Source organism: Leuciscus leuciscus, assembly GCF_965113295.1.
Source record: "Leuciscus leuciscus genome assembly, chromosome: 23".
NCBI lineage: Eukaryota > Metazoa > Chordata > Actinopteri > Cypriniformes > Leuciscidae > Leuciscus > Leuciscus leuciscus.
In genome coordinates, this window is record NC_138747.1 from 22,513,688 (window position 1) to 22,739,066 (window position 225,379).

A 225,379-nucleotide genomic window follows, 5' to 3' on the forward strand; every position below is an offset into this window, starting at 1 on the left:
TTCTCCCGACACAGGCGACGCGAGGTGACAACACAGTCGGTTTTTGTCAGTACTAATTCTATGAAGTTGGTTTGGTGTGTCCCTACCTTAAAGGTGTGTCTTTGGAGGATATTTGTGTGGCGTCATCAGCCAATGCTGTGTTCCCATAGTGTCAGTTACTGATGCGGTGTCTTTTTCCCAACTCAGGGAACCATGGTAACATACCTAACTTGGGCGGTACAATGAAGTGAGTTAGAAAAAACAAAACTATTCAGTAATGTCTAATTAACCCTCTGAGGTCGAGAAACGCGCCGACGCGTTTTGCTGGATTTTTTTCACATAGCAGCAACATAAACTTAAATTACTCCGTCATTTATGGTTATACAGAAAAAAGAAATATAAAAAAAGAATCTGTGATATTTCTACTTTTGTATGTGTCCACTTACAATCAAATCAAAACATTGTGCTTTTGTAAAATAAAGAAAATAAACAGGGTGTGCGTTCTGCCTCTCCGTCGCGGTGAACTTTTTTTTCTTGAGCACGTCTATAAACTGAAACATAACTCAGCGAATCCTTCTCACACATTTATGAGCCATACACCTTTATACACATTTAAGTGTGTACTTTTAAATGATCGGATTCAAACTGAAAACAAATATTCTCTGTTTAAGTAATTTGTATAAAACCAACAGGATGTACAGTATCTCAAACGCTTGCTAATTATTTTTTAATTCGACACGCCCACTCGCGCAAAAGAGATTCACATGCAAATCTCCACATGGAACGCGAACGCCCTCGTTACCTCAAACACAAAACACCAAAACACTTCACAAGTCTCTGCTTTTCGTCGAGTTTGGAAGACACGTCTGAGCTTACATTGGATTTACATCAGAAGAAGAAGAACGCGATTTGAAGACAAGAAAGATGTAAGGTAAGAAATTCTTACTTATTAGTTTATGGTATTGTTGCATAAACTTCACATTGCAGTTGAACTGTTGCTAGATATATGGTGAATATTATACTATTTAGACCCGTGTTTACTGTTAAATACTGTTTGTGGATATCTGCTCAAACATAGATATGTATAACCATAATGTTTAATATTTTGGAGCGCGATCGCGTTTGAATGTAGGCTATCATATTTTGGAGCGCGCTGTGGGTTTGAGTATCATATTTTGGAGCGCGCTGTGGGTTTGAATGTATCATATTTTGGAGCGCGATTGCGTTTGAAAGGAAAAATGCACCAAACATTAGGCTTTATGTTTTTACTATTATCTCATTTCATATCATCATAACGAATGGAAACATTTGAAGTAACATATGATAATCAATATATTTTTCTCTAGCGTAGTTGTTCTTGAAATCTTTTCGAAGATTTAATTTATTGTTATTATTATTTTATGCAGCACTGCGTAGCCTATGCCTACAAGGCCTATATTCATGTTCATTATATATTGTTGGAAACGTGTGTGTGTGTGTGTATTCTGTGAATTTTAAAAAGAAATTTTAACCAGAAAAATCTAAAATCTATTCCCAAAATCGTGCAGCCCTATAGTTTCTCTTGATATCAGTATGTTCACAGTTTTTTTCTTTTTTTCTTTCTTTCAGGGACCAGATGCAACTGAGTCCTGCTGACTTCAACATTCACATGAGTCTCTGTACATGAACATGGTAAAGTGAAAATCAAACACCTTGGAAATGAAAGGTATGTTTTTAGGAATGGCACAAAGGTCTCTGTCTTTGGATCATTGTTTTCAATGTGCTCTTTTGTCATTTGTATTTTTGGATTGTGTTGTGTTGTAAATAAATCCAAACAATCTAAAAGCCATTCTTTTTTAAATCTCCTCATTCTTTGTGCAAGGTTGCTCTGAATGACAGGGCCTGATCGCTCCTAATAGGGCAGTTAGGGGAGTTTCTTTGTCTTTCTCAGGTGTAAAAGCTTACATATTCATGAGATGATCACGCCCCTTCGCATATGGCTTTGTCACACAAAACACGTCTTAGAAATTTTAAATCAATATATTGTCTTATCTGAATGAGCAGTCAGGGTGATTTTCACATAGTTTTGGAGCAAATATTCTAGGCTATGTCATACAATTTTCAAAAGTCTTGTGAAGAAATAATCAGTATGGGTTTCATGGCCTTATTTCAGTGAGAATTTTTTTTTGTATTTTCACAAACCACGCATAAATGTCATTATCTCAAAACTACAAACTTTTACATACATGCTGCTGATATATTATTGTAGCAGAGTTTGTGCTAAATACAGTGTAATTAGACTTTAGCCATGAAAATGTCACTAGTAACAGAAAAAAACACAAATGTCAGAGCATGTCAGACCACCTCCAGGGCCCAGAAAACAGCTCAGACCTCAGAGGGTTAACAGGTCTCACAACTCTTAATTTAATGTAGCTGTGATCCTCAAGGTTAGTGATAAGACGTATTTTATTCCAGTTCCATTGCAACTCCAATGGCCTTTGGTTTGATTTTCTAGACAAACATAACTGGGCTGGCAAAAAGTATACCTTGTAAGCACTGCCTTAAAAGTGTCATCAGCATAACAGTCATTTTGGATAAATGCAAATATGGGAATATGTAGTCATGAACTTTTGCACTCTTGGCTTGTTTAGAAGATGGTTAACATCTTCCTGCAGCTTGTAAACACCCAACTACTGGTTAAAAGTATTGTAAACTCACTTGTATAGCAACATGATACTTCATATATACTGCACCTTGGTTTGAGAGAAACTTTATTTTTCTAAACAATACATGACATCTTTTGCATTTCTTTGTATTTACTCTGCATTTTATAGACATTTTGCTTGAATACAATGAACAATATTTCTTTACTATTCATTTACAGCATGCATATAGTGTACTGAGAAAGGCAACATGATATCTTAGGGTCAGCATGAAATTATCTGTTCGCTCAGAAGATGCTTAGACGACCATGAATTTCTGTCGTTCAGGGAGGAGTGGATCAAGGCATGCCCTCTCAGACTCTGGGAGTTAGCTGATGTGATCTGTTGGAACATTTAACAGTCAGTGACATTCTGTGAAACAAAACATTCATTACAACAGAGCAAAAGTGGTTACATAATTTTTCTGTTGCTTTGTTTCAGTTCCCTACAGTACAAGTAATTCACTCGCTTTAGTAGAAAAATTACTGTGTGAAAATGGAAAGTATATATATATATATATATTCTGCCATCCATGCACTCTTCTGCCATCCATGCACTCTTTATTTATTTATTTATTTTTCATCAAACAACTTGATCAGTTTGTTTGTTGATCAGTCAACAAACACGGTGAGTCATGTCATCTTCTCCTCTTATTGTCACTTGCACTTCATGAAACATGTATAGCATAGCCTTCTCTGTCAGCACAGGATTTACATGTGATAAATGCAGGGAGATAGTCAGGCTGGCGGAGAAGATTTCAGAACTAGAGACACGCATCCAAACTTTAATCAAGGTTTTTTTGTAAGAGTGCAAGGGCTTTAGATACTGCTTTGGATGCGACTAGCTTAGTGAACTCTGTAAATTGTTCGGTTTCAGCTGTAGTAGAGCCTGTGCAGCAAGGCAATTGGGTGACGGTGAGACGCTGTAGTCGCGGGACAAAACACTGCTCTTCCTTTCCGATTACCATAACAAATAGATTCTCCCCACTCAATGAAACACCCACTGTGACTCCTGTTGAATGTGCCCTAGTTATTGGCGATTCTATTACATAGAACGTGAAAATAGAGACACCAGCCACCTTAGTCACATGTTTGCCGGGAGCCAGAGCGCCTGACATCAAAGCAAATGTAAAAGTGCTGGCTAATGGGGGGCGCTGTTAGACACCGAGCATGTAGGACGTGTCTCCCTTTTGCTCCGCGAGTTTGTGTTTATTTAAACTTTTTAACACAGTTTCTTTTCACTAATTTGGCCGGTGCACAATTGTGACAAGTACTTGGTCAGTTTTGGTGTGTTTTGGGGGAATTTCAACCGACAATGGCAGCTGCACGTGGAAACTCGGCTCGCACGTGCTAAGGCTTCTCCCTCGACTGAGCCCGCATCTCCGCCGAAGGTGGTCACGGACCCCCCCCGAGTGTGTGCCCAATTTGGATCACCTCCGGGCTATGTTAGACCAGTTGAAAGGGGACATTTGCGGCAAAATAGACTCGCTGTCTTGCGAGCTTCGAGCGGACATTTCTTTGGTAAGAGAGGAGCTTAGGGACGCAATTGAACCGATGCAACAAAAACGTAGCTCCCATGATCAAGCTATCACGGAGTTGCAGCGCGCGTGCACTAACCACAGTGACCTGCTAACTTCGCTGGATTCAACAGTTTCCACGCTGAAAGCCGAGGATAAACTGCTGACCGATAAATGTGAGGACCTGGAGGGTAGAGCGAGGAGGAACAACATACGGCTGGTAGGTGTGCCGGAGGGGGCCGAAGGTGTGCGCCCAACCGAATTTATTGCCCAGCTGCTGATGGACTCCCTCGGCCTGGAGGAGTTGCCCCTGCTCGATCGTGCGCATCGCACTCTCCGATCCAAGCCCAGTGATGGTGAACCACCCCGACCCTTTGTGATTCGTGTGCACTTTTTTCACGTGAGGAATGACATTTTACACCGGGCCAGCGAGGCTCCTCTTCTCCACCAAGGCAAAAGACTGTTTCTCTTTCCTGACTATACTTCGTCAGTTGCGAAGAAACGTGCTGCATTCATGAACGTTAAACGTCTGTTACATTCGTGTCCTGGAGTGAAGTTTGGATTGAGGTTTCCCGCGACTTTGAAGATCACTCTTCCCGGTGGAGCTACACACACCTTTGAGGACCCAGCCACTGCAATGGACTTTGTCAAGGTGAACTTAAAGTCTGGTGTCTCTTCTGGAGCTACAGTTTGAAAACGGCTGGCAGTTTGTTTGGTAAACTGGGGGTTAATTTAACCCGTTTTTTGTTGGTAAGCTGCCTTGCTTTAAGTTTGTGTCACTTGGACTTGAGTCACTTTTCATATTTTGCTACTGTGTTTGTTTACATATTTATTCTATGCTTTATTACAAACTCGCATGAGCACTACTGGTTTGTGCTGTTAACGGAGCGTGTTAGGAGGTTTTTGGTAGTTTGTGGGATTTGCTCGCGTCTTGTTTGGGAAGACGCTTCAGCTCGTGGGGTGGTGGGTGGGTATGTGAGGAGTTCTCCCTTTTTCTCTCGCTGTGTGTTCTGTGTTTTGTTTAGTCAGGTCGCCCATGTTTTAATTTATTTCTGTGACTGTTATACATTCCATGCTGCAGTGTACACTAATACTTGACTAGCATGCAGCAGTCTAGGATGCCACGACAATCAGGGACAGGACTCAAATTTGTTAGCTGGAACTGTAATGGTCTAAATCAGCCTATTAAACGTAGCAAAGTTCTTCATCATCTTCAACAATTAGGTGGCCGTATTGTTTTCCTTCAAGAGACTCACTTAAAATCTTCCAGCCATATCAGATTAAAGGGGAGGTGGGTCAGTCAAGTATTTCATTCTAGTTTTAATGGTAAATCTAGGGGTGTTGCAATTTTGATTCACAAATCGGTTCCTTTTGTGTGCTCTAATGTAATTGCTGACCCCAATGGAAGGTTTGTGTTTGTAACGGGACAGCTATATAGTAATTCAGTGATTCTGGCTAATGTGTATGGTCCAAACTGGGATGACAACAATTTTTTCCATCAATTGTTCGCCAAATTACCTGACATGTCCACACATCTACTTATTATGGGGGGTGACTTCAACTGTTGGCTTAATCCTGTATTAGATCGTTCTTCTACTAGACCAGGAGTGCCCTCAAAGTCTTCTAAGACCATTTTATCCTTTATGGATGAGTTCTCGGTCTCTGATCCATGGCGCTTTCTTAATCCGTCTGGTAAAATGTATTCTTTTTTCTCTCATGTACATCACTCCTTTTCTTGTATTGATTATTTTTCCTGGACAACCGTTTTCTCCATTCTGTTCAGTCTTGCTCTTATGATACTATTCTAATATCAGATCATGCTCCGACCACACTGGAGTTATTCATACAGGAGCGCGAACGTACGTGCCCCCCTTGGCGTCTCAATACGTGCTTGCTATCTAATGAGGATTTTGTTAAGTTTGTTTCTAATCAAATGGACTTTTTTCTTACTACCAACAGAACTCCAGGGATCTCAGCCTCCCTTCTTTGGGAGACTTTGAAAGCATACATTAGAGGTGAAATTATTTCATACAGCAGCTATGAGAACAAACAAAGGAAAACAAAAATTAAAGGATTTGAGGTTACGAATCTCCCAGCTTGATAATATCTATGCTTCCTCCCCATCCCCTAACATATATAAGGATCGTCTCTCTCTTCAGGCTGAGTTTGATGTTCTTTCTACTAAAGAGGTTGAGGAGCTCTTATTTAAGGCTAAATATTGTTATTATGAATCTGGGGATAAGGCGACCAAACTTTTGGCCCATCAGCTTCGACAGGCTTCCTCCTCTCAGCAGATTCCACAAATTCATACTCCTTCTGGCGTCACAACCGATCCTAAAAAAAATTAATGATCAGTTTAAACGGTTTTACTCCTCTTTATACACTTCTGAGGTTGGGTCTGATCTGTCAGCCCAGGATAGTTTTTTTGACTCACTGGAGTTGGTTAGGGTAGATGCTGATATTGCTGAGCAGTTAGAGGGCCCAATCACCATAGATAACTTAAACGGGCAACATTTTCTATGCAGTCTGGAAAATGTCCAGGCCCGGACGGTTTTCCGACCGAGTTTTACAAGACCTTTTTTGACAAATTAGCACCAGTTTTGATAGAAATGTTCAATGAATCTCTTACTCTTTCTAAATTACCTCACACTCTAAATCAGGCCTCCATATCATTATTCTTAAAAAAGAATAAGGATCCTCTGTCCTGCTCAAGTTACCGTCCAATTAGTCTTTTATCTGTAAATGTAAAACTTCTGTCCAAATTATTAGCTCTGCGACTGGAATCAGTTTTGCCTTTGATAATCTCTCCTGATCAGACAGGTTTTGTCCAGAACAGACATGCTCGATGGTGTTTGAAGCCCCCAATGGCTCCTTAGAGGCAGCTAACCCTACCCTCAACCTTAAACCTACCCATCCCCTCGCTGCCTGGAAGGCACCGTTGGGGGCTTAAAACACCAAGTGCCAACAGACATGGGTTCTTTAATCTCAGACGACTTCTCAATGTTGTTTATAATCCTTCTACGTCAATGGGGCCGGAAGCCGTAATCTCATTAGACGCGGAGAAGGCTTTTGACAGAGTGGAGTGGAACTACCTTTTTTACGCTTTGGAGAAATTTGGTTTTGGCCAGGAGTTCATTTCTTGGATTAAGTTGCTCTATTCATCCCCTGTGGCTTCAGTCAGAACTAATGACACCCATTCAGATTATTTCCCTTTGCACCGCTCCACTCGTCAGAGCTGTCCTCTGAGTCCTCTTTTATTTGCTGTTGCTATTGAACCTCTGGCTATTACGCTTCGTTCAGAGCCACGCATCACTGGAATAACAAGATATGGTCTTGAACAGAAGGTCTCCCTCTATGCCGATGACTTATTACTATATGTGTCCAATCTCTCAGTCTCAGTTCCAGCTGCTCTTGACATCCTTAGTTCATTTGGTCAGATTTCAGGCTATAAACTAAATTGTGACAAGAGTGAGCTGTTTCCTTTAAATCAAGGTGCCCAAAATGCTGCTCAGGGTTTCCCATTCAAAATTGTACCATTTGGCTTTAAATACCTTGGTATCCAGATTTGAAGATTTGCTTGATTATAATTTTGCCCCTTTGTTAGATCAGATACGGATGGACTTTCAACGGTGGTCACTGTTGCCTCTTTCCCTTGTGGCCAGGGTCAATTTGGTTAAGATGAATATCCTCCCCAAATTTTCCTATCTCTTCCAGTGCATACCTATCTTTCTCCCTCAGTCTTTTTTTTCACAAATTAGACAAATCAATCACCGAGTTTAAATGGAACAGGAAGGTCCCTCGTTTGCGAAAGGAGCTGTTGCAGAGACCTAAGACCCTTGGGGGCTTGGCCCTTCCCAACTTGAGGTTTTATTACTGGGCTTCCATCCTTAGAGTAATTCAGCTTTGGATTTCTCTGGAGGGGGCACCAGTTCCTCCTACATGGTTGAGTATGGAGATGTTTTCTGTTAAACCTGCTTCGTTGACTGCTCTCATCCACGCTCCTCTTAACTTTTCTCCCTCCCTTTTTTGCAATAATATCTTAGTTAAATCAATTTTTTAAAATTGGAAGCAATTTCAACGCTATTTTGGTCTACAGACCTTCTCTTTCCTAGCACCTTTATCAGCTAACTCTGTTTTTCATCCTTCCTTAATTGATGGGGCTTTTTCTTTGTGGTCTGACAAGGCATTTAGGGACTTGTATATTGCTGGTACATTTGCATCCTTCCAGCAACTCTCCGAGAAATTCCATTTGCCTAGACAGCATTTTTTTTAGATATCTTCAAGTTCGTAGTTTCATCCGCAATCTTAGCCCCAATTTCCCAAATCTCCCAGAGGCCTCTCTAATGGACTCCTTTTTAACCCCATTGCACCATTAAGGGTGCTATTTCACGTTTATACAATCTTATCTATTCTTTGCAGCTTACCCCGCAGCATAAAATTAAAACCCAATGGGAGGAGGATCTAGGGGAGGGGATCTCGGAAGAGCTGTGGGATGCCATTTTGCGTCGGTTTCACTCCTCATCTATTTGTGCTAGACATGGTCTGATCCAGTGCAAGATTCTACATCGTACCCATCTCACTCGAGTTAGGCTTTCCAAAATCTATAATGATGTCGATCCCATGTGGATTAGATGTCATCAGGCTCCAGCTACCCATATGTTTTGGTCTTGCCCTTCACTATTTAATTTTTGGACACATATTTAATTCTATTTCTGTTTGTACAGGGGTTCAATTTGATCCAACAGCATGTACCGCTTTGTTTGGGGTTTTACCTCCTACTTTGCAGCTTCCTAAATATAAAGCTGACTTTGTAGCCTTTGTCTCCTTATTGGCTAGACGTTTGATTTTATTGAGGTGGAAGTCTCCTGCGCCACCTTCTCACTCGTCTTGGATCAGGGACATCCTTCAGTTTGTGAAGTTGGAGAAAGTTAGGTGCTCGATACATGGTTCTCTTGCAAAGTTTAATAAAACTTGGGGTCCATTTTTTGCACATGTTGAAGGATTGATTTTTACGGTGTTGGATTACAAATTTATTAAATGTTTAATTTAGTTTTTTCCACTGCAATAGTATATAAACTGATAAAGTTTAGTAGACTGATTTCAGATGATTATTGAGTCTCCAGCAAGAGTCTCCTTTCCTGCCAGTCCTGTTTTCTCTATTGTGTTTTAAATGAGTCAGATCACTAAGATTCTCACCTTTCGGAGCCCCTGGCCTAGACGTCGACTCGTTAGGTGGATTGGATTAGCAGTAGGGGAGACTTTCACCTTTTGTCTTTAATGGCTCTGGGATGGCTCTTGGAACCGGAGTTCCTGGCCAGTATCAGCATTTGAATAAGTTATGCTGATTCAATTGGACTGGTAGCGCTCTCAGAGTAGGGTGTGTTCCTACTTCATTTGCATGCTTTGTTCAGAGTCTCCGCCTCTATGTAATCCCTCCCCCTTGGAATGTATATAACTACAATGCATACTGTATTAGATTTAGATTTTGTTGGACGAACTGCAGCCACGCTCAATAAAGAATAACTTCTGTTTGAACGTGATCCCAACGTCTCCTGGTTTTTGCTTCGATGAAGGAATAAAAGTTTCCAACAATTTGGTGCCGTGACCCGGATAGAGTTCCAGCTTCTTCACCTGAATCCAGATTGAAACAGCAAGCTTAACAAAGATCTGCTTTCCAGACTGCATCTTTTGGAATCCAGAGCGAAACTTCCAGCTGAACAAAGATTTCCAGACTGAATCTTCCTTTACAACCAAGGGTTGGTGAGTGCTACTCTATTCAAAAGAACCTTTAAAGACCAGTACAAGTTTGTTATCCTCTGCACCGTCAGAGAAGAGTTAACAGACAGCTGCAGGGTTTTGTTAACTAAGTTATCCTCTAAAGTTGTCTTCTAGAGATGAAATTTATCCTCTGTTGTCCAGGCAGGGAAGATTAGCATTACATGTTAATATTGTTTATCCTCTGCTTTGCCAGGGAAGTTTTGTATCCTCTATAAAGTTAGGGAAGATTAGCATCAAGTGCTAATATATTGTATCCTCTGTTTTCAGGCAGGGAAGATTAGCGTAAATTGCTAGTAATTTGTGTATCCTTTGCTTTAGGCAGAGAAGATTTAGCATTACGTGCTAATATTTTGGTTTATCCTCTGTTTTTGTTGGCAGGGAGGTTAAGTGTGAAGTGTTGGTCATTTGGAGAGTTAACAATAGTTAAGCTGTGTTAACAAGTGTACCCTCTGTTGTAGACAGTAGAGAAGTTTTGGTGTTTGTTTTTTTTGATTGTGTGGTAACAAAGAAAACTCACAAAAAAAAAAAATGTTTAGAAAAAATGCTAGACTAATCCCCACAAATAAAAAAGGTGGTCTTGCGACTCCATTGTGGTCAGATAGCGAATTTAAAACATTGTTAGGAGAGCACATCGACTCTGTCGTGACGGAGTCAGTCAGATTGGATTTAACAAAGAAATATGAGATTCATCCAGACAAAGCATGGTCAATGGAAGATTGTGGTGAAAGCCATTATTTGTTTCCATGTAGCTTTCTTTGAAACAGATGTAGCGATCCAATCAGTAACTGATGAGCCTGTAGACTCAGTAAAGGTATGTGGCGCTAGGAGAAGGTCTCAGGGAATTGAGGGAACTGAAAGTGTTCCTCCCAACTCTTCTGTTGTCCAAATACAAACTGTTGCCAAAGCGCTAGGACCTAAAGAAATAGAGAGACTATCCCAGAGCTTACCCTCAGCATGCACACATTTTTCTGAATTTAGAAGAGCATTGATCAGTAAAATTCTGATCTAACTGAATCTGAATTCAACAGTTTTGAGTCTGCTGTTACATCTGAACTACAACATGCCAGTAAAGGCGATTTGAGAGAAGGTGTTTTGAAAATCCTAAAGAATATCTTAGGACCCAAAATAGATTGGTCTAGAATTACTAGCTGTGTACAAAAGAAAGAAGAAACTGTGAGTGAATATACTGAGAGGTTCTGTCAGGCAGCTGTAACTTATAGTGGAATCGTTGATGACCCTGAAAAGGTGCTAGATGATAAAGGAGCTCTAATCCGTATTTGGGCAGATGGTCTTATAGCTGAGTACAGATCAGCCTGGCCATTCCTAGAAATTACGTGGTGTAATGGAACTCTCAGAAGTAACCTAGACAGGTTAGCTACATGGGAAAGAGATGCTAATGTTAAAACTCAACTGAGAGTAGCAACAGCTAAGTTTAACCCAACGAAACAAGACAATAGATGGACTAAAAAAGAAAGTACATGCAACTACTGTGGAAAATTAGGACATTGGGAGAAAGAGTGTAGGAAGAAGTTGCAAGATGATAAAAGAAATAGAATGCATAATTCTGCTCCTTCTCAGCCTGCCTACAACCCTGATGTAGTTCCGCCAATGTCCACTGAAACTTTAGGACAGCTCGCTCAGGCCCTTCTAAGAGCACAAAAAGAACAGGAAAAAAACTAATTGTTGGGGCTGTGAGTAGCTACCTTTCCCCTGTAATCCATCATAATGACAAAATAATTTTTGTGAAAGGTAGCATACAAGAGAAAGAGATTGATTTTTTGCTTGATACAGGTGCAGAGATTACAATAATTCCTACAAAATTGGCTAAAGGTTTAGACATCCCGTACAAGAAAACCAAACTTTCTTTAACTGGCGTAATAGGTGAAGATTCTGTTTTGTATGAAACCCCACCAATAGAGGTACAATTTGGCCCGAAAACTCTGACTACAAAATTGCTATGTGCTCCATTGAATACAGGTGCAATTTTAGGCATGGATCTCCTGATACAAGTACATCTAACTTTAGACATGTCCTCAGAATCTGCTAGCATTAAAATTTCCTCAGCACACGTTTCTACCAATAATGCAATTCCTCCAGAGTATGCTTTCTTACTGAATCATCCAATTTGGGCTAATGACAAGGATGATTGTGGTTTATTGACAGGTGTAGATCCAGTCAAATTGACAGGAGCTCCACCCCCGGTTACCAAACAGTATCCGATCAGTAAGGAAGCCATACAGGGAATCAAACCTATTGTAGAAAAGTTGCTGACGCAAGGAGTGCTAATTAAAACCAACAGCCCATGTAATTCACCCATATGGCCCATCAAGAAATCCAATGGGACATGGAGACTCACCATAGACTACAGAGTAGCCAATAAACACATCCTTCGGATGAGACGTAAAACCGAGGTCCTGACTCTCTGTGGTCATTAAAAATCCCATGGCATTTCTCGTAAAGAGTAGGGGTGTAACCCGGTGTCCTGGCCACATTCCACCCATTGGCCCTTACCAATCACGGCCTCCTAATAATCCCCTTACATTGAATTGGCTCTATCACTCTCTCTCCTCTCTCCACCTATAGCTGGTGTGTGGTGAGCGCACTGGCGCCGTTGTACTGTGGCTGCCGTCGCATCATCCAAGTGGATGCTGCACACTGGTGGTGGTTGAGGAGAGATCCCCTGATATGATTGTAAAGCGCTTTGGGTGTACAGTAGTACATATGAAAGCGCTATATAAATGCCTCATTCATTCATTCATTCATTGATAAAATCACCCCGCTAGTAGAAGATCCATCTACAATTTGTAATGGTTTACCATTAGATTGTAAGGTTTTTTCAGTAATTGATATGTCTAATGGATTCTTTTCTGTACCCTTACACTCTGACAGCCAGACATGGTTAGCTTTCACAGTTGACTATGAACAATACCAGTGGACACGGTTGCCACAGGGATTTCAGAATTCCCCAACCATATACCATCAGGCTGTAAGACGTGATTTGTGTGACCCAGAATGTCCAGTCAAACAGTCCACTATGATTCAATATGTCGATGATATTTTGATTGCCTCAACAGATCACGAGGTACATCAAACTGAATTGGCAGCATTGTTGGACTATTTGCAGAAAAAAGGACATAAATGCAGCTTTCACAAAGCTCAAATTGCTAAAAAGCAAGTCATGTTTCTGGGTCAGACAATTGGTACAGGGAATATATCCATTACATAGGATCGAGCCGCTTCAGTAAAAGCCATACCTCTGCCTACTACCATTAAAAAACTCCGATCATTTTTAGGAACAGCAGGTTACTGTAGACCTTGGATTGAAGACTATGCCTCAATTGCTCAGCCGCTCTATGACTTGTTGAAAGGCCATGTTAAAGATTCTGATATTGTTTGTATGGAAGAACTTCATCTAACAGCTTTCAATGATTTGAAGAGAGCACTATGTTAAGCACCAGCATTAGGAATTGCCCAATCCGATAGACCCTTTGTGCTTTATGTCCATGAACACTTAGGCTTCAAGACTGCATGTCTAATGCAAGATCATGGGGGCAGTTCACGCCCAATTCATTACTATTCTGGTAAAATTGACATAGTCGCTCAAGGTATGGGCCCATGTCTTAGAGCAGTGCAGGCAGTTCATCTAGCTCTTAAGGCTTCATCAGTAATGGTGTTAGGTCAGACTGTAAACGTAAGATGTCCTCATGCAGTATTCGCACTAATGAATCAAGCAAAAGTCACTTCTGGCACCTCCTCTCGTTGGGGAAATTGGTTAGCAACTCTCACAGCCCCGAACATTGTTTTACAGCGTGCACCAGTCACGAACCCCTCCTCATGTATGATGTCTGCAATGACTGAAGTTGTGTTGGAGGATGAAGGTGAAATGACTCATGATTGTGTTACGCTAACATACATATCTACGAGTGAAGTAAAAGAATCACCCATAGAAAATTCAGAATTTGAGTTGTTTGTTGATGGTTCAGCTCAAGTAATTGAAGGGAACAGACGAGCAGGTTATGTAGTAACGTCCACCACTGAGGTGGTAGCTTCAGGTCATCTTCCAGATCATTTTTCAGCTCAGGCTGCAGAACTGGTAAGCTTTAACTAGAGCATGCACGCTAGCTTCAGGATCAGTTGCAAATATCTACACAGATTCCAGGTATGCTTTTGGGGTTATTCATGATTTTGGTGTCATTTGGCAAAGCAGACAGTTTCTAACTTCTGCTGGATCCCCCATTAAGTATGCTGAATTAGTGAAAGATCTTATGTTTGCCATGGAACTTCCAAAGAAATTAGCAGTGATCAAAGTGAAAGCACATCTCACAACTAACACTACAGAAGCTAAAGGTAATGCTCTTGCAGATGTAGCAGCTAAACAGGCTTGTTCCTATGTAACTGTACAAGTGTGTTCAGGTAGTACAGCACAGAAGACAATTCTGCCTCCTGAATCTATCATTGATCTGTACAAAGATGTTCCTCTATATGAAGCATGGACATGGTTAGACAAAGGAGCCACCATTGATTCATCTGGCTGCTGGACCAAAGGGGAAAAGTATGTCGCTCCCGAATCACTGCTGCCATATTTGGCTCAACAAATACACAATTTGGGTCATAGTGGTCCAGCAACGATGAATCATAGGTTCTCAAATCAATGGTGGAATCCAAAATTCAGACAGGTAGCCACCGAAACAGTCAAGAGATGTGTTACATGCCAGAAAAATAATTATGTGCCAGCAGCAACTACAGTAGCAACACATACCCCAGCTCCACCAGGACCATTTCGTCACCTACAAGTTGATTACATATCATTGCCTCGTTGTAAGGGAAAAACTGACGTTTTGGTAGTAATAGACAAGTTCTCAATATGGATAGAAGCTTATCCAACAGGGCGTGCTACAGCTGCACATACCGCTAAATGTCTTGTCACTGATTTCATTCCCAGATGGGGATTACCAGATTGCATTGACTCAGATCAAGGTACACACTTCACAGGAAAGGTTTTCAAGGTGTCTAGAATGTTGAAGGTTAAGTGGAATCTGCACTGTCCCTATAGGCCACAAGCATCAGGACAGGTTGAACGATCAAACAGAACAATCAAAATCAGGTTAAGCAAAATGCATCAGGAAGGAGTACCATGGGTTGAAGTGCTGCCAGCAGTACTGTGTAGTATGAGAGCGTCACCTAACAGAACAGTAGGACTGAGTCCTCATGAGATTATTACTGGACGCCCAATGCAAATGCCAGGTGTGATTGATCTTAGAAATGCTGATGTACACATTGCCTCAGATGCCCTGATCGCTTACTGTGAAAACCTCACAAAGGCAGTACAGAGTGCCAAAGAGAGAGTTGAGTCTTGTTGGCAGACTCCACCAGAAGGTGGACACACAATCATCCCAGGTCAATGGGTCATGATAAAGTCATTCAAAAACAAACCATTAGACCCTAAGTGGCAAGGACCACATCAAGTTATGTTGATTACAGCAGCTGCAGTATTGTGTCAGGGAAGGAAAACCTGGACTCATGTTTCACACTGTAAAGTTGTTCCTCCCCCCACAGGGATAGGATAGGACACACGGACCAGTGAGGTGCTCTGGGAAGAACTGAACGCAACAGGCTTCGGGGGCCAACCCAGGGTGAAGACACTACCTCATAGGCCTTTCCCCATTTAGTCCATCCTTACCTCACTGTTCTTTAGGTGTCGCAGGAATTACAAAATATAGGGAAAGAAGGAACAACAAAAGCAGACTCGGAAAACGATACAACCCTAGTGTTTAAACAAAAACTGCTACAAATAGTGTTTGAAGAAATACTGCTCTCTGTTCTCTTTTGTCTCTCTGTGCAGATACCACTTGACGGTTATCCCGAGAACCATATTCACTGACCTACACACCTGCATATGAAGACCCAACCTTCAGGAAACAACTAGACCCACTGCAGAGACTACAACCAACACAGAAGAAAAAAAAGAAAAGAAAAAAATACACAACGCAGAGACTCACCTACGGGAACTTCAGTCATCCAGCAACATGATCAAGATTGCCTTAATACTACCCATCATGGACATAGCACAAAGTGTAGACCCCAGAAACAACATATTCTTAGAGCTGATGAATATGTCAAGAAATGCCTTGTTTGCTGGAAAGAACATTTGCATGCCACATGCACCTTCAGTAGGAGCCGGAATCCCATGGGTTGCACACCCTATCTCCAAATGTGACACGTGTACCTTATTCGATCATCATACCAGTGGATTATACAACAAGGATACATGTCACAACGTAACCATTCCTCCAGCTTCTCAGTGTTGCATTCCTGGACTACCATCCTGCAACCTAACTTCAGCTACTCCCATCATGACAGATCTACTCCTGCCAATGATGTTCCACTGGTGCATGGAAAATTATGCTCCAGCATCGACTCCACTGGGTGAAATTCCTCGTGAACGTTGCAGTTTTGTGATTGAAAGAGGAACAGATGAATCCCATGTGTACGTTACTACTACAGAAAAGAAACAGGAAAATGACTTAAACGAGTGTCTCTCAAGGAACCCATCCCTACCGAAACTTTTTGAAATAAATCAGTTGTGTATGATTCCTCCACCAACTGGCATTTTTTGGTTATGTGGAACTTCTGTCTACAGCATCCTACCCAGCCAATTCAACGGCAGGTGCACCCTGGTGTATGTTCTGCCAGTTATCAGAGAAAATACACACTCCACCCCAAGCTCTCCACAGTTACATAATTCAGCTCCTTCTACCAACAAAGATGGCTGCATTCCAGGACTCACTTGTGTTCAAACATGGTGGTCAAGAACTCTTGGAGCCTTAATCCCATCGTATGGTGTCATGCAGGCTCTCGATCAAGTCAGAAGCCTGTCGGATTCTGTACAGAAATTGGCCAACGATCCGGCTTTGGCCCTGGGTAACATCACAGACACTCTAGCTTCACACAAGATAATGATCTTACAGAACCGAGTGGCCTTGGATTACATTCTTGCAACGCAAGGGGGAGCCTGCACCATTATTGGCCCTGAGTGCTGCACCGGGTTAATGGATCCAACAGAAAAACTTGAACAAAATCCAACAAGACATTCTTGATCTTTCAACAAAACCACACCAGATGACTGAAGACAATTCTTCATGGTTCGGAAACTTGATTGGTAAACCCTGGCTGTGGATTAAAGAAATAGCAATTCTGCTGTTGTTTCTCCTACTGGCGTTCTACGTATGCATCCACAGTATCAAGTGTTTCATTCAACAAATGACTCACGCCTCGCACGAGAAAATGACTGGTCCAACCATAAAAGAATATTACCCGTAAGAACCTCACTGACCCTAATTGCATGTTTGTTCTGTGTCAACATGCAATTACAGAAAATCAACACAAAACATGTGCTATGTGCCTGTAACGATCACAAGTTACAAGAATGAACTTTTAAGTGTCTAAATTTGTATTTTGTGAGAGTTATTAGAACTCTCAAAGGGGGAAATGTTGGATTACTAATTTATTAAATGTTTAATTTAGTTTTTTCCACTGCAATAGTATATAAACTGATAAAGTTCAACTGATTTCAGATGATTATTGAGTCTCCAGCAAGAGTTTCCTTTCCTGCCAGTCCTGTTTTCTCTATTGTGTTTTAAATGAGTCAGATCACTAAGATTCTCACCTTTCGGAGCCCAAATGGCTTTCGGAGCCCCTGGCCTAGACGTCGACTCGTTAGGTTGATTGGATTAGCAGTAGGGGAGACTTTCACCTTTTGTCTTTAATGGCTCTGGAATGGCTCTTGGAACCTGAGTTCCTGGCCAGTATCAGCATTTGAATAAGTTATGCTGATTCAATTGGACTGGTAGCGCTCTCAGAGTAGGCTGTGTTCCTACTTCATTTGCATGCTTTGTTCAGAGTCTCCGCCTCTATGTAATCCCTCCCCCTTGGAATGTATATAACTACAATGCATACTGTATTAGATTTAGATTTTGTTGGACGAACCGCAGCCACGCTCAATAAAGAATAACTTCTGTTTGAACGTGATCCCAACGTCTCCTGGTTTTTGCTTCGATGAAGGAATAAAAGTTTCCAACAACGGCTATTCCAGAGTAGCCACCCTGATGGTCTACTAATTGTGAGTTTTTTCTTGTGTGAATTTGTAGCATGCTGGGATGTTTTTTATTTATCTCTGTGTAAGTGAACATATTGGGCTTTTATTTAGCAGTGGGTGACCATTTTGTGTTTTTGTTTTGTTCTGTTTATTTGTTCTTGGGGGTGTATTTTTTGTTAGTTTTTTTTGTAATTTTTTACTATTTAAACTATTACTATTATTCCTTATCTGATTTCATTTTTTTTTTCTTGTCAGTTGTACTTGACACTGTTTTGACTCCCAAATTGTTACCTCTTGATTTTGTTATGTCACTGAACAATCAATAAACAAATGTTTAAAAAAAAAAGTGCTGGCTAATGCTAATCGTAAATTCTCTAAGATTATTCTTCACGTTGGCACTAATGGTGTTCGACTCCGCCAGTTGGAGATCACTAAAATTAACGTTAAAGAGGGTTGTGAACTCGCAAGTAAGATGTCAGGCACTGTAATTTGCCCTGGCCCCCTTCCTGTTCGCAGGAGTGATGAGATACTTAGTAGATTGTCCTCACTCAATGGCTGGCTGTCTAAGTGGTCTCCACAAAATAATATAGAATTCATAGACATTTGGAAAAGTTTTTGGGGCAGACCTGACCTGTTGAAAAGAGATGGTATTCATCCCTCCTGGGATGGTGCTGCTCTTCTCTCTAGTAATATGGCGCATAGTCTTAAAGCTCAAACAAGAATTGGGGCTCAGGTCAGGAAGCAGACAGACTGGCTAAACCGACCGTCTGCTAGCTGTCTCACTTCACCTAGGTCAGATAAATCCCATCACATAGAGCCTCTTTCACCTAGATATCATCATATAGAGACTGTGTCTGTTCCCCGAATTAGGACATACAAAAAACTTTTTAATATACATGTAGATAACGAAAAAGATGAATTGGGATTGGCATTTAAAGACATTCTTAACTCTATTTGAGTTAGACAACACGTCTCAGGACCTACTCATTGTCTTAATCATACTCTAGATCTAATATTATCACAAGGAATCAATGTTGATGCCGTTGAAATTCTGCAGCAGAGCGATGACATCTCAGATCATTATCTAGTCTTGTGTAAACTTCATTTAGCCAAGGCTACAAAGCCGACTCCGTGTTACAAATATGTTAGACCTATCACTTCTGCCACTAAAGACTGCTTTATTAATAAACTTCCTGATCTGTTTCATCATCTCAGCATCCCAGATAGCTTAGAAGAACTCGATATTGCGACAGAAACTTTTAACTCTCTCTTTTCCAGCACTTTGGACACAGTTGCACCATTGCGCCTAAAGAAGATTAAAGAAAATAGTCCAACGAGCACACTTAAGAGAGCAGCCAGAAAAATGGAGCGCAACTGGAAGAAAACAAAACTTGAGGTATTTCGCATTTCATGGAAAGAGAGCTCGATTGCATACCGAGAGGCCTTAAAAGCTGCTAGATCTGCTTATTTATCAACCCTATTAGAAGAAAATAAACAAAACCCTAGGTATTTATTTGAAACAGTGGCTAAACTAACGAAAAATAAAGCTTCAAGCCCAGAAGTTTCCAAGCAGCACAGCAGTAATGACTTTATGAACTTCTTCACTTATTAGATTGATAATATAAGGGAAAATATTATAACTATGCAACCGTCAACTACAGTATCGCATCAGGGAGTGCATTCTAGTGGGTGTTTGGTGTTTTAAGCCCCCAACGGCGCCTTCCAGGCAGCGAGGGGATGGGTAGGTTTAAGGTTGAGGTTAGGGTTAGGGTTAGCTGCCTGGAAGGAGCCATTGGGGGCTTAAAACACCATTGAGCATTCTAGTGTCCCTAAGGAAAAAATCGATTCATTCATTACTATAGGAGAGGAAGAATTTTCTAAACTTGTTAAATCATCTAAATCGACAACATGTATGTTAGACCCTATACCTACTAAGATACTGAAAGAGATGCTTCCAGAGGTCATAGATCCTCTTCTTAAAGGTGCTCTAAGTGATGTCAGGCGTTTTTTAGGCCAAAACATTTTTTGTCACATACAGCAAACATCTCCTCACTATTCGCTCGCTGCCTGTCCCCTGAACACACTGTAAAAAAAACGCGGTCTCTGTAGACACCACAGGCTCCACAAACGGCAACAAAAACAAACTGGGCTCACCCGTACCACGAAACAACAAACAGTGCTCCAGCCAATAACTGGCGAGAAGTATTTGAGGGTGGGGTTTGGGGGTTAGTGCGCGTACACATGAAGGGGGTGTGTGGAGGAGAGAGAAGCATGAAGAGGGAAGTTTGAATTATGGCCGACACACGACCAAAGAGACGACCTTCCGATGAACAAATTGCAAAGAAGAGGGACAAGGATAAGGGACAAGGATAAGGAACGCGCAAAGTCCCGAATTTACATCGGAAAAACCCTCGAAAGGTGGCGAGAACTCCGCCGACAGAAGGGCTTCCAATCCGACATTCAGTTGCTCTGTTTTTGCAGAACAGGTAAATCCATTTTTCTTTCTAAATTGACGTTCATGTTCGCCAAACCAACACAAGGATGTAATTAGCTAGAACTATGCAGTCAGCGTTAGCTTTGGTGAATACAACATATATGTTTCTAGCAGCTAGCGATCAATCTCTATTGTAAATGGTCAAGCAAATTCACAGTAGGTCGACAATTTGTGTGAATGATTGTTTTCACCCACTGTTTGTTATGGATTTGAATGTTCATTTATAGGCTATTGACAACTTTGACTAAATTGGTTTACGCCGCCGCCGTTGTTTATGCTCACTGGGAAACGCGAAGCTAACGTTATCTTGCTATTATTGCGTCCTTGTATGGGAGCTAACGTTATAGTATAACCTCAGGTGGCGAAACGATTTTAAGATAATGTTTCTCTTTTTCTGCATTCTGTTCTGCAATATATAAAAGCATTTATCTAACTTGGTGACATTACACATTGAATGAAGTATCAGTAAAACTTAACTTTGTTTTTAGTGACTACTTTGACTTTCCTTTATGCCGGAAGGGAGGGGAGGAGGGAGGAGACGGGATGAGGAGGAGGGAGGGTCTAGCTAGCCTCCGTTTTGTTTGACAACAATTCGAATGTCAACACTCCCAGCATCACTTAGAGCACCTTTAATATCTCCAATGATGATCATACTGGGGTCTGCAAACGCGTTTTGCTAGATTTTTTTTCAAATAGCAGCAAAATAGACTTAAAATACTCCATCATTTATGGTCATACAGACTTAAGAAATATTAAGAAATAAACTGTTAAATGTCTACTTTTTTATGTGTCCACTTACAAGTGAAAAAAAAAACATTGTGCTTTTGTAAAATAAAGAAAATAAACAGTGTGCTTTCTGGTTCTCCATCACTGTGAACCTTTTTTTTGGAGCACGTCTCTAAACTTAAATAAAACTCAGCGAATACTAGTCACCCAGGCATGAGCTATATATCTTTATAATAATTTAATTGTCTGCTTTTAAATGATCTAATTCAAAACTAAAACACATATTCTCTGTTTATGTAATCTGTATGAAAAGAGAGAGATGTCAGTCGTTCTCATTATAGCTCATTACAACTCATTATCTGCTAATATGAACACACCCACGGAGAGCACGCTATTCAAATGCAAATGATCTGAGGCAATACATGCAAACCTGTGAACGCCCACATCAGCTTGATAAAACACATCAAGTTTAATCAGATTAATGTACTTGTTTACACCATCTCGTGAAGCTGTGAGGAATAATACTATTATAATAATCCTGGAAAATTTACCTCAGAAGTGCTGGTAGTTTCATTTCGAGGAGCAACGGATCCAGCAGAGGAATAGTAAGTTCTTTTTTATTAAGTGCTTTGTTTTAATCGCGATATGGAATAGTGTCTGTAAACTGCAAAAGACTGTTTAAATTTGAATCACGTGTCTGTGTGTGAATGAATGAATGGCAGAGATGCGCGCTGTTGTTTACCACAGCTCGCAAAAAGACTGTTTAAATATGAATCGCGTTTGTGTGTGTGAATGAATGAACAGCTTTTACCAAACTATATTGCTATAATGAGATGAGTAAAAGTCGACTGAAATATGTCGAAATAAAATGTCTTGTATAAGCAACCTATTAAACTGCAAATTGACATTTATATGCCCTAATATATAATAAAAACGATAGGCTTATGTTACAGACGTTGACTAGTTTTGGATAGATTATAAAGTTTTAACTTTTTTTTTCTATTTAAAATAGACTACTACCACATCAAATAAGACCTTTGTTCGCCAATTTCTGCTCATATGTTAAATATACAGATGGTGGACAACCAGAATGAGACTTTTACCGCCGCCGTTCCCGCGGCGGCAAAATTGGGATGTGTATTTGCTGCCTTTTACCGCTGAGTGGCGCTGTAATCACAGACTTTGAAAAGTGTCAGTTTATTCTCTTTATGTCGTAATCTGCCGCGGCAGTAATCTGAGCTGAGGTCACAGATAAATTCAAGATAAATATTGTGGTTAAACGAATTCAAATTCATTAAATTTAAACAAAGTAGACACACGTTAACATTGTGTGCCCAGTTTTTCTATCATTTAGAAAGGCTATGTCAATAGGTTACTTGTCATTTACTTCGTGTTATTTTAATGTGTTTGTAGATTTATTAACTGAAACATAATTAGTGAAATAAATTTAAATAATTTACCGTAAAATTTAAACATTTTCAGGACTCGCAGTTAGGCTACTAACCGATGTTAGTCGGTTTAAGCATTCTTTGTTATATTCAGAATTAAATAGGCTTACATGTTGTTATGATTATCAATTGAATTATTTAATAAATAATCAACCACAATGCCTATTACTGCCGCAGCAAAAATAAACCAGTCGAATTTCAAAGTCGTTCGCGAAATGACTAGGCTATACCGGGTGGCGCAAGTGACAGGGCAAAACAGCAGCAACTGCGGCATTTTAAAAGGTAAGTTTCCTATCTGTTTATTAAAAAAAAAAAAAAAAAAAAAAAAAAAAATGGCGCTAGATCTTGTAAAAAAAAAACTTTTTTCATTATTTGAACAAAAATTACACTGATTGAATATGTAAAAATATAAACAAACAAAGCAGAGAATAAAACAACTTTTAGGGAAAAAATATAGGCCTATTATGCTACAACAGAATTGGTTAACATTAACGAAAGCAAAATATGTAAACATACATTTCAAACAAAATAAAACAAAACAAATTTGTGGCCGAGTTGTAGGCTATAACTTACGTTTCAATAATTCAGATGACAAGGGGTTCAAATCCCGAACAAACATGGGCTACTTTTTTATTATTAATGCAGAGAGATTTGATAGTTCTAAAATATTGCTACACTATATTGTTTTTTTCTCCTATAGCCTATATTAAATATTTTATATTTATAAAATAAAATTACCATTCATTTCCATTTTACATTAGGGACAATTTTTATCCAACAGAATGGCTGAATTAACATCTACATAATAATAATAATAATAATAATAATAATAATAAACAGCACAAGGTCTTGTAAAAACACTTTTTTTTTTCGACACATAATTTCGAGACAGTAAATTGCCAATGTTAAAAAAATAAAAAGAATATAACAAACTTTTAAAACAGAGAAAATAGTAGACCTAGGCTATTCAGGCGATAGCTCTGTGGTCAATGCATTAACAATAGCCTCTCGGAGCTTCAAACGAATCTCAGTGTAGCCGACAGTGTTTATGTTTTTCCGTTCTTGATGCTTAAATATGCATCCGTTTATTAAAGGCAATCATCTTGTTTAATTATCAATTGTACATTACAACATAAATTTGCTACATTCCAGTTGAGCCGCTGCAAAGACGACACATCTGATGAAGGAAGACTGTCAGCCGATTGCACCAGAAAATGAAGATGATGAAGCTCGTCTTTAATCTGCTAAATTATTTTTGTTGTGTGTGTGAATCATTCACGAGATTGAGATGACTGACAGTTATACCCGGCCATAGCAACGGAAGACATTTTTCAAAACAGATCGAACAAATCAGAAAAATACTTTCAATACAGTATTGCTTTCAATTAAAAAAATAAACAATGAAAATGTAAAAGAAAAAGAAAATGAATTAAGTTTGAAAACCCATCGCACATTTCAAGGTACGAATAAAGTGTCGGGACAGTTTATTTATTTAAACAGGGTTGCATCGATAGTTTATTCCCTTTGTGATGCAAAATAAGAAACACAGAATCTTATTCTTGCAACATTTAAAATTTCTATTGTCAAAGAAATTGCAGCTAAATAAAAAAATTAAAACGGTACAAAACGAAAAAAGTTCAAAGCAACATAAATTAAGAACAGGCGTTTTTTTTTTTGCCTCTCTCTCGCGCTGGATATTTTTTTAGTAAGTTTGGTCTCCCTCACTGCGGGTCTTTCTCGAAATTAAGCATTTCAGCGTAAAAAAACACCATACAGCTGATAATAGGCTACTGTATGCCGCTGTGTGTCATCCACACAAATCACGAAAGAAAAAAACTGTAACAAATTGCCTTTGTTGCTTCAAAGATACAGCATGCCTTGCTGAATTCACCTTACAATAAAACGAGGTGGGTCGCGAATTAAAGAGCTCTGTATCTGCTAAATTGAAATTGTGTGTGGAAAACCTTTAAATACAATCAATAAAACTACAATGTTTATAATTTAATAAGATATAGGGCCTACATATGGACTTTTGGAGATTTTGAGATTAATCCTTAAAAGAATTTTGCCTTTGCCTGCTCATCAGGCTGGCTCCGACACTCTCCATATGAAAGACGGAACATTAACACCTCTCTCCTGCACCCCCACGATAAAGCAACTATTGCCTTCTCCAAACCCCCCACAGGCTAGCTGAGTTTGCAAAACAAAACAAAGAGTTTGCCACTCGTCGTGGTGTGCCAAAACACTTATAAACTTCAATATTTCATTCAAAACAATCTCAAAACGCTTTGTGACATTTTGAAAAGCCGTGGATGCATTACTGCCACTGGAACCATGAACGCAACAGAATACTGGTTCTGATTTTATTGTTTGTCGTTTAAACGTCATATATATATACATAATTATATAAGCCTATATATACATTTTTTTTAACAGAACTGCTTTTGAAATTACGATTGGAATTATTATAGGCTACAGAAGTAAAGTCATAATATTTGTTCCTTAGTGTAAAATGGAAATGCATGGTGATTTTATTTTGTAAATAGGCTATAAGCAAAAAACTATGTTTTAGAACTAGACAAATAGACTATACAATGCATTAATAGGCTAATATACAAATATCAGTAGTCCAAGTTAGTTCGGGATTCGAACCCGTGTCATCTAAATGATCGTAACGTAAGTTCAACCACTCTGCCACGATTCACTCGTTGCGACATGGCCTAAAGTTCCAGTGTGTGTTCGCTCACACGAGCGAGAAGCGCCCTTCATTCAAATGAACGCGCCGCCGCGTTTGTCGAACACTAATAAAACCTGGCTTTAGAACAATGCATAGCGCCACTCGTCGTGGTGTGCCAAAAAATTTACAATAATTTAGTTTCATTTATTTCAGTGTTAATGTTTGAGTTAAAAAAAAATTCTCTACAAATTATATTAACACAAAGTCGGCTATAAGAATCCTTTATAGGCTACGTAAAAAAGCAAAGGGCTTACAGTCTTAACATTTAGGCTACTTTGCTTAAATTCGATACATTTATTTTCAGTAGGGCCTAATACATTTGTAGGGATGTAATTTCAGTATGCTTTACCAACGCTATGTATTCAATTAAAGTTCCAAGAGGTCTGGTCTCTATATATTTCCTTCCCAGCTGACACTATTATGCAAGTGCACAGCAAAAATCACAACTTGTGCTTGCTGCGAACGCAAGTTATTTAAGGAGTCTCAACTGTACACAGTCTACCCTACAGTGTGAATTCGTTACAAGGTTTCATTTAATTAAATGAATGTGCAGCAATTTGTACAAATAGAGTCTATAGGCCTACTATACTGTTGTAGCCATTAAATAATCTCATTTAGTATCATATTTGTTAAAATATTATAATGTTATTTTTTTCCATCTATGTTGAATATGAAAAGTGAACAGCACGAGTAAGATAGGATGCATTATATCGAGAGATGGATATGGAGTGGGTCAGACATGATTTTGGCCACTTCATTAAGTTTTGTTTAGTAGAAAACCTTTCTTTAAAGTGAATTTCGTTTTCTATAAATTGTATCTCAATTTTAATCAATTTTTCATCAACCAATTGCTGGATTTAAGCAAATATAACAGACACTAATCATGGAGGCGCCCGCGCGGTCACTTGCATTGCACGTCAGCTGGAGCGCATCTCATCCTCCTAACTTAACGAAACTCAGTGTATGCCTCACACAGACATGATAAACCAACGCTATCTCACGACCAATTCGTACGAATTCGTACGAATGATAAAAAGTTGGCTAATTCGTACTAATTCGTACGACCTCACTCGTACGAATTTGTACGATTTGTCTAAACCCACGTGATGGGTAGGTTTAGGGGCGGGGTCAGGGGTAGGTCATTCGTATGAATTCATACGAATTGGCCAATTCGTCAAATATGTACGATTTTGCAAAAATCTTACTAATTCGTACGAGTCAGGTCGTATGAATTCGTACGAATAAGCCACTTTGTAGAATTTGTACGTTTTCCCGTGAGATCGGGCTGGATAAACACATCAAATACACAAAGCTTGAAATGTCTTCAAACGAAATAATTCAAAACGAAAAGATATGTGCATTTCTCTCTAGGTGCGTTCACTACAAATATGGCGATTGTCAACTTCATCTTTGCAGTCGAAACTGTCAGAAAACACTTGTTTATTGATAAAAATTTTGCACGCATCACCGGATTTACAAATACACATCTTGCTTATTGCACGCACACATATTATGTCGAAAAAACGAAATATTATGTTGAAATAACATTATTATTAATAATACGTCTTTTAGAATATTTGATTAAATGCTGATTGTTGCGCTTGTTCAATTGAATAAAATGAAAACTTTAATTGTGATAATTAAAATAATTGAAAATTAAATATTTAGTGGCCAAGTTTTGCTAATTTATTATATAGGCTATTATATGCCTATTGCCTATATTAAGTAGGTCATATTAAGACAAGGCATATATTAAGTTATTTTATCTGTTATGAGAAAAATAAATCTAACGAAATCTAAAATCTAAATCTAATAAATCTAAAACAAAATTCTAACGCCAATTCAACATGCCAGAATAAAACCTTATTTTTGAACAATGCGTAACGCCACTCGGCCTGGTGTGCCAAAACACTACATTTTAAACTTCAATGTTTAATTCTAAACAATCTCAAAACGCGTTGTGACATTTTTTTAAAGCAGTATAGCCTATATACATTAAGGGCATTGAAACCAGGATCTTAACTAAAACGCGTTCCGCGTAATCTCTCAAAAATTATGCCTAACTACTCCATGTATATTTTTTTTTAAGGACTGCTTTTGAAAATCACTATAAATTACTATGCAATTGTATCGCTCACGAGAGCTCTTCATTTATCTAATTCCTCAATAGAATAGTAAAAATATTCAGCGTCATTGCGCCTAATATCGTCTCTATTTTTAACTTTTGATTCTATTTTTTCAGTTCTAAAATTGATTCTATCTTTGGTTCTATTCTGTTGTAGCCTAATAGGCCTATATATATATATGAAAAATATGCCTATTAGGCTTAGGGTTTTATATTTAACCCACTTACATTTTAAAATACGGCAATTGCTGCTGTTTTGCACAATGTCCCTTTGCGCCACCTGGCGGTCATTTTGGGAACGACTTTGAAATGCGGCTGGTTTATTTTTGCCGCGGTGATTTCGCCGCGGCAGCTGGCGCGGCGGTAATAGGCATTCTGGTTGTCCACCATCTGTATATAGTATGTTTTGTCAAAAATAATTCAACTAAGATGTTATTATAGTGTTTGTTCCAATGTGGGCTATATTCAAACTAATGAATCCTTAACTTTTAAATGTATGATCAAATGTATACTTTAGTTTTTACAAAGAAAGATTACACCTGAAATATTGTTAAAATGTTAATTGTTGCTGTAATTGTGACCTTTTTAATAAAATAGCAAAAACTATATTTACAAGGTAGATGTAAACAAAATCTTAAAAGGTCAATATAAGCCTTCTCTTTTAATTATTTTTATTGTGTTTTATTAGTGACAAATTTGGGGAGAGCATACATATTCCAAAACTTTCTGAAAATATAGTATGAGAATAAACTGCACAATTACTAGAAATGTTTACCTTGGATATTATACAAGAATGCAAGAATACACAATTTGTGGAAAAAAATAAATAAATTCCGAGATGTTTCCAACTGTGAACCAATTTTGTAGAATATATATTGTCCTTGCATTCTTTCTTGTGGCTCAGTGACACACCTGAATGAAAGGCTCATTATGCGAATCATTGTCTTCTCAGGTGTGAACCACATCATTATTCATGATCATTAAAGGGGGGGTGAAATGCTATTTCATGCATACTGAGTTCTCTTACGAGAGGTCTCTCGTACTTGCGTAAGTATCTTACGCTAGGGGAAAACCTCTTTTCCTTGAGATATTGAAGGCAAAAATGATCCTTAATTTTGCAATAACGTAAAACGCATTGCAGCAGCATGCAGACATGGGCGAGACAGCTCGCGCGCCCATTGGCTGCTCTGCGGCAACTGCACCAGCCTATCGATAGAGGCCCCTCAAGACATCAGAACCAATGAGGGTGCTTCGCGCCCATTACGTCATGTCCCGCCGAAAGCGGGTGGGGCTAGGGCTATAAATACGGCCCAGAGAGGCTGGTTTGGTCAGTTTTTCATCTCTTCAGCGGGCTTACGCATCGCTGGATCCTGAGAGGAAGCCGCGCCGTCTGATTCAAGCACCCAGCGGGATTAGTCTGCATCTGAAGCTGCCGGTCGACAACTCGCCGCCTTCAGTCGCCGTTCCTGCTCACGCTTTCCGGCGTACATATCCTTTTCTCTGCTACTGTGTTTTGTGTATGTGTGTGTTCGCCGCCGCGACACACACTCCCATTGCACTAAAAGAGCCGGGCGTCTTTTTCAAGACGCCCCTTTCCTGAGGACGCGCAGCTCTCGCGCTCGCTGACGGCGACTGCCCTCACTGTGAGCTAGTTACTGCCTATGGTGACTCTGCGGACTCACCTGGCATCCTTCTCCGAGACTGCGCCTCCGCCCCCCGCCCCCCCCCAACACGCAAAGCTTGCCGGTGCGCCCGCTTGCCTTGCCTGCTTGCCTTGCCTGCTTGGAGGATGATACCTGCTCTCCCTCTGTTCGAGCTGCGCAAACCGCGCCGTTCACAGGGGATGTCAGGAGCGGACGGTCACGGGGCTAGCTTTCTCTCTCCCTCTGTTCGAGCCGCGCAAACTGCGCCGTTCACAGGGGAGGCTGGAAGCGGACGGTCGGGGTTAGTTTTTCTTTACGTACAAGAAAGCTATACCCTGCCCCTGTGCCCCTTTCACGCGTCACTCACCGGCGAAAGGAGAAAAGAGCGTTTATAGTCCCGCCGAAGCTGGACTGACCTGAATTTTCTCACACATTTCTCAGTTCCCTGATCAGGCGACTGGAAATATAAATATTGCAGCGCCTGCAAGCAAACGCCGAAGAAAACATGTTGACGGTCTTATATGCTCGTGCATCTGAAAGCCTTTGTGTTCCCCTCTGTGGCTCAGTGGCGGAATCTTTGGTTTTTCGCACGAGAGACCGCTGTTCGAATCCCGGTCTAACGGCAGATAAATTATGCCTCCAATGCTTCGCTCTGTCAGTTCCCTGAAAGGCGACTGCAGATGTGCATTTTGCAGCCAACGAGCACGTTGTACAACCCGCTCGCCTGCACCCAAACACCGTTTCTATGGTTCCCGCGCGTCACTGGCGTAAGGAGAAAAGAGCGTTTATGTCCTGCTGCGGCCGGGCCGAATTCTATTTCTCATACATTTCTCATTCCCTTCTGAAGTTCAGGCGACTGGAAATGTCAATACTGCAGTGAGCGAGCCTGTTGTAATGCACGCACGCACGCCTGCATACAAACGCCAGCATGTTGACGCTCTCTGATAATACTCGCGCTAACTAAATGCATATGTGTCTTCCCCTGTGGCCCAGTGGCAGATTCTCAGGCTATCGCGCGAGAGACCCGTGTTCGATTCCCGGGTCTACCGGCAGATAAAATTATGCCGTCAATGCTCGCTCTGTCAGTTCCCTGAAAAGGCGACTGCAGATGTGTATTTTTGCGTTGTACAACCCGCTCGCCTGCACCCAAGCACCGTTTCTATGGTTTCCGTGCGTCACTGGCGAAAGGAGAAAAGAGATCTCATTTCTCTGGAAATGTCAATATTGCAGTGGACGAGCCTATTGTAATATACGCACGCCTGCAAACAAACGCCAGCATGTTGACGCTGTCTGTTTCTATGGCAACTTCTCGCTCGTTCAGTTCCAGTAAATGCGACTGTTCCAGTGTATTCTGCAGTAAACAAGTCGGCGACACAGCCCGCTTGCCTGCACACAAACGCCGCTTTTACAGCTACCCAGATAAATCCCATAAGAGTGTATTTTCTGGTGTTCCGGCCACGCCCGATGGTGTTATGAGTGTAGACAAAATGCCCACTGCCCAGTGCTCATTCCTACACAGAAACACAGCCCGTCACACAGGGCTCGCGCACATGAAATCGACCCAGATCGATTGCGCATTAAATGTGGTAAATGTGCCCACTGCCCAGTGCCCACAAACACTACGTTCTGCATGTCTCAAGGTTTCTGTAAAACGAAACCAACATGCATTCGCTCTGCTCAGGCGGACAATGCTCTCAGTGTTGTAAATGTGGGCGTGGGATAGCGGGCACATTAGCTGTGTCACACATAGACATGACAGGTTTTACGGGACTCTCCCAGCCCTCCCCCTCTCGGTTGACCACCGCAGAGGAGTCGAGCGCGGGCAATCTGCCCGCTGTTATCAGCGCGCCCCCTGCCTCAAATGTCATAAGCGCGACGCTTATGTTGCAGCACACTGAAGCCCCTCTGTCGCTGAGCGACCAGAGCGTGCTTCGCATTCAACCCATAGCCATTCGTGCAAACGCATGGGCAAGGCTACCCGGGGTTTCGAAGTAGGTGCTAGACATTATAGAAAGAGGCTATTCGCTACAGTTCGGTCAACGCCCGCAACGCAAAGCGGCGCGAATCGATACTACGGTGAAAAGGAAGTAGCACACCTACTTCGAGCCAAAATAGCGAAGCTACTGAGCAAAGGGGCTATAGAACCCTTATCACAAGCTCAGAGCGGAGGGGGCATGTACAGCAGATATTTTTCTGGTACCCAAAAAAGACGGGGGTCTCAGACCCATGCTAGATCTAAGACGACTAAACAACGCACTTCTGAAACGACGGTTCAGAATGCTCACGACCAAGAAAATCCTCTCGCAAATTTGCCAAGGGGACTGGTTCATGTCGATAGATCTGAAAGACGCTTATTTTCAAATACAAATAGCGTCACGTCACAGGCGATTTTTGAGATTCGCCTTCGAGGGTCAGGCATATCAGTACACAGTCCTGCCATTTGGCCTATCCCTGGCACCTCGCACATTCACGATGTGCATGGATGCAGCGCTCGCACCCCTCAGGCTCCGAGGCATACGAGTGCTGAATTATTTGGACGATTGGCTGGTTCTAGCTCGATCACAGTCGGAGCTCATAGAACACAGGACCATATTACTCAATCACCTCGAGAATTTAGGTCTCACAGTCAATTGGGCGAAGAGTTCGCTGTCTCCCAGTCAGAAAATATATTTTCTGGGCACAGATCTGGACCTCGCTGTCTATGACAGCACGGCTGTCGCCGCAGCGCAGACTAAGTATTCAGCGAATGACAGGGATTTTTCACCACGGCGCTTTAGTCCCGCTCAAAAAGTTTCAAAGGATGCTGGGTCTCATGGCTTCAGCATCCTCAGTGCTTCAGCTGGGTCTGCTTCGCACGCGCCCACTGCAGTATTGGTTGAAAGCGCGCGCCGCGCAGAGCTTGGACCTCCGGTCTCGCGCGCCTCAAGGTCGATCAGAAATGCGTCACAGCTCTGAAACCTTGGACAGTGACCGACTGGTACCGGTCAGGAGTAAGCCTGGGGACTTCCTCGAGTGTGAAGGTGGTGTCTACGGATGCCTCAACCTCGGGATGGGGAGCGCTGCTCGAGGGCAGACCGTTATTCGGCCAGTGGTCGGAACGGGAGAAGCTTCTGCATATAAACTGCCTGGAAATGATGGCAGTCGACAACGCGCTGAGGCGTTTTTTGTCCCCAGATAAGACACCACGTCTTGGTCCGTTCGGACAACATGTCAGTGGTGGCTTATATAAATCACCAAGGAGGTATCAGATCCAGAATCCTTCACAGGCTGACGGAACACCTCCTGGTCTGGGCTCAGCACAATCTGCGCTCGCTCAGGGCAGCGCATGTGCCCGGCCATCTGAATGTGGGACCAGACAGACTGTCCAGAAACTATCTTCCGGCAGGAGAATGGTCTTTACACCCACAGACAATCAAAACTGCTATGGGGGACATTTGGCAGAGCGAAAATAGACCTATTTGCGTCTCAAGAGAACGCTCATTGTCAGGAATTTTTCTCCAAGAGCAGGGATGCGCTGGCTCACGTGGCCCCGCTGCCCCCCTGTCACGCTCCTACCCCAGGTGTTAGAGCGAATCAGGGAGAGCGGATGCCCGGTGCTACTCGTCGCCCCATTTTTGGACAAACCAAGTCTGGTTTCCAGTCCTGATGCAGCTGACGAGTACCACCCCGTGGCCGATACCGGTGAGGAGGGATCTCCTCTCGCAGGCAAACGGCTCGATCTGGCATCCTCACCCGGAGCTTTGGTCCCTACATGTGTGGGCCATCAACGGGTACCCGTTAACCTCCCAGCGGGAGTGTTAAACACGATCACACAGGCTAGAGCTCCATCTACGAGGCGGCTCTATTCCTCAAAATGGTCTGTGTTCACTAGCTGGTGTACAGCGAGTGGCACTTCACCCTCACGCTGTGGGGTGCCGGAGGTTCTCTCCTTTTTACAAGAGCTTCTGGATAAGGGCAGAACCCCATCCACGCTCAAAGTTTATGTGGCGGCCATAGCAGCGTTCGCTGAACCACCGCTTGGCCAGTCATTAGAAAGGAACGATCTGGTCATTCGCTTCCTTAGAGGAGCTAAGAGGCTGAACCCTCCCAGACCTTCCTCAGTTCCCGTTTGGGACCTTTCCACGGTTCTGGAAGCCATGAAAGGTGCCCCATTCGAGCCAATACAGTCAATAGACCTGAAACTCTTGTCTTTCAAAACAGTGTTTCTTCTGGCTCTCGCTTCAGTGAAGCGCATAGGGGATTTGCAAGTGCTCTCAGTGAGCGCGACGTGTATGGAGTTTGGGCCTAATGACTCGAGAGTCATACTCAAACCAAAGCACGGATATGTTCCTAAATCCCTCAATACACCGTTTAGGGCACAGGTTATCTCCCTGTAGGCCCTGCCGGTATCTGAAGAGGAAGGGGACGCAGGCTTCCTTTGCCCGGTCAGGGCGTTAAGAGCCTATGTGTCTCGCTCATCTGTTTTCAGACAGACGGAGCAGCTCTTTGTTTTGTTCAGCGGACGTTCTAAGGGACTAGCTGCATCAAAACAGAGTCTATCCAGATGGATAGTTGATGCTATAGCGCTAGCTTACACATCCAAGGGCCTGCAATGCCCGATAGGTGTCAAAGCGCACTCCACAAGAGGCATGGCCTCGTCGTGGGCTTGGTCCAGTGGGATTGCCTTGCAAGATATCTGTATGGCGGCAGGCTGGGCCTCCCCGTCTACATTTATAAGGTTTTATAACCTCGAGGTTCCCGCTTTACAAGCTAGGTTGCTCTCGGTTTAATTTTTCAGTATTGCCCGCCCGATGCTATCGGCTCAGGATGCTGAAACTGCTAGAGCGTCGATCACTGATTGTCTGTATACTTCTGTGGGCAGTGCGTAAGTCCCCCATATTTACCAGTCCAGGCCGAGTTCGCCCTGGCTGTGTGGAACACTTGATATAACATGCTCTTATCAGAGCTCCATATTACAGGAATGATGCTATTCTAGCCCCTCTTCCCGGATTCTCTGTGAGTCCCTTGTGATTAGGCACTGTATGAGCCCCGGGCACCTGCCCTTGGGACTTTAGTGTTATGTCTCAAGCACGCACGGCGTTTTACATTGTGTTCCCCTAGCGTAAGATACTTACGCAAGTACGAGAGACCTCTCGTAAGAGAACGTACTCGGTTACTAACGTAACCTCGGTTCTCTCTAGAAGAGGGAACGAGTACTTGCGTATCTTGCCGTGCATGCGTCATGTTCTGATTCGCTTCAGCGATGAAAAACTGACCAAACCAGCCTCTCTGGGCCGTATTTATAGCCCTAGCCCCACCCGCTTTCGGCGGGACATGACGTAATGGGCGCGAAGCACCCTCATTGGTTCTGACGTCATGAGGGGCCTCTATCGATAGGCTGGTGCAGTTGCCGCAGAGCAGCCAATGGGCGCGCGAGCTGTCTCGCCCATGTCTGCATGCTGCTGCAATGCGTTTTACATAATTGCAAAATTAAGGATAATTTTTGGCTTCAATATCTCGAGGAAAAGAGGTTTTCCCCTAACGTAAGATACTTACGCAAGTACTCGTTCCCTCTTCTAGAGAGAACCGAGGTTACGTCAGTAACCGAGTACGTTTTTTACACTGTTAAAGAGTTGGATTCCCATGCTAAACATGGACAAAGTTTAAAAAATTAAGTTGTACGTTTGATGGAGTATTTCTGTGCCAAAAATACTCCTTCCGGTTTGTCACAAGTTTCGGAAAGTTTTTTTTCGAGTATGGGCGTGTGTGACGTCAGATGCGGCGGAATTTCCTTATACGGGTCCTAATGGCACTTCTTCCGGAAGGGCGCGCGCGCACCCGTAGACCAGAGCGAGAAAGCGAAAGCAGCACGCCCATCAAAGCACTGTGCTCGGCTTTAGGGAAGTCATCGGCTGCAGTCAAAGGACTTAAAGAAATAAAGTATGTCACCAAAGAAGTGTGTTTTTGGTTGCCAGGGCAAGACAACCCTGCACAGATTCCCAAAGAACCCAGCGTTAAGGGACCAGTGGATGGAGTTTGTTTAAAGGAATTAAATTCTTCCAGTGGAAGGAATAATGTGTAAAATCTTTTATGCAGACAGTCCTAAAGTACATTTAGTAAGCTAATTGTATGCTATCATATTAAGTCTTACAAACTACAACTTTACACATTATAATGCATTTCAAGACATAAGTATAACCGGTTCTATTTCTTGGCAGCAAACGTTTTCCACCTCAGTTGGCATCAAACTGCACTTCCCACATGTACACCTTTAAAGAAAATAAATAAAAATACGACGACATAAAGTGGAAATTAATCATTTACAAAAACCGCTAAGCAAATACAGTTCCAGTACACACCACATAGAGACGTCCTGCTGTAGTCGTTGCTGCTGCTGCTCGTGTTCAATTTCAGCCTCGGGATCTGATTCTGGATCATAAATGTATGGCTGAATCTGATTGTTAGTCATGGTTTGTTTTGGATAACGTTTTTTTCCTCACGGTAAAGGATGTCACAGCTTCCAGACGCTCTCAACGCAAAAGCTGCGCGCGCTCGTGATTCTTTAGCTCCGCCCACACGGCACGCCTCCAGCCGCTCGGTTTTTTACGGAAAGACTCGGTACAGCCTATCTTTCTTTTATAAATTTAATAAAACTAAAGACTTTTTGGAGATATGAAGGATGCAATACTACTCTATAGGTACTCAAGATTAACATGAGATTGACTGAAACTGAGTGTTTCACCCCCCCTTTAACGCCCCCACGCATATTGTCTTTCCAAACAAAAAGTGTCCTATAAAATTTAAATCAATGTATTGTTTAATCTGAATGATTAGGCAGGATGATTTTCAGATCATTTTGAAGCAAAAACTCTAGGCGACAACATCCATTAGTCAAAAGTCTTGTGGACACATATTTAGTATGTGTTTTTTGGCCTTATTTCAGAAACTTAAATTTTTAGTTTTTTCAATAACCATGCATAAACATTATTCTCTCAAAAATACAAACATGTACATACATGTTACTCACAGATTATGGTAGCCCTGTTTAAATAGAGTGTAATTACACCTTTGCCATTAATATGTTTATAAGCAACTGAAAAAAGCACAAATGTCAGGGCATGTCAAAACATCTCAAGGACCCCAAAAACACCTTAGACCCCAGAGGATTTACATTAATATAGCTACTTTTTGAGGGGGGATAAATGCTTGCCAATATTTATGAATATTACACATTGTGGTGAGCAGGATGAGGCTGAGGTCCGTGAGAGAACTGAGCGAGGCCGGTGGCGTGATTGATGATGAGCGACACCTGCACGACGCACTGGTCTCGTATCTCTCACAGAGGAGTGGAAACATAAAAGGAGGAGCGATGACAGTGAAGGATGAGAGGACCCGGCCTGGATTTTATGTGTTTTGTTTATGTTTTATTATTTGTGTGCGCGGCAGTCGACCATGAGGGGCTGCCGCCTTTACTTTCATTTTGTATTTGTTTATTTATTAAAATACGTTGAATGGGTCTCATTCATGAAACATTCGTAAATATTCGAGTAAATATGTGAGTGATTTGTGTGTAAAGAGACCTTCCCGAAAACTCTTCTCCTGATTCACAAATACTTCGTAAACGTCAGATGTGATAGTGACGCGCGTGCACGCTCATTCTCAATTACCATAAATCCCACCCATTAAATCCGACTGACAACTATATATGGGCATCATACAAACCCGATTCCAAAAAAGTTGGGACACTGTACAAATTGTGAATAAAAACAGAATGCAATGATGTGGAAGTTTCAAATTTCAATATTTTATTCAGAATACAACATAGATGACATATCAAATGTTTAAACCTCTGGGGTCTGAGCGGTTTTCTGGGCCCTGGAGGTGTTCTGACATGCTCTGACATTTGTTTGTTTTTTCAGTTATTTATAAACATGTTAATGGCAAAAGTGTAAATTCACTCTATATAACACAAACAGGGCTAGCATAATATCTGATCAACATGCTTGTAAATCTTTGTATTTTTAAGAGAATAATGTTTATGCGTGGTTATTAAAAGAAAAAAAAAAGAAAGTTGCTGAAATAAGACCACAAAACACATTCTAAATATGTGCCCACAAGACTCTTGACTAATGTATGTTGTCGTTTCTAGTTCTGGCTTCAAAATGATGTGAAATTCATCCTGCCTGATCGTTCTCTTTAACATTGTAAAAAACATTGATTTAAACATTGTAAAACAGTTTTTTTTGTCAGAAGAGGTTTATGCGTGGGAGGGGTAATCGCTCATCAATATTAATGAGATTCAGACCAGGGGTGTGACATAGACACTCCCCCAATGACTAATGGGCCATCAAGAGAGGCAGCCTGAACAAAGTAGAGGAGATTCAAAGGTTTTGTTTTTCACTGTTTTATTGTAATTCCTCTATGAGGAGGAACTAAATGTTTTAAATTTGCAATGTTTTAAACTCAGCTGTGGTCCAGGTTCCCGTGCAGGCAGGAATCTCAGAGTCTGTGGAACCATATCAATGTCAGTCTCTGTTTTCCATGACAGAGTAGACTGCTTGTTGCTTGTCTGAATGTTTGTCTTGGCCCTCTTTGCAACAGGTGTCTGATGATCACCATCACCTTTATAGCTGTAAAACAAACAAACAACTGTGAGCATGTTTGGAGATGAAGGAGATGCAGCTACATTCCTGTTTTAAAAAAAGTTGAAAACTATTATAACATAAATATTTCAAAGTATAGTAGCCTACCATTAGTCTATATGAATAACTGATGCAAATAATTGTAGACACGTGCTGTAGGCATATATTGCGTGTAATGGGCCATTACCGGAGATAGCACAACGCAAACATTAACACATTTGCAATTCATCAGCTGGGCATATTTACACATTTCAGCACATACACACATTTGCAATAGATATTTGCAAGCACTCTTCGTTGATGATAATGAGGCAGCATAAACACTAGTCAAAATATAATCTAAACATACATAATATTTTCTAAATTAATTTCAAAATTCTAACTTTCATACAGGCCTATAATCTAAACGTTGTACATATATACAGCATGTCTAGGCTATGCTGTATAAAGTCTTCTGAAGGCACGCGCCGAAACGCGTTTGTCCAAATAAGTTTATTTATGCATGAAGCCTCTCTCCTACTTTATACAGCATAGCCTAGATCCAACCAGTAAAATCTGTAGCCTACGTTTATTTAAAATAGCTTGTCAACTAATTTCTCTGTACTGTAGGCTAATTGGCCTACATGTTGTAGCCTAGTCATTAAATAAAACAATTTAGTTCATATTTAGGTTTAAATAAAATCTTTTTTTTTTTTTCATTTATGTTGATTATATGAAAAGTGAAAAGCATGAGTAAGATCATGCGCAATCGCGAGACAAATGGAGTGGGCAGACATGATTTTGACCATTTCATTAAGTTTATTTTTTGTATAAAGCCTTTCTTTAAAGTGAATTTCGTTTTGTATTAATTGTATCTTAATTTTAATTGTTGTTTCATCAACCAATTGCCTGTATTTAATACATAAGAATTAAAAATAGCAGGAACTGGAGGCCTCATAAATGAACCCAAACTCATAAGCTTTGCCTAAAATACCAGAGAAATATATAGAAAGCTCGAAATGTGTTATTTTAAACAAAACTATTAAAAACGAAAGAAAACAGACTGCATGAAGCCTCTCTCCTACTTTATAAAGCATAGCCTAGACCATTTAAATATAATTACTCTGAATGACAAGTATGGAAATGGTCCAACCAGTAAAATATGTAGCCTACGTTTATACAAAATAGCTTGTCAACTAATGCAAGTAAATTTAAAAAGACTTACTCATCCGAAATATTATCCACGCCTGGATCAAGTCGCTCTTCAAAATACAAACGTTCGTTGTCAGAGTCCTGTTCTTCTTCTGAGGAAAAAGTGAACTCTTCATCGCTATCCAGGACTAGCTGAAGGGCTGTGTGTCATCTTCCAACGGCGCAGGAAAGTGAATGAATGAAACTTGCTGGTTTTAAAGCATTTCAGGGGGCTTTTTACCTTATTTTGCATAGATCACCTCAGCACATTATCTTATGAATAGTGCGCTCTGCGAGTGGGTGTGAACTCATTTCAGGGGGCATTTACCTTATTTTGCATAGATCACCTCAGCACATTATCTTATGAATAGCGTGCTCTGCAGAGGGCGTGAACTCATTACAGCTAATTAGATGAGACGGGAGAAACTGTACTTCTCTTTAGTTTCATACAGATTACATTGCAGGAGAATATTTGTTTTCAATGTGAACTGTTTTATTTAAAAGTAGAAATTTAAAGCTTTCTTTAGACGCATGTTTCATGGTTGTGTGATAAGTATTCGCTGAGTTGCAATTCATTTTCCAGACTTGTTTCAGAAAGGTTTTTGCAGAGACAGAGTGAGCTGAAAGCGCACCCTGTTTATTTTATTTATTTAAAAATAAAAACAAGGTTTTGATGTTAATGTGAGTGTACACAAAAAAAAGAAGACCCTCTATAGTTTATAATCATGTATTTATTTTATTTATATGACCATACATGACGGATTTAAGTTTATGTTGCTGCTATGTGAAAAAAAAATCCAGCAAAACGCGTCTGCGCGTTTCTCGACCTCAGAGGGTTAAACTGAGAAAATTTATAATTTTAAGGGGAAAATAAGTTGATTTTAAATTTCATGGCATCAACACATCTCAAAAAAGTTGGGACAAGGCCATGTTTACCATTGTGTGGAATCCCCTCTTCTTTTTATAACAGTCTACAAACGTCTGGGGACTGAGGAGACAAGTTGCTCAAGTTTAGGAATAGGAATTTTGTCCCATTCTTGTCTAATACAGGCTTCTAGTTGCTCAACTGTCTTAGGTCTTCTTTGTCGCATCTTCCTCTTTATGACGCGGCAAATGTTTTCTATGGGTGAAAGATCTGGACTGCAGGCTGGCCATTTCAGTACCCGGATCCTTCTTCTACGCAGCCATGATATTGTAATTGATGCAGTATGTGGTCTGGCATTGTCATGTTGGAAAATGCAAGGTCTTCCCTGAAAGAGACGACGTCTGGATGGGAGCATGTGTTGTTCTAGAACTTGGATATACCTTTCAGCATTGATGGTGCCTTTCCAGATGTGTAAGCTGCCCATGCCACACGCACTCATGCAACCCCATACCATCAGAGATGCAGGCTTCTGAACTGAGCGCTGATAACAACTTGGGTTGTCCACTTGGGTTGTCCTTGTCCTCTTTAGTCCGGATGACATGGCGTCCCAGTTTTCCAAAAAGAACTTCAAATTTTGATTTGTCTGACCACAGAAAAGTTTTCCACTTTGCCAGTCCATTTTAAATGAGCCTTGGCCCAGAGAAAACGCCTGCGCTTCTGGATCCTGTTTAGATATGGCTTCTTTTTTGACCTATAGAGTTTTAGCCGGCAACGGCAAATGGCACGGTGGATTGTGTTCACCGACAATGTTTTCTGGAAGTATTCCTTGAGCCCATGTTGTGATTTCAATTACAGTAGCATTCCTGTATGTGATGCAGTGCCGTCTAAGGGCCCAAAGATCACGGGCATCCAGTATGGTTTTCCGGCCTTGACCCTTACGCACAGAGATTGTTCCAGATTCTCTGAATCTTTGGATGATATTATGCACTGTAGATGATGATCACTTCAAACTCTTTGCAATTTTTCTCTGAGAAACTCCTTTCTGATATTGCTCCACTATTTTTCGCAGCAGCATTGGGGGAATTGGTGATCCTTTGCCCATCTTGACTTCTGAGAGACACTGCCACTCTGAGAGGCTCTTTTTATACCCAATCATGTTGCCAATTGACCTAATAAGTTGCAAATTGGTCCTCCAGCTGTTCCTTATATGTACATTTAACTTTTCCGGCCTCTTATTGCTACCTGTCCCAACTTTTTTGGAATGTGTAGCTCTCATGAAATCCAAAATGAGCCAATATTTGGCATGACATTTCAAAATGTCTCACTTTCAACATTTGATATGTTATCTATATTCTATTGTGAATAAAATGACCTGTTTGGTGAGTCTTAGTCTTGTTCAAGTTCATGCTTGTTTATTGCCAAGCCATGTTCAAGTTTAGTCCTCACATTGAGCAGTTTCCCATTTCCTAAGGACGGCACTGCATATAAACCCATACCATATAGCCAATTGTTCATATTGTTGCCATATGTTAATTATTCTACCAGCCTGCTCTAAACTGCTCAATGTGGATAATTAGGCATTAAGTTTTAAGGTATTAAAAACATTACAGCTACAAACTTTTTCAAAGCTGCTTTGAAACAATTTGTAATGTAAAAAGAGTAAATTAATATAATTTACTTGTCATTAACAATAAATTGATTACTCCAATATTAGAGAAATAACAATTAGCAGCATACCTTGACTAACACATAATCTCCAGGTTTAATGGGGACCATCTGAAGCTTCTCCGGTTGAACACGCAAATCTGTTTTAGGAAAAATTACTTTCACATTTCCATCATTTCGACCACAAAGTTCCTCAGAGGTTCTTTTACTCTCCTGTAAAATATCAAGAAAGAAAAAAATTCTGTAAAAGCTAATCATGCATAATGCTTAGGGGTGTGAGTCTTTTAGGCATTCAAAACATCGCTAGAGCATCTAAGAGTATTACAAAAGTATCTAAGAGTAAATCTACAACAATTTCCCCTTCCCACTAAAGACAATCTATAATCAGATGAAACTGATAAAATAAAATTTATATCAGAAGCAATTTAAAAGAAAATAAATAAATAAGTATATTTGGTGAAATGTTTCATGGTTCCATAAGGCGATATTTGGAATAACATACTACCTGGCTACTGATTAAGTATACAGCTCTGGGAAAAAAAGAAAGAGAATGTACGGCAGCCATTCCTCTCCAGTGTCTACTGAATTCCAAAAAAAGCACGCTCATTCTACTTAATGAGCTAACAATTAGGTGATCACCTGAACTAAATCATATTTAATAAGGAAACCTCTGACGTGATCGCTATCCTCTTGTAATACGACCAGCTGGATAGTAAAAACTCTGCTAGAAGGACCTCGAAGGTAATTGCAAAAAATTTTATTAAAAAATTTAATAAATATTGGCCATGCCAAAACAGTTAAAAAGAAAAGTTTTGAGTGCAGAAAAGAAGGGTTCAATTCTGTCTTTACTGTCCACTGACCAGGATGACTGTCAACTCATTGGAATGTCACTGAAGAACTGTAGGATGACATCGCGTGACCCACACAAAAAGTGTGAACTGTTTAGCGGGGTCCCAGGGCATCATCCAAATGCAAAGTTGGTTAATAACATAACTGCATGTATTTTATATTATTTAAAACCTTCTCAGTTTGACAGAATTTTACTTAAAGAATTTTACTTAAATTGTTCTTATAGTGAAAATATGAATTTCCTGTCATCTGCCAGGTTTTTCCTAATATCTGTCATTATTAGCAGAACACATTTTACACATGGGGAAACCCAATTGTTTAGTCAATAATTCAAGAAGGTACAGACTTTACAGTTTAATGAGACATGTAACTATGTATTGTTTCTTTTGCAACGACTCTATTATTTTTCCAGTCATAGACCAGCGCTCAAGCACTGACTAGAATCCAGCGCTGACAAGAATCAGCATTCACGTGCTCAAAAATGTGTTTCGTGCTGACAACAATCTGGTGGTGGCTAGAATCCAGTGCTGACTAGAATCACGCAGCGGAGGAATGGAAAGTTGACAAGCCATTAAAAAAGGATTGACTTAAGAACCACTTATATATTTTCAAATATTTTCAATAAATCATGTTCCCATTCACTCCGGCGACATATTTTTTTATTAAATTAAACCAAATTCTATTTATAAGGTAAAACTTTTATATTTTTAGTCATTAACTAATGCCAGTGCCTAATGCCAAAATGTTTTCTTTGTTCACCAAGTAATTTACTGGTCAGGCATTATTGTTAACTCGCAAGACTGTAAGGAGAAAATGACAATTTGATGGATAATTTAAATATATTCTGTAATCACATTTTGGTAATGTATTAATTCCGCCGTCACATCTGAGAGCGAAACGCTGCTTGGGTAGTTTCAAGATCGTTAAAAATAATTAATACAATAATAATTTAATTGTTCGTATGTGTTTATTCTTGTTAGAAGATTATATATATTATTTTTTTTACTGATTATGAACACAAATGAATAATGACAAACCAAATTAATTGTAATTGTATTAATTATACCATTGATGAAAACAAGCTGATACCAAGGTATTTTAGGCCTACAATTCTAACATAATTTTTCATGAAAAATCATGATTGTATTTTTTATTTCTTTTTTCAAAAGTAAGGTTAATGTAAGCAGCTTCTTGCAATGCTCTCCTAAATGCGTAATAAAACCTAAGTGCTAACATTACCGCTTTAATGACCGTATAGCCTACGGTCGTTTTTACTGTCCAATGACAGCCCATCTTATATCTATTTTGAGTGGCATGGGAGAGAGTTGGAAGTTCATTTGTTGCCCCTATGAGTTTATAATAGCATATTTTAACAACATTTTCAAATGGATAAAGAAAAAAAAAAACTGCCAAAATGTTTTTAAAGGTTGGCTTTATTAAACTATGTTTTAAACGTGAATGAACAGTCTCATATGTCTATTTATTTTTAATATAGGCCAACTATTTATTAATTTATTGTTCTATTTTATTAAACATTTTTACATTTAACACGAATAATCAAACATTTAACATAAAACAAGAATAGCACAACAATTTTAAATGTCTACTCATTTGTCCATTTTAAAATGATAAGGGATAGGGGGCGCTGGCCCAAAAAAGGTTGAGAACCACTGCCTTAACATACAATCTATTATAAACTCTATAACAAGTTTGTTAAATGTACCACAATAAATACAATAGAACATGATAAATATTGGAAAAACATTCATATGAATAGCAAATTCTGAAAAAAATTATAATTTTGTAGTGGTCTAATTTTTTTCCAGAGCTGTATAGTATGAATACTCCGATGACATACCAGAGCATACTTTCATAGTTTCTCATACTCATGTTGTTCCAAAACTGTATGACTTTCCACAATATTATATTTGTTAAAAGCATTTTAAATGTTTTTGTCCATACACTGAAACAATCCTCAAGCAACCCTACACGAGGTGGAGAAAATGAGGCAAAACATCATGAAGTATGATGTTATACTTACTCCCTCTACCAACACCAGCTGTGCACTGCCAATAAAAGCCATGTTGACTTTAGTTGCCTCTTCTCTAAAAACAGAGATGAGTTCCTCCAGACGACGCTGTTTCACTGGCACAGGAACATCATCTTGCAGCCGATGATACGCATGGGTTTTCTAAAAATAAGCAAGAAAAAAGCCATTGTCATTTTAATAAATGTTGTTTTATTTTTTTCAATATTAAAATACTTTTTTCGATCCCCGTTTTTAATAAATTATTCTGTAACTTTATGTTTGGTACCAATTTTTTTAACTAATGGATTTAATTGCAGGTTATACTTATTAGTAAATAAATGTATCTAATATGACCATCAGTGAACAGACTGATAAAACTCGACAAAACATCATAAACAGATTTAAATTGTTTTCAGTCATTGGAAAGAGTGACATATTTTCCATTAAAGCACTATGATGGGGATGGCCCATTTTCACTGTTGCACAGCGGTTTTCCACAGTGGTGTCCGCAGAATAATATAGGGTTCACAGACAATTGGAAAAGTTTTTGGGGCAGACCTGACCTGTTAAAAAGTGTTGTGGTATTCATCCCTCCTGGGATGGTGCCGCCCTTTTCTATAGTAATATGGCACATAGTCTTGGAGTTGACCTTGACCTGACCTAACTGGGGCCCAGGTCAGGAAGCAGACAGACTGGCTAGACAGACTGGCTAAACCTACCGTCTGCTAGCTGTCTCACATCACAGAAGTAAGAAATCCCAACACATAGAGACTCTTTCACCTAGATATCATCACATAGAGACTGTGTCTGTTCCCCGAATTAGTAAATACAAAAAAACGACCAAACCCATTAAGGGTACAAATGTAATTGATTTTCAACAAATAAAAAACAGATATAATACAGATGAACAACTGATAAAACTTGGTTTGCTAAATATTCGATCCCCTTCTTAAAAAGCACTTATTTGTTAATGATATGATTACAGATCATAACCTAGATGTGCTGTGTTTGACAGAAACCTGGCTAAAACCAGACGATCACATTACTTAAATTAGTCCACAACCCAAGATTATTGTTATAATCATGAGCCTCGTCTGAAAGGCAAAGGGGGAGGTGTTGCTGTGATTTATAGTAATATCTTCAGTATTACTGAGAAGTCTAGAAGAAATATAATTCTTTTGAAGTCTTGGTGCTTAATGTAAAACTATAGAATGTAAATGATAAATCCTGTTTGACATTTGTGCTGGCTAACTGTATACATGCCACCAGGGCATGAATAAATAATTCTGTATTATAAAATTTTAAGGCCAGACAAGTAGTTTGTTGAGGGTTGATTTGTAAAGAAGGACTACACGCCAGCGCACATATATATTCAAACGTGCATACCTATGGACTAAATACATGATGCACATGTCTGTGTTTGCGCAGAGGTTTGCACAAATGTTGCGTAGGTTTGCGCAGAGATAACTGATAATCGTTTGCACCTTGGAACCTATTTCCGGGATTGCGTTCTCAAGCCGCCAGGCACTGTTTTGTGCGGATGGGCGGCACTCCGGCTCCGCATTAAGGGTTTTCTGTTAGAACTGTGTCTTGTTAGCGGCCCCTAAGTTAATAACTAATGATCTTCGCAACGGAAGTGAATCAATCAATCAAAACTAACTTTAGCTGGACAATAATTTTATCCTAGAGCTGCTGTAAAGGCAAAACAATCTTTGTTACTGTAATTTCCTATTATCACTGTAAAGCTGCTTTGAAACAATTCATATTGTTAAAAGCACTATATAAATGAAGGTTACTTGACTTGACTTGACTAAACTCTATTGGAGTTAGGCAACACGTGTCAGGACCCACTCATTGTCGTTATCATACTTTAGGTATAATATTGTCACATGGAATCAATGTTGATGCATGACTCTGCAGAAGAGTGATGACATCTCAGATCATTATCTAGTCTCGTGTATACTTCATTTAGCCAAGGCTGCAAAGCCGACTCCCTGTTATAAATATGGTAGAACTATCACTTCTACCACTAAAGACTGCTTTATAAATAATCTTCCTGATCAGTTTAATCTCCTCAGCATCCCAGATACCTTAGAAGATGTTGCAACAGAAACTATTCACTCTTTAGACACAGTTGCTCCTGTGGTAGATTTTTTCTTATTTCGCACCTGACCTAAGTCTACCTGGGTCTCGTCTACAGTCGACGTTAGTTTCCTATAATATTTATACTCTATACTCCTCATCTATGCCGGCCGAGTCCTCTAACTCTATACTCTAGCGCGTCTCCTCATCGACGTCGGCTGAGTTCCCTAACTCTAACTTGCTGCGCAGCATTAACTAGACAGACTCCAGACAATGCCTTCAAATATGCTTTAAAGGGATACTTCACCTCTGGAAAGATGAATGTGTATTTAAAATGGGTCATTTATGTAGAAGAAATGTGAAATTATTTTTGAATTTGGAGCTTTCTGGGGATATTTTGGGGATATTTAATTTAATTTTATCAATCAATAAATTCTACTAGAAACAAACCTTGTTGTATTATTTTAATTTAATACTGTGAAGCTGCTTTGATACAATCTGTATTGTGAAAAGCGCTATACAAATATACTTGACTTGACTTTCTAGACTGAGAAAAGCCAGAATTAATTTTTGGCTTATGTGGATGAAAGACAACCACTCCCAGAATGCACTTGCTTCGCTGCCCTAGGAGGCCACTCCCAAGCCACGCCTACCAGTAAGAGAGCACAGGCTAGGCTACTAGTGAGTCTCCGTGACGACGAGTCTGCCCGGGATTTCGAGATCGCCCAAAATGTCCGGGATTCGGCTTTTGCGTTCTACACTCATTATGTTTACTGTGGCGATCAGGACGAGACTGAGGGCCGTGGGAGAACAGCACGAGGCCGGTGGCGTGATTACTGATGAGCGGCACCTGTGAGACGCACCGGTCTCGTATCTCTCACGGAGGAACGGGAATTTTCTTAGTAATGCTAAAACGCACATCAACCAATCACTTGTTTAGCGTTCATGTAAACACTACATTCAGATTCACCAATCGGAATGAATTCAGTTAGATTGAAACAAAAGGTATGCATGTAAACAATGAATGGCGACTGCAGAAAGCAAAAGCCGAATCCCGGACATTTTGGACGATCTCGATGGCCGGACATGTCCGGGAAAAAGAGGATGGAACCCCAACTACTCAGCTTTCTCCACAGAACAAGAACCTACTAGCTTAGCTTCCAAAAAAAGATGGCTGACACTATGGCTGTTTCTCAATTCCAAGAACGCAAAGAACAGACTTGCGTTCTCTTTGAGACTGGTCTTGCCAGGCGACCTTGAAAGAACAAACTCAGAAGGACGCGAGAACACAGAACGCATCTTTATGAGAATTGAGATGTGCTGCGATGCTGCTTAACTGACCATCTCGGCAAATACAACACAACATCACAAACATATGTCACAACCTTTTAAACATTTCTTTCATATTATTATAGACATTGTTTTCATAGTTTATATCTTTTTTATTTTGCCATATGTATTTATGAGTAGCCTATGTGTTACCTATGTTTTGTCAATGTTAAGATTCTTTTTAATATGCCAATAAAAATACTGCCGCTTTCTTAAGGTCTTTATCACTTTATTAAAATGAAGCAAAAGAGACCGCCAAATGTAAACTTTCACGAGCTGTCACGTATTTCGAGCTTGCAGCGGGAATCTCTTAAGTGAGAACGAGAAGTTTAAAGCTTACAGCCTTCCGTACGTCGACTGCCCGCAACGTCTTCTGGGATTTTTAGCGGTTCGATTCTCTCAAGTCTGCATTTGATGCATCCTCGATATCAAGGACACATCCGGGCACATCATGCGTCCTCTGTACTTGCGTTCTTGAGTATTGGAATTGAACTTCGACGGTTGATGATGCAACCGGTACGTGTGGTACGTGTTCTCGTACTACGTCATCATCAACCGTCGAAGTTCAATTCCAATACTCAAGAACGCAAGTACAGAGGACGCATGAAGTGCCCGGATGTGTCCTTGATATCGCCCGGATGTGTCCAAGATCACGGAAGAACGCATATTGAGAAACAGCCTTTGTGTACATTCTGTGAGTGAGATCCCACCCTCTATGGGCGGGTTGAAAACCTGCGGGACAGCCCCTACTACTGGCTGTAGTCTTTAGCCTCTGGCCAAAAAATCCTCCGATGACGCAAAATGACGATTTTTGCGTCATCGGAGGATTTTTCCAGCCAAAAAATACATAAATCTCTCGTCTCAGGGGGATATGAGGGTGGAAAGCACGGTAATTCGAAAATACTACAGGTTTTCTACTAATACAAAGCTTAATGCTAAATCCTGAAGTATCCCTTTAATCATGGCCGGAGGATCTCAGACAAATTTCAGAGAGAATTCCATCCGCAAAAGGAATACAACCGTTTTTATAGAATAGGAGCATGGCAAAAATGACATGATACATTACATAATTACCCTATAATTTGACTGGTTCTTCATAGGCAAACCCTTCTGTTACTAGGTAGAAGCAAACTCTGTTTTCTTGATTACTTCATTGTTAATCACAAGTTTTCAAACCTAGACATCTGTCTAGTTTCATTTCCCCTATTTGTTATTTATACACTCAATTGATTACTTCATTGTTAATCACAAGTTTTCAAACCTAGACATCTGTCTAGTTTAATTTCCCCTATTTGTTATTTATACACTCAAAGTCACAAGTTTTAGACCAAAAGGTTTGGAAACATTTAAGATTCAAAAGCATATGAATGTTGTTCCTGCAAGAAAAATAAATGTTAGTTATGATTAATTAAAAAATCCATCACACTCCTTTGTGCTTAAAGATTTCCTCCCTGAGGAAAAATTCCATTCATTTGTTGCTATAGGAGAGAAAGAATTATCTAAATTCATTAAATCATCTAAATCAACAACATGCATGTTAGAGCCTATACAACTAAGCTACTGAAAGAGATGCTTCCAGAGGTCATAGATCCTCTTCTTAAAATCATTAATTCATTTTTTTCATTAGGATATGTACTGAAAACTTTTAATATGGCTATAATTAAACCTCTTATTAAAAAAAACGCAACTTGATTATATAGAATTAGTCGATTAAAGGCTGATCTTAAATCTACCCTTTCTGTCAAAAATACTAGAAAAGTATCCTCACAACTATGTTCCTTTTTAGAAAGAAATGGTATTTGCAAGGATTTCCAGTCAGGATTTAGACCCTATCATAGTACTAAGACTGTTCTCATTAGAGTTACAAATGATTTCCTCTTATCATCCTATCATGGTTGTATCTCTCTATTAGTGTTACTGGATCTTAGTGCTGCATTTGATACAATCGACCACACCATTCTTTTGAATAGACTCAAAAATTACGTTGGCATTAGTGGAATTGCATTAGCATGGTTTAAATCATACTTATCTGACCGTTATCAGATTTTAGTAGTAAATGAAGAGGTATCATATCGATCACGTTCAGTATGGAGTACCACAAGGCTCAGTACTAGGACTGTTGCTTTTCATCCTGTACATCCGGGCTATTCAATTGGCGGCCCGCGGGCCAAATGCGGCCCGCCAATCATCTCCATCCGGCCCGACGGCACCAACCTCCTTCCTCGTCTTTTTCTGGTCGGTGTGGCTAATTTAGTTTGATACCCGCTCCGATTGACCTGAGAAACGTATTACGTGCGAATATTTCAGCTGTTATTATATGTGTCCCGAATTTATATCGACTGAACCAGCGATACCAATCATTCGTGAATGAATCATTCTTTTGGTTCAATTCTTTCTAAACGCGCTTGCATAACTGTGCGTTCACACCGCCGCCGGCGAGAGCGTCAAAGTGGCCGGTCAGTAACGGTCTAAAACTATTCGGATTCATTCGGACTAGGGGTGTGCGATATGACAATTTTTGATCGTGGACGATTAAAATGTCTCCACGATCTGCTTTGGAAGAAATATCGTAGAATCGTGCATTATCTGTTCTGGCGCCTCTGTCCCAACCCATGGTCCCAACATACTGAACAACGCGACATATTCACATAAAATGTTAAAGCAGACTTCCGGTTATGGCGTCGAGCTGAACGGCAGCACTTCTCCCCGCTCCGTCGCTGAACTTCAGATTATTGCTGCAAAACCGCCCAACTCCTATTCTAAAATTACTTAAAGTCAACCTAATGTCATTATAAACATGCCCAGAGGAGTATCAAAGAACAAGCATAAGAAAACGCTCAACTCTCTGGACTTTCAAGCTGGCGAGGACAGTGTCTCAGAACCCGAACACTGTGAAGGAGACGCCATGTCGGTGGACACGGACAGCGCGCAGGTGAACGACAGCAACGACGTAACCAGCGCTGATATTATGCAAGCCATTAAATCCCTCAAACATGACTTTCATGCAGAAATTAGTGGTGTGTTAACGGCTATTAAGGATGTTCAGGCGAACATACTCGAGTGCAACGGGCGCATCACACAGGCTGAAGAACGGGTTTCCTCGGCGGAGGATTCAATTAGCGGCCTGCAAACAAAAGTCAGTGCGTTGGAAGTAAAGGTGAAGTTTTTGGAAACGAAGGCAGATGATCTGGAAAACAGAAGCCGTCGCAATAATATGAGAATTGTGGGCATACCAGAGAAAGAGGAGGGGACGGATTCTTGCGCCTTTATGGAAAAATGGTTTACCGAAAATCTAAGTGTGCAGCCGCCGGTGATATTGGAGAGAGCTCACCGCATTACCGGATCGACGCGCGCCCCCGCCTCCTCCCCGCGAACCTTCATTGTGAAGTTTCTAAACTATCGAGACAAGGAGCGAGTATGGAGAGCATCAAGAGCAAAAGGCCAGTTGATCTACAAGAATAACAGCATCAGGTTCCACCCGGATCTATCGGCTGAAGTATATAAACAACAGCGAGACTTCTATGAAGTACGGCAGAAGCTGAGGGAGAAGGGAGTTGACAAACACAGGATGCTTTTTCCAGCCAAGTTGCTTGTGACCCACGGAGGACGCACACACACTTTCAACACGCCTGCTGCAGTCTATCAGTTCATTGCTGCTCTGGGAGGGGAAGCATGATGAAGCTACGGTGTCATCTCTTTCATGACCTTTTATTTTATTTATTTATTTTTGCTGCTCGCTTCCCTCCCTGCTCTTTCTCGGAGACGGGGTAATAATAACTTGTTGCGCGACTTTATTAGGGAGGTAAGCTACTAAGTTCTTGCTTGGTTAATGAGAGTCCTTTTTATTTTATTTACTCTATTATTTTTATTTTTTTTATTTTTTTACTTCTACTTGCTGTTTTCATAGGCATTTTTCATTGATTTTCATATCTGCTTAAGAACTCTATAAGCTAATATTTCTACAATTACACCCCAGACGATATCTGGGAAGTACATTGTGAATTGTGAAATAACAGAACAGCAGGGAAGAAAAAAAAAAAAAAAAAAGAAATCTAGCAACCATGGTTTCTATCTTGTTGGATGACTTTATGGGTATAAAGGCAATGATACTAAAGGTTCTCTTTAGTGGCGGAAAAAGGATCTTTTTTTATTTTTTATTTTATTATTATTTTTTATTTATTTTTTTCGATTTATTTTGTATTTAAAAATTCTGCCGATAAGAGTGGGAGACATAAACGCAGGACATCTGTGATGGTTGGAGTGGACACAGATCTACTGCGGGACTGCAATAATGATCTTGCAGTCAAGGCCCAGACTCCTTTATGGAGGCTCTGGATAATCCTTTACTTCCTTGCAAGACTCTTTTTTTCACGGTTGACTCAGGTGCTTTATATTGTTTTGTTAATGTTACTGCAAGGAAGACTCATATGTTTATGGGTGAACAAATTGGAAGTCTGGATGCAGAATGTTGTCATGTATATAGTTACAGTGTTCGTGTTAATATTTTATTTTACAACATGGGATATGTATAACAATGAGCCTCAAGATCATAAAGAACTGCAATGTGTGATAAATGGTCCGCATACGTAAGCGTTAATGGATAGCATAAGAGTAATTAGCTATAATGTTAAGGGCTTACATAACCCCATAAAAAGGAAAAAAATTCTCAATGAGCTTAAACATCTTAAATGTACCATAGCTTTTATACAGGAAAGCCACCTATCAGATTCTAAACATATGAAACTTAAAAGGTCATGGGCCAGCCAAGTGTATTTTTCATCTCATGGTTCAGGCAGAAGGCGTGGAGTGGCAATATTGTTGCACAGTTCGTTGCAGTTTTGTTTACATTCAGAAATTACGGATAAAGAAGGGAGATTTATTTTGGTGAATGGGTCCATTTGTGGTGTGAATGTCTCTATGCTGAATATCTATGCTCCAAATGAAAGCAATCCTCATTTTTTTAAGAAAATTAGTGAAATGATTATAGAAAAAGCTAAAGGAATCATTTTGATTGGAGGTGATTTTAATTGCATTTTGTCAAATAGGATGGATAAAAATCCACCATCATTTGCCATGCCTTCAGGGACCAGTAGGATTCTAAAGCAAATGATGGAGGACCTGGGCCTGATCGATGCATGGAGACATATACACCCAAGAGATCGGGATTACACGTTCTATTCAAACCCACACTCCTCATATTCCAGGATTGATTATTTCTTTGTCGCTAAAAATGAATCTTACAGAGTCCTAGATTGTAAAATACATAACATAACCTTAAGTGACCATGCCCCAGTTAGTTTGATTTGGGATCTGGGTAGGTGTTATAATCCAAGCTTATGGCGCCTAATGTCTCACTTCTAAACGATAACGCATTTAAAGATCATATAAAGGCGGAATTGGACCAATACCTTCACTTTAATGACACGAGTGAGACGTCACCAGGGATCTTGTGGGAGGCGGCCAAGGCAGTTTTGAGGGGAAGGATAATTTAATTTGCATCAGCTAAGGCGAGACTTAGAGAAGCCAAACGTAAAGAACTTGAAGAACAAATTAAACAGTTAGAACAGAGACATAAAAGTAAATTATCTACAAGCGATCTAACTCAGCTAAATGAAGCCAGGAGGGCCTTGGGAGACTTGCTCACAGATAATACTGAGAGAAATTTAAGATTCCTAAAACAGCGCTATTATGAGCACGGGAGTAGAGCAAGTAAATTATTAGCATTCCAACTCAAAAAACAGATGAGCCTAACAGTTGTACAGAAAATTAAAAATAACGACCCGGATAAGCCCTTTCTGTATAAGCCAGATGAGATATCGGGAGCTTTTGCCACTTTCTATAAGAAACTGTACTCAAATATGGACACATGTACAGAATTTGGAAAAATTGATGCCTACTTAGAAAGCATAAACCTGCCAAAGCTATCAGAAGAAGATTCACAAGCCATAGATCGACCTATTACAAGAGAAGAAATTGTGGAAACAATTAAAGGGTTAAAAAACGGCAAAAGTCCGGGCTCGGATGGATACTGTAACGAATTTTATAAAGCCTTTGTAGACGACATAAGCCCTATTTTAGAGAAAGCTTATGCTTATGCATTTGAAAAGGGGGAATTCCCACCAAATTGGAAAGAGACAATAATTTCGGTTATTCATAAGGAGGGAAAGGACCCTACAGAGTGCAGTTCATATAGACCCATAGCGCTTCAAAATTCGGACTGCAAAATATTGACCTCCATACTGACAAAAAGACTTAAAACAGTTATTACAACTCTAGTACACCCAGACCAGACAGGCTTTATTACTGGTCGCCAGCTGTCTGATAATATTCGTCGGCTACTGAATGTTATGTCTTATGCCAAGTCTAAACCAGTGCCATGTATGGCACTGGCTTTGGACGCGGAAAAAGCGTTCGACCGTGTCTCCTGGCCTTTCCTTTTTAGTGTTTTGAGGAAATACGGTCTAGGTCCTGGCTTTGTTAAATGGGTCCAATTGTTATGTTCATCTCCAAAAGCGTCAGTAAAAGTAAATGGGTGTTTCTCACAAAAATTTCTGTTGGGGAGGGGTTGCAGACAGGGGGACCCTCTTTCACCTCTTCTTTTTGCCCTTAGTATAGAACCCCTTGCACAGCTAATACGAGATAGCACAGATATTAGTGGTATTGAAGTGAGTGGAGAGGAACACAGGTTGTCGCTATACGCAGACGATGTAATTGTGTATATCTCAGATCCCACAAAGTCTGTCCCTAATTTAATGAAATGTATTGAGACCTTTGGATTTTACTCAGGTTACAAAATAAATGTGACTAAGACAGAAGCACTCCCCATGAACAATTTAATTTCCCCACAGATGAAATCTGCTTTCTCATTTAGATGGCCCAGGGAGGGAATTAGATATTTGGGAATAAATATACCCCCTGATCTTAGTTTATATCAAAATAACTATATTAAATTAATAGATAAAATTAAACAAGATTTGAACCGCTGGAATACACTTCCCCTTACTTTAATAGGCAGGGTGGAAGCTGTTAGGATGAATGTTCTCCCAAGGCTCCTCTTTCTTTTTCAAACTCTAACAATTTCTCCGCCTAAATCTACTTTTAGTCTGTTAGATTGTCTCACCTCAAGATTTATATGGCAGGGTAGGAGACCCAGAGTTAGATATAAAGTCTTACAACTGACAAAAACTAAAGGGGGTCTAGGCGTACCCAACTTGAAGCATTATTGGTTAGCGTCACAATTACGTGCAATGATAGTGTGGTTATCAGATGACACAAGTACAAGATGGCTCAATATAGAAAAAAGTTACAGTCCTGATATGCCCTTGTCAGTGATCCCCTTTAATAGGGTTAAATCCACCAGAGAACTTTTGGGAGAATGGTCGAACACAACATATGTAGCCTGGAAGGAAATACAACAAATATTTAAGCTAACAGGTGATTTCTCTGTTTTGAGTTCAATTACTTATACTAGAGATTTTCTTCCATTGAGACTGGATACAGGATTTAAAAACTGGAAACTTTTGAACCTTCATTATGTACACCAATTATTTAGTAATAACAACTTCAAATCATTTGAACAACTGAGAACAGAATTTAAACTACCAAGAACAGATTTTTTCAGATACCTACAATTAAGGAGTTTTATACTGAAACACCCAAACTGCATAGAGCCCTCCCTATTAGAACAGTATTTATTAAAAATTCAGGGTGGAGAACATATGAGGAAACCAATAACCAATGTTTATAAAATCATTGTTTCAATGACAAGAGATAATTCATTCTATGTGAAAGACAAGTGGACTAGGGAGCTACGGCTCGAAATAAGTGAAGAAGTTTGGTTGGAGATATGTACTCAGGCTCATAAAGTCACGAACGCCAATTTGTGGAAGGAATTTCAATGGAAAATTAATAACAGATTTTTCAGAACACCACAAGTTGTGGCTAAAATGAATCCGGATCAATCAAGTCAGTGTTGGAGGGGGTGTGGAGAGACAATGGCTACTCACTCACATATTTTTGGGCAATGCCCTTTGTTGGATAACTTTTGGAAATCCATTTTTACATATATTAATAAAGTATTGAATGTTGAGCTGATAAGAGACCCTCTGATAGCAATTCTAGGGATTAAACCAGCTGTGATATGCAGTAGGAAAAAGATGTATTTATTACAGATATTACTGATAGCAGCAAAGAAAGCAATTACAATAAAGTGGCTTAAAAACTAGTCACCAAACCAAGCTGAATGGCTAACAATTTTGAGAAATATTTACACTATGGAAAAAATTACATATTCGTTGAGATTACAGAGGGAACTTTTTATTGAAAGATGGGCACCATTAATGACAGTGATGGAGGATCAGTAGAAATAACTGGTTATATTTGCCAGGGGAACTTGTATGCAACCCATGTTTTGTTTTAAGTTGATGTTTGTTCTGTTCAAATTGTTTACTTTAAACGTTGTTAATTATTTTTTATTTCTTCATATCCTTGTAACTTTGGACATATTTTTCTTTGGAATTGATCATACACGTAAGGATGTGTGAATGTTATGACCCCCTGTAAAGGGTATTGTTTCTGTGTGGAAGTAATTGTTGTAAATGGGGATCTGAAGAACATTCAAAATAAAAAAGAAGTAACAAAAAAAAATGTTAAAGCAGCGGAACTGGACACTGCAGTTCACAAAATTTGCATGTGATTTAATGCCTTGTCGGTTAAACATTTAATTTGCGTGCTAACGTGCGTTTCTCAGCGCTTACATGTGAAGCTAGGGTTGCCAACCGTTCCGTATAATACTGATACGGAACGCACTTTGTTCCGTATTTTTGAGAATCAATTCAGTGAAAATCCATGACAGACACATACTGTAGCTTCTAATATATGTCAGACTATGAACGAAGACATTAGTAGGCTATGATAAGAAAAAAACCGACGGTGCGGTAGATACTAATTTCTAATTTAACATCTTGGAACATCATCAGAGAATGCCCTTTTAATTGGTCGTTTCAGTCATTGTGAGTCACGTATCGTAGCAACGATGACGACAAGTGACAACAGCGGGAAATGTAAAAATGACTACCTCCGAGCGCCTCCGAGCAGCTATGAGGCGCCGGACTGGACAAAAGAGAAGCGAACTGCGCGAGCGAGCGACAATGCTCGAGAGAGACCGAAAGTGCGCGAGAGAGACCGAGTGTGTCTGCGCGCGCGAGCGAAAGTATTTTAAATACTCTAAATACACTCCCTCAAAATATTTTGTTACAAACTACATTTTATTTTTTCCACAACTGCAAAATACAAATTACAAAATACACTAAAGTAATTAAATACGTATTTAAAATACATTTAATTGAAATACTGCCCATGTCTGATAAAGCAAATGTATTTAATTACGCTAAATAGAAAGTTTAACGAATATTTTATTAAAAAATACAATTCAAACTTAACTGATCATAATCATAGTGTTTATGTACACTGGTGTATTTTGTGTGCATGTGTGTATGCTTGTCAAATAATGTCAAACATTTTGTTAAAGATGATAACATCTCAGAAAAAGAAAGAAAAAAACACTTTATTTCCTGTAGCTACATATCAGACCAATTAGATGTTTTGCTGCATTCTTATCAAAGGGAGTCTTTGCAGATATACCATCTAGATGCCATTATCCTCTCCACAGCTCTCGTGGTACTGATCTCGATCTCGGTGAATAACATCCAGTCATTGTTATTTGACGCTTAAGAAACGTAAAACCTGGTTGTGGTACAGTGTTCATTAACTATATAGGTTATGAAATCTTACTATTACTGCCTGAATTCAATCTTATTAAATCGTATATGAAAGTTTTTGCTCGAATAATTTATATTTATTAAATAGTTCAAAGCAAGACGTGTGTAGTAGGCAGCCTACTGATTATTGCTGTCCATTAATCTAACGTCCATGCCTCTTATATAATAATTATATATTACTTTGTACCAATTAGCCTACTAAACTAATGCTCGGACACACTCGGTCTCTCTCGCGCGCAGACACTACTCGGTCTCTCTCGCGCGCAGACACTACTCGGTCTCTCTCGCGCACTTTCGCTCGCGCGCGCAGACACACTCGGTCTCTCTCGCGCACTTTCGGTCTCTCTCGAGCATTGTCGCTCGCTCGCGCAGTTCGCTTCTCTTTTGTCCAGTCCGGCGCCTCATAAGCAGCCGGCGAAAAAGAAAAGAGCACAAACATATAGAATTGAATGGGAAAATGACTGCCCGTGGCTGGAATGCTTGAGGGACAATGAATACAAGGCCGATTGTCCGGGCACAGAGGGAGCAATGTCAAGGTTCCTTGTCCGTCAGACGTCTCCAGAGGCTGATATGGTAGGCTATGTAACGTTAATCATGTGGATTTTTTAAACTCAAATATAGTGAAGAGATAGTACAGGTTTAGCCTGACATTGTAAAGAAATAAAAAAAGTACACATGGAAAAAATAGCTGCACAATGTGCTTAGTCTGGAGGTTTATTTATTTCTGTGAGATTTTCCATGTGCATACATACAGGTGTTGTATTGCTTGAATGCAGTATTTGAGTGCAATATTTTAGATTTCCTTTATTAGCTGTTTTTAATGTATTATTGTTTTGCACTGGAAAGAAAGTTAACTATAATGGAAGTATAATTATATAAATATATTTGCACTACACTTCCTTAAAATGTTGTCTAATTAAATTAAAAATATAATTTTTTGCACTGGAAAGAACATTCTAGAAGTCTAATTCTATTGAATAAGTTCGCACAAGGCTACAGAAAACTGTTGTGTTTATTTTTCTTCAAATGCAGTCTAAGCCGATGAGTTTTGAATGTTAGGCTATATGTTGTATTTGTTTAAGTAAAAAATAAAACGTATTATAAACTAAACAAATCCATGGTTCATTGTTGGCAAAATGATCATGATAGCCTTTATAGCCTAAATTTTCTTCCATGGGGGCATGTCTCACAAAATTGTGAGAAAATCTGCTTGTCAAATGCGTGTATAATAGACGCGGCGCGCGCAGCTCTTAAAGAGACAGTAGTAATAAACACACTGCCGCTGGTCCTTAAAGGGATAGTTCACCCCCCCCCAAAAAAAAAAAACTCATCATCTACGCTCTTAAATGCTGTTCCAAACCTGTATTAATTTCCTTCTAATATTTTCTAATATTTTTCTAATATTAGTATTTTGAAGAATGTGGCTATCCAAACAGTAGCTGGTCCCCATTGACTTCCATAGGAGAAAAAATATACTATGGAAGTCACTGGGGTACATCAACTCTGTTTGGATACCAACATTCTTCCAAATAACTTTTATTTTCAACAGAAGAAAGAAACTTATTCGAGTTTAAAACAACTTGCGAGAGTAAATTATGACAATTTTAAATTTTAGGAGAACTAAAACGATAATAAAACAACAAAATGCAAAGAGATAATCACTCACTGCTCTTAACTGATAACTTTAATATAGCTTTAATAAGTATCAATGTATAATTTATACAGTGAAGTCTGTTTTGTTTTATTTTCATATTTGTTCATTTAATTACTTTCTTCAATGCTACTGTTAAATACACATGCTGTAGCTGAAAACATAAAGCACTGTTTATTTAATTTGTATATTAAGTTGTGTATGTGTAATGTGTATCTTTGATCTTAATATTTAATAACAAAGAAAATAATGACAAATATTTTTATCTTCGCCCCTGTCTGCCATTTTTTTTATATATATATATTGTTACCTAAGGCTTTGTTTTTAAAATATGGACATTAGTTTGGCTGTAATGCTCAGTCACAAAATAGTAAAACCAACATAAAAAAGAATCGTGATAAAATCGTGAATCGTGATTTTCCTGAAAAAAATCGTGATATGATATTTTTGCCATATCGCCCACCCCTAATTCGGACCGAATTTAAATCCCCTTATAACCCTTACAAACATTTACCATGAATGTACTGTAGTAATTTACCATGGGTTGGGCAGAAATGTGCAATATTTATATTGAATACTATGTAGTAATAAATAAATAGTAAATATATATAATATTTACTATAATATTAACAGTATAGTAAATAATAGTGATTTATATTGCATTAGATTTATTAGGTGGGTAGAGAAATATATAATTATGTTTGTTATTAAATTGTCAGTTTCTTTGTAAAGGTGCATAGTTTTTAACTTGTGTTTAGGCATTTTTTTTATACAGTGGGAGTGAGTAGCCTGTGGTTATCAAGTCTCACTGTCAGAATATTTTCATTTAAGCATAACAATTATAAATAAATAATTATTTCTCACCAACAGCTACGAGTTTGTATTATTAATTTATTTGTTCCAAGGAAAATAGTTGTACACAGCTGTAGATTATCAAGTTTTTATTTATTATGGTTTTATATATCTGCATACTGTTGGGTACCACATTTCCAAGTAAATACCATACTTTTTTAAGGTTACTTTAACTTATTTATTGAAACTGTTATGTTTCAATAAATAAGCTAAACCCCCAAACCAACCCACCGGCCCACCTCAACTTTTCGATTTGATAATGCGGCCCTCGACTGAAGCTAATTGAACATGTACATGCTACCCTTGGGAGATATCATTAGGAAGCATGGCATTAGTTTTCACTTTTATGCTGCTGATACTCAGCTCTATATTTCTTCACACCCCGACGAAACCTACCAATTCGTAAAATTAACGGAATGCATAGTTGATATAGAAAATTGGATGACTAGTAATTTCCTACAACTTAATTCAGAAAAAAACTAATTATTAACTAGTTACTATTATTAACAAACCCTTCTTCATACCAATGTGATGACTCTTCAACCAGATGGATAAATATTCTGAATGTTCCGATCCAATCTGATTTCTGACCTGTAATGCTGCCTGAATCATAATCATACACTGTTCATTCACCTTTGTTTTGTTTAGTTGGGGACACTTAATATTCAACAATATTATCAGGGCTCCAGACTAACTGTTTTTACTAGGAGCACTGTAGCCCCAAACTGAAAATATTTAGCAGCACAGACAGAAAATGTAGGGGCACACCTTAAATCAACCTGCAACTCAATTATTCACATGTTCCCCCATTTTGACTGTGTTACTGACAAATGCCTTGGTAATAAATAGACTTAAAGGGATAGTTCACTTTGAAATTAAATTTTGGTATGTTTTAGCTTACCTCAAGGGCATCCAAGATGTAGGTGTCTTTTTTTCCGCAGTAGTTTCAATTTTGATATTTTTAGGTCAAACCGTTCTTGTCTGTCAGTCATATAATGCAGGTCTATGGTCATTATCTCAAAGTGCATGCACAGAGTCCAAATTAAAACAATTCCCCATCGTCCAAATTAAACAATTCCCCATCGTAAGTATACATTGATGGCTTGATGGATTAAATGTATACATTTAATTTTCATAGGGGGGCACACTTTTTTTTATTGATCTGAGACAGACCAAAACAACAACCCATATTAGGCTATAACTAAAATAGACCACAATATTCTTGTTTTGTTCAATTATTCAAATAAAATACTTCACCGTAGGATCTCAACGTCTCTTTTTATTTTCTCTTAACATTTCCACATTTAGCTAGTAGCCTATATTTTTTGTTAATCTGCATTGTTCGTCACATACACAACACAGTGCCATCTAGTGGCTTTCTTGAGTAACAGGCACAATCAACGTAACGTATATCATTACAAGTCCAACCTAAAACTACACCAAAACCAATTTGATTTATGACTCTACACTTCATAAACATGAGTCACAAAAGCTCCTGGTTTCCACCAACAACACAACAATAATAAAAGCAATGCATACCATACTGCAATAAAAATTTAGCAATGTAGCAGGCAAGCAGTGTATTCACAATTGATTAAATTGTTGAAGGCGGCGGGTCTCCGAGTGAAATCTCCGAAGAACTTTATCTTTCCATTCATGTTGACACTTGCGTGTGAGATCCTTCTCAAATGCCAGCTGAATAAGCGTGTGTGGCGCATAGAACGTCTGTGGTCGGTGAATACATTCCTCAAAACTGAAAATGAATTTTCACACATTGCGGTTGAAGCACCAAGCGTCAATCCGATCTTCAAAGCTGTCAGTACACTTGGCATTGCTTCTAATGTTTTGTGGTACTTTGAAAGGAGCATTGAATTGTGTTGTCAATTTCGCGTTTCCTTCTTTGTTTATTTGTGTAGAAATAAACTGTTTAGCAACAATACATTCTGTCTCAACGATGGTTGACTTTGTTAATGACATGATGTGCTGAAGTAACTTCGGATTCAAAAATGTATCGCTCTCTGGGTTCAAAGCAATCAGCGATGTCATACAAAAAAGTATGTCAAGTGCACTGTAATAAAGCCTTCGTAGCTCTGGTTTGTCATTGTCCTTTTGTCCTGTTGTTTCTTCAACGAAATACTGGTGTAAATTCTTATTTACTGTGCGCTGCCGTTTTGAAGGTGCGGAAGTAACATCCAAATCGGTGACCGCATCCCACAGCTCTGTGAACTTGGCCTCACAGCGGAGTTCACTCACACTTAGTGGCACTCGCGACCAGTTCCAACCCAGTCAACAGGTCCATGTCCTCACTTTGCAAAAGCTTGTTAGGGCCATCCAGCAACATCAACACTGTCTTTACAAAGTGTGCGATGAACATAAACGCAGGCTGAGAAATTTCCCTCAAAAGCCCAATGGCCTCCATCCTCACCTCAGCACCATATGTGCGCTCTGCGTCGATCTCCGAAAGCAAAGAAATGATCTCCTTGTAAGACTTAATGATCGCAGATACTGTTGATAAATGTCCTGTCCATCTCTGCTCAAGAAGTCGCTTTAATCGCTCACCTTTGTACTGCGCCGAAACAGTAGTCTTCCAAAAGAATCTGTACAGGGTGCAACATACATCAAAAAAATCGGTGACTGCTTTCTCTGCTGTCAAAGTGTTCACAACCACAGGTGCAGCTGATGGTTCATGCAATGAACATATGGGATGTGTCCCCGTGTCCCATCCACTTTAATAGTATACCACGAATCGCCCACCTCTTGGACAATGGCATCAGTCACGACGTTACTCATAATGGCGATCAGTTCATTTTGCATATCCGGACTTGTGTAGCTTGCATTACGGGGGATGTGTTTTATTATTTCAGACAATGTAGGGTCTTTCTTAACAGTATAAATCAACAGGGAGAGAAAAAGACCACTACCATCCTCTGCCATGTCATCAAACGCACCACAGCTCCCTCTGAAAGGTAACTGATTTTCAGCGAGAAATCCCACAACATCAATGAGAGCAGACACGTAATAACGATTTCTGCTTAGCTGATCAGAATGAAGAAGTGTGGAAATTTCCCTTCCACTATCCATGCGCATCTGGTGTTCTTTCCATCTTGCCAGACATGTCAAATGTTCTTTTGAACTTGCGTGTTTATGGAATCCCTTGTCTTTTTCAGCGGCATGTTTCCAGTCCCGGTACCCTTTAACTGTGAAAGCCGAGTCTACTACGGCGTGCGCACTATTGCACACTCGACATGGGAAGCAGAATGCTGCATCAGCTTTGACACTATATTCAAGCCAGTCACGAGTCTGATACCATGAAGACACAAAGGAGCGATTTTTATTATTATACAAGCGAGCAGGGTATCGCTGTAAAATGATCTGATTCGGTCCTTCATTTCCAAGATCATCAATGGTCTGCAGCTTTGGCCCAGTCACAGCGACGGCGATCACGTCACTAGTAGTAGGCCCATTCATAATTACACCCGCTGCTCTGTCTACGCTGTGAACTTGTGTCTCATTAGACAAATTCTCCATTCCTACCATCTCATTAGCTCCAGAGTCGTCTCCACACACGTTGTTGTTGGTCAAAGTCGTCTTTGTCAATGACGAATCTTTAAACCACTTTCTTATATCCATAGCTTTGCTGTACAAAACCGCCAAAATTTGTTTCTGAGATCGCATGCAATGCGCAGCTGCGCAAAGGAATTACGTATAAACAAAACTGTATGCTTAACTAAATGAATTGCATGATTTATATATATATATATATATACATATACTTACACACAAACTGCATATTGTAATTTGAATAAATAAAACTACTAACACAAAAATAACATATTGAAAGGTCTGCTGCTGGAGACTAATGAGGTAGATCTTTGCAAGGTTTGGGTGCTGTTTTGGGATGTTGTAACAGTCATTTATGAATATAATTATATTTCAAGTTACGTTCTGTGTAATAATGCGTTGAATAATGAATTTTCTGAATCATTTCTGAAGATAATGTGTTATGCATTTCTAGTGTTACCGTTGTAGAGATTACTGTTCCTGAAACAACTTGGTTAGAAAGTGAAAATGTGATTTTTAATATCGAAAGTTTAATGTAAGTTTGTTTTATTGTCCTGTGCATTACATTTAGGGGGGCACAATAAGTCATTTGGGGGGGCACTGGTAATTTACGAGATACATCATAGGATTCATTAGCGCCTGCACTAAGCCATTCGGTTGATATCTCTAAATAAGCTCTAACTTTAATAATGTTCGACCAAGGGAAAAAAAGCTTCTGGGGGGGTGTTTGGCTCGAGGTCCTGGTGCAAAGGACCCTAGGTTGAAATTACTCCGAACCATCCCTTTAAGTTACAATTGAAAACGTAATTTTTTATAAAGAGGCATGCTGTTTTGATCATTTTTCTCTCTAGATTTTGTCAAATTGACTATAACGAACAGGTTAGCTTACTTTTTGAAGTATAATGACTGCCATATTATTATAAACAGGAATACAAGAGATACATGAATCTGGCAGGTATCTGATATGAAGAGCAAAAGGTAGATCAGACCTTCCTCATGCTGTAGGTGAAGAGAAAGCCCATGTTATAGCCCACCTCCCTGAGGAGAGATAGGGTCTGCTGATGGTCATCTTCAGTCTCTCCACAGAAGCCTGTGATGAAATCACTGCTTAGACTGACTCCTGAAACAGCATTTATCAGGAACAGAGAGGAACATCATAAACCACAGCACTTCCATTTACATCACATTATAACTTGACAATACATGGGACAAAACATTTGAAATCATTCTTTGACATGTAGGCCTATTTTAGTATTTTTATCAAAATTATGACACTATTTCTCACCTGTCACCTTCTCAAACATAACGTACTCGGTTACTAACGTAACCTCGGTTCTCTCTAGAAGAGGGAACGAGTACTTGCGTAAGTATCTTACGCTAGGGGAAAACCTCTTTTCCTCGAGATATTGAAGCCAAAAATTATCCTTAATTTTGCAATAATGTAAAACGCATTGCAGCAGCATGCAGACATGGGCGAGACAGCTCGCGCGCCCATTGGCTGCTCTGTGGCAACTGCACCAGCCTATCGATAGAGGCCCCTCATGACGTCAGAACCAATGAGGGTGCTTCGCGCCCATTACGTCATGTCCCGCCGAAAGCGGGTCGGGCTAGGGCTATAAATACGGCCCAGAGAGGCTGGTTTGGTCAGTTTTTTCATCAGTGAAACAAATCAGAACGTCAAGATACGCAAGCACGGCAAGATACGCAAGTACTCGTTCCCTCTTCTAGAGAGAACCAAGGTTACGTTAGTAACCGAGTACATTCTCTTACGAGAGGTTCTCTCGTACTTGCGTAAGTATCTTACGCTAGGGGAACACAGTGTAAAACGCCGTGCGTGCTTGAGACATAACACTAAAGTCCCAAGGGCAGGTGCCCGGGGCTCATACAGTGCCTAATCACAAGGGACTCACAGAGAATCCGGGAAGAGGGGCTAGAATAGCATCATTCCTGTAATATAGAGCTCTGATAAGAGCATATTATATCAAGTGTTCCACACAGCCAGGGCGAACTCGGCCTGGACTGATAAATATGGGGGACTTACGCACTGCCCACAGAAGTATACAGACGATCAGTGATTGACGCTCTAGCAGTTTCAGCATCCTGAGCCGATAGCATCGGGCGGGCAATACTGAAAAATTAAACCGAGAGCAACCTAGCTTGTAAAGCAGGAACCTCGAGGTTATAAAACCTTATAAATGTAGACGGGGAGGCCCAGCCTGCCGCCATACAGATTTCTTGCAAGGCAATCCCACTGGACCAAGCCCACGACGAGGCCATGCCTCTTGTGGAGTGCGCTTTGACACCTATCGGGCATTGCAGGCCCTTGGATGTGTAAGCTAGCGCTATAGCATCAACTATCCATCTGGATAGACTCTGTTTTGATGCAGCTAGTCCCTTAGAACGTCCGCTGAACAAAAACAAAGAGCTGCTCCGTCTGTCTGAAAACAGATGAGCGAGACACATAGGCTCTTAACGCCCTGACCGGGCAAAGGAAGCCTGCGTCCCCCTCCTCTTCAGATACCGGCAGGGCCTACAGGGAGATAACCTGTGCCCTAAACGGTGTATTGAGGGATTTAGGAACATATCCGTGCTTTGGTTTGAGTATGACTCTCGAGTCATTAGGCCCAAACTTCATACACGTCGCGCTCACTGAGAGCGCTTGCAAATCCCCTATGCGCTTCACTGAAGCGAGAGCCAGAAGAAACACTGTTTTGAAAGACAAGAGTTTCAGGTCTATTGACTGTATTGGCTAGAATGGGGCACCTTTCATGGCTTCCAGAACCGTGGAAAGGTCCCAAACGGGAACTGAGGGAGGTCTGGGAGGGTTCAGCCTCTTAGCTCCTCTAAGGAAGCGAATGACCAGATCGTTCCTTCCTAATGACTGGCCAAGCGGTGGTTCAGCGAACGCTGCTATGGCCGCCACATAAACTTTGAGCATGGATGGGGTTCTGCCCTTATCCAGAAGCTCTTGTAAAAAAGGAGAGAACCTCCGGCACCCCACAGCGTGAGGGTGAAGTGCCACTTGCTGTACACCAGCTAGTGAACACAGACCATTTTGAGGAATAGAGCCGCCTCGTAGATGGAGCTCTAGCCTGTGTGATCGTGTTTAACACTCCCGCTGGGAGGTTAACGGGTACCCGTTGATGGCCCACACATGTAGGGACCAAAGCTCCGGGTAAGGATGCCAGATCGAGCCGTTTGCCTGCGAGAGGAGATCCTCACCGGTATCGGCCACAGGGCGGTACTCGTCAGCTGCATCAGGACTGGAAACCAGACTTGGTTTGTCCAAAAATGGGGCGACGAGTAGCACCGGGCATCCGCTCTCCCTGATTCGCTCTAACACCTGGGGTAGGAGCGTGACAGGGGGAAACGCATAGAGCGGGCAGCGGGGCCACGTGAGCCAGCGCATCCCTGCTCTTGGAGAAAAATTCCTGACAATGAGCGTTCTCTTGAGACGCAAATAGGTCTATTTTCGCTCTGCCAAATGTCCTCCATAGCAGTTTGACTGTCTGTGGGTGTAAAGACCATTCTCCTGCCGGAAGATAGTTTCTGGACAGTCTGTCTGGTCCCACATTCAGATGGCCGGGCACATGCGCTGCCCTGAGCGAGCGCAGATTGTGCTGAGCCCAGACCAGGAGGTGTTCCGTCAGCCTGTGAAGGATTCTGGATCTGATACCTCCTTGGTGATTTATATAAGCCACCACTGACATGTTGTCCGAACGGACCAAGACGTGGTGTCTTTTATCTGGGGACAAAAAGCGCCTCTGCGCGTTGTCGACTGCCATCATTTCCAGGCAGTTTATGTGCAGAAGCTTCTCCCGTTCCGACCACTGGCCGAATAACGGTCTGCCCTCGAGCAGCGCTCCCCATCCCGAGGTTGAGGCATCCGTAGACACCACCTTCACACTCGAGGAAGTCCCCAGGCTTACTCCTGACTGGAAACCAGTCGGTCACTGTCCAAGGTTTCAGAGCTGCGACGCATTTCTGATCGGCCTTGAGGCGCGCGAGACCGGAGGTCCAAGCTCTGCGCGGCGCGCGCTTTCAACCAATACTGCAGCGGGCGCATGCGAAGCAGACCCAGCTGAAGCACTGAGGATGCTGAAGCCATGAGACCCAGCATCCTTTGAAACTTTTTGAGCGGGACTAAGGCGCTGTGGCGAAAAATCTCTGTCATGCGCTGAATACTTAGTCTGCGCTGCGGCGACAGCTGTGCTGTCATAGACAGCGAGTCCAGATCTGTGCCCAGAAAAGATATTGTATGACTGGGAGACAGCGAACTCTTCGCCCAATTGACTGTGAGACCTAAATTCTCGAGGTGATCGAATAATATGGTCCTGTGTTCTATGAGCTCCGACTGTGATCGAGCTAGAACCAGCCAATCGTCCAAATAATTCAGCACTCGTATGCCTCGGAGCCTGAGGGGTGCGAGCGCTGCATCCATTCACATCGTGAATGCGCGAGGTGCCAGGGATAGGCCAAATGGCAGGACTGTGTACTGATATGCCTGACCCTCGAAGGCGAATCTCAAAAAAAAAATCGCCTGTGACGTGACGCTATTTGTATTTGAAAATAAGCGTCTTTCAGATCTATCGACATGAACCAGTCCCCTTGGCAAATTTGCGAGAGGATTTTCTTGGTCGTGAGCATTCTGAACCGTCGTTTCAGAAGTGCTTTGTTTAGTCGTCTTAGATCTAGAATGGGTCTGAGACCCCCGTCTTTTTGGGTACCAGAAAATATCTGCTGTACATGCCCCCTTCGCTCTGAGCTTGTGATAAGGGTTCTATAGCCCCTTTGCTCAGTAACTTCGCTATTTCGGCTCGGAGTAGGTGTGCTACTCCCTTTTTCACCGTAGTATCGATTCGCACCGCTTTGCGTTGCGGGCGTCGACCGAACTGTAGCGAATAGCCTCTTTCTATAATGTCTAGCACCCACTTCGAAACCCCGGGTAGCCTTGCCCATGCGTTTGCACGAATGGCTAGGGGTTGAATGCGAAGCGCGCTCTGGTCGCTCCGCGACAGAGGGGCTTCAGTGTGCTGCAACATAAGCGTCGCGATTATGACATTTGAGGCAGGGGGCGCGCTGATAACAGCGGGCAGATTGCCCGCGCTCGACTCCTCTGCGGTGGTCAACCGAGAGGGGGAGGGCTGGGCGAGTCCCGTAAGACCTGTCATGTCTATGTGTGAATGTGGGCGTGGGATAGCGGGCACATTTACAACACTGAGAGCATTGTCTGCCTGAGCAGAGCGAATGCATGTTGGTTTCGTTTTTCAGAAACCTTGAGACATGCAGAACGTAGTGTTTGTGGGCAGTGGGCACATTTACCACATTTAATGCGCAATCGATCTGGGTCGATTTCATGTGCGCAAGCCCTGTGTGACGGGCTGTGTTTCTGTGTAGGAATGAGCACTGGGCACCAGAAAATACACTCTTATGGGATTTATCTGGGTAGCCGTAAAAGTGGCGTTTGTGTGCAGGCAAGCGGGCTGTGTCGCCGACTTGTTTACTGCAGAATACACTGGAACAGTCGCATTTACTGGAACTGAACGAGCGAGAAGTTGCCATAGAAACAGAGAGCGTCAACATGCTGGCGTTTTTTTGCAGGCGTGCGTGTATTACAATAGGCTCGTCCACTGCAATATTGACATTTCCAGAGAAATGTGTGAGAATGGAGGTAGATCCAGCCGCAGCTGGACTAGGAACACACTCTTTTCTCCTTTCGCCAGTGACGCACGGAAACCATAGAAACGGTGCTTGGGTGCAGGCGAGCGGGTTGTACAACGCGCTCGTTGGCTGCAAAAATACACATCTGCAGTCGCCTTTTCAGGGAACTGACAGAGCGAGCATTGACGGCATAATTTTATCTGCCGGTAGACCCGGGATCGAACACGGGTCTCTCGCGTGAAAAACCTGAGAATCTGCCACTGGGCCACAGGGGAAGACACATAGGCATTTAGTTAGCGCGAGTATTATCAGAGAGCGTCAACATGCTGGCGTTTGTTTGCAGGCGTGCGTGCATTACAACAGGCTCGCTCACTGCAGTATTGACATTTCCAGTCGCCTGAACTTCAGAGGGGAATGAGAAATGTGTGAGAAATAGAATTCGGCCCGGCCGCAGCGGGACATAAACGCTCTTTTCTCCTTTCGCCAGTGACGCACGGGAACCATAGAAACGGTGTTTGGGTGCAGGCGAGCGGGTTGTACAACGCGCTCGTTGGCTGCAAAATGCACATCTGCAGTCGCCTTTCAGGGAACTGACAGAGCGAAGCATTGGAGGCATAATTGATCTGCCGTTAGACCGGGATTCGAACACTGGTCTCTCGTGTGAAAAACCAAAAATTCCGCCACTGAGCCACAGGGGGGAACACAAAGGCTTTCAGATGCACGAGCATATAAGAGCGTCAACATGTTTTCTTCAGCGTTTGCTTGCAGGCGCTGCAATATTTATATTTCCAGTCGCCTGATCAGGGAACTGAGAAATGTGTGAGAAAATTCAGGTCAGTCCAGCGGGACTATAAACACTCTTTTCTCCTTTCGCCGGTGAGTGACGCGTGAATGGGGCGCAGGGGCAGGGTAGCTTTCTTGTAAAGAAAAACTAACCCCGACCGTCCGCTTCAAGCCTCCCCTGTGAACGGCGCAGTTTGCGCGGCTCGAACAGAGGGAGAGAGAAAGCTAGCCCCGTGACCGTCCGCTCCAGACATCCCCTGTGAACGGCTCGAACAGAGGGAGAGCAGGTATCATCCTCCAAGCAGGCTTTGCGGGTTGGGGGGGGTCGGAGGCGCAGTCTTGGAGAAGGATGCCAGGTGAGTCCGCAGAGTCACCATAGGCAGTAACTAGCTCGCAGTGAGGGCAGTTGCCGTCAGCGAGCGCGAGAGCTGCGCGTCCTCAGGAAAGGGGCGTCTTGAAAAAGTGCAATGAGAGTGTGTCGCGGCGGCGAACACACACATACACAAAACACAGTAGCATAGGAAAGGATATGTATGCCGGAAAGCGTGAGCAGGAACGGCGACTGAAGGCGGCGAGTTGTCGACCGGCAGCTTCAGAAGCAGAACAAAGCCCGCTGAGTGCTTGAATCAGACGGCGCGGCTTCCTCTCAGGATCCAGCGATGCGTAGGCTCGCTGAAGAGATAAAAAAACTGACCAAACCAGCCTCTCTGGGCCGTATTTATAGCCCTAGCCCGACCCGCTTTCGGCGGGACATGATGTAATGGGCGCGAAGCACCCTCATTGGTTCTGACGTCATGAGGGGCCTCTATCGATAGGCTGGTGCAGTTGCCGCAGAGCAGCCAATGGGCGCGCGAGCTGTCTCACCCATGTCTGCATGCTGCTGCAATGCGTTTTACATTATTGCAAAATTAAGGATAATTTTTGGCTTCAATATCTCGAGGAAAAGAGGTTTTCCCCTAGCGTAAGATACTTACGCAAGTACGAGAGAACCTCTCGTAAGAGAACAACTGATCTGTCCAACACTGAACTCACGAGACGTCTGAATCGGTCACACTTTTCAATAATGTTCCATTTATTAAATTCTAGTCAACTACATTAGTATTTTTTTAAGAAAAAGGTGAGTGGCAGAGTGTATTACTATACGTTGTTGTTATTTTTATGTAAATGAAGAATTAAAAGATGCACTTTTTTCAGTAAGCTAGGACATAAATGTGTTTTCAACATAAATGTTTTATTCTGTTAGTTCAGGAAGGACGCCATGACAGGCTGCTGGCTCCCACTGTTGCTGTTAATTTTTTTTAATTTTTTTTTGGAAAAGCACTCTCTGTATTAGCTTAAAGCCCTCAAGTTTACAGTGGTTACTGTATTCTTTCAATTGCTCTAAACAAGTATGTTGGGTGATCTTTTTATTTTTTTATTGAATGCTAGACATCAAGTTGTTGTTATTTTCATCTGAAAGAAGAATTACAAGATGCACTTTTTTCAGTAACCTAGGCCTTTGTGTTTTTAAGGCTTCAAGGTTTTATTGAATGCTACCTCTGACCAAGAATGCATTACTTTGCACCTGTTTAGTCTTTTATTTTATTATTTTAAGAGCAATAAACATATATTGCAATGTTAAGAAATTAATGGGGTTTTTTTTCATTCAGATATGTAAATCAACATGTATAAATTGCTATTAGTCAATTAATGGAAAGATAATCGATAATCGAATCGAATTGAAATCGAATCGTACCGGAAAAATGAATCGTTAGATTAATCGATGCATCGAAAAAATAATCGCTAGATTAATCGTTTAAAAAATAATCGTTTATCCCAGCCCTAGTGTACATACATGCTGTTCTGCAAAACTATTGTCAGATTTGCAATAGCTATTTGCTGTTATTGAGTTTAGGATACATGTATGATTAGAGGTAGGTGTAGACAATAGACATTATGTCTAAGTTTAAGGATAGATGCAACAGTCAACAGTGTAATTACATTCAGTTACTTTAAATGTAACAACAGTGTAACTACAAATAACACTAGCAGTATACCACAAAAATATTTAATCCAACAAATTAAGAGTAGAATTCTTACTGCTACATTTGATAAAATTTTCATTTAAAAACTTAATTTAAAACTACAATTACTATTTTGTTTCGAGAGTGAAAGTGCTCACATGTAACACATTGGTTCAACATTTGAAGTGGATCAAAACCTTTCATCAAAGTTATACATGAATTTTGAACAATACACGTTCTTGTCTTAGGAACTTTGATTTACTTTTTTGTTCCACTTCAAATGTTGACTACTGTTATTTATATTTTTTTTTAAAGGAACACTTAATACTTATGCAATTGTCTAATAAAGGTTGGTTTAAAGCACATCCATGACCTAATCTAAAGAGAACAGTTAATTTTACAGTTAATAAGTTGTTAACAAAGCATAACAAACATGATCTAACTCTTTACATATGAGCTAATTAAACAATAATAATTTGGTTAATTACACTGACAGTGAATGAAGAACTCACTATTTGTTTATAGCCTATTAATATATTAACAATGTAGAGACTACAACATATTAACCATGAATTAACTAATAGTTTGCAAATGATTTGTAAGTACTTTATTACAACATGCTTATTATAAAGTGTTCCCAAAACACCTAATATAAAGTGGGTCTACCTCTTTTATTAGGCTTCACACTTAACCGAAACGTCAGCTTTATAATCAGCTTTACCCTGAAGGTCATCTTTTAACATTTCACATGCCATGAGTTCAAAAAGGTCACACAGTTATAGTTTATTTTGTGTTGGTTTTTTTAACCTCAAAATAAACCATACCTGTGTGACCTTACGAATAATTATTAATAATGACAAATCTCTTTTCAAATCAACATTGTATAAATTGACACTATAGGATTATTTCAAAAAGACTTAATATGAATTAATTAGTCATTATTTATAATTATTCAACAAATGATTTGATATGATATTCAGATGCTCCAACACCTCTGAACAGATGACTGCAACTCCTGCAAGGACTCGGAATCAACATGCACCAAAGCTTTTTTTTTTCTATACAGTATATCCATATCATATGTTAACAACATGTATACTTTACTCATTGTTTCTGACTTAAATTAATAGATTGTTAGCTAACTGTGTGATTTTTATATGTACGTACATTTCTTAAATACATAACTTGGACAAAGTCACCTCTGATAACAGATCACTTAAAGGTCCCATTGCATGGATTATTATATTATTTTAGAATGTTTCCTAAGGTGCCCTTTTAATGTTAGTATGTTTTTTAGATCAAAAGTTGTTATAATTTAGAAATAAAAGGCATATTTCCTAGCCTGATTTTAGCCTCTGATTTGAACGCTCTGTTTGAAGGGGTGTGTCTGCTGTGAGACTTCAGTGTAAATGCTCACTGCTGTGATTGGCTGACATGAAATATGAAATATATAGCATTACATGTGGAACTCTCTCGAAAACTTTTACTATTACACGTTTTTACTATTACAGCTATCGGGATTAACGAATCGTGAGAAGTTTTTTTTTTAAGTATTTAGATCTATTCCCATCACATGAAAGGTTGCAGTGATGAGCATTGAGCAGATGACAGCCTGTTGATCGCATGAATGGAGATCTTATCATTGCAACGCAGTTTCTGCACTCTCACTAATGATTTCACCAATGCAAACATGAGGTAAGTACAGTAAGAGCTTCGTTGTGCAGCGTAACAGCGTCATTGATTTCATAACGAGTTTTGGCAAGTGTCCAGATAAACTCGCGCTGTGTGATTGACAGCTTGGGAATTGGAAAGGGATTGTTCTTTGATCGCTTTCTGTATATATATTAATCACAGTTTAAGTAAGATTATTTTCATCCTACTAAGAGAAACGATGTGAAGTTGATCGTTTAGTCACTGGCTTGATTTACTGATGCATAAACAGTATTGAACGACTTTGAGAGAAAGATTATCTGTCTGAACTTGAACAATTACACATCAGAAATTCACATAACCCACTGGTTCTTCAGAGGCTCGGATGAAGGAACTAAAAAAATACTTTTGTGTTCATTTGTACATCCAAACACTGAGCAACTGCCATGCTTCACTCATTTGCAAGCCATGATGTGTCTCGAGGAAAAACCAATATCGCGCTCGCGCGGCTAATTTTCTCATTGCCAAATTCTTTTTGCGGGCAAAGATGAGAAAGGCTACTGCAGAAAGAATGACGACATAAGGGGAAGATTTCTAGATTTGCCCGTCTGAGCTTTCATTTTCTCAAAAATACCCAGGGCTTGGTTTACACCCATCAAAACGTCTAGCCACTGGGGGACCATAGGCAGGCTAGGGAAACTCATATTAAGGCTAAAAAAACTCATAAAGTGAAATTTTCATGCAATGGGACCTTTAAATAGTAATGTAGACATTTTCTGTAAAGCTGCTTTGAAACAATATGTATTGTGAAAAGCGTTATACAAATAAATGTAAATTGAATTCAAATGTGAATTGATATACATCTGTACATGTTTGACCGATTAATACAAAATAATTCCTTAGTACATACACAACTATTTGATCAGTTCTATAGGCAGTTTTGTCCCACTACTCAAGAATCAGTTGGTATATTCAATTGGTATATTTCATAGTGACAAATTACCTGGTATTATTTTACGAATGTTCTCCACAAGCTCAAGATATGCCTCTCGGGTGTAACTGAGAAAGAAAACAAATGTCCAGGTTGAAGGAAATGAAATTATAAAGCACATCCACAAAGTCTTGGATTTCAATACAAATTTACTAAAGCTAAATTAAGTACATATTCTCTAAAAAGATCAAGTTTATACAGTGGCAACAAAATATCCTCTAATTGGCAGTTCATAACTGCATAGGGCTGTGCCGGTACAATCATATATTGTGATATTTTTTTTATATTGCTATTTTAGATTATTGTATCAATATATATTTTTTATAATGTATTATTGCAATCCTATAGTTCAATAATCAAAAAGCAGGTAGTTTAAATGATCTGTGACCGGTGTTTCTCAGGGTGCTTCTATTAGGCAAGAGAGAAATTTGAGCCTTTAGGCCACTCCATTTTCTTTTTTTCTCAGTTAATGTTGTCTCTTGTTATGCTTTGGTTGTATTTCCTCTTTTGGTCATACTTTAGTTCAGGGTCCAATTCTCACTATTAACTAACTATTAACTATGACTTTTACTTCAATGAACTCCTAATTACTGCTTATTATTAGTTAGTAAGGTAGTTGTTAAGTTTAGGTATTAGGTCGGATAAAAGGATGTAGAATATGGTCATGCAGAATAAGTAATTCATATGTGCAACTGGTTAATAGTGAGAATTGGACCCTAAAATAAAGTGTTACCCCTCTTTTTAATGTTAGTCTGAAACTAATAAATAATTTGTTATTGTTTGTAATTTGCTTTTTTGTATGTTTTAAACATTGTATGTTTACTTGTCTTCATTAACTTTTTGAATACTTTTTTTCTACTTACATTAGTTAGCCTAGAATTCTGCTGTGGTATAGAGAATTGTGAATTTTAATGGATATTTCCATCAAAATATACTTTTTATATATCACTATTGTGAAATAAATTACTCATTTAAGGTTTTGATCATATCACCCACTCATAATTGTATTAAGTAATTAAAGTAATTACAATATTGACCAAAATAAATTACTTTTGTCATAATCAGCCCAGCTATTGTCTCTATTATGATATGTGTAATAAGTTTAGCTGACAATACACAGCCCTATAAACGATTCTTACCCACGTCTCATAGCATGAAGAACCTGACTGCTACCACTCTGTGCTGGCAGATGGATCTGCTTGCAGATGTTCCTTCTCTCCTGAATCAAGTGTAACACCTGATTTAACAACAAAAAAAGTTAAATTAAATACTGTAATTACAGGCAAAGGGCCATTTTAAATAGCCTACACCTGTGTTGTTAGTAGATTACCCACACCTGATTATCATCTGCTCTGCTTGTTTGCGACTCTACACTAATTTGTGCTGCTCTTGGTAGTGTTATGGAGAACTCAGACACGATGGTTAAGTTGGACCCAAAGCCGTATTTATTGGCAGATGGCACAGGAGGAGAAAACAACAGCATAGATGATAGTGACAAAATACTTAATACTGGTAAGTAGAGTAGGTCAAACTGACATACGTGACGTTATATAGCAAGTAGGTGAGCATGGCAGGTAAGTATAGCACAGGGGTGTTCAATCCTGCTCCTGGAGGGCCACTGTCCTAAAGAGTTTAGCTCCAACCCCAATTAAACACACCTGAACCAGCTAATCAAGGTTTTACTGTGTGTGTTAAGGCAAGCAAGTTGGAGCTAAACTCTGCAGGACAGTTTGGACACCCTTGGTATAGCAGGTGAGGTAAATGTAACAGTTTATTTGAGGGTATGCAGGATGAGATTACAGTTCTATTCATAGACTGCAAAAAAAGATGGACGACACACACCTTCACTCTCTTCAACTGTAAAAAAAAAAAGAAGTGAAGTCTCAATGTCCCAATATGGTGCTGACATCTTGCGTTGATTTGGAACCTGATTCTGTGCAGTAGTGAACACGGGACCCGAGTCTGCGCAGTAGTGAGCGTGAAGTGGAGTCAAGGTATCAAGGCCCCGCCCACACTCCCGCAGAAACAGTTAGTACAGATGTACTGCAAAACATCTTATTATGTCAGTGTGAAATAAACAGTTATGGAAACGTACAAATTAAAGTTGAAGCTCCAATCTCCTCCTGAAAATCCCCCAAAAAGTCTGTTGGTGCCTCAGTGTCAGTGACTACTTCGCTCAGAGAAGCTGCTAATCACAGCTGTCAAACATGACGTCACACTCCCGTTTCTATAGCATCAAATAACTAACTACAACCAAACTTATTAAAAAAAACCAAAACATCAGTGTGATAAAAACGACATAAAATGACATTAAACATCTTTGAAAAAAAATTATTTGAAGTGTAATTTGATTGTTTAGTTTGCCTCACGTCCCATTAGCCTACGTGGAGAGGGCGGTGTTTATTACCTATACTGGGACCAACCACCTGAGGGCGACAGACGCTTTGGCTTCACTTTTCAGGACAAAATCGTCATTTTGCGTCATCGGAGGATTTTCTGGCCAGAGGCTAAAGACTACAGCCAGTAGTTGGGGCTGTCCCGCATGTTTTCAGCCCGCCCATAGGAGGTAGGATCTCACTCACAGAATGTACACAGTATCAGCCGTCTTTCTTTGGAAGCTAAGCTAGCAGCCGCAGGCTCTTGTTCTGTGGAGAAAGCTGAGTAGTAGGAGAAAGCTGAGTAGTAAGGGTTACCATCCTCTTTTTCCCAGACATGTCCGGCCGTCGCAATCGTCCAAAATGTCCGGGATTCGGCTTTTGCTTTCTGCAGTCGCCATTCATTGTTTACATGCACACCTTTTGTTTCAATCTAACTGAATTCATTCCGATTGGTGAATCTGAATGTAGTGTTTACATGAACGCTAAACAAGTGATCGGTTGATGTGCGTTTTAACATTGCTAAGAAAATTCACGCTCCTCCGTGAGAGATAGGAGACCGGCGCGTCTTACTAATGACGCCACCGGCCTCGCGCCGTTCTCCCGCGCCCCTCAGCCTCGTTCTGCTCGCCACAGTAAACATGATGAATGGCGACTGTAGAACGCTAAAGCCGAATCCCGGACATTTTAGGCGATCTCGATATCCCGGGCAAACTCGTCACGGAGACTCACAAGTAGCCTAACCTTGTTGTTTTCAACTGCGCTCTCTAACCGGGAGGCGTGGCCTCGTAGAGCAGCGAAGCAAGTGCATTCTGGGAGTTGTTGTCTTTCATCCACATAAGCCAAAAATACATTTTCTGGCTTTTCTCAGTCTAGAAAACTCCAAATTCAAAAATTTCTTCACATTTCTTCTACATAAATGACCTATTTTAAATACACATTCATCTTTCCAGAGGTGAAGTATCCCTTTAAGGCGGGCATACACTGTGTGATGTCTGTGCGATTTCAGCAAGGTACCTACTCACACTGAGCGAGTAGATCGCATGCGATGTAAAGCCAAAGCTCAGGATTTATGTGCTCACACTATACGGTCCGAACGTCGAGCTGCGACTTCACTGCTCACACTATACGTGTGAAAAACGCGCGAATCAGCGCGATAAACCCTCGTGCCGGGTTGCGCCTATGGATGATATCATGTATCCAGAGATATTGTCAAAACAAGCATCAGCTATCAATATCAAGATGATTTAGTATTTCCAATTTATGTGTTAAATTATTATTAGTATTATTGTATTATTATTATTATTATTAGGGAAGGCCAAGGCTATACTTTATTATTAAATTAATAGGCTATTACAATTAAATTGCCACGCAGTAATTTCATAGCGCATCACGGCATAACCAACGCACTGTGAGAATAATAAAATATTACATAGAAGCTTACTACTCCTCCTCATTGAAAATTGTCTAAAACATTTAGGTCTATTACAATAAATTATAGGCATATACTTAATTATTAACAGTCTATAATATGTCCGAACACTGCAATAATTAATCAATGAAAATTAAAAACAGCTTTATTTCAAAAACATTGTTTAACAAATTAATAAAAGAGGCAAAGTGTACATCGCAGGTGGCTTGGAAGACGTGGGTAATCGTTAATCCATTTTGCAAAACGAACTGGAGGTAAGCAACAGTAATTTGTAGTTAGCTTGAACTACAGAACTTAAAGATCTCCCTCTTTTCATTTATTTATTTATTAATTTTTTTTGCTGCAGATGAAAGTTATGTTTTCACGCAGGCGCAGTGAGGAAAAAAACACTGAGTTTAGGGCAATCGGTTCGTAGCTCTGCTTCAACTGTGCGATATAGTCACGAGGAGCGACCAAAATTTCTAACATGCCAGAAATTCATCCGACCATCCGATTGCCGGACGGGAGAGGTTAATCGCCTCTCGTTTCCCCCAGTACACTGCACAAACACCGCACGACGCACGACGTACGACAAAGCTGAAACTCGGCCCGACCCGAAAAAGAGTCGCACGAGTCCGAATTTTGCTCAAAATCCGACGAAAATCGCACAGTGTATGCCCGCCTTTAATGATGGATTAAGGAGGATTACACAGGAGATCGCTAGAGACAAGGAGTACAGGTAAGGAGATCGCTGGAGATGAGTATATCCAAGTATATCCAAGATAGCAGGGAAACAGGTAAGTTGCTTTAGCAGCAGATATAGAGCAGGGTAACAGCCTGAGATCCATACTGGTGACAACACACTGAGTGAGGAGTGAGAGGAGCTTTTGTGGTAGTGCTGATGAGTTTGGCAATGAGCTGCAGGTGCAAATGATTATTAGTCTGGGGAGAGTGTGCGTGTGATTTTTTTTCACCCAAACCAGTTCAGTGGAAATTCCGCCCTGCAGCTTATTTCATTGGTTAAGGTTACAGTGACGGGTATGGAAGTAAAATGTCAAATGTTTTTGAAATAAAAAAGCCTGTTGAATTGCACTACTTGAAAAAAATAGGCATTGCATTAACCATGCTTGCATTTTAATGCATTGTATTTTTAGGGCTTGCATTTTTATGGGCTGAAATTCAACATGGTTGAATATTTAAGCTGTGAATATTTCAATAAAAACATTTCAAACACATTTTCATTATTAAAAATTTAATAATCCATATTCACCTTTCATATTTCACTTCCAAAATATTTAAACTGTTTAAAAATACCTATAATATTCAACAGGCAATTTTCGGTCCATTTTATTTCGCTTTGCAAATTCGCTTCCACAAATTCAAATTCCTTTCGGTTTCGGTTTTCAATCAGATCAAGTATTTACATGTTCTCTTGATCGGATTAGAAAAGGAATAAACCGCCCCTTTCAATCGAAATTTCATTCGGATCGAGCTCAATCGGATCTATTAAGGTGTTTACATGAAGGCTTTTCAGTCCGATTGAGCCGTCAACCGATTAGGCCTACTGTGTAATCGGTTGGAGTACTGTGACAATACACAATACTCGGACTGATTACTAACGGATTATTTGGTTGCATGTAAACGTAGGCAGGGAATTTCGGCGTGGGATTGCGGGTATTGCGCATAATTTTAATCATTCCTGCAGGTCTCCCACTTATAATGCAGGAAATTCCCGCAAACATTGATTCACTTTAGCATGTATACAGGGTTACTGCAGGTTTCAGTAAGTCAAATTTAAGACCTTTTTAAGACATTTTAAGACCAAAAAGATTGAAATTTAAGACCTACCCCGGTCTTATAACTTATTGGCGCATAACCCCAAAAAAATTTAAATGAAAAGAATTCAGATTTTTTTTTTTTTTTCAATGAATTCAGTAATTGAAAAAGCATTAATTTAATTTACAGACAAAGCAATCACATTAGTAACCTTCCACACCCAACAACATGCCAAATGCCCAAAACCTTAGGCCTAAAATGAAAATAGGCTAAAACAAACTTGCCCTCTAATAGAATATATTTCATCTCATATTTATTTACATTACGAAGCAGCATATTAATAGCCTAATAGAGATTGAACAGGCTCAGAGATTATTTTGGAAAATTGTAGTTTGCATATTATACTGTAAAAACACATAATTATAGCTGATTTTAGTTGATCATAACTAGAGATGAAATGGCATGAACATTTATTTTCACGATTATTATGAAATCAATTTACAGAGTTTGTCGAAACCCCGCAAATAACAAATAAAATTATCAATATGCAAGTTTTGTTTACATAAACATCAAAATACTACTAAAAATGATGGCCAGACTTTAAAGGAGTGTCTTGCAACATGTAAGTTCAAATAAAGTTTTTACAAAAATGGTTTTATAAAAAGATAAACCTCACATATTTCAGCCTTTAAATATTTTTTTTATAAAAAGAATGAGTCAAAAAAGATTAATTATTGACATTTACAATGCACATCTGCTTATCTAATATTATTAATAACATTTGGTCTGATTTTCCTGTGGCGTCTGTCGTTGCTAAGCAACCATACACCGCACTCTCCACAGCAACAAGGAAGATGTTGTCCATCTGGCTGCGGGTGGAAAAAAATTGCGCGTTGCTTCAATAGCGCTTGCCGCATGCCCACATTTTAATAAACTTGAGCACGCAAAAAGACGCGGTATGTGAACTACCTGTTGGCGAGCGACCTCATATCAAGCCCCAGGCTACTGGTAGCACGCGAGCGAGCTCCGCTTTGTAGGCTAACTTGTGTTGTGTTGAAGGCATCACGTGTTCACAGTACTGTGCACTGTGACCCGGGGCTGCGTTGCATTCTCAATTATTGGTTCCGCCACTCTTTATATATACTACGTTATTTAATCAAAATAATCGTGGTTGACAAATGAAACTTTTGAGGAAAAAAACAATACGGAGAAGTTACATACAGCACAATTTTTAAGACCCAGACCAAAGAGTATAGAAGCCCAAGAGGCGAAACTCTGTTGTGTTATGGGTAACAGTCTGTAGATGGCGCTGCGGAGGCGCGTCCGCCATTATGGACTGAAAGCTGCTGAAATCGTTAGCGCCAGTCAATGTCAAAATCAATGCCTCTTCTCTCACAAAAAAAAAAAAAAAGAAATTACTCTCATACACAAATGCACACACAATAGATGGTCGTGTCTGATTAATTACTGAGATCTTGGCACCACTTCCATTTTAGTACTATTTATAGTTCATGTGTGCACTTGCTAGATTGCACATCTTTTTTGTAGCCTACCTTTCCGCCTGTAATAGGACATTCATAGATTGTTTTTTTCTTGCCATTGAAACGTTCACTGTGTGCACTTTCACTGAAGATGTTGAAAAAACAAGTTGTTCATATTTTTGTGATATTCTATGTAAAAGATTAACTGTCTTTAGAAATGTTCATTTATAATTTTATTTATTTATTTATTTATTTTTTCCAAATCATATGGTGATGTTCACTAATTTCAAAATCAACATTTGAATAAATATCTTATTACTGTGTGTCTGCATATATATTATTTCATGAATTTCTGTTATTCATATAACAAGGAAAATGCATAATAGAACATTGATAGATTAGAGGTTTGCAGTCATTTTATAATTGTATCTTTGCAAACCGTAAGTGGTAGGCTAATGAAGCCGATTCGGTGGGGGACCCTTACGAAAAAGTACTATAGGAATCTTATAGTATTTTAGGACAAAATATTATAGAAATCTTATAGAAATACGAGCCGCTATAGTATTTCTATAGTAGTCTTATAGTCCTTCTATAGTAATATTTTGTCCCAAAATACTATTTTCCTAAGGGTAATTAGGCCATGCATAACCAACACATAAACGTAACATTTTCTGTCATTTAACGTCGGTCATCCTCATTAATGTATTTTAAATTGTTTTCATATTTAGATATGACGGCCAGAAAAAAATTAAGTTATGTTAAGTTTTTGTTATGTTAAGTTGGTTCAGTGCCATTGACTCCCATTATTTTTCGGCATTTTCCTTCAGTTTTCAGTCCATAATGGCGGCCGCGCCGTCACGTCATGGGGGCAACTGTTGCTATGGAGCGTTCTATTGAGTTTCGCCTCTTGGGCTTCTATACTCTTTGCCCAGACATCAAAATTCAAGACTTTTTAAAGACTTTTTAAGGTATTATTTCCAAATTAATAAATGCAATGTTTTTAAGGCTTTTTAAGACCCCGCGGGAACCCTGTGTATAGGTTGTATTAGTAAATTAATCCACACAGATTATAAAATCAGATTCTCAAACAGCATGAGTGATTCAGCGGTGCTGCGTCTTCTATCTCTCGTCTCTCAAAATGGGTTGCACAAGGCAATCGTTAAGCGCGCTGCAGGCGGCGATAACACTCTCGCGTTTCGGGAGTCGGGATAGACGGAATTGTCACTTGCATAATCGGGCCAGCATTGCATCATGAGTAACTAAAGTTTAGCATTTGCACGTCTTTTTAAGTCTTACCAGTTTAAGCATTCACGCGATTTTAAACTATTCAGTAGGCTACTTGCGCGCTGTCTGAGAGATGTTTTTTTTTTCTCTGCACACATACGTAAAGCTGCCTCACAAACAGCTTGCGGGTAACAAAAGTTATTTTTCGTGGATTATATCGCTTTAACAGTCAAAAACAATTTCGGTCTTAGTGAGTATCCTTTAAACACAGTCGGTTATGTCTTAAATAAGCATAAATCGCACGTGTCCGTATAATGAAACAGAATCCGTACACTAGCACTTACAGTGACAGCAGCCATATGTGTCTGTTATTAATTTGGTTGTCAAAACAACAAAACATAGCTTTCATTTTAAGGAATCAGGATTAATAGCCTATGTATTTAATTTAGTCAGGACTAAAATACTACCCAGTGTTATTTTTCATTTGATCACTTTATTCAGTCTCTGTATTTCTGAATACTAGTGTCATGGTGCGTTCACACCGGACGCGAATAATGCGTCAGGCGCGAGTGATTTCAATGTTAAGTCAAGTCAAGTCAAGTCAAGTTTATTTGTATAGCGCTTTTCACAATACAGATTGTATCAAAGCAGCTTCACAGTATTAAATTAAAATAATACAACAAAGTTTGTTTCAAGAGGAATTTATTGATTGATAAAATTTGATTAAATATCCCCAAAATATCCCCAACTGAGCAAGCCAAAGGCAACAGTGGCAAGGAACCGAAAAACTCCATCAAGTGACCTAATGGTGTCCTAAAACTCCATCAGGTGACCTAATGGAGAAAAAAAAAACCTTGGGAGAACCCAGGCTCAGTCGGGGGCCAGTTCTCCTCTGGCATTTATGAGCTAGAGGACGGATTGTAGTTTGATCTGTAGGATTATATGAATGCCTGGCTGAAGAGATGCGACTTTAATCTAGTTTTAATTTAATTTAGTCAGGACTAAAATACTACCCAGTGTTATTTTTCATTTGATCACTTTATTCAGTCTCTGTATTTCTGAATACTAGTGTCATGGTGCGTTCACACCGGACGCACCATCAATAAGTCAATGCAAAGACGCGTTACGCGCGTAAAAAATACCTGCGGCACGAATGAGGCGTAGAGCGCGGCGCGGTAGACGCGAATACGCCTCATTCGCGCGTCAAGTTCGCACGAATGGCACGAATTGAGCGTCTGGCGCGTTAAGTGCGAATGATTTTATGTAGTGCTTTTTGTGCATTCACGCGTTTGACGCGAATTCGCGTCTGCCGCCCGAGTTGAAAAATCTGAACTTCTGCGTCAATTCGCGCTGCGTTAACCAATCAGGAGCCTGCTTGCTGCTGTCACATGGTGAAGTAAAAAAAGTAAATCTTTTATCACATAAAAACTTGATTTCAATATATGAGACATATTCATTTTGTATTGAATGCTATGTATTCCATATCTAAATCCAGATTATATGAAACATTATTATTCTAATGTAAAGACAACCAATTTTTGTGTATAAGAACATAGTTTGTGTCTGGACAGTGTTGTGTGAGAAAGAAAGAAAAAAAATCACAGGACAGGTTAATTACTTTTGGAGGATGGCTCCATTTATCATCAATACAAAAATAAATGACAGATTATGTGGGCGAGGGTGATCCTCGCTCCGATGCGGGACAACAGGTCATCAAACTGGGCGCGGGACAGGCGGAAGCACCGCTGATAGCGGCCGTCATCCAGGCGCAGCTCCTGGAGCAAATGGTGAAACTCGCCAAACTGGGTTCGCCTCCGAAGGGTCTGGTGGACCCAAATACGGCTACGATGATCCCTACGCCGCTGTTCTGCTCTCCAGAGCAAATACAGAGCGGTGACTCTCTCGATAAATGATCGATCAACATCAGACATCTTGTAAAAAGATGGCCGCCAACGGGTTTCGAAACTTTTGCCTCGCGCGTCAATTTCGCTCAACTGATCAAATTGTGAAACTCCTGAAACCCTCCGGAGGGTCTGGTGGACCCGAGTACATTTACATTTACATTTACATTTATTCATTTAGCTGACGCTTTTATACAAAGCGACTTACAATTGCTATATATGTCAGAGGTCGCACGCCTCTGGAGCAACTAGGGGTTAAGTGTCTTGCTCAGGGACACATTGGTGTCTCACAGTGGATTCGAACCCGGGTCTCTCACACCAAAGGCATGTGTCTTATCCATTGCGCCACCACCACCCCGACGATGTCCCCTACGCAGCTGTTTCTGCTCTCCAGAGCATATACGAGCGGTGACTCTCTCGATTAATGCTAATGCTCGATAAACATCTAAAAAAGATCGTCGCCAACGGGTTTCGAAACTTTCACCTCCGGATTTCGCTTCAAACTTTAGTTTTTACGCACGTCAAGAGCCGACTTGCAGCCGACTTTGTGCGCAGTCATGTTGGAACAGGAAGGGGCCATCCCCAAACTGTTCCCACAAAGTTGGGAGCATGAAATTGTCCAGCTTTGTAGCCGACACTGACACAGAAAACACTTGTTTATTAGTAAACAATTAAAATGTCTTCATGCTATATTTGACATATTCATAATCATTACTTTTACTGGTTCTTTGTGACAGCTTTAAGGTGCTTTATTGGCAGCGCCACCCTTACATGTTACATGAACATGTCACCACCGCATCAGCACCGAAAACATGGAGATTTTTTTCTTTTTGGGGGCAGTTTGTTTGTGTTCAGGCTTTCTCAGTTGTCTTTAGGTTAATGTTTCAGTTAACAGTTTTTCAGTTGTTTTCAGTAAATCTTTTCAGGGGTAGGCTACAGGAGCAGCATAGAGTACTCTCGCGGCTGTAGACGGTAATGTTTTCTCTTGGTTCATGTCAGTGAGTATGAATTCATTTTGATATATAAGTCGCACCTGACTATAAGTCGCAGGACCAGCCAAACTACGAAAAAAAGTGCGACTTATAGTCCGGAAAATACGGTATTTAATTCTAAAATGCACAAAATGTTCTAAAGTGGGGCATGCCCCTGGACCACCGTAGAGGGGCTGAGTCGAGGTTCACCCCCCATACTTTGTGGAAAAAACTGTAGGGTAAATTGACTGTTTATTAGTCTGACACCTTTACTGGGACCTGACTGTGTCAAAAAAAAAAGAAGCAACAAATCACACCTAAGTAGAATTGTCGAAAATAATAACAAAAAAGCAGATTGTATTCCTGGCTCGAAAGTAACTTCATGGTACATACCTCATCAGGGAAGTCTTTAGGATGTGGTGAGGTGAAGCGTATTCTCATATCTGGATCGATGAGGGACACTCTGTCCAGAAGGTCTGCAAAGCGGAGGCCTCCCTGTTTTGTGCGGTATACTGTCTTGAATCCTCGGCTGAGCTTAGTATTGCCGTTAGAACAGATTAACTGCTCTTCAGACAGGTCTCTATAGCTGTTCACATTCTGACCCAGGAGGGTTACCTCCTTCACCCCCTACACACACACACACACATTATCTCACCATCAAAGATCTGAAAACAGTAATGGGCTTTTGGTGTAGGTTTATTACATACATATTGCAAACTACCATTCTACCTGATCTGAAAGCATGCGGACCTCCTCCACGATGGAAGACAGGGGTCTGCTCCTCTCTCTGCCACGAGTGAAAGGCACTATACAGTAACTACACATGTTATCACAGCCACGCATGATGGACCTGCAAAACCAACCCAATATGTGAGATTGTCATTGCTGTATGTGATTTGTATTATATTTACTTATGTCTGATGTGGGAACTAACACTAAATTGTATTGGGACACCCCTCCAAATCATTGAATTCAGGTATTCCAATCACTTCCATGCCCACAGTTGTATAAAATCAAGCACCTAGGTTGCAGACTGCTTCTGCAAACATTTGTGAAAGAATAGGTCGCTCTCAGGAGCTCAGTGAATTTTAGCGTGGTACTGTGATAGGTTGCCACCTGTGCATTAAGTCCATTCGTGAGATTTCCTCACTACTAAATATCCCACAATCAACTGTTAGTGGTATTATAACAAAGTGGAAGCAATTGGGAACAACAGCAACTCAGCCACTAAGTGGTAGGCCACATAAAATCACAGAGCGGGGTCAGCGCATGCTGAGGCGCACAGTGTGCAGAAGTCAATAGCTACAGACCTCCAAACTTTGTGCTTCATGGAATGGGTTTTCATGGCCGAACAGCTGCCTCCAAGCCTCACATCACCAAGTGCAATGCAAAGCTTGGATGCAGTGGTGTAAAGCTCACTGCCACTGGACTCTTGAGCAGTGAAAACGTGTTCTCTGGAGTGTAGAATCACGCTTCTCTGTCTGGCAATCCGATGGACGAGTCTGGGTTTGGCGGTTGCCAGGAGAACTGTACTTGCCTCACTGCATTGTGCCAAGTGTAAAGTTTTGTGAATGGGGGATTATGGTGTGGGGTTGTTTTTCAGGGGTTGGGCTTGGCCCCTTAGTTCCAGTGAAAGGAACACTTGATGCTTCAGTATACCAAGATATTTTGGACAATTTCATGCTGCCAACTTTGTGGGAACAGTTTGGGGATGGCCCCTTCCTGTTCCAACATGACTGCGCACAAAGCAAGGTCCATAGACATGGATGAGCGAGTTTGGTGTGGAGGAACTTGACTGGATTGCACAGAGTCCTGACCTCAACACGATAGAACACCTTTGGGATGAGTTAGAGCAGAGACTGCGAGCCAGGCCTTCTCGTCCAACATCAGTCCCTGACCTCAAAAACACGCTTCTAGAAGAATGGTCAAAAATTCCCATAAACACTCTCTTAAACCTTGTGGAAAGCCTTTCCAGAAGAGCTGAAGCTGTTATAGCTGCAAAGGGTGGGCCAACTCCATATTAAACCCTACAGATTAAGAATGGGATATCATTAAAATGCATGTGCATGTAAGGCAGACATCCCAAAACTTTTGGCAATATAGTGTATTTCAGTCTGCAAAAATAATTTAAATAATTTAATATATTTCTGTCTGTTGTCGGGATGGACTCAAGATCGGTTTGCGGAATAGATGAATGGATCAATGGATATAACAAATAAAATGGTCTTCATTTTAAATTGACAGCAATACAATTAATCATGTCTGTTTACTTGACATATATTTTCAATATTATTAGGATATATAAATGTCACAGGTCAATGACAGAAGAGAGGAAATCATGATGCTTGGATAAAAATGCAGCACTCCTTTTACTCAATGCAAAAAAAACTAAAAAACTAAAAACTAAACGCCAACCCTTCAATAGGCAACACCAAAGAATTGAACTAAACGGGGTATAAATACAAAATCAGGCACTAAACTAGAAACTATGTCAACAAACAAGGGCATACTCAGAAATGACAACCAAGTAAACATGAACTTCACACAGGGGAAAGTAAGAACAAAAACAAAGATGAATTTTGACAATATTTAAGCTGGACTACGACACTATTTTCTTCTAAATCTGCTATACAGCTGAAACAAACTTTATTGCATTATTTTCCGGTTATCACTGTAAAGCTGCTTTGAAACAATATGCATTGTAAAAAGCGCTAAGTAAATAAAGGTGACTTGACAATAAAAGTTATTTGAACACTGAATGACCTATATGCATTACACTTCTTTTTTTTTTTTGCAAACTGGTGATATTGGCTTTATTAAACTTTATGAAACTATAATGAATTTATATGCATTTTTTTTAACTACAAGTCAATCTATTGAACCATTTACACAGACTTTATAGCTGCAGTCCATAACTTTTTTTGTGTTCAAACTGTAAAAAAATTATAGAATAAGTGAGTACATCATGAATCCATTTTCCAAACAGTGTTTTTGTCTTATCCTGAATCACTACGGTACACCTATAATAAGCATTTATATTCGGACAATTTTAGACTGGTTGGGGTCGTACCACTGTGGAGTAGCCCAGTACCTGCGTGTCTCATCATTGACATAAACAGAGATAAGTAGCTCTGTTAACGGCTAAACGATAAACGGCTACAATGTTCTTCTGCAAGACGCATGCAGTTCTGTTTATTAACCGCTAGAGCACCAAAAGTTACGGACTGCAGATTTAAACTATGAAATCTAAATTTGTTTATTTTTGTCGATAAACGGACAATTTTATCTGGAAATATGAAGAATTTCACCGATCCTTTGCGGACTATATGGACGTGGGGTGGGTCGTTGGATCCTGTTTCTGTTGGGGTATTCAGTGGATGTTTCTGCTGATTAGTTGTTAGTATTTACTTATTTATTTTTATTATTATTTTTATTTGTTTATTTATTTTTGTCCACTCGTTCCAATCAAGAGAGGACTCGCCTGGAGGTTAGTAAAATCGCTATATGGTCCAAGGCAACACCGCTGCTTATTTCTCGGTGTAAAGTGAGATTTTATAGGTGAGGCAACCCAGGTCTTGTCCTTACAGTGCTCGCCCATTATTCTGGTTTATGCATATGGCCGACTTGAGTCACACAATTGGTTATTTTCTTTATGCAGACTTCTGTTTAATGTGTAATTCATTGCCTAAGTTTGAAGTATCTTCCTCTTTGTTTTTATAATGTTCATGTTTACGCCCGTGTCGGGCAGGTAGGAGGTTGGGTGGTCGTCACTGCCTGACTTTGGGTAGGACAACAGGTGCGGGGTGGGTGGGGCACGTTCATAGCGGCTTCAAGTTAGTGAGTCACGGACCAAACTGAGATTAGTGTAAGCGTCTGGCTTCTCAGATGCATTTTCGTTGCTTTTGTTTTGTGTATGTTTAAATTTAACGTGTTTTTTGTCTCTTATTATTTAGTGATGTTACTCATAAATAAGTCATTCTGGAAGGTACAGCAAAACTTGTATAACATTCATTTTACATTATTTCAGCCAGTAGTACAAAAGGTTTAAAGCTTATGAGCTGGAACGTCAGAGGCCTCCATAACATGGTGAAGAAGAGGAAGGTGTTAACTTTCATCAGATCTAAAAAATGTGATGTAGTATTTATGCAGGAGACCCATTTACTACCACAAGAATCTCAAAAGCTTCGGGGTGATTGGGTTGGGCTTTGTGGCGGCTGCCTGTGGCAGTAGTAAGAGCAGAGGAGTGGCTACTCTAGTTACCAAGCGACTACAATTTAAATGCTTAAAAGAGAGTGCAGATGAGGCAGGGAGAATCCTGTTGATACTGTGTGAGATTCAGGGGAATAGTATCATACTAGCGAATGTGTACGCTCCAAATAGAGACGATCCGGCATTTTTTGGGTTACTCGAGAAGAAACTGAATGCTTTGGGGGACTATCCAATTATCATGGGGGGTGATTTTAATGAGGTAATGGACCCTATATTAGACCATAGCTCTCCGTCGGCCCGTACTACTAGGGCACACGCAGTGCTCAAAGATTTGTCCAAATCGGGTCTAGTAGACATTTCGTCCCCTTGGAATTATAAGGTTCTATCTGCGTTCGGAGCAGTTTTGAGATATTGAGCTTTAAAGTTTTTGCATTCCATTCGACTGTGTAGAAAGAACCTTTTTATTTTCTAAATAAAAAGTTCCAAAATGTACACAACTTAAAAAACAACATCACATAATGTAAAGAAGTGGTCACAGAATAAGAATATGTGAATAACTAAATTTTTACAAAAATGTCAGATAGAACCTTATATTTCCAAGGGGACGATTTGGCGGCCACAAAACCCATCATCGAGAGATTTTACATTCTTTTCTTCACCACAGAGTTCGTTTTCCAGAATAGATTTTTTTTTTGGTGTCTCATTCGTTGGTATCAGCTATGGGAGCGAGCGACATTGGTAATATAATTATTTCAGACCATAGTCCAATATTTCTCCATATTCTGTCTTTTAATAAGCCAGCTAGGTCAACTAGATGGAGATTAAACTCTAGCCTTTTATTAGATGAGACCTTTAAGGCATCACTTAGATCACAAATGAACCTCTATATTGAGACCAATCTCCCAACGGCTCCGTCAGCAGGGGTAGCATGGGAGGCTCTGAAAGCCTTTTTGAGAGGCCACATAATTCAATACAATGCTAAGGAAAACAATGCTAAGGAAAACAATGCTAAGCTCCAGGAGCTTGAAAAACAAATCATAAACCCAGAATCAAACTTGAAAAAAAGTATGTCCTCTGAAAATATCACCAGGGTGACCAGACTAAAGTATGAGTTTAATTCAATTATGACCCAGAGGGCAGAATTCTCTCTATTTCGGGCAAGGCAGAAATACTTTGAGGAGGGTGACAAGGCTGGTAGACTACTTGCCAGGTACATTAAACAAAAAGAAGCAATGAGTACTATTCCTGCTATTAGGAGGGACAATGGGTCTGTCCTGACTGATACCAAGGAGATTAATTCAGATTTTAGAGACTTTTATATAAAACTTTACCCTTCAGAGTCGAAGGGGGACAGGGGTCCGTGTACTTGGCGGCCAACGGATTTTCGTTTTGAAAGGAAAAAAACAAAAACGAAAAACGGCCGGTTTCCCAATTACCATGAGTAAATAGGAAAACGGAAAACAACCCATTATTCGTTTTTTGTTTTGATATTAAAAAACGGAAAACGAAAAACAATCTCGTTATCCGATTGTCCTTGATGTGTTTATAGATGGAAATCGGAAATCAAAATACGTATGTATAAAGTCGTAATCCTTAATTCTGCATTGGTATTTTTTCGTGACCCGGAAGCGATCTTAAGTAGTAAGCAATTGTCATAGATACACCTATGAGCGGTTGTATGCTAGATGTCCTTGGCTACGGCAGTTCATTGGAACGAATGCGTATATATATTTTAATGATCACAATAAAAGTTTTAATTTTATTAAATTTAACAAGCGCAACATTCAGCATTCAATCAAATATTCTAAAAGATGTATTATTAATAATAATGTTATTTCAACATAATATCTCGTTATTTCGACATAATATGTGTGCGTGCAACAAGCAAGATGTGCATTTGTAAATCCGGTGCATTGATTAAAAAATGCATTGATTTTTATTAATAAACTAGTGTTTTCTGACAGTGTCGACTGCCAAGATGAAGTTGACGATCGCCATATTCGTAGTGAACACGCCTATAGAGAGAAATGCACATAATGGATTAAAATCAGAGAGTAGCCTTTTTCTTTTCGTTTTGAATTATTTCGTTTAACCCTCTGAGGTCTGAGCTGTTTTCTGGGCCATGGAGGTGTTCTGACATGCTCTGACATTTGTGTTTTTTTCTGTTACTAGTGACATTTTCATGGCTAAAGTCTGATTACACTGTATTCAGCACAAACTCTGCTACAATAATATATCAGCAGCATGTATGTAAAAGTTTGTAGTTTTGAGATAATGACATTTATGCGTGGTTTGTGAAAATACAAAAAAAAATTCTCACTGAAATAAGGCCATGAAATCCATACTGATTATTTCTTCACAAGACTTTTGAAAATTGTATGACATAGCCTAGAATATTTGCTCCAAAACTATGTGAAAATCACCCTGACTGCTCATTCAGATAAGACAATATATTGATTTAAAATTTCTAAGACGTGTTTTGTGTGACAAAGCCATATGCGAAGAGGCGTGATCATCTCATGAATATGTAAGGTTTTAACACCTGAGAAAGACAAAGACACTCCCCTAACTGCCCTATTAGGAGCGATCAGGCCCTGTCATTCAGAGCAACCTTGCACAAAGAATGAGGAGATTTAAAAAAGAATGGCTTTTAGATTGTTTGGATTTATTTACAGCACAACACAATCCAAAAATACAAATGACAAAAGAGCACATTGAAAACAATGATCCAAAGACAGAGACCTTTGTGCCATTCCTAAAAACATTGTACATACCTTTAATTTCCAAGGTGTTTGATTTTCACTTTACCATGTTCATGTACAGAGACTCATGTGAATGTTGAAGTCAGCAGGACTCAGTTGCATCTGGTCCCTGAAAGAAAAAAAAAAGAAAAAACTGTGAACATAATGATATCAAGAGAAACTATAGGGCTGCACGATTTTGGGAATAGATTTTAGATTTTTCTGGTTAAAATTTCTTTTTAAAATTCACAGAATACACACACACACACACGTTTCCAACAATATATAATGAACACCAGGTTTGTTGTGCCTTGTAGGCATAGGCTACGCAGTGCTGCATAAAATAATAATAACAATAAATTAAATCTTCCAAAAGATTTCAAGAACAACTACGCTAGAGAAAAATATATTGATTATCATATGTTACTTCAAATGTTTCCATTCGTTATGATGATATGAAATGAGATAATAGTAAAAACATAAAGCCTAATGTTTGGTGCATTTTTCCTTTCAAACGCAATCGCGCTCCAAAATATGATACATTAAAACCCACAGCGCGCTCCAAAATATGATACTCAAACCCACAGCGCGCTCAAAAATATGATACATTCAAACGCCATCGCGCTCCAAAATATTAAACATTATGGTTATACATAAATACTGTTTGTGGATATCTGCTCAAACATAGATATCAGGAAACACGGGTCTAAATAGTATAATATTCACCATATACAGTATCTAGCAACAGTTCAACTGCAATGTGAAGTTTATGCAACAATACCATAAACTAATAAGTAAGAATTTCTTACCTTACATCTTTCTTGTCTTCAAATCGCGTTCTTCTTCTTCTGGGGGTAAATCCAATGTAAGCTCAGACGTGTCTTCCAAACTCGACGAAAAGCAGAGACTTGTGAAGTGTTTTGGTGTTTTGTGTTTGAGGTAACGAGGGCGTTCGCGTTCCATGTGGAGATTTGCATGTGAATCACTTTTGCGCGAGTGGGCGTGTCGAATTAAAAAGTAATTAGCAAGGTTTGAGATACTGGACATCCTGTTGGTTTTATACAAATTACTTAAACAGAGAATATTTGTTTTCAGTTTGAATCCGATCATTTAAAAGTACACACTTAAATGTGTATAAAGGTGTATGGCTCATAAATGTGTGAGAAGTATTCGCTGAGTTTTGTTTCAGTTTATAGACGTGCTCAAGAAAAAAAAGTTCACCGCGACGGAGAGGCAGAACGCACACCCTGTTTATTTTCTTTATTTTACAAAAGCACAATGTTTTGATTTGATTGTAAGTGGACACATACAAAAGTAGAAATATCACAGATTATTTTTTTATATTTCTTTTTTCTGTATAACCATAAATGACGGAGTAATTTAAGTTTATGTTGCTGCTATGTGAAAAAAATCCAGCAAAACACGTCGGCGCGTTTCTCGACCTCAGAGGGTTAAAGACATTTCAAGCTTTGTGTATTTGATGTATTTCTCATGTCTGTAATATACACTGAGTTTCGTTAAGTTAGGATGAGATGTGCTCCAGTTCACGTGCATAAGAGACCGCGCGGGCGCCTCCATGATTAATATTGTCTGTTATATTTGCTTCTTATTTATTCAATCCAGGCAATTATGTTGATGAAAAATTGATTAAAATTAAAGCAACAACTATGTAACTTTTCAACCTTCATAATATATTTCCAAGATCCTTGTGATGGTACATCGACTTACAATAGGTTGAATGACACGTCTGCCATACCCTGATAGGGTCTGTATCGCTTTTACTGGCACTATGTAACTTCGGGGTTCGGGTAGTAACCAGAGCACAAAAATAACTACAAAATTCGACTGCTTTACGGCATACGTCACTTCCTCCACCACTTCGTCAAATTTGGACGTGAGAGGCCAACCAGCGTTTGTTTTCGGCTTTCGTGCGTATGTTTTTGTCATGGGGGTTGTTTACACCTGGCCACTTAATGCGTTTTCTCAGATCGGATAGCTATCCGATCGTGAAAAGTCCAGGTTTAAATGCCCTCCGAAACGCATTTGAGACGGATTTGAATCCGACCGCTCAAACCACTTCAGGAGGAGATCTGAGACGCATTCCAGACGAAACTGGACAAGTGTAAATGCATATGGTTGTTGAAACCACATATGTAAATTGTACTCCTCCCAAAAAAAAAAAAAAAAAAAAAAAACGTGTGAGAGCGTGTTATAGGCTAAATGTTATATCCAGATATGACGACGCGCTGGAACACGCATCACCGCAGATGAGCAACTGCATCAAGCCAACGTGCAAACTATCGCAAATCAAAGTGAAAGTAAGTCGCAGACGCTTAACACACAATCTTCATCATTAAAAGTAAAGAAACGAAATGATCTTACCAGGGCTGTTACTGCTCTCTCTTATTGCGGTCTTTGATTTTGAAATTTTAGCTGATGATCTATAAAATGCAGCTCATGTCTGTTGCTTTCGGTGACGTGCACTCCATTAAATCTGCATATAGCGCGAGAATTGAAGATCGAATTTAAATCCGTTTCGCAAAAATATATTTATGTGACCAGGTGTAAATGGAATCGTTTTGATAAATCAGATAGCTATGCCTCACGAATTAGTTTGCCAGCTGAACTCAGGTGTTGTGAGGTGTATTTATCACGTAGTCCTGAGGGATATCAGACAACGCCGTTTGATGTTGATTCCTGCGATTATCATGAGAACAGCTTTCAATATCTCACATAATTATCAGGACATAAATAAGCCTAACGTAGAGGTTGTAAATAGTGTAAACGAGCACAATTTGCAATCTATTATGATAGATTGCAATAATCATGTCTAATGACATCATAACGGCCAATGTTATGAAATAATGCGACGTACATTTAACTTAATTGATGTTATCTGGCATTTTGAAATGTTTACATTCCAATAAAAACAACACAAATTAAATTATACAGTAGGCCTAGACTATAGACTATTTACTTGTGATTTAGCTGCAATCATGTAAAAACGTTATAATATAATATATTTACGACAGTGCAAGTATTCCACAGCGACTCTAGGGGTCGCTGTTTGACAAAACACAATTTCTACTTAGTGTGGATTTAAGATACAATTTATACAAAACGAAATACACTTTAAAGAAAGGTTTTCTACAAAACAAAACTTAATGAAGTGGTCAAAATCATGTCTGACCCGCTCCATGTCTCTCGATATATTGCGCATCTTACTCTTGCTGTTCACTTTTCATAAATCAGCATAAATGGAAAAAAATAACATTATAATATTTTAACAAATATGAAACTAAATGCGCTTATTTAATGGCTACAACAGTATAGGCCTACAGACTCTCTATTTATACAAATTGCTGCACATTCATTTAATTCTGAATTTTGCACACACAATTTGAAAGGCATTTGTTCAAATCAAGTTCACGGATAATTGTGCGTGCATTAATTAATCATTATGATACTAAAATCATAACAAAGTAGGCTATGCTATGTACAAAAAAATCAGATGAGCCCAGAATATGAATGCAACGTTTACTTGTTCAATTTAATAAAATTAAAACTTTAATTGTGATCATTAAAATAATTGAATATTAAATATTTAGTGGCCAAGTTTTTCTCATTTATATATATATATATATATATATATATTAGGGCTGTCAAAGTTAACGCGTTAATAACGCGTTAACGCAAAATCATATTAACGGCACTAATTTTTTTAACGCGCGATTAACGCAGCGCGTATTTTCTGTTTGACCCGTGGCCCAACCCCTAGTTGGAGAAATGGAGATACACAGTGTTGCCAACTTAGCGACATTGCAGACCCCTTTAGCGATTTTTTCCCTTCAACAAAGCGCCCAAACCTTATTTAGTTTCTGAGAATCTACCGGTACCGCCGGTACTGCTCTCCCAGCACGCGCGCGCACCTCTCGCTCGCTCTCTCTCTCTCTCTCTCTCTCTCTCTCTCTGCGTCTCACGCGGAGGAGCAGCGCTTTAATTCAGTTAAGCACAGATATTATGTTGCTTCACTAATTTTACAAGTATAGCCGAAATCAGAGCACAGATATTGTCTTTATCTTATGTGAATTTGATTTCACCAGACGACGGCTCGATTATCAGAATTGTTGTGCAGATTAACTTAACATCTTGGAAGGGAGAGCTGGTTATGTCTTAATGGGTCGCGTTTCAGTCACCATTTCAAATTCATTCCGTTGTTTGACAACAGAAACAGTAAAATATACCAATGAAAACAGTTTTATTGAGAATTTAGCTTCATCAAAATGAGCACAGAGAGAGACAAACTACAATGTAATAATAAATAATAAATGTACATTTAGCATTTTCAGAAGAGCTGCCCTGTCATGCAAAATCTAAACATGTTTGAGTTAGTAAATTGCTCAGTGCAAAGAAAGAGAAGTAATGGTAACCTGGCATTTTTTTGTTCTTTCTACATGTGTCTATGAACAAGTTCTTTGAAAAACATCTATGACCTTTGAAACATGTCTCGTCCTTATGCTCTATATTGACTATGGTTTCAATAATAAACATATATTTGCATAAAGCATCTATATTTATCCATGCCCACGTTGATTAGAGTATTACAAACTTGAAAAGTATTAATTTAGGCTACATTTAGAACAAATAAAAAAATGTGCCATTAAATGTGATTAATCGCGAGTTAACTCATGACAATCTTGCGATTAATCGCGATTAAAAATTGTAATCGATTGACAGCCCTAATATATATATACATATATATACGCATTCGTTCCAATGAACTGCCGTAGCCAAGGACATCTAGCATACAACCGCTCATAGGTGTATCTATGACAACTGCTTACTACTTAACCCCCTGAGGTCTACGGTATCGCCGGCGATACCAGCTCGCTTTTTTTTTATTAGTGTAAAAGAAACTCATAAATACTCTGTTGACTTTGATTTTCCATAGGAGTTTCATACATCAATCGATTCTGTTAAATGTGTATTATTTTTGTGTATACTCACAATAAAAACAAAGTGTTGTGCTTTTTGCCAAATAAAGAAAAATAAACACGAAGCGAGTTCTGCCTTCTCTCTGCCAGTGAAGTCCATTCTGAAACGCGTCCGAAAATTAACAATAACTCAGCGAATACTCAGTCAAACAGACATACAGACAGACAGGCATGAAGCTTGAATTCTCTTCTTTTAAATGAAGTCATTTATATAAAAAAACAATTATTCTCATCTTGTGAAATCTGTATTAAAAGAGAGCGATTCCAGTCGAGCTCATCTCATCTCATTACGTTATAATCGGCCCCGCCCACGGAGAGCGCGCGCTATTCAAACGCAAATGGCTGAGGCAATCCTGTGAACGCCCCCATCAGCTCGAGAAAACACACACGTTTATTTAGATCATTGTTTACACCGTCTTGCAGCGCTGTGAGGAATAATACTAATCGAAAATGTCCCTCAGAAGTGCGGGTATATCGAGGAGCGAGCTGAGGAATACAAGTAAGTTTTTTCCTTCTCACGTGAATTTCTTCACGTGGGTTTCTGTTTATGAATGAATAAACGGCATGAATGCGCGCTGTTTACCACAGCTGGCAAAGACAGTTTAAATTTAAATCGCGTGTGTGAATGAATGATGATGTTTTAGCAAACTGTATTGCTATACTGAGATAAGTAAACATCGACTGAATGTTGAAATAAAATGTAGGCTATTTGTATAAGCAACGTATTAAACTGCAAATTAACAATATGCCCTAATATTTCATGAAAACAACGTTACAGTCAGACGAAATATGAAAGACAACATTTTGTTTAGTAGATTTGGGTACAGTTTTTACTGTAGAATATACTGCCACATCAAATAAGCTTTTGTTTAGCCATTTCTATATATAAAATACGATTTTTGTCAAAAATAAAGTCATCAACTAAGATGTTAGCTGTTCCAATGTTGGTTATATTCAAACTAATGAATACATAGATAAAATGTAGGGCCTATAATCATTTTTTTTTACAAAGAAAGAGTACACTTGAAATATTGTTGAAATTGTAATTATTGTTGTAATTGTAACCATTTTAATAAAATAGCAAAACATATTTACAAGATAGATGTAAGCAAAATCTTAAATGGTCAATATAAGTCTTCTTCTAAATATATCTTTTGTCCTTTCATTGTGGCTCAGTCAGTGTCACACCTGAGTGAATGGCTCATCATTATGCAGAGTGGGTGTATTCTAAGGTGTAAACCACTCCTCGTTCACGCCCCCTCGCATATTGGCTTTCCAAGCAAAACCTGTTTTACATCAATTTAAATCAATGTATGGTTTTATGTGAACGATAAAGCAAGACTATTTTCACATAATTTTGAAGAAAAAACTATAGGCGACGACATCCATAAGTCAAAAGTCTTATTGCCACATATTTAGTATGTGTTTTGTGGTCTTATTTCAAAAATTTTAATTTTTAGTTTTTTCGATAACCACGCATAAACATTATTCTCTCAAAAATGAAAACATGTACATACATGTGGCTCACATATTATTGTAGTCCTGTTTGTGCTATATAGAGTGAATTTACACCTTTGCCATTAATATGTTTATAAGCAACTGAAAAAAGCACAAATGTCAGGGCATGTCAGAACACCCCCAGGGCCCAAAAAAACGCTCAGACTCCAGAGGGTTAAGATCGCTTCCGGGTCACGGAAAAATACCAATACAGAATTAAGGATTACGACTTTATACATACGTATTTTGATTTCCGATTTCCATCTATAAACACATCAAGGACAATCGGATAACGAGATTGTTTTTCGTTTTCCGTTTTTTAATATCAAAACAAAAAACGAATAATGGGTTGTTTTCCGTTTTTCGTTTTCCTATTTACTCATGGTAATTGGGAAACCGGCCGTTTTTCGTTTTTGTTTTTTTCCTTTCAAAACGGAAATCCGTTGGCCGCCAAGTACACGGACCGACGGGGAAGACATTACGTCTTTTCTGTCAACTCTTGATTTGCCGGTTTTGTCAGGGGACCAGCTTGAACGTCTTGAATCACCTGTTACTATTGAGGAAATAAGTGACGTTATTAAACACCTTCTTTCAAGTAAAGCACCAGGCTTAGATGGCTTTACGGACGAATTTTATAAAGCTTACGCTGAGGAACTTGCACCATTACTTCTAGACACCTATAATGAAGCTCTTGAGAAGGGTAAACTCCCTCCGTCATTATCTGAGGCCATTATCACCCTTATCAAGATAAGGGTGATAATGGCCTCAGCCCTTATCAAGATAAGGGTGATAATGGCCTCAGATAATGAGGGAGGGAGTTTACCTTCCTTTGCCTTCCTTTACCTTCCTTCCTTTGAAGGAAGGAAAAGACCCTTTAGACTGTAAAAATGTTAGACCTATTAGTTTGACTTCCTGTGACAGTAAAATATTATCTAAAATTTTAGCTAACCGTCTGGACAAGGTAATAACCTCCTTGATCCACCCTGACCAGGTCGGCTTTATACGTTCGCGTTCCTCGGCTGACAACATCAGAAGACTTATTGATATTATGTGGGCCACTCAGGATAACACCTCTCCCATGGCTGCTATCTCGCTGGACGCCGAAAAGGTGTTTGACAGGGTGGAGTGGCATTATCTGCTCTCCACCCTGGAATGTTTCAGCTTCGGCAAAAAGTTCATAGCTTGGATTAGGATCATATACACTCACCCCATCATCTGATCACCCCATTTGAACTGGAAAGAGGCACAAGGCAGGGAGACCCTCTCTCTCCTCTACTTTTTGCAGTTGCACTTGAACCGCTAGCGGTTGCTATACGTAGAGAACCTGCATTTCCAGGCATACAAATCGGTGACAAATGTCATAAATTGATGATGTATGCAGACCAGGGATGGAAATTAGCACCCGCCACCAGCCAAATGCGGGTGATTTTGTGTTGTGGCGGGTAAACTCGCTTCACCTACCGGCCACCGTGGCGGGTAAATAAAAATAGCATACTGTTTCACATGGACGGCGGACACTTTTAGAGGAGGCACACTTTCAAAAAAATGTGGCGTTACATCGAAGGTCAAAAAACGTTTTTTTTTAAAGAACGATGGAGAAAAGCAGACAATGGGGAGTCCCGAGATTGGTTAGTTTACGACGAGACAAGGTGGGCCTTAAATTAAAAACATTAAATTAAAACCGTTACTCAATCACTCTTTAACCTAATAAAAATGACTGATAAAATAACAGATTAAAATATAAAATAAAATATGGATTTTAATAGCTTGATGCTCTTTAAATATTTTGTTGCATTGTAAAAAGTGTCGGTGCATAGGACGGACCTATATCCGCGATCGCTCTCCGTGGTTCTGACCAAAGAAGAGCGCTTTGGAATCTCCATTACGCATCATACCGTTGTCTCTTAGTGCGCTACGAAGACTCTTGAGGTATAACTTAACTAAAGGTATACTACCACTAAAGGTATACAATTGCTAGGCGTCTTCAGGGCTATCATCCACTCGCGAGGCAGAGGCGCTGGCGCCCTCCCAGCAACGGCGCTGTTCGCCGAGAAAGATATGATACATCATGAGATGCGCAAATATGTCTGGAGACATGACATGTAAGACATGATTTTGACCACTTCATTGAGTTTTGTTTTGTAGAAAGGCTCTTTTTAAAAGATTTTCGTTTTGTATAAATTGTATCTTAATTTTGATCAATGTTTTATCAACGAATTGCCTGTATTTAATAAATATATGAAGAAAATATATAGCAGACAATGTAATAAGGCGCCGGCATGATCACTTGCATTGCATGTGAACTGGAGGGCAACGAAACTCAGCTTGTGCCTCACAGAGTTGAGAAATATAGGCTATATATTACAGAAAGCTTGAAATGTCTACTTTTAAACGAAAATATTCAAAACCAAAAGAAATAGGCTCTCTGATTGTGAAATCCATATGAAATGTGCATTTCTCTCTGGCGTTCATGACGAATCCGCAAAACACCAGTTTATTAATAAATAATTAAATGTCTCCTTGCTATTTTAGACACATTCATTTTCATTACTTTTACCGGTTCTTTGTGGCAAGCTTTATGCGTGCGGTCGTGCGCTTGAGTGCGGCTATATTACGTAAACGCGCATCCTAGGCTATAGCCTATTTAAGCATAATTAAAATAATATACAGGGGCGATTTGTCCACGAATGGCTTAAATGAACAACAACTAGTCGACTAGAATTTTTTTTAAGTCGGAGGCAGCCCTATTCCACATATTTTCGAACCAGGATCAGGCCATTCTGGGTTGAGCGAGCGACCTTGCAGAATGAGCGAGCGGAGCGGAATATTCAGAAATGCGCTCTCCACTCACGAGCTCTGATCGGAACAAACCCGTCTGCTGAATTTGCGCAGAAACATCAAGATAGACATAACCAGCTTTTTTTAAATTTTAAAACTAAACATTTAGACTATTTTAGCACAAATTATGATCTTATTGACGATTTTTTATAGTTCTTGAAAAAATTCGAATATATTAAACGTTTTTTTGTTTTTTTTGTTTTTTGAAGACAAGTTTTGGGTGGGCCTGTTGAAAAGTGAAGTGGGTGGGCCTACTAACGCACCCATAATGCCTTGCCTGGTGTGTGTATAAGAACGAAAGAGAAAATGTCAGTATTTAATTGAGACTTGAGATTAAATAAACTGCTTAAGTATTGTAGATCTTGTAGTATTAATTTTCACATGCAGTTACACATTGTAGGTTAAAAACAAGAAAGTGGCTGGTAAAAACATTGAGTGGCTGGTAGATTTTTAAATCCACCAGCCACAGTGGCCTGTGGACAAAAAAGTAAATTTTCATCCCTGATGCAGACGATATCCTTTTGTTGGTCACAGATCCCGAACATTCTCTTGCTTCACTACTTAAAATTATTGACAAGTTCTCATCCATTTCGGGTTATAAAGTCAACTGGACAAAATCTGAGGCTCTTCCTCTCACACCATATTGTCCCAAATCCCTCTTCCAGTCAGGCACCTTTGCCTAGCCTAAGAAAGGCATTAAATATGTCTGGAAGAGAGTAGCTAAGATCTTTAAATTTGATCCGTATCTGCACCAGTCTGCCGGGATCTGGCAAAATCCCAAGCTCTGTATAAATAAATCTCCCTTCCTTTGGAAGCTCTGGTTGCAAAAAGGGATTAGGGTGCTCGGAGACTTGTACCAAGATGGGACATTAAAATCTTTTGAGGCACTTAGACAGGAATTTGACTTACCACGTAATCAACAATGGAAGTGTTTTCAGCTAAGACACCTCCTGGTGCAGGTCTTCGGCTCCCCTTCATTAGTTCCACCGAGCGGTGACATATTAGAGAAGGTCCTAACAATTTATGGGTGCGGCCATGAAGCCTCTGCTTACTACGCAATGATCCTTACGGCCTCGGACTCTGTCCCTTAAAATTACATGGGAAACTGACCTAAAGGTATCATTCACAGATGCAGAATGGGGCAGAATTCTTAGAAATGGGAAAACATTTTCAAGGGAACTGCGAACGCGACTTATCCAATTTAAAATTCTGAATAGATTCTATTGGACACCATCCAGGCTGCATAAGGTTGGTTTGGTTGATAATTCGGATTGCTGGAGGTGTCGGGACAAAAATGGTACCCTAGTACACATGCTCTGGAGTTGCCCAAAAATTCAGGCTTTTTGGTCTTCCTTACATCAAGTCGTAGAGAAAATTATCGACCAGAATATCCCTGTTCACCCCTAGTTTGTTTATTTTGGGGGACACCTGTGCTTTAAGTGATCTGACCCCTCCACTCTCTAACTGGACCCAGACTGTCCTTATGTTAGGCCGGAAACTTCTGGTTAAAGAATGGAAAGCACCCTCTGCACCTGCACTGGATTTGTGGCACGCTGCTCTGGGTCAGCTGGCTGCACTTGAACAACTGTCCTACAGGTTGCTTGATAAAGTGGAGGAGTATAACTTGAAATGGGGGAAGTATCATCCGTACACTTTGGGCATTTAATGGCGTTCTAGTTCATAAACATAACATTTAACTAGAAAACATGATTGACGGACACATTTTGATACAATACTGTACCTACATATAGGCAAGGTTGTAAACTCAAGGGCTCTGTGCATCACTGTCATCTGTGTTTTTATTTATTTATTATTTTTTTGGTTTTCTTTAATAAGTATTCATAGTACAGTTTTTGTCTGTGGTCGTGTTATGTCTTCTTTTCATTCTATTTTGTTGTATGTGTACTGTTTCTTTTCTTTGACGGATCTGTGTGTGTGTTTAAATGTTTTGAAAAACCAATAAACTGTTAATCACAAAAAAAAGAAAGAAAAAAAATCTAAAAGGATTTGTTATCCTGTGGCTCCCTCTGGTGGACAATATTAGTATTGTGGCCTTCATGTCCTGAATCCCATTGATATAAATGGCTAATATTTAAAAAATTGCCGTTAGCGCACCAAGCATCAGAAGTTCATCAAACTCATGAAACTGCATGCTTACTCAGAATGTCTTGTTGTCCATGTGTATGAAGTTCTGTGAGATTTGGATTCATACATTCAAACTGATGGGAAAAAATAGATGTCTTATCCACTGGTTCCCTCTAGTGGACAACATTATTACAACATGTTGTAGTCAGGGGGCCAATGTTTCGTAAAAAATTGAAGCTTCCCCGGGCGCCGCCATTGATTAGCAGACCCCCACCTGCTGTTAGCATTCCATTGACTCCCATTCATTTTGGTGTCACTTTGACAGCGAATAACTTTACATCTCAGGCGTTTAAAGACTCCATTTGTCCATTATTTATTTCTAAAGAAACACGAAAATGTATAAACGGCTCCATTACCTTGTATCTTACGTTATGGCCCCGTAGAAGCCGTTTTTGTAAAAATAGGCTAACGATTGCGTCATAACCACACGACTATGTCGCACAGTAGAGAAATTATGGACAGGAGGAGAAGCTTGCAGGCAATCGGGGGATGTGGAGGCAAAATGACTTAATAATTCATCAGAATACTTAGCAAAAGTTTCTCCTGCTCCTAGCTCATGGACACCTCCTACTTACACTCTCTGTCTCTGGAAGTTTCGGAAGGGAATGATTCAGATTTCTCACGTCACATCTACGTCGTCAAGCTCAGTTTGAGTCAGCCATCAGGAAGTGAGTGCTTCTAATTGACTTCACTTTTCTCCGTTGAATCCAATGGGGTCGCTGTGTCCATTTCTTTTACTGTCTATGGTTGTAGTCTGTAGGCCATTTTGAGTTGGCAAAAATGTATTTTTCTAAATGCTCCTAAAGCACTTGACTGATTCACATGAAATTTTGCATGTATCATCTTTAGACACTTATGACAAAACGTTATCAAAATAATTTTAATTAGTCAAACCGTTCAGAAGATATAAGCCCATTCATTTTGTAGCCATGGCTCCATACACTTATTAACCCTCTGGGGTCTAAGGTGTTTTTGGGGTCCTTGAGATGTTCTGACATGCCCTGACATTTGTGCTTTTTTCAGTTGCTTATGAACATATTAATGGCAAAGGTGTAATTACACTCTATTTAGCACAAACAGGGCTACCATAATATGTGAGCAACATGTATGTACATGTTTGTATTTTTGAGAGAATAATGTTTATGCATGGTTATTGAAAAAACTAAAAATGAAAGTTTCTGAAATAAACTCACAAAACACATACTAAATATGTGTCCATAAGACTTCTGAATAATGCATTTTGTCGCCTAGAGTTTTTTCTTCAAAATGATGTGAAAATCATCCTGCCTAATCATTCACATAAAACAATACATTGATTTAAATTTTGTAAGACACTTTTTGTTTGGAAAGGCAATATGTGGGTGGGCGTAAACGATCCAACACCATCATGAATATTGAGTGGTTCACACCTGAGAAGTTCACACCCATAATTAGCCTTTCATTCAGGTGTGTCACTGAGCCACAAGAAAGAATGCAAGGACAATATAAAATTGGTTCACAGTTGGAAACACAGTTGTTGTTTTTTTTTACAAATTGTGCTTGCAAATTGTATAATATCCAAGGTAAACATTTCTAGTAATAGTGCAGTTAATTGTTCTCACTGTATTTTCAGAAAGTTTTGGAATATATTATCTACCCAAATGTGTCACTAATAAAGCACAATAAAAATTATTTAAAGAGAAGGCTTATATTGACCTTTTAAGATTTTGTTTACATCTAACTTGTATATATATATTTTTGCTATTTTATTAAAAAGGTTATACAATTACAACAACAATTAAAATGTTAACAATATTTCCAGTGTAATCTTTCTTTGTAAAAACTAAAGTATAAATTGTATCATACGTACATCTCTGTATAGCAATAGAGTTTGGTAAAAAGCTGTTCATTCATTCACACACAAAAACGCGATTCATATTTAAACAGGATTTTTGCCAGCTGTAGTAGCTCCACAACAGCGCGCATCTGTGCGTTCATTCATTCACACACAGAAACGCGATTCATATTTAAACAGTCTTTTTGCGTGTACAGACACTTGCGATTAGAACAAAGAAAATATAGAACTGACCTATCCCTCAGCTGGATCCGTTGATCCTCGAAATGAAACTTCCAGCACTTCTGAGGTAAATTTTCCAGGATTATTATTAAGATAGTATTATTCCTCACAGCGTCGTAAAGTACACAAGTCTGAAAGTGAACTCGCGGTGTGTGTTTTCCAGCTGATGTGGGCATTTCACAGGTTTGTATGGGATCGCCTCAGATCATTTGCGTTTGAATAGCGCGCGATCTCCGTGGGCGGGGTCACATTAAAACTTAATGAGATGAGATGAGAACGACTGACATCTCTCTCTTTTCATACATATTACATAAACTGAGAATATTTGTTTTTTATAAAAATTACTTCATTTAAAAGAAGAAAATTCAAGCGTCATGCCTGTGTGTCTGTATGCCTGTTTGACTGAGTATTCGCTGAGTTACAGTTCATTTTCGGACGCGTTTCAGAATGGACTACACCAGCGGTTCCCAAACTTTTTTTCCTGCTATGTCCCAACCGGGTTGGCGCACCCCCAATCCCCACTTCAAAAAAAAGAACGCAACAAAGCTTTGTTTTATCGCCATATAAAGACTCATGTAGCAAGGACTTATCTTACTAATGTCACCAATATATATAATTTGGGGTGTGTATGAAGAAGAAAACATGTTGTTAAATACTATTGTGCTTCTTGGTAAATATTTTATTTTCAAAAGAGAGAAACATATTAAATTAGAATTATTTGTTACGTTCTTAAAAAATGATTATTTATTGAATAAGAATATGATAAAAGATAAAAGCAGGCCACAATCACATAGTTGGCAAAAATTAGCATTTACTAAAAAATGGGATAAAGAACTATAAAGACTTATTTTTTATGCTTTTTGACCTTTTCTGTTTCTGGTTGTTATAGAGTAAATTTTTAGTGTAAATGTGAAAATGGCTGACATATTAAGGATGTATGTTTTTTTTTTTTTTTTTTTTTTCTATTGTCTTTTTGTCATTGTATTGTTTTCTGTATTACCTTTGTTGACTTGAAAAAAAGACTCATGTTTAATCATGCGCAAATAACCAGAACACGCATGACAATAACAACATCAACAAAGTTTCAATATAATGCAACAAAGCTATGCACAAGCTTCCACTTTTAAGAGGACGAGTGACAGACTCGTTCAGTAACAGAAAGCACAGCTATTTTCAGCCGCGTAATTTAGTTTTATTTAAAAACGAAATATTTTGTAACATTACACATGTGACATGTTTTAAGGTCACTTTTGATCACTTTAATGCATCCTTACTGAAAAAAAATTCTGACTAACCAACACATTTTTGAACGGCAGTGTACATTCAGTTGGTCATTATTGCAATATAAACACTATCAGACTGATCAACAAGGTATATCTTCATTTACCAGTCGAAGACATTTTAACTTTCTGCTCTTATGTTTACTCCGTGCACTGTCAAGGGCTTCATCATATTTGTCGTGGTACCGGTCTTTGCAGCAATTATTTTACTGCATCGCGCGCTATTGGCATCGAGCCTGGAGAAATGTAGCCACACTTTTGATTGACTTTTCCACATCTTTATGGTATTGTGTGTGTGTGCTCGCGTCTCATATGAGTATGTGCGCGGAGAGTTTGTGTGTGTGCTCGGGTCACATTGAGTATGTGTATGTGCGCGAGTTTGTGTGTGTGTGTGTGCTCGCGTTTCATATAAGTATGTGCGTGGAGAGTTTGTGTGTGCGCGCGCGTCTCATATGAGTATGTGCGCGAAGAGTTCCGCGCGTCTCGTGTGTGTAGAGTTTGCTTGTATGTGCGTGAGCGACTTTAGGTGTGTCGTTGTGCATTTCATATGTATTTGTTTTATCAAAAACTAATAAATTATAGTTTTTTTATTTAAAATAAAAGGAAAAGGAATTTACAAAGGAAATGTTTACTGTTCATGTTTTTTTTTATTGTGTGGAAAAATCCCACTTAAAAAAACAGACCGCCATTAAATTTTTCCTCTCACCCCTGGGGGTGCGCGTACCACACTTTGGGAATCCCTGGACTACACTGACAGAGAGTAGGCAGAACTCGCATCATGTTTATTTTTATTTATTTGGCAAAAAGCACAACACTTTGTTTTTATTGTGAGTATACAAAAAAAAAAGCCCACTTAACAGGATCGATTGATGTATGAAACTTGTTTGTAAGATCAAAGTCAACAGAGTATTTTGAGTCTCTCTTGCACTGATAAGAAAAAAAGCGAGCCTATCGCGCCGGCGTGATAGCCGACCTCAGGGGGTTAATAAACCTTTACATTTAGTCATTTTTTAGCAGACGTCTTTATCCAAAGCGACTTACAAACGAGGAATACAGCAACCGAATCATCATGAAAAGTAAAGTTTGGTTAAACTTAACACCCTGAGGTCGGCTATCACGCCGGCGCGATAGGCTCGCATTTTTTCTTATCAGTGCAAGAGAGACTCAAAATACTCTGTTGACTTTGATCTTACAAACAAGTTTCATACATCAATCGATCCTAAGTGTGCATTTTTTTTCGATCCCATACAAACCTGTGAAAACGCCCACATCAGCTGGATAACACACACCACAAGTTCACTTTCAGACTCGTGCACTTTTCGACGCTGTGAGGAATAATACTATCTTAATAATAATCCTGGAAAATTTACAGGCAGACCTTTGGCAAAAGGCTTTGGCTGGCAAAAATACTGTTTAAATATGCAATTAATATTTTTGTGTGTGAATGAATTAACAGCTTTTACCAAACTCTATTGCTATACAGAGATGTACGTATGATAAAATGTATACTTTAGTTTTTACAAAGAAAGATTACACTGGAAATATTGTTAACATTTTAATTGTTGTTGTAATTGTATAACCTTTTTAAAGGCACACTGTAGAAATTGTGTTTTTGCCAAACAGCGACCCCTAGAGTCGCTGTGGAATACTTGCACTGTCGTAAATACAGTGAAAAAAAAAATCTGATAATCGAAAGCTAGCTAGACATATGTGGAAATGATTGCAATGGATGAATGAACAGCATGTAAAAAAAATTATACAAGCAAGCGCAACAACATACAACATAGAATGCAAACAAGTTTACAAATAAGAGATTTATTTACTGGCCACTTTTACTGACATTTTCTCAGATCGGATAGCTATCTGATTTATCAAAACAATTCCATTTAAACCTGGTCACATAAATGTGTTTTTGCGAAACGGATTTAAATCCGATCTTCAATTCCCGCGCTATATGCAGATTTAATGGAGTGCACGTCACTGAAAGCAACAGATAAGAGCTGCATTTTATTGATCATCAGCTAAAATGTCAAAATCAAAGACCGCAATAAGAGAGAGCAGTAACAGCCCTGGTTAGATTATTTCATTTCTTTACTTTTAATGATGACGATTGTGTGTTAAACGTCTGCGACTTACTTTCACTTTGATTTGCGATAGTTTGCACGTTGCCTTGATGAACAGATGCTCAGCTTCTCATCTGCGGTGATGCGTGTTCCAGTAGCGTCGTCATATCTGGCTATAACATATAGCCTATAACACGCTCTCACACGTTTTTTTATTTATTTATTTTTAGCATTTTTGGGAGGAGTACAATTTACATATGTGGTTTCAACAACCAGATGCATTTACACTTGTCCAGTTTCGTCTGGAATGCGGCACAGACCACCTCCTGAAGTGGTTTGAGCGATCGGATTCAAATCCGTCTTGAATGCGTTTCAGAGGGCATTTACACCTGGTCTCTTCACGATCAGATAGCTATCCGATCTGAGAAAACGCATGAAGTGGCCAGGTGTAAACAGCCCCCATGACAAAAACATACGCACGAAAGCCGAAAACAAACGCTGGTTGGCCTCTCACGTCCAAATTTGAGGAAGTGGTGGGGGAAGTGAGTGACGTATGCCGTAAAGCAGTCGAATTTTGTAGTTCTTATTGTGCTCGGGTTACTACCCGAACCCCGAAGTTACGTAGTGCCAGTATAAGTGATACAGACCCCGTCAGGCTATGGCAGACGTGTCATTCAACCTATTGTAAGTCGATGTACCATCACAAGGGTCTTGGAAATATATTATGAAGGTTGAAAAGCTACATAGTGTTCCTTTAATAAAATAGCAAAAATATATATATACAAGGATAGATGTAAACAAAATCTTAAAAGGTCAATATAAGCCTTCTCTTTAAATTATTTTTATTGTGCTTTATTAGTGACACATTTGGGTAGATAATATATTCCAAAACTTTCTGAAAATACAGTGAGAACAATTAACTGCACTATTACTAGAAATGTTTACCTTGGATATTATACAATTTGCAAGCACAATTTGTAAAAAACAACAACAACTGTGTTTCCAACTGTGAACCAATTTTTTATATATATATATATATATATATATAAATATATATATATATATATATATATATATATATATATATATATATATATATATATATATATATATTGGACGTATCTGCGCTCCTCTCAGAGTGGTCTTTTGGTTGTTCCGAAGACACGGCTTCATACGTGGGGTGACCGAGCATTTTCTGTCTATGCTCCTAAGCTCTGGAATTCTCTCCCGGCCGACATCAGGGAAGCAAATACATTAGTGACTTTTAAATCTCTTCTTAAAACATTTTATTTTAGGATTGCTTTTACATGATCTTAATTTTATGTGTTTATTTAAATTTTTTTGTATTTACATTGTGTTATTCCTTTGCTGTTATGCTTGTCTGTAAAGCGCTTTGAGAAAGCTACTTTTAAATGCGCTATACAAAATAAATATATTATTATTATTATTATTATAATAATTATATATATATATATATATATATGGATCGTTTACGCCCACCCGCATATTGCCTTTCCAAACAAAAAGTGTCTTACAAAATTTAAAGGAGTCACGAACTGGAATGTTTTATTATTTTATAATGTTGCCTGGGGTGCCCTTATAATGTTAGTATGATTTTGATATCAAAAATTGTCATAATTTATAAATAAAAGCCATTTTTCCAAGCCTGATTTCAGCCTCAGATTTGAACGCTCTGTTTTAAGGGGCGTGTCTGCTGTGAGACTGCACGTGCAAACACCCACTGCTGTGATTGGCTGACATGCTTGCTTATGAAATAGCTAGTAGTATTACATGAACTCTGTCTAAAACTTTTACTACGTTTTTACTATTACAGCTATCGAGATTAACAAATCGTGAAAAGTATCGTTTAAAGCATTATATTTAAATCTATTCCATCACATGAAAGGTTGCAGCATGATGAGCACTGACTGAGCAGATGACAGACAGTCTGTTGATCGCGTGAATAAAGATCTTATCATTGCAACGCAATTTTTGTAAAATGTTTAGCACAGACACCTAAGCCAGTGGGAAGGGTTGTAGGAACCGCGTCACTAAAAATGAATTTAATCCACTGGTCCCTGATAGCTTGGTCCGTTCTTGGGAGAAAAAAAACATTTCCATGTTGATTCTGGCAGTCAACAACAGAGCAACTCACGTGTGCACCACGTTTCTGCATCTTTCACGGTCGAGTGCGTACTTCGAATCGGAATTCATGGCGGTGCTCGACTGAATATGAGGGGGAGAGGGGCAGGGCGGGCTTCCTGCAGCATAGGTCTGCCGTGTCCATATATGGTATATCCTGCGCCGAAATTAACATCACGTATTTGAGTGCGCGTGCACGTGGGCTGGTTGACGAACCCAGGGGTAAACAAACGCTTCACTTTTAAATATCAGCTTCCCGGCCAGTGTATAATCGTTAGGCAATCATAACATAATTTTTTTTCTCGTGGAAAAGTGAAAATTACAGGTCATGACTCCTTTAAATCAATGTATTGTTTTATGTGAATGATAAGGCAGGATGATTTTCACATCATTTTGAAGAAAAAACTCTAGGCGACAAAATGCATTATTCAGAAGTCTTATGGACACTTATGGCCTTATTTCAGAAACTTTCATTTTTAGTTTTTTCAATAACCATGCATAAACATAATTATCTCAAAAATACAAATATGTACATACATGTTGCTCACATATTATGGTAGCCCTGTTTGTGCTAAATAGAGTGTAATTACACATTTGCCATTAATATGTTTATAAGCAACTGAAAAAAGCACAAATGTCAGGGCATGTCAGAACATCTCAAGGACCCCAAAAACACCTTAGACCCCAGAAGGCTGTTTACTTTACCACGTGAGTATTTTTTGCCTTAGAGTATTTCGTCTACATAGTTTTTCTGCAATGTCAAACATGTTAGTCGATTAGAGACTACAGGTGGAAAGATAAGAGAAGGATTTGGTGTACTTGTACATTGTTCCTATCAAATAAACAAAAAAAAAACAAAAACATTACATTGAAATTATACCAGTTTATACTTCAGATATTTAACTTAACTACAGTGCTTTATGGTGGGGTGAGTTAAAACGCTGGCTCAATTTACCCTACAGCATTTGGCTCACTTTGCCCCATAGCTGCCATTTTGGACAAAACTAGCTAGCTTACCAATTCAGGCTAATATTTAGCTAAATTATTTCTAAACCATTTGATGAATCCAAATTCTTTTGAAAACTTTTTGTCTTCAGAGTCTCTAAATGATACATAAAAAATTTGGTGTTATTTGGACAACTGGTTTATTTCAGTGTGTCTCGAGAATGCTTGCCTCTATGTTCAGAGCATCACGAGTGTTATAAGGGGGATATTGTTTTGTGGCGGGCTGGTCCTCGCAAAACGCTTTTACAAGGTTTTACAACATGGAAATTCCCTTTTAGCACAGCATGTTCTGACTGTGCAGGGGAAGAAGGCTGAGCAGCCATTGAATATCTGAAAGACTTCGTCACCACGTCCCTCTCTGGCGAGTGAATCAACTAGGTTGGAAAGAAAAATTGTGCAGTGCATCTGCTCGAACAAATAACTACAGCTGTAGCTATCTGCCCTGTTTGGAGGTTTATGAATTTGGTTCTACCCGCAAAGATTTATGCTGGACGCTGTAAACATAGGGCTATCGTAAGAGCTGGTTAAATGTAGCTTGTTGCTTATTATTCCACGCTCTGCATTTCATTAGTCCAGCCTTGCTTGACTGTGTGTAGTAGGGTGGTGTTCAAGACGCCGTCTTGGCCCTCTACCAGCAAGATGACTGGTGTTTCAACTCTCCGGTACCCAGCCGAAGTGAGGCGGACACTACAGGCCCTTCATATGAACAAACTATGTGTAAATATTCATGGAATGTTGAACACGGGTATCTCCCCTCTACATGGGTGGAGCGCTCGTGCTGAATGAAACTGGATGATCGACTGATCATGGTCCATTCTGAGAGTGTATTATACCATCTCATCTACTGTTTCTCATCCTAAAAAACAGTTGTAACTTATACCTCCATTCATTTCTAGCCGAGAAGTTTCTGCCTTAAGTGTTCTCAGGAAGTACTCAGGCTGATGGTGAAACTTCTCGGCTAGAAATGAATGGAGGTATAAGTTACAAAGCTCTCACTACATGACGACGATAGCGAGACTGTAAGCTCTCTTATAACTGTTTTCACGTCCCCCGCACATTGCAGGCATCTGGAACAGTAATGGCCTGTGTTCGTCCGGATCGTTCCGCTGTGCAGTGCATTAAGTCAAATGTCTACTAAAACGTGCATTCAAGTGAGCACATTGAGACAGACCCTCGCAGAGGTTTGGCCAGGGGACTGGATCAGTGGGCCTGAATTATATCTCTTTATAAGTCAGATAGCCCCTGTCAGTGGCCTTTTCTTTAGCAAGAGTACTTGGACGGCGACTGTATGCCCTCCCTGTTTCAAGTATACAACTATAACGGCATGACACCTTCATATTTATAGTCGTCAGAAAGAATGTACATATGTTACTGTTGTTGAATTTACATCTGCATTCAAACTTAAACTCAATGCTTTACTGTGCAATTCAATGAGACAAAAATGCAGTATTATTTAGCAATTGCATTTTTTGTGAACTACAACAGTAATATTGCAATATTCTACAGATGTTGGCAACAGTACCCCAAGGGTGCTGATGCCACCATTTGTAGAACTTGGTGGCACCAGTGCCACTGCTCTCATATTTTAGTCTGGAGCCCTGATCAAATTAGCAAACAGACAGGGTAGACTGCAAAGTCACTACTTGATGCATCTACTATAATCTGTGTGTATTTACACATTCAAATACATCTACAATTATTACATTTAAAGAGATAGATAAAAAAAAAAAAACTCCTAAGCCAACATGAAATCTAATTTAACTCATTTAAATCTAATCTAACTTTTGAAAATACATTAGTCTTCATCATAAGATGCCATTTCTCATATACTGCATTACTCACACATAAGGCCTGAATTATATCTCTTTATAAGTCAGATAGCCCCTGTCAGTGGCCTTTTCTTTAGCAAGAGTACTTGGACGGCGACTGTATGCCCTCCCTGTTTCAAGTATACAACTATAACGGCATGACACCTTCATATTTATAGTCGTCAGAAAGAATGTACATATGTTACTGTTGTTGAATTTACATCTGCATTCAAACTTAAACTCAATGCTTTACTGTGCAATTCAATGAGACAAAAATGCAGTATTATTTTGCAATTGCATTTTTTGTGAACTACAACAGTAATATTGCAATATTCTACAGATGTTGGCAACAGTACCCCAAGGGTGCTGATGCCACCATTTGTAGAACTTGGTGGCACCAGTGCCACTGCTCTCATATTTTAGTCTGGAGCCCTGATCAAATTAGCAAACAGACAGGGTAGACTGCAAAGTCACTACTTGATGCATCTACTATAATCTGTGTGTATTTACACATTCAAATACATCTACAATTATTACATTTAAAGAGATAGATAAAAAAAAAAAAACTCCTAAGCCAACATGAAATCTAATTTAACTCATTTAAATCTAATCTAACTTTTGAAAATACATTAGTCTTCATCATAAGATGCCATTTCTCATATACTGCATTACTCACACATAAGCGCTGTGTCCCTCCAGAGTCCGATGGACAGGCATTACGTCAGCATAAGTCTCCTCTAATGATAACAACACATTGCTGGCCCTCTGGCCTCCGTGAGCAAGAGATAGTAACCGGGGCAGATCTCTGTATGAGTCTGGCCCTGCCAGAACATCCACCAACTTCTCCCGCTCAAGTAATTCAAACTTCAGTCTTTCCGCCATGCAACCTACAGCAGGACAGAAGATATATATTTATTAGGACTTGACAAGAAGAATGGCCAGTTGATGGAACTTGCCCAATCTGGGACAGTACTGCATTTCTGCTGACAATTCAGTTTATGCAAATGTAGAGCTTCTGCGCAAAAGAGAAAAAGTGAAGGGGCGTACACACATAACATTGTCCCTGTGTCAAAAAACAGCTAGACATGATGGAATAGAATGTAATAGAACACAGGGTCTTAAAACTGAAGCTATATTTAATTTGACATTGGATAAAACTATATTTAAACTTGACCATGTTTTATCAGTACAGTAATATAAAAGTGTTTGTATTTTCCCCACAATGCGGCCGGAGCATGAGTACTACCACCAACACATGAAAAATATGACTAACTAGGGCTGCATGATATATCGAAATATCGCAAATGTACAGTCAAAAGTCAAAGCTTTACCGCAGCGCGCGCGTTTTCAACATTGATAATAATCATAAATATTTCTTGAGCATCAAATCATCATATAAGAATGATTTCTGAAGGATCATGTGACACTGAAGACTGGAGTAATGATGCTGAAAATTCAGCTTTGATCACAGGAATAAATTACACTTTACTGTATATTCACATAGAAAACAGCTGTTTTTAAATTGGAATAATATTTCACAATATTACTGTTTTTTGTTTGTATTTTTAATCAAATAAATGCAGCCTTGGTGAGCAGAAGATACTTCTTTTAAAAGCATTAAAAATCTTACTGACCCCAAACTTTTGAACGGTAGTGTATATATATATATATATATATATATATATATATATATATATATATATATATATATATATATATATATATATAAAATGACATGGTCAGATTTGTGACATTACTTTTTATGTAATGCTAAAACACTGCTGTTCACTTTCAGAAGTTGTAGTGATACTTTCTTTTCCCAAAAAGAATGTGAAACATACAGTACATAGGCCTATTGGTTATATCATTTTCAGTTACTAATTACATTTAAATATAATTTAAATAGATTGTATACACTTAAACAGTAGCGGCTCCTGGCCATACATTAAGGTAGGGCAGATAGTGGGTCTTCGTGCAAGTTTATGATACACATTTTGTAAGCTTTATATTCTAATCGCTGAGTACATCAGACACACTTTTGGCAGAATTCTGATGTCCTTGCGTTATTCAGCCTGAGGGTGGAGCTCTAATGATGATTGGCAGACTTTCGTACACACGACAAACGCATAGAATGCCATCTAGATTTACCTTAATGTATCATTTATTGCATCCGAATGTTGTTTTAGAATGTTGTAAATTAAGAATTCCAGTGAAGAAAACAAAGTCATGTCTATTCTTAGAGCAAACATAAAACAAACACAACAGAACTACTGTACATAAAAGCTATTTACATGAGCACATTTAAACTAAAGGGTTTATAAAATAAAATAATTAAAATAATCTTAAAATAATCAATTTTATTTTGAATAAAATAATTAAAATAAAATCAAATTCAGTATCAAAATTTATAAGATAAGACCAGTACTTTGTTTAGGCTTGGTTTGTAGGGAATTAAAAAACTTTACACATATATTCAAACGCACATAACTATAGAACCAATTCTTAATGTGCATGTGAACGCCATCAGTGTTTCTCACAGGTTCGCGTTTAAAGTCTGTGTAGAGAGAATGGTGTCGTCTTAGCGGCCCCTAATTTAATAACAAATGATCGTTGTGATGGAAGCGAATCAATCAAAACTAACTTTAGCTGGAAAATAACTTTATTAAAGAACCACTATAAAGCCCAAACAATCTCTATTACCTTAAATTATACGTTTATCTCTGTAAAGCTGCTTTGAAACAATCTACATTGTTAAAAGCGCTATATAAATGAAGATGACTTGACTTGACTTATACTTTCATTAATTTGATATGCTACTCCACATAGGAAGAACAGAGTCAAGTCAAGTCACATTTATTTATATATCGCTTTTTCCAATACAGATTGTTTCAAAGCAGCTTTACAGTGATAACAGGAAAATAATGCAACAAAGTTTGTTTCCAGAAGCAAATAGAGTCACAGTCCAGCTTTGAATTATAATACACATATACATACACATACACATATATATATATATATATATAGCCACTCTGGAGAAAACCGTGATGTCATCATCCAGCTGTAGAATATCCCCAACTAATGTCCCCAACTAAGCAAGCCAAAAGCCAATGGCAACAAAGGTGAAAAAAGGACAGTGGCAAGGAACCAAAACTCCATCGGGTGACAGAATGGAGAAAAAAACCTTAGGAGAAACCAGGCTCAGTCGGGGGCCAGTTCTCCTCTGGCCAACGAACGAACAGTGTATGATTATAATTCAGGCAGCATTACAGGTCAGAAGTCAGATTGGATTGGAAAAATCAGAATATTATCCAGTTCCATCTGGTTGAAGATCGGGATCAGTGCCGATGGCAGTCGTGTCGATGAGGCCTTCACAGGGGAGAGTCTAGTTGACACAATTTCTGCTGACACATCAGGGATGCGTTGTGGTCATGTCTAGGCGTAGGTCCCCCATCTGATCTGGATAAGGGCCCGAATCCGGTAGCCTAGAAATCTAGACACACCCTAGCGGCAGCAAAATGTATTTTGCAGCCAGGGTAGTCTAGCAACTCTCCGTTGACTTTCGTGCTGGAAAAACCTAAATTGGGTCAGGCCAATCACGTCGTGTATAGAGTAGGCGGGGCGGGCTTAACATAATGACGACAGAGTTGCGACGGTTCCCTGCTACTTGAAAACAAAGAAGAGCTGCTGCTGGAGAATAGTCTTTCGAATCGGCTTTGGCCGCGACTCTGGAGGATTTGGAGTTAAGTTTTTCTTTGCGAAAAGAGCAAAGAACGGCACTTAAATCATTCTTAAAAAGGAAGATGTGTTCGTACTTTTGCCGGCCAGATTCAAAAGTTGAAACTATCAACTGACGTTAGCTCCGCTGTTGGGAAAACGCTCTGGTTGGTTGAAGCGCTGTCCTATTGCGTGCAGAGGGAATTTGAAAGACAGCCGTTTATCCCGCCCCTCGGATTGAGCCGTGTCTATGGTGAGTTACCAGACCTAACATCTTGATGTAGGTCTGGCTTGCCAGGCTACGAATCCGGCTGATTACAGTAAACCTCAGAATAAGCATAAAGACTAACATTGGCGTAGATGCCATTCTTCTTTTGATGTAACCAGTACATCGGGTGTTATAGGAAGTGTTCCCGGTTCCGGCTGACCTAATTTATGTAGCCTAATAATCATTTAACTGATTTGAATAATAGGAATGTATATGTATGCCAGGTTAAAGAGATGTGTTTTTAGTCTAGATTTAAACTGACAGAGTGTGTCTGCTTCCCGGACAATGTTATGAAGACTGTTATGAAGAGTTTAGGTGCTAAATAGGAAAAGGTAAATGATGAAACCACCAGCAATGCAAACAGGAGCAATCGATCGCATTACAGACATGCCAACTAGTTACTGACCTGATGCAGACACATAGCAGAAGTGGACTGATAGTGTCTTGTTCTGGAGCAAGGTTTACGTAAGGTCACATGAAAATAAGCAGGGCAGCCAGAAATCTGCCCCAATGGCTCTCTATGAAAGCATGCTGCAGTTCCACTTTTCACCACAGATTTCCATTGAAAATGTGTGGGTCGCTGTAGAGCTAGGGAGAGCTCCGAGACCGGCTGCTCCGCTTTGTATCATAAATACATGCCTGCCGAATCCATGCGCTTCATTTTAATATATCCTGCTCACTTTAAGACTTAAAATAGTTTAGAAAAAACGAAAAATATTTGTTGCAGGATGCTGAACACATTTATTATTTATTATTAACTCTTTCATATAGAGGTCTATGTTTGGATGAATATTTTGGTGGGGCTCTGTCCCATCTCCCCAACAGACGAGCCGCGGCTGCATTTAAAGCATTATCGTATCGCATATTGAATATCACATTATTTAACAAGTTATTGCACAAAGCATGTAACGATACTGTAACTGTAACAGTAACAATACTTAATATGTAACAACACATGCAGAGCTTAAATGAAAGAGTGATTTATGTGCGGAACTCCGCAATGAGTTTAACACTCACAACATGGAACACACTTCATATCTGGACCGGAGATCAGATCAGATGGTGGACCTGCGCCTAGACAAGACCACAACGCATCCCTAAAGTGTCAGCCGAGATTGTGTCAACTAGACTCTCCCCTGTGAAGGCCTCATCGACACGACAGCCATCGACACTGATCCTCAACAAACTCGTCTCCATACCGGCGTGATGAATCCGATCTTCAACCAGATGGAACTGGATAAATATTCTGAATGTTCAATCAGTTTCAATCAATCAGTTTATTTATAAAGCACAAATAAACACAACTTCCGTTGACCAAAGTGCTGTACAGAGAAAAAAAAACAAAAAAAAACATTATGCAATACAATACAAAGACAACAACAGGACAGTTGCTTCAACATTCAATTTGCATATGACAGATCAAATAAAAATGTCTTTAACCTCACTTTAAAGATGCACAGGGTTGGTGCAGCTCTGATTTCATGAGGGAGGCTGTTCCAGAGTCTAGGAGCGGCACTAGAAAAAGCCCTGTCTCCTCTAGTCTTAAGTTTTGTTCTCGGAACCACCAGAAGGCCTAGGTTCGCAGACCTAAGAGCTCTTGATGGTTGATGAACAGTCAGTAGGTCCGTCAGGTATGATGGAGCCATCCCATGTAATGACTAGAAGTAAAACTTTAAAAGTGATTCTATGGCGCACTGGCAGCCAATGAAGTGACTTAAGGACAGGAGTTATATGATCTCGTTTTCGAGTTCCTTTCAGAACTCTTGCAGCGGCATTCTGGACTATTTGAAGGTGGTTAATGGATGATTCACTGATCCCCACATAGAGCGAATTACAATAGTCCAGCCTTGTAGAGATAAAAGCATGTATAACTTTTTCGAAGTTAGAGACTGAGAGTATAGACTTAATTTTTACCAGGGTTCGTAGCTGGTAGAAGCTTGATTTTACCACTTGATTGATAATTATGGCTTCACATATGGTGTCAAGGTACCAAGATTTATATTTGTTGTATCATGTAAACTCGAAGGTGTAAACACTATAACCTCAGTCTTTTCCTCATTCAAACTTAAAAAAATTTGCGACATCCATGCTTTCACATCCTCAAGGCAATCAGCCATCTCTTCTAGATTCTTTCCATGGTTAAGAGGAAAATACATTTGTGTGTCGTCTGCATAACAATGATAACTCAAGTCATATTTTCTAAAAATAGTACTCAAAGGAAGCATGTATAAAGAAAACAGCATCGGAGCCAGTGTGGAGCCTTGAGGAATTCCACATGTTAACTTTACTGATGTAGATCGGTAGTTACTAATGTTGACTGAAAAACTCCTGTTTGTAAGATAAGACTGAAACCAATGTAAGACTGGGCCTCTAATGCCCACTATGTGTTCTAACCGAGATAGCAGGACATTATGGTCTACCGTGTCAAATGCAGCACTTAAATCCAGGAGTATCAATGCTACCGAATCTCCAGAGTCAGTGGCTAGAAAAATGTCATTGAGCACTTTAACAAGCGCCGTTTCCGTAGAGTGAAATTTTTTAAAACCAGATTGAAATATATCAAAAATTTTGTTTTCGTTCAAAAAAGTTTCACGCTGACATAGAACTACTTTATCTAAAATTTTTGTTAAAAATGGGAGATGTGAAATAGGTCTAAAATGTAATAGATTAGATGAGTCTAAATTTGGCCTCTTTAGTATGGGTTGCACTGGCGCATGTTTTAAACGCTCAGGGACAACTCCCAACTCAAGGCATTTATTTACAAAGTGTAGGAGTGTCGTACTCACTACATTGAACACTTTTTTAAATAGTCGTGCTGGGATAGCGTCTAATGGTGATCCTGTAGGTTTTAACTGCTTCACCGTGTCATTTAAAAAAGTCATAGTGATTGGTATAAACTGCCGGTGTAATTTAACTGACCTGCAGGATTACCAGTGATCAATTGCATGTTATTTCTAATTCCAGCTATCTTGTCTATGAAAAACTTGCAGAACCTCTCACACATAGCCACTGACTCACTCGGGTAGATGGACACAACTGGATTTGTAACAGTATTGATAATATTAAAAAGAACTCTGGGATTATTGTGGTTCTTATCTATAAGGGTAGAGAAATACTTTGATTTGGCCACTCTCAACTCATTTTGATATTTAAAAAGAGATTCTTTAAGCATCTCATAAGAGATCTGTAATTTGTCTTTTTTCCATTTCCTCTCGGCCCTTCTGCATGTCTGTCTCAGGGTTCGAGTAGTATTATTCAACCAGGGCTCAGAGATGGATTTTTGGTGTTTTATTCTCAATGGCGCTATATCATCTAAAATAGTACTGCAGATAGAATCCAAATGATAAAGTAGTTCATCCGGGTTCAGTTCTGGTGAAGCAAATTCAGGATAATCAAAGAGCTCCTCAAAAGCTTCAGCAAAGGTAGTAGAGGTAGCATCAGTGATTCTCCGTGTCTTCACGCCAGTTTTACAAAGATTTATAGTGTTAAGTGCTAGAGGCATACTGAATGTGATGGGATTAGGATCAGAGAAACTATGTTACTATGTAACTATCTCAATTTCACTCAGCAGTATCCCATGGGACAGAATAAGATCAAGGGTGTGCCCCTTTATATGTGTAGGTCTTGTAACCAGCTGCACTAAGTCAAAATCTTCTGTTAAATTTATAAAGTCTTTGACAAATGAGTTTTGTGGGCAACATATGAATATTAAAATCTCCCATAATTAAAAATTTCTCAAAATTTGACATAATACCTCCTAAAAAGTCAGCAAAATCACTCATAAAATCTTTATGTGGCTTTGGGGGCCTATAGACCACAGCAACAGCAATAGGAGAATTAGAGTCCAGCATTAGCAGCTGTAGTTCGAAGCTGTTGTAAGCAGTTCTTTGTATAGTCCGACATTGAAAACAGTCTTTAAAAATAGTAGCCAAACCGCCCCCCCCTCTTCACAGAGCGGGGTGAATTTCGGTATTTACATTTGGGCGGTAGCAGCTCCGAAAACGGAGTTAAGTCTCCATTTGAAAGCCATGTTTCAGTGATGAATAGAAAGTCTAATGATCGCGCAGTAAAAAAATCTCTGATAATAAAAGTCTTATTTACCACCGACCTCGCGTTAATCAGGGCCATCCTTAGCTGCAAAGAATCTTCCATCTGTCGCGACGCTCTGCGCAGCGGTCTAAGCAGATGAGCCGAAACGCCGCGACGGCGAAGATGAGGCGAGCGGTGTCTGGGCCATTGATCTCCCATGCTGGGTAGAATAGGTATATTCCAAGCATAGGCGTCTAAACTTGAGCGCCAAGCGTAGGAGCGGTTACTATCACCTTCCTTGCTGAGTCGATCGATCCTAGTGTTCAGCTTACTGCTTGCCTGCAGCAGGATCTTGAGCTTGACGGCCACACCGCCACGTTTACCCCGTCTCTTCCGACGTCTGTTCACCGGGGCATAGTATGGTGGTAATCGATGTAGCCACACCGGTATCTCCGCCAGAAAAGGAGGAGGTGAGTATCGCGAAGGTGTTTGATCCTGTAGTGCTTCGGTGGATATACGCAAATTTAAAAGTATTTGCCGGTCGTATACTAACAGTGTTGATGCAATTTGTCCCCATAACAGCAACAACCACATGGATATGAACGTATTAAAATACACAGACGACAGCAGCAGACGGCGTGCCACACACAACGGCGCCATCATGCTCCGAATGTTCTGATCCAATCTGACTTGCAACCTGTAATGCTGGCTGAATCATACTCATACACTGTTTGTTCATTGGCCAGAGGAGAACTGGCCCCCCGACTGAGCCTGTTTCTCCCAAGGTTTTTTTCTCCATTCTGTCACCTGATGGAGTTTTGGTTCCTTGCCACTGTTGCCTTGGCTTTTGGACAGCTTAGTTGGGGACATTTAATATTCAATAAGATTATTGATCTGCCTGCATTGACACCATTAAATGAGAACTGAACTGAGCTGGACGATGACATCACGATTTTCTCAAGAGCGGCTATATACTGTATATAAATTAACTAAATTAATAACTTTTTTACAACAAAAATTAACCATCACTGAACTGACTTAAGCTGGACAATGACGCTATTTTCTTCTAGAAACAAACTTTGTTGCATTATTTTCCTGTTATCATTGTAAAGCTGCTTTGAAACAATCTGCATTCTAAAAAGCACTATATAAATAAAGGTGACTTGACTTGACTCATGCAGGCCGGCACAAATAAAAATTTACATAATTGATGTGTTTTAAAGACAGGCTACAGGTCATATAGATTCACATTGGGTACATTTCTGTTGCTGCTACAGGGCGGCACATAATAATGCTTACCATTACACTCAACCTATCATAAGTGTCTTGCATTCTGTGACCTACTGGAGACCCATATGACGTACTGTACCGCTAAAAGGAGAAAAACAAACCACTGGAATTATTGTTGTATTAAAAATTAGTTTAAAAATTAGTTAGTTGTCTTAATTTGTTGTCTTGTCAATCAGTTGTTGTAACCTTCAGTTGGACCTTTGTCAACTATAATATATACAGTATATTAGTGTTGTCACGGTACCAAAATTTCAGTATTCGGTACCGATACCAGTGAAAATCCACGGTTCTCGGTACCAATTTCGGTACCAAAGCTTAATTTAGATTAAATTTACATAATTATATTAAAGTGTATATCACAAAGATGGAAACTGTAGTATTAAAAACACTTTACAATAAGATTCCATTTGTTAGATAACATTAGATAAAATGACCTAACAAATAGTTAATTACAATAGTTATATACTGTTGCAATTATTCTCCTTTAGGGGTTCATTTAAAAATACATTTTTAAAATCAAAAGTTAACATTATTTCTGTTAACATTATTTAATGCACAATGAATGAAGTGAACAAACATGACCAATCAAGTGTTTTGTATTAAATAACATTCACAAACATTAATTAATGTTGTAAAAATATATTGTTCACTCAATGTGTTATGTTAGATAACGCATTAAGTGATGTTAATGAATGGTATCTTAATGTAGCATTACCAAACTATACAGGAGATAAAATATATTTTATTTGACTTGACTATACTTTTATTTAATCCAAAACTGTATTCATATTTAACTTTAAAAGGGCTTTTTAAACCTGCTAAGAGTTATCCAGCCAAGAATAAGACTATAACTGCTTTTCTGACGGACTGATATTAATGACGGCTTTTTATTTCTCATCTCCATATCTAGTAGTAAAGCTAATGCAAGGGCTAGAAATCAATTAATAGGCCTATGTCCAGTGTTGGGGTAGTTACTCAAAAAAAGTAATTAGTTACTAGTTACTAGTTACTTCTGTAAATTGTAATGAGATTACTTTACTAGTTACTGCATTTGAAAAGTAACTTCACTACTTATTACTTTACTTTCCCATTTCTTAATTTACCCTGTAGATACGGACAAAAATCATAGCCCTATCATCACTTAGCCTGTCCGCATAGTGTTTATAAATGTAGCCTATACAAAATGGCATGTAAAACCATATGAAAGAACAATATCCATGTCTGCACAAAGAAATATGCCTCACTGTAAAATCCACAGACAACAGGATAAAGGACAAATGTCTGCGGTGGTAGACACATAATCAGGGCTGGACTGGGACAAAAAAAAATCGGCCCTGGCATTTTGGCCATAATAATAATAGCACACTAATATGCATATATTGTAAAACAAATGCACTGAAAAATAAAGGAAACTTTCATAATTAGTTTTGTACTAATTTCTATACTTGAAAGAGATATAAGCACATGATCTTTTATTTTGATGGAAAACATGGTTTACAAACGCGTCTCATTAAATTTATAGTAAATTACGGTAATCGTCAACTATGCAGATGTGGAAATAATGTGTTACTGGGTAATGGGTTCCTACACTCATGACATCCCATACACAAAATAAATATATTTGAAATATATTTTCAGAGTATATTTTGGAATATATGCAAATATTTGAAATTGGCCCAATAAATATATTTCACACTTAACATCATATATTTTTGTTATATTTCAGAATATATTTCAATGTATTTGGAATATATGCCACATATATTTTGACACTTTTGGGGACCCATACAGAAAAAAAGTACATTGAAATATATTCTGAAATATAACAAAAATATATGATGTGATATAATATGGTGTGAAATATATTTATTGGGCCAATTTCAAATATTTGCATATATTCCAAAATATACTCTGAAAATATATTTAAAATGTATTTATTTTGTGTATGGGATAGCCTAAGTGTTTTGAAAGTAACTGTTAGTTCTGCTTACCGCAGGCTCTACACTTTCTCATGTCTGTCCTGATCCTCATCATCAGCCACGGGAGCTGATGAAGGTCCTGCTGCTGCAGAAAACATTTTGACACAGTTTACAGTGTCTGCTTGAAGGGTCTGTGTCTATTTTTCACGCTAATTTTCTCTGCACATTCCTTGCGTTTCTTCTCCATCTCTCAGACTATTTTGACAGATACACACTGAAACACTTGTACGCTCGCTCAAAGCCCAAAGGGGGAGGTGTTTAAAGATGTGATTGGACCAGCCCAGTGTCAATCAAGAAAAGATCCAATGGGCCAAGGTGTTTCATGGGCCGGTCAGCTATCAGGAAAAAAAAAAACTGACGAATACTTTTTTTAACTAATGCATTACACCGGCACGCACTTACTTAACCCAGCGCCGCCAATTAAGCAAAACGAATGGGCCGCCGATGTACGAGTTTTATGGTCCGTTAAAAAAAAAAAAAAAAAAAATTTGAGATGTCGACCCAAAAGGCACGTCAGCCCACTGGGAATCTCCCGGTAGTCCCGATGGCCAGTACTTGCTGCCTGAGCATATAAAGTGCATTTCACGCGAATATTTTGGTCCTTTCGAGCAATAAACTGAAAGAAATGTGAATATCGCCACTGGCCGAAACCCCCTGTCCGTCTACTCCGTCTCCATTTCCCGCTCCCCTTCGCACCAGCAGCTACGTCACTCAAATCGATCTCTATGACAACGGTGCCGCGCGCGCGCACACACACACACACACACACACAGACAGACATGCACGCAGCACAAACAGATCAGAGCTTTACACGCAGGCAAACACGAATTGGGTAACGCAGGAAAACGCGTTCCTATAGTCTAGTAAAGTAGTGTAGTTACCGATATTTTTAGTGTAATGCGTTACTTTATTTCGTTACCCAAAAAAGTAATATCGTTACTGTAATCCGTTACTTTGTAACTCGTTACCCCCAACACTGCCTATGTCACACTTCCTCGTCGTCATGGAGAGCGCAGTTCGCACAAGCGTTTGTACTCCCGTGGCGTCTGTCGTTGCTATACATCCGTGAACGCACATGGAAAAGCGAGCGCGCCGCTTCTATTATGAGCGCGCTTGCCGCGCGCCATTTGAAATAACGTATCTGCACGCGCAAAAACATCAGCACCACATCAGCAACAGCACCGCCGATCGCCATCAGCGCTTTTATGAAGAGGATGCAACTGCACGCGCTTCGGGCATGCACGCGTATCAAGTACCGGGTTTGAGAAAACCTGGTACCGTGACGTTTAAAAAAAAAATTTGTACCGACTTGGTACCGAAGTACCGGGTCTTTTGACAACACTACAGTATATATATATATATATATATATATATATATACACACACACACACACACTCACCTAAAGAATTATTAGGAACACCTGTTCAATTTCTCATTAATGCAATTATCTAATCAGCCAATCACATGGCAGTTGCTTCAATGCATTTAGGGGTGTGGTCCTGGTCAAGACAATCTCCTGAACTCCAAACTGAATGTCAGAATGGGAAAGAAAGGTGATTTAAGCCATTTTGAGCGTGGCATGGTTGTTGGTGCCAGACGGGCCGGTCTGAGTATTTCACAATCTGCTCAGTAACTGGGATTTTCACGCACAACCATTTCTAGGGTTTACAAAGAATGGTGTGAAAAGGGAAAAACATCCAGTATGCAGCAGTCCTGTGGGCGAAAATGCCTTGTTGATGCTAGAGGTCAGAGGAGAATGGGCCAACTGATTCAAGCTGATAGAAGAGCAACTTTGACTGAAACAACCACTTGTTACAACCGAGGTATGCAGCAAAGCATTTGTGAAGCCACAACACGCACAACCTTGAGGCGAATGGGCTACAACAGCAGAAGACCCCACCGGGTACCACTCATCTCCACTACAAATAGGAAAAAGAGGCTACAATTTGCACGAGCTCACCAAAATTGGACAGTTGAAGACTGGAAAAATGTTGCCTGGTCTGATGAGTCTCGATTTCTGTTGAGACATTCAGATGGTAGAGTCAGAATTTGGCGTAAACAGAATGAGAACATGGATCCATCATGCCTTGTTACCACTGTGGTGGTGGTGTATAACCAAATACAAATAATGGAGCAACGGATCCTGAGAATACTGTAGTAAGTTTTTTTCATTCTCAAGTGAATCGCGTTTCTGTGTGTGAATGAATGAACGGCAGAGATGCGCTGTTTACCACAACTCGCAAAAAGACGGTTTAAATTTGAATCGCATTTCTGTGTGTGAATGAATGATCCGCTTTTAGCAAACTGTATTGCTATACTGAGATGAGTAAAAATCGACTGAAATATGTTGAAATAAAATGTATTTGTATAAGCAACGTATTAAACTGCAAATTAAGATGTATATTTCTTATATAAACGAAAGACCTATGTTTTGTCAAAAATAAAGTAATCAAATAATCAATCAAATCCTTAACTTTGAAATATGTATGATAAAATGTATACTTTAGTTTTTACAAAGAAAGATTACACTTGAATTGTTGTTGTAATTGTAACCTTTTTAATAAAAAAAAAATATTTACAAGGTAGATGTAAACAAACTATTAAAAGGTAAATATCCCTAAAAAGCCTTTTCTTTAAATAATTTTTATTGTGTTTTATTAGTGACAAATTTGGGGAGAGGATACATATTCCAAAACTGAAAATATGAGAATTAACTGCACAATTACTAGACATGTTTTCCTTGGATATTATACAATTTGCAAGCACAATTTTTGGAAAATGAATAAATAAATGAGATGCTTCCAATTTGGTAGAATATATATATATATATATATATATATATATATATATATATATATATATATATATATATATATAGCTCTTGCATTTTTTCTTGTGGCTCAGTGACACACCTGAATGAATGGCTCATTAAGTATGCAGGCCCCATTGTCTCCTCAGGTGCGAACCACTAAATATTCATGATGGTGTTGGATCGTTGACGCCCCATCCGCATATTGCCTTTCCAAACAGAAAGTGTTTTGCAAAATTTAAATTTAAATAAAACATATTGTTTTATGTGAATGATTAGGGAGGATGATTTTCACATCATTTTGAAAAAAAACTCTAGGCGACAACATCCATTAGTCAAAAGTCTTATTGACACATATTTAGTATGTGTTTTGTGGCCTTATTTCAGAAACTTTAGTTTTTAGTTTTTTCAATAACCATGCATAAACATTATTCTCTCAAAAATATAAACATGTACATTCATGTTGCTCACATATTATGGTAGCCCTGTTTGTGCTAAATGGAGTGTAATTACACCTTTGCCATTAATATGTTTATAAGCAACTGAAAAAAGCACAAAGGTCAGGGCATGTCAGAACATCTCAAGGACCCCAAAAACACCTTAGACCCCAGAGGGTTAATGAGAAATTGAACAGGTGTTCCTAATAATCCTTTAGGTGAGTGTATATACAGTACCAGTCAAAAGTTTGGAAACATTACTATTGTTAATGTTTTTGAAAGAAGTCTCTTATGCTCATCAAGCCTGCAGTTAAAAAAAAACAACAACAAAAAAAAAAACTGTAATATTATGAAATATTATTACAATTTAAAATAATGGTTCTCTTTTTTAATATACTTTAAAATGTAATTTATTTTTGTGATGCAAAGCTGAATTTTCATCAGCAAGTACTCCAGTCTTTGGTGTCTTATGATCCTTCAGAAATCATTCTAATATGATGATTTATGATCAATGTTGGAAACAGTTGTGCTGCTTAATATTTTTTTTATAACCTGAGATACTTTTTTCAGGATTATTTGATGAATAAAAAGTTAAAAAGAACTGTATTTATTTAGAATAGAAATCTTTTGTAACAATATACACTACCGTTCAAAAGTTTGGGAACAATAACTTTTTTTTTTTAAGAAATTAGTACTTTAATTCAACAAGGATGCGTTAAATTGATAAAAGGTGATGGTAACGATTTATATTGTTAGAAATGTTTTTATTTTGAATAAATGCTGTTTTAATGAATAAATGCTGTTAGTTTTACTCATCAATGAATCCTGAAAAAAGTATTCCAAAAAAATATATTAAACAGCACAACTGTTTCCATCATTGATAATAACTGAGTATTAATTACAGGAGGAGGCGCGGGAGATCTTCGAGAATAACCTGGAAACGGTGCGATCGATACTGTGATGTTTGTGTTGATTCGACATTGACCCGAACGCTTGTGTTTGAGGAGCGTGCAACGTGACAACGTGCCCAAGGAGGGATTGTGTATTCAGCCAGAGGAAACAGGATTACTGAACTCAAAGGATTGGATGGTTTTTGAAAGAGCTGATATTTGACGGATCATAATCAGCCTTGGCCTTCCTCCTATTGAGTGATTTTGCCTGAGTGGATCACCTGGCCAGGCCTCTGGCCTTTCTACAATCCACAATAATCCAACAAAACAGGTAATCATGTCACGAAGTAGCAGTAAGAAAGCACTTCATAATGAAGAAGACTATGTTACTATGGACATTTTGAAAGATATGTTGGAAGAACAAAGGAAATTTTACATTAATATGCTCGATAGACAAGAATCAAGCTTCTTGTCTTTTACAAAAACAATGCTTGATTCTGTAAACACTAGAATTGATGGGATCATTAAAGATGTGCAGGAGGTGAAGACCAGCCTTCAGTTCTCTCAAGCTCAAATTGACGATCTTAGGGCAATAGAGAAGAAGGCGGATTCATTTGAATCTCAATTGCAGCAACTGTCCTCACTGTGCACTAACTCTGAAGTGAACGATCTTGCCTTAAAAATTGATTCCCTTGATAATCAGAGTCGCAGAAATAATCTGATAATTGATGGCTTAACCCAGGATAACGCATTTGAATCGTGGCCAGACTCTGAGAAGAAGGTGAGGGAATTTTTTAATGACAAGCTTAAAATTGATCCGAAATGTATTGAAATTGAAAGAGCTCATCGTATTGGAAACTTGAAACAGCAAATAACCACAAAACCAAGACCAATTGTTGTAAAATTTCTACGCTACAAGGACAAAGAACTTATTCTCACAAAGGCGAAAGCTCATCTCAAAAACACTGGTGTCTATGTTAATGAAGATTTTTCTGATCGCATTAGGAAGAAGAGGGCCGAACTGTTTCCAGCTATGAAGGAGGCCAGAGAGAGGGGAAACTTTGCTGTTATTTGCTATGATCGGCTCATAGTTAAACCCCGTCAATAACATCAGATGGCAACTACCAGTGAAGTTCAAATAATTCCTCCTATGTACATGCATGACGATTTATTTTGATCTAGTCCACATGCATGATGATTTCTCCTGATCCAGACCGAAACAATATTCTCCAAATACAACAGAATTATTTTGGCACCTCTGAATACTATTGTGAAAGTACTTTTAAAACTTTGATAAATTCTCTTAGTACTGGAAATGATCTTTCTTTCCTTCATATTAATGTTCGTAGTTTGTCTAAAAACTTTGAGGGTTTATCCACTTGCCTTGAAAATTTAAATTATACCTTTAATGTGATAGGGCTTACTGAAACATGGCTGACTGACAAAACAGCTGGGAATTTTCATTTAGAAGATTACAAACATATTTTTAGATGTAGAGAGGGAAGGGTGGGTGGAGGGGTTTCTCTGTTTATCAATTCTAGTCTACATTATAAAGAAAGATGTGACTTTGAAAAGCTTTTTAATTCTTCTTCGGAAGTAGTAGCAGTAGAAACTAAATTAGTAATAATTTTATGTATCTATAGACCACCTAATTGTGACCTATCTGCATTTATTACAGACATCTCAAATGTACTGGATATCATTTCTAATGAAAGGAAAAATTGTTACATAATGGGTGACTTTAACATTAATATTGAAAATAGTCAGGGAAATATGTTAATTAAAGAATTTACTGATACTATGTATTCTTATAGCTTTAATCCTATGATTTCAGTTCCCACCAGAGTGACTAATACCTCAGCAACTCGTATAGATAATATTTTTACTAATGTGTATAATAAGACTATGAAATCTGGTGTCCTGTGCATTGATGTGGCTGATCACTGTCCCATATTTTTCTAGATCAACAAAAACTCTGCTATTGTTGGGAGACATTGTTCAGCTAACCTTGAGTTTCTCATGGTTAAATGTAGACCGTTTTATCTACCGCGGGAGTTCACTTCCACTATTATAACTGCAGCCTATATTCCCCCGGATGCTGATGCCAAGTTTGCTATGAAAGAACTTCACGCAGCCATCAGTAAACAACAGACCGTTCACCCGGAAGCTGCGTTTATTGTTGCGGGTGATTTTAATCATTCAAACTTAAAGTCTGTGCTACCGAAATTTCACCAGCATGTTTCCTGTCACACCAGAGGAAACAAAACCTTAGACCATGTTTACACAAACATGGCTGAAGCTTACGTCGCGACACCCCTCCCCCACTTGGGACAGTCAGATCACCTTTCTTTGTTCCTCACCCCCAAATATGCACCTCTGATCAATCGCGTGAAGCCATCAGTGAAGACCATCAAGGTGTGGCCTGCGGGGGCAGATTTCTCACTCCAGGAAAGGTTTCTACACACAGACTGGAGTATGTTTGCTTCTCAAGCCACCAGTGGCTCTCACACGGACATTGACTGCTACACCTCCTCTGTACTGGATTATATTAATACCACCATTGACAGTGTTACAACCCAGAAGCAGATCACCACATACCCAAATCAGAAGCCATGGATGAACAGGGAAGTGCGACTCCTATTGAAGACACGCAATACTGCCTTCAGATCAGGAGATGCACAAGCCTATAGCACATCCAGAGCAAATCTGAAAAGGGGCATCAAAGAGGCCAAGCACTGCTACAAGCTTAAGATAGAGGGACACTTTTCCAACGCTGACCCTCGGCGCATGTGGCAGGGCATTCAGGCCATCAGTGACTACAAACCCTCTCACTCCACCCCCGCAGCCACTGATGTCAACTTCCTGAACGAGCTAAATGACTTTTATGCTCGCTTTGAAAGAGACAACAGAGAAACTGCCACCAAGCTCAAATCCTCAGCTGACCACCCACCGATCACACTCTCCTCCACAGATGTCTGCAATGCACTGAGCAGGATCAGCGCGCACAAGGCTGCTGGACCAGACAACATCCCTGGACGCGTACTCAGGGCATGTGCGGAGCAGCTCGCTGGGGTTTTTACAGACATTTTCAACCTGTCTCTTGCCCAAGCAGCTGTACCAACATGCTTTAAATGCACTTCCATTGTGCCAGTGCCAAAACACTCCAGCCCGAAGTGCCTTAATGACTACCGCCCTGTAGCACTCACACCCATCGTAATGAAGTGCTTTGAGCGGCTGGTCCTGGCACACCTAAAAGACTCTCTACCATCCACATTGGACTCACACCAGTTTGCCTACCGTAGCAATAGGAGCACAGAGGATGCAGTCTCCATGGCACTGCACTCTGTGCTCACACATCTGGACAATAAGAACACTTATGCACGCATGCTGTTTGTTGACTTCAGCTCAGCATTCAACACTGTCATCCCAACTAAGTTAATAGCCAAACTTGGAGACCTGGGCTTCAACACCTCCATGTGCAACTGGATTTTGGACTTCTTGACCAACAGACCCCAGAATGTTCGATCAGGCTCCAACTGCTCCACATCCATCACACTCAACACTGGTGTACCACAGGGCTGTGTGCTAAGCCCGTTCCTCTACTCCCTCTTCACCTCCGACTGCAAGCCTGTGTACGGATCTAATTCCATCGTCAAGTTTGCGGACGACACTACGGTGATTGGTCTCATCAGCAACAACGATGAGACTGCCTATAGGGAGGAGATCAAGCACCTGGCCACATGGTGCACCGAAAATAACCAGCTCCTCAACACCACCAAAACGAAGGAGCTCATCGTGGACTTCAGGAAAGTGTCAAGAGGCACACACGACACCATCCACATCAATGGAATGGCTGTTGAGCGTGTCTCCAGTTTCAAGTTCCTGGGGATCCACATCTCGGCGGACATGACCTGGACAACCAACACCTCCAGCCTGGTCAAGAAGGCTCACCAGCGCCTTTTCTTCCTGAGGACACTGAGGAAGAATCAGCTTTCCTCCACTATCCTGGTGAACTTCTATCGCTGTGCAATAGAAAGCATCCTGACCAACTGTGCTACAGTGTGGTATGGGAGCTGTTCTGTTGCAGAGCGCAAGGCACTGCAGCGGGTGGTGAAAACCGCCCAGCGCATCACTGGGACTCCACTACCTGCCATCGAGCACATCCAGAGGAAACGCTGTCTGCATCGAGCTCGCAGCATCCTTAAGGACTCCTCTCACCCAGCCCACAGACTGTTTTCTCTCCTGCCCTCCGGCAGGCGTTTCAGGTGCCTCCGGACCAGGACCAGCAGACTAAAGAACAGTTTTTTCCCCAGAGCTGTCTCTTTATTAAACTCTAACCCTCATTGATCCCACTCCCCTCATATACTGATTGACTCTCCTCTCCCTCCTCACACCTGCCTCCATTTTGTTATTTGCAATACTATAATGTTCATTTGCACTGCTGACTGTTATTACAGTAACAACTGTTTACATATGCATCTTGCACTACTACCTTGACTGGAATATGCTCAATTTGCACTGCCGACTGTTTATTTACAGTACCGACTGTTTATATATACATTGCAATATCGTACCTTAACTGTAATATGCAATTACTTTCCACTGCACTTTCACTCGGATAGCTTCTGTCCAAACTTTATTTGCACTACTTTAAATCCATTGTTATACTGCTCATTTTAGCCTAACTTATACATATATCTATTTGTTAAATTCTGTTTATAGTAATAGCCATCTGTATATTATGCTCACATTCTGTTTATAGTAACAGCCATCTGTATATATATTCATAGTACATATCTATCTGTAAAATTCTGTTTATAGTAACAGCCATCTGTATATTATATTCAGTACATATCTATCTGTAAACATTCTGTTTATAGTAATAGCCATCTGTATATTATTATATTCAGTACATATCTAGCTGTAAACTCTGTTCACAGTAATAGTTATCTGTATATTATATTCATAGGACAATCTATCTGTAAATTTTTGTTTATAATAGTATTCAACTCTATATTTATTCAGTACATATCCATGTTCTGCACTTATGGAACCACTGTATATCCTGCACTTGCTGCTATTGCACTTCTGGTTAGACCTAAACTGCATTTCGTTGCCTTGTACCTGTACTTGTGTAATGACAATAAAGTTGAATCTAATCTAATCTAATCTAATATTTTTGATCACTGTTGATGAGACTGAAAATTGCCCCCCTTTACAAAACGTTAAATATAGACGAACTTTTTGTGATAGAAATTTGATAAATTTCAGACATGCTGTAAGGCAAATATCATGGAGTGAAATCTATCAAAAAGTAGATACTCAGAAGGCCTTTTCATTGTTTATAAAAAATTTTACTCAGGTTTACAACTCATGTTTTCCACTCCAATCAGTGCCTTTGAAGCGCAAATTGTCCAAACCGTGGATAACTCCAGTTATTATAAAGTCCCTGAAAATCAAAAATAAATTATATAAAAAATACATTCTTTGTCCTACTCCATTTCATCTGTTGCAATTCAAAAAATACAGAAACAAATTAAATCATGTCATAAGAGGAGCAAAAACCCATTATTATAATAGGAAATTAGTCGAAAATAAAAATAATGCATCTTCTTTGTGGAGAACCATTAATTGTATTCTTAATAAAACACATTCTAAAAAGCAGTTACCAAATGAATTTAAGATTGACGATTCTATTGCCAAATTGCCAAAAGATTTAATGCCTTTTTATCTGATGTAGGTCCAACGTTAGCTTCTAAAATTCCACCTAGTCATTTTGGACCACTAGAATACATGAATTTTCCAGTGTCTGAGGATTTTAACTTTACTTTTGTTACCGAGGATGAGATCAGAGATATAATTATCAATTTAAAAGACTGTTCACCCGGACATGATATGATTGACAGTAAAATATTAAAAGCAATTTATCCTGATATCATTAAACCATTACTTTATATTTATAATCTTTCCCTAGACCAAGGAATTGTACCTGTAGAGTTGAAAATAGCAAAAATTACACTTCTATAAAAAAATTTATAAAGAAGATGACCATGCTATTTTTAACAATTATAGACCAATTTCTGTGTTACCAGCCCTGTCCAAAGTTCTTGAAAAACTTGTTTACACAAGATTAATTAAACATCTGGACAAAAATAATATTTTATATGCACACCAGTATGGTTTTAGGAAACAACATTCCACTTACATGGCACTCGTCCATTTTTTGACTGAGATATATAAAGCAAAAGATAGAAATGAAAACACTATAGGTATTTTTCTGGATCTTTCAAAAGCATTTGATACCGTTGACCATTCCATCCTGTTAAAAAAACGTTCACATTATGGTATACGAAACAAGTCACTACTCTGGTTCACCAGTTATCTTTCAGACCGATATCAATCTGTTAACTATTATGGGACAGAATCCCCTTTCCTTCCCCTTCAGTGCGGCTTACCACAGGGCTCCATCTTGGGTCCTTTGTTATTTTTATTATATGTTAATGACCTCCCTAATGTCTCAGATAAACTTTCTAAAATTTTATTTGCAGATGATACAAGTGTATTTTATTCTCATAAAAATCCAGAAATTTTAATAAAAGTAGTTAATGAAGAACTTGACAAGTTATCTACTTGGTTCAAGTCCAACAAATTGTCACTTAACATAAAAAAAACAAGTTATATATTGTTTGGTATTAAGTCTGACACATTTCAATTTTCAATGAAAATTCAAATTGATAATATCTCCATTAACAATGTTAGATCTGCTCGTTTCCTCGGCGTTATACTAGATGACTCTTTATCTTGAAAACCTCAAATTAGTGCCATAAGTACAAAAATAGCCAAAGTGGTCGGTATATTAGGAAAAATCCGGCACTTGATTAACAAAAAAGTTGCAATTATGTTGTATTATTCAATGTTGTATCCATATATCAATTACTGTAATGTTGCTTGGGCTAGTACCCATCCAACTAAACTAGAATCTATTTTTCGACTTCAGAAGCGAGCTTTAAGAATAATATTTTGTGTAAATCGTAGACACTCCTCCCAATCACTGTTTGCTCAGGCAAGTATTCTTAGTGTTTACCAAGTGAATCAGCTTCAAATTGCTTTATTCGTTTATAGCTCTATAAAAAAGTTATTTCCCCAGCATTTTTGTAATATTTTTATTTTTAATAATGAATTTCATCAGTATCCGACTCGTAGTAGTCGTCTTATTAGGCCTCCCTACTCTCGTACGACTCAAACACAGTTTAGTATATTATACAGAGGGTCAAAGGTATGGAATAGTCTCCCCCCATCATTTGTTGAGGTTTCTAAAGAACAGTTTAAACAGAGAGTAAAATTATTGTTACTAAGTTGTTTGAATTTTCCATATGGGTTTGTGCTTTAAATCCAATTTTAAATTGTATTACAATATGTTTTTAATTTGTTAAATATAATTGTTTCTATGGAGATTGCCACTAATTAAGCCCCTTGAGGGTTTTTTGGCAATTGTCCATCACATTCTTTTTGTGAAATGTATAACACTGTTTTTTTCTTGTTTTTGTTTTTGTTTGTTTTTTTTTTTTTTATGTTTTTGTTGTGAAAATAAAATAAAATAAAATAAAATCAAGTATCAAATCATCATATTAGAATGATTTCTGAAGGATCATAAGACACCAAAGACTGGAGTACTTGCTGATGAAAATTCAGCTTTGCATCACAAAAATAAATTACATTTTAAAATATATTAAAAAAGAGAACCATTATTTTAAATTGTAATAATATTTCATAATATTTTTATTTTATTTTTTTATAATTTTTTTTAACTGCAGGCTTGATGAGCATAAGAGACTTCTTTCAAAAACATTAAAAATAGTAATGTTTCCAAACTTTTGACTGGTACTGTATATATATATACACTGTATATATATAAACAGTATATATATATATACAGTATCTCACAAAAGTGAGTACACCCCTCACATTTCAGCAAACATTTTAGTATATCTTCTCAAGGGACAATACTATAGAAATGAAACTTGGATAGATTTTAGAGTAGTCAATGTACTGCTTGTATAGCAGTATATATTTACTGTCCTCTGAAAATAACTGAACATGCAGCCATTATTGTCAAAATAGCAGGCAACAAAAGTGAGTACACCCTAAGTGAAAATAGCTGTACGTCGTTTAACCATGCAAAGCCACATGTCCTATTCATCATTTTCATGTTTTTGTCTGCTTGACAGGACCATACAAATGTGTGTATCTTGTATTAGAGCAGTTAAAATTTGTGCTTCGAGTACAATTCTCTCATACTGACCACTGGATGTTCAACATGGCACCTCATGGCAAAGAACTCTCTAAGGATTTGAGAATTAGAATTGTTGCTCTCCACAAAGATGGCCTAGGCTATAAGAAGATTGGTAACACCCTGAAACTGAGTTACAGTACAGGCCAGGGTCATACAGAGGTTTTCCAAGATGGGTTGCACTCGTAACAGACCTCGCAAGGGTCAATCAAAGAAGTTGAGTCCTCGTGCTGTGCGTCAGGTGCAGAAGCTGGCTTAAAAAAACAGACGCATGAGTCCTGCCAGCATTGCTTTAGAGGTTGCAGAAGCGGAAGGTCAGCTTGTCAGTGCTCAGACCATACGCCGCACACTGCAACAAGTCGGTTTGCATGGCCGTCGTTCCAGAAAGAAGCCTCTTCTGAAGCTGGCTCACAAGAAAGCCCGCAAACAGTTTGCTGAAAGCAACCTGTCCAAGAGCATGAATCACTGGAACCATGTCCTGTGGTCTGATGAGACTAAGATAAACTTGTTTGGTTCAGATGGTGTCCAGCATGTGTGGCGACGCCCTGGTGAGGAGTACCAAGAAAATTGTGTCTTGCCTACAGTCGAGCATGGTGTTGGTAGCATCATGGTCTGGGGCTGCATGAGTGCTGGTACTGGGGAGATGCGCTTCATTGAGGGAAACATGGATTCCAACATGTACTGTGACATTCTGAAGCAGAACATGTTGCCCTTCCTTCAGAAACTGGGCCGAACGGCATGAAAACGACCCCAAACACACCGCCAGGATGACAACTGTCTTGCTGAGGAAGCTGAAGTTGAAGGTGATGGAGTGGCCAAGTATGTCTCCAGACCTGAAGCCTATTGAGCACCTGTGGGGCATCCTCAAGCGGAAGGTGGAGAGGCGCCATGTGTCTAAGACTCTGTGATGTCATTATGGAGGAGTGGAAGAGGGTCCCAGCAACAACCTGTGCAGCTCTGGTGAAATCCATGCCCAGGAGGATTAAGGCAGTGCTAGATAACAATGGTGCTCACACAAAATATTGACACTTTGGACACAGTTTTGACATTTTCACTTAGGGTGTACTCACTTTTGTTGCCAGCTATTTTGACAATAATGGCTGTATGTTGAGTTATTTTCAGAGGACAGTAAATATATACTGCTACACATTGACTACTCTAAAATCTATCCAAGTTTCATTTCTATAGTATTGTCCCTTGAGAAGATATACTAAAATGTTTGCTGAAATGTGAGGGGTGTACTCACTTTTGTGAGATACTGTGTGTGTATTATATATATATATATATATATATATTTTTTTTTTATTTTTTTATTTTATATATATAACTTTTTTTCCCATGATACCACAATTGTTTGATTAACATTAATGAAACAGACAGCCTATATATTAAGACCTACTGTACTGCACGGATCTAATATAATGTTACATATCGGATGTTTTCCCCCAAACAGTTAACCAAACGTTCACTTAAGGCATAACCGATAATGTTTGCGCAAATACTCGCAAAGACAGACTTTTTTAAATACTGTAATTCCGTGTAGGCTATATGTGTATATCGGGATCGCGCACTGTCTGAGAGGTCTGTGTGCACACGCTTCGGATCTATCAGTCAGCCCGAGTAAGATCGTTTTGTTTACATCCGCATGAATTTGAAAATCACATTTCATTGGTTCAGAATCATGCCATCGAGAATGCGCTATGAATATTCACAAAGCTGGAATCCTGCGCTTTAAAACGATACCAAATTTGTGCTGAGAGGAAGCGCCCGTCATCGAAAAGCAAGCAGAGTAAAATGGCAATTTTCACGGACAAGGAAAAGGTACTCCTAAAACTTACAAATAAAGATGTTTAATTGCTATCTAGAGTCAAGTCAAGTCAAGTTTATTTGTATAGCGCTTTTCACAATACAGATTGTATCAAAGCAGCTTCACAGTATTAAATTAAAATAATACAACAAAGTTTGTTTCAAGAGGAATTTATTGATTGATAAAATTAAATTAAATTAAATATCCCCAAAATATCCCCAAGAGCATGGGGATCACTAGATGAGGGCTTAAAGGAACACTCCACCGTTTTTTTAAATAGGACTTATTCACCGTCTTTCCTACATTTATTTTAGATAGGTGGGCAAACGCATTTTTGTCTCAGTGCATGCATTGTTTTAGTTTGGCAGCGCCACCGATAGCTTAGCTTAGCATAATGAATGGAATCCTTTGTTGCCAGCTAGCATGTCATGAATAAAAGTGATACAATTTAAAAAAATAAAATAAAACAATTACTTCTTGTAGCCTGCGTATTCACAACGAGTACAAATAGCAATGCAGATTAAGACTAGGCGATTTCCTAGGCAGATATTGACTTGGGACTATATTGGGGGGAAGCACAGGCGAAGCACTGCTACTTGGGCGCAGAGATATCACACAACGCCTGAAATCCCCCAACTTCCGTCAACATACCAGCGTGAATAGTAGCCGGCCTTTTTTCCTACAGTAGACATAGTGAATGGCGATGAACATGGCGGATTTTGTGAGAGATGAGGGTGACTTCTCAGACAGTCAAGAGCAAGAACCATACCACTATGAACCAGAGCTTTCAGAAGAGGAGCTGCGTGCTTTGGAAATAGAACGACAGGAGGAGGAGGTTGCGATCGTTCAACAGCCTGAGGACGAGGATGAGAGTCAACACGAACTGGTGGTGAGTGTGATATCTCTGCGCCCAAGTAGCAGTGCTTCGCCTGTGCTACACCAGCTATTCCCAAACTGTGGTCCGCGGACCACTAGTGGTCCGTGAGGGTACTGCAGGTGGTCCGTGGAAAGGCAAAATAAAATATAAAATAATATTTTTTTTACCTTAATTTTACCAGGAAATTAATAAATAAAATAAATAAAAGAATAATATGTAGGCCTATATTGATATAATATTTTAATTAAATTGTCAAGTTATTGTGTGGTGGTGGCGCAATGGATAAGACACATGCCTTTGGTGTGAGAGACCCAGGTTCGAATCCACTGTGAGACACCAATGTGTCCCTGAGCAAGATCACTTAACCCCTAGTTGCTCCAGAGGCGTGCGACCTCTGACATATATAGCAATTGTAAGTCGCTTTGGATAAAAGCGTCAGCTAAATGAATAAATGTAAATGTACTAAAATAGCCTTGTGGTGTTCGGCCTTGACATTCAAGTTCAGTGCCGTTAGAACCACAACATTGGTTCGGTGGATAGCAACAGGTTCTCTGAAGAGAAAAGGGCAGAGGCAAATATGTTCTCATTATCACATCACACGCATAGCCTTTAATGGTGCGTTCACACCGGACGAAATTTCGCTTCAAACTTTTGTTTTTACGCGCGTCAATTCCGCTCTCGACGCGCGAATTGATACAAAGTGGTCAAGCGTATCACTAGACGCGGTAGGCGCGAATTTGACATATGATCCCTTTTTGAATTTGACGCGCTATTCGCGTCCGGTGTGAACGCACAGTTAGGCATAGGCAGTAACGAAATGTTTATAAATTGAATGAATAATTATTTTAATTTCCAGTTAGTTTCTTGATCTCACGTTTCTGAAATGTTTTCCAGATGTGCTGTTAAGTGGACAAACTCAAGCCTAGGTTTTTTTTTGAGGACTTGTAAAACTAAAACTCTGAAGATTAATAATCCCCTAAAATCGCCAAAGGTTTTGAAATGTTGACTATATTCCAGTGTTCTGTATAGATTTCATACTCCATTGCTATGGAAATAAGCCTGTTGTTAAAATGAACCTGATTATGCCCACGGGCGCTTGAGTAAATAAATAAATTAAATATGTGGCAGCCGTTGTGTGCAGTAAACTTTCTTTTAACAAGCCTGTTGTACTGATGTGATGACCAATGATAGTTTTAGAGCTAGTAAGCCTATTTAGAGGTACAGATTAATTCAGGTAGGACTCTGTGTAGACATATTTTATTATGTGTATTATGAGGTGGTCCGCGAAAATTCTTGATTACAAATAGTGGTCCACACACACAAAAAGTTTGAAAACCCCTGTGCTACACCCCAATATAGTCCCAAGTCAATATCTGCCTAGGAAATCGCCTAGTCTTAATCTGCATTGCTATTTGAACTCGTTGTGAATACGCAGGCCACAAGAAGTAATTCGTTTTTTAAAATAAGTACCTAGCATGTCATGAGTAAAATCACTTTTACTCATGACATGCTAGCTGGCAACAAAGGATTCCATGCATTATGCTAAGCTAAGCTAGTGGTGGCGAACTAAAACAATGCATGCACTGAGACAAAAATGCCTTTGCCCACCTATCTAAATGTAGGAAAGACAGTGAATAAGCCCTATTTCAAAAAACGGTGGAGTGTTCCTTTAATGAACACATTTTTGTAGAGCTGGGCGATATATTGCATGACATTGTTATGCGCATCTCGTCAGTAAAGCCGGTTCCTTGATTAGTAGTAAATCGCCATCAGCTGCATTCAGATGGAGCGGCATTTACTACACAGAGCCGTAGTTTACTGACAAGCTGAGCCATATCGCATTAATTATCACGGACGTATCGCCTGCGATAATTAATGCGAAATGGCTCAGCTTGTCAGTGAACTACAGCTCTGTGTAGTAAATGCCGCTCCATCTGAAAGCAGCTGATGGCGATTTACTACTAATCAAGGAACCGGCTTTACTGACGAGATGCGCATAACAATGTCATGCGATATATCGGCCAGCCCTACATTTTTGTGAAAACTTTATATATTATACAAATTATATTTATCACTTGTTTTGCCTGAAGCTCGTAATTAGCCTGTGCACATTCCGACTCCTTTTGCCAGAACGGGTCACTCTCACATATAGGCTATATATATAAATAAATTGTGTACTGTGTGTGTGGATGACCATGTTCTAATCTACAGCCACAACCAAAGACCATTTTTGAGCCAGGAAAAACTCTGCTGTTATTATGAGAAGTTTTAAAATATTTTCAGTTCATTATGAAACCGTGATTAGCCTAAGAAACACAGATTAGACATTGACGGGCCATCGCTGAATTGTAATCATATCGTGGCATGTTTTGAGGTATCTGCAAATATCATATTGCTGGCTAGGAGAATCGATGTTATATAGTATCGTGACAAAACATTAGATTTAGAACGCTAGTAAATACTGTATATCTTTGCTGAACATTTATTTGCATCTGATACAAAATACATTGCTAAAAAGTATAATTTTTATTTACATTTTAATTTCTAACATATTGCTATGGTAAAAATTCTGGACTGCTTCTTTCTGTTGAGTCCTGTGCATGCACATTCACACTTCACACAGCTTTTTTCTCTATAGTAGAAGAAAATAAAGTGGAACCATTATAATAGTTACCTAGGACACCTATTTTTAGTGAAGTCTTGTGTTTCTGACACCTCTTCTTTAAAGCAGTGAGATGTTTTAGTCGATTCCAAATGGTTTGCTCTGCCTTTTCTCTGTCAAAAAAGAAACCCATTAAACCCCAAATCTGAGAGCAAATTGCACTAATTATACTCATTCTTTGCTTTAAAAAGCAGTCTTTCTTACCTTATGGAGCAAGTGACAAGTAGTACCACATCTGCCTGTACAAGAATATCAGATGAACAACATTAAAGCCTCGATGCAATTAACCATATTCTGCAATTCTGAGACTGTATCACACTCCTTACAAAAATTGACCATAGTAATTTTCAACAGATGTGTTTCCATAGTGAATTTTTATTAGGGAAAGTTTGCAGTACCTCTGAAAGTTCATGTGTCCGAGAATATCCTGCTTTCTGAAGAATGGACCAAGCAGTTTCAGTGTCGCTGACATTCATCTGACAGCCATATGTCTCAAAATACACTGTAAGGCATTTCACATGTGTAGCATAAATATTCTCTAAGAAAGAATTTAGACTTCTAAATTAGTGTAATGTGACAAAATTACACATAATAGCTACTGATTAATGAAACTGATATTTCTTCTGAATCTGTAATGGCCTTTAATAAAGTATTACAGTGATAAAGTACATCAAATTAACAAACTATTAGTTTCTCTACATTGTTAATATATTAATAGACTATATACAAATAGTGAGTTCTTCATTGTCACTGTAATTAACAATTATTATTGCGGCACCCGTGTCTACTATTAGCGAAACTATGTTTATCTGCACCTCGCTACTGAGAAATGTCATGTAGCTTTCAAGTTACTAAACTATTTTACTGATAAAATCGTCAGAGCAGCGCTGACAACACGTTTGTGCCAGTGTGTGTCCATATTGTATGTGTGTGCGTTTCAGTGGAAGAGAGAGCGTGAGAAATATGTGCTTTTCCATAATAACTAATAAATGCATAATACATAATAAAATGTAATTTTGTGGCAAAAGAAAACCGTAGAAATAATTTGTAGTTTTTATCCTATTGTTTACTATATGTATTTGCTCGGTCAGTGGCCTTGTGGGTTTTGGTTCTGTAGGCTGTAAAGACCTTTGAAATAACTTAAATTATTTGGCGAAGTGATATGGAATAGTCAAGACCTGCCTGGAACTACTTTAGCCGTCCCTGAAAATAATTGCACACCTTAGAACGTTCGTCAACCAATCAAAATCAAACACTCAACAGCCTTGAGTGAGTGTGTATATATATATAGCCTATATTCCGGTGTTTTTTGTTTTGTTTTTTAAGGAACACATAATACTAACGCAATTAATGTCTAATGAAGGTTGGTTTAAAGCACTTAATTAATGACATTTTCCGTGTCATAAGTTAACAAAGCATAAACAAATTATCTAACTCTTTACATGTGAGCTAATTAAACAATAATAATTTCATTAATTACAGTGACAATGAGTGAAGAACTCACCATTTCTAAATAGCCTATTAATAACCAAGAGAGTTTGCTATTGTTCTTTACGCAATTCCAAAGAGTGTGATGTTACTCTTAAAAAAACAAAAATGTAGCAATAAGGATTTAAGAAATGCTCTTTGTTCTGTGTATTTTCCTGCAGCAAGATTCTTTTGGTCTTCTTTATTTGTTATCTCTTGGTTCAAAGCATGGAAATTGCCAAATAAGTTTTGTGTTAATAACAAGTGTTTTACAAAATACTTCACAGAATTTATCCTGCTAAGCATGTTTTGGAAAGATTTAAGCTTAATATTTCATTTCCCTGTGAATGTTGTGCACAGTGCACAAAAAAAAAAAAAAAACTATTTTGCATCTGTTTTTTTACTGTATCTACTCAAGATTATTTTGGAAAGATTTAGAAACCTTTATTAGTAAAAAACTGAAGTGTATGATAGAAATGTGTGTATTTGATGTGCTTTTTTATACCCAGAATGACAATTTGGTATGTAAAGAACAACATATTATACAGTTATTTATTTTATTAGGAAAATACCATATATAAAAAGAAGTGGACTCAATGCAAACCAAGTTTTTCATATTTTAAAATGGCTTTAAAGTATATGTAAATCTTTTGGAACAAACAAAAAACAAAAGCGCTGAAAACATGTAATGCTTTGAAAGTACTGGATTTTATGTAATTTTTCTATTTTTTATTTCTATTTTTTTTCTCTCTCTTTCATTTCCTGGCAGCTAATGTTAATGTAATAATGTGAATATGCAATACCTCTTGTTCGCATGGCATTGAATAAACTATATATATATATATATATATATATATATATATATATATATATAGTTGATTATATTAGCAGTTTCAGTTAATTATATTAACACTATTAATAGGACAATATTAAGTTATGTATGTACGTATATATGTATATGTATATGTATATGTATGTATGTTTGTATGTATATATATATATATATATATATATATATATTAAATCCATACCTTTCTGTGAATGTGCTGTTGTGTCTTCAGTAATGTAGTACTCCTCATATTCCTCATTGCAGTCATAATGGCTCTTGTCAGAACTCTTGATGAAGTCTTGAAAACTGGGACCACTTGCCAGTTTACTCTTTAGCTGCACTACTCTGCTTTGACTGGTAGTAGAAGATTCAGAGCAATAATATCGGTGATATGTGTCTCTGTAAAGGCGTCGAGACAAACATTTCATAAGGGCAAATCTAAAGAGTCTGAAACTGCTGCTGCTGCTTCTGTTCATGTCTCACTCACTTAGGAACACACTAAACAGCTAAAAAACGGCAAACGCATCACTGACCCATGACGCTAAAATAAACGATTTATACCAATTAATTAATCGAACAAATGTGGTGAGAAGAAGAAGAGAAAACTCAATGAGTAAAAGTATAAATGTCGCTTGGCTGACATGTGTAGCAAGATGTAAATATGGCGACACCACTGAAATATTTCAAAATAAGAGCCAGGCTATAGTATCAGCAACATAATACCATATAGTTGCTAGAGTAATTTTTTTACTACTGTAAGATAACATAAATAATATTAGAGCCTCTCTCTAAAAACTTCCAGATTCTCAATTTTTTATTATTATTATTATTATTATTTCGATTATTTTTTTATTTTTATATATATATATATATATATATATATATATATATATATATATATATATATATATATATATATATATATATATACATATATATATATATATATAATAGTGATGGCTAATAACATGGGCAGTTGAGTTAAGCCAAAAATAATCTTTAAATTGAAAATTGGCATCCAATCTTTCTACAAAATTCTGACTATAAATTGTTAACTTCTCTATTTGCAAAAAGTTGTAAACCCTGTCTGGAAGATATTATTTCAGTAGCAGAATCAGGTTTTATTGTAGACACATGTCTAAAATTATTTAAAAAAATATATATATTATTTAAAAAATATTTAATAATAATAGTTTTAACTCTAATGATAAAAAAATTAGGACATAAATATATTACTGATGTAAATTAAAATTGTACTTCAAGTAAAAAAAAAAATATATTTGATAATAATTATAACAATAATTTTATTTTACACTATAAGTTACAATACTAATGTTTATGCCGTACAACTTCATTACAAATATATAGAAATACATAGTTTATCCTCCAGCTCATTTTTCAGGTATTCTGTGTTAGAAACTTAAACTGGATTGAACAGTAGATCAATTTTACAATAGCAAGACTATATCCAGTAAAATATGTGCTGGAGTGTTTTAAACTAAATGTTGATGACTCTTGCGACTTCTGTAAAGGTGACAAGGAAATAATTTCTCTTTTATTTTTCCACTGCATATATACAAAACTATTCTGGGCCGGGTTTCCCGATAACGATGTATCTTAGCTCTTAAGAGCGCTTTCTACGTGCAAGGTTACGAACGCTCGCAGCAATTCCACGAGCGTTTCCCAAAAATGCACTTAACATGAACGCGCGAGAATGCGCTCTACGTGCTACTTAAGAGTCGCTGTCCATTCGTGAAGTGCTGAAACATAACCTTATATGGAACGTTTAACCTAATAATTGTCATCTGTTGTGGATTAGCAATCAAGACAAGTCTATATAAAGCACCTACAGGCGGAGGCACTGACAAAATAGCTAAAAAAAAAAAAAAAAAAAAAAGATTCCTTTCAAAAAGATGAAATTAATGTCCTTTTAGAGGAGATAGAGTGAAACAAAGATGTAATTTTTAACAGATTAAAAGGATTTCTTTTATTTATTTTTTGTTCATTCATTTAATTTTGATTAAAATTATTAGATTAAATTATTTCTATTTTTTGTTTTGTTTTCTGACCTTTTTTATTATTTAATTTATACATTAATTTAACCAACAACAAAAAAAGAGTAATAAAGTGTACAATAAAGTACTGTTGAGGCAAAAACAAGTAACTAACAAAACAGCATCAGGCATAAGAGACATCAGGATCAAATTGTTCTTAAAAGATATTTATTTCTTGCAAGAAATGGTCCCAGTCCACCCGCAGACCAGCTGCAGACGGAGTGAGACCCAGAGCAGAGGTGGGCCCGCATTTTTATAGTGTTATCTCTTTCAAAAGCTATCTCTTACAGCCCCCACTAAACAAAAGACACAGAGGAACCCCTGTGGCTCCCCTTACCCCCTAATCTTCTCACCTCTGAGTCACACACACACCCTGCAGCTGTATTAACATCATAAAATAAACTCAAAATACAGACAAATGAATGTATGGCATTCATTTGTTAAATCATTGAAAATAAAAACAAAGAAAAGATTAATTTTTCCCACAACAATTCCTCCTCTTTATCATTCTCTGATAAACTATATATAAAAATTCAGCCTTGTTTTCTAATTTTAATTAAACCCATTACGCTATTAAATCTTCAGAATAGAATCAATTCAAGTCTTTACATAAGACTAGAATTAATTCAAGTTTCTTACATCACAGTTATGCCCTTCATGTCTTATTCTCGTATACCTGATCACTCTACTTGAACTTTGAAAAAGTAAAAAGCTTGTATCAAATAAATAAGCATTTTGTCTGAAACCGGGCTAAAAATGAACAAACATTGTTATCGCATTTTCCTGGTTGAGAACCAGACCCTCAGTCATCCCAGACATAGCTCAAAGCATATAGTAAGAAAAACGTAAATGACTATAATTGCAACTTCCGTCACTCGTACCATCTGCATATTTTGTTCATCCCTAGGATAGACTGTACCCATTAATAACAAAATTATCAGAATAACACATACAATCATAACACTATGTATTTGTATATGTAGCTTTTTCAATTAATCACAATATTTTGTCAGGAAATGGTTTTACTTCTAAAGCTGTATTTAATTAAAATCTATTTAATAAAATCTAACCCGACTTTTCCATTACATACCGTTTTTTTTCTTTTCACCATACTTCACATTAATTAATAAATCTCCTACCTGAAAACACATTTTTCTTTGCTCAAGTCAAATGATTAGATTTATATCAATACTAAGCCCTAATTTGATTCAATCAAATAAAAATCACAAAACTTTTCTTCAACCATTAATTGGTCAACATTTTCTCCAGATATGTTGATCATCTTGTTGCCTCATGGACGTTCCATCTTCACCAATATGACACTTTGCATGCCGTAGAGAGGATTTTTCCAACGTTGGCGGGGTAGATAGTTTCTAGCACATATCATTGATCCCCCACTTTATTCTTTGCGTTGGTGTTTTGGGTTGCTGACGTTGGTTGGTGTGGTTAAGGTCAGATGCTTCGACCCAGGTCTAACACTCTTCAATCATGTTCAAATCCTTACAAGATTTTCCCTTAGATCACGATCGCACCCCCACTTGAATGAGTCATTTACTGTCTGCTGTCACCTGCGAAAGCAGACCTTAAGTGATTTTGTTAGTGACCGCTTGTCTTGCCGTCCCTTTGGTGTGACCTGTGAAATTTTCAACCTGAAACATATCACCGGATAATTTCTTGCTCATTGAATAGCACTCGGGGTCCTTGTTCCCCTAAAAAACATTCAACCCATGTTGCTCATGTTAACAAAACAATACATAATCAGTTCTGTTTGGTTCTGACATCCTGCAAAATGAAAAATGTTAAGTTATGCGCTGCGCAAGGTGCCCCCCTGAAGAGTTCAGGCCCCCCCCTGAAGAGTTGAAAGGCTCTTATCTGACCATTTGTGTGTGTGTGTGTGTGTGTGTGTGTGTGTGTGTGTGTGTGTGTGTGTGTGTGTGTGTGTGTGTGTGTGTGTGTGTGTGTGTGTGTGAAAAGTCTGCATCTTCTGTAAAGAAAAACAAATGTTGAGGTTATTGTCACATAGTTTTCTTTTGTCTGCTGTGCTGCCACATCTGCCCTGGCGTTTCCTGTCGAAACAATTCTTGTTATTAGCACACTTAAAATACAAACAATGCACACAATTAAACCCAATGTCCTCCCAACATTTATCTTCCCACCTGTGCGATGGCTTTCAGCAAATGTGAACCCCTTGGTAAACCAGATCTGGCTGGTTAAGACAAATAAAGTTCTTCTACCCCTCCTGGACTTTCCTGAATCCAAATTGTCCTTCTGACCCCCTGAAGAGTTGAAAGGCTCTTATCTGACCACCAGTGGGTTCCTCCTGGATTTTTACTGTCCTCACATACCGATGAGGTTAAAGCTAGATAACCTCTCAGCCTGCTGTGAAGACAGTGGGTTTAGCCCCCCCCCTGTGAGGCCGAAATGTCTTTGTTTGTGGCCTGAATACAAATTATCCATACTAAAAAGTTCAAAGGCTCATCTGACCACTTGTTTTACTGTGCGTTCTCTTGTTCCCGCCACGAGCATATTCATCCTCCTCTTTATGCACGACACTCATCTCGTGCATAAATTTAACGTAATAAAATTCTCTTACTTTTATCAGACGTCCATAGTGACTTCCATTTCAAGGTACACATTTACATTCTTATCAGTTCTTGCTTTCCCTCGGAAATTGAACCCATGACCTTGGCGTTACAGGTGTCACACTCTAATGTTTTTATTTATGGCCTCTTTACCAGTTTCAAGGCATGTCTGTTCATTATTCATTTGATTTTAGAAAAGTCAGCTGGATTGTTTTTGGTTCATTATCTGACTGATAACAGAAAGACAGACAGAGTATCAAGCAGTCTCTCAGCAGTCCACTCAAACAGTCTCTTTCTCTCTCACTATAAGCAAATCATCTTTTCAACAGCCTCCTAGGACTGTAACTAAAATAATCATAGTCATAGTCAATCCTTAATAGTTCACAAATGTCAAAATACAAATATTTGACTCAAATTAGAACCATTACAATAATCTAAAATACATTATGCTATGATCTTTTCTAAGGTTATCTTTAGTTTAAATACTCAATTCACCTAACCTTCGTTTTTTTTTTTCCAGAAATTTCTCTTGACTCATCACAAGCTGTTCTCATCTTTAGCCACCACCATGTCTAACGACCTTCAGAAGTTCAAACATTTTCTTTGCCCATAAGGCAACCAACATCATGTTCCTTATATAAATTAATACGTCTTGTTACGGTCTCCACAACAAATAATGACAATCACCTCACGGTCTCAGTTGGCTCTTGAAAGCCTATTTCCATTAGCTCTTAAGCAATAATTTTCTTTTCTTCAGGGTGTTGTCTCCCTGGCATAGATGCAGACACGTCACAATGGAGGACAAGCCATACAATCAACGCGGTTTCTTGTGAGTGGTATAGGGGCTCACATTTTCTGGGGCAGACTGAACTTCTTACAGCTCATCTCGCCTCTCAATGATCTGCTGAAGCTGATCGCCACTCAGTCAATCAGCGCCACTCTCATATCCATCTCACATAAAAACACCTCCATCAGGAAATGCCCAGTGTTTTTGCGTGATCCTTCTGTCTTAGGTTGTCCTTTTGGCCTTAAGATCTTACCCGTCTTTGAAGTAATCACTCGTACACACTGGTAACCGCTTTTCCCCATTACAGAATCTGTGACCGTTTTCTTCAACATAATCTGTTGTTTTCTGGAGCTTAGGAAAAGGCGCATTCAAGAGTCATCAGAGCCATTCGGACTGCCTACTAGTGTTAAACATAGGGAGACGGATTAATAACAGCAGTATTTAATCACTTAAATTCATTAATCATTTTAAAGGCAGCAACCTAGCTGCTTAGATTATACTCAGTGAATTTAGATCACAATCGTACATTCAGTGTACTGTTACTTCTGTAGCCGGAGCCATCAGCCCTGTTTTATGGTGGAGGCTAAAATGAGACAGTCACTGGTCCCAAAATAAACAAGTTCAAAACAGTATTATTTTAAAGACTTCTTTAAAGTCTTTCAGTTTTACTTTTAAAACGTTTTAAGTACAAATTGCCCTTTTGAATGGCAATGATTTCCTTTAACATCTCTGTGTCTATGATTTTCAACTGAAACACTGTGCTTTACACAGGCTCAGACAACAGCTTTCAGCTGACACTGAATGAGAGAGAGACTCTTGAGGCATTCAGGACTGATACACTGCATTCTCATAAACTTTTAACTTCAGACTTTATCTACCATCTTAAGGCATCTTTTCCATAAATTACATGTATTGTAATTTAGACATTACAAATTTCCACTCAGAATGAGTCTCTGTTGCACTGAAACTGTGGCAGTTTCAGTCACAGCACATACCAAATCCATTTAAGCAAACCTGTTTTGGCCAATTCACAATCTTATCTTTTAGTGACCGGTACTTTTAAAATATTTTGCAACTCATTTAGCTCATCTGTAATTTTACGTCAACCGGTACTTTTTATAGTTCTTTTCCTTTCAAAAGGAATTCCTTACACTTAGTATCTTTCAATCTTCTTGACAACTTTCAAAAGTTTATCTATCAAATTTCTTTTCTCCCTCATTTACTTTTACAGTCATACAGTGGGCATTTTACAGTCACTGAATGACCCCGCTGACCGCAGTAAAACACTCTTTGTTATTCTACCTACAATCACTGTGATCTTTCTAACATCTCCACCCTACTTTACACCCCTGAAGCAGAGTGTTCTTATTCAGGAAATGCAAACAGAGCCACTGATAAGTTCTCTCTGCATTTTCCCCCACTGTCCCAGCTGCAAATTCAATTACAATAGCCGAATCACAATCTTCATCATATTAACACTGATCTACTTTCTATATTAACACAGACTTTTCTTTAAATTTGTGTTAGTTTGGCACTTTCTTTGTTTGGAGCCAGTCAAAGTTGATCTTTCCAATCAGAATCAAACTTTTACAAAAACATAATCTGCAATTCTCTTTAAACTGAGAGCTTCAGAGCAGAGCTGCTTACAGCATTTGCTCTCTTTTGTATCAAGACTATTCAGTTACTCTTCATACAGTATAAAGAAAATTTAGCATGTCATTAATTTCATTAACACTGGTTTGATAGCTTATTCAAATGGTTAGTATGCAGATTCAACTTAATATTATCATTATTCAGTCCCACTTATCTCTACTGTTCCACAGAAATCACAAGATTCCTCAAATCTTGTTCTCAGTCTCTAAATTACACAGACAGCTATCCTAGCCGTTTGCACCTTCAACTCTTGTTATAAAAATATGGCAATCTACTCTTAAATAACCTTGTTTTCATAACATTAATACAATAAAGCACATCCACATCATTATTATTGGCAGAACATTAATTTTCATAAGCGACATGGAAAATCAAAATATTCTAAGCGGGTTTCACAAAGTTTCTGATTAACTTTTAGTCATACGTGTCTAGGGAAATTATTTCCAACCCATAATTTCCTTTATAAAACAGACAATGTCCTTGTCTTTCAATGACTTAATTTCAACAAAATATCTGACTTTGTACATTATTGATTTCCCAAATCTTCAGACATAGCTGTCTTTACATCTATCTAATTGTGTTATCATCAACAACACTGATTACAAATCACGTACATATTAACATCCGGAAGCTGGGTTGAACAAGCAAGCGCTGTTGCTATACTCCCAGCATAGCTGGACCCTTTAGGTTCAAAAGACAATGGTTGTCAAAATAAACATCATTTCAATAATTATTTTATCTCTAAAATATAGAATTTTTCCCGTTCTGCTTAATGAAACATTCCTTATCTTTATATCATGTTAATCCCTGTTAATCATACTCAATGCCTTATTTTTATCTAAAACTTACTTTTCATACCATTTACTTAATCAGGCGTTCATAAATATGAATTTTATCTTCCCCTACATGCCAGTTCCCTCTGTATCTGTTCAATCCAACAATTCACTGTTTGTATTTTCCATCAGAAAAAACATTCTCTCTTCCCTACATGTCAGTTCCTTCTCCTATCGACTCTGTTCTCTTTTATCTGCTTCTTTTCCATCCAACAATTCACTGTTTGTTCACATTTTTACACTCATGAACAAACTACAACAACTCTTTGACTAGTAACGGATAAATTGGCACTTCAGAAAAACCCTGTACTTTTGCACAATCTCATACGCTCATCATTTACAACACTGCTCAAATCATCAGTCATAGCTTTGCTCAAAGTTTCATCAGACACACAAAAAGATTTGCAAGCAGTTTCTTCATTGCAGAAAATAGGTGTGTAAAAATGGTCTGGTTTACTGTTAGATGACCCCATTTTTGGCTGAGTTCCTCTTTTCTGGATTTCACAATTCGACACGTGTCTTACAGAATCTGTCAAACGTCTTCGACAGACCCGATCTTTTACTCCGAGATCGGACGGACCTCTGCTTGTTTACGTTCCACTCAAAGTTTTCTCACGTGCGCTTATTCGCTTGCTCAATTCTTTTTACTTGATTAATTCAACCTGGTCTTGTAATTACGTTCCACTCAAAGTTCCCCCACGTGCGCTTATTCGCTTGACTCAATTCAATGTGGTAAAACTTCGAGTAGAGCACAATCACCCAGAAACTTCTTAATCCTGTTTTAAACTTTCTCTAAGGTTTACATAAATTTCGAATAGAACGTAATCATCTCAGCAGCTGTGATTTCTCTGAATCACCAGTGGATCCCCTGTCCACTAACGAGCTAAGTGTGGAAAAAACCGATCCGAAGCTACTTCAATTTCTTCCCCAAACAATTGTGATTATCTGAATCACCTCTTCGCTCGTACCAAAGCAAAACTCAGCCAAAATGGTTCACGTTCACTCACAGTCATATCAGATTACACCACACAAAATAAAATAATTTTAACTGTCTCTTACCCGAGATGCTTTTACTGCCTCCGAGTTCTTTCTGAATCCAGTGGGTTCCTCCTGGCCCTGATAGCAGTTTTGGCTCTTCTCTCTCAATTCGGCGAGGTAAGACTAAAGCCTTTTGTGCTTTAGGGTGATCAGTCCGTCAATCCGCTTTCTCAGGGCCAGAAGAAACCTCATGGATCCCACGTTTCTGACACCAACTTGTTGAGGCAAAAACAAGTAACTAACAAAACAGCATCAGGCATAAGAGACATCAGGATCAAATTGTTCTTAAAAGATATTTATTTCTTGCAAGAAATGGTCCCAGTCCACCCGCAGACCAGCTGCAGACGGAGTGAGACCCAGAGCAGAGGTGGGCCCGCATTTTTATAGTGTTATCTCTTTCAAAAGCTATCTCTTACAGCCCCCACTAAACAAAAGACACAGAGGAACCCCTGTGGCTCCCCTTACCCCCTAATCTTCTCACCTCTGAGTCACACACACACCCTGCAGCTGTATTAACATCATAAAATAAACTCAAAATACAGACAAATGAATGTATGGCATTCATTTGTTAAATCATTGAAAATAAAAACAAAGAAAAGATTAATTTTTCCCACAACAGTACAATCAAACCTTATATTATAATCACATTGCATTTGAATAAAGTTAAAGGTGTAATCTGTCGGTTGTCCTGCAGGTGTCCTCATAAATCTGTCTTCTTACGATGAACTTGGTGATGTACGATTACTCCAGAGCACTCGTAGATCTACGAAGATTTTCAAGTGCTACTTAAGCTACGATGCTTTTGGGAAACAGACCGTAATATTAAGATCAGTCGTACGATCGTTTTTACGATCAACTTAGGCTTACGATGCTTTTGGGAAACGCAGCCCTGGACTGATGTGGAACATTTAATTAAGATTAAATTGATCCATGCTTTTGACAATGATACTGTCACGGGGGGTTGCGGGAAGGCAAACAGAGACGAGGATATATTTTCAAAAATGAAGGTTTAATGTAATTAAACACAGGACACCAGAACAGGTAGCAACACACTAAATATAACGGAGATCGGACCAAGACTGACTGAACAGATGGAACTTAAATACAAACACAGATGACACTGATTAACGGAACACAGGTGATACAGATGACGATGATGACTAAACAGGTGATACAACTGAACTGATAATGACAGTAACCATGGAAACGAAGGAGTGGCGGGAAAAGAACAAAGGCAAACAGGAACAAATCAAAACACAAACTGAAAGTCCAAACATACACTGACACGTGACATTACCTCCACCTCCCAGAAGGCCCGACCTCACGCAATAGATAGACCAACTGCGGAGGGAGGAAGACGAAGAGCAGGTGAAGGGCAGACAGAAGTCAGGACGGACCAGGGCAGAGCAGACGGTGCAGGCAGCCAGGGCGGAGCAGGCTGTGCAGGAGGCCAGCGTGGAGCAGGCGGAGGGAGGAGCCATGGTGGAGGCAGGGCAGGCGACTCCAGGGGGCCGACTGATGGAGGCGGAGCAGGTGGAAGAGGATACCCGGATGGAGCCGGAGAGCTGACTAGCCAAGGCGATGCTGAGGATCCCGAGGGACATGGTGTAAGCTCACGCTCAATTGGCCCAATGGGGAAGGCCTCTGCGTGTTACTGTCTTTCCACGTGGAAAAGTAATTTTGATTAAATGCAATACATTTTATCATATGTATTCTCTCGTTATTTCATCTGACTCCATAAATGAAAAGGTTTTAATGATATCTGTGCATCATTAAATGTGAGCAAATGTTCGACTATTCCTTTGAACTCTTTAATGAAAACAATGTTAGAGTCCGTTAGAATAAAATCAAATGTTTACAATTTATTATGTCAGGTAAATGTATCATGCCAATTTCATAATCAGCTCAAAGATAATCAATACAATAACATCGAATGCTCTAGAATAAAGAGAAAAGATGCGAACCTAACATTAGTATAAGAAATGATGGTCTGTTCCCAACAACTTCCACTCCAATATATATATATATATATATATCAAAATGTTCCTTCACTTAAAAGAGCTAAATTATCATATAGAGACAATTACATCCAATCTCAGTAATATGTAAATAGTATCACAGAGGGCAACCAATAACCATCTTGATTACAGGGACTTCAAATAGCTTGTCACCTTAACATTTAACACGTTCTATTTTAACAGAAGATCAAAGATGTGACCACTACAGATAGATCTTATCACCTTAACCTTTTGCTGTTCTGATTTCACAGAACATCAAAGATGTGGGCACAGAGGAAAGATCCTCAATTTACATTTAAGACAGAGTTCCAGCCTCATACTGAGAGGGAAGACGAATCTGTTATTCTTAAATTACACTTAAAAACAGAGCTTCATTTACATGTAAGAGGGGGAAGACAAACGAAATAGAGGATAAATGTTTGAGCTGAGAAGATGAGATTCATTCTGTATGACTCCGCTGAATCCAAGGTGCTTCGTGTACCTTGCCACTGCTATGCTGTAATAAACTTCATTTTTGAGATCTTCGACGTCCACTTCATTTTTTCTTACATTGGCGAGCCAGACCCAGGGATCGACGGATTTCCAACAAAAAAGGGAAAAGGTAAGAAAAAGCTGTTTTCTTTCATTTATGCTGTTTTTGTCAAGGAATTCCTCGGTTTAAAAAAAAATCTAGAAAAGAAAAATTAAGGACAGAAGAGATCGAATTTGGTTTATTCAGTATTAGCAGGAGGAGTTTTAAGCCTATTCCGTACATTTTTGTTTAAGATTCTAACGTAACTGAATAAGCCCGAAGCAGTGTGGTAGCAGACTTGTATTGGAATTGTTGTTTCTAAAGTAATTGAAACAAAGTGCTATTAAGTGTAAAGTTTCTAAAGTAACTGAAATTTGGTGTTGGTCTCTTATAATTCTGTTAAGATTCTAAAGTAATTGAATAAACCCGAAGTAGCTAGTGTGGTGACAGAGTTATTTCAGATTGGTTGTTTCTAAAGTAACTGAAACAAATGTGTATGTTTCTAATGTACTTGAAACCGATTGTGAAGTTGTAATAATTCTGAGGAAATTCTAAAGTAATTGAATAGACCCGACACAGTGTGGTCACAGAATTATTTCACAACTATTGTGTGTTATAGCATAGGCTAGACTAGTGAGTCTGGTGTGCCGTGACTTTGTGAAGTTTAAAACAAAGAACCCGAAGCAGTGTGGTTTTGCCCGACGTACTGTGGCATTGTTTTAAAATTCATTTAGTTTGAACCCGAAGTACTGATAAGCAAGCTGTTTTAAGAATATAACATAAAACCAGACATAGTGTGGTTTGGTCCGACGTACTGTGACAGTGTTGCATTTCTTAACTGTTTTGCGTAACGAAATTTAAGGACCAATGGATTGTGACTGTGGTTAAGTTTAGAAGCCTCAGGTATAGTGTGGCTATTTTGATCATTTGTGTCCGAAGTACTGGAGCTGTGAATAATTAGACTAACGGATATCTTAAAGGAACTAGATAACGTGTAGTAATTTAAATCAGACTTTATGAATAACAATTAGATCACGAGATATTTTAAAAAGCCCGATAAGACTTTTGAAAATGGAAGAAATTATTGTTAAATACATCGCTAAACACGGTTCTCAGGGAATGTTTGACGGAATAGAGAATATTGTTGATAAACCGTACAAGTGGGCTATCTCTAAGTTTGAAAATGATCCCAAAATGCCTAAGAACAAAAATGGGAAAAAATTGCTAATGCGCTTCAAGCACGTTTTGCTTCATACAAAGTAACTAGGAGAGTAGATGAGTTAGAGGCTGAAAATGAGCGACTCAGTGTTGGGGTAATTTCTACAAGAAATTACCTTGCTAGTGAAACGATATGGAAAGAAAAAAAGGTAAAGATGCAGAATGAGATTGTACTTCTTAGAACTAACAATAGTATGCTTAAATCATCTGTGGAAACATTGTCCAACAATTTGGAGGAGGCGAAGGCGGCTTGTCAGTTTATGATAAAGAATGGCACAACTGAGAAAAACCCTAGTAAGACATTGTTAGGTGTCACATTGTGTAACCCAGTTCCAGAAATGCCAGATTTACAGGAAGACAGGACTGAGGGTTTGGAAAAAGTTTCTCAGTCATTAAATAGCCAATACTCTGACTGTAGAGTCAGATTTCCGATGGCACCAGTTCATTCTACTACGACTACGCCTGCTAGTGAAGGAAGGGAAGAACCAATGACTTCTACCATAGTCCGAGGATTTAATCCAACTGAACTAGAAACTGTGATCAAGAATATTGGTAAATTTGATCCTGCCAAACAAGATGCATTAGATTTTCTGAAAAACTTGGAGGAATATGCTGAAGTTTACAATTTTACAGATGGTGATGCATGCGTATTGCTAAGAATGTGTTTGCCTGACACTTTGTCTGGAGCATTAACTCAGAAAGTGAAGAACAGAACTGCTACTAAGTCAGAGAGGAAACAGGCACTGCTGGATGTCCTAGGTGTGATGTCAGGTAATTGGGATAGGATATCTGAGATGCAAATGAGAAAAGGGGAACACCCAGCAGCATTCTCAGAACGATTATTGGAGACATTTAAGACTTTCAGTGGCAATTCTGATATTACTAAGAATGATGTCAGTTTTAAGTCTGCCTTGATTAACAAATGTGACCCACTCACCCGGTCTGCTGTGACAATGCTAGTTACACCACTCTCTGAATATAATGACACTATTGCTAAAATGACACAGTTTTACAACAATAATGCTTATGCAAATAGTCAAATGAAAGCTGCCAAATCTAGACATCCAGTTGCTGCCTTTGGCGAGAGAGAATGTTCTATTACATTGCCTAATGGTTTCCATCATAGACCAAGGAGATTTGCAAGAATAAATTCAGAAGGTGTTATTCTTTGCTATGCATGTGGAAAAGCTGGTCACATTGCTAGACATTGTCAAGACAGTGAGAGACCTCTTCAAAGCTTTGTCTGTCATGCATGTGGAAAGGATGGTCACATTGCAAGGCACTGTTTGGAGAAAAGAAAGGAAGATCAGGAAGTTGTTTGTTTTGCTTGTGGAAAGATGGGACACAAGGCAAGACAGTGTCACTTTTCACACAAAAGAAAGATGGGCTATAGTGGTTTGCTTAAGAAAATAGGCAATTTAGAAACCCAGTTGGCACTGTTGGAAGGAAATAAAGAAGTCATTCACACCTTGTCAAACATATCACTGCACCAGCAACATGACTGTAGCTCAGTCACAAGCAAATGCTGATGCAAATTAGAATTAGTTTTATGATAGTAACACATTGTAGAAAAAGGTTTACTATCAAAAGGGGGGTGATTCTTTATGATTTATGAAACATGTTTTATTAGCATTGATATGTAGTTGTAATGTATAATAAATGTTTTAAATACATTATGTTTAGAAATAATTTTTAACATGTTTTGAGATGAAACTTCTGTGACTTTGATGTTTGAATGTGAAAAGATGCTTGTGGGGGAAAGGGGGGCAACCTCTTCTTTTGATTATAGTTTCAGATATAAGCATCGAGATGTTTGCCTGAAATTTGTAACCTCCTGGAGAAAGGTGATCTGGTCGTTTGAAGGACGAGAAGGAAGTGGAGCCAGGGGGATTTTCTCAAGAAAAAGAAAAGAATAAAGATTTCCAGACCTGCAAGATCCAGAACTCCAGGCCTAAAACACCTAGAAACCCTGAGACCCACCATGGGATGGAAGGAACTGATGAAGAGGCACAGACTTGAACAACACCAGTGACTGCTTCTTCTAGAAGGACTTGCGCTCCAAGTGGAAAAAAATGGACAATGAGAAGTGAAACAAGAGGAGATTTCAGAAACAAACCATTTCAGAGACTATGGACAGCAGTTTTTCAACATAGAGGGAAAACAAGTGGATAAAGGATGTCCACACTGAGAAAATGGACACAAAATGACACACACACACACACACACACACACACACACACACACACACACACACACACACACACACACACACACACACACACACACACACACACACACACACACACACTCACTATATTGTCTATTGATTGTTGATTATTTGAGTTATCAAAACTAATCAATATGCTAACATCCCTGATGTGAACACCACTGTGAGAGCCCAACAAGGCCTTGAAGAAAGACAAGATTTTTGCAAAACAAATGCATGATGGAGATATGGCCTATTCTAGTTTGATCCCGAAGACGGGTAAGATTCTCTGATGGCCATAGATGGGAACAACCTAAGCCAGGGCTACGCCGCCACTGGGGCACCTGCAAAGGGAGTGGTTGTGATGCTACTTTGGGCCAAGAGCATCAAAGGGGGGTCTATAAGAAATTATGGTCTGTTCCCAACAACTTCCACTCCAATATATATATATATATCAAAATGTTCCTTCACTTAAAAGAGCTTAATTATCATATAGAGACAATTACATCCAATCTCAGTAATATGTAAATAGTATCACAGAGGGCAACCAATAACCATCTTGATTACAGGGACTTCAAATAGCTTGTCACCTTAACATTTAACCCGTTCTATTTTAACAGAAGATCAAAGATGTGACCACTACAGATAGATCTTATCACCTTAACCTTTTGCTGTTCTGGTTTCACAGAACATCAAAGATGTGGGCACAGAGGAAAGATCCTCAATTTACATTTAAGACAGAGTTCCAGCCTCATACTGAGAGGGAAGACGAATCTGTTATTCTTAAATTACACTTAAAAACAGAGCTTCATTTACATGTAAGAGGGGGAAGACAAACGAAATAGAGGATAAATGTTTGAGCTGAGAAGATGAGATTCATTCTGTATGACTCCGCTGAATCCAAGGTGCTTCGTGTACCTTGCCACTGCTATGCTGTAATAAACTTCATTTTTGAGATCTTCGACGTCCACTTCATTTTTTCTTACATTAGGAAATACATGATGCTGAGAGTTTCGGGACTCTCAGCATTCACAGGCTGATCTGAGGTATGGAATCGCGCCGATCTTCTAGTTGCATTTCATTATATAGACAGAAACTTCTTTCACATGGAAACATCTGCTAACAATGGGAATTTACATTCAGAGTTGACACCTTTTCGGGGTAGGAGACCATTTGTCTAGAGACCACCTTCCTTTGTGTGCCAGTTATCTCTAAACTCTTAAAAACCTTATTACCTTTTGTTTTACTTATTTGGGAATGAGACACTTGTACCAGTCACACTGAGACATTTCAAATGATACTAAACATGTATAATACTCAATGATAATTGTTCACATTAAAACATATAGATTCTTGTTTTTTGGTGATCTCAGCATGAGGGAGAAGGAGTGGGGGATGAGGAGAATAAATGTAGATTAGGATGATTCGGAGGTGAGACTTTCGTCTCAATGGTGCACAAGGGTGAGTTCAAATGTTAATTTCCTTTGTTCTCTCAGAGAGTAGCTCTCTCTTCCAGTTCTTCCAGTTTTTCCAGTCTTACAATGGCGATGCCGGAGGAGTGTTGTCCCGAGGCAAGAGCAGGCCGACGAACGACCAATCGGAGCCGGGGGGACGAGGGAGCCCGGTGGAGCTGGTGGACTGATGGGTCACGGTGAAGATGAGGGAGGAGCCAAGGTGGAGCTAATGGACCGACGGGCCGAGATGGAGTCCTGGTCGCGGAGGCCGGAGGCGGAGACCGGGGATCCATCAACCATGATGGAGCTGGAGACTGGCAGACCCGCGGCGAACCCACATCACTGATGGTGGAAAAAGGGTGAGCTGAGGGGCTGACAGGAAGCAGCGGAGGCGTGGATGAGGAGATTATGATGGGAGGAGGTGGAAAAGGGAGGCTGGGTGGAAGTTCAGGAACAGGCTTAGGCTCAGGAACCATCTCAGGCTCAGATTCTGGAATGGGGACAGACACAGGCTCGGGGACAGGCTCAGGGAACAGGAACAGTTCTTGGGGCAGGAACAGGTCTAGGAACATGAACAGTTCTTGGGGCAGGAACAGGTCTAGGGACAGGAACAGGTCTTGGGACCCAGGCGGTGAGGTATAGCGGCCACCTTTGCCGAGGGCTCGACAGGCATGACGTGAAAAGGCTCACCAAAGGTCGGTGACCTGATCCAGAAGAGCAGCTTGAGGGTTTCATCGTCGAGGGGGCCAGTGACGGCTCGACAAACAAAGTTCTCCACGAATGAGAGAGAGAAAGAGCCTTAAAAACTTGGGTTGCCCAAGGCACAGCTGCTCCATATCCAAAGCTCTTTCTAAGCACAGGATATTAAGTGTTGAATCTCTCATATGTTACCTTTAATGTATAATTTTATATAACTGCCTTGAGAATTCACAAAACACAGGCAAAATATCACGTTTTAAAGACTGTTTGACAAGTATCTCACAGGCACTGTGCCTGTTCCCTGAATTACTTTTGAGAAATAGAAAAAAAAATATTACACTATAGAAAAATGAAAAAAAAATGGTTTTTTGAACTTTAGATTGCTTTCATACCAAGCAATAATTGTACACAATGGCCCTCATTTATCATTCTTGCGTAGAAACGGGCGTATATGTTGGCGTAAGATTATGCTTACACTCCTCTCACCGCCTGATTTATGAAGCTGTGCGTACCTTTGAAATCCAGGTGTACGCAATACCTGCCCTTGATAAATGCCGCGGCTGAAAACGATCGTCATTAGAATAACACGCCCCTATATATTCAAGTCTCCGCTTCCCCCACGCCATCATTTTATGCCATGGACACACGGAAGACGGCAAAGAAGAGAAACTTCTCTGACGTGGAGATCGAGACCCTCACCAGGGAAGTGGAAAGAAACAAAATTGATTTCTAGATTTTTATTATTAATGACGCTTATTGTTATTTAGAAAAAGAATGTCGTTATTATTAGTGGTGGGCAGATCGAGGCTTCGTGAAGCAATGAAACAGTTGAACCAAATGGTCCATATTGTTTCGAGGCTTCGAAACAATCCGACACCCGTCTCAATGGTGACACCTAGTGGTCACTTGCAGGTGTTGATCTGAAACAACCTTGACGAGCCATTAAACATTTTTTTTGTTTTTTTTTATTATTGTATTTTTCTAATATGTGAAGCTTGTAACCTATAGGCTCCTCACTGTGCATAATGTTATTTTGGTCCTGCAAAATGAATATTAATAAAAGAAATCAAGCCACAATGTCTCACTTTTTTAGAGATTTTTATTAAAAAATATTAATTTCTCTGCTGTGGAAGGACTTAGCCTACTTCTTTTTTTACAGATAATTTCTCCAGCCTTTGAAAAAATCCTCTCACAAGGGACACTTGTTGCTGGCATGCAAAGATATTTTTTAGCTATAGGACATACAAATGAGGAAAGATTACTGCTCTCTCTTTCCAGTAAGTTATGGATCATGAGTTCTGGGCAAATACGCAAATTTCGAATTCCATTTCATGGATGATGTATTGTTGCAGTAGGCTAGCAGCCGATCACAATACACACATCTCACTTTATTTGGGGTTTCTAAACGGAAATGCTCCCACACCACAGATGTACGGCATCTCTTCTGGGGAGCCTCCATTTTATCTATCTATCCAAATCTATCTATCTATGTATCTATCTATATGAATCTATCTATGTATCTAGATATATATCTATAATCTATCTATGTATAATCTATCTATGTATCTATATATGTATCTATCTATAATCTATCTATGTATTTATATATGTATCTATAATCTATCTAGCCTATATATGTCCTATCTATCTATTAATCTATCTTGCTATATATATTTATATCTATGTATCTATTAATGTGTCACTATATGTATACTCTGTCTGTCTCTAGCCTATCAGTCAATGTGTTGTGTAAATTTAAATGTAAGCCTAAATAGCCTATAACTAATCAAATCGCACTATGTCACTATATCACCAAAAATACGCTATCTCAAAATCAAACTCCTCTCACAAAAACCCACGAGGTCAATATGCGTTGATTTCACTTTTATACAGATGCGCGATTGTGTGCTCTGTTCCCGACCCTGTCAATCAAACGCTGATTCGGCGGACCACACCTGATGAAACACTTGTGAAACTTGCTTCGTTTGGCCATAGTCACGTGACATGGGTGTTTTGAACATAGATATCATATAAAGGCTAGATGTCTCGTCCGCGCTGCTGGCCAATGGAGCTCGACATCCGCACACGGCGGCCATCTTAAGACAGGGTGCTCGCTCACTCATAACATGGTGCATGTACTTTTAAATAACCATAACTTGCTCAATTTTCTACCGATTTTCAAACGGTTTGGTTTGTTATAAACGTCAGAGATGTAGCTATTATACTGCATACATATGAATAATTATGTTCAAAATGTTTAAGCATTCAGAATTATAGCCACGTTAATAACGTTTGTAAGAAACCAAACCGTTTGTAAATCCGTCCAGATTTCAGCGAGATAAGAGGATTTGTGTGCGTGCTGCTCACTCACCTTAATTCACAGAGCCCTGTCCTAAGATGGCCGCCGGTGATGCCGGAAGTGACTCCGCCTTAAGACATCTAGCCTTTATATGATATCTATGGTTTTGAATCACGCTTCGGATCAGTGTTTCGAAACATCTGCGCTTCGGGATCTCGCAAAGCTTCGGAACGACTGTTTCGCGTCAGCCATCCCTAGTTATTATTATTATTTGTATTATTATTATTATTAGGCTATTATTAAAAGAAGAATGTCATTTTTATTATTTTGTCAGTCTGAATTATTTTTTAGTCATTGAAAGCCTTTCATTAGGCCGGTGACACACTGACTGCGTGGCGTGAGCGTGGCATTTCTGTTGCGTGTCAGCTGCGTGGCGTTTTCTATGTCTTTGCACACCAGAAACGTGTCTGACGCGGCGCTGCTGCTATAGTAGGCTAACATATGATAAGCCTCATTGGTGATATATTTGACATATGGGGAGAGAGTTGTGGAAGGCCTATACTTCATGTTAAACATAAATAGGCTATAGCAGCAAAGACAACGTCGGCAGTACTGACACAAAATAGGCTACAGAATATTTCGTTCTGTACTGACAGGTGCAATAGGCTATTTGAAAATCGATATATTTTTTTAATTACATTTATATCTGCATTTATGTCAAAACCTCGACTTTCAAACATCAAAATGTTATTTATTTATGTATTCGTGTCAAAATGACATATAAATATATTTTCCTATTCTATTTTGCCTGGAAATGCAAAATAGGCGTCGGTTCTATTTCTAGCATGCACGCTAACCTGTTAACATGGGAGCCGAAATAAGGAGCCGTGCGCACCTGCCGTACCCTGAAACGTCAGGTAAAGCGCACAGGCTCGCAACTGAAGGAATACATGCCTACAAATCAAATGCTTTGGTAAAGTCACACAAATTAAACATTGAAGTCCATGTTGCACAAAAATAAACACTGAAGTTTATAATTACTATGTTTTTTTTGTTTTTTTTACAGTGGGTCATAATATATCATATCTTTTAGTTTGTCAGTGCGTTTTGTGGTGAAAAGAATTGTTTTTCTGCGCATTTCCGCACTAACGTGCGTACACCACCTCCTGAGCTGGCGTAGGATTTGAGCGTGCCGTACGCCAACGTCCATATTCATAAATCTCAAAGTCACCGTGGTTTTGGGTGTACGCCAGGTGTACGCTGGAAATTTGGTTTACGCACTTTTGATAAATGAGGGCCATTGTGTCCAGATCTTTGGCAGACGCCTGGACGGACACAAGACACTAAAGACACTGTTGGTTTTAATTATTGATTATTTCTGGTCTGCAGGAACCTAAACAGATGATTACAGGTTAACTCTTTTTACCTCTTCAGAAACTCAGCTCAAGCAAGAGAAATCTTTATAATTAAACTGTTCTAGCAGAATGCACCACAGGATGATGAGACCCAACTTACAAAAAAACAAAAAGATTACCAGCCAGCCACAAAAGACCTTTCTTACATGACATTTGCATGGGAAGGAAATTACAATAAAACAAGAAAGAAAAGAAAATTACAATGATAATGACAAATGCAGTTGCAGAGATTGAACCACTGAAGAAAATTTTGTATACATTTTAAAAATTCAGAATTTGTATCTGTTCTTTCCTTCAGTATAATCTACAGCATACATTGTAAAAATAAAAAAGAGCATGCATCAGAGAGAGAAAGAGAGAGGAAGGGAGGGGGTAGAGGGAGGTGAGGTGATTCCTAACTGCTCTCTTTAAACCCTATTTTTCACCTGATAAAAGAAGCTGAGAATGAAACCAAACCCTGAGTGAGAATAACCAACATTTCAACTCTGTCACATTCATTAAAGACCTTCAAGGAGCACATCACGACCATGCAAGGTAAATTATTTTATTTTTTTAAATCTCCTTCTGTTGAAAGGCTATTCAACTTAGTAATTAAAAATTATTTGAATTTATTTATTAAGAATTTTGAAAGTAAAAATAACGTTACTTGCATGGTTGTTTGCAGCATAGATACAACTTCAAGAACCTTTTTGGCTCCATATAGTTCTTTGGAAACTAAAAGTTTCTTGATGTTAGATTACAGGTTTTCAAGATCTAGCCTATCTGTTCATCAGTTTTTTGAGTTTTTAGGATTTAGTTCTCTATATGATATGAGGCAGTAAAACACTTTTTGGTTCTACATAAATAAGAACGTTTTAATAATAATAATACAATTAATTTACAAAAATAAAATAAAAATAAACTATTGAAAATTAACAAAATAATGAATAATTTTAATGTAACAAAACAGAGTAACATAGGAAATCAATTGCAGAGTCCAATGCAGTCAAATTAAATGTATTAATGAAATGTATTTTAGTGGATGTGAATCGTAATTTGAACTGTGTTTCTAGTGAGAATGATGCAGAAAACTGCTCTGCTAGCACTCTGCTGCCTGTTACTGTCAGTTACATCTTCCCCAGTCTATCCAGCACTGAGGTAAGACACACACCAACTGTTCCATCATTCGTGTATTTAATAAAAAAAAATTGGTGTCTTAATTGATGTAATTAACTGTTTGTTACATATTCTTACTCTTACACTAGCTTTGTTCAATAGTGTGACTTCATATTTCATTCCTTTATTAATTCATTCGGTAATGTGCAAGTTGGTTTAGTTGGTTGCATTCTAGTTGGTTTAGAATGCATTACTATGGATTACATGGCTCAAATAGTTATTTTATCATAAAAAACTATTTTTAAATAAATACATAAATTAATATTACACAAGTGTTATATAGTTGTAATTTATAAAATATTAGTTTTAAAGAAAAATTATATTTGAAAATATTTTTTGTAAAAGAAAATGTTAAAAATATAAAACTGCTACACATTTAACAAATCTTTTACCTTTTATAACGTTTTAGAAAAAACATGTTTGACATGGTTTTAATGACACTGTAGAGACGAGACTTTATGATTACAATTACAGTGTAATTTTATATCTGAAGTATGAGATTTTTTTCCAGCAAACATATAACAAATAACAGTTACATAATTTATAATTACAAATCCTTTTAAATGTAAGGCTACTTAAATCGTCATCAACAATATTATATAATAGCAAACCATTCTCATAGTGTTCAGATTTTCTCAGAACATGGCATTTGCAGCCCTTGTTGGGAGACAACTAATTAACAGTGTGTGACTCATTTTTACACTAGACACACACCTCTATACAAACCCATGGACAGGGAATAGGGTGTGTGTGAATTATACTAACAAAGAATGAGAACAGTGAGTGAACTGGAAAGCCTGTGCGCTACTTTTGAGCGTATGTTCAGAATCTGTCACAGGTCACATTAATTGACGAAGCCTGAACCCTGCTTTTGTTGTGTTAAGGGTCAGGGCTTCTCATTATAACCAATAGACACTGGACGTTTTTGCATCTTATTTAATTATTGGGGGGCTAGATAAAAACTAGATAAAAAAGTTTGTCAAGACAAACTTTGAAGTTGGCTTTAGAAATCCAGACCAGAACGTTTGAAAAAGTTTGAACAACTTTGACAGACAGACAGATAAGCTAAGGTGTTGCTATACAGTTGCTAAGGTATTCTGTGTGGTTGCTAGGGTGTTGCTGTGCGGATGCTAAGGTACTTGTGTGGTTGCTAGGGTGTTGCTATGCGGTTGCTAAGGTACTCAGGGTGGTTGCTAGGGTGTTGCTATGTGATTGCTAAGGTGCTCAGGGTGGTTGCTATGTGGTTGCTAGGGTATTCTGGGTAGTTGCTAGGGTGTTGCTATGCAGTTGCTAAGGTGGTTGCTAGGGTATTCTGGGTAGTTGCTAGGGTGTTGCTATGCAGTTGCTAAGGTAGTCAGGGTGGTTACTTTGCGGTTTCTAGGGTACTCAGGGTGGTTGGTAAGGTATTCTGGGTGGTTGCTAGGGTGTTGCAGATAGATAGGAAAACTGTCGGATCAGTTAGAAAAGATATAGCAACTCAAGACACAACACTCTGAAGGTCTAGTCTGTGTTTGGTGGTTCTAGCTTTAAAGCTCTAGGAATTAGAGTCATAATTTTTTGTCTCTAGAATAATAATAAGAATGTAGAATAATAATAATAATATTAAGTTTAAATAGTATTTCAGTTTATTGCTGTCAAGAATTGTTATTGAATCTCATCATGAGTTTTGTGATTTGTCAACTTAAATACATGTGGTGGATTATTTCTCTCCACTTTAAAAAGTATGCTGCCTATTTCATAAAAAAAAAAGAAAATAAGTTATTCTTGTGTCTTTGTCAACAAACCGCAAATTCCCATGGTGACGGTTTAACCTATTTAGTGTAATATCATGCCTCATTGTATATTAGCGTGTATTAAAATCTCTGTGTCTTTTTTGACACAGTTAACAGTTAACAAATGTTCAATAACTTTTTTTGTAGCCAAGACTTTACAGAAATTGACTGTCAAAAATAACCTTTAAAAATAACCAAAATTATTCTATTACTGAAAATCTGACTAAAACAGCTCCTGTCTGAAAAAGTCTCCAAAGCACCCTGCATTTTGACTGTATGTAGAAGAGCACTTGTTCTACCTAATCTTATAGAGTATATTCACGTCTTATGAATGTAACAGTGATAAACACAGTGCTTTATGTGTTTGTTAGGTTTGGTCAGCGAGCGGCTGCGATCCTGATGACCTCCTCTATTGAGGATCCAATGCAGCTGACAGCAGACACTTCACTGTTGCACACACCAGATGCTGAGCTTAGGTTGCTCATTCATTCAGTCATTCATTCATTCACCCATGGCTCAACAATAAAAGAGGTTTTATTTTCTAATTGTAATTTTTTTTGCTTGCCATTGGTTTAACACTTTCACTAGCCACACTAAAAAATAAATAAATACATTTAGAAGATATCTTTTTAGAAGCATGTAGCATTGGCCCAACAGTAAGTACATTTTTTGTTAACCTGAAACTCTCTCACACTGCTCTGGGCTATTGGGCAATCCCAAGTACTGAACCATAACGCCATCCAGAAATTGTCTAATCTGACTTGAAATATAGTCATCTTATTGTATGATGTTTAAACACTATTTTTAGGTTTGGAAGACATGCTGACGCAATCTTTACCAACAGCTACCGAAAAGTTCTTGGTCAAATATCTGCCAGAAAATTCCTTCAAACTGTTATGGGCAAAAGACTTGGGTATGTTTATTTTTTAGACATTTATTTGAACAAATACTTTTAAAACAGGGTAATTCATTTTTTTAATTATTTAAATAATTTAGTTTTAGGTACCTCTGCTGTGCTTTTAAGATTTGTGAACACCCAATATATTGGCATCATTGATCATATCATTTAAATATGACCGATCATGTATTCAAATCTTGGGTTCCAAGGATTGAAGAATACATCATTATAATTACTTAAACTTTTATTTTCAAAGATTAAAGAAAACATTTATTTGTACTGATGTGATTTAACCCATGACTTACCAAATTAATAATGCTGTGTCCCTTGAGATTTCAATCATTTTTATCTTTGTCAACAGACCAGAAACTCAAAACTATGTAAAACGCCAATCCGGCATATATGGAGACACCTACAAGCAAGATGTGGATATGGATGTCATTGAGAGGGAACAAAGTTACAGAGAACCACAAAGACTTAAGTTCTCAGTAGCTACACACTGATGAAAACATTAAAAACAACAATTGTGAACTGTCTTTTTGCCACATTTCACAATGGATTATTAAAATCAGTTCACCCCATGGAAATAAGGAGTCCCTAACTAAAATACACAAATGTTTAAATCACTGTATTTTACATCCACACCATAGTAAAAGTAAATATGGTTGTATAGTGGTATAATTGATTGTTTCCTAAGCCTCTCCTAAAACACAGATGAAAAATCCTACATTAGGATCTCTTGCCAAATAAACAGTATGGTGAGATTCTAAAGTGAGCATACGATGCCATCCTATGAGGATGAGAGGATTTGTGAATGGCAGTGAAGTGATGCAACTGACTCTGGTAGGTCACATGAGCGGTCATGAATTTACTTACTCAAAATAAGCATCTCCTCAGAGAGTATGCAATTTAATGCAAATAAAAGCCTATATTGAAAATACAAGTAGAAACTCAATGCAACAAAAGTGAATACAGCTGTGATCATTGACGCAAGTTGGAAAACCTGTAATCATTGAAACGGTGCTGTGATTTCAATTTTTTTTTTTTTTTTTTTTACATTAATTCGAGGGCATTTACAAGGCGGAGATCTGAAACCATTCATCTGTGAACAATTTCAAGATCATTTGCGATTTATAAATTTCACTTCTGGAAGAGAGACGTAAGCATGTTTGTTTGAGAGTAAAACTTTCATCCTCTGAATCACATGTAAGCTACAGAAATGATCATAAGATCAAATGTAGGATGGTTTCTAAGCAACATTTTATAAATGATGCCCCAGAACTTTCTAAATTTGGACTGTGCATGTCTGCATCATGGTTTTAAATGGGAAACAACTGCCAGATGAATTAAAAAATGAGAACATTGTTCAGTTTACTCAATATTACTTATCTACACAACACAATTGTTTCTCTCCAAGCTTAAATTCTTTACTTTCAGTTAATGTGGTCCTTAAATGTGCAAGCTACAACTAGATTATATTATGTTGGGTGAAAACCACATAATTTAATTTAATAAACCATTCGAGTTCTCTTTTTACTGATATTACTGTAGTTCCCCGGATGCTTTGTATGGGACTTAATGAGGAGAGAATGTTGAAATTGAATATTATTTTATGTGATTTTGAGCAAGATGAGAAAAGAGGAAGACTTTAGAGAGAAATATTGTCACATGTTTATGTTGTGGTTTAAAACCATTTCAACGACGTTTTACTTACCATTTTAGTGAAGAGTGGAACTTTTGTTTAGACTGTACTCCGTATTTAGCATGAAGACAAGTTCTGTTGTTTGCCAACTTGTTTGCTAGCTAGTACAATCTTATAATTTAGAAAAAGAAAAATTTTATGAATTAACGCTGTCAGGGAACTATCTAAATTAATTTTGAGACTACAGAAAATAATTTAATTCCAAACCACTCTTATAAAGGGTTATGTAAATGTCATATATAGAACCTTTTAGGGGTTCCCATTTTATGGGCTTTATGGACATGTTTTAATAAATGATTAATTTAAATTAATTTTATGAATTAAACAGCTTGTAAACTTTATCACTAGAAAAAATTGAAATAACATTTCTCTCCAATTTGGCATAAAATGTTATTTAAAATTGAGTCAAGAACACTGTGGTTATATATAGAACCCATTTTCTAAGAGTGCATGATGTTAAAGTTACATGAACAAATTTGTGTTACTTGATAAATCAAATTCAACACACTTTTTTCCATCGAAACGCTGTTGCAGCAGTAATCAGAAGATCGAGAACGAGACGTGTGCCCTACAGAATATAATTATTTTGTTTTGTTTAAGCTATTTCCATGTTAAGTTTTTGACTTGACACGTGCGTGACATGAAACTTTTGACTGGTATCAGCATTATATCCGTCACACTGCTCTCTAAAAAACAGCACTGGCTCCAGAAAAAAACCCCACTAAATAAGCACATGTTTTCATGGTTTTATTTATTTAAAAAAACACTTAACTAACACACGTCAGCCATCTGTGTGGTGATTACTGGGAGAATGATTCAACAATTCAGTTTGCTTAATGACAAAGAAAACCTCTTGCTCCCAACAGGAACATGCTTCACTATTCATTACAAAAATCTGAGGACAGGAATTTGTATTTAAAAACAACCAAATGAACCCAAAATAAAGAGAGAAAACAACAACAGAACATCACAAGTTTTCATTTGCATTAACACCAAACAAGACTCAATGTACAAGCAACAATCATCATATATCCTCAGTATCCTCAGTATCATTCATCTTACAGTGCTGTTTTCAGGAAAAAAACAAAAACAAACATGTTTCTCATTTTTTTCAATTTCAGAACATTTCAGCCTACACTTTTTTTTATCTTTTAAACCACCACCAATAATTCTGTTCCCAAATTTCTTAAAAAAAAAAAAAAAAAAAAAAAAATGTATGAAGCATCCACGGTCGTCTTCTCTTGATTTTGCCAGCATCATTTTCTTTCAAGTCTGAAAGAGAGAATATTAAGTTCTGATTAAAACTAGATTTGTACTTCCTGAAGGAATAGTAGTGCTTGCAAGGCAACAAAACATTGTTGAAGATTAAGGTGAGCTTAGGTTTTAAACTTTGGTTCTTCATATTCTGCAATGCTATCAAATCTTCCTGCTGTCAATCACACTGCCTTGAATAAGGTTAAACAGATGCAGGAAAAGACCACTACGCTGTATGCAAATATCAAGATGACACCATCTGTTGGTTTGTATTTCGAATGCTAAATTCAAATTTTCAAACTCTAAAGAAAGTTAAAATGTAAATATAGTGCTGCATTGCAAGCACTGTAAAAGAAAATTATTTTAAATGGCGCAATATTGCACAACTTTTATCATGGTCATGAAATCATGACCAATCTACTCAGTATTCAAAACAACTTTAGGAGGGGGAGAATACATTTCATGCATAATTATTTATTAGCATGCATCTCGTCTATAATGCAGCACCTGATTAAAAAACCTATGCCAATCAGGTATTGGTGCAAACACTAAACAGAACTATCATTTTTTCAATGCAATTCCTCATTTTGCAGACCAGTTCAGTGTAAGGTTGAGAATGATGCAGCAGGCTACTCCGATAGCATACTTTACGGAAAGTGTACAGCATCACATGCTAAATACTAATAATAAACGCATCCAAGCATATAATAGTGCTAAATAAATAGAACTTTTAAAAGATGGAGAAAAACCTCCATATATATTTTGTTGTTGATGTTAAAGGCTGATACTTAGTGCAAATTCATTATTTTAAATTTAATTTCAAACAGATTGTTACTTCTGTATGATAAAGTAATGTTTGTGCTGTCATGTTCAAAGTAACAACAGTTGAGAACCCTTGCACTAATGTTGCTGCCATTTGTGAATCCAGAACATTCTATGATGCCCCTTATTTCCATACACTGTAAAACTCAACCAGTCTAGGAACTCAAACCATTTGAGGAAAACGATTGCCTTCAACCATTTAAATTTAAAAACTAATGTTTACGAGTACTGTGAATTTGTTCCATTTGAGTCCACATAAAAATAAATGAAACTATAATTCCACTTAAATACTTTGTGTAGCTAAAACTTAATTAAATTGCATTAAACCACTAAAATCTGGATCTTTAAATTAAATATTTTACTGTTAAATGTTAGTTGGCGATAGCACAAGCACACTTGCATGTACTACAGTAATTAGCAAAGAGACCATCACTGTGCGTGTGCACAGCCATTGTTTTGTAAATAAAGCAAAATATGGTCTTCATTGCAAAATATGGCCAATCATTGATCTAATTTCCCTGAAAATATTTACTCTTCAGGGGAATGGTAACCCCTAAAACAGAAACCCTTTCAAATGTCAACATTACAGAACATTAAATACTAACAGATCACCCAAAAACACATAACTAAGTAATATTTTAAGCAAATCAACTTGTTTCATTTGGAATTTTTGACTGTTAGGTTTTACAGTGTAGAACGATTCATGTTTGCACTGAAAACAATAGTTTAGTGAATTCGAAAACCTTGGAGTTTACAGAGTAGTTGCTCAAGCAGAACTTTAATCAAGCAATTCCGCAGCCGAGTAACTTTCACAGTGACAAAAAGACTTTGGGACTAAATAAATATCAAATCTCAGACCAAGCAATTTATCATACAGGGCCTGAACCGTAGGTTAGCAGTCCGTCACTGCACACACTAATGGAGTGAAACAAGCGTACACAAAAACAAGTGATCACAACAATCTGATCAATAAATAGCATGACATGAAAAATATGGCTTGACAGTCACAAATGGCGATTGTTTCAGAGGAGGTTGTGAGTTTCACTTCACAAACACACTGACATAGCCATGCAGTAGGTGTTGGCATGGAAATTATGTTGATGCAATATTATGGGATGCACAGGTGGCAACAGCAAGCCTTACTTCAGCCTGAAGACTGGCATTTCGTTTTGCATAATATACAGGCATTTACCGCAGACTCCTATACTTTGCCAATCTACTACTTTGTTCTGCAGCGATCCTAAAGGAAGGGTAAAGAAAGAGAAGGAATGGAAAAACGCAGAAGGGTTAAATAAACAAACACAGAGACTTAAGGTCTGTTCACACCAAGAACGATAACTATATGAGAATTCATACCAACAGATGATAACGTTATCATAAATGTATGGTGCTGTTATGTCACCTGCTTCTTTAAATGCTCAAGCTATTTGAAGCCGGGTGGATTCTGATTAACTGTCAACGTTTTTATGGTTCAACAGCTGAAAAGAAAAAGTACTCTGAAAGTGATTCCAACGACATTGTTCCTGTTTCTTTATCGTTATAGCTGTGGTGTGGATTTCCCTATTCTCAAAGAATTGGAACGATTATTAAAACTTTATGGTTATTGTGCTTGGTGTGAGAGGCTCTTAATGCCCCATCACACATACAGTGCCTTTAAAGTGCCCCTATTATGCTGTTTTAAAGTTTCCTAATGTTGTTTTGGAGACTCCTACAGGTTAACATGCATCAAAGGAAAAAAAAACTGTTTAATTTTTGAATTAAAATTCACCACATTTTCAATGATTCTCAAACGACTCGTCAGATGAATCAGTCTCTCTAAATCCCTCCTTTCCGCGAGCTACTCTGCTCTGATTGGCCAGACAGCACAGTCTGTTGTGATTGGTATACCGCGTACAAAAATGTGTCGAAAACAAAAACGTCCATTGCCATAACAACGTCAGCTCTGCGTGTCCTGAGGCTACCTACACCGTAAACTAAACACAGTAACGAACAATGACGTTGATTTTACCATATCAATCCGAGCGCGAGTCTGATGATGAAACATTGGAAGAATTCATTCAACCCGAACCTCCATCGCAAGGACGACTCGAGCAGGACGTTTCTCAGTGATACACTACTCGGTTTGAGGTACATTATGAGATGTTGCAACTGTAATTACTCACCATCAGCATTAACAAGTGCATCTCCATCAACAAACCGATTATTTTACTTATAGGCCTACTTATTTATTTACCAAGTATTTTTCTAATTTATTGCGGTGAACATGTGGAAACTGTATCAATAACAGTGCATACATTAGCCGAGCTCTAGCGTGAACGACTGATGTAACAAACGTGGGTAAAACAAATCTTGCTCCATGCTTAATCTTTACTCAAAGCAGTGAGAACGACAGACGATCTGCATTAATACACACAGTTTTAGGTAATAGTGGCCCACAGCTGATCAGCAGAAGTATTTCAGTAAGACAGCAATAATGTGAGTTAACCAGTTAGCAGGAGACCTACACAATATAAAACTCAAAACTAAGTATTTTGAACACCATCTTTCAAGAGCAAGCGGTTTGCGAATCCTTGATTGAACTCCGAGATTTGAGAAGCAGTCGTCTGTCAGTAAAATAAAGGGAACACAGCAAAAGTTTAGGATTACACTGCTGTGGTGTCGTGGTAAAGATTCATTTTAACCACTGATTCTTCACATGCTCCTCCTTGGGCAGTGAAAAAAACTGGTTTTACCTTCACATTGTAGAGCACAGCTTCTCCTCAACATGATCCAGTCTCCACAGGAATCAGCTGCAGGTTTGAGGTTCAAGTTTTCCCTGGTGTCTGCGCGCGCAATATGCTAATGACATCACAACGAAACGGCTTATGACTCGTTTGAAAAACGATTCATTTAATTGACTCAGAGTCAACTCTTTCTTTTGAAAGACAATAACTTTATATACGGTGCACTTTCACTTTACATGAAAGGTAATTTTCAAAAATCCATAATAGGGGCCCTTTAACGCTGAATTACCAGGTCACTGTACTGCTAGTTGCTCTTAGGTGTTTCAAATGCTAATCTACATGCCTCAATATTATTGGGGGTTGTGTGACTGGCCATAACTTTTGAAAACCTGCCAACGAATGACATGTATTGGCAATAAACATAAGACACCTAAACTTGACTACAGATGGATGAGCTTCCCTGACATCAGTACAACTTTTCTCAACTCTGTTGCATCAACTGTCTCCTAATGCCAGCAGATATCACAGACTCTCATTGATAGTTAATGACTTTAGGGCGCTTTGCCCTTAATTGCTGCATGTATGAGTGTCCCTTTGGGAAAGAGATGAAACTCTAGACAAGCAGAAGTCAAACCCTTCTTAAAAGGCATTCCCGCTGTACATAATTGTGCCTAGAAAATAATAAAACATTAAACCCTTAAAACTAATCACTGAATGGGCACTTACGTTCTCCCTATGGTCTCTCTGAAGGCACTACAGATTAATTGAAAGTGAACGACTGTTAATTAGTAGGTCATACTCATGGAGGTAGATTCTAAATTTGTGAAATGAATCTAGTCCCAAAAGACAGAAAATGAGGAGAGGAAACTTCTGAGTGAACCAAGCACACACTAAAGAGACAGCGACACATCCACAAGTTCAGTAAAATGTTCAGAGTGAAGACACCCAAGGGCAGTCTGAACATTTTGCTGAACTGAATCAAAGCCTCTCAATTGTCAAGTAGTGCAATTAGAAGCTGCCTTTTACTGCGTCAGAAATAGGGCTGCGCCCTATATCAAATATTTTTGATATATTCATAATGATATTGATCACGAATCACAATATATAATTAATGAACACTGTTAATATCACACTGACTTTAATGTAAATTCAATTTGGCCTTTAAGGTTCCTAAAGACTAGCTTCATTAGACTAGCTTCATAAGATTAGCTTCATGTTCCTAAACGGTTCATTTGTTCACAGAAGTCTCTATAACACTTTACAATAAGGTCTCTTTGTTTACATTAGTTAATGTAACTAACATGAACCAACAATGAGCAATACTTTTGCTGCAGTATTTATTAAACTTTGTTAATGTTAGTTAATAAAAATCCAGCCGTTCATTGTTTGTTCATGTTAGTTCACAGTACATGAACTAATGTTAACAAACAACTTTTGGTTTTAGTAATGTATTAGTAGATGTTGAAATTAACAAAGATTAATAAATTCTGTAGAAATATTGTTCATGCTTAGTTCATGTAAACTAAAGTAATTAATTAATGTTAACAAACAAAACCTTATTGCAAAGTGTTACCAAAGTCACTTGTTATATTTTTTATGCAATTAAATATTTTTGTGAAAAATGTATGTAGGTAAATATTTCTTCATTTTATGCTGCGTTTACATACACTTGTCGCCATGCAAGTGTAAATGCAATATTGAGAGAAAGAAGTTTTTGGCTGACAGCGTCAGCACATAAAACAACACACATCAACAGCCTTTGCATTATTAACAGCACTGACAAGTAGAAGAGATAACACCGGTGCCATGCACCAAAATAAACGACAAGCTTTACAAATGAAACAACATCAGTATTACTAAAATTGTCATTGTTTTGCTGTAGTAACAAATAATATAACTCTTTAAGACTTAAATTGTAATATTTTTAAGCTGTCAAATGAGGATTTGCCAGGCTGTAAACAAAACAGTATTAGCTTTTTTTTTTTTTTTTTTATATAAATAAAGGGGGATAAGCCACTCAATTTGTCCCAACCTGACTTCTTGTTTGAGAGCGCAAAACATGTCTACACATTGAATAACGCTGTGCATTTCAACGCAGTGGGACTTTAAGAATCCGCAAAACTTTACTATAATGGTGCTGACAAAAGGACAGTATGAAAGAAAAACTTCACGTTTCTCATAATGGACAAATGTGTTTTTGAAAAGGTTTAAAATATGGATGGATACTGTACCTTTTCACAGCTTTCTGTGCCAGCATGCGGTTCCCAGCCAGGAATGTGAGGCTGCCTATAATAGCCAGATACTTCAGAGTCTGGAACATGTCCAAGTGGGTCCAGTACACATACATCAGACCCAACATAGCTGCAAGTGAAGATACTTTTTTTTTTAACCAGAATATTACATTTTCCCTCAGAAGCATGTCACATTACATGCGTTATAAATTCACTAGGAGATTTAATGTGTAAATATGATTAATCACTGAAAACTGTTAAATTAGTTATTTTTAAATCAATTAATTGCTCCAATTACAATGATTGATTCTGAGGACATTTTTTTGTTTATATTAGTACGCTAAACTGCTTTTGCACGGTGCTAGATCTTGACCTCATGTCCAATGTAAAATTTGGGTCCTGAAGGAAAAAACAAACATTAACCTATGTCAATGTAAAAAGAAAATGATATTTCTCTATGAAGAAAATTAGATTTGTACTTTCTGAACCCTACTGCTGCACTCTATTGACTCTATTGATCACATTTAAGTACTGCCGAGTGCTATATAGTAAAAGTCAGCCAATTTACCTGCATGGCCTATGTGGAAGAGAATAGTGCTGGGTGACAGAGTGAAGTTTGAGATATTGGCTCCAAGTTTAAACCACTGAATAGGAGACAGAGAGAGAAAAAAATGAACATGACAGACAGAGTGGAAGAATAATAAACTGAATACATGGAAATGTGACACATCACAACATTAATTTACATAGATTTATTTTAATGGCAAGTCCATTTTAGATGTACTCATAATAATGGGTCAGAAGGTCCTTACCAGAATGAGCAGGAGCAGAAATGGAGAGAGGACCAAGGCAGTAAATGCGTTGGATACAACTGTGGGTGGTTTCTTCTCTGGCTCTCTGAACAGATGCTGTAGAAACAACAAAATTAATGAAAAAAATAAGAATGAGGTGACAGACAGGACTGAGTGATAGTTTAAAAAAATAAAATAAAATGTAATCTTTCGATATACATCACAATATTTATGTATAGCCTATGTGCTCTGATATTCTTTGAGGAACCATCATTTCAACCAAACATTATGATCAATTAAATTCAAATATTGAATGTAGGGAAAGAGTGTAATGTAAGAAAAATTAAATAAAATAAAAAACAGCAATATAAAATAAAAAAGCAATATTTTCTTATGAATGAGAATGCTTCTATTGCATTATTATTCTTCAACAAAATGTGTCAATGCTTACTTAATTACTCAAATTACTAATAAAAATGTACTTGGATGCCAGATTTTTTTTATTTATTATTTGGTATGTTCCTCTTTTCTTTAATGACAGTAGTATTTAAGGTGACTTAAGCAAAACCGTTATCCACCATAACTTGAATATGTTCCTAATAGCATCTTGTGCCTTTTGTTCAAATGAGTTCACATGGTCAATGTCCACGAAGAGGGCAATGTAGAGTGTATTGAGAGGAAACCTCTATGAACTGCAACTGCATACCCTTCTTACTAATGGTTAAAACTGTATAATCACTAGAGGTCGACCGATTCATCGGTTTTGCCGATTAATCGGCACCGATAGTTGATTGGTGGAACTATCGTTATCGGCAAAAATACATACCGATAGTTTTTCCTGGTTGCGTCCGTTGCTGGAGCGGCTGAGAAGCGCGCGCTGTCATTCATTACACAGTAAGAGAGAGCTGAGAAGGGTCTGCTGGCATCATGCAGTACAAGAGCGGCCTCTAGAGGTGTAATAAAAACTATCGCTGATGCCTCGTGTTGTTTATTTCGACACGTGATGCTGCGTGCTGCACTGAGAGCACATGCTGCGTGGAGAGCGCTGACATCAGATGCGCGTTTAAAGCACCGACAGCTAAAAGGTAGCCTATGTATACAGTACATTTTTTCATATCATTATAAAGTGATTAATTTGTTGACTAAATGCTGCATTAGTAGAGAAAGAACAGCACAACAGTATGTTTGTTTGCCTTCAAGGCTGAGAGGATGCTAACATTAGTAGTACCTCAAGCGGTTAAAAAACTGACAAAAATAAACATAAGTCCAACTCGAATGTTTAATGTCACAATTGTTACTTCTATTTGCATTAGTTTATATCCAACTGGTCACTTTTATGCATTTAATATGCAGAGAAGTTGCATATTTAAAGCTAGAGTGTCGACGTAAGATAGCAAACTGATATGTTCATACAGCCGACAGAAACATATAAACAAATCAGAAAAGCATTCGATTTTGGTTATTTTTTCATCATCACTTTAATACGTGTTTTGTTATTTTGATTAGATAATCATCAAGTGTTTATAAAATAGAAGCAAAAGTGTGAGACTATACATTTAATATTTATGTAATTTCAATGCTCTGGCATTGTAGATATTTAAGCATGACTGTTTGGATTTAAATGAAATGATAACACTTACAATAAAATTCCATATGTAACATTAACTAAGGTTAATAACGTCTGTATAAGGATTGTTCATTATTTGTTAATTAACATGTACTAATACATTTTTAAATTAAGGTTTTTATTTGTTAACCATAGTTAATGCACTATCAAACTAACATGAATGATCAAGGTGCAATTGTATTGCTCAAATATTATACTGATCAAATTTTGTTACTTTTTTATTCATTAAGTTCGCTTGAAAAAGAACAGTTTAACAGTTACATTTTAAATGTAACTGGTTTTATTTGTTATTTAGAGTATTACTTTTTGTTTCAGTTTGAATGATTGTCTTTTATTGACTTCAATATTTATTCATATTATATATTTATTTAATTTAGCATGTTTTCATGGTTCAATACAGTTTTATTATTTTTATAATAAAGTTCAGCACTGTTTTACTTGGAGTGTTAAGTTTTGTTTTTATCCAGTATCAATTTTAAAAACTATCGGTTGATTAATCGGTTATCGGCAAGTATGGCCCAACCTAACTATCGTTATCGGTAAAATCCACTATCGGTCGACCTCTAATAATCACACCAATAAATAATAGGGATGCATCGATGTATCAAGCTGATGATCAGGGCTGATTATATCCTGTCAAATCAAAAGGTTGTGGAAAAACACGTCAGACTGCAACTTTTTGTGTGTGTGAAAAAAAGGTCTTCTGTTGAATTTAGGGATATCTATACAACAATAACGCATTAAGCATTAAAACGCATAAAAAAAGGTGATGATAAAGCAGGCTCGTTAACCCTATGATTCACCCTTAGTTCATAATAAATTTTTTTTTTACACATATTACCGACACTGTAGCAATACAAAGAGGGTTGAAAACTGCATAGTTACACTGAGTAAACATTGCTTTAAAAAAGGCCAAGTAAACATTATTAAAATGATTAACAAAGAAACATTACACAACAGAACAAGTGGCAGATTTGTATTTACACTCCAAGACTTAATGCACAGACCAATTTTGACATATTAAATTTTTTTGACCTTCCGTTGGTATGGTCATCGCAATTTCGGATTTAATCCAACATCTTTACAGTGTGTACTAGGCAGCATGAAGAAAAATATTCAACTCAAAATGTGAATGGGTTATATATACACAGAAAGTGATTGCTCTGCTTATAAATCACTGAAGCTGTCAATCATTTCAGTTCAGAGTGAACTCACTGACTGAGCACTCTTGTGAGTCCTGTTATAATAAAAACAAAAGCTGTCTATGCTGCACAATGAATCTCATTAATACGTGTTGGTTATAATGAGAGTTTGCAAGCGTGTAGAACAGTGAGCTTGCACTGACACGTCTGATTGGCCATTGCACTCATCCACTCAACAGACATGTCTGTGATTGGCTACAAATCTTAAAGCTTCAAAAATGCATTGTAAATATAATCCTTGCTCTTCACAAAGCGCGCACAGGTGAGTTTGAAACAGCCACCTATCAAGCAGGTACCGAAATGAATTAGTACAGCAGAAAGGCTGGTATCTTAGCATTTTTTCAGTATCATAGCACTTTTTACAACATTAATATTAACACTCATATTTGGGAGCCATTAGACAAACATTGCAAAACTCATGACACACAGAAATATAGTGCATTGCAATCATTATAAAAACCAAGCTACATCATGGATATATTACATAACCAGAAAAAAACTATTCAAAATCCTAGACATCCAATATATCGCCAAGCCCTAGAGGCACAACATTTATTGTGATGCTGTTCCGGTCACTGGAGAGCTTACCTGGATTTCCGGTTTGGGTGTGTACAAAGTTTTAGCCTGAATTGCTGAAGGTGCCTCTTCATCCAAAAACTTCAGCACGACATCAGCCTTTGAAAAGAATTTAAAGTCATTTCAAAGACCAATTTCATGTCTTTTGTAACAGTTCAACAGCTTAATTTCCAAACATGTCAGAAAAAAAGACGAACATAAGAAACCTACAAAAGTTTATTTCAAGATCCCAGCATTCTCCAGTAAAAATAACTGCCTTACCACATTCCACAAAATGGGGTTGTCCAGCGTAGCATCTCCCACCATCAGGTAAAGAGCGTAGGTGCCAGAGATGGAGTCAAACTCGGTCTTTCTCTCAGCTGTGTCCAGCTCAAACTTATACAAGTTCTTACTGTCAGGTTCAGCCACAAACACAACCTCCTGACCTGTCTTCTGGTTGTGTAACCTCACAAAGGTCTGAGAACAATGACTTGAATCAGTTTAATCACATTTTTTTGAAAGGTGAATTTAACCAGGGTTTCCAACTTTGCTTGCCTGGCTGAGTGAGATTTTGATAACATGGACTGAATCAATGACTCCTATTTTGAGGTTACAGATCCAACAATTCATTTTGCAAATACTTCAGCCTAATGTTGTGCTAGATGCACTAGATGACAATCATTAACTAGCTTAACTATTGTATTTATTTTTTTAAGGAGAGACAGAATGTTCTTTAAGAACACACATTCAGTCCTCTGAAGAAAGTAACATGCCATTTATTGTTTTTATAGGGACTAAATATAAAGGAAAATATAATGAAAATACTGTACATATTTTACAAAAAATGATTGCGCTCATTTCTCTGTCGAGCTCCATCTGTTTGACACGCATACTAGGGGTAGGAACCACAGGGTACCTCACGATACAATTTTAACATTTTAGGTAAACTAAACATTTTATACTTTTTAAAAGCTTAAAAACGTTTCTTTGTGTGTAAACTAACACATTTAACTGCTTATCGACTTGTTTTATATAAACCTGGTACACTTCTAAATTTACCAACCTCTTATTTAAACCTGGGAAGATCTCAGTGTTTACCAGCTTCCTTAAAATAAACCTGGGAATAGTGTTGTCAAATGTACCGACTTGGGTATTTTCAAATTTAAAAAATGTGACGATACCAGCATTTCCCCCTAGCATTTTGAGCGGTTTCTTAAACACCTCTGGTTGGCCATTGTGTTCACGCGCTATTGGCTACAATGATCAACGCTTCCAAAACATGTTGTAAATGGACATCTTTGACGCTCTTCACCAAAGTGCGTCCAGTTATTGAACATAAACTTGGCTGGGGCATCTATTATTTTACTCACACTGCTGGCCGACATCCGATTAAAATTCTTAGGCTTCTTATGTTCACGTTTCCCTCATTCCCTCAGTCATGCGTAGAGCGCCATCTCGAGGAGCCATGAAGGACAACGATAAATCAACCTATCGATATTTTTTCCCACCCCTAACGCTTACATGTACATTTTGAAAGTTATGCTCATACTTTGTTCATTTACAGGGTTATGGCAAACTTGTGAAATGTAAATATGCACATAATCAGGGGTGCACATAACTTTTTTGGTCTGGTTCTCAAGTGAACACTTTACGCAGCACACTAATCCTACACTTAGGTAACAGCGCACGAGTCCCGATTTTTCCCTCTTCTTTCACGTTTAAAAAAATCATTTGAAAGTGTAAATTGGCAAAACAAAACACATCCGTACGGATCCACACTTGCACCCCTAATAATTAAAGGTATAGCGGAGGATCTTTCCAAATTTTAGATAAGACCCGCCCTCTCCACTTTTTGAAAAGTTTGATTGATTCACCAGAATGATTGACAATTAGGAGGACCAATAGTATAGGTTACCCACCAGGAAGTAAAACATCCTCCGCTATACCTTTAATGAATAACTTATCATCATGATTGCTATCTTACCAGAGATGGAGAAAAATCCTACTCCAGTAAATAAATGTGTCCCTGTCCTCAAAAATGACAAAAATGTTGGTACTCAAAAGAGCTTCCCTCCACATTATCGTCTGCGCACCATTTCTTTTTACCACGCATGCGCACCAGTTATGTACACACCTGCACAGAATTGTAATATGTTATACGCTGCTGGGGCAAGCAATTCCATTAAAAGGTAAAGCACTCTTGTCAGCATCTGATGCGATAAGCAGCTAAAAATACAAGTTCCTTTGAGGTTCAAGAGAAATTGGGCTGTGCCCTTTTATTTTGTGTTGTCTTGAGACAGAGCTTGAAAAGCTGGCAACCCTGATTTAACATTACTGGTTTTCTCTGAAAACATGAACATATTTATGTCATTTCTCACATTTCAAGAAATTATACTTTGCATTTAAAAAAGTATTTTGAAGGAATGTTAAGATATTTTGCACTGTGACTATTTTCATGACAAATAAGCATATTTATTTACTATAACACATCAGGAGGACATTTTACTTTAAAGTAATTCTAAATGGATTCTAAGTTAAAACAAATACCTTGATAAATACTATACAATTTAAACCGTAAATTTCTCAGAATTAGTTGGGAGAATGTGAATTAATCAGGAAAATATTCAAATAGGAATTCAAATAAAACAAATTGGCATAAAATATAATTTCTCATTTCATTCTTTGAAATATGAACCAGACATATTCTTTTTAAGACTGTCCTTGGTATTTGTGCACTCTAAAATTGACATGCAAAGGACAAAAATGCTTTTGCCGCAATTATCATAATAATGAAGGCAAACAAAATAGAAAGACTACAAAATAGGGCACAAATTATACTTTATGATGTAAATACAAGCAAAAAATAAATAAAAATAAAAATAATTTTGGTTATAATAATCACCTGGTGAGGGGTGAGTTCCACTCCTGTGGTCTCATCAACCAACTGGAACATCATGACAAAGTTTTGATGACTGTCCGCCATAAAAGACGCTTTGGCTTTAGTTGAATATTCCACTCTGAAGCACAGAATTTGGCATATGTTGGCACAGTTTTACAATAAAATTAAAATAAAAGAAATGGAGCTTGATAAATGCTAATCTTGCCTTGTGGTTTTGGGGCCAATGCTCTGGTCTTTGTCCACCACAGACAAATCCATGTTGTTGATTGCAACTCGGGTAGAGACCTTTACTTTGAGCTGAGAAAGTAAAATCAAACAAGTTTCAATCTTAGGCTTTAAAATTACTAAGAAATTATTGTAATACATTAAAACGGACATTCATAAATGCGAATGTGCAGGGAGAAAGGAAAAATACAGCAATTACAGTAATTGTGTCCTTTTTTTTATTTATTTTTTTAACTTTGTTCAGTGAAAGAGGCCTATGAATTCTGAAAATCTCCACAAGAAATGTGACATGCTCTTGACCTTATAATTGTACACTGAACAGTCAGAGCAATTATTCTTTGGACAGCTACAATGCGAATGAATGCTCGCTTGACCAATTAAACGTGAATGTTGAGTGAATAAGGAAATTAATCACAGTTCATTGCAACAATTAAGACTTGAACGCTGAGGTCAACTCTTTGACCGAATGTGTGAATTATGAGTAGTCATGACAAGACACGACACATAAGCTAAACAGATAGAAACAACTCAACTTTCCCCCCCCTAGTACGTGTCAAAGATTCAGTTAAGTACCTCAACATGGTTGGCAACAAATCGGCTGTCACCATCAATGACAACAAAGAACTGATAGTAGCCACTCGCTGGTTGGCTGGCCATGAAATTCAGCTCAAAAACCCCACTGTGAAACAGAGAAAAAAACTTTTAAAACATTCAATATTTAAAAAAAATTATAGGTGTCAGGCAAATTATTGCATTACTTATCCACAATTATGAAATATTTTAGAAATATTTAATATTTCATAAATATTTAGAAAACGAAATAAGAATAGCAGTCCTTCTACAGTAGTACCAAATCAATGTACTGTTTACTTTTGACCCCCATTGCAAATGTTGTTTTTCAGGTAACTTGCTCAGCAAATCTAAAATATTCAAGCACTGTGCACACTATATATTGAAATAGTTTAAAATATAGTATAAACACAAAGCCCAACCGTGCTTGCTTGACGCACAAGAACAAACCTCATGGGTTCTTGCACGTCTGAGCTGTCATTCACCATGTTTTATGAGCTCTTTGTATGTGCGTTGGTCACTGTTTATATGTGAATAAAATCCAAAATTACATCTGCTCATCATATAAAGTGATCGTGTCTCTTCATAAGAATTTGATTAAACCTCTTGATTCATATCGATTACTTAGTGTATTTATGTTCTTTTCAAAGCTTACCTGCACAGACTTTCGATAAATGGGCAAAAATGATGAGAGAATATAAAAAAATATATCTTGATTAAGTTCTGAAGATGAACGAAAGTCTTATTGATTTGGAACGGCATGACGGTGAGTACCCCTCCTTGAACTGCCACCTTACCGTGGTGGAGGGGTTTGAGTACCCGAATGAACCTAGGAGCTATGTTGTCTGGGGCTATATGCCCCTGGTAGGGTCTCCCAAGGCAAACAGGTCCTAGGCGACGGGTCAGACTAAGAGCGGTTCAAAACCCCTTATGATGCCCAAAAAAAGGAGGACCGTGACGTCGCCCGGTATGGCACAGCCGGGGCCCCACCCTGGAGCCAGGCCCGGGGTTGGGGCTCGTATGCTCAGCCCGAAGGAGTGACGTGGGGCCACCCTCCCGTGGACCCACCACCTGCAGGAGGGACCGTAAGGGGCCGGTGCTAAGTGGATCGGGCGGCAGTCGAAGGCGGGAGCCTAGACAATCCGATCCCTGGACGCGGAATCTAGCTCTAGGGACATGGAATGTCACCTCTCTGGCGGGGAAGGAGCCTGAGCTTGTGCGTGAGGTTCAGAGATTCCGACTAGAGATAGTTGGGATCACCTCTACGCACGGCTTGGGCTCTGGAACCACACTCCTCGAGAGAGGATGGACTCTTCACCACTCTGGAGTTGCCCATGGTGAGAGGCGGCGGGCTGGTGTGGGTTTGCTTATAGCCCCCCAGCTCAGCCGCCATGTGTTGGAGTTCACCCCGGTGAACGAGAGGGTCGCTTCCCTACGCCTTCGGGTCGGGGATAGGTCTCTCACTGTCGTTTGTGCTTACGGGCCGAACGGCAGTGCAGAGTACCCGGCCTTCTTGGAGTCTCTGGGAGGGGTGCTGGAAAGTGCTCCGACTGGGGACTCCATCGTTTTACTGGGGGACTTCAACGCCCACGTGGGCAGCGACAGTGACACCTGGAGGGGCGTGATTGGGAGGAACGGCCCCCCTGATCTGAACCCGAGTGGTGTTCTGTTATTGGACTTCTGTGCTAGTTACAGCTTGTCCATAACGAACACCATGTTCAAGCATAAGGGTGTCCATCAGTGCACATGGCACCAGGACACCCTAGGCCGGAGGTCGATGATCGACTTTGTGGTCGTTTCATCCGACCTCCGGCCGTATGTCTTGGACACTCGGGCGAAGAGAGGGGCGGAGCTGTCAACTGATCACCACCTGGTGGTGAGTTGGATCCGATGGCGGGGGAGGAAGCTGGACAGACTCGGCAGACCCAAACGTACTGTGAGGGTCTGTTGGGAACGTTTGGCCGAATCTCCTGTCAGAGAGATCTTCAACTCCCACCTCCGGCAGAGCTTCGACCAGATCCCGAGGGAGTCTGGAGATATTGAGTCCGAGTGGACCATGTTCTCCACCTCCATTGTCAACGCGGCCACTCGGAGCTGTGGCCGTAAGGTCTCCGGTGCCTGTCGAGGCGGCAATCCCCGAACCCGGTGGTGGACACCGGAAGTAAGGGATGCCGTCAAGCTGAAGAAGGAGTCCTATCGGGCCTGGCTGGCTTGTGGGACTCCTGAGGCAGCTGATGGGTACCGACGGGCCAAGCGGACTGCAGCCCGGGTGGTTGCGGAGGCAAAAACTCGGGCCTGGGAGGAGTTCGGTGAGGCCATGGAGAAGGACTATCGGTCGGCCTCGAAGAGATTCTGGCAAACCGTCCGGCGCCTCAGGAGGGGGAAGCAGTGCCCTACCAACGCTGTTTACAGTGGAGGTGGGCAGCTGTTGACCTCGACTGGGGATATCACCGGACGGTGGAAGGAATACTTCGAGGATCTCCTCAATCCCGCCGTCACGTCTTCCATTGAGGAAGCAGAGGCTGAGGGCTCGGAGGCGGACTCGTCCATCACCCAAGCTGAAGTCACCGAGGTAGTCAAGAAACTCCTCGGTGGCAAGGCACCGGGGGTGGATGAGATCCGCCCTGAGTACCTCAAGTCTCTGGATGTTGTGGGGCTGTCTTGGCTGACACGCCTCTGCAACATCGCATGGCGGTTGGGGACAGTACCTTTGGACTGGCAGACCGGGGTGGTGGTCCCTCTTTTCAAGAAGGGGGATCGGAGGGTGTGCTCCAACTATAGGGGGATCACACTTCTCAGCCTCCCTGGGAAAGTCTATGCCAGGGTACTGGAGAGGAGAATCCGGCCGATAGTAGAACCTCGGATTCAGGAGGAACAGTGTGGTTTTCGTCCCGGTCGTGGAACACTGGACCAGCTCTATACTAGGGCTGTCAACGAATATTCTAAATTCGAATATATATTCGAATAGTTTTAAAAAACAGAAATTCGAACGTGAAAATTAATATTCGAATGTGAATTTCGAATATGGAAAAACACGCCCGCGGAAGCAGAGGCGCGGCTGTCTGCTTTGCGAGTGGGCGCGCGCGCTGCCTGAAGCCTTGTTTATACTTTCGCCTGTCTCCACAGCGCGAGTCTCCGCAGACTGCGCGCGCACCTCCCCCAAACGGACGAGGCGTTTATACTCAACGCGCTCGCCGTTGTACTATTCTTTGAAACGATAGGGTGCGATTCGCGCTCGTGCGGACGCGTCGAGTATAAACAAGACTTGAGGGACAGGTCACGAGTCGCACTGTCTAGCACAGCGTCACTGCTGAAAGTTGACAGTGCACTAAAAGACAATGGGATAAATTGCAGTCAGTTTTTCCTTTTTTTAATACAAGCACCAATAATGTAAGTAGCCTTTTTCTTTTTTAATAGCACTTTATTTTTTATGAACCTCAGGGTAAAAGTTCTTTGTTGTCACATTTCTCGGAATTGTGTGCCTCATTTTATTTAAAGTTAAACAGAAAAGTTCCATGTTTACCACAGCTCGCTCGGAGCGTTCAATGTCGGTTCTATACTGTAAAACTTCAATTAATGTTAATACATTTGTTTCAATCACTGAATGAAGCCTGCTATATTTGGGGCAAGAATCGCGACCTTAAATTGCTTGCACAAAACTCCTGATCAGCACTCAACATGTGCTTATTGTTGTTCATTTAAACCGTTATGAGCAGAGAGAGCGTGAGCAGAGAGAGCGTGAGCGCGAGGGCGCGAGAGAGAGAGAGAGAGAGAGTGCCTGCGAGTGAGCGAGACTGAGGTCTGCGGTCTTGGCCATTAGTTTTATTTACTTGGTTTTGTGTTGGTAATACATTGTCGAATATGTTTAAACTTAAATTAACTACCTATACAAGTTATGTATGTCTCTTTGTATTAATTTGTCCTGTTATTGACGTAATGCGCGTCATTGAAAAAATGCGCAACCAGATGTTCGAATAGTTCGAATATTCGTGTGTTTTTTAGAGGGAATATTCGAACGTCATTTTTGAGCAATTTTGACAGCCCTACTCTATAACCTCTACAGGGTGCTGGAGGGCTCATGGGAGTTTGCCCAACCAATCTACATGTGCTTTGTGGATTTGGAGAAGGCATTCGACTGTGTCCCTCGCGGCGGCCTGTGGAGGGTGCTCCGGGAGTATGGGGTCCGGGGCCCTTTGCTAAGGGCTATCCGGTCCCTGTACGACCGGAGCAGGAGCTTGGTTCGTATTGCCAGCAGTAAGTCAGACTTGTTCTCGGTGCGTGTTGGACTCCGGCAGGGCTGCCCTTTGTCGCCGGTTCTGTTCATAATTTTTATGGACAGAATTTCTAGGCGCAGCCAGGGGCCGGAGGGGGTCGGGTTTGGGGACCACACGATTTCATCTCTGCTCTTTGCGGATGATGTTGTCGTGTTGGCCTCATCAGACCAGGACCTCCAGCATGCACTGGGACGGTTTGCAGCCGAGTGTGAAGCGGCTGGGATGAAGATCAGCACCTCCAAGTCCGAGGCCATGGTTCTCAGTCGGAAAAGGGTGGCTTGCTCGCTTCAGGTTGGTGGAGAGTTCCTGCCTCAAGTGGAGGAGTTCAAGTATCTTGGGGTCTTGTTCACGAGTGAGGGAAGGATGGAACGGGAGATTGACAGGCGGATCGGTGCAGCTTCTGCAGTAATGCGGTCCCTGTACCGGTCTGTCGTGCTCGATTTACCAGTCAATCTACGTTCCTACTCTCACCTATGGGCATGAGCTGTGGGTCATGACCGAAAGGACAAGATCCCGGATACAAGCGGCCGAAATGAGCTTTCTCCGTAGGGTGGCTGGGCGATCCCTTAGAGATAGGGTGAGAAGCTCGGTCACTCGGGAGGAGCTCAGAGTAGAGCCGCTGCTCCTCCACATCGAGAGGGGTCAGTTGAGGTGGCTCGGGCATCTTTTCCGGATGCCATTTGGACGCCTTCCCGGGAAGGTGTTCCGGGCATGTCCCACCGGGAGGAGACCCCGGGGAAGACCTAGGACACGCTGGAGAGACTATGTCTCCCGGCTGGCCTGGGAACGCCTCGGTGTCCCCCCGGAAGAGCTGGAGGAAGTGTCTAGGGAGAGGGAAGTCTGGGCATCCCTGCTTAGACTGCTGCCCCCGCGACCCGGCCCCGGATAAGCGGTAGAAGATGGATGGATGGATGACGGTGAGTAAATTATGATTTTTTTTTTTTTTTTGAGTACACCAAGTACTTTCAATGCATAAGTTTTTGCTGTGGTTTCAAAATTGTATGGCCAATCACTGGTATTGGTATCAATACCAGACATTTCACTGGTATCAACTACTAACATTTTGGTATTTTGTAACTCTAGAACAAGCAATATCCATGATCTACAATGCACATACTCTCTGAGGGTGAATTGTGCCTGACTCAGGATGGCAGATTTTGAGGACACAGCACTGGCGGACTCCACTAGCACCCTGGCTGAACGGAGCGGCTGGCACAAGACATCCGTCACCTGAAGCTGCATTGAAAAACACAGACAGTACAGATTATCTCAGAGCAAAAAAAGTTACTTGGGAATTAGGAAAAACAAACCTCAGTCTTATCACAAGACCAGACAACTGAAAGATGTCAGAGTTTGGTAAATACCCTTAAAAGAGTAAGGGTGTGATCACACTTGTAGTTCGGTTCTTTTGGTCCAGACCAAAAAAGAAAACAATACATTTACGGCCCCAAGCGAAATTTAAGAATGAACTGATGTGACGTCATTTCGACCAAAACGAACTTTGTTTAATGTTTGTTTTGGGAGTTCAAAACAGCTTGCCAAAGCGAACTTTCCAGAAGAGTTCACTACAGCTGGCAAACACCTTTGTACTACCATTGGTCCGCAGCGATTACGTAATGGGAAGGTGTGCAATGAGGCTCCGTCTTTTTTCATGCAGAAATCTTTTACAGTTAATTTCTCTTCATTGAGGTCAGACATCCGCGAGTAAAAACATGGAGAGCCACTTTATAGTAGAAAATTTAGTTTTTCTTTTGATGAAACAAGACACTGACACTGTTTTTCATGTTTAATATAGTAAAGCTGCTTAATTAAGCAATCTATTGTATTAAATGCTATATAAATAAAAATGAACACAGAACTGACCGAACATCTAAAACAATGCTGTGTGCAGGGCTAAAAATGCTCATTGAATTGGTGTACATATGATGCCATTTTTTACCACTCATGAAGAGCTTAGAAAATGTGTAAAGCAGTCAACAGTACCAGGAATTCCTCCGTTACACATACAAACAAAGATCAGCTGCAAGTACAGTTGCGATTTTGCCCATAACAATTTAGTACAGGTGTCGGAACTATGACAAGAAAAAGCAGGTATGCCTAAGCATTCTGTCCACAACACGTACGGTTTTTGGTTTGTTTAGATGTCTAAGTTTATTTTAATCAAACCAAACCTGCCAAGTGTGAACACACCAAGTCTCTCTACTGGTAGCAGAGCATGTGCACAACATGCTTGTGAGTCGTTTTCACACTCCATCTTAAACATCCAATATTTGGATCATTTTCACTCTGTGAAGAATACTCAATTTCTGACGTAGGACCCGGAAGCGCTGTACTGCATTTACTAAGCGAATAGCGTAGGAGATCTGACACAAGAGATATTTTTGAATAAAGTCATTATTAAATTTTTTTTGCGCACAAAAAGTATTCTTGTCGCTTCATAACATTACATTTGAACCACTGTAGTCGCATGGACAATTTTAACGATGATTTACTACATTTCTGGGCCTTGAAAGTTGCAATGACGTTGCTGTCCATGAAGGGATCAGAAAGCTCTCGCATTTCATCAAAAATATCTTAATTTGTGTTTCGAAGATGAACATCACTTGCGTGTTTGGAACAATGTTTTAATTTTTGGGTGAACTAACACTTTAATAGCATTAAGCACTGGTTTCACGTTTATTAAAAACTCATAGTAACACAGTGTCTACACCGGATGCAATAAAAAACAATCTGTGTTGTATGTCACACGCATCACATACATGACCAGCATCGGCCAATAGTGAGCCTACGTGCTGATGCACAACACAGAAGCGCTGTTACACTACGTGAACTCACCAGAGGCCCACATAGAAGAAAATGAATAGTTGAATAAAGTCGTTATTTTGGGGGTTTTTTGCGCACAAAAAGTATTCTCATCGCTTGATAAACTTATGGTTGAGTCACTGTAGACTATTTTACACATTGTCTTTACTAACTTTTCTGGGACGGCAAGTTTCAATAACATAGAAGCCTATGGAGGAGTGAGACAGCTCTCAGATTTAATAAAAAATATCTTAATTTATGTTCCGAAGATGAACGAAAGTCTTACGGGGTTGGAACAACATGAGGGTGAGTAATTACTGACAGAATTTTCATTTTTGGGTGAACTAACCCTTTAATTTCAACTTCAGCCTGGCATTTGTAATGCTTGGATCTTTAGAAAGGCTATTTGACGATCTTATCCATCAACAGTATTGCTCTTGTGATTGATGGACAGACATGAGCTGTTCAAAACACACCTTCTTGATATATTTATGGCAATGACGCATGTTAAAGGGCATATGGGGGAGAATTGTAACATCACAATTCTCACGATTTCAAATCCGGACATTTGAGAAAGGTAGAAAAGAACAATTCATATTTTAAATTGGGAAGAGCTTTGAAACTTGCAGTATGTTTTTATTGCAGAATAACATCTTATGTGTAAATATCAAGTACATTTTGATTCTTCATTTCATAACTCCTTTCATAGATATTTACAGAGTACACAATTAAAATTGAGGCCTACCTGGAGGAAGGGCTGGCTGTGGGATACGGCAGCAGGGCCCTGGGCACTGACAATAACAGGCACATGGAAGTGATTGTTGGAAAGAGCTGCAGCCGCACTGGCCACACTGAATGCCTCTGAGAGAGAGTCCCAAGACTTCTTACTGAAGATGGAATTCACCAGCTGGATTACCTGATCCTGTGATGGACAAGTGTGTTTTTACTCCAATTTGTTGTTAAAACATAAACATTTAAACAATAGTAAACTGTAGGCTAATAACTTAAATAAGACATCACAAAAAACATCGAAAAAATAAGACCACTAAAAGGGTAAGTAAAAATATAATGAATATGTAATATAGTGCATATTTATGAAAATGCTCCACTCTAGAGTTATTTTTTCTAACTTACTAATGGTTTTATGGGTAATTGACTAGCTTTCAATATACAAGTATACAAGTTAAAATTGTTGATTTTTTCCCATGATTCATTTCAGTACAAGTAGTACTGTTTATTTTAACATACCTTCTGATGTTCATTCATGTTTATTTCATGCTGTAAATAGTAGTAAGAAGGAGTCATGTAGTCATGTAAAAACCTCTAGTCAAACATTTGTCGAATTCGCGAGATACAAAGCAAATTTGTTTGAAAAATGGCGCGCTGCTAACAAGGTGGTCACGTTTGAGCAGCTTAAAGAGCTAATACTGTTGGAGGAGTTTAAGAATTGTTTACCAGAGAAAATTGTGGTGTACTTAAAGGTACAGGGGGAGGGTGCTGTGAGGTTTTGTGCTCGTGCACGGCTGCACGCGAAGTCAGAGCTGAAGAAAAAGCTGGCTCAAAACCTCACAACACCCTCCCCCTGTCAGTGATTGGTTGGAACACTATTTGTTTTGGTTTTGAGTGTTTGGCTAAACCATTTGTTTTTGTGTGCAGATCTCAGAGCCTAGGCTGCCTACAGAGACGCGTTTTTTTGACGGCATGCTTATGGGGCGGGCAGCTAGCGGATCGTTAGGAAAGATTAGATGAATGTGATAAAAAATATTTTTGGGCCTGAAATCACTGATACCACCTATAAATGAGCAGAAAGTTTCCTCTCTTTCTGAGGCTGCTGTTTTTTCTGATGAGTTTGTGCTTACTCATAGAGTAATTTTTTCATTCTCAAAGCGTAATTTCCCTGATCGTACTCGAGGGATACCGCAGCGGTGCCTAAGAATGTATCCACTGTAGTCGATAGTGAAAGCCGTGAATGTTTTTATTGCCATGAAGTCGGTCACCTCATTGCTACTTGTCCTGCTTTGAAACGCAAAGTTATTAGGAAAGCAAATCCTTCGAAAAGTGTTTCATTGGTTGAACGACAGATTTTGTCACCCGAGCATGTATCTTTGAATACAGTGATTGGGTCTACTTTTGAACCGTTTATTTGTGATGGAGTTGTATCACTGAGCGAAGATGAGTCTGAAACAAAGCGTATCCGCATCCTAAGGGATACCGGCGCTGCACAATAATTTATTTTAGAAAGTGTGTTATTCTCTAAACAATCAAGTTGTGATTCCGATGTGCTAGTGCAAAGGATTGATCTTGCAGTAGTTAAAGTTTCTTTGCACAATGTGTTCTTGCGATCTGGAATCATTTCAGGAAACGTTAAGCTGGCAGTCTGAGCTGAACTACCTGTGAAGGGTGTATCGCTCATTCTGGGGAACGATTTGGCAGGTAAAAAACTGTCTTCCAGAAGTAATAGATGTTCCTAATGTGAACGAGGGAGATGTGTTGAAGGATGAATTTCCTGATGTGTTTGGCACGTGTGTGGTGATACGAGCTCAAGCTCGTAAATTTATGGAAACTGTAGATCTTTCTAATTCCTTTGTGTGCTGAGGATTTTGCCCAGACAGAGAAGGAAGCTGAGACAGTTGAGATAGATGTGTGTGCACTTCCTAATGTTGATCTATCCTTTGGTAAGCCACAGTTAATCAAAGCACAACATGTTGGTCAAACTTTGAGTCACTGTATTGCAGTTACTGTTGACCCATCTGTGCTGTCAGAGCATCCTGTGGCGTACTACCTTGAAGATGGTGTACTGATGCGTAAGTGGACTCCAAGTCACACAGATAATGACTGGAGCACTGTCTTTCAAGTTGTTGTCCCGAAACCTTACAGAGAACAGGTAATGAGTGTTGCGCACAATCATGAACTTTCTGGTCATGTTGGTATTCGAAAAACATACGATTATTTATTGAAGCATTTCTTTTGGCCTTCGATGAAATCAGATGTAGCCAAATTTTGTAAATCCTGCCACGCTTGTCAAATGGCGGCCAAACCAAATCAAGTGATTCCCCCAGCCCCACTGAAGCCAATACCAGTGCTGGGTGAACCATTTGAACGAATTCTGATTGACTGTGTTGGTCCATTGCCCAGAACGAAGTCTGGAAACACTTATCTTTTAACGCTAATGTGTGCGTCGACCAGATTTCCTGAGGCAATACCACTACGTTCTCTCAAAGCTCCTGCGATTGTCAAAGCAATTGTTAAGTTCTGCACTACATTTGGAATGCCAAAATACATGCAGTCTGATCAAGGCACCAATTTTATGTCCAGAGTGTTCGCAAAGGTAATGAAACAGTTAAATATCAAACATCAGGTATCCAGTGCGTACCACGCTCAGTCACAAGGTGCTATCGAACGCTTTCATCAAACATTAAAATCAATGCTTCGAAACCTTCTGTGTTGACCATGAAAAAGAATGGGATGAGGAGATCCCGCTCCTGTTATTTGCAGTTCGTAATACTCTTCCCCGTCACTCGGGTTCAGTCCCTCTGAGTTAATCTTTGGACACACGGTTCGTGGTCTATTGAAAATTTTGCAAGAGCAAATTCTTTCTTCTAGACATCCGTCTCAAACTACCAGTGTCCTAGATTATATCAGTGCATTCCGCAAGCGACTACACACTGTGTGGGAGTTGGCAAAACGCTCACTCGGTTCAGTCCAAACCCAAATGAAAACTAGCTATGATCAGAAGGCTGTATAGCGTTCATTTAAGACTGGAGACAAAGTTCTCATTTTACTTCCAGTGCCAGGTTCAGCACTCCAAGCTACATTTTCTGGCCCTTATGAGATTAAGGAGAAGCTAGGAGATACTGACTATGTTGTTAATACCCCTGACCGTAAAAGAAAGTAGGGATGTCCCGATACCACTTTTTCACTTCCGATACGATACCGATGCTGCAGCTTTGGCTATTTGCCGATACCGATATCAATCCAATATTTTTATTTTATTCTTGAACTAATACTACTAATAATAAAATACATGGAATCACTTTGCTCAATTAGCCACATAATAACCTCTCACTCAAATGGAGAACAAATAGTATATAGTCCACAACAACAGTTGATAATGAAAGACGGCCACCCTTTATTCAAAAGACCTTGAGATATGTTTGCTAATTGTACCTGAATGAATTTAAAATTAATTTGCTATATTTCAGATCAATATATTTGTTTCCTTAAAATTTTAATTAACTTTAACGTTATTCTCATCTGAATTATAAATAATTTATTTCTGTATAAAATAATACTACCATTAAAAACACATTTGATTTTCTTTTTTAATCAATGTAGAATGTGTAACTTCAAAATAAACAGATTAGTGCTCTGTTTTAGGACAAGAAATGAAAACCAATGCAATATGATGAATGTCCAAAAGATGAGAATTTTTGCTTTTAAACAGCGTGTGTGTGTGTGATTTTGGTTGGGTGACAGTTGTAGGTTACAGTTTGACAAGAGTTTACAGTTTGACAAAAGCACAATGTTGTGTTTTACACAAATATAAGTAGGCTAAACAATTTTTGCTGTTTTAATGATGTCCTGTATGAACAAAATTACGGAGTATGTTTTTATGTTTCCACTGTTCGATCGCACCCGTGCCTCTCTCTCTCTCTAACACACACACACACACATTCCAGCATTGCAATCTTGACATCGCAGCCTGTTCATTTTGCTGCGTTCACATAGTCTAATGAACATAGATACATGGGTCTATGTATACCCATAGACAGTATAGTTCACACCAAACGCGAATAGAGCGTCAAATTCGCGTCTAGTTCGATGCTTGAACAGTTTGAATCCATTCGCGTGTCCAAAGCGAATAGGACGCGCATTATACAGCATATGATAAAGCCAGCGTTTGAAGCGAAATAGACTCACGTTCAGAGCTAAGGCGGGGCTACGGATTAGGTGTCCCTAAAGAACCCGCATATGTCTATGCTTGTATCTAACAGTAGTTCCGCATTACATTAATTAATGTGCACGCGAGTTTTATTTATTTTTATACCGTGTATTCTCCGTGTAAATCCATGCACTGAACCGTGACGCACGTATGTTCAATACGAATACATGTACCATTCCACCCCTAATAGGTATCGGATCATAGGTATCGGATCATATTTTTTTCTCCCCTCTGATATCCGATCTAGCATTCTGGGCCAGTATCGGCACGATACCGATGCTGTGGATCGGATCGGGACATCCCGAAAAGAAAGTCACGAGTTTGTCATGTGAATATGCTTAAGGCATACGTGTCACGTTCCGATTCTATGGAGGTTAACTATTGCTGTTGCTACTGCTGTACCAGTTACTGTGCCATTGTCAGAATATTCACCTGAAAGTGATGATTTGAGAATGAATAGTGCCTCGTTCTTGTCTGCTCGTTTACCAAATTCTGAAACTTTGAGCAAACTTATAAAAAAAATTGTCACACTTATCTCTATCTGCCCAGGCTGATATTACCAATCTTATTAGTAGGTATCCGACCTTGTTTAATGATTTTCCTTCAACTACCCATGTAATAAAACATGATATAGATGTTGGTCTGCACGTCCCAGTTAAACAATGCTTATCGTGTCAACCCAGTTAAAAAAGAACTAATGAAGCAAGAAACTCAGTACTTGCTAGAACATAATTTAGCAGTTCCTAGTGCCAGTCCATGGTGTTCACCATGTCTACTCGTCCCCAAGTCAGATGGTACCTCAAGGTTTTGTACCGACTATAGGAGAGTTAATGCTTTAACCAAAGCGGATTCTTTTCCGCTTCCTCGCATGGAAGATTGTGTTGATCGTGTAGGTAACGCAAAATTTATGACTAAACTTGATCTGCTTAAAGGGAATTGGCAGGTGCCACTAACAGAGCGAGCATCTGAAATCTCTGCTTTTACCACCCCTGATGTGTTTCTACAGTACCGAGTAATGCCTTTTGGACTTCGCAATGCTGGAGCTACATTTCAGAGTTTAATGTCCATAGTGTTGTCTGATGTGTCTAATTGTGAAGCTCATCTTGATGATGTTGTGTGCTATTCAGATACGTGGGAAGACCACCTCAGAACCTTGGACGATGTCTTCAAACATCTGAGAGATGCTAATCTCACACTGAACTTGTCAAAATGCGAATTTGGTTGTGCCACTGTTACGTGCCTAGGAAAGGAGGAGTCAGGTTTGTCCACTTAACTAAAAAATACAAGCTATCCTTGATTTCCCCGTTCCTAAGACTAGGAAAGAGCTCCGTCGATTCCTTGGAATGACTGGATATTACCGCTGTTCTTGCAAGAATTTTTCTGACGTTGCTTGTCCTCTCACCGGATTATTACGTAAGGCAGTCCCATTTAAGTGGTCTTTGGAATGTCAATTCGCTTTTGGAAGCTTTGAAAACTTTGCTTTGTAGTGCCCCTGTTCTTGCTGCCCCCTGCTTTGAACAGCCTTTCTTCTTAGAAGTTGATGCTAGTGGTACTGGTGCGGCTGCCGTCCTACTTCAGAAAAATGCTGCTGGTTTAAAATCACCCAATTAGTTTCTTTTCCACAAGCATCAGCTTAACTACAGTACCATCGAAAAAGAAGCTCTTGCCTTAATTCTCTCTGTCCAACATTTTGAAGTCTACATTGGTTCGAGTTCACACAGCCTGTTACTGTTTACACTGACCATAACCCTCTTATATTTCTTCAACGCATGTCAAATGCTAATCATCGTCTTATGAGATGGTCACTGATCTGCCAAAGTTACAACTTGAAGATATGTCATAAAAAGGTTATCGACAATGTCATTGCTGATTCACTGTCCTGTGTCAATCAGTAAAACAGTATGTTAGTCATTTGCTCATTGATTCCATTCTGTCCTGTGTATTGTCTGTGCATGTGCTTGTTTGTGTTGCAGGTGGGCGGTATCTGGTGATAATTTGTTGGAGGCTGCGATTGGTTCTCCTCCACACCTGATCCAGATATTAGGACTGCCCCAAACACTCAACAGGGCCGACTATTCTGCCATCGTTGATTGTTACCACTTTGCTATTGTTTTGTATCATCGTCTATTCTAGAGTGTCGTATCAGAGAGTTTGAGAGTGTTTATTTGAGATTGTGCTGTGAGTGATATTTGGAGATTGTGACTGTGATTTTGAACCTCTGATTATCCTTGTTAACTGACCCACGCCTGTTTGACTACGGTTTTGGATTCTGTTTTGCATTGTTTGCTACGGACTTGTACATTAATCTCCTGTAAATATTTATATATATATATATATATATATATATATATATATATATATATATATATATATATACACTCACCAAAAGGATTATTAGGAACACCATACTAATACTGTGTTTGACCCCCTTTCGCCTTCAGAACTGCCTTAATTCTACGTGGCATTGATTCAACAAGATGCTGAAAGCATTCTTTAGAAATGTTGGCCCATATTGATAGGATAGCATCTTGCAGTTGATGGAGATTTGTGGGATGCACATCCAGGGCACGAAGCTCCCGTTCCACCACATCCCAAAGATGCTCTATTGGGTTGAGATCTAGTGACTGTGGGGGCCATTTTAGTACAGTGAACTCATTGTCATGTTCAAGAAACCAATTTGAAATGATTCGAGCTTTGTGACATGGTACATTATCCTGCTGGAAGTAGCCATCAGAGGACGGGTACATGGTGGTCATAAAGGGATGGACATGGTCAGAAACAATGCTCAGGTAGGCCGTGGCATTTAAACGACGCCCAATTGGCACTAAGGGGCCTAAAGTGTGCCAGGAAAACATACCCCTCACCATTACACCACCACCACCAGCCTGCACAGTGGTAACAAGGCATGATGGATCCATGTTCTCATTCTGTTTACGCCAAATTCTGACTCTACCATCTGAATGTCTCAACAGAAATCGAGACTCATCAGACCAGGCAACATTTTTCCAGTCTTCAACTGTCCAATTTTAGTGAGCTCGTGCAAATTGTAGCCTCTTTTTCCTATTTGTAGTGGAGATGAGTGGTACCCGGTGGGGTCTTCTGCTGTTGTAGCCCATCCGCCTCAAGGTTGTGCGTGTTGTGGCTTCACAAATGCTTTGCTGCATACCTCGGTTGTAACGAGTGGTTATTTCAGTCAAGTTTGCTCTTCTATCAGCTTGAATCAGTCGGCCCATTCTCCTCTGACCTCTAGCATCAACAAGGCATTTTCGCCCACAGGACTGCCGCATACTGGATGTTTTTCCCTTTTCACACCATTCTTTGTAAATCCTAGAAATGGTTGTGCGTGAAAATCCCAGTAACTGAGCAGATTGTGAAATACTCAGACCGGCCCGTCTGGCACCAACAACCATGCCACGCTCAAAATTGCTTAAATCACCTTTCCCATTCTGACATTCAGTTTGGAGTTCAGGAGATTGTCTTGACCAGGACCCAACCCCTAAATGCATTGAAGCAACTGCCATGTGATTGGTTGATTAGATAATTGCATTAATGAGAAATTGAACAGGTGTTCCTAATAATCCTTTACAGGGTTCTTGCAGGTTTCAGCAAGTCAAATTTAAGACCTTTTTAAGACATTTTAAGACCATAAAGTTTGACATTTAAGACCTACACGACGCATTGCCAAAAAAAAAATTCAAATCAAAGAATTCATTTTATTTCAATGAATTAAGTCATTGAAAAAACATTAATTTAATTTACAGATAAAACAATCACATTAGTAACCTTCTACACCCAACAACGTGTGTCAGAATCAGAATCAGATATATAATTTTTTTATAGAAAATTGTACTATGCATATTATACTGTAAAAAACACATAGGCTAATTAGTTGATTTTAGTTGATCATAACTAGAGATGAAATGGCATGAACATTTCATTTCAATGATTATAGTGACAAAAATTACCACGGTTATCACAGAATCCTGTTCAAAAAGTACTAATACAACACAATGTCGAAAACCAGCAAATAACAAATAAAATTAGCATCAATATGCACTTTTTTTTTACATAAACATTAAAATAATACCATTAAAAATGATAGCCAGATTTTAAAAGTGTCTTGCAACATGTTATATACTAACATGTACAAGTTCAAATAAAGTTTAGACAAAAAAGTTTTTTTATAAAAAGATAAACCTCACATATTTCAGACTTTAAATCATTTTTTATAAAAAGATAAATTACTGACATTTACAATGCACTTTAGCTTATCTTTTATTATTAATAGTAAAATTTGGTCGGATTTTCCCGTGGCGTCTGTCGTTGCTATGCAACCATGCACTGCGCTCTCCACAATGACAAAGAAGTTTTAGTGGCTAATGGATTTCCACCGGCGAGAAACGCTTGCTGTAGCTCTGCTTCAAGATTTATTTACGGAGAAGAGAAAAACACCCTTAGTGTTTGGGTGCACCCGCATCCTTCCAGTTGAGTGAGCTTTCAATGTTGTCACGGAAAGGGGCGAAGCTGATTGGTTGGTTCTTGTCACATGACCTGCGGTGCGTTTGCGGCATTCTGAAGAGTTGAGATTTTTTTTTTATCTCGCTGCGCCTGGAAAAAAACGAGTGCGTCGCTTCAATTATGAGCGCGTGCCTACATTTGAACGAACTTGAGCACGCAAAAGATGCGATATGTGAACGGCCTGTTGGCGAGACCTTTTTTAGACCTGACTAACTGAAATTTAAGACCACGGATGAAAATCTGCCCGTTTTTAAGACATTTTAAGGCCTTAAATTTAAAGTTCAGAATTTTAGACTTTTTAAGACCCCGCGGGAACCCTGCTTTAGGTGAGTGTATATATTTGCCAAATTAAGGGAGGTAGCGAGGTTGACGTTGAAGGGGTTGAAGTTTTTTTGACGGCCTGCTTATGGGGCGGGCAGCTAGCGGATCGTTAGGAAAGATTAGATGAATGTGATCATTTATGTTTGGGCCTGAAATCGCTGATACAACCTTTAACTCTTAAAAAACAGAGATTCTACTTATTGGACAAAACTTCAACGCTTCACCTAGAATATTGTCAAACAATTGATGGCAGCTCTGTCAAGTCTTCGTCGTCGGTTAGGAACCTGGGTGTGCTCTTTGATACCAATCTTTCATTTGAAAGTCACGTTTCTAGCATCTGTAAAACCGCATTCTTCCATCTTAAAAATATATCCAAATGACGACATATGCTTTCAATGAAAAATGCGGAACAATTAGCATGCGTTCATGACCTCAAGCCTAGATTATTGTAATGCTATTATGGGTGGTTGCCCTGCACGCTTAATAAACAAAGTCCAGTTGGTCCAAAACACAGCAGCTAGAGTTCTCACAAGAACCAGGAAGTATGACCATATTAGCCCGGATCTGTCAACACTGCATTGGCTCCCTATTAAACATCGTATACATTTTTAAATATTGCTGACTACTTACAAAGCACTAAATGGTTTAGCTCCCCAGTCCTTGAGCGAGCTCTTAACGCATTATAGTCCTTCATGTCTATTGTGATCTCAAAATTCTGTCCAGTTGATAATACCTAGAATATCAAAATCAACTGCTGGCGGTAGATCATTTTCCTATTCAGCACCTAAACTTTGGAACAGTCTCCCTAACATTGTCCGGGAAGCAGACACACTCTTGTCAGTTTAAATCTAGACTAAAAACGCATCTCTGGCGTTACCTGGCATTCACATAGAACATTATACATTTCTATTATTCAAATCAGTTAAATGATTATTAGGCTGCATAGACTAGGTCAGACGGAACCAGGGACACTTCCTATAACACCCGATGTACTCATTACATCATAAGAAGAATGGCATGTACGCTAATGTTAGTCTTTCCGTTTATTACGAGGTTTACTGAAGTCAGACGGATCCGGGCCGCATCCAGATCAGACGGTGAACCTGTGCCTGGATACGACCACAACGCATCCCTGAAGTGCCAGCCTCATCAGCCCTGTGAAGGCCTCAAGGACACCTCAACAAACCCGTCTCCATACCGGCGTGATGACTCCGACCTCCAACCAGATGGAACTGGATAAATATTGTGAATGTTCTGATCCAATCTAACTTCTAACCTGTAATGTTGCCTGAATCATAATCATACACTGTTCGTTCGTTGGCCAGAGAACTGGCCCCCGACTGAGCCTGGGTTCTCCAAACGTTTTTTTCTCCATTCTGTCACCTGATGGAGTTTTGGTTCCTTGCCACTGTTGCCTTGGCTTTTGGCTGGCTTAGTTGGGGACAATTTTCTTCTAGAAACAAACTTTGTTGTATTATTTTCATGTTATCACTGTGAAGCTGCTTTGATACAATCTGTATTTTAAAAAGCGCTATATAAATAAAGGTGACTTAACTTGACCACAAATTAATAGAAAATAGCAAAAAAATGTATCTTGAGATTTTAGAATGCATATCAGTATTAATTAAAATCGAGAAATCAGTAGTTAATCCAGCACTAGTGTCACACTGGCATGTTTACCTGTTGTAGTTTATATTCGTTGTGTGCATGAAATAGACATAGACAGTCAAAACACACCATTAGAATAGCACTAATTAAACGTCAGTGTTTCAGTCAATTATTTCGGCCCACTAAAACAATTCCGGCTGTCCAAAATTGCTTTCGGACAAATTTTTTGGTGCATCACTGATAGAGTCACTGATCCATCTCTACTAGGAAAATGTTCTACATACACTACCAGTCAAAAGTTTTGGATCAGTAGTTTTTATGTTTTTAAAAGAAGTCTCTTCTGCTCACCAAGGCTGCATTTAAAAACAAACAAACAAACAAAAAACTAATAATGTTAAATATTATGACAATTTAAAATAACTTTTCTATTTTAATACATATTAAAATGCAATTTATTCCTGTGATCAAAGCTGAATTTTCAGCACTCCAGTCTTCAGTGTCACATGATCCTTCAGAAATCATTCTAATATGCGGATTTGATCATTATTATTATCAATGTTAAAAACAGTAGTGTATAATTTTTTTCAGGATTCTTTGATGAATAGAAAGTTCAAAAGAATAGCATTTATTTGAAATAGAATCTTTTGTAACATTATAAATATCTTTACTGTACTTTTGATCAATTTAATTCATCCTTGATGAATAAAAGTGTTGATTTCTTTTTTTTCTTTCCCCCCAAAAATTAAATAAAAATTCTTACTGACCCCAAACTTTTGAACGGTAGTGTTTAATTTTACATAAGCTTTCGATTTCAGATAAATGCTGTTCTTTTGAACTTTCTATTCATCAAAGAGTCCTGAAATAAAAATGTAAATAACTTTTCAACATTGATAATAATGAGAAATGTTTCTTGAGCATCAAATCATCATATTAGAATGATGTGACACTGAAGACTGGAGTAATGATGCTGAAAATTCAGCATTGATCACAGGGATAAATTACACTTTACTATATATTCACATAGAAAACAGCTTATTTAAATTTTAATAATATTTCACAATATTACTGTTTTTTTAAAAAATCAAATAAATGCAGCCTTGGTGAGTAGAAGAGACTTTTTTTTTTAAATATTAAAAATCTTACAGATCCAAAACTTTTGACTGGTAGTGTATTTCTATATTTATTTTGAACTCCAAACCTCTTTCAGGGGGGGCTCCATGTCCACATGATCAGACAGGGCGTACGCAGCAGAAACAAACAATGCTGTGGCCTCCAACCCCTCCTCAAACTGAAGATACTCTCCTCCTAGATCATCTAAACGGGCAGCCAGATCCTACAATAAAGAAAGGAGTTTGTGGAACAAAGCATGTGACAAAACATAAAAGTTTGAAAAACAGTGCAACAAATTAGATTGGTCTTTGGTTGACTGTTAAAAACATTTCTGGGTTATATTTAATCCCAAAATGTACAAATTCTTAAAAAAAAATTAAGCCTAGTATTCAAGGACCACTAAGATTTATTATATTTTGCACTTATAATTGTAATAATAAAGCATTTTTAATTTCTAATTTATTTATTTTTTAGAGTTTTGTATGAAATGTGACCCTGGACATGTTTTGTGAGATTCACCCATAGTAACAATCATAACATTAATTGTTATTAATGTAATTACTCCATTTCTCTAAATTAACTTATGCAAAGTCACCTTTTTATACTAACTGAATTACATTATAAATAAAGGCAGTTCCAGTGTTACTCGTGTTATTTTAGTATTTCTATTGTTTATTCTCCAGCTTACAGCTGATTGTTCCATAGCTAATAAATCAGAAAGGATGTGCTAAACTCTCACACCTCAATCTCCTCCAGGATATCTCCAAGTTCAGCTTGCTGAGAGAGACGAGACGCAGTCTGCAGTGCCAGAACGATTCTGTCAGGAAAAGAGAAAATCAGAGATATGTCTCAAAAGTTAACGAATAAAGATTCCACAAAGAAAGACTTAAGAAAAAATAAATGTTAAGAAGTGTACTTACGCTAAGACATTGTCCTCTTTGGAGATGCGAGCTTTTAGGGCACTGACCACTTCCTGTGAGGCCAGAGGTAACCCAAGGGAGCTGAGAGCACTCACAGACTGATGGATCTGAGATGCAGTGGAATCCTCACTAACTGTAGCCAACAGCAAATCACGCGTTTCATTGGACAAAGAAATCTGTCAGGATCAAAATACAGCAATAGTTATTACAGGACCGTAATAAGAGCATTTCACTTGTATTCGCAAATGTGCATGCGTGACAAAAACAAACCTCATTGATTCTTGTGCATTAAGCAAACACGGTTGGGCATTGTGTTTACCATATTTAATAAGCTTTATGTAGACAGCTTTCACAGTTACATCACTGCAGTTGTGTGTTGGGGTGGCAGAAAAACAGTGGTAACAAACGGAGAAAACGGGCGAGATCCACAGAATAAGAGAAAAAATGATTGTGCCTTTGGATGTCAGAATTGAAAGACAAAATAAATAAATAAATTCTATGGTTGTAAACCATTAATTGGACAGACTAAACTTCGATTACCCTACTATTAAAGCATGAATTTGATGTAAACAATAGATCTACATAATATTTACATAGGCAGTTCATAGGGGGCATAATGTGTTAGCCATACAATCTGACTAATAAAATTTTGGTCGACTAAGCCTCTTCTAGTCGACTATTAGGGGACAGCCCTAAAAATGTCAAATTAATATTTAGTGTTCAATTATTTACTTATGTGGCAAGTAGCAGCATAATAAGCAGAATCATTTTGCAGTGAGGTCTTGTATCACCCTGAAGAGGTTTCTTTTGCAGAACAGTCTGCTGACTGTACACCATCTTCACAACTATGTTCCTTTTTAGAAAGAAATGATATCTGCAAGGATTTTCAGTCAGTATTTAGACTGTACCATAGTACTGAGACAGCTCTCATTAGAGTCACAAATGATTTGCTCTTATCATCCGATCGTGGTTGTATCTCTCTATTAGTGTTACTCGATCTTAGTGCTGCATTTGACACTATCGACCACAACATTCTTTTAAATAGACTCGAAAATTATGTTGTCATAAGTGGAATTGCATTAGCATGGTTTAAATCATACTTAACTGACCGTTATCAGTTTGTAGCAGTAAACAAAGAGATGTCATATCGATCAAAAGTTCAGTATGACGTACCACAAGGCTCAGTACTAGGACCGTTGCTGTTCACTCTGTACATGCTACCCTTGGGAGATATCATTAGGAAGCATGATAATAGTTTTCACTGTTATGCTGATGATACGCAGCTCTATATTTCTTCACGCCCTGACGAAACTTGCCAATTCACAAAATTAACAGAATGCATAGCTGATATAAAAAAACTGGATGACTAGCAACTTCCTACAACTTAATTCTGAAAAAAACAGATTCTAATTATTGGACAAAAAAACGTCCTCACGTAATAATCTAGAATACTGTCTAACACTTGATGGCTGCTCTGAAAAGTCTTCGTCGACGGTTAGGAACCTGGGTGTGCTCTTTGATACCAATTGATACTCTTTGGCCAAGCATACACATACAGTAACACATTATAGACTTCTATAATTCAATGTTAGGCTTGCATAGTTTAGGCCAGCCGGAACCGGGAACACTTCCCATAAATCCTGATGTACTTGTTACATCATAAGAAGGATGGCGTCTACGCTAATATTAGTCTCTCTGTTTATCCGAGGTTTACCACAGTCCGCCGGATCCTGGCCGGATCCAGATCTGATGAAGGACCTGCGCCTGGACACAATGACAGCGCAGTCCTGGGCCCGTATCCCTAAAGAATTTTTGTGCAAAAAGTGGCTCCTAGCGGCCAAATTCTCAGAGTCATGACGTTTTCTTCGAATTTCCCCTAAAAGTGACACGAAAATCCCAGTTAATATAAAAGCTATTCCTCAAGATTCCTAGCGCTTAAAAGGGCTCCTAAGGCAAGATCTGCTAAGAGCAGAGAAGAGGACTTTTAGTGGCTTAGGAGTTCCCCTAAGCAGCTGCACAAAACCTTTTTTTCTCCATTTTCTGTGTTTGTAGGATATTTGTTAACAAGCCTTCATAAATAGACCAGCCAGCAATCACAGACATTGATAAAAGCTGAGCCGTGTTACCCTCGTTAAGACCACACTGAGTTGTAACGTTGCAATTTCTACTTCATTAAGGACAGCCCCTTGAGATAGGCCATCTTGTTTTCAATGGGGTCCATATGGGAGTGAAAGTACAAAATATGCCAGCTAGGATATTAATATGAGCAAATAAGACATGAATCATTATTTGAACAGGGTGTAATGAGCTTAAGTTTTCACATATTTTAGATTCTAATGTTAGGCTATAACCCCTACAGCTTACTATTCATTTTTCAGATATTTTCTTGAATGTGAAATATTATTTACAATTACAGTCTTCATAAGATTAGAGTGTATAATTATGTTTATTGATTTGAGGGTACATCCTTTGCTCATTATCACCAAAAGTAAATTTTCATCAAACTTGTAGGATCAACCAATCACGGCTTTTGAAATGATGACTCATACCTAGCAACGGGGTCAACCACACCTCCTCACTAAGATAGGATTTTCCATCCATTCCTTGCTCAGAGTTCACTGAAAATGTTCTGGAATCACTTCTAAGCTAAAACTCCTGTCAAGGAATTTTTAGGTTAAGTTAGGAGCTCTCTGAGAGGATTCTCAGAATCTTTAGGGATACGGGCCCTGAAGTGTCAACCAGTCCCTCCCCTGTTTACTGAAGTCAGCCGGATCCCGGCCATAGCCAGATCAGATGGTGGACCTGCACCTGGACCCATCCATGAAGTGCCAGCCTCATCAGCCCTGTGAAGGCCTCATCGACACGACAGCCATCGGCACTGATCCTCAACAAACTCGCCTCCATACCGGCGTGATGACTCCGACTTCCAACCAGATGGAACTGGATAAATATTCTGAATGTTCTGATCCAATCTGACTTTTGACCTGTAATGCTGCCTGGATCATAATCATACACTGTTCGCTCGTTGGCCAGAGAAGAACTGGCCCCCGACTGAGCCTGGGTTCTCCCAAGTTTTTTTTTTCTCCATTCTGTCACCTGATGGAGTTTTGGTTCCTTGCCACTGTGCCTTGGCTTTTGGCTTGCGCAGTTGGGGACATTTAATATTCAACAATATTATTGATCTGCCTTACTCTTAAGGTGGACGATGACGCAATTTTCTTCTAGAAACAAACTTTGTTGTATTATTTGTCAGATATGTATTACTGTGAAGCTGCTTTGATACAATCTGTATTGTAAAAAGCGCTACATAAATAAAGGTAACTTGACTTGACACTATCCCTTAGCCTTGCCGTGAGCCCCCAGTTTGGAAACTACTGTGTTAAGGGAATATAGTGAACATTGATGCTCCCTGGGTTTTGTGGCACATTGTTGGATTTTTAAGGGACCGAATGTTCTAGTATTTTACAACTGAGACAGCCATTAAATTGGCTGACTCCCTGGTGAGTCCCCCGACAACTGAACTAGGGAGCAGTGTTAATTTGTTAGTGTTAACGAAATCTATGACGAAAAATGTTTGTTGACTACCTATTTTTACCATGACTAAGACGAGATGATAATGAGATGACACCAACATCATTAAACGATAACTGTGAATCTGTGACTATATCAACGTGAAATATGATATGTTGATGAAAACAGACAAAATAACTAAATGTGGTTAACAAAATAAAAACTTGACCAAAATCACTCAGACAAAACAATACAGACTGTTTTTATAGTTGCCAGATTTCAAGAATTTAAATTCCTCAATCAGAGCTTTTCTGTTAAAAAAATAAAATAAATTCTAACCGGTGTTTTACTTAATCTATGCAATCTGGCAACCACGCGCATGCGCTCTTACACTGCGGAAGAAGCGCAGTGAAAACACAGACAAACAATTAAGTTGGAGTTCAGCAATCTTCATTGAGATATTTTGTTTAACGAAAGCGTCATTCAGTCGCTCTGTATTCTGTCACGAGCCGCTTGCGCTGTTTGCTGCAACTAAATCTGCGATCAAAGTGCAGGCTAATATCCAACTTAGAAAAAGGGATATGTAGAATTGCACATGTGCTACTGCTAAGAGTGCAATGTTATTACAGCCTATTACCTTGATTCAAATTTCTCATCAGCTTAATTGAATTGGTCTAAAGCGAGAAAAATTATAAAGACTATTTTTTTGTTTAAAGACTACATATAAAATAGCTACCAAAATTTATGTTGGTAACTGTAGTTTGACAAAGTAATGACTAAAAATGTACAAAAATGCAATTACTTTTCGTCTACTAAAACTAATGAAGACAAAAATGACTCAAATGTGACTAAGACTAATAAGCATTTTTGTCTGAAGACTAAATCAAAAATGGCTGTCAGAATTAATTGCTAGGGAGCTGGAGCTAAACTGTGATTAAAACAAAAAGGAGAGACACTATGTATGTTACCTCACATCCAGAGAGAGCTTGGCTGGCTTCTGCCGCATAAAAGAGCGACTCGACACTAGAGGGGTCTAAGTTTGACTTGATAAACCGGCATTTCTCCTGAGGTAGAGAGGAAAGACAAAATTAGAGACAGTGATAAAGACTAACTAACATTAACCCCCGGTTTCACATACAAGGCTTAAGCTAGTCCCAGACTAAAATGCATGTCTGAGCAGCTTTAACTGAAATGAATTTGCACTGAGATATCTTAAAATATGTCAGTGCCATTGTTTTGTCTCAAGATGCACACCAGTAATGTTTTTTTCTAAGGCACATTTATAAAAGCTAAGAAACCGGCATATGTGTAAGAAAAATTTACATTTCACCAATATGAAAGATGTTTTTTCTTACATCTGCATCCGCAACAAAGATTCCCAACTTGTGAAGTCCAACAACAGAGTAATAAGCAGATTTGAGGTCAGTGAGGGGTTGGCTCAATACAGCCTGGAGTCTGGCCACATCGGTGGGGGTCAGATGATGGGACGGCGTCAGGGTCTGGGTCTCAAAAACCAAGGACAGGACCAGCAAGCTGAAGAAACCTTCAAATGGGTACATGTACAAACGGAATGCAGTTCATTTGATGACGACACATCAGCATTTTAAGGAGACAAGCAAGGAAAGTGTTTGGATGCTAGGAAAGCATAAGGTGCATGTTGTGGGTGTGGAAAGATCTAGGTTGTTTAAAGTGGAAATTATGTAAATTGGATGTCTGAAAGCACAACCTTTAAAAAAAAAAAAAAACTTTTAAAGAGATTGCCCTCAAAAAGAGCAATTTCTAGCCGATTAAATATTTTACAGCTGAGCCTAACTTGAAAAGTGTATATTCACTAAAGAAATGTCCATGCACTTTCCAGGCCTAGAAATCACAATATTAAAATCCATCCATCCAGTGCCATCCAGAAACTTGCGCTCTGCAAGTGAACCCCGTCTTGTGGTGCCATCTCAAAGAGGCACAAAATCTCTTTCTCTGACTTTTTTTCTGGTCTGTTCCGTGCTGGTGGAATGACCTGCCTAATTCAACCAGAGCTGCTGAGTCCGTGGCCATTTTCAAGAAACGGCTGAAGACGCATCTTTTTCGGCAACACCTGATCCATTAATACGAACACTTTATCATCTATTCTATATCTATTATCTTAAAAAAAAAAAAAAAAAAAAAAGTACATGTACTGCGTTAGATTAAACTGGGAAGGGTCATAGCACTTGCATATTGCTGTCCTATTGTTAGTTTTTCTGCTTCTATTGTTCTCATTTGTAAGTCACTTTGGATAAAAGCATCTGCTAAATGAATAACTGTAAATGTAAAATTCCCAGCTAGAACCCAAGAATAAGTGCACTTATTTAGCTTTTTATTACCCAACAACAAAAGTGAATACTTTAGAACTTTAAGGGGCGTTTTCCCAGACAGGGTTTAAATTAAGACAGGAGTAGGCCATAATCTAGAATAGTTAATCGTGGCTTAAAAAATGGCTTTCTGAAACACAGATTTAAGTACAGATAACTAACACCTGGACTATGGAGTCCTGAACTGAAATAAACCAGATTCATTTAAAACCAACTGTGCTAATCTGAATTAGCATGATAGAGGTTGCCTATAAAATATGGAATGGACAAAGAAAATCTTAAAATTGGATGAAACTGAGAAAGCCAATCAAAGGAAAACAATGACAGCAAAAAAAAAAAAAAAAAGACTGCAATCAAAAAAAAAAACAAAAAAAAAAACACTTTACTGAACATGAGAAAACTCTTTTAAAGCAAATAGCAAAGAAAAATTGCATACATCAGCTGTGGAATCTACTAAGCCCCTAAAGGGACATGGTGAAAGAAAAATAATATAATATAGGAGAAAAAAATATTCGTCAATGCTTTTGTGTTCTCTCACAAAGTTTTGCGCTCCCCCGAAAGAAATTTGCATTCGCTAGTAAAATATTTTGCGTTCCCTCAAAAAAACGTTTATAAAAATAATTTGAGCAAACAGCTTCCTACTCTACCCACTCCAACCAGGATTCAAACCAGTGGCTCCAGTATAGAAGACAGACATGCTAACAAGGACACTACTATCTAGCATCAGTTGCTAATGCACCTCTTGAGGCCAGGGAAGTGAAGTTTACAGGCACAGCTCTTACTTTCTTGCCTCTGTTACATATACACACACACACACACACACACACACACACGTGTGTGTGTGTGTGTGTGTGTGTGTTGTGTGTGTGTTGTGTGTGTGTGTGTGTGTGTGTGTGTGTGTGTGTGTGTGTGTGTGTGTGTGTGTGTGTGTGTGTGTGTGTGTGTGTGTGTGTGTGTGTGTGTGTGTGTTGTGTGTGTGTGTGTATATTGATTATCACTGACATAGTACAAGTAATGCATGTGTCTTCTTTGAAACACAACATTAATCTAAAGTTAAACCTGCCTCCTGGTAGGTTTAAATTCATCCTCAATTTAGTCCTGGAGTAGCTCTAGTCTTCCTCCAGGAAATTAGCTTATTGAACTCAGGACTAGACCAAGTCTAGGATAACTATTTAAAACCATGAGAGACAAAATATTTCTGTTAATCTGGTTTAAAAAGCCATTTTATTCCAGGACTAGACTTAATCTCTGTCCGGGAAGCCGCCCCTAAATATTAAACACCAGAAATGACATGTGTCCACTATAAATGCTACTATATTAAGAAGCTATAGTACTGTTTTTGCTACTGTTAACGAGACTATACATTTCTAATCAAACGTATACAGACTCTGGATAAATACACCGCACAACACTATTTAAATTTTTTTATCTAATATCAAATGTATTATGTATTAATATCAGAATAAATGAAAGTGCTGATTGACTGGGTGGCGAAAGCTGCCTGCGAGAACAACTATTCGAATACATTTTGATAAAATGCATTCATAAAACTGCCTAAACATATCAATAACGCATGACTGTTTACTCATAATGTGTTTTAATAAACATAAATATTAAATATATCGTAAAACGTGCAAAAAATGACACTTACAGAGATGAGCCATGTCGCCTAATGCAGCGTCACCAAAAGCTCAAAGAACTTCCGGGACACTCGGATGAAACCAATTTTACCGGTGTAGGGTGAACTATGCGTTCATGCGATCTAATAAAAATATCAAATATTAAAAAATAAATAAACAAGCCAATATTATATGCTATATATACCATATAAAACATATATTTTATAAAAAAAATAAACTTCGCATATACTTAAAATGTATGAAACGGGTATTACATTGAGGCGTAAACACCCCTACAGACTAGATATGGTGTAAGCCAAGTCATGCAAAAATGAATGAAACGTGTGAGATGTTAATACATGTACTTCTAAATGTCTTTTTAATAATAGTGTACGTTAAAATTAACATATTTTAGAAATGATCACGATGATACCGTTTCTGTGAAAATTAAAAGAGACTCTCGCGCACTGAAGGACCGAAGGTGTGCTGTGCTTTGTGTCTGTTTGTGATTGGTCATTCCAGTACTAGTTCTCATTCCAGCCAACCAGATCCCTTGTGGCGGGTTCCTGCCGATTAAAAACAATATTACAAACTTTCCGTAATATTCCTGTTAAAGAGAGCGTTACGTATTACGAAAATCTGTTATATTAAATTCCTATAATAAAGGCGACTTAAATTTGATTGATTTTGACTCTTGAAACAATCTTCAATTTGGTGTAATCACACGACATGTCTTTTCCATAGGTCTTTTCTCAATTAGGTGGTAGGCTACACTTTTCTTTTTAATGTGCGATTATTCTATTAGTAATTTTCCTATAAAACTCTCCAATTATCATAAACAAATGCCTTTGGCTTTGGGACTTATTTACAGGCGGAAATTTCCCTCAGAAATTTTTCTCAACAAATAAAGTCAAATAAATATCCTATCAAATGATTTACAGATTTGATCTTGTGAAGCATTTTTTAGCAGAAATTTAGAAGCAACATTGATACATCCTACTCTTTTTGTGAAGATTCTTTTGTAGGCCAATTGTTTTGGGAGTGTCCTTTTGCTCAGTCTTTCTGGAGTAATGTCAATACCTTGATTGTCCAAAATGTGATTTTTCCTTATCTTATAGACACATTATTTTGGGGTTTTATATTAATGACAAGAATTTAATCAAAGCAAGTTTTTGTATAAACCTCCTTTTATTTATTGGAAAGTTGTATATCCATAAATGTAAATATGCAAAAAGTAAATCCTTCTTTAACATCTTCAAACAAGAATTGAATTTGTACTTAAATACAATTTAATGTCAGTAAACAAGAAAGCTTTAGAAACATCTAATTTGTGCAATGTTTAATAATCTTTTTTATAATATGCTTTTATTAATCTTTGTGCAATCTTTGAAAGATTGTTTGTTATTGTATTTTCTGTTTGTTAAAATTGTAAAAAAAAGAAAAAAAGCCTAATGTTTAGTATGCTACAGTGTTGTCACATGACAAACATTAATTCAGCACAGCTACATTCCTTTCAAATAAATGTGCTAACATTCTTTTTATTGTGCAAACAAAATAACTTTCGACTGTCATCTGTCCTTGATCTAACCCATACAAATTATGTTTGTTGGTGTAGTCAAGTTGATTCTGTGAAATTAAATCGTATTTTTCACTTAAAATCAGTTCATGACGTGTGGGGATGGTGGGACTAAATATCATATCCTCCACAACTGACTGCAACCTGGCATTCAGATCTGCCTCCATGTAGTTAGCAACGCCCACTTCCTACGATCTAATCAATTCCAGAAAGACAAAATCAAGTCCATGTCCTACATTTTTTCTCTCATTCCAGAAGCCATATTTGTCAAAATAGGGAAGAAAATACTACTTCCGTTTCATGCCAACTTTAATACTTAAAGGGGCGGTTTCCCGGACTGAGATTTAAGCCTAATCCTAGACTAAAATTGCCCTTTAAACCAGATTAACAGAAATCTGCTTTCTCAGTCAAGGCTTTAAATAGTCCTAGATTTAGTTTAGTCCAGAGTTTAATAAGCTGATTTCCTGGAGGAAGACTAGAGTTACTCCAGGACTAAATCGAGGCTTAGATTAAACCTACCAGGAGGCAGGTTTAACTTCAGATTAACATTGTGTTTCAAAGTGGACACGTGTATTACTTGGATACACACACACACACACACACACACACACACACACACACACACACACACACACACACACACACACACACACACACACACACACACACACACACACACACACACACACACAATTTAATGTATGTGTGTGTGTGTACATATATATATATATATGAAGAGTTCAGATGCAAAAGCCTCTAAGTGCCATCTGAAATTTTCTTTTAGAATGATCATTTTTATCAAGCTCGTATATTTAAGTTCAGTAATTTCACCTAAATGGCAGTAAAAATTACCTATTAAATGTAATTTAAGTGAAATTACTGAAATTAAATATACAAGCTTCATAAAAATGATCATTCTAGAAGAAAATTTCAGATGGCACTTAGAGGCTTTTGCATTTGAACTCTTCATATATATATATATTATATAATATATATATATATATATATATATATATATATATATATATATATATATATACATATACATATATATATATATATATATATATATATATATATATATATATATATATATATATATATATATATATATAAATATATATATATATATATATATACTACCGTTCAAAAGTTTGGGGTCAGTAAGAATTTTAATGTTTTTAAAAGAAGTCTCTTCTGCTCACCAAGGCTGCATTTATTTGATAAAAAAAAAAAAAAGTAATATTGTGAAATATTATTCCAATTTAAAACAGCTGTTTTCTATGTGAATATACAGTAAAATGTAATTTATTCCTGTGATCAAAGCTGAATTTTCAGCATCATTACTCCAGTATTCAGTGTCACATGATCCTTCACAAATCACTCTAATATGATGATTTGATGCTCAAGAAACATTCATTATTATTATCAATGTTGAAAACAGTTGTGTACACATTTTTTTCAAAATTCTTTGATGAATAGAAAGTTCAAAAGAACAGTATTTATCTAAAATCTAAAGCTTTTGTAACATTAAACACTACCGTTCAAAAGTTTGGGGTCAGTAAAAAATTTTATTTTATTTTTGGGGGAAAGAAATACAAATAAATCAATACTTTTATTCATCAAGGATGAGTTAAACTGATCAAAAGTTACAGTAAAGACATTTATAATGTTAGAAAATATTCTATTTTAAATAAATGCTGTTCTTTTGAACTTTCTATTCATTTTTTTTTTATAATGTTGAAAATTTGTTTTCAATATTGATAATAATAATGAATGTTTCTTGAGCATCAAATCATCATATTAGAATGATTTCTGAAGGATCACGTGACACTGAAGACTGGAGTAATGATGCTGAAAATTCAGCTTTGATCACAGGAATAAATTACAGTTTAAATATATATTAAAATAGAAAACAGTCATTTTAAATTGTCATAATATTTCACAATATTACTGGTTTTTTTATTGTTTTTTATCAAATAAATGCAGCCTTGGTGAGCAGAAGATACTTCTTTTAAAAACATTAACAATCTTACTGACCCCAAACTTTTGAACGGTAGTTTGTATATATTACAAACAGACTTCCAGCATTTATTTTCTTTTATTCCATAGCTGGTGTGTGCAGTTTATTTAGCTTGCTTAAAATAATTTTCTCTTGTTTAGTAAATTTTTTTCTGATTCCATTGTTTCCTTGGATTTTCTTCTCAGTTCCATGCAATTTTAAGCTTTTCTTGGTTCATTCCATGTTTTACAGGCAACCTCTATCATGCTAATTCAGATTAGCACAGTTGGTTTTAAATTAATCTGGTTTATTTTAGTTCAGGACTCCATAGTCCAGGTGTAACTAATCCGTACTTAATCTGTGTTACAGAAAGCCATTTTTTAAGACACGATTAACTATTCTTGATTAAGGCCTACTCCTGGCTTAATTTAAACCCTGTCCGGGAAACCGCCCCAAAATGTATTAGGATCTCTTTTCATGTTACTAGTATTTATTTTTTTAACTACTACTAGTATCTATTCCATTAGGTACTAGTACTTATTATTTAGGTAGTGCTTATTCTCTAAGTAGACCTTATTCTTTAGGTAGTAGCTTTTTAAAGATATCTGGTATGAATCTTTTCATTTCAAAAGATTTGTTCAATAACCATTATAATTTACATTGTTGGTCATGACTGAAAATCTTGTTATTTTCCTTATTATTAATCTTAACCATTGAAAATATCTGTACATCCCACATTCAGACTTAAAATACCAACTTGTACAGTGAAGTACTTGTACATGTCGGGGCAGTAGGTCCAACCAATGAAATGCTCATTCACAGCCTTACCTCCAAGAGGCCATTTTTAAAGTCTTAGGTTACATATAAGCTAGTGTGCTCAACAACGACAAAATTCACATTTAGAGCATACACTCAGCGGCACTTGTTAAAACTGGGTGGGAACCCCTTTTGCCTTCAAAACTGCCTTAATTCTTCGTGGCATAGATTCCACAAGGTGCTGGAAGCATTACTCAAGAGATTTTGGTCCATATTGACATGATAGCATCACGCAGTTGCTGCAAATTTGTCGGCTGCACATCCATGATGCAAATCTTCCGTTCCCCCGCATCCCAAAGGTTCTCTATTGGATTGAGATCTGGTGACTGTGGAGGCAATTTTAGTATAGCTTTGTGACATGGAGCCCTGAATGTCAGAGGAGACCATGACAACAAGACAAACCCTAGAAACAGAGCACCTGTGAAGACCTTGTCGACCAGACAGCAATCGACACAGACCAGCATCGAAGTCAAGTCAAGTCACCTTCATTTATATAGCACTTTTAACAATATATTGTTTCAAAGCAGCTTTACAGTGCTAATAGGAAATTAAAGTAACAGAGATTGTTTGGCTTTACAGCAGCTCTAGAATAGCAATTGTCCAGCTAAAGTTAGTTTTGATTGATTCACTTCTGTTGCAAAGATCATCAGTTAGACTTAGGGGCCGCTAACACGACACCGTTCTAACAGAAAACCCTTAATGTGCTCCAGCACCCTCATTCGCACAACAACACGCAAACCTTGAAATAGATTACAAGGTGCAAGTCTTGAAAAAAAGAATAATAATAAAAAAAAAAAAGGTTATCTCTGCACAAACTTCAAAATCGCAAACCTGTGATAACGCTGACGGCGTGCACATACATATTACGTGTTTAGTCTGTAGGTATGAGCGTTTTAATATATGTGTGCGCAGACGTGTTACAAATTGACCTCAACAAATTACTTGTCTGGCCTTAAAAATGTATAATACAGAATTATTTATCGCTTCCGCATAGCCAAAATAATGAACTGGAATTATTTTGACAGCGTTTTATCTGTACTGAGGTAAAGGGTGTGCCTTCACAGGGGAGAGATTAGTTGACACTTCAGGGGTCCGTTCTTCGTACGTCGCTAACTCAGTTAGCTGGATTTGATTGTTGCCGATTTGGCATGATCTTGGATTGTTTGGTTCTTCGACAATCATCCTGGGGCCTGTACCATGAAGGTAGCTGAACAAACTCGGGGTTACAGGATTGGTTTTGAGTTGACAAAACCAAACCGATGCAATCAGGCTTTATTGGTACCATGATGCAGCTCATCAACTTTCTTTGTCAACTCGGGCTTTGATCCTAAGCTATGATTACTCCATGCGCGCGTGCACATAAAAGAGTGACGTCGACGCTGAACAACCAATCGCGGGTAGAGCGAGAGCGATATATTTTTCCGCGGAGGAGCAAGAGATAATCATTCATAATTACGATGAATTTAAATATGTATTTCAAGCTCGAAACAATACGGTCTCTGCTGCCAAAGCAAGATAAGACTGTTGGAGAAAGATTGCTGATTGTTAATGTGTAGCCTTTAAAGTTAAACAAATACGTTCTATATTTATGTAAAATTATGTATTACATAAATACGTATACAATAAGTATGTGTAGCCTATATGTGTAATATAGCCTATAGCCTATTTTTATAATATATAAAAAATGTGCATCTACTAAGAAAGATTATATTATTCATTGTTCATATTATTCAATTTTAATTGATTTTTGATGCAACCCCAACTCCAAATGTTCTTGGCAGCAGATAAAGACAAAATATAAAAATATAATTCAAAGTGGTGAGTATTTACCACAACTTTTTTACTTTTGTGAACATTTTATCACAAACACTTGTTTGCAGCAAACCGAAATAAAGAGTTAAATTCAGAAAACCAGAATACACTGTGGCGGAGGAGTTGGCTCTGAGTAGGCAATAAGGGACGGCCGATTATGGATGTGATTACAGGTGCTGTACAATCTGACCCTGGTGCTGGCTCCTCTAAGCAAGTAACACTGGGTACGTGTGCAATACATTACTACTTTTTTTAAGTTTTAAATATGGCTGACTGTATGTTCTGCAGTAAAGGGAAATACAGTGTCCCTGTTGAAGCCAGCACACATACACACAGTCTCCCACACAGAGGTCAGTATGCAGCAGATAGAACACCAAACATAACCTGCTTTACAACAGTTATGCTTTACATTAGCCAGTTTTATTTATTAGGGTGGAGGAAATGAAGACACTCTGTCTGTGTGTTCTCAGACAGTTGCTGATGTGAATGCACTGGGCTTTTTATTATGGCAAACATTTGAATGTGTGGCATAAAAAAGGGACTGGCCCTTACACATCTCTTTTATTGTAGGATTTTTCACAACCTGCCCCAGAAACTGAGGCCTCTACCTCAATGGCCTTCAGAAGAAATGTGAACAAGGTAAGGATTTAAAACCCTTGACATAAATTACAGTCAGTCCTGTGTTTGTAGGAAGTCAAGGAACTTTTTTGTGATTTGATGAGCCTCCAGAAAACTTGTAATGATCATGTTTGTGGTGGAATTATGTTTCAGGTAGAAACAGACTCAGTCAGGGCCCTGTACAAAAGGAGTCTTGAACTAGACTGCACACTAAAGGAGACTTGAACTAGACTGTTCACTAAAGGAGCTGGACTGAGCTGAGGAGGCTAAAAAAAAATAAAAAAATTTGGAGATCAAACAGCTGGATAAAACTGATCTCAGTATGTGAACTTATTTAACCAAGTAACACTTTAGTATAAATATTTATTAATGCAACTTTCTCTTGCTCTCTTTCTCCCTCCCATCCCACAAAACCAATAAAACAGTTTGAGACCTATCTGCAGTTTCAATGTGCTTTTATTAAGTGTAATACTGTATGGTGATTGCATCTACATCTGCACCAGCTGGGTGGGCTGCTCTGGTGACTCTGAAGCGCCGAACAGTTGAAATGTGCCTTTAGGATGTCAAAGGTCATCTCTATCTTCACTCTGGTTTTACTGAGGGCCACATTGAAGCTGTGCTGTGGCCCTGTCTGAGGGTCATGATAGGGGGTTATTGTGTAGGTTTTTCTATCTCAGTTCAAATTAACAGTGTTTTGTACTGTACCAAATTTAACTGGCTTTCCTCAAAGCACTGATACAACACAGACTCACAGAAATTCGTGAGTCAAGCACTGGAGCCAGGCCATTTGCCATCCAAACTTGTGATCATACGTTCACGACCACAAGTCGTCTGCAGATGAAATGTTTAGTAGATCATTGTTATATCTGTTAATGTTACTATTAATTTAAAGATTCATCTCACATATTCACATCATCTCTACCTGAACATTAAGGCTGTGATAGGACTTACTATTAACATAATCTGCCTCATGTTCCCCTAGAGCAGTGGAGATTGGAGCAATAGACTGCATATTGCAATGACTCTAGGGAATCCTATCATAAGATTAACAGAATAATAAAAAAAGATTTAAAATAATTCTTAACATGTATTGTATAGTACATTTGTGAAATTTGCTTTTTGAAAAAAAAAAGTGTTCATGTGATGTCACCCTATCAATATATCTTACCGGCAATTTTATAAAAGCCCTCTTTTATGGACATGGTCGATAAATGTCCGGGGAACACTATTCATGTAGCCTACTCCTGCAGAGCGACCTTGCGAATGGTTTGACAAACCGTGTTTTCCCCGAGCTTCTGCGTCACCCACCGTGCAAGAATGTACCACTTGCAAAAAAAACAACAAAAAAAAACGCGACGCAATATTTGCGGTACAGTAAGTGCATGAATTCGACGTGTTAAATTCTTTATGTGCGGCTCAAGAAGTTCGCAAAGATAATACATTGCTTCCGCGGAAAATCTGTATCTTTCATACAAATAACTATCAGGAAAGGCAAGGGGATTTTGTCATGCTAAAAACTTTTTCTTTACGAAGTGCTCGTATAACAATTTGCGCTGAGATGTCCAAGCCATTGCAACAGACACTGGGAATAAGTTACGTCGCCTATATGTTTCTTTGCTCTCAGCTGATTGGTCAAACTTCAGTCTGAGATCTTGAATCCAGAACATAACCTGCCCCGGAGCAGGTTAGCCGTGCAGCGTAAGATACCATGGCAACGAACACCGATTAAAGCCGAGCTACTTTCATAGTACCTAAAACCCAGGGTTGGCGGAAACTAAACTGAAACATAGCTGGCTAGCCACCTAAACCGGCTTCATGGTACAGGCCCCTGGACTTGCTTTCATAGCAACAGTGGCTTAAACCTGCTCTGGAGCAGGCTTATTTACTGTAAACAAGATTAGATTGCGGCTTTATAAGTGGAGCTGATACGGGAAGTCCTTTAGCCCAGCGCGATAGTATACTTTTTGAGAGATATCATTTTTCTCATGACTCGTAAGGGTCATACATACTCGTATTTACATAATTAATTTGTTGTGACAACACATTACATGTTCGACTTGTCGGAGTCGGGCTTTAACAAAGGCACAAACTGTGTACATTGCTCTGCAGATTTTTTGCGAGTGGCACTTTCCTTTACACTATTGGAGATGCGGAGAACTTCCACGGAGAAAAGTGCTGTCTGTCGTGCCATTCGCAAAGTTGACCTGGTGCTCAAGCTGTTTTTATGTTTTTTTGTGGTATTTCCAAGTCACTTAAGACCCAAGGTTATAAAGCAGATTTATTTATTTATTTGCCAATGCAGGTATATTATAATTTTTAAAGAAGATCATGCAATAATGATCATGCCAATAAGTATGACTTACAGTATGTGTCCCTCAGGCTTCCCTAACATGATTGGTGCCATAGACTGCACACACGTTCCAATTAAGGCCTCAATGAAGGGGATTTTGTTAACCGAAAGGGGGTTCACAATGTAAATGTGCAGGCAAGATACTTTTATGAATCTTAATATTCCAGATTAGAAATATTATATCAAATATAAAAAAAGGAATAGAATCAAAAAGGTATGTAGTGGACTATGTTCCATATCACAAATGTGGAAGCAAAATGGCCAGGATCTGTGCATGACTCAAGAATTTTCAGAGAGTCAGCACATTATTTGAACGTGGAATGGAAAGGGAAAATATAAATATCAAGCTCACTGTATTACAAACACTTGCTGAACTTAAAGGGGTGGTATAATGCCCTTTTCACAAGATGTAAAATAAGTCTCTGATGTCCCCAGAGTGTGTGTGTGAAGTTTCAGCTCAAAATACCCCACAGATATTGTTATATAGCATGTTAAAGTTCTCACCCTCTTTTTGAGGGTGAGCAAAAACGCACCGTTTTGTGTGTTCCTTTAAATGCAAATGAGCTGCTGCTCCCGGCACAGGGGGCGGAGCTACAAGAGCTTGCACTCACACACACATGCACTGAAAATTTAAAAAACTTTTAGCCTTTTATGTTCAAACCGGAGTCAGACAATGATGGAGAGACTCAAGAAGAAGTGACAACATGTAGAAGCAACAGGACATTTCTGAATGGTTAGTTGATGAATTTATGTAGCTGATGTGTAGTTATCTTCTAGTCATTGATTAGCATATTCTGTCTTGATAATCTATAAATCACGTCCCTGGGGGCGGGGTTTATGTTAATTTTAGGGTTTGTGATGTCACTAACTCGGGAGGAATGTGGTGGAGTTTCTACCAGCCGTTTGTTGTAATCCTTAAAAAGCGATTTCTGTAAAAGCAAATATCTCCCTTTGCTTTGAACTTTGAGTGTTGTAACTTTGCAGATGTTGTGCTCAAACAGCAACATTACACAC

At 38.7% G+C, this 225,379-nt stretch overlaps 3 protein-coding genes and 4 long non-coding RNA genes across 9 annotated transcripts; 3 read left to right on the forward strand and 4 right to left on the reverse strand.

Moving 5' to 3' along the window:
• Positions 1-2,712: 2,712 nt before the first annotated feature.
• cdk5rap1 (CDK5 regulatory subunit associated protein 1) lies at positions 2,713-146,708 on the reverse strand. Of its 2 annotated transcripts, none has more exons than XM_082156762.1 (13): positions 146,232-146,708; positions 144,132-144,235; positions 143,938-143,972; positions 143,746-143,846; positions 115,357-115,567; positions 86,632-86,752; positions 86,296-86,529; positions 75,903-76,000; positions 74,776-74,831; positions 64,710-64,795; positions 44,434-44,583; positions 41,616-41,756; positions 2,713-3,002 (listed from the first exon to the last, which is right to left on the reverse strand). In XM_082156762.1, exons 1-13 carry the CDS (start codon positions 146,503-146,505, stop codon positions 2,886-2,888), a joined length of 1,728 nt encoding a protein of 575 aa, XP_082012888.1. In that variant the 5' UTR covers positions 146,506-146,708; the 3' UTR covers positions 2,713-2,885. The 2 variants fall into 2 exon arrangements, with proteins under 2 accessions (XP_082012888.1, XP_082012887.1); XM_082156761.1 differs by having other exon boundaries at positions 64,665-64,795.
• Positions 48,518-61,186, reverse strand: LOC309488546. 2 transcript variants are annotated; one of them, XR_014202166.1, is made up of 3 exons: positions 60,403-61,186; positions 49,150-49,963; positions 48,518-49,065 (listed from the first exon to the last, which is right to left on the reverse strand). It is a non-coding gene; the product is annotated as an uncharacterized lncRNA (long non-coding RNA). The 2 variants fall into 2 exon arrangements; XR_014202167.1 differs by having other exon boundaries at positions 48,518-49,008; positions 49,094-49,963.
• Positions 57,695-57,999, reverse strand: LOC309488576. Its single transcript, XR_014202199.1, has 2 exons — positions 57,926-57,999; positions 57,695-57,884 (listed from the first exon to the last, which is right to left on the reverse strand). It is a non-coding gene; the product is annotated as an uncharacterized lncRNA (long non-coding RNA).
• LOC309488564 lies at positions 100,707-103,987 on the forward strand. Its single transcript, XR_014202188.1, has 2 exons — positions 100,707-101,191; positions 102,391-103,987. It is a non-coding gene; the product is annotated as an uncharacterized lncRNA (long non-coding RNA).
• A 20,063-nt stretch (positions 146,709-166,771) lies between the features above and the next one.
• ghrh (growth hormone releasing hormone) lies at positions 166,772-173,225 on the forward strand. Its single transcript, XM_082156813.1, has 4 exons — positions 166,772-167,330; positions 167,849-167,933; positions 170,532-170,636; positions 170,983-173,225. Exons 1-4 carry the CDS (start codon positions 167,324-167,326, stop codon positions 171,122-171,124), a joined length of 339 nt encoding a protein of 112 aa, XP_082012939.1. The 5' UTR covers positions 166,772-167,323; the 3' UTR covers positions 171,125-173,225.
• rpn2 (ribophorin II) lies at positions 173,056-215,351 on the reverse strand. The gene is made up of 17 exons (XM_082156756.1): positions 215,224-215,351; positions 212,583-212,770; positions 212,196-212,291; positions 207,718-207,893; positions 207,539-207,614; positions 206,886-207,020; positions 195,044-195,220; positions 192,614-192,732; positions 187,226-187,331; positions 186,633-186,724; positions 186,431-186,545; positions 183,811-184,005; positions 183,562-183,648; positions 180,166-180,261; positions 179,922-179,997; positions 179,354-179,483; positions 173,056-173,595 (listed from the first exon to the last, which is right to left on the reverse strand). The coding sequence occupies exons 1-17, from the start codon at positions 215,234-215,236 to the stop codon at positions 173,580-173,582; spliced, it is 1,893 nt and encodes a 630-aa protein (XP_082012882.1). The 5' UTR covers positions 215,237-215,351; the 3' UTR covers positions 173,056-173,579.
• LOC309488552 lies at positions 204,127-212,187 on the forward strand. Its single transcript, XR_014202173.1, has 3 exons — positions 204,127-205,624; positions 211,035-211,293; positions 211,339-212,187. It is a non-coding gene; the product is annotated as an uncharacterized lncRNA (long non-coding RNA).
• Positions 215,352-225,379: the final 10,028 nt, after the last annotated feature.

Bases quoted from the DNA above. Each gene is read 5' to 3' on its own strand.
- cdk5rap1 (XM_082156761.1), bottom strand. From the start codon at position 146,505: ATGAACAGAAGCAGCAGCAGCAGTTTCAGACTCTTTAGATTTGCCCTT. The intron at 86,530-86,631 runs GTAGAATGGTAG...GTGTGTGTGTAG, and splicing joins TCCGCATGCTTTCAGATCAG to GGGGTGAAGGAGGTAACCCT. The intron at 76,001-86,295 runs GTATGTACCATG...TTGTTAAATCAG, and splicing joins CTAAAGACTTCCCTGATGAG to GTGTTACACTTGATTCAGGA.
- ghrh (XM_082156813.1), top strand. The intron at 167,934-170,531 runs GTAAGACACACA...CACTATTTTTAG, and splicing joins CCAGTCTATCCAGCACTGAG to GTTTGGAAGACATGCTGACG. The intron at 170,637-170,982 runs GTATGTTTATTT...CTTTGTCAACAG, and splicing joins GTTATGGGCAAAAGACTTGG to ACCAGAAACTCAAAACTATG.
- rpn2 (XM_082156756.1), bottom strand. The intron at 192,733-195,043 runs GTAGGCCTCAAT...TTTTCAATGCAG, and splicing joins ACAGCCAGCCCTTCCTCCAG to CTTCAGGTGACGGATGTCTT. The intron at 183,649-183,810 runs GTAAGGCAGTTA...TTCTTTTCAAAG, and splicing joins ACCCCATTTTGTGGAATGTG to GCTGATGTCGTGCTGAAGTT.